Below are 228789 nucleotides of genomic sequence, written 5' to 3'. Positions count from 1 at the left end.
ATCACCGGAAATATAAACCCCTCACACCGCGCAATCACCGGAAATATAAACACCTCACACCGCGCAATCACCGGAAATATAAAACCTCTCACACCGCGCACTCACCGGAAATATAAACCCTTCACAACCCGCAATCACCGGAAATATAAACCCACTCACACCGCGCAATCACCGGAAATATAAACCCCCCACACCGCGCAATCACCGGAAATATAAACCCCTCACACCGCGCAATCACCGGAAATATAAACCCCTCACACCGCACAATCACCGGAAATATAAACCCCCTCACACCGCACAATCACCGGAAATATAAACCCCTAACACCGCGCAATCACCGGAAATATAAAACCCCTCACACCGCGCAATCACCGGAAATATAAAACCCCTCACACCGCGCAATCACTGGAAATATAAACCCCCTCACACCGCGCAATCACCGGAAATATAAACCCTTCACAACCCGCAATCACCGGAAATATAAACCCCCTCACACCGCGCAATCACCGGAAATATAAACCCTCCCCACACCGCGCAATCACCGGAAATATAAACCCCTCACACCGCGCAATCACCGGAAATATAAACCCCTCACACCGCGCAATCACCGGAAATATAAACCCCCTCACACCGCACAATCACTGGAAATATAAACCCCTCACACCGCGCAATCAGCGGAAATATAAACCCCTCAGACCGCGCAATCACCGGAAATATAAAACCCCTCACACCACGCAATCACCGGACATATAAAACCCCTCACACCGCGCAATCACCGGAAATATAAAACCCCTCACACCGTGCAATCACCGGAAATATAAAACCCCTCACACCGCGCAATCACCGGAAATATAAACCCCCTCAGCGCAATCACCGGAAATATAAACCCCTCACACCGCACAATCACTGGAAATATAAACCCCCCACACCGCGCAATCACCGGAAATATAAACCCCCTCACACCGCGCAATCACCGGAAATATAAACCCCCTCATACCGCACAATCACTGGAAATATAAACCCCTCACACCACGCAATCACCGGAAATATAAAACCCCTCACACCGCGCAATCAGTGGAAATATAAAACCCCTCACACCGCGCATTCACCGGAAATATAAACCCCTCACACCGCGCAATCACCGGAAATATAAAACCCCTCACACCGCGCGATCACCGGAAATATAAAACCCCTCAAACCGCGCAATCACCAGAAATATAAACCCCTCACACCGCGCAATCCCCCGAAATATAAAACCCCTCACACCGCGCAATCTCCAGAAATATAAACCCCTCAAACCGTGCAATCACCGGAAATATAAAACCCCTCACACCGCGCAATCACCGGAAATATAAACCCCCTCACACCGCGCAATCACCTGAAATATAACCCCCCCACACAGAGCAATCACCGGAAATATAAAACTCCTCACCGCGCAATCACCGGAAATATAAAACCGCGCAATCACCGGAAATATAAAACCCCTCACACCACGCAATCACCGGAAATATAAAACCCCTCACACCGCGCGATCACCGGAAATATAAAACCCCTCATACCGCGCAATCACCGGAAATATAAACCCCATCACACCGCGCAATCACCGGAAATATAAAACCCCTCACACCGCGCAATCAACCGGAAATATAAACCCCCCACACCGCGCAATCACCGGAAATATAAAACCCCTCACACCGCGCAATCACCGGAAATATAAAACCCCTCACACCGCGCAATCACCGGAAATATAAACTCCTCACACCGCGCAATCACCGGAAATATATAACCCCTCACACCGCGCAATCACCGGAAATAAAAACCCCTCACACCGCGCAATCACCGGAAATATAAAACCCCTCACACCACGCAATCACCGGACATATAAAACCCCTCACACCGCTCAATCACCAGAAATATAAAACCCCTCACACCGTGCAATCACCGGAAATATAAAACCCCTCACATCGCGCAATCACCGGAAATATAAACCCCCTCAGCGCAATCACCGAAAATATAAACCCCTCACACCGCGCAATCACCGGAAATATAAACACCTCACACCGCGCAATCACCGGAAATATAAAACCTCTCACACCGCGCACTCACCGGAAATATAAACCCTTCACAACCCGCAATCACCGGAAATATAAAACCCCTCACACCGCGCAATCACCGGAAATATAAAACCCCTCACACCGCGCAATCACCGGAAATATAAACTCCTCACACCGCGCAATCACCGGAAATATATAACCCCTCACACCGCGCAATCACCGGAAATAAAAACCCCTCACACCGCGCAATCACCGGAAATATAAAACCCCTCACACCACGCAATCACCGGACATATAAAACCCCTCACACCGCGCAATCACCAGAAATATAAAACCCCTCACACCGTGCAATCACCGGAAATATAAAACCCCTCACATCGCGCAATCACCGGAAATATAAACCCCCTCAGCGCAATCACCGGAAATATAAACCCCTCACACCGCGCAATCACCGGAAATATAAACACCTCACACCGCGCAATCACCGGAAATATAAAACCTCTCACACCGCGCACTCACCGGAAATATAAACCCTTCACAACCCGCAATCACCGGAAATATAAACCCACTCACACCGCGCAATCACCGGAAATATAAACCCCCCACACCGCGCAATCACCGGAAATATAAACCCCTCACACCGCGCAATCACCGGAAATATAAACCCCTCACACCGCACAATCATCGGAAATATAAACCCCCTCACACCGCACAATCACCGGAAATATAAACCCCTAACACCGCGCAATCACCGGAAATATAAAACCCCTCACACCGCGCAATCACCGGAAATATAAAACCCCTCACACCGCGCAATCACTGGAAATATAAACCCCCTCACACCGCGCAATCACCGGAAATATAAACCCTTCACAACCCGCAATCACCGGAAATATAAACCCCCTCACACCGCGCAATCACCGGAAATATAAACCCTCCCCACACCGCGCAATCACCGGAAATATAAACCCCTCACACCGCGCAATCACCGGAAATATAAACCCCTCACACCGCGCAATCACCGGAAATATAAACCCCCTCACACCGCACAATCACTGGAAATATAAACCCCTCACACCACGCAATCACCGGAAATATAAAACCCCTCACACCGCGCAATCACCGGAAATATAAAACCCCTCACACCGCGCAATCACCGGAAATATAAAACCCCTCACACCGTGCAATCACCGAAAATATAAAACCCCTCACACCGCGCAATCACCGGAAATATAAACCCCCTCACACCGCGCAATCACCGGAAATATAAACCCCTCACACCGCGCAATCACCGGAAATATAAAACCCCTCACACCGCGCAATACCGGAAATATAAAACCCCCCACACCGCGCAATCACCGGAAATATAAACCCCCCCCCACACCGCGCAATCACCGGAAATATAAACCCCCTCACACCGCGCAATCACCGGAAATATAAACCCCCTCACACCGCGCAATCACCGGAAATATAACCCCCCCCCCCACACCGCGCAATCACCGGAAATATAAAACCCCTCACACCGCGCAATCACCGGAAATATAAAACCCCTCACACCGCGCAATCACCGGAAATATAAACCCCTCACACCGCGCAATCACCGAAAATATTAAACCCCTCACACCGCGCAATCACCGAAAATATAAAACCCCTCACACCGCGCAATCACCGGAAATATAAAACCCCTCACACCGCGCAATCACCGGAAATATAAAACCCCTCACACCGCGCAATCACCGCAAATATAAACTCCCCACACCGCGCAATCACCGGAAATATAAACCCCCTCACACCGCGCAATCACCGGAAATATAAACTCCCCACACCGCGCAATCACCGGAAATATAAACCCCTCACACCGTGCAATCACCGGAAATATAAAACCCCTCACACCGCGCAATCACCTGAAATATATTCCCCTCACACCGCGTAATCACCGGAAATATAAAACCCCTCACACCGCGCAATCACCGGAAATATAAACCCCCTCACACCGCGCAATCACCGGAAATATAAAACCCCTCACACCGCGCAATCACCGGAAATATAAACCCACTCACACCACTCAATCACCGAAAATATAAAACCCCTCACACCACGCAATCACCTGAAATGTAACCCCCCCACACCGCGCAATCACCTGAAATATAACCCCCCCACACCGCGCAATCACCCGAAATATAAAACCCCTCATACCGCGCAATCACCGGAAATATAAACCCCTCACACCGCGCAATCACCGGAAATATAAAACCCCTCACACCGCGCAATCACCGGAAATATAAACCCCCTCACACCGCGCAATCACCTGAAATATAACCCCCCCACACCGCGCAATCACCGGAAATATAAAACTCACCGCGCAATCACCGGAAATATAAAACCCCTCACACCGCGCAATCACCGGAAATATAAACACCTCACACCGCGCAATCACCGGAAATATAAAACCTCTCACACCGCGCACTCACCGGAAATATAAACCCTTTACAACCCGCAATCACCGGAAATATAAACCCCCTCACACCGCGCAATCACCGGAAATATAAACCCCCCACACCGCGCAATCACCGGAAATATAAACCCCTCACACCGCGCAATCACCGGAAATATAAACCCCTCACACCGCACAATCACCGGAAATATAAACCCCCTCACACCGCACAATCACTGGAAATATAAACCCCCCACACCGCGCAATCACCGGAAATATAAACTCCCTCACACCACGCAATCACCGGAAATATAAACCCCCCCCACACCGCGCAATCACCGGAAATATAAACCCCTCACACCACGCAATCACCGGAAATATAAACCCTTCACACCGCACAATCACCGGAAATATAAACCCCCTCACACCGCACAATCACTGGAAATATAAACCCCTCACACCACGCAATCACCGGAAATATAAAACCCCTCACACCGCGCAATCAGTGGAAATATAAAACCCCTCACACCGCGCAATCACCGGAAATATAAACCCCTCACACCGCGCAATCACCGGAAATATAAAACCCCTCACACCGCGCGATCACCGGAAATATAAAACCCCTCACACCGCGCAATCACCGGAAATATAAACCCCTCACACCGCGCAATCACCCGAAATATAAAACCCCTCACACCGCGCAATCTCCGGAAATATAAACCCCTCAAACCGCGCAATCACCGGAAATATAAACCCCCTCACACCGCGCAATCACCTGAAATATAACCCACCCACACAGAGCAATCACCGGAAATATAAAACTCCTCACCGCGCAATCACCGGAAATATAAAACCGCGCAATCAGCGGAAATATAAAACCCCTCACACCACGCAATCACCGGAAATATAAAACCCCTCACGCCGCGCGATCACCGGAAATATAAAACCCCTCATACCGCGCAATCACCGGAAATATAAACCCCTCACACCGCGCAATCACCGGAAATATAAACCCCCCACACCGCGCAATCACCGGAAATATAAAACCCCTCACACCGCGCAATCACCGGAAATATAAAACCCCTCACACCGCGCAATCACCGGAAATATAAACTCCTCACACCGCGCAATCACCGGAAATATATAACCCCTCACACCGCGCAATCACCGGAAATATAAACCCCTCACACCGCGCAATCACCGGAAATATAAAACCCCTCACACCACGCAATCACCGGACATATAAATCCCCTCACACCGCGCAATCACCGGAAATATAAAACCCCTCACACCGTGCACTCACCGGAAATATAAAACCCCTCACACCGCGCAATCACCGGAAATATAAACCCCCTCAGCGCAATCACCGGAAATATAAACCCCTCACACCGCGCAATCACCAGAAATATAAACCCCTCACACCGCGCAATCACCGGAAATATAAACACCTCACACCGCGCAATCACCGGAAATATAAAACCTCTCACACCGCGCACTCACCGGAAATATAAACCCTTCACAACCCGCAATCACCGGAAATATAAACCCACTCACACCGCGCAATCACCGGAAATATAAACCCCTCACACCGCGCAATCACCGGAAATATAAACCCCTCACACCGCGCAATCACCGGAAATATAAACCCCTCACACCGCACAATCACCGGAAATATAAACCCCCTCACACCGCACAATCACCGGAAATATAAACCCCTCACACCGCGCAATCACCGGAAATATAAAACCCCTCACACCGCGCAATCACCGGAAATATAAAACCCCTCACACCGCGCAATCACTGGAAATATAAAACCCTCACACCGCGCAATCACCGGAAATATTAACCCTTCACAACCCGCAATCACCGGAAATATAAACCCCCTCACACCGCGCAATCACCGGAAATATAAACCCTCCCCACACCGCGCAATCACCGGAAATATAAACCCCTCACACCGCGCAATCACCGGAAATATAAACCCCTCACACCGCGCAATCACCGGAAATATAAACCCCCTCACACCGCACAATCACTGGAAATATAAACCCCTCACACCACGCAATCACCGGAAATATAAAACCCCTCACACCGCGCAATCAGCGGAAGTATAAAACCCCTCACACCACGCAATCACCGGAAATATAAAACCCCTCACACCACGCAATCACCGGAAATATAAAACCCCCCACACCGCGCAATCACCGGAAATATAAAACCCCTCACACCACGCAATCACCGGAAATATAAAACCCCCCACACCGCGCAATCACCGGAAATATAAAACCCCTCACACCACGCAATCACCGGAAATATAAAACCCCCCACACCGCGCAATCACCGGAAATATAAAACCCCTCACACCGCGCAATCACCTGAAATATAACCGCCCCACACCGCGCAATCACCGGAAATATAAAACTCCTCACCGCGCAATCACCGGAAATATAAAACCCCTCACACTGCGCAATCACCGGAAATATAAACCCCCCCACACCGCGCAATCACCGGAAATATAAACCCCCTCACACCACGCAATCACCGGAAATATAAACCCCTCACACCGCGCAATCACCGGAAATATAAACCCCTCACACCGCGCAATCACCGGAAATATAAACCCCCCACACCGCGCAATCACCGGAAATATAAAACCCCTCACACGGCGCAATCACCGGAAATATAAACCCCCCACACCGCACAATCACCGGAAATATAAACCCCTCACACCGCGCAATCACAGGAAATATAAAACCCCTCACACCGCGCAATCACCGGAAATATAAACCCCTCACACCGCGCAATCACCGGAAATATAAAACCCTCACACCGCGCAATCACCGGAAATATAAAACCCCTCACACCGCGCAATCACTGGAAATATAAAACCCCCCACACAGCGCAATCACCAGAAATATAAAACCCCTCACACCGCGCAATCACCTGAAATATAACCGCCCCACACCGCGCAATCACCGGAAATATAAAACTCCTCACCGCGCAATCACCGGAAATATAAAACCCCTCACACTGCGCAATCACCGGAAATATAAACCCCCCCACACCGCGCAATCACCGGAAATATAAACCCCCTCACACCACGCAATCACCGGAAATATAAACCCCTCACACCGCGCAATCACCGGAAATATAAACCCCTCACACCGCGCAATCACCGGAAATATAAACCCCCCACACCGCGCAATCACCGGAAATATAAAACCCCTCACACGGCGCAATCACCGGAAATATAAACCCCCCACACCGCACAATCACCGGAAATATAAACCCCTCACACCGCGCAATCACCGGAAATATAAACGCCCTCACACCGCGCAATCACCGGAAATATAAAACCCCTCACACTGCGCAATCACCGGAAATATAAACCCCTCACACCGCGCAATCACCGGAAATATAAAACCCCTCACACCGCGCAATCACCGGAAATATAAACCACCCACACCGCGCAATCACCGGAAATATAAACCCCTCACACCGCGCAATCACCGGAAATATAAACCCCTCACACCGCGCAATCACCGGAAATATAAAACCCCTCACACAGCGCAATCACCGGAAATATAAAACCCCTCACACCGCGCAATCACCGGAAATATAAACCCCTCACACCGCGCAATCACTGGAAATATAAAACCCCCCACACTGCGCAATCACCGGAAATATAAAACCCCTCACACCGCGCAATCACCGGAAATATAAACGCCCTCACACCGCGCAATCACCGGAAATATAAAACCCCTCACACCGCGCAATCACCGGAAATATAAACCCCTCACACCGCGCAATCACCGGAAATATAAAACCCCTCACACCGCGCAATCACCGGAAATATAAACCACCCACACTGCGCAATCACCGGAAATATAAACCCCTCACACCGCGCAATCACCGGAAATATAAACCCCTCACACCGCGCAATCACCGGAAATATAAAACCCCTCACACAGCGCAATCACCGGAAATATAAAACCCCTCACACCGCGCAATCACCGGAAATATAAACCCCTCACACCGCGCAATTACCGGAAATATAAACCCCTCCCCCCCACACCATGCAATCACCGGAAATATAAAACCCCTCACACCGCGCAATCACCGGAAATATAAACCCCTCACACCGCGCAATCACCGGAAATATAAAACCCCTCACACAGCGCAATCACCGGAAATATAAAACCCCTCACACCGCGCAATCACCGGAAATATAAACCCCTCACACCGCGCAATTACCGGAAATATAAACCCCTCCCCCCACACCATGCAATCACCGGAAATATAAAACCCCTCACACCCCGCAATCAACGGAAATATAAAACCCCTCACACGGCGCAAACACCGGAATTATAAAACCCCCCACACCGCGCAATCACCGGAAATATAAAACCCCTCACACCGCGCAATCACCGGAAATATAAAACCCCTCACAACGCGCAATCACGGGAAATATAAAGCCCTCACACCGGGCAATCACCGGAAATATAAAACCGCGCAATCACCGGAAATATAGAACCACTCACACCGCGCAATCACCGGAAATATAAAACCCCTCACACCGCGCAATCACCGGAAATATAAATCCCCTCACACCGCGCAATCACCGGAAATATAAACCCCTCACACCGCGCAATCACCGGAAATATAAAACCCCTCACACCGCGCAATCACCGGAAATATAAACCACCCACACCGCGCAATCACCGGAAATATAAACCCCTCACACCGCGCAATCACCGGAAATATAAACCCCTCACACCGCGCAATCACCGGAAATATAAAACCCCTCACACAGCGCCATCACCGGAAATATAAAACCCCTCACACCGCGCAATCACCGGAAATATAAAACCCCTCACACCGCGCAATCACTGGAAATATAAACCACCCACACCGCGCAATCACCGGAAATATAAACCCCTCACACCGCGCAATCACCGGAAATATAAACCCCTCACACCGCACAATCACCGGAAATATAAAACTCCTCACACCGCGCAATAACCGGAAATATAACACCCCTCACACCGCGCAATCACCGTAAATATAAAACCCCTCACACCGCGCAATCACGGGAAATATAAAGCCCTCACACCGGGCAATCACCGGAAATATAAAACCGCGCAATCACCGGAAATATAAAACCACTCACCGCGCAATCACCGGAAATATAAAACCCCTCACACCGCGCAATCACCGGAAATATAAAACCCCTCCACCGCGCAATCACGGGAAATATAAAGCCCTCACACCGGGCAATCACCGGAAATATAAAACCGCGCAATCACCGGAAATATAAAACCACTCACACCGCGCAATCACCGGAAATATAAAACCCCTCACACCGCGCAATCACCGGAAATATAAAACCCCTCACACCGCGCAATCACCGGAAATATAAAACCCCTCACACCGCACAATCACCGGAAATATAAAACCCCTCACACCGCGCAATCACCGGAAATATAAACCCCCCCACACCGCACAATCACCGGAAATATAAAACCCCTCACACCGCGCAATCACCGGAAATATAAACCCCTCACACCGCGCAATCACCGGAAATATAAAACCCTCACACCGCGCAATCACCGGAAATATAAAACCCCTCACACCGCGCAATCACTGGAAATATAAAACCCCCCACACCGCGCAATCACCGGAAATATAAAACCCCTCACACCGCGCAATCACCGGAAATATAAACGCCCTCACACCGCGCAATCACCGGAAATATAAAACCCCTCACACCGCGCAATCACCGGAAATATAAAACCCCTCACACCGCGCAATCACCAGAAATATAAACCACCCACACCGCGCAATCACCGGAAATATAAACCCCTCACACCGCGCAATCACCGGAAATATAAACCCCTCACACCGCGCAATCACCGGAAATATAAAACCCCTCACACAGCGCAATCACCGGAAATATAAAACCCCTCACACCGCGCAATCACCGGAAATATAAACCCCTCACACCGCGCAATTACCGGAAATATAAACCCCTCCCCCCACACCATGCAATCACCGGAAATATAAAACCCCTCACACCCCGCAATCAACGGAAATATAAAACCCCTCACACGGCGCAAACACCGGAATTATAAAACCCCCCACACCGCGCAATCACCGGAAATATAAAACCCCTCACACCGCGCAATCACCGGAAATATAAAACCCCTCACAACGCGCAATCACGGGAAATATAAAGCCCTCACACCGGGCAATCACCGGAAATATAAAACCGCGCAATCACCGGAAATATAAAACCACTCACACCGCGCAATCACCGGAAATATAAAACCCCTCACACCGCGCAATCACCGGAAATATAAATCCCCTCACACCGCGCAATCACCGGAAATATAAACCCCTCACACCGCGCAATCACCGGAAATATAAACCACCCACACCGCGCAATCACCGGAAATATAAACCCCTCACACCGCGCAATCACCGGAAATATAAACCCCTCACACCGCGCAATCACCGGAAATATAAAACCCCTCACACAGCGCCATCACCGGAAATATAAAACCCCTCACACCGCGCAATCACCGGAAATATAAAACCCCTCACACCGCGCAATCACCGGAAATATAAACCACCCACACCGCGCAATCACCGGAAATATAAACCCCTCACACCGCGCAATCACCGGAAATATAAACCCCTCACACCGCACAATCACCGGAAATATAAAACTCCTCACACCGCGCAATAACCGGAAATATAACACCCCTCACACCGCGCAATCACCGTAAATATAAAACCCCTCACGCCGCGCAATCACGGGAAATATAAAGCCCTCACACCGGGCAATCACCGGAAATATAAAACCGCGCAATCAACGGAAATATAAAACCACTCACACCGCGCAATCACCGGAAATATAAAACCCCTCACACCGCGCAATCACCGGAAATATAAAACCCCTCCACCGCTCAATCACGGGAAATATAAAGCCCTCACACCGGGCAATCACCGGAAATATAAAACCGCGCAATCACCGGAAATATAAAACCACTCACACCGCGCAATCACCGGAAATATAAAACCCCTCACACCGCGCAATCACCGGAAATATAAAACCCCTCACACCGCGCAATCACCGGAAATATAAAACCCCTCACACCGCACAATCACCGGAAATATAAAACCCCTCACACCGCGCAATCACCGGAAATATAAAACATTACACACCGCGCAATCACCGGAAATATAAAACATTACACACCGCGCAATCACCGGAAATATAAAACCCCTCACACCGCGCAATCACCGGAAATATAAACCCCCCCACACTGCACAATCACCGGAAATATAAAACCCCTCACACCGCGCAATCATGGGAAATATAAAGCCCTCACACCGGGCAATCACCGGAAATATAAAACCGTGCAATCACCGGAAATATAAAACCACTCACACCGCGCAATCACCGGAAATATAAAACCCCTCACACCGCGCAATCACCGGAAATATAAAATACCTCACACCGCGCAATCACGGGAAATATAAAACCCCTCACACCGCGCAATTACCGGAAATATAAACCCCCCCACACCGCACAATCACCGGAAATATAAAACCCCTCACACCGCGCAATCACCGGAAATATAAACCCCTCAGACCGCGCAATCACCGAAAATATAAAACCCTCAAACCGCGCAATCAGCGGAAATATAAAACCCCTCACACCGCGCAATCACCGGAAATATAAAACCCCCCACACCGCGCAATCACCGGAAATATAAAACCCCTCACACCGCGCAATCACCGGAAATATAAACCCCCCACACCGCACAATCACCGGAAATATAAAACCCCTCACACCGCGCAATCACCGGAAATATAAACCCCTCACACCGCGCAATCACCGGAAATATAAAACCCTCAAACCGCGCAATCAGCGGAAATATAAAACCCCTCACACCGCGCAATCACCGGAAATATAAAACCCCCCACACCGCGCAAACACCAGAAATATAAAACCCCTCACACCGCGCAATCACCGGAAATATAAACCCCCTCACACCGCGCAATCACCGGATATATAAAAACCCCCACACCGCGTAATCACCGGAAATATAAACCCCTCACACCGCGCAATCACCGGAAATATAAAACCCCTCACACCGCGCAATCACCGGAAATATAAAACATTACACACCGCGCAATCACCGGAAATATAAAACATTACACACCGCGCAATCCCCGGAAATATAAAACATTACACACCGCGCAATCACCGGAAATATAAAACCCCTCACACCGCGCAATCACGGAAATGTAAAACCCCTCACACCGCGCAATCACCGGAAATATAAAACCCCTCACACCGCGCAATCACCGGAAATATAAAACCCCTCACACCGCGCAATCACCGGAAATATAAAACCCCTCACTGCGCAATCACCGGAAATATAAAACCCCTCACACCGCGCAATCACCGGAAATATAAATCCCTCACACCGCGCTATCACCGGAAATATAAAACCCCTCACACCGCGCAATCACCGGAAATATAAAACCCCTCACACCGCGCAATCCCCGGAAATATAAAACATTACACACCGGGCAATCACCGGAAATATAAAACCCCTCACACCGCGCAATCACCGGAAATATAAAACCCTCACACCGCGCAATTACCGGAAATATAAACCCCTCCCCCCCACACCATGCAATCACCGGAAATATAAAACCCCTCACACTGCGCGATCACCGGAAATATAAAACCCCTCACACCGCGCAATCACCGGAAATATAAACCCCTCACACCGCGCAATCACCTGAAATATAAAACTCCTCACACCGCGCAGTCACCGGAAATATAACACCCCTCACACCGCGCAATCACGGAAATATAAAACCCCTCACACCGCGCAATCACGGGAAATATAAACCCCTCACACCGGGCAATCACCGGAAATATAAAACCGCGCAATCACCGGAAATATAAAACCACTCACACCACGCAATCACCGGAAATATAAAACCCCTCACTGCGCAATCACCGGAAATATAAAACCCCTCACTGCGCAATCACCGGAAATATAAAACCCTCACACCGCGCTATCACCGGAAATATAAAACCCCTCACACCGCGCAATCACCGGAAATATAAAACCCCTCACACCGCGCAATCCCCGGAAATATAAAACATTACACACCGGGCAATCACCGGAAATATAAAACCCCTCACACCGCGCAATCACCGGAAATATAAAACCCTCACACCGCGCAATTACCGGAAATATAAACCCCTCCCCCCCACACCATGCAATCACCGGAAATATAAAACCCCTCACACTGCGCGATCACCGGAAATATAAAACCCCTCACACCGCGCAATCACCGGAAATATAAACCCCTCACACCGCGCAATCACCTGAAATATAAAACTCCTCACACCGCGCAGTCACCGGAAATATAACACCCCTCACACCGCGCAATCACGGAAATATAAAACCCCTCACACCGCGCAATCACGGGAAATATAAACCCCTCACACCGGGCAATCACCGGAAATATAAAACCGCGCAATCACCGGAAATATAAAACCACTCACACCACGCAATCACCGGAAATATAAAACCCCTCACACCGCGCAATCACCGGAAATATAAAACCCCTCACACCGCGCAATCACCGGAAATATAAATCCCCTCACACCGCGCAATCACCGGAAATATAAACCCCCCCACACCGCACAATCACCGGAAATATAAAACCCCTCACACCGCGCAATCACCGGAAATATAAACCCCTCACACCGCGCAATCACCGGAAATATAAAACCCCTCACACAGCGCAATCACCGGAAATATAAAACCCCTCACACCGCGCAATCACCGGAAATATAAACCCCTCACACCGCGCAATTACCGGAAATATAAACCCCTCCCCCCACACCATGCAATCACCGGAAATATAAAACCCCTCACACCCCGCAATCAACGGAAATATAAAACCCCTCACACGGCGCAAACACCGGAATTATAAAACCCCCCACACCGCGCAATCACCGGAAATATAAAACCCCTCACACCGCGCAATCACCGGAAATATAAAACCCCTCACAACGCGCAATCACGGGAAATATAAAGCCCTCACACCGGGCAATCACCGGAAATATAAAACCGCGCAATCACCGGAAATATAGAACCACTCACACCGCGCAATCACCGGAAATATAAAACCCCTCACACCGCGCAATCACCGGAAATATAAATCCCCTCACACCGCGCAATCACCGGAAATATAAACCCCTCACACCGCGCAATCACCGGAAATATAAAACCCCTCACACCGCGCAATCACCGGAAATATAAACCACCCACACCGCGCAATCACCGGAAATATAAACCCCTCACACCGCGCAATCACCGGAAATATAAACCCCTCACACCGCGCAATCACCGGAAATATAAAACCCCTCACACAGCGCCATCACCGGAAATATAAAACCCCTCACACCGCGCAATCACCGGAAATATAAAACCCCTCACACCGCGCAATCACTGGAAATATAAACCACCCACACCGCGCAATCACCGGAAATATAAACCCCTCACACCGCGCAATCACCGGAAATATAAACCCCTCACACCGCACAATCACCGGAAATATAAAACTCCTCACACCGCGCAATAACCGGAAATATAACACCCCTCACACCGCGCAATCACCGTAAATATAAAACCCCTCACACCGCGCAATCACGGGAAATATAAAGCCCTCACACCGGGCAATCACCGGAAATATAAAACCGCGCAATCACCGGAAATATAAAACCACTCACACCGCGCAATCACCGGAAATATAAAACCCCTCACACCGCGCAATCACCGGAAATATAAAACCCCTCCACCGCGCAATCACGGGAAATATAAAGCCCTCACACCGGGCAATCACCGGAAATATAAAACCGCGCAATCACCGGAAATATAAAACCACTCACACCACGCAATCACCGGAAATATAAAACCCCTCACACCGCGCAATCACCGGAAATATAAAACCCCTCACACCGCGCAATCACCGGAAATATAAAACCCCTCACACCGCACAATCACCGGAAATATAAAACCCCTCACACCGCGCAATCACCGGAAATATAAAACATTACACACCGCGCAATCACCGGAAATATAAAACATTACACACCGCGCAATCACCGGAAATATAAAACCCCTCACACCGCGCAATCACCGGAAATATAAACCCCCCCACACCGCACAATCACCGGAAATATAAAACCCCTCACACCGCGCAATCATGGGAAATATAAAGCCCTCACACCGGGCAATCACCGGAAATATAAAACCGTGCAATCACCGGAAATATAAAACCACTCACACCGCGCAATCACCGGAAATATAAAACCCCTCACACCGCGCAATCACCGGAAATATAAAATACCTCACACCGCGCAATCACCGGAAATATAAAACCCCTCACACCGCGCAATTACCGGAAATATAAACCCCCCCACACCGCACAATCACCGGAAATATAAAACCCCTCACACCGCGCAATCACCGGAAATATAAACCCCTCAGACCGCGCAATCACCGAAAATATAAAACCCTCAAACCGCGCAATCAGCGGAAATATAAAACCCCTCACACCGCGCAATCACCGGAAATATAAAACCCCCCACACCGCGCAATCACCAGAAATATAAAACCCCTCACACCGCGCAATCACCGGAAATATAAACCCCCCACACCGCACAATCACCGGAAATATAAAACCCCTCACACCGCGCAATCACCGGAAATATAAACCCCTCACACCGCGCAATCACCGGAAATATAAAACCCTCAAACCGCGCAATCAGCGGAAATATAAAACCCCTCACACCGCGCAATCACCGGAAATATAAAACCCCCCACACCGCGCAAACACCAGAAATATAAAACCCCTCACACCGCGCAATCACCGGAAATATAAACCCCCTCACACCGCGCAATCACCGGAAATATAAAAACCCCCACACCGCGTAATCACAGGAAATATAAACCCCTCACACCGCGCAATCACCGGAAATATAAAACCCCTCACACCGCGCAATCACCGGAAATATAAAACATTACACACCGCGCAATCACCGGAAATATAAAACATTACACACCGCGCAATCCCCGGAAATATAAAACATTACACACCGCGCAATCACCGGAAATATAAAACCCCTCACACCGCGCAATCACGGAAATGTAAAACCCCTCACACCGCGCAATCACCGGAAATATAAAACCCCTCACACCGCGCAATCACCGGAAATATAAAACCCCTCACACCGCGCAATCACCGGAAATATAAAACCCCTCACTGCGCAATCACCGGAAATATAAAACCCCTCACACCGCGCAATCACCGGAAATATAAATCCCTCACACCGCGCTATCACCGGAAATATAAAACCCCTCACACCGCGCAATCACCGGAAATATAAAACCCCTCACACCGCGCAATCCCCGGAAATATAAAACATTACACACCGGGCAATCACCGGAAATATAAACCCCTCACACCACGCAATTACCGGAAATATAAACCCCTCCCCCCCACACCATTCAATCACCGGAAATATAAAACCCCTCACACCCCGCAATCAACGGAAATATAAAACCCGTCACACGGCGCAAACACCGGAATTATAAAACCCCCCACACCGCGCAATCACCGGAAATATAAAACTCCTCACACCGCGCAATAACCGGAAATATAACACCCCTCACACCGCGCAATCACCGTAAATATAAAACCCCTCACACCGCGCAATCACGGGAAATATAAAGCCCTCACACCGGGCAATCACCGGAAATATAAAACCGCGCAATCACCGGAAATATAAAACCACTCACACCGCGCAATCACCGGAAATATAAAACCCCTCACACCGCGCAATCACCGGAAATATAAAACCCCTCCACCGCGCAATCACGGGAAATATAAAGCCCTCACACCGGGCAATCACCGGAAATATAAAACCGCGCAATCACCGGAAATATAAAACCACTCACACCGCGCAATCACCGGAAATATAAAACCCCTCACACCGCGCAATCACCGGAAATATAAAATACCTCACACCGCGCAATCACCGGAAATATAAAACCCCTCACACCGCGCAATCACCGGAAATATAAACCCCCCCACACCGCACAATCACCGGAAATATAAAACCCCTCACACCGCGCAATCACCGGAAATATAAACCCCTCACACCGCGCAATCACCGGAAATATAAAACCCTCAAACCGCGCAATCAGCAGAAATATAAAACCCCTCACACTGCGCAATCACCGGAAATATAAAACCCCCCACACAGCGCAATCACCAGAAATATAAAACCCCTCACACCGCGCAATCACCGGAAATATAAACCCCCTCACACCGCGCAATCACCGGAAATATAAAACCCCCCACACCGCGTAATCAACGGAAATATAAAACCCCTCACACCGCGCAATCACCGGAAATATAAACCCCTCACACTGCGCAATCACCGGAAATATAAAACCCCTCACACCGCGCAATCACCGGAAATATAAAACATTACACACCGCGCAATCACCGGAAATATAAAACATTACACACCGCGCAATCACCGGAAATATAAAACCCCTCACACCGCGCAATCACCGGATATATAAACCCCCCCACACCGCACAATCACCGGAAATATAAAACCCCTCACACCGCGCAATCACCGGAAATATAAAACCCCTCACACCGCGCAATCATGGGAAATATAAAGCCCTCACACCGGGCAATCACCGGAAATATAAAACCGTGCAATCACCAGAAATATAAAACCACTCACACCGCGCAATCACCGGAAATATAAAACCCCTCACACCGCGCAATCACCGGAAATATAAAATACCTCACACCGCGCAATCACCGGAAATATAAAACCCCTCACACCGCGCAATCACCGGAAATATAAACCCCCCCACACCGCACAATCACCGGAAATATAAAACCCCTCACACCGCACAATCACCGGAAATATAAAACCCCTCACACCGCGCAATCACCGAAAATATAAAACCCTCAAACCGCGCAATCAGCGGAAATATAAAACCCCTCACACCGCGCAATCACCGGAAATATAAAACCCCCCACACCGCGCAATCACCAGAAATATAAAACCCCCCACACCGCACAATCACCGGAAATATAAAACCCCTCACACCGCGCAATCACCGGAAATATAAACCCCTCACACCGCGCAATCACCGGAAATATAAAACCCTCAAACCGCGCAATCAGCGGAAATATAAAACCCCTCACACCGCGCAATCACCGGAAATATAAAACCCCCCACACCGCGCAAACACCAGAAATATAAAACCCCTCACACCGCGCAATCACCGGAAATATAAACCCCCTCACACCGCGCAATCACCGGAAATATAAAACCCCCCACACCGCGTAATCACCGGAAATATAAACCCCTCACACCGCGCAATCACCGGAAATATAAAACCCCTCACACCGCGCAATCACCGGAAATATAAAACATTACACACCGCGCAATCACCGGAAATATAAAACATTACACACCGCGCAATCCCCGGAAATATAAAACATTACACACCGCGCAATCACCGGAAATATAAAACCCCTCACACCGCGCAATCACGGAAATGTAAAACCCCTCACACCGCGCAATCACCGGAAATATAAAACCCCTCACACCGCGCAATCACCGGAAATATAAAACCCCTCACACCGCGCAATCATCGGAAATATAAAACCCCTCACTGCGCAATCACCGGAAATATAAAACCCCTCACACCGCGCAATCACCGGAAATATAAATCCCTCACACCGCGCTATCACCGGAAATATAAAACCCCTCACACCGCGCAATCACCGGAAATATAAAACCCCTCACACCGCGCAATCACCGGAAATATAAAACATTACACACCGCGCAATCACCGGAAATATAAAACCCCTCACACCGCTCAATCACCAGAAATATAAAACCCCTCACACCGAGCAATCACCGGAAATATAAAACCCCTCACACCGCGCAATCACCGGAAATATAGAACCCCCCACACCGCGCAATCACCGGAAATATAAAACCCCTCACACCGCGCAATCACCGGAAATATAAACCCCCTCACACCGCGCAATCACCGGAAATATAAAACCCCCCACACCGCGCAATCACCGGAAATATAAACTACCCACACCGCGCAATCACCGGAAATATAAACTCCTCACACCGCGCAATCACCGGAAATATAAAACCCCTCACACCGCGTAATCACCGGAAATATAAAACCACTCACACCGCGCAATCACCGGAAATATAAACCCCTCACACCGCGCAATCACGGGAAATATAAACCACCCCTCCCACCGCGCAATCACCGGAAATATAAAACCCCTCACACCGCGCAATCACCTTAAATATAAACCCCTCACACCGCGCAATCACCGGAAATATAAACCACCCACACCGCGCAATCACCGGATATATAAACCCCTCACACCGCGCAATCACCGGAAATATAAAACCCCTCATACAGCGCAATCACCGAAATATAAAACCCCTCACACCGCGCAATCACCGGAAATATAAACCCCTCCCCCCCACACCATGCAATCACCGGAAATATAAAACCCCTCACACCCCGCAATCAACGGAAATATAAAACCCCTCACACGGCGCAATCACCGGAATTATAAAACCCCCCACACCGCGCAATCACCGGAAATATAAAACTCCTCACACCGCGCAATCACCGGAAATATAACACCCCTCACACCGCGCAATCACGGAAATATAAAACCCCTCACACCGCGCAATCACGGGAAATATAAACCCCTCACACCGGGCAATCACCGGAAATATAAAACCGCGCAATCACCGGAAATATAAAACCACTCACACCGCGCAATCACCGGAAATATAAAACCCCTCACACCGCGCAATCACCGGAAATATAAAACCCCTCCACCGCGCAATCACGGGAAATATAAAGCCCTCACACCGGGCAATCACCGGAAATATAAAACCGTGCAATCACCGGAAATATAAAACCACTCACACCGCGCAATCACCGGAAATATAAACCCCTCACACCGCGCAATCACCGGAAATATAAACCCCCTCACACCGCACAATCACTGGAAATATAAAACATTACACACCGCGCAATCCCCGGAAATATAAAACATTACACACCGCGCAATCACCGGAAATATAAAACCCCTCACACCGCGCAATCACGGAAATGTAAAACCCCTCACACCGCGCAATCACCGGAAATATAAAACCCCTCACACCGCGCAATCACCGGAAATATAAAACCCCTCACACCGCGCAATCACCGGAAATATAAAACCCCTCACTGCGCAATCACCGGAAATATAAAACCCCTCACACCGCGCAATCACCGGAAATATAAATCCCTCACACCGCGCTATCGCCGGAAATATAAAACCCCTCACACCGCGCAATCACCGGAAATATAAAACCCCTCACACCGCGCAATCCCCGGAAATATAAAACATTACACACCGGGCAATCACCGGAAATATAAAACCCCTCACACCGCGCAATCACCGGAAATATAAAACCCCTCACACCGCGAAATCACCGGAAATATAAACCCCTCACACCGCGCAATCACCGGAAATATAAAACCCCTCACACCGCGCAATCACCGGAAATATAAAACCCCTCACACCGCGCAATCACCGGAAATATAAAACATTACACACCGCGCAATCACCGGAAATATAAAACCCCTCACACCGCTCAATCACCAGAAATATAAAACCCCTCACACCGCGCAATCACCGGAAATATAGAACCCCCCACACCGCACAATCACCGGAAATATAAAACCCCTCACACCGCGCAATCACCGGAAATATAAACCCCCTCACACCGCGCAATCACCGGAAATATAAAACCCCCCACACCGCGCAATCACCGGAAATATAAACTACCCACACCGCGCAATCACCGGAAATATAAACTCCTCACACCGCGCAATCACCGGAAATATAAAACCCCTCACACCGCGTAATCACCGGAAATATAAAACCACTCACACCGCGCAATCACCGGAAATATAAACCCCTCACACCGCGCAATCACGGGAAATATAAACCACCCCTCCCACCGCGCAATCACCGGAAATATAAAACCCCTCACACCGCGCAATCACCTTAAATATAAACCCCTCACACCGCGCAATCACCGGAAATATAAACCACCCACACCGCGCAATCACCGGAAATATAAACCCCTCACACCGCGCAATCACCGGAAATATAAAACCCCTCATACAGCGCAATCACCGAAATATAAAACCCCTCACACCGCGCAATCACCGGAAATATAAACCCCTCCCCCCCACACCATGCAATCACCGGAAATATAAAACCCCTCACACCCCGCAATCAACGGAAATATAAAACCCCTCACACGGCGCAATCACCGGAAATATAAAACCCCTCACACCGCGCAATCACGGAAATGTAAAACCCCTCACACCGCGCAATCACCGGAAATATAAAACCCCTCACACCGCGCAATCACCGGAAATATAAAACCCCTCACACCGCGCAATCACCGGAAATATAAAACCCCTCACTGCGCAATCACCGGAAATATAAAACCCCTCACACCGCGCAATCACCGGAAATATAAATCCCTCACACCGCGCTATCGCCGGAAATATAAAACCCCTCACACCGCGCAATCACCGGAAATATAAAACCCCTCACACCGCGCAATCCCCGGAAATATAAAACATTACACACCGGGCAATCACCGGAAATATAAAACCCCTCACACCGCGCAATCACCGGAAATATAAAACCCCTCACACCGCGAAATCACCGGAAATATAAACCCCTCACACCGCGCAATCACCGGAAATATAAAACCCCTCACACCGCGCAATCACCGGAAATATAAAACCCCTCACACCGCGCAATCACCGGAAATATAAAACATTACACACCGCGCAATCACCGGAAATATAAAACCCCTCACACCGCTCAATCACCAGAAATATAAAACCCCTCACACCGCGCAATCACCGGAAATATAGAACCCCCCACACCGCACAATCACCGGAAATATAAAACCCCTCACACCGCGCAATCACCGGAAATATAAACCCCCTCACACCGCGCAATCACCGGAAATATAAAACCCCCCACACCGCGCAATCACCGGAAATATAAACTACCCACACCGCGCAATCACCGGAAATATAAACTCCTCACACCGCGCAATCACCGGAAATATAAAACCCCTCACACCGCGTAATCACCGGAAATATAAAACCACTCACACCGCGCAATCACCGGAAATATAAACCCCTCACACCGCGCAATCACGGGAAATATAAACCACCCCTCCCACCGCGCAATCACCGGAAATATAAAACCCCTCACACCGCGCAATCACCTTAAATATAAACCCCTCACACCGCGCAATCACCGGAAATATAAACCACCCACACCGCGCAATCACCGGAAATATAAACCCCTCACACCGCGCAATCACCGGAAATATAAAACCCCTCATACAGCGCAATCACCGAAATATAAAACCCCTCACACCGCGCAATCACCGGAAATATAAACCCCTCCCCCCCACACCATGCAATCACCGGAAATATAAAACCCCTCACACCCCGCAATCAACGGAAATATAAAACCCCTCACACGGCGCAATCACCGGAATTATAAAACCCCCCACACCGCGCAATCACCGGAAATATAAAACTCCTCACACCGCGCAATCACCGGAAATATAACACCCCTCACACCGCACAATCACGGAAATATAAAACCCCTCACACCGCGCAATCACGGAAATATAAAACCCCTCACACCGCGCAATCACGGGAAATATAAACCCCTCACACCGGGCAATCACCGGAAATATAAAACCGCGCAATCACCGGAAATATAAAACCACTCACACCACGCAATCACCGGAAATATAAAACCCCTCACTGCGCAATCACCGGAAATATAAAACCCCTCACTGCGCAATCACCGGAAATATAAAACCCTCACACCGCGCTATCACCGGAAATATAAAACCCCTCACACCGCGCAATCACCGGAAATATAAAACCCCTCACACCGCGCAATCCCCGGAAATATAAAACATTACACACCGGGCAATCACCGGAAATATAAAACCCCTCACACCGCGCAATCACCGGAAATATAAAACCCTCACACCGCGCAATTACCGGAAATATAAACCCCTCCCCCCCACACCATGCAATCACCGGAAATATAAAACCCCTCACACTGCGCGATCACCGGAAATATAAAACCCCTCACACCGCGCAATCACCGGAAATATAAACCCCTCACACCGCGCAATCACCTGAAATATAAAACTCCTCACACCGCGCAGTCACCGGAAATATAACACCCCTCACACCGCGCAATCACGGAAATATAAAACCCCTCACACCGCGCAATCACGGGAAATATAAACCCCTCACACCGGGCAATCACCGGAAATATAAAACCGCGCAATCACCGGAAATATAAAACCACTCACACCACGCAATCACCGGAAATATAAAACCCCTCACACCGCGCAATCACCGGAAATATAAAACCCCTCACACCGCGCAATCACCGGAAATATAAATCCCCTCACACCGCGCAATCACCGGAAATATAAACCCCCCCACACCGCACAATCACCGGAAATATAAAACCCCTCACACCGCGCAATCACCGGAAATATAAACCCCTCACACCGCGCAATCACCGGAAATATAAAACCCCTCACACAGCGCAATCACCGGAAATATAAAACCCCTCACACCGCGCAATCACCGGAAATATAAACCCCTCACACCGCGCAATTACCGGAAATATAAACCCCTCCCCCCACACCATGCAATCACCGGAAATATAAAACCCCTCACACCCCGCAATCAACGGAAATATAAAACCCCTCACACGGCGCAAACACCGGAATTATAAAACCCCCCACACCGCGCAATCACCGGAAATATAAAACCCCTCACACCGCGCAATCACCGGAAATATAAAACCCCTCACAACGCGCAATCACGGGAAATATAAAGCCCTCACACCGGGCAATCACCGGAAATATAAAACCGCGCAATCACCGGAAATATAGAACCACTCACACCGCGCAATCACCGGAAATATAAAACCCCTCACACCGCGCAATCACCGGAAATATAAATCCCCTCACACCGCGCAATCACCGGAAATATAAACCCCTCACACCGCGCAATCACCGGAAATATAAAACCCCTCACACCGCGCAATCACCGGAAATATAAACCACCCACACCGCGCAATCACCGGAAATATAAACCCCTCACACCGCGCAATCACCGGAAATATAAACCCCTCACACCGCGCAATCACCGGAAATATAAAACCCCTCACACAGCGCCATCACCGGAAATATAAAACCCCTCACACCGCGCAATCACCGGAAATATAAAACCCCTCACACCGCGCAATCACTGGAAATATAAACCACCCACACCGCGCAATCACCGGAAATATAAACCCCTCACACCGCGCAATCACCGGAAATATAAACCCCTCACACCGCACAATCACCGGAAATATAAAACTCCTCACACCGCGCAATAACCGGAAATATAACACCCCTCACACCGCGCAATCACCGTAAATATAAAACCCCTCACACCGCGCAATCACGGGAAATATAAAGCCCTCACACCGGGCAATCACCGGAAATATAAAACCGCGCAATCACCGGAAATATAAAACCACTCACACCGCGCAATCACCGGAAATATAAAACCCCTCACACCGCGCAATCACCGGAAATATAAAACCCCTCCACCGCGCAATCACGGGAAATATAAAGCCCTCACACCGGGCAATCACCGGAAATATAAAACCGCGCAATCACCGGAAATATAAAACCACTCACACCACGCAATCACCGGAAATATAAAACCCCTCACACCGCGCAATCACCGGAAATATAAAACCCCTCACACCGCGCAATCACCGGAAATATAAAACCCCTCACACCGCACAATCACCGGAAATATAAAACCCCTCACACCGCGCAATCACCGGAAATATAAAACATTACACACCGCGCAATCACCGGAAATATAAAACATTACACACCGCGCAATCACCGGAAATATAAAACCCCTCACACCGCGCAATCACCGGAAATATAAACCCCCCCACACCGCACAATCACCGGAAATATAAAACCCCTCACACCGCGCAATCATGGGAAATATAAAGCCCTCACACCGGGCAATCACCGGAAATATAAAACCGTGCAATCACCGGAAATATAAAACCACTCACACCGCGCAATCACCGGAAATATAAAACCCCTCACACCGCGCAATCACCGGAAATATAAAATACCTCACACCGCGCAATCACCGGAAATATAAAACCCCTCACACCGCGCAATTACCGGAAATATAAACCCCCCCACACCGCACAATCACCGGAAATATAAAACCCCTCACACCGCGCAATCACCGGAAATATAAACCCCTCAGACCGCGCAATCACCGAAAATATAAAACCCTCAAACCGCGCAATCAGCGGAAATATAAAACCCCTCACACCGCGCAATCACCGGAAATATAAAACCCCCCACACCGCGCAATCACCAGAAATATAAAACCCCTCACACCGCGCAATCACCGGAAATATAAACCCCCCACACCGCACAATCACCGGAAATATAAAACCCCTCACACCGCGCAATCACCGGAAATATAAACCCCTCACACCGCGCAATCACCGGAAATATAAAACCCTCAAACCGCGCAATCAGCGGAAATATAAAACCCCTCACACCGCGCAATCACCGGAAATATAAAACCCCCCACACCGCGCAAACACCAGAAATATAAAACCCCTCACACCGCGCAATCACCGGAAATATAAACCCCCTCACACCGCGCAATCACCGGAAATATAAAAACCCCCACACCGCGTAATCACAGGAAATATAAACCCCTCACACCGCGCAATCACCGGAAATATAAAACCCCTCACACCGCGCAATCACCGGAAATATAAAACATTACACACCGCGCAATCACCGGAAATATAAAACATTACACACCGCGCAATCCCCGGAAATATAAAACATTACACACCGCGCAATCACCGGAAATATAAAACCCCTCACACCGCGCAATCACGGAAATGTAAAACCCCTCACACCGCGCAATCACCGGAAATATAAAACCCCTCACACCGCGCAATCACCGGAAATATAAAACCCCTCACACCGCGCAATCACCGGAAATATAAAACCCCTCACTGCGCAATCACCGGAAATATAAAACCCCTCACACCGCGCAATCACCGGAAATATAAATCCCTCACACCGCGCTATCACCGGAAATATAAAACCCCTCACACCGCGCAATCACCGGAAATATAAAACCCCTCACACCGCGCAATCCCCGGAAATATAAAACATTACACACCGGGCAATCACCGGAAATATAAACCCCTCACACCACGCAATTACCGGAAATATAAACCCCTCCCCCCCACACCATTCAATCACCGGAAATATAAAACCCCTCACACCCCGCAATCAACGGAAATATAAAACCCGTCACACGGCGCAAACACCGGAATTATAAAACCCCCCACACCGCGCAATCACCGGAAATATAAAACTCCTCACACCGCGCAATAACCGGAAATATAACACCCCTCACACCGCGCAATCACCGTAAATATAAAACCCCTCACACCGCGCAATCACGGGAAATATAAAGCCCTCACACCGGGCAATCACCGGAAATATAAAACCGCGCAATCACCGGAAATATAAAACCACTCACACCGCGCAATCACCGGAAATATAAAACCCCTCACACCGCGCAATCACCGGAAATATAAAACCCCTCCACCGCGCAATCACGGGAAATATAAAGCCCTCACACCGGGCAATCACCGGAAATATAAAACCGCGCAATCACCGGAAATATAAAACCACTCACACCGCGCAATCACCGGAAATATAAAACCCCTCACACCGCGCAATCACCGGAAATATAAAATACCTCACACCGCGCAATCACCGGAAATATAAAACCCCTCACACCGCGCAATCACCGGAAATATAAACCCCCCCACACCGCACAATCACCGGAAATATAAAACCCCTCACACCGCGCAATCACCGGAAATATAAACCCCTCACACCGCGCAATCACCGGAAATATAAAACCCTCAAACCGCGCAATCAGCAGAAATATAAAACCCCTCACACTGCGCAATCACCGGAAATATAAAACCCCCCACACAGCGCAATCACCAGAAATATAAAACCCCTCACACCGCGCAATCACCGGAAATATAAACCCCCTCACACCGCGCAATCACCGGAAATATAAAACCCCCCACACCGCGTAATCAACGGAAATATAAAACCCCTCACACCGCGCAATCACCGGAAATATAAACCCCTCACACTGCGCAATCACCGGAAATATAAAACCCCTCACACCGCGCAATCACCGGAAATATAAAACATTACACACCGCGCAATCACCGGAAATATAAAACATTACACACCGCGCAATCACCGGAAATATAAAACCCCTCACACCGCGCAATCACCGGATATATAAACCCCCCCACACCGCACAATCACCGGAAATATAAAACCCCTCACACCGCGCAATCACCGGAAATATAAAACCCCTCACACCGCGCAATCATGGGAAATATAAAGCCCTCACACCGGGCAATCACCGGAAATATAAAACCGTGCAATCACCAGAAATATAAAACCACTCACACCGCGCAATCACCGGAAATATAAAACCCCTCACACCGCGCAATCACCGGAAATATAAAATACCTCACACCGCGCAATCACCGGAAATATAAAACCCCTCACACCGCGCAATCACCGGAAATATAAACCCCCCCACACCGCACAATCACCGGAAATATAAAACCCCTCACACCGCACAATCACCGGAAATATAAAACCCCTCACACCGCGCAATCACCGAAAATATAAAACCCTCAAACCGCGCAATCAGCGGAAATATAAAACCCCTCACACCGCGCAATCACCGGAAATATAAAACCCCCCACACCGCGCAATCACCAGAAATATAAAACCCCCCACACCGCACAATCACCGGAAATATAAAACCCCTCACACCGCGCAATCACCGGAAATATAAACCCCTCACACCGCGCAATCACCGGAAATATAAAACCCTCAAACCGCGCAATCAGCGGAAATATAAAACCCCTCACACCGCGCAATCACCGGAAATATAAAACCCCCCACACCGCGCAAACACCAGAAATATAAAACCCCTCACACCGCGCAATCACCGGAAATATAAACCCCCTCACACCGCGCAATCACCGGAAATATAAAACCCCCCACACCGCGTAATCACCGGAAATATAAACCCCTCACACCGCGCAATCACCGGAAATATAAAACCCCTCACACCGCGCAATCACCGGAAATATAAAACATTACACACCGCGCAATCACCGGAAATATAAAACATTACACACCGCGCAATCCCCGGAAATATAAAACATTACACACCGCGCAATCACCGGAAATATAAAACCCCTCACACCGCGCAATCACGGAAATGTAAAACCCCTCACACCGCGCAATCACCGGAAATATAAAACCCCTCACACCGCGCAATCACCGGAAATATAAAACCCCTCACACCGCGCAATCATCGGAAATATAAAACCCCTCACTGCGCAATCACCGGAAATATAAAACCCCTCACACCGCGCAATCACCGGAAATATAAATCCCTCACACCGCGCTATCACCGGAAATATAAAACCCCTCACACCGCGCAATCACCGGAAATATAAAACCCCTCACACCGCGCAATCACCGGAAATATAAAACATTACACACCGCGCAATCACCGGAAATATAAAACCCCTCACACCGCTCAATCACCAGAAATATAAAACCCCTCACACCGAGCAATCACCGGAAATATAAAACCCCTCACACCGCGCAATCACCGGAAATATAGAACCCCCCACACCGCGCAATCACCGGAAATATAAAACCCCTCACACCGCGCAATCACCGGAAATATAAACCCCCTCACACCGCGCAATCACCGGAAATATAAAACCCCCCACACCGCGCAATCACCGGAAATATAAACTACCCACACCGCGCAATCACCGGAAATATAAACTCCTCACACCGCGCAATCACCGGAAATATAAAACCCCTCACACCGCGTAATCACCGGAAATATAAAACCACTCACACCGCGCAATCACCGGAAATATAAACCCCTCACACCGCGCAATCACGGGAAATATAAACCACCCCTCCCACCGCGCAATCACCGGAAATATAAAACCCCTCACACCGCGCAATCACCTTAAATATAAACCCCTCACACCGCGCAATCACCGGAAATATAAACCACCCACACCGCGCAATCACCGGATATATAAACCCCTCACACCGCGCAATCACCGGAAATATAAAACCCCTCATACAGCGCAATCACCGAAATATAAAACCCCTCACACCGCGCAATCACCGGAAATATAAACCCCTCCCCCCCACACCATGCAATCACCGGAAATATAAAACCCCTCACACCCCGCAATCAACGGAAATATAAAACCCCTCACACGGCGCAATCACCGGAATTATAAAACCCCCCACACCGCGCAATCACCGGAAATATAAAACTCCTCACACCGCGCAATCACCGGAAATATAACACCCCTCACACCGCGCAATCACGGAAATATAAAACCCCTCACACCGCGCAATCACGGGAAATATAAACCCCTCACACCGGGCAATCACCGGAAATATAAAACCGCGCAATCACCGGAAATATAAAACCACTCACACCGCGCAATCACCGGAAATATAAAACCCCTCACACCGCGCAATCACCGGAAATATAAAACCCCTCCACCGCGCAATCACGGGAAATATAAAGCCCTCACACCGGGCAATCACCGGAAATATAAAACCGTGCAATCACCGGAAATATAAAACCACTCACACCGCGCAATCACCGGAAATATAAACCCCTCACACCGCGCAATCACCGGAAATATAAACCCCCTCACACCGCACAATCACTGGAAATATAAAACATTACACACCGCGCAATCCCCGGAAATATAAAACATTACACACCGCGCAATCACCGGAAATATAAAACCCCTCACACCGCGCAATCACGGAAATGTAAAACCCCTCACACCGCGCAATCACCGGAAATATAAAACCCCTCACACCGCGCAATCACCGGAAATATAAAACCCCTCACACCGCGCAATCACCGGAAATATAAAACCCCTCACTGCGCAATCACCGGAAATATAAAACCCCTCACACCGCGCAATCACCGGAAATATAAATCCCTCACACCGCGCTATCGCCGGAAATATAAAACCCCTCACACCGCGCAATCACCGGAAATATAAAACCCCTCACACCGCGCAATCCCCGGAAATATAAAACATTACACACCGGGCAATCACCGGAAATATAAAACCCCTCACACCGCGCAATCACCGGAAATATAAAACCCCTCACACCGCGAAATCACCGGAAATATAAACCCCTCACACCGCGCAATCACCGGAAATATAAAACCCCTCACACCGCGCAATCACCGGAAATATAAAACCCCTCACACCGCGCAATCACCGGAAATATAAAACATTACACACCGCGCAATCACCGGAAATATAAAACCCCTCACACCGCTCAATCACCAGAAATATAAAACCCCTCACACCGCGCAATCACCGGAAATATAGAACCCCCCACACCGCACAATCACCGGAAATATAAAACCCCTCACACCGCGCAATCACCGGAAATATAAACCCCCTCACACCGCGCAATCACCGGAAATATAAAACCCCCCACACCGCGCAATCACCGGAAATATAAACTACCCACACCGCGCAATCACCGGAAATATAAACTCCTCACACCGCGCAATCACCGGAAATATAAAACCCCTCACACCGCGTAATCACCGGAAATATAAAACCACTCACACCGCGCAATCACCGGAAATATAAACCCCTCACACCGCGCAATCACGGGAAATATAAACCACCCCTCCCACCGCGCAATCACCGGAAATATAAAACCCCTCACACCGCGCAATCACCTTAAATATAAACCCCTCACACCGCGCAATCACCGGAAATATAAACCACCCACACCGCGCAATCACCGGAAATATAAACCCCTCACACCGCGCAATCACCGGAAATATAAAACCCCTCATACAGCGCAATCACCGAAATATAAAACCCCTCACACCGCGCAATCACCGGAAATATAAACCCCTCCCCCCCACACCATGCAATCACCGGAAATATAAAACCCCTCACACCCCGCAATCAACGGAAATATAAAACCCCTCACACGGCGCAATCACCGGAAATATAAAACCCCTCACACCGCGCAATCACGGAAATGTAAAACCCCTCACACCGCGCAATCACCGGAAATATAAAACCCCTCACACCGCGCAATCACCGGAAATATAAAACCCCTCACACCGCGCAATCACCGGAAATATAAAACCCCTCACTGCGCAATCACCGGAAATATAAAACCCCTCACACCGCGCAATCACCGGAAATATAAATCCCTCACACCGCGCTATCGCCGGAAATATAAAACCCCTCACACCGCGCAATCACCGGAAATATAAAACCCCTCACACCGCGCAATCCCCGGAAATATAAAACATTACACACCGGGCAATCACCGGAAATATAAAACCCCTCACACCGCGCAATCACCGGAAATATAAAACCCCTCACACCGCGAAATCACCGGAAATATAAACCCCTCACACCGCGCAATCACCGGAAATATAAAACCCCTCACACCGCGCAATCACCGGAAATATAAAACCCCTCACACCGCGCAATCACCGGAAATATAAAACATTACACACCGCGCAATCACCGGAAATATAAAACCCCTCACACCGCTCAATCACCAGAAATATAAAACCCCTCACACCGCGCAATCACCGGAAATATAGAACCCCCCACACCGCACAATCACCGGAAATATAAAACCCCTCACACCGCGCAATCACCGGAAATATAAACCCCCTCACACCGCGCAATCACCGGAAATATAAAACCCCCCACACCGCGCAATCACCGGAAATATAAACTACCCACACCGCGCAATCACCGGAAATATAAACTCCTCACACCGCGCAATCACCGGAAATATAAAACCCCTCACACCGCGTAATCACCGGAAATATAAAACCACTCACACCGCGCAATCACCGGAAATATAAACCCCTCACACCGCGCAATCACGGGAAATATAAACCACCCCTCCCACCGCGCAATCACCGGAAATATAAAACCCCTCACACCGCGCAATCACCTTAAATATAAACCCCTCACACCGCGCAATCACCGGAAATATAAACCACCCACACCGCGCAATCACCGGAAATATAAACCCCTCACACCGCGCAATCACCGGAAATATAAAACCCCTCATACAGCGCAATCACCGAAATATAAAACCCCTCACACCGCGCAATCACCGGAAATATAAACCCCTCCCCCCCACACCATGCAATCACCGGAAATATAAAACCCCTCACACCCCGCAATCAACGGAAATATAAAACCCCTCACACGGCGCAATCACCGGAATTATAAAACCCCCCACACCGCGCAATCACCGGAAATATAAAACTCCTCACACCGCGCAATCACCGGAAATATAACACCCCTCACACCGCACAATCACGGAAATATAAAACCCCTCACACCGCGCAATCACGGGAAATATAAACCCCTCACACCGGGCAATCACCGGAAATATAAAACCGCGCAATCACCGGAAATATTATTTACCGCATTATTATACACTCTTATTATCCCCTGATGTACTCTGCACAGATTACATACGTCCCCATATTATAAACTGAAATACCAGTAATACCCGAAACAGAACTGCCAAGCAAAATCTGCGCTCCAAAAGCCAAATGGTGCTCCCTCTCTTATGAGCCCTACAGCATGCCCAAACAGCAGTTGACGTCCACAGACATGACAATGCCATACCCAGGAGAACTAGCTTAACAGTTTGATATATTTGTCTTCAGTGGCACAAACTGGGCACAACGTATTGTGCACTAAATTGGCATATCAGTGGAAAATCTTAATTTTCACTTTGCACCATCCACTGGGCACTAATTTCTAATGTAGAATCTCCTATGGGGTCAAAATGCTCACTACACCCCTTAAAATGCCCTAAGGGGTGTAGTGTCCAATATGGGTGTCACTACTTAGGGGTTTGTTTTACTATTTGACCTCAGAGCCCTGCAATTGTGGGCCAATGCTGTAAAAAAAAAAAAAATATCACCAAAATAGACCTCAAATGCGCATGGTGCTCTTCACTTCTGAGCCCTGTCTTGTCCAGGCAAATGATAAATGCCTTGAGGGGTGCAGTTTTCAAAATGGGGTCATTTCTTGGTGTTTCCACTGTACTCTGGTACCTCAGGGGTTTTGCATATGCGACATGGTGGCCAAAAACCAATACAGCAAAATCTGCATGCCAAATAGCGCTCCTGCCTTTCTGAGCCCTGCCGTGTGTCCAAACAGCAGTTTATAACCACATGTGGGGTATTGCCGTAATCGAGAGAAATTGCTTTACAAATGTTGGGGTGCTTTTTCTCCAGTATCCCTTGTGAACATGAAGACATTCTACAATTTAGTGGAACAAAATGTAGATTTTCATTTTCATGGCCTAATTCCAATAAATTCTGCAAAAGACCTGTGGGGTATAAATGCTCACTATACCCCTACACCGCATTCCAAATTATTATGCATATGTTATTTTTCGCTGATTTTCCTAAATAGTTGATGCAAATGACAGTCAATATAATCTTCAAGCCATCAACCGTTGGAGTATAATGCTAATTTTTTTGAACAAATCTAATGATAACAGATATTTTATTAGAAGTAAAAAACTCAAAATGCACTGTTTCAAATTATTATGCACAACAGAGATCAAAACATTTTAAAGGTTGTAAAGAGAACTAAAATGGTCATTTCTTGAATTTGCAGCATCAGAAGGTCATAATTACAGAAATCAAAAGCTCTTTCAATCAAAAAAAACTTAACAGGCCAAGTTACATGTTAACATAGGAACCCTTCTTTGATATCACCTTCACAATTCTTGCATCTATTAAATTTGTGAGTATTTGGACAGTTTCTGCTTAAATATCTTTGCAGGATGTCAGAATAACCTCCCAGAGCTTCTGTTTTGATGTGAACTGCCTCCCACCCTCATAGATATTTTGCTTGAGGATGCTCCAAAGGTTCTCAATAGGGTTGAGGTCAGGGGAAAATGGGGGCCACACCATGAGTTTCTCTCCTTTTATGCCCATAGCAGCCAATGACACAGAGGTATTCTTTGCAGCATGAGAAGGTCCATTGTCATGCATGAAGATAATTTTGCTACGGAAGGAACGGTTCTTCTTTTTGTACCACGGAAGAAAGTGGTCAGTCATAAACTCTATGTACTTTGCAGAGGTCATTTTCACACTGTCAGGGACCCTAAAGGGGCCTACCAGCTCTCTCCCCATGATTCCAGCCCAAAACATGACTCCGACTCCGCCACCTCCTTGCTGATGTCGCAGCCTTGTTGGGACATGGTGGCCATTCCCCAACCATCCACTACTCCATCCATCTGGACCATCCAGGGTTGCACGGCACTCATCAGTAAACAACACGGTTTGAATATTAGTCTTCATGTATTTCTGAGCGCACTGCAACCGTTTCTGCTTGTGAGCATTGTTTAGGGGTGGCCGAATAATAGCTTTATGCATACTTGCAAACCTTTGGAGTATCCTACACCTTGAGGTTTGCAGGACTCCAGAGGCACCAGCGGCTTCAAATACCGGTTTTCTGCTTTGCAATGGCATTTTAGCAGCTGCTCTCCTAATCCTATTAATTTGTCTGTCAGAAACCTTCCTCATTATGCATTTATCTGAACGAACCCATCTGTGCTCTGAATCAGCCACAAATCTTTTCACAGTACGATGATCACGCTTAAGTTTTCTTGAAATATCCAATGTTTTCATACCTTGTCCAAGGTATTTCACTATTTCACGCTTTTCGGCAGCAGAGAGATCTTTATTCTTTCCCATATTGCTTGAAACCTGTGGCCTGCTTAATAATGTGGAACGTCCTTCTTAAGTAGTTTTCCTTTGATTGGGCACACCTGGCAAACTATTTATCACAGGTGTCTAAGATTGATTACAATGATCCAAAGAGCCCTAAGACACAATACCATCCATGAGTTTAATTGAAAAACGAATAATTAAATGTTTATGACACTTAAATCCGATATGCATAATAATTTGGAACACGGTGTAGATAGATTCCTTGAGGGGTGTAGTTTCCCAAATGGGGTCACTTTTGGGGGTTTCCACTGTTTTGGCCTCTCATGGGCTTTGCAACTGAAACATGGCACCTGAAAAACAATCTAGCAAAATTTGAGCTCCAAAAGCCAAACGGCCAATCCTTCCCTTCTGAGCCCTGCCGTGGATCCAAACAGCAGTTTATTACCAAATATGGGGTATTTCCGTACTTTGCTTTACAAATGTTGTGGTTCTTTTTCTCCTTTATCTATTGTGAAAATGGAAAAATCTGAGCTAAAAATGACATTTTATTAGAAAAAAAATGTAGATTTTCATTTTCAGAGCCTAATTATACTAAATTCAGCCAAAAAAAACTGTGGGGTCATAATGCTAGCTATACCCCTTGATAAATTCCTTGACGAGTGCAGTTTGCCAAATGGTGTCTTTTTTGGGGTGTTTTCTTTGTTTTGGCCCCACAAGACCTCTTCAAACCCGACATGGTGCCTAAAACATATTCTAATAAAAAGAAGGCCCCAATATCCACTAGGTGCTCCTTTGTTTCTGAGGCCTGTGTTTCCATCCAGTAGCACACTAGAGCCACACATGGGATATTTCTAAAAACTGCAGAATCTGGGCAATAAATATTGAGTTGCGTTTCTCTGGTAAAACCTTCTGAGTTACAGAATTTTTTTTTATTAAAACGGATTTTCTGCAAAAAAAATATAAAAATGACATTTGTAAATTTCCCCTTTTAATTTGCTTTCTTGTGAAACGTCTAAAGGGTTTAGAAACTTTCTAAATGCTGTTTTGAATACTTTGAGGGGTTCCGTTTTTAAAATGGGGTGATTTATAGGGCGTTTATAGAATATAATGCCCTCAAAACCAGTTCAGAACGGAACCGGTCCCTAAAATAAGGCTTTTTAAATTTTTTAAGAAATTTGAGAAATTGCTGCTAAAGTTCTAAGCCTTGTAACGTTCTAGAAAAATAAAAGGGACGTTAAAAAAACAATGCAAACACAAAGAAGACATATGGAATATGTGAAATAGTAGCTATTTTGTGTGGTATTACTATCTGTCTTACAAGCAGATACATTTAAATGTAAAAAAAAAAATTTTTGCTACATTTTGGTGTTTTTCATAAATAAACACTGAATGTATCAACCAAATTTTACCACTAACTTAAAGTCCAATGTGTCACGAGAAAACACTCTCAGAATCGCTTAAAAAAATAAAAGCATTCCAAAGTTATTTCCACTTCAAGTGGTCCTTAAGGCCAAAACAGGCTTAGTCACTAAGGCGTTAAAGGACACACTGAGTGTGTAGTAAACACGCACACTTGTACCTTATAGGAAAGATTGTTGCTATTTGCATGAGACTTGAACGGAGCTAGTAGTCTAACACACTAATTTTGGCTAACACAAATACCAAAGACTGCTGCACTTAGGTTTAAACTATTGAAATGCATTGCTCAGTGTCAGCCCTGGTTATTGAGGCACAAATCGCGCTGAGTAAACGGATTACAGAAGCAAACCAAAAGTGTAACAGTATTGTACGTCGCTCTCACTTATTTCTAGTGAGAGCAAGCTCCTAAAGCTTGTGTGTCAGATAGAGATGACAGAAATCAGATGTTATGTGAGTGGAGCTGCGATAAACCATGCCACACTATTACCACAGGTGGGCATACGGCCCAACAGACACAGCACTGCTTATACAGACTAGCATAACTCCTCGCTAGTCTGTAAGAATTGCTCCGCTATGCAAACACTGTGTTTAGGCAGAGCGGGGCAAATAGAGTTCAAGCCTACAAGCATAAATTACCATCCCTCGATTAAACTTTCCCTTATGTACAGCTGGGTTGTCCCGACGGGCGTTTCGCTGACGTCAGTCAGCTTCTTCTAGGGCCACGGACGCTCGATTTTCTGCGTCTTTTAGAGCTCATGGTAATTGACAGTTTGCTTGGCCAAACACCAGTAGGTTATAAAATAACATTCTGTTTACAAAATACTACTCATGGTACTAGTATAGTGCATAGATAATTTAAGCAGAATTTTACATAGAAAAACAGACGAGCTGCATTGTAACAAATCGCATATTATGCAACTAAGTAGTTAGAGAACCTCTCACCTGCACACACATGCGCAGCTGAGTGCAGCACGCAACAGGCAGGGCCGCACAAACCCCCGGGGCACTCCACACGCTCCTCCCACCCTCCTCCGCCACCTACACACTGGCGCCGCCACACTCGGCGCCAGACATTCAAAAGCCCCATGGGGCGCGCAATGGCAAGAGGGCATGCCACCACAGCTGAGACACCGCCCAACCAGCCACGGACAGCACCACAGAAAAAGCCAGAGAGAAGAGCGAGCGAGCACGCTCCCACTCCCCAGCAGACCAGGCAAAGACCGATCTCCCACGAGAGACCACACAGACCCACTCGCCGAACCGACACAATGGCAAGGGGGCACACCACCGATGCAAACAGCGCAAGAGACAGAGAGGGGAGAGCGCGCGCACGCTCCCACTTCCCAGAAGACAAGGACAAGACCGTGAAAGATCAATCCCACACCCGTCTGCCGAACTGGCAAGGGGACGCGCCACGGACCGCGCTCTCCTCTCTCCAGATCCCAACACCGTCTGCAGCAGCGACACGCCCCCTGCAGGCCTGGGAGACAAGCACAAGACTGTGATCTCACGCAAGAGACTAGTCCCGTCCCAGTCCACCGACAGCCGAAGAGTGAGAGCGCACGCTGACACGCTCTCCACCTCCCGCACCGTCCCATCCGCAGCAGCGATATGCCACCACACGCCCCTCCGCCAGCCAAGCACAAGACCACGTGATCTACCGCGAGAGACCAGCCTCGCCCCAGTCCGCCGACAGCGGAAGAGCAAGCGCATGCACACACCCTCCCTAGCGACACCGTCCGCAGCCGACCTGACAGCACAACAGCAACACGCCCCCCCACCACCACCACACGCCCTACCAACAATTTCAATCAACTGCTTCTAAGGCCAGCAAGATATTGTCGTGTATTAATAGAGGCATGGACTCGCCAGACAGGCATATAATATTACCACTTCACAAAGAATTAGTGCAGCCTCATGCAGAATATGCAGTTCAGTTTTGGGCTCCAGTTCATAGAAAGGAGGCCCTAGATTTGGAAAAAAATACAAAAGAAGAGAAATGAAGCTAATAAGGTGCATGGAGAATCTAAGTTATGAGGAAAGATTAAAGGTATTAAACCTATTTAGCCTTGAAAAGAGACGACTAAGGGGGACATGATTAACTTATAAGTAAGCTCAGGCCATGGACCCCGCTGGTCACAAGTCAAACAGGCAGACATGCGAGATCTTTGCTAACGACATGACCAACTTCTCCAGGCGGTGAATGCCATTGCACATCGGCTAGATGCACAAGCTGCAGTCTTCGCGGCACCTGTTCCTCCTGCTGTTCCTCTTGCTACATCTCCTGTCAGTACTAGTGACTATCCCCGATTCTCCCTGCCACTACCTCCTCGCTATGACGGGGACGCGAGGACCTGCAGGGGGTTTCTGAACCAATGCCAGATTGACTTCAGAGTGCATGCAAAGGCCTTTCCTTCTGATGATGCAAGGATCGCCTTCATAATCTCTCTCCTTACTGGCAAGGCCCTGGCATGGGCGTACCCCATTTGGGACAACCAGGAACCAGAGATCCACGACTTAGAGTTTTGTTTTTTTTACAGACTTTACGTATAGTATTTGAGGAACCTGCGAGTGTCTCTTCTGCAGCTGCATCACTGCTGATCCTTTGCCAGGGAGACTTCCCCATGGGTGAGTACGACATTCAGTTTCATACCATGGCCTGTAACAACGAGGCCTTGGTGGCTACATTCATGTCTTCTATGATTAAAGACGAGCTTGCCACTCGAGAGCTGCCACCTACCCTGGACAATCTCATCCTTCTGGCCACCCGGATCGACATGAGCAACTGGTAACGGTCCCAAGATGTCCACCGGGAGAGAAGACTCCCTAGGCTGGCTCCTATTTTCCAGCAACCCCTGCTTCCCTCATCAGTGATTCCACCAGTAGAGCCTAGGCAAGTGGACCGGCTCAAATGGTCAGTGCAGGAGAAAAAAAAAAGGCAGACGCACTTTGGGACTGTGTCTATATTGCGGCTTAGGAGGCCATTTTGTGAGTTTGTGTCTCCAGAAGCCAAAAAACTCCAGTGTCTAGGATTGGTTGGAGAAACAACCCTAGGCGGAACAGCTCTATATAAGAAACTCTCTCCAAAATTGTCCAAACCCGTGATTATATTGTCCGATGAGAAGGCCTCTGCCTAGCTGGACTGCGGGTCCGCGGCAAACTTTATCCAACAGGATCTAGTGGATCAGCTCCAGTTGCCGACGGTTTCTTTGGAGACAACCTTGGCTGTTGCCTCGGTGAATGGACGTCCTCTGCCCGATCCTATGGTGTCTGTGACCAAGCCACTGAAGCTCCAAGTGGGAGCCCTTCATATCAAACAGATTACATTCCTTGTCTTGCCTAAAGCTGTGAATCTTGTTTTGCTGGGCCTGCGTTGGCTCCGGCTTCATGACCCAGTCCTGGACTGGAATTTCGGGGATCTCCAATGGGGCTCCAAATGTCTCCACCGCTGCCTGTTAGAGATCCATCCTGTTTTGCCTTCTGTCTCAGTCGTTAACGGGATTACCCACTCATTATTTGCAGTTTGCAGATGTCTTCAGCAAGAAGGAGGCTGAGATGCTTCCTCCACACCGGGCGTACGACTGTCCGATTGAACTGGTTCCTAATGCCTCCCTGTGGATGGGTATATCCACTCTCCTTGCCAGAGACTCCGTCTAGGTTAACCTATGTCAACGAGAATCTGGAGAGGGGTTTCATACGAAAATCCTCTTCCGCGGCCGGGGGCCAGTTTCTTCTGCGTTAAAAATTAAGACGGATCTCTTCGACCCTGCATTGACTACCGTGGTCTCAACCAGATCACAGTCAAGAATAAAGACCCGTTGCCACTAATATCCGAACTATCTGACCGCATACGTGGAGCCAGGATTTTCTCTAAACTAGACTTGCGTGCGGCTTACAATTTAATCCGAATCCATCAAGGTGATGAGTGAAAGACGGCATTCAAAACGCAAGACGGGCACTACAAATACTTGGTGATGCCCATCGGACTGTGTAACGCACCCGCAGTCTTCCAGGAATCAATGATATATTCCGAGACCTCCCCTATTTCTGTGTTGTGGTCTATCTTGATGATATTTTGATAATCTCTCCAGATCAGACGACACATTGGAGGCATGTCCGTCAATTTCTGCTGCGTTTAAGGGAGAATCGTCTGTATGTCAAGCTGTAGAAGTGCATTTTTGATAAAAATTCTCTGCCCTTCTTGGGCTACACCATCTCGGATCAGGGTCTCAAGATGGATCCTGAGAAAGAAAAGTGCGTCCTGGAATGGCCACGTCCTCGGAGACTGCGGTCCATAAAGCGTTTTATTTTGGATTCGCCAACTTCTACCGGCAGTTTATCCCAAACTTCTTATTATTGACGGCCCCATCACTATTCTTACCAAGAAAGGTATGAACGCCAAGGTGTGGACTCCAGAGGCAGAATCAGCATTTAATAGCCTCAAGAAAGTCTTCACTTCAGCCTCAATCCTCCATCATCCTGACGTGTCTCGGCAGATCTCGTTGGAGGTGGACGCTTCCTCTGTTGGTACAGGTGCACTACTGTTCCAAAGAAGTTTCAAAGGAAAGGCATTGGTGTGTGGCTATTACTCGAAACGTTTTTACCCTGCATAGCGCAATTACTCTATTGGGGATCAAGAGTTACTGGCCATCAAATTGGCTCTGTCATGGTCACAGGGTGTGTGGAACCACTAGGCCGCTCCGCCATAGCGGAGAGGCAGCTGACCAGGTCTCAGTCTATACAAAAGTCTATAGCAGTTCGTAAGTCTATAGCAGTTTGTAATACTCGGGTACCTGAACTAGTCCAGACAGTGGCTGTGGCTTCAGCACGGATGGAGGTCGGTGCAGTAGGTTGCACCAGATGTGGCGGGCAGTAGATGTGGCAGAAGACACTGGACGTGGCAAACGATAGCAGGTGCAGTAGGACATGTCTCCAACACTAGTAGGCACAGGAACAAGAAAATAAGAAAACAGTACGGGATACAGGAACAGGTAACAGGGCACAGGTAACAACTGGAACGGGAAACACAGGGACCATTTGCAAGACAGACTAGGGATATACTAACAACGCTCAGGCAAGGATCAGAAGGGCTGGGGCCTTCTTATAGACCAGGAAATCATGTGGGTTGATTATTTTCATGTTTGCGCGCTGGCACTTTAAGAGCGGGCACGAGCGTGAGCGCGCACCCTACGGGACACAGCAGACCGGAGCAGAAGTGAATGCTGGCGTCTCCTAGGAAGAAGATGGGGAAAAGCGTTCACAGATCCATGGCTGCGGGCGTGGGGAGGTGAGTGAACCCGGTGGCCCGCGGCCATGGTGCTACAGTATCCCCCCTCTTACGCCCCCTTTTCTTGGAGCCAGAGAGGAATTTCTTAATGAGAGCAGGAGCACTGAGGTTCTCTTCTGGCTCCCAGGAGCTCTCCTCAGGACCAAACCCTCTCCAGCCCACCAAATAGAAAGTCCTTCCTCCTACCCTTTTGCAGTCCAGAATCTCCCTCACCTCGAACACATCAGAAGAACCGCTGGGATGGTTCAGGACCACTGGTTTCACGAGAGACACATGAAAGGAGTTGGGGATTCTGAGGATAGGGACAGCCACAGCTTATAGGAGACAGGGTTTATCTGTTGCAGAATTTCAAAAGGACCAAGAAATTGGGAGCAAACTTGTATGAAGGCACCTTCAAACGAACGTTCCGAGAGGACAGCAAGACTTTGGTACCCGGAATATATTGAGGCGGCTCTCTTCTCTTTGTATCTGCTTTTCGCTTCATGCGATCGACTGGCAGCAAAATAGAGGAATTGCGCTCTGCAGAAGAAAAAAGTCTCGAGTAATAGCCACATACTACTGCCTTTCCTTTGGAACAGAAGTGCACCTGCACCAACAGAGGAAGCGTCCACCTCTAATGAGAACTGACGAGATATGTCAGGATGATAGAGGATAGAGGCTGAAGTGAAGGCTTTCTTGAGGCTAATAAATGCAGACTCTGCCTCTGGAGTCCACACCTTGGCATTCACACCCTTCTTGGTAAGGGTATAGATCGGAGCCGTCAGAGATGAGAAGTTTGGAATAAACTGCCGGTAGAAATTGGCGAATCCCAGACACCGCTGTATGGCCCCCAGTCCTTGAGGACGTGACCATTCCAGGACAGACTTTAGTTTCTCAGGATCCATCTGAAGACCTTGATCCGAGATGGAGTAGCCCAGAAAGGGTAAAGTCCTCTTTTCAAAGACGCACTTCTCCAACTTGGCATATAAGCGATTCTCCCTTAGTCGCAGGAGAACCTGACGGACATGCCACCGATGGGTCATCAGATCTGGGGAGAAAATCAAAATATCATCGAGATAAACTACATCACACATATAGAGGATATCTCGGAAGATATGATTGACGAATTCCTGAAAGACTGCGGGAGCGTTACACAGTCCGAAGAGCATCACTAGGAATTCGTAGTGCCCGTCACGGGTGTTAAATGCCGTCTTCCATTCGTCACCCCAGCGAATCCGGATTAGGTTATGAGCCCCCAGCAGGTCTAGCTTAGAAATTTTTTTGGCTCCTCGTATGAGATCAAACAGCTCGGATAAACACTACCATTCAAAAGTTTAGGGTCACTTAGAAATTTCCTTATTTTTGAAAGAAAAGCACAGTTTTTTTCAATGAAGATAACATTAAATTAATCATAAATGCACTCTATACATTGCTAATGTGGTAAATGACTATTCTAGCTGCAAACGTCTTTTTTTTTAATGCAATATCTACATAGGTGTATAGAGGCCCATTTCCAGCAACCATCGCTCCAGTGTTCTAATGGTACATTGTGTTTGATAACTGTGTTAGAAGGCTAATGGATGATTAGAAAACACTTGAAAACCCTTGTGCAATTATGTTAGCACCGCTGTAAACAGTTTTGCTGTTTAGAGGAGCTATAAAACGGACCTTCCTTTGAGCTAGTTGAGAATCTGGAGCATTACATTTGTGGGTTCGATTAAACTCTCCAAATGGCTAGAAAAAGAGAGCTTTCATGTGAAACTCGACAGTCTATTCTTGTTCTTAGAAATTAAGGCTATTCCATTCGAGAAATTGCCAAGAAACTGAAGATTTCCTACAACGGTGTGTACTACTCCCTTCAGAGGACAGCACAAACAGGCTCTAACCAGAGTAGAAAGACAAGTGGGAGGCCCCGCTGCACAACTGAGCAACAAGACAAGTACATTAGAGTCTCTAGTTTGAGAAATAGACTCCTCACAGGTCCTCAACTGGCAGCTTCATTAAATAGTACCCGCAAAACGCCAGTGTCAACGTCTACAGTGAAGAGGCGACTCCGGGATGCTGGCCTTCAGGGCAGAGTGGCAAAGAAAAAGCCATATCTGAGACTGGCTAATAAAAGGAAAAGATTAATATGGGCAAAAGCACACAGACATTGGACAGAGGAAGATTGGAAAAAAGTGTTATGGACAGACGAATCGAAGTTTGAGGTGTTTGGATCACACAGAAGAACATTTGTGAGACGCAGAACAACTGAAAAGATGCTGGAAGAGTGACTGACGCCATCTGTCAAGCATGGTGGAGGTAATGTGATGGTCTGGGGTTGCTTTGGTGCTGGTAAAGTGGACAAGGTAAAAGGGATTTTGGATAAGGAAGGCTATCACTCCATTTTGCAACGCCATGCCATACCCTGTGGACAGCGCTTGATTAGAGCCAATTTCATCCTACAACAGGACAATGACCCAAAGCACACCTCCAAATTATGCAAGAACTATTTAGGGAAGAAGTAGGCAGCTGGTATGCTATCTGTATTGGAGTGGCCAGCGCAGTCACCAGATCTCAACCCCATAGAGCTGTTGTGGGAGCAGCTTGACAGTATGGTACGCAAGAAGTGCCCATCAAGCCAATCCAACTTGTGGGAGGGGCTTCTGGCAGCATGGGGTGAAATTTCTCCCGATTACCTCCGCAAATTAACAGCTAGAATGGCAAAGGTCTGCAATGCTGTAATTGCTGCAAATGGAGCAATCTTTGACAAAAGCAAAGTTTGAAGGAGAAAATTATTATTTCAAATAAAAATCATTATTTCTAACCTTGTCAATGTCTTGACTATATTTTCTAGTCATTTTGCAACTCATTTGATAAATATGTGTGAGTTTTCATGGAAAACACAAAATTGTCTGTGTGACCCCAAACTTTTGAACGGTTGTAAAGGTTCTGCCAGGCACAGCTTCGGGGTTAACTCCCATAGGTAATCAGTCTACACCTGAATCTACGTCTCTGAGACTGACTCCTTCTTCCACCACTCAGGATGGCAGGCTTAGGACTGGGAGAGCCTATCGCAGCCTGGCCAGACGGAGCTAGCTCCCGCCCTCTGTCTATTTATACCTGCCTTTCCTGTTTCTCCCTTGCTTGTGATTCTTTCCGTGTGGTTTCCTGGCCCAGCTACAGCTCCTAACTATTTGATCCTGCTCCATTCTGACCCTGGCTTACTGACAACTCTTCTGCTCTGCGTTTGGTACCTCGTGCTCTCCTGATGCTACCTTGGTAGTTCCCCTCACCTCACCTCCTGAACCCCACCTCAAGTTGCCCGACCGGTTCTCAGGGGACCGGAGGGCTTTTCTCTCCTTTCGGGAGAGTTGTAGGCTTTACTTTCGCATAAAGCCCCACTCCTCAGGTTCTGAGAGCCAGCGAGTGGGTATAATTATGTCCCGGCTCCAGGACGGGCCCCAAGAATGGGCCTTCTCCTTGGCTCCTGACGCCCCTGAACTTTCCTCCGTTGATCTTTTCTTTTCTGCTCTCGGACTCATTTATGACGAGACTGACAAGACTGCCTTTGCCGAGAGTCAGCTGGTGACCTTACGTCAGGGTAAGAGACCTGTTGAGGAGTATTGTTCTGACTTTAGGAAGTGGTGCGTAGCTTCTCGGTGGAATGACCCTGCCTTAAGGTGCCAGTTTAGGTTGGGTCTGTCGAATGCCCTGAAAGACCTGCTAGTTAGCTATCCCTCTTCTGACTCCCTAGACCAGGTTATGGCTTTAGCGGTACGACTTGACCGACGTCTCAGGGAACGACAACGCGAACGTTTATGTGTTTTCTCCTCCGACTCCCCCATGATGCCTCCCGAGGTTCCGTTGCTTCGTTCTTCCCCGGAAGACTCAGAGGTACCTATGCAACTCGGGGCCTTCGTGTCCCCCCAACAACGTAGAGATTTCCGCAGGAAGAATGGTCTCTGCTTCTACTGTGGGGATGACAAGCATCAAGTGAACAACTGTCCTAAGCGTAAGAATGCAGCCGGAGAACTTCCGCGCCTAAGTGATCATCGGGGAGGTCACTTGGGCGCACAGGTATTTCCCGTAAATATGAAACGTAATAAGATCTTGCTTCCCTTTCAGGTCTCTTTTGGTGGTAGGTCTGCTACCGGCAGTGCCTTCGTGGATTCAGGGTCCTCTGCTAATATCATGTCTGTGGAATTTGCTATGTCTCTTGCTATGCCTTTGATTGATTTGCCTAAACCTGTCCCGATAGTGGGTATCGACTCCACTCCTATTGCTAATGGTTATTTTACACAGCATACCCCTGTTTTTGAACTCCTTGTTGGCTCCATGCATTTGGAGCAGTGCTCTGTACTGTTGATGCAGGGATTATCGTCCGATTTGGTTTTAGGCCTTCCCTGGTTGCAGTTGCATAATCCCACGTTTGACTGGAATACTGGGGAGCTTACCAAATGGGGTAATGAATGTTTGACGTCATGTTTTTCTGTTAATTCTATTTCTCCGCCTGAGGAGGTGAACACGCTACCTGAGCTTGTTCGGGACTTCGCTGATGTTTTCTCTAAGGAGGCCTCCGAAATGTTACCTCCTCATAGAGAATACGATTGCGCTATCGAATTGGTACCAGGAGCTAAGCTTCCTAAGGGTAGGATATTTGATCTTTCTTGTCCCGAACGTGAAGCCATGAGAGAGTATATCCAGGAATGCCTGGCCAAGGGTTACATTCGCCCATCTACTTCTCCGGTAGGTGCTGGCTTCTTCTTCGTAGGGAAGAAGGATGGTGGTCTTAGGCCATGCATTGACTACCGTAACTTGAATAAGGTCACTGTAAGGAACCAGTATCCCCTTCCTTTGATTCCTGATCTCTTTAATCAAGTCCAGGGGGCCCAATGGTTCTCTAAGTTTGATCTACGGGGGGCGTATAACCTTATCCGCATCAAAGAGGGGGATGAGTGGAAGACTGCGTTTAACACGCCCGAAGGTCATTTCGAATACCTCGTCATGCCCTTTGGGTTGTGTAATGCTCCGGCGGTCTTCCAGAATTTCATAAATGAGATTTTGAGAGATTACCTGGGGATATTTCTGGTAGTGTACCTTGATGACATACTGGTGTTTTCCAAGGACTGGCGCTCCCACATTGAGCATGTCCGGAAGGTGCTCCAGATCCTTCGGGAAAACAAACTGTTTGCAAAAACCGAAAAATGTGTGTTTGGGGTACAGGAGATACCATTTTTGGGTCAAATCCTCACTCCTCATGAATTCCCTGAAGGCGTTACAGTGTTTTTTGGGGTTCGCTAATTATTAAAGGAGATTTATTGCTAACTTCTCGGTCATCGCTAAGCCTCTTACGGACCTCACTCGCAAAGGTGCTGATCTCCTCCACTGGTCTCCTGAGGCCGTCCAGGCTTTTGAGGTCCTTAAGAAGTGCTTTATCTCGGCCCCGGTGCTGGTTCAGCCCAACCAAATGGAGCCATTTATCGTGGAAGTTGACGCATCCGAGGTGGGAGTGGGGGCTGTCTTGTCCCAGGGTACCAGGTCCCTCACCCATCTCCGCCCCTGTGCCTACTTCTCCAGGAAGTTTTCGCCCACTGAGAGTAACTATGATATTGGCAACCGCGAACTTTTAGCCATCAAATGGGCATTTGAAGAGTGGGGCTAGGCACCAGGTAACGGTCCTTACCGACCACAAGAATCTGGTTTTCCTAGAATCTACCCGGAGGCTAAACCCGAGACAAGCTCGATGGGCGCTATTTTTTACCAGATTCAACTTTTTGGTTACCTATAGGGCTGGGTCTAAAAATATTAAGGCCGATGCACTGTCGCGTAGCTTCATGGCCAGCCCTCCTTCGGAGGAAGATCCTGCTTGTATTTTGCCTCCCGGTATAATCATTTCTTCTATTGATTCTGATTTAGTCTCTGAAATTGCGGCTGATCAAGGTTCAGCTCCCGGGAACCTTCCTGAGGACAAGCTGTTTGTTCCCCTGCAATACCGGCTAATGGTACTTAGGGAAAATCATGACTCCGCACTATCTGGTCATCCCGGCATCCTGGGTACCAAACACCTCATTGCCAGAACCTATTGGTGGCCTGGGTTGCCTAAAGACGTTAAGGCCTACGTTGCCGCTTGTGAGGTTTGTGCTAGGTCCAAGACTCCCAGGTCCCGACCAGCGGGCTTACTACGTTCGTTGCCCATTCCCCAGAGACCTTGGACACATATCTCCATGGATTTTATCACCGATTTGCCTCCATCCCAAGGCAAGTCGGTGGTGTGGGTGGTAGTAGACCGCTTCAGTAAGATGTGCCACTTTGTGCCCCTCAAGAAACTACCCAACGCCAAGACGTTAGCTACCTTGTTTGTCAAACACATCCTGCGTCTCCATGGGGTCCCTGTCAATATTGTTTCGGACAGAGGGGTACAATTTGTTTCTTTGTTTTGGAGAGCCTTCTGTAAGAAGTTGGAGATTGATCTGTCCTTCTCCTCTGCCTTCCATCCTGAAACCAATTGCCAAACTGAGAGGACTAATCAATCTCTAGAACAATATTTAAGGTGTTTTATCTCTGACTGTTAATATGATTGGGTCTCATTCATTCCTCTCGCTGAATTTTCCCCTTTTTCTGTAATTTTGGGTTTAATCCACGGTTCTCCTCCATTTCACCTGGTAGTTCCAACAATCCCGAGGTAGAGGTCGTTCATCGGGAACTGTGCACAGTCTGGGCCTAGGTTCAGAAGAACCTAGAGGCGTCCCGGAGCGTACAAAAAACTCAGGCTGATAGAAAACGTTCTGCTAACCCCTTGTTTATAGTCGGGGATCTGGTGTGGTTATCGTCTAGGAACTTGCGTCTTAAGGTCCCGTCCAAGAAGTTTGCTCCCCGGTTTATTGGGCCGTATAAGGTCATTGAAGTCCTCAATACTGTCTCCTTCCGGCTGGAGTTACCCCCGTCTTTTCGTATACACTACGTATTTCATGCCTCCCTCCTTAAACGCTGCTCCCCGTCTTTGGCTCCCACGAGGAAACCTCCTGTTCCCGTTCTCACCCCTGAGGGGGTGGAATTCGAGGTGGCCAAGATTGTGGACAGCAAGATGGTCCAAGGCTCCCTCCAGTACCTGGTCCATTGGAGAGGATACGGGCCTGAGGAGAGGACTTGGGTACCCGCCCGGGATGTTCACGCTGGGGTATTGGTCAGGAAGTTCCACCTTCGTTTCCCCAGTAAACCAGGTCCACTTAGAAAGGGTCCGGTGGCCCCTCATAAAAGGGGGGGTACTGTAAAGGATCTGCCAGGCACAGCTTCGGGGTTAACTCCCATAGGTAATCAGTCTACACCTGAATCTACGTCTCTGAGACTGACTCCTTCTTCCACCACTCAGGATGGCAGGCTTAGGAGTGGGAGAACCTATCGCAGCCTGGCCAGACGGAGCTAGCTCCCGCCCTCTGTCTATTTATTCCTGCCTTTCCTGTTTTTCTCCCTTGCTTGTGATTCTTTCCGTGTGGTTTCCTGGCCCAGCTACAGCTCCTAACTATTTGATCCTGCTCCATTCTGACCCTGGCTTACTGACTACTCTTCTGCTCTGCGTTTGGTACCTCGTGCTCTCCTGGTTTGACTTGGCTCGTTCTCCACTCTGTTGCTCACGGTGTTGCCGTGGGCAACTGCCCCTTTCCCTTTGCTTTGTATTCCCTTTTATGTTTGTCTCGTGCACTTACTGAGCGTAGGGACCACCGCCCAGTTGTACCCCGTCGCCTAGGGCGGGTCGTTGCAAGTAGGCAGGGACAGAGTGGCGGGTAGATTAGGGCTCACTTGTCCGTTTCCCTACCCCTTTCATTACAACGGTAGAGTAAGTGGCAAAGGGGAATTTATTCTGGACCGTGATCTGGTTGAGACCACGGTAGTCAAGGAAGGTCAAAGAGATCCGTCTCTCTTCTTAACGAAGAAGAAGCTGGCCCCAGACGGGGAGGAAGATTTTCGTATAATACCCCTCTCCAAATTCTCCTTGATATAGGCTGACATGGATAAAGTCTCTGGCAAGGAGAGAGGCTATACCCATCCACGGGGAAGAGAAGCATTTGGAACCAGTTTAATGGAGCAGTCATAATTCCGATGTGGAGGCAACGTCTCAGCTTCTCGCTTGCAGAAGACATCCGCAAAACTGGCATACTGAGATGGTAGATTGGAGAGTGACTGAGGCAGAGGGAGCATAACAGGACGAACTTGTGACAGGCAATGGCTAGGTCATCTGAAACCCCATTGAAGAATCTCTCCGGAACCCCAGTCAAGAACCGGGGCGTGTAGGCAAAGCCATGGCAGACCCAGCAGGATAGGATTGATAGCCTTAGGGAGTATAAGGAAGGCAATCTGCTCCGAATGAAGAGCTCCGACGCATAGTGTTAACGGCTCTGTGATGAACACAATCGGATCGGGCAATGGTAGACCATTCACAGAGGCAACAACCAGGAGTCTCTCCAGAAGAACTGTGGGTAGATGTAAACGATCCACTAGATCCTGCTGGATGAAATTAGCAGCTGCTCCAGAGTCAACATAGGCGGAGGAGCGATGTGACATCTCTACGGAGATGATGGCCTCAGGAATCGATAATTTGGAAGATGTTTTAACATTTGGAGATGTCCCACCTAGAGTTGCCTCTCCAACCAACCCTAGGTACTGGAGTTTCCCGGTTTCTGTGGGCATTGGCGCACAAAATGACCCTTAAGGCCACAATACATACATACTCCAGAGGAGCGTTTTCGCTGCTTCTCTTGTTCAGACAACCGGACTCTGTCTACCTGCATGGGTTCTTCAAGTAGTGAACTAGGGGAAGGCAATAGTGGTCTCTGGACCGAGGGTGCTGGTCTGTGGACCCGGCTCTCCTGCCCAACCTCTTGAGTGTGCTCCCGTATTCTCATGTCAACCCGAGTGGCTAACAGGATGAGGGCATCCGAGGTAGAAGGAAGGTCGCGGGCCGCCAGTTCGTCCTTGATGAGAGAGGACAGTCCCTGCCAGAAGGTCGCCACCAGTGCCTCATTGTTCCATACCAGCTCGGCTGCCAGGGTACGGAAGGAGATAGCATACTCCCCTACTGTGGAACCCTCTTGCTTGAGGGTCAACAGACTGGCCGCGGCAGAGGATGTTCGACCCGGCTCCTCGAACACAGCACAAAATGACTGCAGGAACAAGGCTAGGTCCGAGGATACAGGTCCTTGTTGTTCCAAGATGTTCGCCCATGCAAGGACCTTGCCAACAAGAAGGGAGATGATAAATGCTACTTTGGCCTCCTCGGAGGGGAAGAGATGAGCCCGTAGCCTAAAATGAACCGTGCATTGGTTAATAAATCCTCTACATGCTCTAGATCACCGTCATAACAATGAGGAAGAGGCAGAGAAACTGTGGATCCGGAACGTACAGCAACAGCCTCTGGAAGAAGAACCGGAGGTGGAACAGTGAGTTGATCCAGACGGACCATGATAGACTTTACAGCCTCAAGTAGTTAATCCTGGCGTGTGCGAAGGTCATGGATCTCTGACTGTATCTCCTGGACAGCTGACCAGGTCTCAGTCTATATAAAAGTCTATAGCAGTTCGTAACACTCGGGTACCTGAACTAGTCCAGACAGTGGCTGTGGCTTCAGCACGGATGGAGGTCGGTGGAGCAGGTTGTGCCAGATGTGGCAGGCAGTACAAGATGTGGCAGAAGACACTGGACGTGGCAGAAGACACTGGACATGGCACATGACAGCAGGTGCAGTAGGACACGACTCCAACAATAGTAGGCACAGGAACAAGAACACAGCACGAGATACAGGAACAGGTAACAGGTAACAACTGGAACAGGAAACACTAAGGGACCATTTGCAAGACAGACTTGGGATATACTAACAACACTCAGGCAAGGATCAGAAGGGCTGGGGCCTTCTTATAGACCAGGAAATCATGTGGGTTGATGATCATGATTATTTTCATGCGCGCTCGATGGCCGTTTAAAGGAACAGTGTCATGGCAAATAATTTTTTTATATGTTAAAGATGTTAGTGCTGTAATAAAAACGTTTATATTCATTTGTGTGTTTGTGTTTTACTGTTTCTTATTTTTACACTTTTTCTTCCCTATGGGGGCTGCCATTTTTTGTTCCATTTCTGTGTGTGTCGATTAACGACACACACAGACATGGAGTACGGCAGCCACAGTCCCATAGGGACTGTGAACGGCTCCCGTCCCATTCACGTCCGTGTACGGCGTCTGTGTGGGAACTGCGCATGCGCCGCTCCCACACAGTCCTATTCGAAATTGGCGCCGTCCGGCGCCATTTTCCTGTGGACCGGAAGTCGCGGCCGGACTGTAATATTACTACTTCCGGTCGCGGCTTCCGGACTTGTGCACATGGAACAGCGGCAGCAAAGGGAGCGGACGGGCCGGAGGGAGCCGCGGCGGCAGGAGCAGGTAAGAGATTTCAATGTATGTTAGTGTTTGTGTGTGTTTACTACTGTATGTAAACCTACTACACTGTGGGTTACCTCAAAAAATGGCGACACACAGTGTAGGAGGTTAAACCTTTCAAACCCCTCGTTTATCCCGGCACTAGCCAGGATAAAGGAGGGGGGGATGCTGAGAGCTCACTAGAGCGAGGGCTTTTAACCCAATGTTGCAATGCTGCAATTTTGGGAACTAGCTCCATCTAGTGACCAAAAATGGGTAGTATTATAAATTAGAAAAAATTTATAATATTTCCTGACTCGCGAAAAAAATAAAAAAAATTTGGACAATGTTTAATCACCTACACACTAAATGTTTAATTTTTAAAAAAAAAACATGTTTTTAGGGCAACACCATGCCTTTAAGAGTGGGCACGAGCATGCGCGCACTCCGTACGGGACACTGCGGACCAGAGCGAAAGTGAGCGCTGGCTTCTCCTAGGAAGGAGATTGGGACCAGCACTCCCATATCCATGGCTGCGGGCGTTGGGAGTGAGTGAACCCGACGGAACCGCGGCCATAGACGCTACACTCTGGAAGAGTGAAGACCTCTGCTAAAGGGTGCAGCTCATCCCATCCTAATATAGACCGACCACAAGAACCTCACTTATCTCCAGTTGGCTCAACGGCTAAAAACCGTCAAGCCAAGTGGTAGCTGTTCTTCACCCATTTCCAATTTGTGCTCCACTACCGTCCCACTGACAAAAATGTGGGGGCTGATGCCCTGTCCTGGTCGTTTGAAACAAAAAAAAGACACTGTGGAGACCCCTCAATGTATCACAGACCCATCCTGCATTATTACTGCTAATCCCCTGCAAGTTAGACATACCTCCGGGGAGGGCTTTTGTTCGGTTGGCAGACATGAGGAGAATTCTTCGCTGTAGACACAGCTACAAACTTGCTGGGCACGTGGGTGTTCATAAGACTCAAGATCTGATTGCTCGTCATTTCTGGTGACCCACACTGTCTGTGCGTCTAACAAGGTTTCTCATTCCAAGCCTGCCGGTCTGCTCCAACATCTGCCTGTGCCCAACGGCCCCTTGCAGCATATTGCAATGGACTTTGTCACAGATCTTCCTCCCTCAGCAGGATGCAATATGGTCTCAGTGGTGGTGGACCGGTTCTCGAAGATGGCACATTTTATTCCACTGACAAGCCTACCTTCTGCTCCTCGACTGGCAAATCTCTTCATTCAGCACATCTTCTGCTTGCCCCTTTATATCGTGTCTGATCAGAGGGTTCAGTTCCACTCGAAATTCTGGAGAGCCCCCTGTAGGCTCCTGGATGTGAAAGTGGACTTTTCCTCAGCCTACCATCCCCAGTCCAATGGTCAATTCGAGAGGATTAACCAGATCATGGAGAATTATCTTTGTTATTTCATCTCCATGCAGCAGGATGACTGGGTACAGCTTCTTCCATGGGCCAAGTTCTCACATAACAACCACACAAGTGAGTCCACTACTTCCATACCATTCTATATTGTCTACCGCCAACATCCATGAATCCCTCTTCCTGCTCCAGCTACATCTCAGGTACCCGCAGCTGACTCTGCATTTAGGTACTTCCCACAAATCTGGCAGCAGACCCGGTCCTCTATTCTGCTGGCTATAATCGACAGAATAATAAAAAAGTTATGTAATTTGGAAGGTGGGGAGGAAAAAACAAAAATTAAAAACCTAAAAAATAATTGGGAAGGGGTTAAGACATACCGAATGTATAACAGGCATTACCACATGGGACCTTTTATAGGCCATGAGTTGTCAGTATAAAACCATCAGCCTTACAGTGTCAGGGCTGGAAGACAAGTGTCCAATGAAGAAGCTGTGCTCGTGTGATCACCGAGGGAGCTGTAACGCTCAATAGCGACCACAGCATTTAAGTGGTGTGACATAAGGAGGGAGCTCCCTCTGTCAGCCATCAACGACCTGCAAACACATAAACCGGCCGCGGATGGGATGCCATGGCAGCCGATGGCCTAACAAAGGCAGACGGGCCGGTCATGACTATAATCCTATTTAGTTGTGCATCAGCAGATTGCATCGTGAAGTTCCCTAGTGGGACTAAAAAAAATATATTAAATACAATTAAAGTTTATTTAAAAAAAACGTAAAAGTTCACAGTAACAATTTTTACCATAAGGCGGTTTAATTTGTAGAAGTATAAAAAAGAGACACATATATAGCGCCACGATCGTAACGACCCGAACTGTGAACACGTTATTTAAACTACATGATGAATGCAAAAAAACACAGCCAAATAACTATTTTTTACATTTGTTAATTAAAATCAGACAGTGAAACGTATTCTTTAATTTTTTTTAATCTATTTTATTTTTTTATTGTAGTTTTAAAAAAAAAAAAAAAATTCTCTGCAGAGGCCATTGTGCAGAGAGGGGGAGGAGGGGAGCTGTGTCCATCACCTATTGTCAATGGTGGATCTTGTGCTGTTTATATATGGGTGTTACCAGTGCCGCATCTGCCATGAGGCCAGGTGAGCTGACGGCCTCAGTCGGCACCACCTACCCAAACGGGGGGGGGGCGGCATTTTCAGCCCGGGACGGACTGGACCGGGGAGAGACGTGCCAAACGTCTGTAATACTCATCCTCCTCCTCCTCTCTGACGCTGCACACAGCACATGCAGCCAGAGAGGAGCAAGTCTGCAGGAGGAGCGACGAGCAGCAGAGGTAAGTTCCTGCCTTGCTGGGACCGGGACCAGTGACGTAAGTATACTGCAAGGGGGAGTCTGGGCATTTTACCGACAGCAGAGGGCTCTATGGGGCTGGAATAATCCACCCCATAGAGCCCTCACATCACTATAATGAAAGGCTTGAGAAAGGCTCGTATTGAGCTGAAACGTTGCACCGTGGAATAAAGGATCTTCACTTTGAAAATTTGGTAGTGCTGTCTCCATTTCTTTTCTGCCTATAATGAAAGGATTAGTGTGGGTGGGGGAGGGTCTGAGCGTCTGACTTACTGCAGAGAGCTCTATAGGGGGGATTCTGCCCCCCCCCCCCCCTTTAGAGCAGTCAGTCAGATGCTCAGACCCCCCTAACCTTTCAGTATAGTAACTAGTCAGGGCTCTATGGTGGGGGGATAATTCCCCCCTATAGAGCCCTCTGCTGTCAGTAAAACGCCCAGACCCACCCCCACCCCTTTGCAGTATACTCCTGGCTTTGTAGCTTTCCTGTGCTTAATTAGCGTGGGAAAGCTACAAACAGGGCTGTGACTGGTGAGTCTCACAGTGCACACTGAATGCGGCAGCTGCGGCAGCCAGCCTGACTGTGAGTCTCTGACCAGTCACCACCCACACGCAGCAGAGAGACAGGAGAGACTAATTGTAAACCCTCAACTACTACAGTTTCACAGGGATTGACCATGACAGCTTCTATAGAGTAGTAGTTAGCTTGTCTGCCTTACATATGGAGGTTGCTGGTTCAAATCTCATCTGGGGTTTTTTTTTTTTTTAATATTAATATCTTGTATTGGGCTTTGTTCACACTAGCATTAATATACGTTTACCCCTCTTCCGTCAGAGGAAGAGAGGATCGATACGTTAAACGGAAAGCAACGGTTCCATTAGAATTACCATTGCTTTCAATGGTAATTCTTTTGTATCAGTTGCTTTCCGTTTGTCTCCGTTCACTAGGTTTCCGTTCTTTTGAACGGAAATAAAAGTTCTGCAGACTGCACTTTTGTTTCCTTTAAAAAAAAAGGAAACTTAGCGAACGGAGACAAACAGAAAGCAACTGATACAAAAGAATTACCATTGAAAGCAATGGTAATTCTAATGGAACCGTTGCTTTCCGTTTAACGTATCGATCCTCTCTTCCTCTGACGGAAGAGAGGTAAACGTATATTAATGCTAGTGTGAAAGAAGCCTTAGGGCCTGTTCACATCAGCGTTGGCTTTCCATTCTGGGGTTCCGTCGGAGGTAACCCCGCAGCGGAAAGTCAAACTGAAACCACAGCTTCCGTTTCCGTCACCATTAGCGCAGTCGACTGCGCTATTGATTCCGTCACAAAAACGGAAACCTGCCGGAATGGTGACGAACGGAAACCATTAGCAATGTTTCCGTCACCATTGATTTCAATGGTGACTGAAACGGAAGCTGTGGTTTCAGTTTGACTTTCCGTTGCGGGGTTCACCCGACGGAAACCTCCCACGGAACCCCAGAACGGAAAGCCAACGCTGATGTGAACAGGCCCTAATCCTTCCCCATAAACCTGCCCCCGCTAATTAAAATAAATATATTATATAATGTATATAGAGCTGTATCCTGTATCCGTCAGGTCAGCGGGACTGACAGATTTAGTGTCAGCGAGTCCTGCAGGATCGAGCTGTTACCAATCACATCTAAGTTCATAACTTAGATGTGATCGGTAATAGGCGACCTAATGGATTCAGGTCTCAGCGCTATATACAGCTGCTCTGTATACAGGATACAAAGCAGCTGTATCTCAAAAAGTACAAATCATTTTCAATAAAAAGTAATTAAAACTTGCACCAATCGCAGTAATAGATATCTTTATATATCATAGTGACATGTCCGAAGTTTTCATCGGTGGGGGACCGAGCACTGAGGCCCCCACCGATCGCTAAAACGAAGCAGCAGAAGTGCTCGGGTGAGCGCTGTGCCGCTTCATTTATGATCGACTTTCAGCCGAGTGAGCGGTGTACGGACTCCTAGACTTTCTATTGAGCCCGTACACTGCTCCAAGGAAAGCCAAACAGAATTGAAGCGGCACACCGCTCACCCGAGCACTTCTGCTGCTTCGTTTTAGCGACTAGTGGGGGGTCTCAGTGTTCGGACCCCACTGATCAAAACTTCTGACATGTCAAAAGTTTTTAAAAAAGTTGTTACACTTTAAAGAGAATCTTTCACCTGCCCACATATTTGCATTTGAGTGCAGCATGTAATGGTCAGGGCTGCACAAACTCTGGGGCACTTTACATTTTTTTTTCCTACTCTCTTTCCTTACTTAGATATCGGTGCCGTAATGTTTGGCGCCCGATATTTAAATAACCCCATGAACTGCCAATGGGGCGGTAATTGGCAAGGGGACGTGTAACATCGCTGTGACACTGTCCAATCAGCTACGGACAATGTCAACAGCAAGAGCTGGAGAGAGGAGAGAATGTGCGCACACACGCTCTCACTCTTCAGCTCTGGGCAGGCAAGTACAAGACTGTGATCTCAGGTGAGATATCAGTCTTGTCGTCCTTGTCTGCCGAGAACTAAAGAGTGAGAGCGTGCGTGCACGCACAGCTCCGATGCCATGAAACAGAAGAAGAATTCACACTCTTCTTCTGTTCCTTAGTGGTGGCGGAGCTGCGCGCACGCGCTCTCTGTCCAGCTCTTGCTCTGAAACGGTCTGTAGTGATTGGACAGTGTCACAGCGATATTACATGCCCCCTTGCCAATTACCTCCCCATTGACAGTTCAGGGGGTTATTTAAATATCGGGCACCAAATATAACGGCACCGATATCTAAATAACGAAGGAGGCTAGGAAAAATATGTAAAGTGCCCCAGAGTTTGTGCAGCCCTCTCCATTACATGCTGCACTCAGCTGCACATGTATGGGGAGATGAAAGGTTCTCTTTAAAAGAAAGGTGTTATAATTTTTTATTTGATATGTTTTATTTTATGGGCCTAATTTTTCTAATTATTTTAATATGTTCCCGAAGGTAGCTATTTATTCATATGTCTATTCTAATTTTTGTTTTGCAGGTTCTGCTGGACCATTTGGACTACTTCGTAGATTCGTTGGACTACTTCGCTGATGTAAGCTTTTTTTCTTTTTTTTTTTTTTTTAATAAAATGGTTAAAGTGGATTGTGTGGAAGAGTTGTCATTTCAATAAAATAAATTTCTTTATGTCTCTGTTTTTTAATACTTCATTACCGCCTTAGTAATGGCTGCTGTCTGATTGAGAGCGTCCATTACTAAGAAGGGGCTTAGTGTTAGCCAGTAATAAGGCCGTCATTAACCCCTATTATTACCCCGGTACCCACCGCCACCAGGAGTACCGGGAAGAGCTGGGTACGATCCAGCACCCGACCAGCTGAAGTGAAGGGTACTTGGGTGGCCGCAGGCTGGTACTATCAGGCTAGGAAGGGCCAAAAACCATGGCCCTTCCCACCCTGGTGATGCTAGGCTGCTGCTGCTTTATTGTATCTGGCTGGCTATGAAAAATGGAGGGGATCTCACGTAATTTTTTTTTCAATTTATTTTTAAAAAATGACGAGGGGTTTCCCCAATTTTTCATAACCAGCCAGATACAATAAAGCAGCTGCAGCCTAGCATCCCCAGGGTGGGAAGGGGCACTTTTTTGGCCCTTCCCAGCCTGATAATACCAGCCTGCGGCATAACAGTCGTTTCAGATGGCCAGGTACTGAATCGTACTCGACTCTTCCCGGTATCCCTGGCGGCAGTGGGAACCGGGGTAATAATAGGGGTTAGTGATAGCCTTTTTACTGGCTAATGCTAAGCCCCAGCCTTAGTAATTGAACGCTGTCAATCAGACAGCAGCCATTACTAAGGCCATAATAAAGTATTAAAAAAAAACAGACATAAGAATTTTTTTTTATTGAAATCAAAACTCCCCCATGCAACCCTCTTTCACAATTTTTTTTTTTTTTAAAGTAGATCATTGAAGTAGTCCAATGAATCTACGACGTAGTCCAAACTGTCCAGCGGAACCTACCAAAAAAAAGTTAGCAGTATAAAATGTAAAAAAAAAATTAATTTGCCACAATAAAAACCCCTGCTCCGCCGTTTGCTCTTGTAGGCCACAGCCTGGTTTAGACCTGAGGCCTACAAGAGATCGGGAGCACGCTGATGACGTCAACTGGCCGGCACGATGACGTCACTGCATCATGCCGACCACGCCGGGCCACTGAACTCGGTTAAAAATCATAAGTCAATTAGGTAATAAAAAGGGGGCATAGAAGATGTTAAACCATTTTCAGTGTCAATGCTGCGTTGCTGATCTATGATACTAAAGTAATACAGTAAAAAGAGTTCTTTAAAACTTTTCTATACATTAAACAGCACTTTACAAATAAACAACAAATGTTTTCCTATTTAATTTTTTTTTAGATATTGCGTGTTTGATGTGTAAAGGTAGTAATGAGAAAACTCCGATAGATTGGGGGGGGGGGCGCCTTTTTATAGTTCGCCTCAGGCAGCAGAGGGGCTAGGTTCACCCCTGGGTGTTACCCGTCAGTGTAATTCTGCATGTGATAATAATGAGATGACTGCTGAGAAGTGATCTCTACAGAACAGGAAGGATCAGTCTAATATGAATGGTGGATCCTATGTTAGCAGAGGGAAAAGTGCAAGATATTTTAATTATTTTTAAAATACAGATAATGAAAAATGCAAAAATCTAAAAGAAAAGTCTAAAGAAAAATGTTTAAAGGGAATGTCGGGAATAAAACCTTTTTTTTTTAAGTAAGTTATTTATTTCTATTATATTTTTTACGGTTTTTGCTGTATTTTTTCTTTCTTCCACATGGTGGAAGGTATTAAAAATTAAATAATAATTTGACATGTTTTCCTATTTTGGCCACCAGAGGGAGCACTTCCCAGACTTACAGCAAGGTGAATAAGGCAAAGCAACCGGACTCACAGCTGTCGTAAATGTGGGAGGGAACCTCACCCCCCCCCCCCTCCTACAAGCCAGGAAAAGGTGTCTTCAAATTGCTAAGCAGTGTCCGGCTGCCATTTTGGGTGTGATTCTGCAGCTGGCAGAAGTTATAGGACACACCAAAAGGCTAAGGGTGTGTTCACACGCTTACTAAACAAAGAGAAAATAGCTCCTGATTTTCAGCCATTTTTTAATCAAACTCGCATTTTTGGCGGCACTTTTTTTACGGCCGTTTTTGGAGCTGTTTTTCTATAGAGTCAATGAAAAACGTCTCCAAAAATGTCTTTTTGGCGGGCGTCTTTTTACGTGCAGTTTTTGGAAAACGGCCACGTAATACCCCCCCGTCGGATCAGAATGCCGTATTTCCCATTGAGACCAATGGGCAGATGTCTGTAGGCGTTCTGTTTCCGATTTTTCAGTCGTATTTCGAGACGTTTACTGCGTGTGAACATACCCTAAGGGTATGTGCACACACACTAATTACGTCCGTAATTGACGGACGTATTTCGGCCACAAGTACCGAACCGAACACAGTGCAGGGAGCCGGGCTCCTAGCATCATACTTATGTACGATGCTAGGAGTCCCTGCCTCGCTGCAGGACAACTGTCCCGTACTGTAATCATGTTTTCAGTACGGGACAGTTGTCCTGCTGCGAGGCAGGGACTCCTAGCATCGTACAGAACTATGATGCTAGGAGCCCGGCTCCCTGCACTGTGTTCGGTCCGGTACTTGCGGCCGAAATACGTCCGTCAATTACGGACGTTATTAGTGTGTGTGCACTTACCCTTAGAACGATGAAAGTGAAGTGAATGACTTTTCAGTTGACCGGTTCACACGGCGTGTATTTGCCATGTTTTTTTGCGCATTTTACGTGCCAAAAAACGCATAAAAAAAATGCTTGATTACATTTGATTTTTCATGTTTGGGGTGTGTGTGTGTGTGTGTGTGTGTGTGTTCGCCGCTAATTCGCAGCTATGAAGTATCAGCGGCGCCCGTGCATACTCCGCTCTGCTACATACACACACACAGTCAGCACTGCTACACACATACATACATACATGTATACACACACACTCAGCACTGCTACATACATACAAACAAACAAACACTCAGCTCTGCTACACAGACACACACTCAGCACTGCTACATACAGACACACTCTCAGCACTGCTACACACTCATTCAGCACTGCTACACAGACACACACACTCAGCTCTACTACAGACACACACACACACTCAGCTCTACTACAGACACACACACCGAGCACTGCTACATAAATACATGCACACACACACACACACACACACACACACACACAGCACTGCTACACAGACACACACTCAGCACTGCTACATACACACACTCTTAGCACTGCTACACACACTCAGCACTGCTACACAGACACACTCAGCTCTGCTTCACAGATGCACACACTCAGCTCTGCTACATACATACACACAATCAATCAGCACTGCTACATGCAGACACACACACTCAGCACAGCTACATACAGACACACACACACTTCGCTCTACTACGTCAGACAAGTTTAGCTCCACACACCGTCCACACAGACAGTACATCTAGCGACGGGGGGGGCGGAAGCCTGTGAGAGAGAGAGGGACAGACAGAGACACACACCTTACCTGCAGTGCAGATGGTCTTCATAATGGCGCCTATGTACCTACAAACCGGCTTCTCTGCTGTGTGACTCTGACCTGCATCTGCGCAGTACAGAGCCAGATAGCAGAAGCAATGAACGGCTGCCGTTCATGGAGTCCTATGCATTGCCGTATTCCATCTCTGTATGTGTCGTTAATCGACACATACAGAGATAAAAAAAAATGACAGCCCCATAGAGAAGTAAAAGTTTGAATACATTAAAAAGTAGAAAGTGACAAAAATAAATACAATTTTTATTAAAATTATCTCCACGTGCTTATTTCAACAATCCAGTTTAAGTGTTGCTAAACGCAGTCCGGCGGCTCAGTTGGCAGCGTTTGGCAGACACACAAATGTCAAGATTGGGCAGTCCCTTTTTAGATAGTGCCACAGAGCCCTCTGTAGATACTGTCACAGTGCCCTCTGTAGATACTGCCACAGTGCCCTCTGTAGATATACTGACACCCACCCACCCGTAACTAATGCCACAGTGCCCTCTGTAGATTCTGCCACACACACTGCTTGTAGATAGTGCCACCTACCCCCCAGTAGATAGCTCCATTGGGGCTCCCTCTAGGAGTGGAATCCCCAGCCAGAGTGTTGCCGACGCTTTGGCCAGGGATTCCTCTGCTGGTGAGCCCCTGATGTCACTGTCCATACACAGTGACGTCAGGGGATCCTCCTGGACCGGAATGTGAGGTCAGGGGCATTCGCAGAGCCGTTGTCACAGAGCAGAGCACTAGTATAGGTGCTGCTCCGGAACTCTGGGGAAGTCACTGACATCAGTGTCCATATATGGACAGTGATTTCAGGGGCTTGCCCAGAGCTGGAGTCCTGGAGCAGAGCCGCTTCTAGCACTCTACCTGGGATTCCAGCTCTGCTCTTGACACCACTGTTCATATATGGACCGAGATGCCAGGGGCAACCCCAGAGCTGGAGTAGCACTCCTACTGGGACTCCAGCTGTGCTCCTGACATCACTGTCCAGATCTGGGGAAGCCCGAGACATTGCTGTCCATATGTGGACAGCGATGACAAGGGGATTCCACAGAGTCCCGGAGCAGAGCCTATACTAGCACTCTGCCCGGGACTTCGCTCTGGGGAAGACCCTGACAACACTGTTCATCAGTGGCATAACTACCATGGTAGCAGCCGTAGCGACTGCTGGGGGGCCCGCGGCTTGAGGGGGCCCGTGCCATCAGCCGACATGTCCCCCATATGCATGGTGGCACCGCCAGCAGCCGTTACGGCTGCTACAGCGGTAGCGACTCTACTACGGGGCCCGTGCCACCGAACCTCTGACAAGTATAGGCCAGGCAACATAGGCCCTCTCATGCCCGGGGGCGTCGCTAGCACCGGAGGGGGCCTCAGTGCTAGCGACAATGACCCCCTCTTGCAGTAATTGTACCTGCGTCTATAGCACGCAGGTAAAAATACATGCATTAGCGCTGGATAGCCGGGCAGGTTCCGTGTCCGACCTTTCAGCGCATTAGAATAATGTGCCTTACAATAATGCGGATTGGCGGGGCAAAATAACCTATCAATCAGCGCTTTTCAACGATAGATTCTGCCCTGCCAATCAGCGCCTTTGAACGATGCGCCGCTTGTTCAGCTCCAGCAGACCTGCTCAGAAGAGAGCAGATCTGCATTGCCACTGGACCATGCGGGAACGGGATCAGAGTATGTAATTATTTATTTTTTTGCTACAAAGACTGAGTGGCATTATCTAGAGTGGGGGCTCTATCTAGAGTGGGGATGTGGGGCACTACACCATGTTCCAAATTATTATGCACATTGGATTTAAGTGTCATAAACATTTAATTATTAGTTTTTCAATTAAACTCATGGATAGTATTGTTTCTTAGGGCTCTTTGGATCATTGCAATCAATCTCAGACACCTATGATAATTAGTTTGCCAGGTGTGCCAAATCAAAGGAAACCTACTTAAGAAGGACGTTCCACATTATTAAGCAGGCCACAGGTTTCAAGCAATATGGAAAAGAAAAAGGATCTCTCTGCTGCCGAAAAGCGTGAAATAGTACAATACCTTGGACAAGGTATGAAAACATTGGATATTTCAAGAAAACGTAACCATGATCATCGTACTGTGAAAACATTTGTGGCTGATTCAGAGCACAGACGGGTTCGTTCAGATAAATGCATAATGAGGAAGGTTTCTGCCAGACAAATTAATAGGATTAGGAGAGCAGCTGCTAAAATGCCATTGCAAAGCAGCAAACAGGTATTTGAAGTCATTGGTGCCTCTGGAGTCCCGCGAACCTCAAGGTGTGGGATCCTCCAAAGGTTTGCAAGTGTGCATAAAGCTATTATTCGGACACCCCTAAACATTGCTCAAAGCAGAAACTGTTGTAGTGGGCTCAGAAATACATGAAGACTATTTTGGATGGTTGGTGAATGGCCACCATGTCCCAACAGGGCTGCGACATCAGCAAGGAGGTGGCGGAGTCATGTTTTGGCCTGAAATCATGGGGAGAGAGCCAGTAGGCCCCTTTAGGGTCCCTGACAGTGTGAAAATGACCTCTGCAAAGTACGTAGAGTTTATGACTGACCACTTTCTTCCGTGGTACAAAAAGAACCGTGCCTTCCGTAGCAAAATTATCTTCATGTATGACAATGGACTATCTCATGCTGCAAAGAATACCTCTGTGTCATTGGCTGCTATGGGCATAAAAGGAGAGAAACTCATGGTATGGCCCCCATGTTCCCCTGACCTCAACCCTATTAAGAACCTTTGGAGCATCCTCAAGCAAAATATCTAGGAGGGTGGGAGGCAGTTCACATCAAAACAGAAGCTCTGGGAGGCTATTCTGACATCCTGCAAAGATATTCAAGCAGAAACTGCCCAAATACTCACAAATTCAATGGATGCAAGAATTGTGAAGGTGATATCAAAGAAGGGGTCCTATGTTAACATGTAACTTGGCCTGTTCAGTTTTTTTTTATTGAAAGAGCTTTTGATTTCTGTAAATAGGACCTCCTGATGCTGCAAATTCAACAAATGACCATTTTAGTTCTCTTTACAACCTTTAAAATGTTTTGATCTCTGTTGTGCATAATAATTTGAAACAGTGCATTTTGAGTTTTTTACTTCTAGAAAAAAATCTGTTATCATTAGGAGATTTGTTCAATAAAATTTGCATTATACTCCAACGGTTGATGGCTTGAAGATTATACTGACTGTCATTTGCATCGACTATTTAGGAAAATCATTGAAAAATAATATTTGCATAATAATTTGGAACGCGGTGTATTAGGGTGCTTCGTCCCTTTTGCTTTAGTGCTTCTAGGTTGTTGTTGTCATTAGTAACCTATTCTATATCACATGTAATATCAGTGGCAGAAGCATACACTATAGTAGCATCCACTGAACACGGCTTGTTGCCATTAGTAACCTGTTTTATATCACATGTAATATCAGTGACAGAGGCATACACTGTAGTAGCATCCACTGAACACGGCTTGTTGCCATTAGTAATCAGTTCTATATCACATGTAATATCAGTGACAGAAGCTACACTATAGTAGCACCCACTGAACACGGCTTGTTGTCACTAGTAACCTGTTCTATATCACATGTACTATCAGTGACAGAAGAATACACTATAGTAGCATCCACTGAACACAGCTTGTTGTCATTAGTAACCTGTTGAATATCACATGTAATATCAGTGACAGAAGTATACACTATAGTAGAATCCACTGAACACGGCTTGTTGTCATTAGTAAACTGTTGTATATTACATGTGATATCAGTGGTGAAGCATTCACTATAGTAGCTTCCACTGAACACGGCTTGTTGTCATTAGTAACCTGTTCTATATCACATGTAATATCAGTGACAGAAGTATACACTATAGTAGCATCCACTGAACACAGCTTGTTGCCATTAGTAATCTGTTCTATATCACATGTAATATCAGTGACAGAAGCTACACTATAGTAGCATCCACTGAACACGGCTTGTTGACATTAGTAACCTGTTTTATATCACATGTAATATCAGTGGTGAAGCATACACTATAGTAGCATCCACTGAACATGGCTTGTTGCCATTAGTAACCTGTTGTATATCACATGTAATATCAGTGGTGAAGCATACACTATAGTAGCATCCACTGAACACGGCTTGTTGCCATTAGTAACCTGTTCTATATCACATGCACTATCAGTGACAGAAGCATACACTATAGTAGCATCCACTGAACACAGCTTGTTGTCATTCGTAACCTGTTGTATATCACATTTAATATCAGTGACAGAGGTATACACTATAATAGCATCCACTGAGCAAGGCTTGTTGCAATTAGTAACCTGTTCTATATCACATGTAATATCAGTGACAGAAGTATACACTATAGTAGCACCTGCTGAACACGGCTTGTTGTCATTAGTAACCTGTTCTATATCACATGTAATATCAGTGACAGAAGCATACACTATAGTAGCATCCACTGAACACAGCTTTTTGTCATTAGTAACCTGTTGTATATCACATGTAATATCAGTGACAGAAGCATACACCGTAGTAGCTTCCACTGAACATGGCTTGTTGCCATTAGTAATCTGTTCTATATCACATGTAATATCAGTGACAGAAGCTCCACTATAGTAGCATCCCCTGAACACGGCTTGTTGTCATTAGTAACCTGTTCTATATCACATGTACTATCAGTGACAGAAGCATACACTATAGTAGTATCCACTGAACACAGCTTGTTGTCATTAGTAAACTGTTGTATATCACATGTGATATCAGTGGTGAAGCATACACTATAGTAGCATCCACTGAACACAGCTTGTTGTCATTAGTAATCAGTTCTATATCACATGTAATATCAGTGACAGAAGTATACACTATAGTAGCACCCACTGAACACGGCTTGTTGTCATTAGTAACCTGTTCTATATCACATGTAATATCAGTGACAGAAGCATACACTATAGTAACATCCACTGAAAACGGCTTGTTGTCATTAGTAATCTGTTCTATATCACAACGTAATATCAGTGACAGAAGCACACACTATAGTAGCATCCACTGAACACAGCTTGTTGCCATTAGTAACCTGTTGTATATCACATGTAATATCAGTGACAGAAGCTACACTATAGTAGCATTGATGAATACCTATATAATTACAGACCAAACAATAACGTTTCAATTAAACGTCCACATATATCAAAGAATATATAGAATGAATACCTATAAATGTACATGTGGACCTATCACACATCCACAAAGGAAGAAAAAATAGAGCCAAGTACAATGGTGTACATGGTAACAAATACATAGTTTTATTGAAATGCATATAAAAACATACTGGCCATCAAGACCTAAAATAGGACACACGGTTAAAATACAAAGATGTGGGAAACACCCAAAATATGACACAGTAGACTATACTCAGCACAGAATGGTGTAAGAAAAATAATAAATCAGAAAGGCATACTCTTAATGGAAAAATCCACCAACCACAAATGCAATATAAGTTGCCATACCAATACAATGACTCAAACACCGAATAAACAGCGAGTATAGAAGGAAGAAACATACAAAGCACACAAGTATGTGTGTACACAGTGTATCAAGGGAGTAACCGAGGTTCAAACCCGGTCCCAAAGAATGTACCAACCAGTATAAGTCATATTAGTCCTAGGGTGAACACCACACCATGAGCCCCGACGCGCGTTTCGCGGTAGCTTTATCAAGGGGTACTGACAGGAGAGGAGATGAACGCTCAATTTATACAAAAAATGGGCGGAGTTTGGTTGAGACAAGACCAATAGTAAACTACTGCCAATGAACACTAATTGAATACAGATAGTATCATAACTATACATATGCTATATAGCTCACATTTAAGACGAACGATGTATAATTACCTGGATTGTACTAAGTAGATGAAAAATACCGCTGATGAATATCTCGTGTGGCTAACCTAATGTGAGTGTTCGCAAAGTGCAGCTGCGCATGCACATGAACATGAACAGAAATGCGCTATAGGAAAGCAGTGTGGACGCCGAAGTATGACGTGTCACACTCTAGTGGCCATCTTTAATACTGGAGACAATGAGGGCAAAATGTATAGCAAGACCGTAAACCATTGATGAGTTGCAAAGTAAATATAAATAAACAAACATCATGAGAAAACAGTGTAGATGTCAGAATCTAATCGCACACACTCCAGTGGCCATGTTTAACACCTAAAATAAGCAGAGGGAGATATATGCCAAAACCACGTAGTGATTATGGATTTCAGGGTACAACATATATAGATAACAAAATACATATGCACATCATACATACATATAAATATACATAGAACCAATATATAGGCTGTTTGTATGCTTGAAGAACATATAAAGGCCCAACAAAATTATACATATATTTGATTGAAATTATATTTATTATTTTTTATCATTTTTTATATTAATTTTTTTTATTTTTTATTATTTTTTATTTTATTTATTCATTATTCCTGCATTAGTCTACCTTCCTTTCCCTTCTCTTAATTACCACATATATAAATAAAATATATAAATGAATACCTAAAATAAAATAAAATGTGATAAAGGTGAGTGACCACACGTGCCCAGTGAAAAAGTAAAAAAATATATATAATAATAGTTTTATTAAAAAACTAATACAGAAATATAAGGTGATACACACGTGAATAATGACACCTAAAAAGAAATTCAATACATTATTAATCACAACATATACAATATAAATAAAGAATATAAAAATATATAATTAAATGAATAGTGTTGATGTGAATCAAGTGATGTTATAAACAATTTCATATATAAGGTGTATAGAGTAATAATACAAAAAATGAATATAAATATAAAGTGAAAATATGTGAAGTATATGAATATAAAAATATATATAGAAGAAATACATATATTATACAGTGAATTCTAATTAAATAGGCCTATCATAGAGCATATACAAGTAAGTGCTAACAAAGTTGCTAGAAAATACATATTAATATGTGTATTGTGAAATAATATTACATGTATATGTTGTATATACACAAGTATAAATAAGTCAAAAAAAGGGGGGGAGAAAGGAAAAATACGGGAAGAGGAAAAAACAGACAAATCATTATTGGACCAAAACATAATAGCTGTGTAAAGACACAAGCACATAAAAAAAATTATATGATTATATATCTATATTGAGTACCCGCTGAGAAAGCTACAAAAATTATATATATATATAGCACAACACTGCATGAGATGACTAGCAGTTTCAAGCACAAAATATTTGAACAAATAATATGGTAAGTACAAAGTCCCGATGTTCCAATGGAGGAAAGCCAAAAAACGACAGTAAATCCTATGGAAATACAAAGAACAATTTCAAAAACAAACTCAAATTATCACTGTCTCAACAAAATACAAAGAACCAACATCAACCTGATCCTATCACAACTAAAATGCAACGTATATACACCTATGAAATAAAAACAAATGATGCCATGGGACCATGGGGAAAATTATAGAAAGGAGGCAAAAGATATTTTTTCGTTCAGCCCAAAAGGCGAACTGGTCTTCAGTTTTGTAATCCATTTACACTCAATTCGTTCTAATTTCCTGAAAACATCCCCTCCACGTGAACCGGTAATGATTTTATCAATACCATGAACCTTTAGATCTTGCCAACTGCTATTGTGAAACTCTCGAAAATGTCTAGGAATGGACTTCAGTTTGTCTATTTCATCCCAATTATTTCTCTCAATAAGTCCAGCTTTTTTAATGTCCCTGACATGTTCCTGGATTCTCGTTTTCAACTCTCTTGTGGTCATGCCTACATAAGAGAAACCACAAGGACAAGTAGCCATATAGACCACCCCCGTAGTACTGCAATTAATGAAATTGACAATTTTGAAACTATTTTTATTTTCAGAATCAGAAAATGTGTCAGTTCTTACAATTAATTTGCGGATTGAGCAGTGGCCACAGGAAAAAGATCCCCATGTGTGCCCTTTAGACCCAAACAAAAAGGTCTTCGGATTAGGCATGCTATAATGACTACGAACCAAATGGTCACCCAAAGTTTTACTTTTTTTGGCAGTGAGTTGAGGTTTGGAAGGTAGAAACTTCTTAAGATCAGGATCACTAAGAAGTATGGGCCAAAAACGGGTAACAATCTTTCTCATCTCTACCCATTGTGTGTTATAGGGAGTGATGAGTCTCACCGTGTCATCCTTTTTTTTATATTTTTGTTGGGTGAGAAGATTGTTACGGTTGGTATGACGTGCTCTCTGGTATCCATTCTCAATATCAAAATTGGGATACCCGCGTTGTAAAAAGCGAGTCCTCAGACATTGGGATTCAATTTCAAAATTAGAGTCAGAGTCACATACACGTCTTGCCCTTAAAAATTGCCCAGTTGGAATAGCACGTATGGTGTGGGCAGGGTGAAAAGATGATGCGTGTAAAAGAGAGTTGACAGCTGTCAACTTTCTAAAAATCGTAGTACTCAGCTTACCTGCATCTTGTACTGTTATTTTAATGTCCAGGAAATCCATGATGGTTTGGCTAATAACGCTTGTCAATTTAATATTTAGTGTGTTGGTATTCAGGATAGACAAAAATCGGTCCAATTCTGTACGAGTGCCCTGCCAGATGAAAAGGATGTCATCAATGAAGCGCATCCAACCCACAACACAACCCGACACCATATCCATAGACTCCCGTACAATTTCCTGTTACCAGAAGCCCAAAAATAAATTAGCATATGATGGCGCACAAGTCGCGCCCATTGCAGTACCACGTAGTTGTAAATAGTGTTTGTCCCTGAACACAAAGTAATTGTGCTCAAGGACAAAACGCATGAGACAAATCAGAAATTCGACCAATTCATGGTCAAGATTGCATGAGCGCAAAAAATATTGGACAGCGTGAAGACCCAATTCGTGGTTGATGCAGGTATAAAGGGATTCCACGTCACAGGACACGAGATACATATCCTGCTCAATGGTAACCCCATCCAACCGCTTCAATACATCAGTAGAGTCCTTGATATAAGATTGAAGACTCTCAACACAGGGGCGAAGATAATAATCAAGATAGCGACAGGTAGCCTCACATAAACTCCCACAACCAGACACAATTGGCCGTCCAGGTGGTTTCTTACAATCCTTATGCACTTTAGGCAAGAGATATAGTGTTGGAGTGATCGGAAATTTTACAATAAGACCATCCATAATTCTCTTATCAATGATGTTATTATCGCAAGCTTCTGACAATAGCGTATCCAGCTGATCCTTAAACTGATTGGTAGGGTTATGCATCAACCGCATGTAGCAGTCTGCATCCCGTAGTTGCCGGTATGCCTCTGTTTCATACATACCAATGGGCCATAGTACCACATTACCACCCTTGTCAGCTGGTTTGAACACAATGTCACGCATATGTTTTAATTCACGCAAAGCCTTACGCTGTGCCCATGACAAATTATCAAAACTGCGTTGTTGTGGTAACATGCGGAGTTCGTCCACTACCATTCTAACAAACATCTCCACAGACGGATTCAATGACAAGGGTGGAAATGTGGTAGATCTAGGACGAATGGACTCTGGGAACCCACTACTACTAACCTCCTGCTCCTGAAGTAAGGATTCTAGCGCCCGGACCGCTTCCAATTCCTCCTGTGCTGAAAATAAATTATGAGGATCGTTTTTAGAAAAATACTTTTTGTATATAAGTTTGCGTGCAAACAAGAACACATCTTTGATGGCTATAAAGTCATCAAAGGCCGATACTGGGCAAAATGTAAGCCCCAACGAGAGTACCGAAGTTTGACTAGGAGTAAGTTTTCTATCTGAAAGATTAATTACCTTCAATTCACCTCTTGCATTATCATCGAAGGGATTGCATTTTCTTTTTGTTGGGGTACGTCTGGTCTCATGTCTCCTGGTTCTCATAGGTTGACTCCCTTGTGAAGTACCAGAGACTGCACTATCAAGTGAAGATAAAGACTCCGACCGTGCTAACGTGGAAGAACCACGTCGTTGCCATTTATAGACCCTATTTTCCTGGAAGTCCATCAAATCTCTTTGGAACTTTTTGGATTTCAGCTCTTTGATCTCATTTTCCCATTTTGTATATTCTGAACTTAGTTCAAGTTCAAATTTGGCCAGGAGATCTGGAGTAAGTTCCAATTTAACTTTCTCCTGTAGAGGCAGTATCAGCTTTTCAATTTCCTCTAACTGTTTTTTATCCCACCCAATCAAAAGCTCAATAAATGTACGTGAGCAAGATTTACAAGCTTCCTCCCATCGAGAACGAAACATGGTGTCCTCAAAAGGGAAGGAAGGGAAGACCTGAACTCGCAAGCCTCTGGGAACAAGATCTTTAATAAGATATTGCTCTAGAGATACTTTATTCCACCATACACGCATCCTACGTCTAAGTTGATCCTTTAATTTCTTTTGGGTTTCTATTGTACCCAAATGGGATACACCCATGGGTCCCATAGCATCATTGTTAAAAACTTGGGTCACAAGAGACAGCCAGTTGGATTCCCTGGTATGGAAATCCATATTAGTACAAGGGCCTGTTTTGGAGAAACAAAGACACGAATGAATACCTATATAATTACAGACCAAATAACGTTTCAATTAAACGTCTACATATATCAAAGAATATATAGAATGAATACCTATAAATGTACACGTGGACTTATCACACATCCACAAAGGAAGAAAAAATAGAGCCAAGTACAATGGTGTACATGGTAACAAATACATAGTTTTATTGAAATGAATATAAAAACATACTGGCCATCAAGACCTAAAATAGGACACACGGTTAAAATACAAAGATGTGGGAAACACCCAAAATATGGCACAGTAGACTATACTTAGCACAGAATGGTGTAAGAAAAATAATAAATCAGAAAGGCATACTCTTAATGGAAAAATCCACAAACCACAAATGCAATATAAGTTGCCATACCAATACAATGACTCAAACACTGAATAAACAGCGAGTATAGAAGTAAGGAACATACAAAGCACACAAGTATGTGTGTACACAGTGTATCAAGGGAGTAACCGAGGTTCAAACCCGGTCCCAAAGAATGTACCAACCAGTATAAGTCATATTAGTCCTAGGGTGAACACCACACCATGAGCCCCGACGCGCGTTTCGCGGTAGCTTTATCAAGGGGTAGTGACAGGAGAGGAGATGAACGCTCAATTTATACAAAAAATGGGCGGAGTTTGGTTGAGACAAGACCAATAGTAAACTACTGCCGATGAACACTAATTGAATACAGATAGTATCATAACTATACATATGCTATATAGCTCACATTTAAGACGAACTATGTATAATTACCTGGATTGTACTAAGTAGATGAAAAATACAGCTGATGAATATCTCGTGTGGCTAACATAATGTGAGTGTTCGCAAAGTGCAGCTGCGCATGCACATGAACATGAATAGAAATGCGCTATAGGAAAGCAGTGTGGATGCCGAAGTATGACGTGTCACACTCTAGTGGCCATCTTTAATACTGGAGACAATGAGGGCAAAATGTATAGCAAGACCGTAAACCATTGATGAGTTGCAAAGTAAATATAAATAAACAAACATCATGAGAAAACAGTGTAGATGTCAGAATCTAATCGCACACACTCCAGTGGCCATGTTTAACACCTAAAATAAGCAGAGGGAGATATATGCCAAAACCACGTAGTGATTATGGATTTCAGGGTACAACATATATAGATAACAAAATACATATGCACATCATACATACATATAAATATACATAGAACCAATATATAGGCTGTTTGTATGCTTGAAGAACATATAAAGGCCCAACAAAATTATACATATATTTGATTGAAATTATATTTATTATTTTTTATCATTTTTTATATTATTTTTTTTTATTTTTTATTATTTTTTATTTTATTTATTCATTATTCCTGCATTAGTCTACCTTCCTTTCCCTTCTCTTAATTACCACATATATAAATAAAATATATAAATGAATACCTAAAATAAAATAAAATGTGATAAAGGTGAGTGACCACACGTGCCCAGTGAAAAAGTAAAAAAATATATATAATAATAGTTTTATTAAAAAACTAATACAGAAATATAAGGTGATACACACGTGAATAATGACACCTAAAAAGAAATTCAATACATTATTAATCACAACATATACAATATAAATAAAGAATATAAAAATATATAATTAAATGAATAGTGTTGATGTGAATCAAGTGATGTTATAAACAATTTCATATATAAGGTGTATAGAGTAATAATACAAAAAATGAATATAAATATAAAGTGAAAATATGTGAAGTATATGAATATAAAAATATATATAGAAGAAATACATATATTATACAGTGAATTCTAATTAAATAGGCCTATCATAGAGCATATACAAGTAAGTGCTAACAAAGTTGCTAGAAAATACATATTAATATGTGTATTGTGAAATAATATTACATGTATATGTTGTATATACACAAGTATAAATAAGTCAAAAAAAGGGGGGGGAGAAAGGAAAAATACGGGAAGAGGAAAAAACAGACAAATCATTATTGGACCAAAACATAATAGCTGTGTAAAGACACAAGCACATAAAAAAAAATTATATGATTATATATCTATATTGAGTACCCGCTGAGAAAGCTACAAAAATTATATATATATAGCACAACACTGCATGAGATGACTAGCAGTTTCAAGCACAAAATATTTGAACAAATAATATGGTAAGTACAAAGTCCCGATGTTCCAATGGAGGAAAGCCAAAAAAACGACAGTAAATCCTATGGAAATACAAAGAACAATTTCAAAAACAAACTCAAATTATCACTGTCTCAACAAAATACAAAGAACCAACATCAACCTGATCCTATCACAACTAAAATGCAACGTATATACACCTATGAAATAAAAACAAATGATGCCATGGGACCATGGGGAAAATTATAGAAAGGAGGCAAAAGATATTTTTTCGTTCAGCCCAAAAGGCGAACTGGTCTTCAGTTTTGTAATCCATTTACACTCCATGCGTTCTAATTTCCTGAAAACATCCCCTCCACGTGAACCGGTAATGATTTTATCAATACCATGAACCTTTAGATCTTGCCAACTGCTATTGTGAAACTCTCGAAAATGTCTAGGAATGGACTTCAGTTTGTCTATTTCATCCCAATTATTTCTCTCAATAAGTCCAGCTTTTTTAATGTCCCTGACATGTTCTTGGATTCTCGTTTTCAACTCTCTTGTGGTCATGCCTACATAAGAGAGACCACAAGGACAAGTAGCCATATAGACCACCCCCGTAGTACTGCAATTAATGAAATTGACAATTTTGAAACTATTTTTATTTTCAGAATCAGAAAATGTGTCAGTTCTTACAATTAATTTGCGGATTGAGCAGTGGCCACAGGAAAAAGATCCCCATGTGTGCCCTTTAGACCCAAACAAAAAGGTCTTCGGATTAGGCATGCTATAATGACTACGAACCAAATGGTCACCCAAAGTTTTACTTTTTTGGCAGTGAGTTGAGGTTTGGAAGGTAGAAACTTCTTAAGATCAGGATCACTAAGAAGTATGGGCCAAAAACGGGTAACAATCTTTCTCATCTCTACCCATTGTGTGTTATAGGGAGTGATGAGTCTCACCGTGTCATCCTTTTTTTTATATTTTTGTTGGGTGAGAAGATTGTTACGGTTGGTATGACGTGCTCTCTGGTATCCATTCTCAATATCAAAATTGGGATACCCGCGTTGTAAAAAGCGAGTCCTCAGACATTGGGATTCAATTTCAAAATTAGAGTCAGAGTCACATACACGTCTTGCCCTTAAAAATTGCCCAGTTGGAATAGCACGTATGGTGTGGGCAGGGTGAAAAGATGATGCGTGTAAAAGAGAGTTGACAGCTGTCAACTTTCTAAAAATCGTAGTACTCAGCTTACCTGCATCTTGTACTGTTATTTTAATGTCCAGGAAATCCATGATGGTTTGGCTAATAACGCTTGTCAATTTAATATTTAGTGTGTTGGTATTCAGGATAGACAAAAATCGGTCCAATTCTGTACGAGTGCCCTGCCAGATGAAAAGGATGTCATCAATGAAGCGCATCCAACCCACAACACAACCCGACACCATATCCATAGACTCCCGTACAATTTCCTGTTCCCAGAAGCCCAAAAATAAATTAGCATATGATGGCGCACAAGTCGCGCCCATTGCAGTACCACGTAGTTGTAAATAGTGTTTGTCCCTGAACACAAAGTAATTGTGCTCAAGGACAAAACGCATGAGACAAATCAGAAATTCGACCAATTCATGGTCAAGATTGCATGAGCGCAAAAAATATTGGACAGCGTGAAGACCCAATTCGTGGTTGATGCAGGTATAAAGGGATTCCACGTCACAGGACACGAGATACATATCCTGCTCAATGGTAACCCCATCCAACCGCTTCAATACATCAGTAGAGTCCTTGATATAAGATTGAAGACTCTCAACACAGGGGCGAAGATAATAATCAAGATAGCGACAGGTAGCCTCACATAAACTCCCACAACCAGACACAATTGGCCGTCCAGGTGGTTTCTTACAATCCTTATGCACTTTAGGCAAGAGATATAGTGTTGGAGTGATCGGAAATTTTACAATAAGACCATCCATAATTCTCTTATCAATGATGTTATTATCACAAGCTTCTGACAATAGCGTATCCAGCTGATCCTTAAACTGATTGGTAGGGTTATGCATTAACCGCATGTAGCAGTCTGCATCCCGTAGTTGCCGGTATGCCTCTGTTTCATACATACCAATGGGCCATAGTACCACATTACCACCCTTGTCAGCTGGTTTGAACACAATGTCACGCATATGTTTTAATTCACGCAAAGCCTTACGCTGTGCCCATGACAAATTATCAAAACTGCGTTGTTGTGGTAACATGCGGAGTTCGTCCACTACCATTCTAACTAACATCTCCACAGACGGATTCAATGACAAGGGTGGAAATGTGGTAGATCTAGGACGAATGGACTCTGGGAACCCACTACTACTAACCTCCTGCTCCTGAAGTAAGGATTCTAGCGCCCGGACCGCTTCCAATTCCTCCTGTGCTGAAAATAAATTATGAGGATCGTTTTTAGAAAAATACTTTTTGTATATAAGTTTGCGTGCAAACAAGAACACATCTTTGATGGCTATAAAGTCATCAAAGGCCGATACTGGGCAAAATGTAAGCCCCAACGAGAGTACCGAAGTTTGACTAGGAGTAAGTTTTCTATCTGAAAGATTAATTACCTTCAATTCACCTCTTGCATTATCATCGAAGGGATTGCATTTTCTTTTTGTTGGGGTACGTCTGGTCTCATGTCTCCTGGTTCTCATAGGTTGACTCCCTTGTGAAGTACCAGAGACTGCACTATCAAGTGAAGATAAAGACTCCGACCGTGCTAACGTGGAAGAACCACGTCGTTGCCATTTATAGACCCTATTTTCCTGGAAGTCCATCAAATCTCTTTGGAACTTTTTGGATTTCAGCTCTTTGATCTCATTTTCCCATTTTGTATATTCTGAACTTAGTTCAAGTTCAAATTTGGCCAGGAGATCTGGAGTAAGTTCCAATTTAACTTTCTCCTGTAGAGGCAGTATCAGCTTTTCAATTTCCTCTAACTGTTTTTTATCCCACCCAATCAAAAGCTCAATAAATGTACGTGAGCAAGATTTACAAGCTTCCTCCCATCGAGAACGAAACATGGTGTCCTCAAAAGGGAAGGAAGGGAAGACCTGAACTCGCAAGCCTCTGGGAACAAGATCTTTAATAAGATATTGCTCTAGAGATACTTTATTCCACCATACACGCATCCTACGTCTAAGTTGATCCTTTAATTTCTTTTGGGTTTCTATTGTACCCAAATGGGATACACCCATGGGTCCCATAGCATCATTGTTAAAAACTTGGGTCACAAGAGACAGCCAGTTGGATTCCCTGGTATGGAAATCCATATTAGTACAAGGGCCTGTTTTGGAGAAACAAATACACGAATGAATACCTATATAATTACAGACCAAATAACGTTTCAATTAAACGTCTACATATATCAAAGAATATATAGAATGAATACCTATAAATGTACACGTGGACTTATCACACATCCACAAAGGAAGAAAAAATAGAGCCAAGTACAATGGTGTACATGGTAACAAATACATAGTTTTATTGAAATGAATATAAAAACATACTGGCCATCAAGACCTAAAATAGGACACACGGTTAAAATACAAAGATGTGGGAAACACCCAAAATATGGCACAGTAGACTATACTTAGCACAGAATGGTGTAAGAAAAATAATAAATCAGAAAGGCATACTCTTAATGGAAAAATCCACAAACCACAAATGCAATATAAGTTGCCATACCAATACAATGACTCAAACACTGAATAAACAGCGAGTATAGAAGTAAGGAACATACAAAGCACACAAGTATGTGTGTACACAGTGTATCAAGGGAGTAACCGAGGTTCAAACCCGGTCCCAAAGAATGTACCAACCAGTATAAGTCATATTAGTCCTAGGGTGAACACCACACCATGAGCCCCGACGCGCGTTTCGCGGTAGCTTTATCAAGGGGTAGTGACAGGAGAGGAGATGAACGCTCAATTTATACAAAAAATGGGCGGAGTTTGGTTGAGACAAGACCAATAGTAAACTACTGCCGATGAACACTAATTGAATACAGATAGTATCATAACTATACATATGCTATATAGCTCACATTTAAGACGAACTATGTATAATTACCTGGATTGTACTAAGTAGATGAAAAATACCGCTGATGAATATCTCGTGTGGCTAACCTAATGTGAGTGTTCGCAAAGTGCAGCTGCGCATGCACATGAACATGAATAGAAATGCGCTATAGGAAAGCAGTGTGGATGCCGAAGTATGACGTGTCACACTCTAGTGGCCATCTTTAATACTGGAGACAATGAGGGCAAAATGTATAGCAAGACCGTAAACCATTGATGAGTTGCAAAGTAAATATAAATAAACAAACATCATGAGAAAACAGTGTAGATGTCAGAATCTAATCGCACACACTCCAGTGGCCATGTTTAACACCTAAAATAAGCAGAGGGAGATATATGCCAAAACAACGTAGTGATTATGGATTTCAGGGTACAACATATATAGATAACAAAATACATATGCACATCATACATACATATAAATATACATAGAACCAATATATAGGATGTTTGTATGCTTGAAGAACATATAAAGGCCCAACAAAATTATACATATATTTGATAGAAATTATATTTATTATTTTTTATCATTTTTTATATTACATTTTTTTATTTTTTATTATTTTTTATTTTATTTATTCATTATTCCTGCATTAGTCTACCTTCCTTTCCCTTCTCTTAATTACCACATATATAAATAAAATATATAAATGAATACCTAAAATAAAATGTGATAAAGGTGAGTGACCACACGTGCCCAGTGAAAAAGTAAAAAAATATATATAATAGTTTTATTAAAAAACTAATACAGAAATATAAGGTGATACACACGTGAATAATGACACCTAAAAAGAAATTCAATACATTATTAATCACAACATATACAATATAATATAAAAATATATAATTAAATGAATAGTGTTGATGTGAATCAAGTGATGTTATAAACAATTTCATATATAAAGTGTATAGAATAATAATACAAAAAATGAATATAAATATAAAGTGAAAATATGTGAAGTATATGAATATAAAAATATATATAGAAGAAATACATATATTATACAGTGAATTCTAATTAAATAGGCCTATCATAGAGCATATACAAGTAAGTGCTAACAAAGTTGCTAGAAAATACATATTAATATGTGTATTGTGAAATAATATTACATGTATATGTTGTATATACACAAGTATAAATAAGTCAAAAAAAGGGGGGGAGAAAGGAAAACGTAATATCAGTGACAGAAGCACACACTATAGTAGCATCCACTGAACACAGGTTGTTGCCATTAGTAACCTGTTCTAGATCACATGTAATATCAGTGACAGAAGCATACACTATAGCAGCATCCACTGAACACAGCTTGTTGCAATTAGTAACCTGTTCTATAGAACATGTAATATCAGTGACAGAAGCATACACTGTAGTAGCTTCCACTGAACACGGCTTGTTGCCATTAGTAATTAGTTCTATATCACATGTAATATCAGTGATAGAAGCATACACTAAAGTAGCATCCACTGAACACGGCTTGTTGCCATTTGTAACCTGTTCTATATCATGTAATATCAGTGACAGAAGCATACACTATAGTAGCATCCACTGAACATGGCTTGTTGTCATTAAAGAAACAAACGGAATGCAGGAGTTGCACTGTAGCATATATTGGTGTTATCCTCAGAGGAATCTTGGCAAAAACCCTCAAACCAAAATTAGATTCAAATCCACAAGAAGAGGCAGCACTCCGATAGTATAGAAAAATACAAAATTTATTCACCCAAAATACAGGCAACGTTTCACCTTCCCCATGAGGGCATTTTCAAGCAATGAATATGTGTGCTCAAAGCATATATATATAGTGTGCAAAACATGCAAATCGGCAATGTAAGATAATCATACATGATTAACAATAATGTGAACAATACAATAGAATAGTACAGAATAAAGTGTTTGCAATTAATGCAGAACATGTAGAAAATATGTGAATCAATAGTTTAATATCAAATATAAACATATCTAAAAATAATCACATAAAATACATAGATATGTCATAAAGTATAAATTATAGTGATAAGAGTTACAGCTGGCACTCACCCATAGTTGTCACGAACACCATACCTGTTTTGGCTAAGAAAATCAAGGTAATGTTCTATTACCGTCATGACGCGCAGAAATCTCGGTGTTTTGAAAAACCCACTGCGCATGCTCACATCGGATCATTGAGTTCTCACTAACCACCAATCATGTGTTAGATTGGGGAAGGTTGTGAGAAGGTCATATGACCGTAAACGCATTATCATTGCATTTATTACTGAATTCCCCTGACTTATTGCATGGAGCCAAGTCCCAGAACCCGAACAGTTATTATTAACAGGGAATATACATATAGAACGGCACTATATTTATGGTTCTCGGAAACTTCCACAATCAGGAGGAATATGTCCCTGTATACAGGGTGTCACGGACACTGGGTTTGTGGACCCACTAGGCCGCTCCGCCGTAACGGGGAGGCAGCTGACCAGGTCACAGTCTATGTGAAAGTAAGATAGCAGACAGTAATGCTTAGGTACCTGAAATAGTCCGGACGGTGACTGTGGCTTCAGCACGGATGGAGGCAGGTGCGGAAAGTGGCGCCAGACGTGGCAGGCAGTATCCGATGAGATGGCACTTGACGTGGCAGATGGCACTTGACGTGGCAGATGACACTTGACGTGGCAGATGGTACTTGACGTGGCAGATGGCACTTGAACACGGGTAGGCACAGGAACAATGCGGAATACAGGAACGGTAACAGGGCACGGGTAACAGCTGGAACGGGAGACACTAAGGGACCATTTGCGAGACAGACAGGGAAAGACTAACAACACTCAGGCAAGGATCAGAAGGGCTGGGGCATTCTTATAGAGCAGGGAATCATGTGGGTTAATGATCATTGTTTTCACCCTACGGGACCCGGCCGGACTGAGCAGAAGTGAGCGCTGGCATCTCCTAGGAGGGAGACGGAGGCCAGCGCTCACAGATCCATGGCTGCGGGCGTCGGGAGGTGAGTGAACCCGACGGCCCGTGGCCATGGGCGCTACAGTATCCCCCCTCTTACACCCCCTCTTCTTGGGACCAGAGTGAGAGAGGAACTTTTTAATAAGAGCAGGGGCACTGAGGTTCTCTTCTGGCTCCCAGGACCTCTCCTCAGGACCAAACCCTCTCCAGTCCACCAGATAGAAAGTCCTTCCTCCTACCCTCTTGCGGTCCAAGATCTCCTTTACCTCGAATACATCAGAAGGACCGCTGGAAGCAACTGTGGAACTAGAGGTCTTGCTGTAGCGGTTCAGGACCACTGGTTTCAGGAGGGACACATGGAAGGAGTTAGGGATTCTGAGGGTAGGGGGCAGCCGCAGCTTATAGGAAACAGGGTTAATTTGTTGCAGGATCTCGAAGGGACCAAGGAACCTGGGAGCAAACTTGTATGAAGGCACTCTCAAGCGAATGTTTCGAGAGGATAGCCAGACTTTAGTCCCAGTAAGATACTGAGGCGGCTCTCTTCTTTTGGTATCTGCCTTACGCTTCATGCGTTCGACCGCCTGCAAAATAGAGGACCGGGTCTGTTGCCAGATTTGCAGGAAGTCCCCATATGCAGAGTCAGCAGCGGGTACCTGAGAGGAAGTCGACACTGGAAGAGGAACTCTGGGATGTTGACTGTACACGATGTGAAACGGAGTGGAGGTGGTGGACTCACTTGTGTGGTTATTATATGAAAAATCCGCCCATGGTAGAAGCTGTACCCAGTTATCGTGCTGTGAAGAGATGAAGTGGCGGAGGTAATTTTTCATGATCTGGTTGATCCTCTCAACTTGCCCATTGGACTGGGGGTGATAGGCAGAGGAAAAGTCCAAACTCACATCCAGGAGTTTACAGAGGGCTCTCCAGAACTTGGAGGTAAACTGAACCCCCCGGTCGGACACAATGTGAAGAGGAAAGCCATGCAAGTGGAAGATGTGCTGAATGAAGAAGCTTGCCAGTCGAGGAGCAGAGGGTAGGCCGGTTAGCGGGATAAAATGTGCCATCTTAGAGAACCGGTCCACCACCACCCAGATGGTGTTGCATCCTGCTGAGAGAGGAAGGTCTGTGACGAAGTCCATAGCGATGTGCTGCCAGGGGGCACTGGGTACAGGCAGGGGTTGAAGCAGGCCGGCAGGCTTGCTGTGAGCCACCTTGTTAGAGGCACACACCGTGCAAGCAGAGACAAAGTCCAGAACATCTTTAGGTAGCGTGGGCCACCAGAAGTGACAAGCGACCAGGTCTTGGGTTTTACGGACACCAGTGTGCGCAGCCAGTTTAGAACTGTGTCCCCAGCGGAGAATTCTTTTTCTGTCAGCCAACCGAACAAAAGTTCTCCCTGGAGGGATATTTCTAAGCTGCAGAGGATTGGCGGTGACAACGCAGGATGGGTCTATGATCGTCTGAAGGGACTCCACCGTGTCTTCCGTTTCGAATGATCTGGACAGGGCATCGGCCCTCATGTTCTTGTCCGCGGGACGGTAGTGGAGCAGAAATTGGAAACGGGTGAAGAACAGTGACCACCTGACTTGACGAGGATTCAGTCTTTGAGCGGACTGAAGGTAAGTGAGATTCTTGTGGTCGGTGAAGATCAGGATGGGGTGAGCAGCGCCCTCCAGAAGATGTCTCCACTCCTCCAGGGCCAATTTGATAGCCAGTAGCTCCCGATCTCCAATGGAATAATTGCGCTCAGCAGAGGAAAACAGTCTTGAGTAGTAGCCACACACTACTGCCTTTGCTTTGGAGCTCCTCTGGAACAGAAGTGCGCCTGCACCAACAGAGGAAGCGTCCACTTCCAGTGAGAACTGCCGAGATATGTCAGGGTGATGGAGGATCGAAGCTGAAGAGAAGGCTTTCTTGAGGCTAATGAATGCGGACTCTGCCTCCAGAGTCCACACCTTGGCGTTCACACCCTTCTTGGTAAGGGTAGAGATGGGTGCCGTCAGAGAAGAAAAGTTCGGAATAAACTGCCGGTAGAAATTGGCGAAACCCAGGAACCGCTGTATGGCCCTTAGGCCTTGAGGACGTGGCCATTCCAGGACAGACTTTAACTTCTCAGGGTCCATCTTAAGGCCTTGATCCGAGATGACATAGCCCAGGAAGGGCAGAGACCTCTTTTCAAATGTGCATTTCTCTAACTTGGCATACAAGCGATTCTCTCTTAGTCGCAGAAGAACTTGACGAACGTGTCTCCGATGGGTCATCAGATCTGGGGAGAAGATTAGAATATCATCGAGATAAACTACAACACACGTATAGAGTAGATCTCGGAAGATGTCATTAACGAACTCCTGAAATACTGCTGGAGCGTTACACAGTCCGAAGGGCATCACTCGGTATTCGTAGTGCCCATCGCGGGTGTTAAATGCCGTCTTCCATTCGTCACCCCGGCGAATCCGGATTAGATTATAGGCCCCCCGCAGATCTAGCTTGGAAAAAATTTTGGCTCCTCGTATGCGATCAAACAGCTCGGAAATGAGTGGCAACGGGTATTTGTTCTTGACCGTGATCTGATTGAGACCACGGTAGTCAATGCAGGGTCGGAGAGATCCATCTTTCTTTTTAACGAAGAAGAATCCTGCCCCGGCCGGGGAGGAAGATTTTCGAATAAAACCCTTCTCCAAGTTCTCCTTGATATAGGCTGACATTGATAACGTCTCTGGCAAGGAGAGAGGATATACTCGTCCACGGGGAAGAGAAGCATTGGGAACCAGTTCAATGGGACAGTCATAACTCCGATGTGGAGGCAACGTCTCAGCCTCTCGTTTGCAGAAGACATCCGCAAAACTGGCATACTGAGGTAGATCAGAGAGTGACTGAGGCAGAGGGGGCACAACAGGACGGACTTGTGACAGGCAATGGCTATGGCATCTGGAACCCCATTGAAGAACTTCTCCAGAACTCCAGTCGAGTGTCGGGGCGTGTAGACGGAGCCATGGCAGACCCAGCAGGATAGGATTGATAGCCTTGGGTAGTACCAGGAAGGAGATCTGTTCTGAGTGAAGAGCTCCGACCCGTAATGTCACCGGCTCAGTGATGAGCATGATTGGATCAGGCAGCGGTAGACCATTCACAGAGGCAACTGCCAGGGGTCTCTCCAGACGGACTGTGGGTAGTTGAAACCGATCCACTAGATCTTGGTGGATAAAATTAGCAGCCGCTCCAGTCAAGATAGGCGGAGGAAGGATGTGAAGTCTGTCCGGTGACGATGGCCACAGGTATCGATAATTTGGAAGAGGTTTTAACGTTTGGAGACGTTCCACCTAGAGTTGCCTCTCCAACCAACCCTAGGTACTGGAGTTTCCCCGTTTCTGTGGGCATTGATGTACAAAATGACCCTTGAGGCCGCAATACATGCAAAGTCCAGAGGAGCGTCTGCGCTGCTTCTCCTGTTCAGATAACCGGACTCTGTCTACCTGCATGGGTTCCTCAGGTAGCGCACTAGGAGTGGACAATTGTGGTCTCTGGGCAGGGGTTGCTGGTCTGTGGGCCCGGCTCTCCTGACGAACCTCTTGAGAGCGCTCCCGGATTCTCATATCAACCCGGGTGGCTAACAGGATGAGGGCATCCAAGGTAGAAGGAAGGTCGCGGGCTGCCAGTTCGTCCTTGATGTGAGAGGACAGTCCCTGCCAGAAGGTCGCCACCAGTGCCTCATTGTTCCATGCCAGCTCGGCTGCTAGGGTACGGAAGGAGATCGCATAATCCCCTACTGTGGAGCCTTCTTGCTTGAGGGTCAACAGAGTGGCTGCGGCAGAGGATGTTCGACCCGGCTCCTCGAACACGGCACGAAAGGACTGCAGGAACAAGGTTAGGTCCGCGGATACAGTGGCACGGGTAACAGGAACGGTAACAGGGCACGGGTAACAGCTGGAACGGGAGACACTAAGGGACCATTTGCAAGACAGACAGGGAAAGACTAACAACGCTCAGGCAAGGATCAGAAGGGCTGGGGCATTCTTATAGAGCAGGGAATCATGTGGGTTAATGATCATTGTTTTCATGTGCGCGCGCTGGCCCTTTAAGAGCGGGCGCGCGCACCCTACGGGACCCGGCCGGACGGAGCGGAAGTGAGCGCTGGCATCTCCTAGGAGGGAGACGGAGGCCAGCGCTCACAGATCCATGGCTGCGGGCGTCGGGAGGTGAGTGAACCCGACGGCCCGCGGCCATGGGCGCAACACAGGGGCACAATCCAACAGAGGATCACCAATATAAAACTCGGGATGCGTGTATCACCTACCCAAAGGAAAAATTAGGATTGACGGATTTCAGTGACCAATATATGTACGTGCCAGGGACATGTTCCTCCAGAGTGTGGGTTTATTGAAAATGTATTGTATGTCGTTTTTTTACACATTTTATTATGTAACAAGTTGATTGATGTCAATTGAACTAATGTATAATTCACCTGGGAGACACTGATGGCAATTTTCACAGGCTCACATAAACCATGTGACTTTTTGTATCTACCTATTTAAAGATGATTTTTTTAGATATGATGTTAGGCTTGAAAAAGACCCTTCACTCACTATGGGTCGAAACGTTGCCTGTTTGCCGTAAGATGTTTTGACAATAAAACCGTTTTGAAGATCTGGAGACGTGTGCTGTTGTCCTACTACTTTTCTTAGAATTTGCATTATGCCAGAGTGGGTTTGCCTGGCTTGACAGCATGCACCGCAAAGGACTCGGGACTTGTGCTGCTTCAAATTTTCTACTTTGGCTATATACAGGAGTATGTGACAAAAAACAGTATTACAAGTGACAGCCAACACGGTTTTACTAAGGACAGAAGTCGTCAAACCAACATGAATTGTTTTTATGAAGAGGTGAGCAGAAGCCTAGACAGAGGGGCCCCTGTGGATATAGTGTTTTTGGACTTTGCAAAGGCATTTGACACTGTCCCTCGTAGACGTCTAACGGGTAAATTAAGGACTATAGGTTTAGAAATTATAGTTTGTAATTGGATTGAGAATTGGCTCAAGGACCGTACCCAGAGAATTGTGTTCAATGATTCCTACATTGAATGTTCACCGGTTATAAGTGGTGTACCCCAGGGCTCAGTGCTGGGACCACGATTATTCAACTTATTTATTAATGATATAGAGCATGGGATTAATAGCACTATTTCTATTTTTGCAGATGACACCAAGCTATGTAGTATTGTTTAGTCTATGGAAGATGTTCGTGAATTGCAAGCTGATTTGGACACACTGGCAAATGAGGCTTAATGTAGATAATTGCAGTTATGCATCTGGGTACGAACAACGTGCATGCATCATATGTCCTAGGGGGAGCTACACTAGGGGAGTCACTTGTTGAGAAGGATCTGGTGTACTTGTATATCATAAATTAAATAACATCATGCAATGTCAAGATATTGTCGTGTATTAAAAGAGGCATGGACTCGCGGGACAGGGATATAATATAACCACTTTACAAAGCATTAGTGCGGCCTCATCTAGAATATGCAGTTCAGTTTAGGACACTTGATTAACGTTAATGTCTGTGTATGTGGCTGCACATCGTGTTCTAGTAAGAACGCGATGCTGCTGTGTAAATGAATGGAGAGGAGTGTATGACACTGACTGGTCACTGATTGGTCTGCGTCATACACTCCTCTGTACAACGCCCACTTGGTCGAAAGTAAAAACACACCCACTCGGGCATTAAGAAACTCATTAGCATAAAGCTAAAAATCGCTAATAAAGTGGTTTCAAATAGATCGTTTTTCTAAATAGAAAGCATTACTGTCACCTACATTATAGCGCCGATCACATCATGTAGGAGATAGGGCACTTATAATGTGGTGACAGAGCCGCTTTAATATCTCCTAATGCAAAAAATAGTAATGGGCTAGGTAATGTCCCTACGGAACAACCTCCCTTGTATAATGAAAAGGCAACTCCATAATAATTACATATGCACACATGAAACAGAGTATAGAGCCAAGTATATATGAAAAGAATAACTAATTTTATTAAATACATATAAAAACATACATGTTAAAAAGGTACATGAGTGGAGAGACTCTATATGATATAAACACAGGTAAATAGGAAAGCCAGGTGTACAATGTATTTAAAGTCCTTATATTGAGGACATATGAATAGGGCAGTGTGCTATCATGCATAAATTTAGTTGTTTGAGTGTGGGCTGTTTTGTTAAGGACAGAAATGTCCAAAGAGTGTTTTCTAGAGTAAAATACTCCTAACATCAATAACTCAGATAGCCTTGAGGAAGCGGATATCACGAAACGTGCGTCGGGGTTCTACACAAAGGTATCCAGGCTACCAGGACTACTATTATGGGTAAGGCTATCTGAGTTATTGATGTTAGGAGTATTTTACTCTAGAATACACTCTTTGGACATTTCTGTCCTTAACAAAACAGCCCACACTCAAACGACTAACTTTATACATGATAGAAAAATAAATAAATAAAAGTTTTAACTAATAAAAACAATAATCGCCCTGTTTCCCTGATCAACTCCTTTATTATTAGAAAAAAAATGAAAACAGGTGTATAGCATAATTTTTTTTAATAAAAAACAATGACAGCATTTTATTTTTTGGTCATCTTGTCTCAAAAAAAATGTAATAAATAGTGATCAAAAAGTTGTAAGTAACACAAAATGGTACTAATAGAAACGACATTTAGTCACGCATAAAACAAGCCCTCCTGCAGCGATATCAACTAAAAAATAAAAAAAAGTTATGGCTGTCAGAAAATGGCAAGACTAAAACATTATTTTTTTTTAGAAAATAATATTTTTATTGTGGGAACGTAGTGAAACGTAAAAAAAAATATATAAATTTGGTGTCACTGTAATCGTATCGACCCGCAGAATAAAGTTAACATGTTGTTTATACTGCATGGTGAACACTGTAAAAAAAACAAACAAAAAAAAAAGTTTTTGGTTTCCTTATCTCCCAAAAAAATGGAATAACTAGTGATAGAAAAAAAAAACAAAAAAAAAAAAAATCAAAAAAAAAAATCGCATGTACCCCAAAATGGAACCAGTAAAAATTACAGCTCGTTCCACAAAAAACAAGCCCTCACACAACTCCGTCAACGGAAAAATAACACGTTATGACTCTCAAAACGAAATGACGCAACATGACGGCCCAGACTCATTTTTTAGGTCCAGTAGAATTTCACTAAATACCCCACATCATCATTTGCTGGACCCCACAAGTGGACCCCGTGCAGCACAGATGAGGAAACTTTAGGGCCTTGTGCTGTTTATAGGGCTAGTGAAGAAGTCAAAGATTAGGCAATACTGGAGCGCAGATATTTTGTATAATGCCCAATAAACCCGGCCTGTGTATAAAGGATTGGTTCAAAGGGTACCACACCAATCCATGGATTATTCATTCTCCCCATTATTACATCATCCTATTATGCCCTGATGCACTCCGCCCAGCTTACATATACCGATGTACTACGCACAGTTTACATATACCCAGATGTACTACACAGTTTACATATACCCTGATGTACTCCGCCCAGCTTACATATACCCTGATGTACTCTGCCCAGCTTACATATACCCCCACATTATAAAATAAAATACCACTAAAACACCAAGCAAAATCTGCGCTTCAAAAGCCAAATGGTGGTCCAACTGAGCCTGGCAGTGTGTCCAAATGGCAATTTATGACCACATATGGGGTATTACTGTATTCTGGAGAACCCGCTTAACAATTTATGGGATGTGTGTCTACGGTGGTACAAGCTGGGCACTGAAATGGCATATCTGTGGAAAACGGCAATTTTCAATCTGCAACATCTATTGTTTACTCATTTTTGCAAAACACTTGTGCGGTCAAAATGCTCACTACACCCCTAGATAAATTCCTTGAGGGATTTAGTTTCCAAAACGGAGTCATTTTTCAGGGGTACCACTGTACTGGTACTATAGCTCAATGCAACATGGTGTCAAAAAACGAATCTTGTAAAATCTCCACTCCAAATACTAAATGGCGCTCCTTCCCTTTAGAGCCTTGCTGTATGTCTAAATAGCAGTTTATGACCACATGGGTATTTCCGTACTCTGGAGAAGTTGCTTTACAAATATTACGGTGCTTTTTCTCCTTTATTTGATGAGAAAATGAAAAATGTTGAACTTATGCTACGTCTTATTGGAAAATAATGTAATTTTTCAATTTCACTGCCCATTTCTAATAAAATCTATGAGACACCTGTGGGGTCAAAATGCTCACTACCCCCCTAGATGAATTCCTCAATGGGTGTAGTTTGCCAAATAGAGTCACTTTTGGGTAGGTTCCACTGTACTGGTACCTAAGGTGCTTTGCAAAAGCGACATGGTGCAGAAAAACCAATCCAGCAAAATCTGCTCTCCAAAAGCAAAATGGCGCTCCTTCCCTTCTGAGCCCTGATGTGTATTCATACAGTGGTTTATTACCACATATGGGGTATTTCCGTACTCTGGAGAAGTTGCTTTACAAATATTATTGTGCTTTTTCTCCTTTTTTTATGAGAAAATAAAACATTTTGACCTAAAGCTACCTCTTAGTGGAAAAAAAATGAAATTTTTCATGTTTACTGCCCAATTCTAATGAAATCTATGAAATGCCTGTGGGTTCAAAATGCTCACTACACCCCTAGATGAATTCCTCAAGGGGTGTAGTTTCCGAAATGGAGTAACTTTTGGGGGGGGGGTTTCCATTGTACTGGTACCTTAGGAGCTTTACAAATGCGACATGGTGCAGAGAAATGAATCCAGCAAGATCAGTGCTCCAAAAGCTAAATGGCGTGCCTTCCCTTCCGAATCCTGCCGCTTGCCCAAACAGCAGTTTATGACCACATGTTTGGTATTTCCGTACTCTGGAGAAGTTGCTTTACAAATGTTGGGGTGCTTTTCCTCATTTATTTGTTGAAAAAAATTAAACATTTTGAGGTAAAGCTACATCTTATTGGAAAATAATGTAATTTTTCATTTTCACTGCACAATTCTAATGAAATCTATGAAACAGCTGTGGGGTCAAAATGCTCACTACACCACTAGATGAATTCCTCAAGCGGTGTCTTTTTTGGGGTGTTTCCTTTATTTTTGGACCACAAGTCCTCTTCTAACCTGACATGGTGCCTGAAATATAATTTAAGGAAAGGAAGGCCCAAAAATCCTCTAGGTGCTCTTTTGCTTCAGGGGCTTTTGTTTCAGTCCAGTAGCGCACTAGTGCCATATGTGGGATATTTATAAAAACTTCAGAAATCAGGGCAATAAATATTCAGTTGTGTTTCTCTGGTAAAAACCTTCAGTATTACAGGAAAAATTGATTAAAATGGAATTTCTGCAAAACAAATGAAATTTGCAAATTTCCCTTCCACTTTGCTTTAATTCCTGTGAAACGCATAAAGGGTTAAGAAACTTTCTAAATGCTGTTTTGAATAATTTAAGGGGTGCCGTTTTTAAAATGGGGTGATTTGTGGGGGTTCCTAATATATAAAGGCCCTCAAAGCCACTTCAGAAGTTAACTGGTCCCTTAAAAAAACTAGGCTTTTGAAATTTTCTTTGAAATTAGAGAAATTACTGCTAAATTTATAAGCCTTGTAACGTCCTAGAAAAATAAAAGGATGTTCAAAAAATTCCGCCAATCTAAAGTACACATATGGGAAATGTTAGCTAGTAACTATTTTGTGTGGTATAACTATCTGTCTTACAAGCAGATACATTTGAAATGAGAAGATGCTAATTTTTTGCAAATTTTCTCAAAATGTTGGTGTTTTTCACACAAAAATATTGAATATATCGACCAAATTTTTTCACTAACTTAAAGTACAATATGTCACGAGAAAACAATCTCAGACTCGTTTCGATAGGTAAAAGCATTCCCAAAATATTTCCACATAAAGTAACACACGTCAGATTTAAAAAATGAGGCTGTGTCATAAGGTCCAAAAGTGGCTGTGTCCTTAAGGGGTTAAATTAATCTCACAACGTGACACATCGGATTTTAAAACAATGGGTCTGTGTTTACAAGGCCATAATTTGCTGAGTCACCAAGGGGTTATTGTCTGTGAATAACCTGGTGAGTTAAAAATATTTTTTTTCCCTCCTATAGCTTTTCCCACATTCCAAACAAGAATACAGGATTTTTTGATGCAATTTTTTTGATGAGTTGTAACATTTTATTTCATGTAAAATATTTTCCATATATAGAACATCAAAATGTCTTCTCCCCTCTGTGAGTTTTCTCATGTTTAACAAAATTTGGTTTATGTGCAAAACTTTTCCCACATTCTGAACATGAATACGGCTTCTCTCCTGTGTGAATTCTCTCATGTGTAATAAGATTTGGTTTATGTGCAAAACATTTCCCACATTCTGAACATGAATATGGCTTCTCTCCTGTGTGACTTCTCTCATGTTTAGTAAGAATTGATTTTAGTACAAAACATTTCCCACATTTTGAACATGAAAATGGTTTATCTCCTGTGTGACTTCTCTCATGTCTAACAAGGTATGATTTTTCTCTAAAACATTTCCCACATTCTGAACATAAATACGGCTTCTCTCCTGTGTGAATTCTCTCATGTTTAACAAGACTTGATTTATCTGGAAGACATTTCCCACATTCTGAACATGAATACGGCTTCTCTCCTGCGTGACTTACCTTATGTTTAACAAGACTTGATTGATCTGCAAAACATTTCCCACATTCTGAACATGAATATGGTTTTACTCCTGTGTGAATTCTCTCATGTAAAGTAAGATGTGCTTTAAGTCTAAAGCACTTCCCACATTCTGAACATGAATACGGCTTCACTCCTGTGTGAATTCCCTCATGTTTAACAAGACTTGATTTGACTGTAAAACATTTCCCACATTCTGAACATGAATACAGATTCTCTCCTGTGTGAGTTCTCTTATGTATAACAAGATATGATTTGCGTGTAAAATATTTCCCACATTCTGAACATGAATACGGATTCTCTCCTGTGTGAGTTCTCTCATGTGTAACAAGACATGATTTGCGTGTAAAATATTTCCCACATTCTGAACATGAATACGGCTTTTCTCCTGTGTGAATTCTCTCATGTTTAACAAGACCTGATTTTTCTCTAAAACATTTTCCACATTCTGAGCATGAATACGGCTTTTCTCCTGTGTGATTTCTCTCATGTAAAGTAAGTTGTGATTTTTTTGTAAAATATTTTCCACATTCTGAACATGAATGTGCATTTACCCCTGTGTGAATTCTCTCATGTAAAGTAAGATCTGCTTGATCTCTAAAGCACTTCCCACATTCTGAACATGAATACGGCTTTTCTGCCGTGTGATTTCTCATATGTGAAACAAGATTTGATTTTGTTGTAAAACATTTCCCACAATCTGGACATGAATATGGTTTCTCTCCTGTGTGAATTCTCTCATGTGCAACCAGATTTAATTTGCGTGTAAAATATTTCCCACATTCTGAACATGAATACGGCTTCTCTCCTTCGTGAATTCTTCTGTGCTTATAAAGACCTGACATTTTTGTGAACGGTTTACCACATTGAAACCTTGAACCCCCTTCCTGAGCTGCACATGTGGTAACAATCCGTGATTGGTCAGGAGAAGGTTCCTCATGATTAGGGGAATTATATGATAGATCTTTACTGTGAAGTCCTGGATGTACATTAAGGGCAATGTGGTTTTCTCCTGAAGACTGTTGCTTGATATCTTCATCTTCTACTTCATAATTTATCAAAAACATTACGTTTCCCTCAGAGTTCTTACTGCCATCTTCTGTTAGGATTAAAAATGAATTGTGATTTTTAGATTTTTCAAACCACAAAGTAGACAACTTTATGACATATTAGGCTGCATGCAGGTTTTTTTTTTTATATATAGTCAATCAGAAGTGGATCCAGCAGGAAGGAAAGGTTTGAGCCATTCCTTTCAAAACCAGCACTGGATTTGGCGCAAAAAAAATTCACCAAATACTGCCACAGAAATTGAATTGCCTAATTCCAGCCTTATAAATCTTTCAAAAACACTTTAAATGGACAATAATTTTTAATGAAAAACTTGTGTTAATCTAATAGTATACCTGATATCTAGCAATTTTGCTACTTGCGCTCTTTAAAAAATTTCTGCATTATCCTTGCAAAGTCTGTATAAAGTAACTGCCACTAGGGGACTTCTTTTCTATAACTTGTTGTCGACCTGTGGTTGTTCTACAAATTCAGTCCCAAGTTACAGAGAACAGTAGAAATGCAGAAAATGGGGATGCCTCTCTCTGCTAAAGCTCCCTGTACTCATAGCCTACCTGAACTCGCTCATGTATTCCTTGCAGTAGCGTATTGCATCTGTCTGCTTTGTTAAAGATTTTTTCTGAATTTCCAGCATCTGACTCCGATGTGCACTTTGCCCTAGATATCTAATGTTTGCTGCAAGTATTTCTCAATAATAACTAAAAAGCTGCATGTACAGAGTTCTCACCCCACACTAAAAATTTGTCTTTTGCAGAGAATTGCAGGAAATCGTGGCATTATGCCTTGACTTTATAAAAAATTGCGGCAAAATTGAACAGTTTTGCTTTTATTTGCAAGAATATTCAAAGCTCTGAAATGCAGGTACGATATCATAACATTGTCGGGTACTGAGGAGCATGACTATTTTGAGCTATTGATGGCCTATCATGAGGATAGGCCATCAATTTTTAAGGGCTGGACAACCCTTTAACAAACCTCCCATTTCACTTTCTAAATTCATTATTACTTACCTGTGGTAACATCTTCTGGAATTTCCTCCTCCACTCCACTCTTATATGGTTGATCGCCGATCACCCATTCTTCTTCTGCATCACCCTCCGCTTTCATATTAGTCAGATCATCCCCCTGATTTCACATATGTAACAATTCAGTACAATACAGCAGAGAGTGCGAAGAATCTAACAGAACAACATAAGAAACCACCAAAATCTATGACCACATCTATGACCGCAGGACCAAAAAGGTCCACACACACCTCTATATGGTTCTGGTATAGAACTCGGCTTCATCTACCTGATGATTCTCTGGGACATTGTGATTTTCCTCTGGACAATCCTGGGAATACAGAGGACAGGGACATCTCTCCTACTGGATCCATCTGTAGGAATCACACAGTGACTAAATCCATGACTACTGTATATATATATCAGACACTTCCCTCAACACTTCTATGCTTATTGATCAGAGCCGAAATGACAATGTTGTGCTTCTCACCAACTGCGCCGCGGTCCCAGTGCTTTGTAAGCCGCAGGCCTATTGTATCGTCCGCGATCGCAGACCTCAGATTTCTATAATCATGCAGATGTCTTCCTCCCCAGAGATGCCAGCACATGCGGCCGTCCTGTCCTGCAGTAACCACAAGCTCATTTCTGGCCTTAATGGGCCAGAGTACACACATGTTTTAGATTGACTGATTGCTCCCATGGTCACCATGGACTATAAGAAGGGACCTGCCCATTCCTTCATTGCCTGAGCGTTGTTGTGTTACCCGTGTTAGTCTTTGCAAATGGTCCCTTAATGTTTTCCAGTTCCCAGTTTTCCTGTTCATGCTACCTGTATCCCGTGCTACCTTGTTCCTGTGCCGTAGAAAGTTGGAGTCGTGTTGTGTCGTATACTACGCCTGCTGTATTTCGCCACGCCTGGTGTCTTCCTGCTGCCAAGGTCCCATCAGAGCTTGCCATCGCTGTCTGTATTGCCACAGGTACCCTTATTCAAACAATTGACTTTGCCTTGGTATCCCGTTTGGCCAGCTGCTATCCCGCTACGGCAGGACGGCCCAGTGGGTTCACACCCATCATGACAGTAAGCTCAGGCGATGGACCCGCTGGTCAACCCAAGACCATGACGACGTCACAAGTGATGTGAGCGGATATGCTAGACCTCCGGTCTCGATAGGACCAACTCCTCCAGGCGTTGAACATTATTGCACATCGGCTGGATGTGCAAGCTGCAGTTTCCCCAGCACCTGCTCCTATAGCCTCTGCTGTTCCTCCTACTACACCTCCGGGAAGTACCGACCGGCCGACTACATGCCAACAGTTGTGGAATGGAATTCTGGAGAGGTTCTTCAGTGGGGTCAAAGTGCCTCAACCGCTGCCTGGGGCACATCCATCTGGCCCAGCCTCCCCAGCCTCAGTCATTGGCAGGATTGCCTTCTCACTATTCAGTTTGCGGATGTTTTTAGCAAGAAGGAGGCGGAGACGCTGCCCCCACACCGGGTGTATGGTTGCCCAATTTAACTGGTTCCTGACACATCCCTTCCCCGTGGAAGGGTATACCCTCTCTCCTTGCCAGTCAGTCTATGTCCGCCTATATTAAGTAGAATTTGGAGAGGGGCTTCATACGAAAATCCTTCTCCCCGGCCGGGTTCTTCTTTATCAAAAAGGACGGATCTCTTCGACCCTGCATCGACTACCGGGGTCTCAACCAGATCAAAATAGATATCCATTGCCACTGATTTCTGAGCTTTTTGACCGCATACGAGGAGCCAAGATTTTTTCTAAACTAGACCTGCGTGGGGCTTACAACCTAGTCCGGATTCGCCATGGTGACGAATGGAAGATGGCATTTAACACCCGAGACGGGCACTATGAATACCTTGTCATGGCCTTCGGTCTGTGTAACGCTCCCATGGTCTTCCAAGAATTTGTTAATGACATCTTCCGTGACCTCCTCTATGTCTGTGTTGTGGTCTATCTTGACATCTTACATTTTTATCCAGACCCGACGACTCATCAGAGACATGTCCGTCAAGTTTTGCTGAGATCAACGGAGAATCGCCTGTATGCCAAGTTGGAGAAGTGCGTGTTTGAGAGAAATGCTCTACCCTTCCAGGTCTATATCATCTCGGATAAAGGCCTCAAGATCCTGAGAAGGTAAAAGCCGTCCTGGAATGACCACATCCTCAAGGCTTAAGGTCCATACAGCGTTTCCTGGGATTCGCCAATTTCTACCTGCAGTTTATCCCAAACTTCTCACTGGCAGCTCCCATCTCCACCCTCACCAAAAAAGGCATGAACGCCAAGGTGTGGACTCCAGTAGCGGAATCCGCATTTAATAGCCTGAAGAGTGCCTTCGCGTCAGCCTCTACCTTCCATCATCCTGATGTATCTCTACAGTTTTGTTACTCTAAACTTTCTCTTCTGCAGAGCGCAACTACTCGATTGGGGATCGGGAGTTACTGGCCATCAAATTGGCCCTGGTGGAGTGGAGACATCGACTAGAGGGTGCAGTACATCCCATCCTGATATTTACTGACCACAAGAACCTCACCTATCTCCAGACGGCCCAACGACTGAAGCCCCGTCAAGCAAGTGGTCGCTGTTCTTTGCCAGGTTCCAGTTTGAGCTCCAGTATCGCCCTGCCGATAAGAATGTGAGGGCCTATGCCTTGTCCAGGTCATTCGAGATAGAGGACAACATGGAGTCTCCACAAAACATCATTGATCCGTCCTGCATTATCTCTGTCAATCCTTTGCAAGTAAGAGACAACCCTCCGGGGAGGACTTTTGAGAGCTTGGCAGACAGAAGAATCCTTCGATGGGGACACAGTTCTAGAGTGGCGGGTCACGTGGGTGTCCGTAAAACCCGAGACCTGATTGCCAGTCATTTCTGGTGGCCCACGCTGCCCAAAGACATCATGGACTTTGTCTCGTCCTGCACGGTGCGCGCGGCTAACAAGGTTGCTCACTCCAAGCCTGCTCCAGCCGCTGCCTGTGCCCAATGCTCCCTGGCAGCATATATCAATGGACTTTGTTACGGACCTGCCTCCCTCTACTGGATGCAGTGCGGTCAGGGTGGTTGTGGACCGATTCTCGAAGATGGCTCATTTCGTTCCGCTGACCGGTATACCTTCTGCCTTTCGACTGGCCGACGTCTTCATCCAACACATCTTCCGCCTGCATGGCTTACCTCTGCATATCGTGTCGGATCGGGGGCTTCAGTTCACCTCGAAATTTTGGAGAACCCTCTGCAAACTCCTTGATGTAAACTTGAACTTTTCCTCAGCCTACGATGCCCAGTCCAATGGCCAAGTCGACAGGATCAAACCAAATCATGGAGAACTATCTACGACACTTCATCTCCAGGCAGCATGATGACTGGGTGCAGCTTCTTCCTTGGGCCGAGTTCTCCTATAACGACCACACAAGTGAGTCTACCGCTTCTACACCGTTCTTTAATGTCTACAGTCAACATCCACGAATTCCTCTCCCTGTGTCAGCTACGTTTCAGGTGTCTACAGCTGACTCTGCATTCAGGGACTTCCTAAAAATCTGTCAGCAAAACTGATCCTTTAGGCCTCATTTACACGAACGTATTATACGCGCGTGCGACGCGCGTGCTTTGCACGCATGTCGTACGCACCTATATTAGTCAATGGGGCAGTTTAGACGATGCGTGAATTGCGCTCATTGCGTGTGCGCAGAAAAAAACTCACGACATGTTCTATAATCGTGCGTTTTTCGCGCACTCACGCACCCATTGAAGTCAATGGGTGCGTGAAAACCACGCATGCCGCACGGAAGCACTTCCGTGCGAACTGCGTGATTCGCGCAAGAGCTGTCAAACTCCTGAATGTAAACAGAAAAGCACCACGTGCTTTTCTGTTTACAAACATCCAAACGGAGTGTCAAATTCGAGATGAGCGCACCGAACTTCACCGGGTTCGGCCAAACTCGTTTTGACCGAAACCGGTAAAAAATGTTCGGGTACGCGACGTCAGGAGACAGTCACTGTCCACGGTGCTGAAAGCGTTAAACTGGTTCAGCACCATGGACAGTGACTTCCGCTCCGAAAATCCATGAACCTGTAAAAAAAAAAAAGACGTTCTGACTTACCGATAACTCCGGTCCGACCTCCCGGGATGACAGTTCAGTCAAAGTGACAGCTGCAGCCAATCACAGGCCAAGCACAGGCTGCAGCCAATCACAGGCCAAGCACAGGCTGCAGCCAATCACAGGCTGCAGCGGTCTCATGGACTGCGGCGTCATCCTGGGAGGTGGGGCCGGATGACAAGAGAGGGACGCGTCACCAGGGCAACGGCCGGGAGCCCGGACTGGGGGAAGCAGGAAGTTCTTGGTAAGTATGAAAGTCTTTTTTTATTCACAGGTTGGTGTATATTGTGTTCGGCATTCACTGTCGAGGGTGCTGAAAGAGTTACTGCCGATCAGTTAGCTCTTTCAGCACCTTGGACAGTGACGGGCGTCGACTAGCCTCATCTCTATGATGGCGGCTGCGCGAAAATCACGCAGCCGCGCATCATACACGGATGACACACGGAGCTGCCAAGTGCCTTTTGCGCGCGCAAAACGCAGCGTTTTTTGCGCGCGCAAAACGCACACGCTCGTGTAAATGAGGCCTTACTCTGCTGGCGGTCAGCCGCATGAAGCGAAAGGCAGACACAAGGAGAAGAGAGCCTCCCCAATTTCTTCTGGGTACCAAGGTCTGGCTGTCCTCATGCAATATCCGGCTGAGGGTGTCGTCGTGCAAATTCGATCCCAGGTTCCTCGGACCCTTTGAGATCCTCCAGCGGATCAACCCAGTCCCTTATAAGCTTTGGCTGTCCGATATACTACCCTCAGAATCCCCAACTCCTTTCACGTGTCTCTTCTGAAGCCTGTGGTCCTGAACCGCTACTCTAAGACTCTTAGCCCTGCAGTTGCCCCCAGCGGTTCTGCCGATGTATTTCAGGTAAAGGAGATCTTGGACTTCAAGAGGAAAAGCCTTTTACTTGGTGTATTGGAAGGGGTTTAGTCCAGAAGAGAGGTCCTGGGAGTCAGAGGAGAACCGAAACGTCTTCCCTCATTAAGAAGTTCCTCTCTCATTCTGGCCCCAAGAAGAGGGGGCATACTGTAATGTCCGCGGTCGCAGACTCCTATCATCCTGCAGATGTCTTCCTCCCTAGAGATGCCAGGACATGCGGCCATCCTGTCCTGCAGTGACCACTGGGGTGCGCACTCGATCTAATTCCTGGCCTTAATGGGCCAGAGCACACACGTTTCAGATTGACTGATTGCTCCCATGATCACCCTGGATTAGAAGAAGGGCCCTGCCCCTTCCTTCATTGCCTGAGCTTTGTTGTGTTACCCCTGTTAGACGGCCTTCTACTCCACCATAGTATTCAATTGCATTTGTCTCCTAAGGATGTGAATACACTTGAAATCGCCAGCACACATGGGTCCTATTATTAGAGCCCCGTGCCAACCAAAAGAGTACCAGATTGATGACCAGGAACAATACTCCCTGCTTATATGGGAAGTCAAAATTTACGAGAGGGAACCCACGGTCAGACAAAGTACCTGTAAGGAAAACAACTACTCCAAGATTTCTCTCTACAAGGGATGGAAAACCACTGAGGTGTTGGAGGAAGCGCTATAGTTATATACCTCCAAGTTTAATTTCCCTGGTGCTGTTATGGTGAATGGGGGAAAAAATTATATTTATGAATACATTTACCAGTAATTGGTTTTCTGTGAGTCTATGAGAAGAACTACACTGTCCTCCTCCATATATACACTGATCATCCATAACATTAAAACCACCGACAGGTGAAGTGAAGAACATTGATGATCTCGTGACAATGGCGCCTGACAGAGGCGGGATATTAGACAGGAAGTGAAAAGTCAGTTCATTAAGTTAATGTGTTTGAAACATGGAGAAGTATAAAATTACAAAGGACAAATTGGTCAGAGTATCCCCAAAAACTACCAGTCTTGTGAGGTGTTTCTGGTATGTAAAGGTTCGTACCTACCAAAAGTGCTCCAAAGGACAACCGATGTACCGGCAACAGGGGGATTGGAGGTCAAGACTCAATGTGCGTGAGGAGCTCATCTGGTCCCAACCCACGGAAGGGTTACGTACGACAAATTACTGTAAGGCCTCGCTTACACGAGCGTGATATACGTCCGTGCGACGCGCGTGCTATTCACGCGTGTCGTACGGACCTATATAAAAGTCTATGGGGGAATGCAGACAGTCCGTGAGTTTTGCTCAGCGTGAGTCCGCTGAAAAAAAAACTCACGACAGGTCCTAAATTTGTGCGCTGTTCGCGCATCACGCACCCATTGAAGGCAATGGGTGCGTGAAAATCACGCGCACCACACGGAAGCACTTCCGTGGGATGCGCGTGATTCGCGCAACAGTAGTCAAAAGTATGTTTGCAAACAGAAAACACCACGTGCTTTTCTGTTGACAAACATTCAAACGGAGTGTCATCATGATGGCGGCTGCGCGAAAATCACGCAGCCGCGCATCATACAGGGCTGACACACGGAGCTGTTAAGTGCCTTTTGTGCACGCAAAACGCCGCATTTTTTGCGTGCGCAAAACGCACACGCTCGTGTAAACCAGGCCTAAAAGTCACTGCTGGCTATGATAGTAAGGTGTCTGTACACGCAGAGCATCACAGCTTACTGCGTATGGGCTGTGTAGCCGCAGACCAGTCAGGGCGCCCATGCTGACCCCTGTCCACCACCAAAAGTGGCTACAATAGGCAGCATCAGAACTGGGCAATAAAACGTGACGTGGTCCGATAAATCCTGTTTTCTTTTACATCATGTGGACGGCCGGGTTATGTCACTTACCTGTGGAAGAGATGGCAGCAGGATGCATTATGGGAAGAGAAGCCGGCAGAGGCAGTGTGATGATCTGGGCAATGTTCTGTTGGTCCCGGAATTCATGTAAATGTGACACGTACCACCTACCTAAATATTGTTGCAGACAAGTAACCGTTATGGCAGCGGTATCCCTAACGGCAGTGCCCTCTTTCAGGAGGATAATGCCCCCTGACAAAATGCAAATATTGATCAGGAATGGTTCAAGGAGTTGACTTGGCTCCAAATACCCCAGATCTCAATCCGATCGATTATCTGTGGGATGGTCTGGAGAACAAGTCCGATTCATGGAGCCCGCACCTCACAATTTACAGGACTTGAAAGATCTGCTGCTAACGTCTTGTGCCAGATCTCATGGAGATGTCACATCTCCATGGGTCAGAGCTGTTTTGGCAGCCTGAGGGCGACCTACACAATCTTAGGCAGGTGGTTTTAATGTTATGGCTGATCAGGCTAGACAGAGAGAGACATTTTACATAGTTACATAGTTACATAGTTAGTGGGTTAAACAAGGTCTAAGTCCATCAAGTTTAAACTTTTTAGACTTACAAACCCCAATTCATCCAGAGGAAGACAGAAAATACTTTATAGAGGACTTGTCGGCTCTCCTCACACGTCTATTTTAGTGCATAATTGTATTCCCCGTGAATCAACAATTCTGGAGCATTTTTTCTCAGAACTCTGCACCATGCCGTTCCTGTTATTCCTACTGGAAATGTAAGATTAAATTCAGAAAAGGGTGTCACCATTCCCTTTGGGAAATAGTCGTGTCCCTACACCTTCCGATATTGTCAGCACTGATTGGACATGGTCAGACTATATGGACACGCCCCCAGATGGTAACACACTAGATGCCAAATCATTCATACATTTCTAGGAGGAATAACAGAGGAACAGCACAATAAAAAGTTCTAAGAAAAGGTGATGTATAATTATTAAATTATGGGATATGCAAGTATTTAATTTACACAACGAATCCCAGTAGATCCAGAGGAAGGTAAAAAACAATCTTTACACGACAAAGACCCAATTCTACATAAAGTAGAAAATACCTCCCTGCCCCGGCTGACAATCGAACAGATCCCTATTCTACATTTCTACCACTAACCCTGTGTATTGTGTCTTACAAAGAAGATATTCAACCCTTTGTTATATCTGGACATGATTGTCATGTCTGCTGTTCCCACATCAGTCGCAGATCAGTCGCTGGTTATATAAGACTATGTTCACACATGGAAAAATGGTGGCAGAAATTTCTGTGATTGTCCAACTCATCTGATTGTGGTTAGTAAAAATTCATGTACCTGTTGCAGAAAGAACAACATTCAGTTATATAGAAACTTCTACTACAAATCTGTGACCATTCTCTAGTGCAGCACTGCAGCAAAGCAAGGAGCGTGTGATCTGAGATCAGGAATCACATGTCTGTGTATACTGGACATGATGAAATTAACACTTCAACAAAAAAATTAATAATATATAAATTATATATCTATATCTCACCTTGTGATGTGCGCGGCCGATAGTTCCCCATCATGACCTCCTCGTACAGATCCTTGTGTCCTTCTAGATACTCCCACTCCTCCATGGAGAAATAGACCGCGACATCCTGACACCTTATAGGAACCTGACACACACAATGATACAGTCATCACCCAGACACCTCCAGTGCTGTTACTGTAGAATTTCCCAGCATTCCCAGCAGTGTCACCTCTCCAGTCAGCAGCTCAGTCATCTTGTAGATAAGTTCTAAGATCTTCTTCTCATGTATCCGGGAGTGAGGGGGAGGCTCTGTGATGGGGCTCTGACTACTGCTCCATCCTCCTGACTCATGGATGATGGGAGTCGTACAGTCACCCGATGTCTTCTTCACCATTGTGTACTCCTGTGTATGGAGAGAGAGACACAGAGAGCTGAACACAGTATTCCCCCCTCAGTAGAAAGAGGTAGATTGTGACCCCGTTGTATAGAGCTCTAGTGACCCTACATCTGTAATACTGGAGACCTCACCTACAAAAAGACATTGAGAAAATAGAACGAGGCCAAAAGTAAAAAGGAAATAATATTGAGGGCATCTAGCTGGACCATGTGCTCTCCTCCTGCCGTCATCTTCTATGTTTCTATATAGTCATCCTGATCCTCCTGGTTCCTTGTCATTCTCATTACTCTACAACATTACTATTGCTGCATTGGTGACATGACACATAAGTGACCATATTGGTGGCTGATCTTCAGCTTCGTGACGTCACTTGGAAGGTCTGGACGCTGTTATACAGGACACTGGATTCTTCCTATTACTTCCTATTATGTATTGTCTCTTCCCTATGTGTGACTTGTTCTATAATGTAGAAAAGTTTACCTCTCCGCTCAACAGGTAGATGATCTCCAAGGTGAAGTCTAATATTCTTCTGCTCATCTCATTCCTGTCCTTGTCCATCCTTGGTGGGTCATTCAGGAGAAGGAACGTTGTGGAGGAGAAGATGAGAAAACTGGAGGATCTGGTACTGCAGACGTCTTTATGAAGAAAGGAGAAGATGGAAATCATACAGGGGACAACATCATGTGTGACATACAGAACCTCACTTATTGATCATTCAGAGAAATATTTTCTCAGAGCCGTCACCACATGGATTAACCCCTTCCCGACATTCGCCGTATATATACGGCGCACGTTGGATGGGGGAAAACGAGCAAATGTGTCGGTTGTGTGTTGCAGCTAACACTTCAGGGTAACAAAAGGGATCTCAAAAGCGAACGCGGCATTTAAATTACTAGAAACAGGGGGTGGCCCCCTGTTACGTTCCAATGGCCCCCCACGCGACGCGATCAGGGGGCACCGTTGGATAGCATGGCAGCCTGAGGGCTTGATGAAGGTCCCCAGGTCCGCTATCATATCGTGCAAGAGATCCAACGATCGTTGGTTATAGTCTCCTAGGGGGACGAGTAAAAAAAAAAAAAAAAAAAAGTGAAAAACAGTAAAATAAAAAAAAAAGCCCCTTTTCCCATTTTCCCTCAAGCACAATGTAACAAAAAAACAAAACAAATTAACATAACTGGTATCAACGCGTCCGTAAAAGCCTGGACTATTACAATATATCATTATTTAGTCCGCACAGTGAACGCTGTAAAAAATTTAAACCATCAGAATTGCTATTTTTTGGTCACTTTATCAACAGCAAAAATCAGAAAAAAAAATATAGCTCGCACAGCAAAAAAAAAAAAAAAAAAGCCCTCATATCGCTCAGTCAACAGAAAAAACGTATGGCTCTCAGAATGTGGTGACAAAACTCGAATTTTATTTTTAACAATCAATTTTTTATTCTTGTAAAAGTAGCAAAACATAATAAAAACCTAAATAAATTTGGTATCGCTGTAATCGTATTGACGCGCAGAAGAAAGTTAACATGCCGTTTTTACCACACGCTGAACACGTAACGACTAAACTCCCCAAAAGATTAAGGAATCGCTATTTTTTTCCTATTCCATCTCACAAATAGTTTTTTTCCAGTTTCCCACTTGATTATACGGCAATTTTGATGGAAAAATAAAAGAGTTATGGCTTTTGGAAGGGGCGACGAAAGTTAAAATCCGAAAATTGGCTGCGGCGGGAAAGGGTTAAAAGGGTATTCCCAACACGAACATTTCTTCCCAGGATATGGCAGAAACGTCGGATAGATGCGGCTCCACCTCTGGCCGTGCTCTGCTGTTTCTGGAACTCCTATACAAGTCAATGAAGAGAGTCGTGCACATGTGTGGTCACCTCTCCATTCATTCTTCAACTGGATGTAGTCATCACCTCACCAGGCGGGTCGGGGGACCCCCGTTTTCCACATAGAGATGGGACCCCATATATCAGACACTTGCAACATATCTCTCAGGTGAGAAGAGTAAAATGAAGACATTCCCCCCCCCCCCCCAGGCGATGAAGACCTGACTCCTGACAACCTGACACATGGCGGATACTGGGGAGACTTTGCTGACATCTCACAAGACGTGGTGCACACTATGCAGCCAGTGTTTGATATAAACTGTGAGGTTCTGCAGCAGCTGAGGTCACATTATATATAAAGGAAACATGCAGTGTGATTTCTTATCATCATGTTATAGCGCAGGTGGAGCGGAGCAGAGTGATACATTGTTTTGTGGGATAAGATTCTGTATAAACTTGTATTTTACTAATTTAACCCCTTCCTGCACAGAACATTTACCACTCAGGAGTTGTTCACAGGCTATAGGGAAGTCCGGACACCTGCTGCAAAGGCTGGAGATCTGAGAGAACTACGATTATAACCGTTTCACCTCTTCGATGCTGCGGTCAATAGTGACTGAGGCATCTAAGTGTTTGGGGGGGGGGGGGCTCCTCTGTAAGTTCATCCTCGCCTCGAGGTTGTGGACTAATGATGAGTTGTCAATTTCAATTGTGTAGAGAGGAAAAAATAACTTCACCTTACATAATGTTTTATTATGGATTTTTTTTAAACTATAAATAATTGTTATCACCCCAAAAATAATGTCCGGACTTATGAATTACGATGTTTTACGACTTCTTTCAGCGTGAAGTTTAAGGAGTTTAGAAACATTATTGTAAAGTGTCTTCCCATTTGCGGTCAGGACTGGATGACATTATTCGGGATGGTGTAAGAATTATTGCAGAGAGACCCCAACACGAGGACAACGTCTCCCCCGAGTTTATGTGAGAGTGAAATACGGAGTCAGACTTGTCTCACCACTGAAGGTTATTTCCACCGTGGTCATAAAAAGCCGATCCTGGAATTATAACAAAGCTACAAATAGTTCTTCGTCTTGTACAGATAACGGGGTCACTAGTAAGACAGATATAGATTATAACACATCACGTCATTTATCTCATCCGCTCTATACCAATGTCAGGTTCAATATGTCGGTTGTACAACATTAATGGTGCGAATACATAAACCTCTTCTAGACCGTACCAAGAAAGTCGCCAGTAATCCATCAGTCATGTCCAAACACGGCCATCCCCATGACAACACTGAATGTCATGGTGCGGGAGAGAAGTATGGGGAAGGTTTACAGAATGGGCGATTTTACCAAAAAAACTAATCTAGATTATTTTCAACCCTATAGACGATTTTCGATTTTAATCTCGATTTTATTATTTTTAGGAGTAATTAACCCCTTAGTGACCAGCCTATTTTTTGCCTTCATTACCAAGCTAGTTTTTACGTTTTTAAACCGTCTCATTCAATGAGATATAACTTTTTTATTTTTGCGTCGACATAGCTGTGTAAGATCTTGTTTTTTGCGGGACAAGTTGCATTTTTTAATAGCACCATTTTGGGTTACATATAATTTATTAACGTTTATTAATATTTTTTAAGGGGGGATGAAAAATCAACAGCAATTTCGCCACTCTTTTTTGTGTCCTAAATTTACACCGTTTACCGTATCGTATAAATAACACAATAACTTTATTCAGCGGGTTGTTACGATTGCAACGATACCAAATTTATATACAATCGAAGAAAGGAACTGCAGCACTCAAGTTAATCTAAACTTGAGTTATTATAGTGCAAAATTTATTCCTACAGGTAATAAGTATAAACGACTCAAATTAAACCCCACATGGCTTACACCTTCTGTGAAAGGGGCAATACATGACAAAAAAAGGGCATTTAAAAAATACAAATCTGAGGGTACAGCTGCAGCCTTTGTAAAATATAAAGAGCTTAATAAAATCTGTAAAAATGTAATAAAATTAGCAAAAATACAAAATGAAAGGCAGGTGGCCAAGGATAGTAAAACAAATCCTAAAAAATTCTTCAAGCATATAAATGCAAAAAAGCCCAGGTCTGAACATGTAGGACCCCTAGATAATGGTAATGGGGAGCTGATCACAGGGGATCAAGAGAAGGCAGAGTTACTAAATGGGTTCTTTAGCTCTGTATATACAACTGAAGAAGGAGAAGCTGATGTAGCCGGTGCCAGTGCTGTTAATATATCAGTTGATATACTGAATTGGATGAATGTAGAGATGGTCCAAGCTAAATTAAATAAAATAAATGTGCACAAGGCTCCGGGACCAGATGGGTTACACCCTAGAATTCTTAAAGAGCTTAGTTCAGTTATTTCTGTCCCCCTTTTCATAATATTCAGAGAATCTCTAGTGACTGGTATAGTGCCAAGGGACTGGCGCAGGGCAAATGTGGTGCCTATTTTCAAAAAGGGCTCTAGGTCTTCCCCGGGTAATTATAGACCAGTAAGCTTAACATCCATCGTGGGGAAAATGTTTGAGGGGCTATTGGAGGGACTATATACAGGATTATGTGACAATAAATAGCATTATAAGTGACAGCCAGCACGGTTTTACTAAGGACAGAAGTTGTCAAACTAACCTAATCTGTTTTTATGAAGAGGTGAGCAGAAGTCTAGACAGAGGGGCCGCTGTGGATTTAGTGTTTTTGGACTTTGCAAAGGCATTTGACACTGTCCCCCATAGACGCCTAATGGGTAAATTAAGGACTATAGGTTTAGAAAATATAGTTTGTAATTGGATTGAGAATTGGCTCAAGGACCGTATCCAGAGGGTTGTGGTCAATGATTCCTTCTCTGAATGGTCCCCGGTTATAAGTGGTGTACCCCAGGGTTCAGTGCTGGGACCACTATTATTCAACTTATTTATTAATGATATAGAGGATGGGATTAATAGCACTATTTCTATTTTTGCAGATGACACCAAGCTATGTAATATAGTTCAGACTATGGAAGATGTTCATGAATTACAGGCAGATTTAAACAAACTAAGTGTTTGGGCGTCCACTTGGCAAATGAAGTTTAATGTAGATAAATGTAAAGTTATGCATCTTGGTACCAACAACCTGCATGCATCATATGTCCTAGGGGGCGCTACACTGGCGGATTCACTTGTTGAGAAGGATCTGGGTGTACTTGTAAATCATAAACTCAATAACAGCATGCAGTGTCAATCAGCTGCTTCAAAGGCCAGCAGGATATTGTCGTGTATTAAAAGAGGCATGGACTCGCGGGACAGGGATGTAATATTACCACTTTACAAAGCATTAGTGAGGCCTCATCTAGAATATGCAGTTCAGTTCTGGGCTCCAGTTCATAGAAAGGATGCCCTGGAGTTGGAAAAAATACAAAGAAGAGCAACGAAGCTAATAAGGGGCATGGAGAATTTAAGTTATGAGGAAAGATTGAAAGAATTAAACCTATTTAGCCTTGAAAAAAGACGACTAAGGGGGGGACATGATTAACTTATATAAATATATTAATGGCTCATACAAAAAATATGGTGAAATCCTGTTCCTTGTAAAACCCCCTCAAAAAACAAGGGGGCACTCCCTCCGTCTGGAGAAAAAAAGGTTCAAGTTGCAGAGGCGACAAGGCTTCTTTACAGTGAGAACTGTGAATTTATGGAATAGCCTACCGCAGGAGCCGTCACAGCAGGGACAGTAGATGGCTTTAAAAAAGGCTTAGATAATTTCCTAGAACAAAAAAATATTAGCTCCTATGTGTAGAAATTTTTCCTTCCCTTTTCCCTTCCCTTGGTTGAACTTGATGGACATGTGTCTTTTTTCAGCCGTACTAACTATGTAACTATGTAACTATGTAACTAAGTGTATTTGATTTATTCACCAATCATAAAAACACTTGCAACGTTTCAACTCATGAATGGGTCTTTATCAAACGCACCAAATGTATCGTTTTCTTATGTTTTACTACTTTTACACAGTAAAAACCCTTTTTTTTTTTCAAAATGATTTGTTTTTGTGTCTCCATATTTAAAGAGCCATAACTTTTTATATTTTTGTGTTGATGCAGTTGTATGAGGGCTTTTTTTTGCGGGACAACTTGTATTTTTTATAGGTACCATTTTGGAGTACACGCAACTTTTTGATCACTTTTTATCAGATATTTTTAAGGCAGGTTTCACAGAAAACAGCAATTTTTGCATTGTTTGTTATTTTATTTTTTACGGCGTTCGCCGAGCGGGTTAAATAATGTAATAACTTTATAGTTGGGGTCGTTACGGATGTGGCAAAACCAAATATGTGTAACTTTTTTTTTGGTAGCCCCCCCCTTAACGCCCTGTGACGTACTATTACGTCACGGGCGGTGGACTGTTAACGCGAACTGACGTACTATTACTTCATCACGTTAACAGGGTACTGTGTCTGCAGACACCGTTTTAAAGCAGTGACAGCTTAACGATACCACTGCTTCAAGGCCAGGACCAGAGCTAGCCTCCGATCCGCCGATTAACCCCTTAGATGCAGCCCTCAAAACCGAGCGCTGCATCTATGGTGTTTACAAGCAGATCGGAAATCTGCAATGAAATTGCGGGGTTTCCGATGACTGCTCTGGCAGACCGGAAGCCTAGCAATGGCCTCCTGTCTGCCTAGAACAGACGCCTGCTAGGTCCCGCCCAGAGGCGGGGCCTAAAAGTCTTCCGGCCGCAGTAACAAAATCGTGCAGGCTCAGAAGCTGAGCCGCTGGTGTCAGCTGTATGTTACAGCTGACAACATGTTGTAACGGCAGGGAACGGAGCTAGCTCCGATCTCTGCCATTAACCACTTATATGCCACGATCAAAAGTGATCGCGGCATCTTAGTGGTTTGTAGAGATCGGCATCAACACGACGTGATCGTGACAAAGCCGATCCTTGCTATGGCAACCGGAGGCCTAATAATGGCGCCCTGGTCTGCCACGTACAATAGCCCATTAGGCCCCGCCCACAGACGGGACCTAATAGGCTTGCTGTCAGAGAATGAATGACAGATCTAATGCATTGCACTACGTGGGTAGTGCAATGCATTAGAGTAAAGATCAGAGGTGCAGGCCCTCAAGTCATTTAGTGGGACAACAAACAAAAGTTGAAAAAAGTTGAATAGAAGTGTAAAAACAAAAGTTTCAAGTTAATAAAAACAAACACTGACTTTTTTCCTATAATAAGCCTTTTATTATAGGAAAAAAAATAAATATATATATATATATATATATATATATATATATATATATATATTTGGTATCACCGTGTCTGTAACGACCCAATCTATAAAACTGTAATGTTATTTTTCCCGCACGGTGAACACCGCAAAAAAAACAATCAATGCCATGATCATAATGTCCCATATACCCCAAAACAGTACCAATAAAAACTACAACCCGTCCCGCAATAAACAAGCAAAATAAAAAAGTTCTGGCTTTCCGAATATGGCGACACAAAATGTGCAGAGTGTCCAAAGCGAATAAGATCGGGCACCATTTATCAGTGCGAAACTGGCCACATATCTCTGAAATATTATTTATTTACCGAATTATTATACCCCCTTATTAAACCTTGATGTTCTCAGCAGATTACATATGCCCCCACATTTGTTTTACTATTTGACCTCGGAGACCTGCAATTGTGGTCCAATGCTGTGAAAATCACCAAAATAGACCTCAAATGCGCATGTTGCTCTTCACTTCTGAGCTCTGTCAAATGTCCAGGCAAATGTTAAATGCCTTGAGTGGTGTAGTTTCCAAAATGGGGTCACTTCTTGGGGGCTTCTACTGTACTCTGGTACCTTAGGGTTTTGCAAATGCAACATGGCGCCCAGAAACCAATCCAGCAAAATCTGCATGCCAAATAGCGCTCCTGCCTTTCTGAGCCCTGCCGTTTGTCCAAACAGCAGTTTATGACCACATGTGGGGTATTTCCGTACTCTGGAGAAATTGCTTTACAAATGTTGGGGTGCTTTTTCTCCTTTTATCCCTGAGTAAATAAAAATATTCAACTTTTTAGTGAAAAAAATGTTGATATTAATTTTTACGGCCTAATTCCAATAAATTCTGCAAAAGAAAGATTCCTTAAGGGGTGTAGTTTCCCAAAAGGGGTCACTTTCGGGGATTTCCTACTATTTTAGTCCTGCAGGCACTTTGCAAACGTGACATGTCACCCGAAAACCATTTGAGCTCCAAATGGTGATCCTTCCCTTTTGACCCCTGCCGTGTGTCCAAACAGCAGTTTATGACCACTTATGGGGTATTGCCGTAATCGAGATTGGTTTTCAAATGTTGGGGTGCTTTTTCTCCTTTATGCCTTGTAAAAATTGAAAATTTCAACTTTTTATTAGAAAAAAATTGGATTTTCATTTTCCCAGCCTAATTCCACTAAAGTCAGCAGAAAACCTGTGGGGTCAAAATGCTCACTATACACCTCGATAAATTCCTTGAAGGGTGTAGTTTCCCAAATAGGGTCACTTTTGGGGGGGGGGGTTTCCACTGATTTCATCCCTCAGGAACTTTGCTAATGCGACATGGCACCCAAAAAATCATTGCAGCAAAGCTTGAGCTCAAAAAGCCAAATGGTGCTCCTTCCTTTCTAAATCGCTGCCGTGTGTCCAAACAGCAGTTTATCACCACATATGGGGTATTTCCGTAATCGGGGAAAATTGCTTTTCAAATGTTGGGTAGTTTTTTTCTCCTTTATGCCTTGTAAAAATTAAAAATTTCTACGATATATTCGAAATAATGTATATTTTAATTTTCACGGCTTCATTCCACTAAATTCAGTAAAAACACTGTAGGGTCTAAATGTTCACTATACCCCTTGATAAATTCCTTGAGGGGTGTAGTTTGCGAAATGGTGTATTTTTGGGGTGTTTTCACTGTTTTGGTATCACAAGACCTCTTCCAACCGGGTATGGTGCAAAAATATATTAGAGTAAAAAGAAGGCCCCAAAATCCTCTAGGTGCTCCTTTGCTTCGGAGGTCTGTATTTCAGCGAATTGGCACACTAGGGCCACATGTGGGATATTTCTAAATACTGCAGAATGTGGGCAATAAATATTAAGCTGCGTTTCTCTGGTAAAACCTTCTGTGTTACAGAAAAAAAGGATTAAAGATGTAAAAAAAATTAAATTTGTACATTTCATCCCTACTTTGCGGCAATTTTTGTGAAACGCCGAAAGGGTTAATAAACTTCCTAAATGCTGTTCTAAATACTTTGAGGGGTTCAGTTTTAAAAATGGGGGTGATTTATGGGGATTTGCATTGTATGGGCACCACAAAACCACTACACAACTGAACTCATCCCTGTAAAAACAGTCTTTTGACATTTTCTTGAAATTGTGAGAAATTTCTGCTAAAGTTCTAAGCCTAAGGATGTTCAAAAAATGATGCCAATCTAAAGTAGACATATGGGAAATGTTAATTAGGATTTAATTTGTGCGATATTACGATCTCTCTGAGGGTATGTTCACACGCAGTGACCAAAAACGTCTGAAAATACGGAGCTGTTTTCAGGGGAAAACAGCTCCTGATTTTCAGACGTTTTTGTAGCAACTCGCGTTTTTCGCTGCGTATTTTACAGACGTTATTGGAGCAGTTTTTCAATGGAGTCAATGAAAAACCGCTCCAAAAACATCCCAAGAAGTGACATGCACTTCTTTTTCGCGGGCGTCTTTTTACGCGCCGTATTTTGACAGCGACGAGTACAATTACACCCCGTGGGAACAGAACACCGTAAAACCCATTGAAAGCAATGGGCAGATGTTTGTTGGCGTAATGAAGCCGTTTTTTCAGGCGTAATTCGAGGCGTAAAACGCCCGAATTACGTCTAAAAACACGGCATGTGAACATACCCTTACAAGCAGATACATTTAAATTTAGAAAAATGCACATTTTTGGTGTTTATCACAATAGAATACAGAATGTATAAACAAAATATTACCACCAACTTAAAGTATAATGTGTCACGAGAAAACAATCTCAGAATCGCTTAGATAGATATAAGCATTCCAGAGTTATTAGCACAAAGTGACACGTCAGGTTTTAAAAATGGGGCTTTGTCCTGAACGTGCCAACTAGTCCATGTCCTTAAGGGGTTAATAATAAAGCATTTTGTAAGGGGAAAAAAGTGGATTTTTGATTTTTTTTTTCACTTTGTATTTTTATTTATTTAATATAAAATTTATTAAACGTATTTTTCGTTTTTTACTAGTCCCATTAGGAAACTTCACTATGCGATCATCCGATCGCTTTTATAATACACTGCAATACTTCTGTATTGCAGCGTATTCCTACCGGTCCGTGTAAAACGGACAGCTATCTGTTAGGCCATGCTTCTGGCATGGCCTAGCAGGCATTAACTACAGGCAGACCTGGGGGCCTTTATAGGCCCCTGGCTGCCATAGAAGACATAGGGACCTTTTGATCTTATCACGGGGTGCTGGTGGGATGAGAGAGGGAGCTCCCTCCCTCCAATACCACTCAGATGAGACGATCGCTATTGTGCGCCGCATCTGCGGGGTTAAACAGGTGAGATGGATACTTAATTCTATATCGCCTGTTCGAGCAGGTCCGCTCCCAGCCCTCAGTTACCAGAGGTAGCTGGGGGCAGGGAGATTTAACTGCTCATCTCGGCGTTTATTCCTATGCAGCACCGTAAAAAGGCAATGGCTTTGAATAAAGCCCGAAAGTTGCCACCGTAATAACACTAATGGGCGGTCACTAACGGGTTAAGGAATTACAGTGCATGCATTTCCCTTATCTAAAAAATACCAAGACACAAAACTTTTACATTAGGGAATTGCAGCCACATCTATTCTATAATATACACCGATTATCAGGATTGTCTCTCTCACACATAGTACCAGGGACAATCCTGATAATCAGTGTATATTATATAAGTGATCACACATAGCACCAGGGACAATCCTGATAATCAGTATATATTATATAAGTGATCACACATAGTACCAGGGACAATCCTGATAATCAGTGTATATTATATAAGTGATCACACATAGCACCAGAGACAATCCTGATAATCAGTATATATTATATAAGTGATCACACATAGCACCAGGGACAATCCTGATAATCAGTGTATATTATATAAGTGATCACACATAGCACCAGGGACCATCCTGATAATCAGTGTATATTATAGAAGTGATCACACATAGCACCAGGGACAATCCTGATAATCAGTATATATTATATAAGTGATCACACATAGCACCAGAGACAATCCTGATAATCAGTATATATTATATAAGTGATCACACATAGCACCAGGGACAATCCTGATAATCAGTATATATTATATAAGTGAACACACATAGCACCAGGGACAATCCTGATAATCAGTATATATTATATAAGTGATCACACATAGCACCAGGGACAATCCTGATAATCAGTATATATTATATAAGTGATCACACATAGCACCAGAGACAATCCTGATAATCAGTATATATTATATAAGTGATCACACATAGCACCAGGGACAATCCTGATAATCAGTGTATATTATATAAGTGATAACACATAGCACCAGGGACAATCCTGATAATCAGTATATATTATATAAGTGATCACACATAGCACCAGGGACAATCCTGATAATCAGTGTATATTATATAAGTGATCACACATAGCACCAGAGACAATCCTGATAATCAGTGTATATTATATAAGTGATCACACATAGCACCAGAGACCATCCTGATAATCAGTGTATATTATATAAGTGATCACACATAGCACCAGGTACAATCCTGATAATCAGTATATATTATATAAGTGATCACACATAGCACCAGGGACAATCCTGATAATCAGTGTATATTATATAAGTGATCACACATAGCACCAGGGACAATCCTGATAATCAGTATATATTATATAAGTGATCACACATAGCACCAGGGACAATCCTGATAATCAGTATATATTATATAAGTGATCACACATAGCACCAGGGACAATCCTGATAATCAGTATATATTATATAAGTGATCACACATAGCACCAGGGACAATCCTGATAATCAGTGTATATTATATAAGTGATCACACATAGCACCAGGGACAATCCTGATAATCAGTGTATATTATATAAGTGATCACACATAGCACCAGAGACAATCCTGATAATCAGTATATATTATATAAGTGATAACACATAGCACCAGGGACAATCCTGATAATCAGTATATATTATATAAGTGATCACACATAGCACCAGGTACAATCCTGATAATCAGTATATATTATATAAGTGATCACACATAGCACCAGGGACAATCCTGATAATCAGTGTATATTATATAAGTGATCACATATAGCACCAGGGACCATCCTGATAATCAGTATATTATATAAGTGATCACACATAGCACCAGGAACAATCCTGATAATCAGTGTATATTATATAAGTGATCACACATAGCACCAGGGACAATCCTGATAATCAGTGTATATTATATAAGTGATCACACATAGCACCAGGGACAATCCTGATAATCAGTATATATTATATAAGTGATCACACATAGCACCAGGGACAATCCTGATAATCAGTATATATAAGTGATCACACACAGCACCAGGGACAATCCTGATAATCAGTGTATATTATATAAGTGATCACACATAGCACCAGGGACAATCCTGATAATCAGTGTATATTATATAAGTGATCACACATAGCACCAGGGACAATCCTGATAATCAGTGTATATTATATAAGTGATCACACATAGCACCAGGGACAATCCTGATAATCAGTGTATATTATATAAGTGATCACACATATCACCAGGGACAATCCTGATAATCAGTGTATATTATATAAGTGATCACACATAGTACCAGGGACAATCCTGATAATCAGTGTATATTATATAAGTGATCACACATAGCACCAGGGACAATCCTGATAATCAGTGTATATTATATAAGTGATCACACATAGCACCAGGGACAATCCTGATAATCAGTGTATATTATATAAGTGATCACACATAGCACGTAAGGGACAATCCTGATAATCAGTATATATTATATAAGTGATCACACATAGAACCAGGGACAATCCTGATAATCAGTATATATTATATAAGTGATCACACATAGAACCAGGGACAATCCTGATAATCAGTATATATTATATAAATAATCACACATAGCACCAGGGACAATCCTGATAATCAGTATATATTATATAAGTGATCACACATAGTACCAGGGACAATCCTGATAATCAGTGTATATTATATAAGTGATCACACATAGCACCAGGGACAATCCTGATAATCAGTGTATATTATATAAGTGATCACACATAGTACCAGGGACAATCCTGATAATCAGTGTATATTATATAAGTGATCACACATAGCACCAGGGACAATCCTGATAATCAGTGTATATTATATAAGTGATCACACATAGCACCAGGGACAATCCTGATAATCAGTGTATATTATATAAGTGATCACACATAGCACCAGGGACAATCCTGATAATCAGTGTATATTATATAAGTGATCACACATAGCACCAGGGACAATCCTGATAATCAGTATATATTATATAAGTGATCACACATAGCACCAGGGACAGTCCTGATAATCAGTATATATTATATAAGTGATCACACATAGCACTTAAGGGACAATCCTGATAATCAGTATATATTATATAAGTGATCACACATAGAACCAGGGACAATCCTGATAATCAGTATATATTATATAAGTGATCACACATAGCACCAGGGACAATCCTGATAATCAGTGTATATTATATAAGTGATCACACAGAGCACCAGGGACAATCCTGATAATCAGTATATATTATATAAGTGATCACACATAGCACCAGGGACAATCCTGATAATCAGTATATAATATATAAGTGATCACACATAGCACCAGGGACAATCCTGATAATCAGTGTATATTATATAAGTGATCACACATAGCACCAGGGACAATCCTGATAATCAGTGTATATTATATAAGTGATCACACATAGCACCAGGGACAATCCTGATAATCAGTATATAATATATAAGTGATCACACATAGCACCAGGGACAATCCTGATAATCAGTATATATTATATAAGTGATCACACATAGCACCGGGGACAATCCTGATAATCAGTGTATATTATATAAGTGATCACACATAGCACCAGGGACAATCCTGATAATCAGTATATATTATATAAGTGATCACACATAGCACCAGGGACAATCCTGATAATCAGTATATATTATATAAGTGATCACACATACCACCAGGGACAATCCTGATAATCAGTATATATTATATAAGTGATCACACATAGCACCAGGGACAATCCTGATAATCAGTGTATATTATATAAGTGATCACACATAGCACCAGGTACAATCCTGATAATCAGTGTATATTATATAAGTGATCACACATAGCACCAGGGACAATCCTGATAATCAGTATATATTATATAAGTGATCACACATAGCACCAGGGACAATTCTGATAATCAGTGTATATTATATAAGTGATCACACATAGCACCAGGGACCATCCTGATAATCAGTATATATTATATAAGTGATCACACATAGCACCAGGGACAATCCTGATAATCAGTGTATATTATATAAGTGATCACACATAGCACCAGGGACAATCCTGATAATCAGTATATATTATATAAGTGATCACACATAGCACCAGGGACAATCCTGATAATCAGTATATATTATATAAGTGATCACACATACCACCAGGGACAATCCTGATAATCAGTATATATTATATAAGTGATCACACATAGCACCAGGGACAATCCTGATAATCAGTGTATATTATATAAGTGATCACACATAGCACCAGGTACAATCCTGATAATCAGTGTATATTATATAAGTGATCACACATAGCACCAGGGACAATCCTGATAATCAGTATATATTATATAAGTGATCACACATAGCACCAGGGACAATTCTGATAATCAGTGTATATTATATAAGTGATCACACATAGCACCAGGGACCATCCTGATAATCAGTATATATTATATAAGTGATCACACATAGCACCAGGGACAATCCTGATAATCAGTGTATATTATATAAGTGATCACACATAGCACCAGGGACAATCCTGATAATCAGTATATATTATATAAGTGATCACACATAGTACCAGGTACAATCCTGATAATCAGTGTATATTATATAAGTGATCACACATAGCACCAGGGACAATCCTGATAATCAGTATATATTATATAAGTGATCACACATAGCACCAGGGACAATCCTGATAATCAGTATATATTATATAAGTGATCACACATAGCACCAGGGACCATCCTGATAATCAGTATATATTATATAAGTGATCACACATAGCACCAGGGACAATCCTGATAATCAGTATATATTATATAAGTGATCACACATAGCACCAGGGACAATCCTGGTAATCAGTATATATTATATAAGTGATCACACATAGCACCAGGGACAATCCTGATAATCAGTATATATTATATAAGTGATCACACATAGCACCAGGGACAATCCTGATAATCAGTGTATATTATATAAGTGATCACACATAGCACCAGGTACAATCCTGATAATCAGTATATATTATATAAGTGATCACACATAGCACCAGGGACCATCCTGATAATCAGTATATATTATATAAGTGATCACACATAGCACCAGGGACCATCCTGATAATCAGTATATGTTATATAAGTGATCACACATAGCACCAGGGACAATCCTGATAATCAGTATATATTATATAAGTGATCACACATAGCACCAGGGACCATCCTGATAACAGTATATATTATATAAGTGATCACACATAGCACCTAACGGACATCCTGATAATCAGTATATATAAGTGATCACACATAGCACCAGGGACAATCCTGATAATCAGTGTATATTATATAAGTGATCACACATAGCACCAGGGACAATCAGTATATATTATATAAGTGATCACATATAGCACCAGGGACCATCCTGATAATCAGTATATATTATATAAGTGATCACACATAGTACCAGGGACAATCCTGATAATCAGTATATATTATATAAGTGATCACACATAGCACCAGGGACAATCCTGATAATCAGTATATATAAGTGATCACACATAGCACCAGGGACAATCCTGATAATCAGTATATATTATATAAGTGATCACACATAGCACCAGGGACAATCCTGATAATCAGTATATATAAGTGATCACACATAGCACCAGGGACAGTCCTGATAATCAGTATATATTATATAAGTGATCACACATAGCACCAGGGACCATCCTGATAATCAGTGTATATTATATAAGTGATCACACATATCACCAGGGACAATCGTGATAATCAGTATATATTATATAAAAGTGATCACACATAGCACCAGGGACCATCCTGATAATCAGTATATATTATATAAGTGATCACACATAGCACCAGAGACAATCCTGATAATCAGTGTATATTATATAAGTGATCACACATAGCACCAGGGACAATCCTGATAATCAGTATATATTATATAAGTGATCACACATAGCACCAGGGACAATCCTGATAATCAGTGTATATTATATAAGTGATCACACATAGCACCAGGGACAATCCTGATAATCAGTGTATATTATATAAGTGATCACACATAGCACCAGGGACAATCCTGATAATCAGTATATATTATATAAGTGATCACACATAGCACCAGGGACAATCCTGATAATCAGTATATATTATATAAGTGATCACACATAGCACCAGAGACAATCCTGATAATCAGTATATATTATATAAGTGATCACACATAGCACCAGGGACAATCCTGATAATCAGTATATATTATATAAGTGATCACACATAGCACCAGAGACAATCCTGATAATCAGTATATATTATATAAGTGATCACACATAGCACCAGGGACAATCCTGATAATCAGTATATATTATATAAGTGATCACACATAGCACCAGGGACAATCCTGATAATCAGTATATATTATATAAGTGATCACACATAGCACCAGGGACAATCCTGATAATCAGTATATATTATATAAGTGATCACACATAGTACCAGGGACAATCCTGATAATCAGTATATATTATATAAGTGATCACACATAGCACCAGGGACAATCCTGATAATCAGTATATATTATATAAGTGATCACACATAGCACCAGAGACAATCCTGATAATCAGTATATATTATATAAGTGATCACACATAGCACCAGGGACAATCCTGATAATCAGTATATATTATATAAGTGATCACACATAGCACCAGGGACAATCCTGATAATCAGTGTATATTATATATGTGATCACACATAGCACCAGGGACAATCCTGATAATCAGTATATATTATATAAGTGATCACACATAGCACCAGGGACAATCCTGATAATCAGTATATATTATATAAGTGATCACACATAGCACCAGGGACAATCCTGATAATCAGTGTATATTATATAAGTGATCACACATATCACCAGGGACAATCCTGATAATCAGTATATATTATATAAGTGATCACACATAGCACCAGGGACAATCCTGATAATCAGTATATATTATATAAGTGATCACACATGGCACCAGGGACAATCCTGATAATCAGTGTATATTATATAAGTGATCACACATAGCACCAGGGACAATCCTGATAATCCGTATATATTATATAAGTGATTACACATAGCACCAGGGACAATCCTGATAATCAGTATATATTATATAAGTGATCACACATAGCACCAGGGACAATCCTGATAATCAGTATATATTATATAAGTGATCACACATAGCACCAGGGACAATCCTGATAATCAGTATATATTATATAAGTGATCACACATAGCACCAGGGACAATCCTGATAATCAGTATATAAGTGATCACACATAGCACCAGGGACAATCCTGATAATCAGTATATATTATATAAGTGATCACACATAGCACCAGGGACAGTCCTGATAATCAGTGTATATTATATAAGTGATCACACATAGCACCAGGTACAATCCTGATAATCAGTATATATTATATAAGTGATCACACATAGCACCAGGGACAATCCTGATAATCAGTGTATATTATATAAGTGATCACACATAGCACCAGGGACAGTCCTGATAATCAGTATATATTCTATAAGTGATCACACATAGCACCAGGGACAATCCTGATAATCAGTATATATTCTATAAGTGATCACACATAGCACCAGGGACAATCCTGATAATCAGTATATATTCTATAAGTGATCACACATAGCACCAGGGACAATCCTGATAATCAGTATATATTCTATAAGTGATCACACATAGCACCAGGGACAATCCTGATAATCAGTGTATATTATATAAGTGATCACACATAGCACCAGGGACAATCCTGATAATCAGTGTATATTATATAAGTGATCACACATAGCACCAGGGACAATCCTGATAATCAGTATATATTATATAAGTGATCACACATAGCACCAGGGACAATCCTGATAATCAGTATATATTATATAAGTGATCACACATAGCACCAGGGACAATCCTGATAATCAGTATATATTATATAAGTGATCACACATAGCACCAGGGACAATCCTGATAATCAGTATATATTATATAAGTGATCACACATAGCACCAGGGACAATCCTGATAATCAGTATATATTACATAAGTGATCACACATATCACCAGGGACAATCCTGATAATCAGTATATATTATATAAGTGATCACACATAGCACCAGGGACAATCCTGATAATCAGTATATATTATATAAGTGATCACACATAGCACCAGGGACAGTCCTGATAATCAGTGTATATTATATAAGTGATCACACATAGTACCAGGGACAATCCTGATAATCAGTGTATATTATATAAGTGATCACACATAGCACCAGGGACAATCCTGATAACCAGTGTATATTATATAAGTGATCACACATAGCACCAGGGACCATCCTGATAATCAGTATATATTATATAAGTGATCACACATAGCACCAGGGACAATCCTGATAATCAGTGTATATTATATAAGTGATCACACATAGCACCAGGGACAATCCTGATAATCAGTATATATTATATAAGTGATCACACATAGCACCAGGGACAATCCTGATAATCAGTATATATTATATAAGTGATCACACATACCACCAGGGACAATCCTGATAATCAGTATATATTATATAAGTGATCACACATAGCACCAGGGACAATCCTGATAATCAGTGTATATTATATAAGTGATCACACATAGCACCAGGTACAATCCTGATAATCAGTGTATATTATATAAGTGATCACACATAGCACCAGAGACAATCCTGATAATCAGTATATATTATATAAGTGATCACACATAGCACCAGGGACAATCCTGATAATCAGTATATATTATATAAGTGATCACACATAGCACCAGGAACAATCCTGATAATCAGTGTATATTATATAAGTGATCACACATAGCACCAGGGACAATCCTGATAATCAGTGTATATTATATAAGTGATCACACATAGCACCAGGGACAATCCTGATAATCAGTATATATTATATAAGTGATCACACATAGCACCAGGGACAATCCTGATAATCAGTATATATAAGTGATCACACACAGCACCAGGGACAATCCTGATAATCAGTGTATATTATATAAGTGATCACACATAGCACCAGGGACAATCCTGATAATCAGTGTATATTATATAAGTGATCACACATAGCACCAGGGACAATCCTGATAATCAGTGTATATTATATAAGTGATCACACATAGCACCAGGGACAATCCTGATAATCAGTGTATATTATATAAGTGATCACACATATCACCAGGGACAATCCTGATAATCAGTGTATATTATATAAGTGATCACACATAGTACCAGGGACAATCCTGATAATCAGTGTATATTATATAAGTGATCACACATAGCACCAGGGACAATCCTGATAATCAGTGTATATTATATAAGTGATCACACATAGCACCAGGGACAATCCTGATAATCAGTGTATATTATATAAGTGATCACACATAGCACGTAAGGGACAATCCTGATAATCAGTATATATTATATAAGTGATCACACATAGAACCAGGGACAATCCTGATAATCAGTATATATTATATAAGTGATCACACATAGAACCAGGGACAATCCTGATAATCAGTATATATTATATAAATAATCACACATAGCACCAGGGACAATCCTGATAATCAGTATATATTATATAAGTGATCACACATAGTACCAGGGACAATCCTGATAATCAGTGTATATTATATAAGTGATCACACATAGCACCAGGGACAATCCTGATAATCAGTGTATATTATATAAGTGATCACACATAGTACCAGGGACAATCCTGATAATCAGTGTATATTATATAAGTGATCACACATAGCACCAGGGACAATCCTGATAATCAGTGTATATTATATAAGTGATCACACATAGCACCAGGGACAATCCTGATAATCAGTGTATATTATATAAGTGATCACACATAGCACCAGGGACAATCCTGATAATCAGTGTATATTATATAAGTGATCACACATAGCACCAGGGACAATCCTGATAATCAGTATATATTATATAAGTGATCACACATAGCACCAGGGACAGTCCTGATAATCAGTATATATTATATAAGTGATCACACATAGCACTTAAGGGACAATCCTGATAATCAGTATATATTATATAAGTGATCACACATAGAACCAGGGACAATCCTGATAATCAGTATATATTATATAAGTGATCACACATAGCACCAGGGACAATCCTGATAATCAGTGTATATTATATAAGTGATCACACAGAGCACCAGGGACAATCCTGATAATCAGTATATATTATATAAGTGATCACACATAGCACCAGGGACAATCCTGATAATCAGTATATAATATATAAGTGATCACACATAGCACCAGGGACAATCCTGATAATCAGTGTATATTATATAAGTGATCACACATAGCACCAGGGACAATCCTGATAATCAGTGTATATTATATAAGTGATCACACATAGCACCAGGGACAATCCTGATAATCAGTATATAATATATAAGTGATCACACATAGCACCAGGGACAATCCTGATAATCAGTATATATTATATAAGTGATCACACATAGCACCAGGGACAATCCTGATAATCAGTGTATATTATATAAGTGATCACACATAGCACCAGGGACAATCCTGATAATCAGTATATATTATATAAGTGATCACACATAGCACCAGGGACAATCCTGATAATCAGTATATATTATATAAGTGATCACACATACCACCAGGGACAATCCTGATAATCAGTATATATTATATAAGTGATCACACATAGCACCAGGGACAATCCTGATAATCAGTGTATATTATATAAGTGATCACACATAGCACCAGGTACAATCCTGATAATCAGTGTATATTATATAAGTGATCACACATAGCACCAGGGACAATCCTGATAATCAGTATATATTATATAAGTGATCACACATAGCACCAGGGACAATTCTGATAATCAGTGTATATTATATAAGTGATCACACATAGCACCAGGGACCATCCTGATAATCAGTATATATTATATAAGTGATCACACATAGCACCAGGGACAATCCTGATAATCAGTGTATATTATATAAGTGATCACACATAGCACCAGGGACAATCCTGATAATCAGTATATATTATATAAGTGATCACACATAGCACCAGGGACAATCCTGATAATCAGTATATATTATATAAGTGATCACACATACCACCAGGGACAATCCTGATAATCAGTATATATTATATAAGTGATCACACATAGCACCAGGGACAATCCTGATAATCAGTGTATATTATATAAGTGATCACACATAGCACCAGGTACAATCCTGATAATCAGTGTATATTATATAAGTGATCACACATAGCACCAGGGACAATCCTGATAATCAGTATATATTATATAAGTGATCACACATAGCACCAGGGACAATTCTGATAATCAGTGTATATTATATAAGTGATCACACATAGCACCAGGGACCATCCTGATAATCAGTATATATTATATAAGTGATCACACATAGCACCAGGGACAATCCTGATAATCAGTGTATATTATATAAGTGATCACACATAGCACCAGGGACAATCCTGATAATCAGTATATATTATATAAGTGATCACACATAGTACCAGGTACAATCCTGATAATCAGTGTATATTATATAAGTGATCACACATAGCACCAGGGACAATCCTGATAATCAGTATATATTATATAAGTGATCACACATAGCACCAGGGACAATCCTGATAATCAGTATATATTATATAAGTGATCACACATAGCACCAGGGACCATCCTGATAATCAGTATATATTATATAAGTGATCACACATAGCACCAGGGACAATCCTGATAATCAGTATATATTATATAAGTGATCACACATAGCACCAGGGACAATCCTGGTAATCAGTATATATTATATAAGTGATCACACATAGCACCAGGGACAATCCTGATAATCAGTATATATTATATAAGTGATCACACATAGCACCAGGGACAATCCTGATAATCAGTGTATATTATATAAGTGATCACACATAGTACCAGGGACAATCCTGATAATCAGTATATATTATATAAGTGATCACACATATCACCAGGGACAATCCTGATAATCAGTGTATATTATATAAGTGATCACACATAGCACCAGGGACAATCCTGATAATCAGTATATATAAGTGATCACACATAGCACCAGGGACAATCCTGATAATCAGTATATATTATATAAGTGATCACACATAGCACCAGGGACAATCCTGATAATCAGTATATATAAGTGATCACACATAGCACCAGGGACAGTCCTGATAATCAGTATATATTATATAAGTGATCACACATAGCACCAGGGACCATCCTGATAATCAGTGTATATTATATAAGTGATCACACATATCACCAGGGACAATCCTGATAATCAGTATATATTATATAAAAGTGATCACACATAGCACCAGGGACCATCCTGATAATCAGTATATATTATATAAGTGATCACACATAGCACCAGAGACAATCCTGATAATCAGTGTATATTATATAAGTGATCACACATAGCACCAGGGACAATCCTGATAATCAGTATATATTATATAAGTGATCACACATAGCACCAGGGACAATCCTGATAATCAGTGTATATTATATAAGTGATCACACATAGCACCAGGGACAATCCTGATAATCAGTGTATATTATATAAGTGATCACACATAGCACCAGGGACAATCCTGATAATCAGTATATATTATATAAGTGATCACACATAGCACCAGGGACAATCCTGATAATCAGTATATATTATATAAGTGATCACACATAGCACCAGAGACAATCCTGATAATCAGTATATATTATAAGTGATCACACATAGCACCAGGGACAATCCTGATAATCAGTATATATTATATAAGTGATCACACATAGCACCAGAGACAATCCTGATAATCAGTATATATTATATAAGTGATCACACATAGCACCAGGGACAATCCTGATAATCAGTATATATTATATAAGTGATCACACATAGCACCAGGGACAATCCTGATAATCAGTATATATTATATAAGTGATCACACATAGCACCAGGGACAATCCTGATAATCAGTATATATTATATAAGTGATCACACATAGTACCAGGGACAATCCTGATAATCAGTATATATTATATAAGTGATCACACATAGCACCAGGGACAATCCTGATAATCAGTATATATTATATAAGTGATCACACATAGCACCAGAGACAATCCTGATAATCAGTATATATTATATAAGTGATCACACATAGCACCAGGGACAATCCTGATAATCAGTATATATTATATAAGTGATCACACATAGCACCAGGGACAATCCTGATAATCAGTGTATATTATATATGTGATCACACATAGCACCAGGGACAATCCTGATAATCAGTATATATTATATAAGTGATCACACATAGCACCAGGGACAATCCTGATAATCAGTATATATTATATAAGTGATCACACATAGCACCAGGGACAATCCTGATAATCAGTGTATATTATATAAGTGATCACACATATCACCAGGGACAATCCTGATAATCAGTATATATTATATAAGTGATCACACATAGCACCAGGGACAATCCTGATAATCAGTATATATTATATAAGTGATCACACATGGCACCAGGGACAATCCTGATAATCAGTGTATATTATATAAGTGATCACACATAGCACCAGGGACAATCCTGATAATCCGTATATATTATATAAGTGATTACACATAGCACCAGGGACAATCCTGATAATCAGTATATATTATATAAGTGATCACACATAGCACCAGGGACAATCCTGATAATCAGTATATATTATATAAGTGATCACACATAGCACCAGGGACAATCCTGATAATCAGTATATATTATATAAGTGATCACACATAGCACCAGGGACAATCCTGATAATCAGTATATAAGTGATCACACATAGCACCAGGGACAATCCTGATAATCAGTATATATTATATAAGTGATCACACATAGCACCAGGGACAGTCCTGATAATCAGTGTATATTATATAAGTGATCACACATAGCACCAGGTACAATCCTGATAATCAGTATATATTATATAAGTGATCACACATAGCACCAGGGACAATCCTGATAATCAGTGTATATTATATAAGTGATCACACATAGCACCAGGGACAGTCCTGATAATCAGTATATATTCTATAAGTGATCACACATAGCACCAGGGACAATCCTGATAATCAGTATATGTTATATAAGTGATCACACATAGCACCAGGGACAATCCTGATAATCAGTATATATTATATAAGTGATCACACATAGCACCAGGGACCATCCTGATAACAGTATATATTATATAAGTGATCACACATAGCACCTAACGGACATCCTGATAATCAGTATATATAAGTGATCACACATAGCACCAGGGACAATCCTGATAATCAGTGTATATTATATAAGTGATCACACATAGCACCAGGGACAATCAGTATATATTATATAAGTGATCACATATAGCACCAGGGACCATCCTGATAATCAGTATATATTATATAAGTGATCACACATAGTACCAGGGACAATCCTGATAATCAGTATATATTATATAAGTGATCACACATAGCACCAGGGACAATCCTGATAATCAGTATATATAAGTGATCACACATAGCACCAGGGACAATCCTGATAATCAGTATATATTATATAAGTGATCACACATAGCACCAGGGACAATCCTGATAATCAGTATATATAAGTGATCACACATAGCACCAGGGACAGTCCTGATAATCAGTATATATTATATAAGTGATCACACATAGCACCAGGGACCATCCTGATAATCAGTGTATATTATATAAGTGATCACACATATCACCAGGGACAATCCTGATAATCAGTATATATTATATAAAAGTGATCACACATAGCACCAGGGACCATCCTGATAATCAGTATATATTATATAAGTGATCACACATAGCACCAGAGACAATCCTGATAATCAGTGTATATTATATAAGTGATCACACATAGCACCAGGGACAATCCTGATAATCAGTATATATTATATAAGTGATCACACATAGCACCAGGGACAATCCTGATAATCAGTGTATATTATATAAGTGATCACACATAGCACCAGGGACAATCCTGATAATCAGTGTATATTATATAAGTGATCACACATAGCACCAGGGACAATCCTGATAATCAGTATATATTATATAAGTGATCACACATAGCACCAGGGACAATCCTGATAATCAGTATATATTATATAAGTGATCACACATAGCACCAGAGACAATCCTGATAATCAGTATATATTATATAAGTGATCACACATAGCACCAGGGACAATCCTGATAATCAGTATATATTATATAAGTGATCACACATAGCACCAGAGACAATCCTGATAATCAGTATATATTATATAAGTGATCACACATAGCACCAGGGACAATCCTGATAATCAGTATATATTATATAAGTGATCACACATAGCACCAGGGACAATCCTGATAATCAGTATATATTATATAAGTGATCACACATAGCACCAGGGACAATCCTGATAATCAGTATATATTATATAAGTGATCACACATAGTACCAGGGACAATCCTGATAATCAGTATATATTATATAAGTGATCACACATAGCACCAGGGACAATCCTGATAATCAGTATATATTATATAAGTGATCACACATAGCACCAGAGACAATCCTGATAATCAGTATATATTATATAAGTGATCACACATAGCACCAGGGACAATCCTGATAATCAGTATATATTATATAAGTGATCACACATAGCACCAGGGACAATCCTGATAATCAGTGTATATTATATATGTGATCACACATAGCACCAGGGACAATCCTGATAATCAGTATATATTATATAAGTGATCACACATAGCACCAGGGACAATCCTGATAATCAGTATATATTATATAAGTGATCACACATAGCACCAGGGACAATCCTGATAATCAGTGTATATTATATAAGTGATCACACATATCACCAGGGACAATCCTGATAATCAGTATATATTATATAAGTGATCACACATAGCACCAGGGACAATCCTGATAATCAGTATATATTATATAAGTGATCACACATGGCACCAGGGACAATCCTGATAATCAGTGTATATTATATAAGTGATCACACATAGCACCAGGGACAATCCTGATAATCCGTATATATTATATAAGTGATTACACATAGCACCAGGGACAATCCTGATAATCAGTATATATTATATAAGTGATCACACATAGCACCAGGGACAATCCTGATAATCAGTATATATTATATAAGTGATCACACATAGCACCAGGGACAATCCTGATAATCAGTATATATTATATAAGTGATCACACATAGCACCAGGGACAATCCTGATAATCAGTATATAAGTGATCACACATAGCACCAGGGACAATCCTGATAATCAGTATATATTATATAAGTGATCACACATAGCACCAGGGACAGTCCTGATAATCAGTGTATATTATATAAGTGATCACACATAGCACCAGGTACAATCCTGATAATCAGTATATATTATATAAGTGATCACACATAGCACCAGGGACAATCCTGATAATCAGTGTATATTATATAAGTGATCACACATAGCACCAGGGACAGTCCTGATAATCAGTATATATTCTATAAGTGATCACACATAGCACCAGGGACAATCCTGATAATCAGTATATATTCTATAAGTGATCACACATAGCACCAGGGACAATCCTGATAATCAGTATATATTCTATAAGTGATCACACATAGCACCAGGGACAATCCTGATAATCAGTATATATTCTATAAGTGATCACACATAGCACCAGGGACAATCCTGATAATCAGTGTATATTATATAAGTGATCACACATAGCACCAGGGACAATCCTGATAATCAGTGTATATTATATAAGTGATCACACATAGCACCAGGGACAATCCTGATAATCAGTATATATTATATAAGTGATCACACATAGCACCAGGGACAATCCTGATAATCAGTATATATTATATAAGTGATCACACATAGCACCAGGGACAATCCTGATAATCAGTATATATTATATAAGTGATCACACATAGCACCAGGGACAATCCTGATAATCAGTATATATTATATAAGTGATCACACATAGCACCAGGGACAATCCTGATAATCAGTATATATTACATAAGTGATCACACATATCACCAGGGACAATCCTGATAATCAGTATATATTATATAAGTGATCACACATAGCACCAGGGACAATCCTGATAATCAGTATATATTATATAAGTGATCACACATAGCACCAGGGACAGTCCTGATAATCAGTGTATATTATATAAGTGATCACACATAGTACCAGGGACAATCCTGATAATCAGTGTATATTATATAAGTGATCACACATAGCACCAGGGACCATCCTGATAATCAGTATATATTATATAAGTGATCACACATAGCACCAGAGACAATCCTGATAATAAGTATATATTATATAAGTGATCACACATAGCACCAGGGACAATCCTGATAATCAGTATATATTATATAAGTGATCACACATAGCACCAGGGACAGTCCTGATAATCAGTATATATTATATAAGTGATCACACATAGCACCAGGGACAATCCTGATAACCAGTGTATATTATATAAGTGATCACACATAGCACCAGGGACCATCCTGATAATCAGTATATATTATATAAGTGATCACACAAAGCACCAGAGACAATCCTGATAATCCGTATATATTATATAAGTGATCACACATATCACCAGGGACAATCCTGATAATCAGTGTATATTATATAAGTGATCACACATAGCACCAGGGACAATCCTGATAATCAGTATATATTATATAAAAGTGATCACACATAGCACCAGGGACAATCCTGATAATCAGTGTATATTATATAAGTGATCACACATATCACCAGGGACAATCCTGATAATCAGTGTATATTATATAAGTGATCACACATAGCACCAGGGACAATCCTGATAATCAGTATATATTATATAAGTGATCACACATAGTACCAGGGACAATCCTGATAATCAGTGTATATTATATAAGTGATCACACATAGCACCAGGGACAATCCTGATAATCAGTATATATTATATAAGTGATCACACATAGCACCTAAGGGACCATCCTGATAATCAGTATATATTATATAAGTGATCACACATAGCACCTAAGGGACCATCCTGATAATCAGTATATATTATATAAGTGATCACACATAGCACCAGAGACAATCCTGATAATCAGTATATATTATATAAGTGATCACACATAGCACCAGGGACAATCCTGATAATCAGTGTATATTATATAAGTGATCACACATAGCACCAGGGACAATCCTGATAATCAGTATATATTATATAAGTGATCACACATAGCACCAGGGACCATCCTGATAATCAGTATATATTATATAAGTGATCACACATAGCACCAGGGACAATCCTGATAATCAGTATATATTATATAAGTGATCACACATAGCACCAGGGACCATCCTGATAATCAGTGTATATTATATAAGTGATCACACATAGCACCAGGGACAATCCTGATAATCAGTGTATATTATATAAGTGATCACACATAGCACCAGGGACCATCCTGATAATCAGTATATATTATATAAGTGATCACACATAGCACCAGAGACAATCCTGATAATCAGTATATATTATATAAGTGATCACACATAGCACCAGGGACAATCCTGATAATCAGTATATATTATATAAGTGATCACACATAGCACCAGGGACAATCCTGATAATCAGTGTATATTATATAAGTGATCACACATAGCACCAGGGACAATCCTGATAATCAGTATATATTATATAAGTGATCACACATAGTACCAGGGACAATCCTGATAATCAGTGTATATTATATAAGTGATCACACATAGCACCAGAGACAATCCTGATAATCAGTATATATTATATAAGTGATCACACATAGCACCAGGGACAATCCTGATAATCAGTGTATATTATATAAGTGATCACACATAGCACGTAAGGGACAATCCTGATAATCAGTATATATTATATAAGTGATCACACATAGAACCAGGGACAATCCTGATAATCAGTATATATTATATAAGTGATCACACATAGAACCAGGGACAATCCTGATAATCAGTGTATATTATATAAGTGATCACACATAGTACCAGGGACAATCCTGATAATCAGTGTATATTATATAAGTGATCACACATAGCACCAGGGACAATCCTGATAATCAGTGTATATTATATAAGTGATCACACATAGTACCAGGGACAAGCCTGATAATCAGTGTATATTATATAAGTGATCACACATAGCACCAGAGACAATCCTGATAATCAGTATATATTATATAAGTGATCACACATAGCACCAGGGACAATCCTGATAATCAGTGTATATTATATAAGTGATCACACATAGCACGTAAGGGACAATCCTGATAATCAGTATATATTATATAAGTGATCACACATAGAACCAGGGACAATCCTGATAATCAGTATATATTATATAAGTGATCACACATAGAACCAGGGACAATCCTGATAATCAGTGTATATTATATAAGTGATCACACATAGTACCAGGGACAATCCTGATAATCAGTGTATATTATATAAGTGATCACACATAGCACCAGGGACAATCCTGATAATCAGTGTATATTATATAAGTGATCACACATAGTACCAGGGACAAGCCTGATAATCAGTGTATATTATATAAGTGATCACACATAGCACCAGGGACAATCCTGATAATCAGTGTATATTATATAAGTGATCACACATAGCACCAGGGACAATCCTGATAATCAGTGTATATTATATAAGTGATCACACATAGCACCAGGGACAATCCTGATAATCAGTGTATATTATATAAGTGATCACACATAGCACGTAAGGGACAATCCTGATAATCAGTATATATTATATAAGTGATCACACATAGCACCAGGGACAATCCTGATAATCAGTATAGAATATATAAGTGATCACACATAGCACCAGGGACAATCCTGATAATCAGTGTATATTATATAAGTGATCACACATAGCACCAGGGACAATCCTGATAATCAGTGTATATTATATAAGTGATCACACATAGCACCAGGGACAATCCTGATAATCAGTGTATATTATATAAGTGATCACACATAGTACCAAGGACAATCCTGATAATCAGTGTATATTATATAAGTGATCACACATAGCACCAGCTACAATCCTGATAATCAGTATATATTATATAAGTGATCACACATAGCACCAGGGACAATCCTGATAATCAGTATATATTATATAAGTGATCACACATAGCACCAGGGACAATCCTGATAATCAGTATATTATATAAGTGATCACACATAGCACCAGGGACAATCCTGATAATCAGTGTATATTATATAAGTGATCACACATAGCACCAGGGACAATCCTGATAATCAGTGTATATTATATAAGTGATCACACATAGCACCAGGGACAATCCTGATAATCAGTATATATTATATAAGTGATCACACATAGCACCAGGGACAATCCTGATAATCAGTATATATTATATAAGTGATCACACATAGCACCAGGGACAATCCTGATAATCAGTGTATATTATATAAGTGATCACACATAGCACCAGGGGACAATCCTGATAATCAGTATATATTATATAAGTGATCACAATAGCACCAGGGACCATCCTGATAATCAGTATATATTATATAAGTGATCACACATAGCACCAGGTACAATCCTGATAATCAGTGTATATTATATAAGTGATCACACGTAGCACCAGGGACAATCCTGATAATCAGTATATATTATATAAGTGATCACACATAGCACCAGGGACAATCCTGATAATCAGTGTATATTATATAAGTGATCACACATAGCACCAGGTACAATCCTGATAATCAGTGTATATTATATAAGTGATCACACATAGCACCAGGGACAATCCTGATAATCAGTGTATATTATATAAGTGATCACACATAGCACCAGGGACAATCCTGATAATCAGTATATATTATATAAGTGATCACACATAGCACCAGGGACAATCCTGATAATCAGTATATATTATATAAGTGATCACACATAGCACCAGGGACCATCCTGATAATCAGTATATATTATATAAGTGATCACACATAGCACCAGGGACAATCCTGATAATCAGTATATATAAGTGATCACACATAGCACCAGGGACAATCCTGATAATCAGTATATATTACATAAGTGATCACACATAGTACCAGGGACAATCCTGATAATCAGTATATATTATATAAGTGATCACACATAGCACCAGGGACAATCCTGATAATCAGTATATATAAGTGATCACACATAGCACCAGGGACAATCCTGATAATCCGTATATATTATATAAGTGATCACACATAGTACCAGGGACAATCCTGATAATCAGTATATATTATATAAGTGATCACACATAGCACCTAAGGGACAATCTTGATAATCAGTATATATTATATAAGTGATCACACATAGTACCAGGGACAATCCTGATAATCAGTATATATTATGTAAGTGATCACACATATCACCAGGGACAATCCTGATAATCAGTGTATATTATATAAGTGATCACACATAGCACCAGGGACAATCCTGATAATCAGTGTATATTATATAAGTGATCACACATAGCACCAGGGACAATCCTGATAATCAGTGTATATTATATAAGTGATCACACATAGCACCAGGGACAATCCTGATAATCAGTATATATTATATAAGTGATCACACATAGTACCAGGGACAATCCTGATAATCAGTGTATATTATATAAGTGATCACACAGAGCACCAGGGACAATCCTGATAATCAGTATATATTATATAAGTGATCACACATAGCACCAGGGACCATCCTGATAATCAGTATATATTATATAAGTGATCACACATAGCACCAGGGACAATCCTGATAATCAGTATATATTATATAAGTGATCACACATAGTACCAGGGACAATCCTGATAATCATTATATATTATATAAGTGATCACACATAGCACCAGGGACAATCCTGATAATCATTATATATTATATAAGTGATCACACATAGCACCAGGGACAATCCTGATAATCAGTATATATTATATAAGTGATCACACATAGCACCAGGGACAATCCTGATAATCAGTATATATTATATAAGTGATCACACATAGTACCAGGGACAATCCTGATAATCAGTGTATATTATATAAGTGATCACACAGAGCACCAGGGACAATCCTGATAATCAGTATATATTATATAAGTGATCACACATAGCACCAGGGACCATCCTGATAATCAGTATATATTATATAAGTGATTACACATAGCACCAGGGACAATCCTGATAATCAGTATATATTATATAAGTGATCACACATAGTACCAGGGACAATCCTGATAATCATTATATATTATATAAGTGATCACACATAGCACCAGGGACAATCCTGATAATCATTATATATTATATAAGTGATCACACATAGTACCAGGGACAATCCTGATAATCAGTATATATTATATAAGTGATCACACATAGTACCAGGGACAATCCTGATAATCATTATATATTATATAAGTGATCACACATAGCACCAGGGACAATCCTGATAATCAGTATATATTATATAAGTGATCACACATAGTACCAGGGACAATCCTGATAATCAGTATATATTATATAAGTGATCACACATAGCACCAGGGACAATCCTGATAATCCGTATATATTATATAAGTGATCACACATAGCACCAGGGACCATCCTGATAATCAGTATATATTATATAAGTGATCACACATAGCACCAGGGACAATCCTGATAATCAGTATATATTATATAAGTGATCACACATAGTACCAGGGACAATCCTGATAATCATTATATATTATATAAGTGATCACACATAGCACCAGGGACAATCCTGATAATCATTATATATTATATAAGTGATCACACATAGCACCAGGGACAATCCTGATAATCAGTATATATTATATAAGTGATCACACATAGCACCAGGGACAATCCTGATAATCAGTATATATTATATAAGTGATCACACATAGTACCAGGGACAATCCTGATAATCAGTGTATATTATATAAGTGATCACACAGAGCACCAGGGACAATCCTGATAATCAGTATATATTATATAAGTGATCACACATAGCACCAGGGACCATCCTGATAATCAGTATATATTATATAAGTGATTACACATAGCACCAGGGACAATCCTGATAATCAGTATATATTATATAAGTGATCACACATAGTACCAGGGACAATCCTGATAATCATTATATATTATATAAGTGATCACACATAGCACCAGGGACAATCCTGATAATCATTATATATTATATAAGTGATCACACATAGTACCAGGGACAATCCTGATAATCAGTATATATTATATAAGTGATCACACATAGTACCAGGGACAATCCTGATAATCATTATATATTATATAAGTGATCACACATAGCACCAGGGACAATCCTGATAATCAGTATATATTATATAAGTGATCACACATAGTACCAGGGACAATCCTGATAATCAGTATATATTATATAAGTGATCACACATAGCACCAGGGACAATCCTGATAATCAGTATATAATATATAAGTGATCACACATAGCACCAGGGACAATCCTGATAATCAGTGTATATTATATAAGTGATCACACATAGCACCAGGGACAATCCTGATAATCAGTGTATATTATATAAGTGATCACACATAGCACCAGGGACAATCCTGATAATCAGTATATAATATATAAGTGATCACACATAGCACCAGGGACAATCCTGATAATCAGTATATATTATATAAGTGATCACACATAGCACCAGGGACAATCCTGATAATCAGTGTATATTATATAAGTGATCACACATAGCACCAGGGACAATCCTGATAATCAGTATATATTATATAAGTGATCACACATAGCACCAGGGACAATCCTGATAATCAGTATATATTATATAAGTGATCACACATACCACCAGGGACAATCCTGATAATCAGTATATATTATATAAGTGATCACACATAGCACCAGGGACAATCCTGATAATCAGTGTATATTATATAAGTGATCACACATAGCACCAGGTACAATCCTGATAATCAGTGTATATTATATAAGTGATCACACATAGCACCAGGGACAATCCTGATAATCAGTATATATTATATAAGTGATCACACATAGCACCAGGGACAATTCTGATAATCAGTGTATATTATATAAGTGATCACACATAGCACCAGGGACCATCCTGATAATCAGTATATATTATATAAGTGATCACACATAGCACCAGGGACAATCCTGATAATCAGTGTATATTATATAAGTGATCACACATAGCACCAGGGACAATCCTGATAATCAGTATATATTATATAAGTGATCACACATAGCACCAGGGACAATCCTGATAATCAGTATATATTATATAAGTGATCACACATACCACCAGGGACAATCCTGATAATCAGTATATATTATATAAGTGATCACACATAGCACCAGGGACAATCCTGATAATCAGTGTATATTATATAAGTGATCACACATAGCACCAGGTACAATCCTGATAATCAGTGTATATTATATAAGTGATCACACATAGCACCAGGGACAATCCTGATAATCAGTATATATTATATAAGTGATCACACATAGCACCAGGGACAATTCTGATAATCAGTGTATATTATATAAGTGATCACACATAGCACCAGGGACCATCCTGATAATCAGTATATATTATATAAGTGATCACACATAGCACCAGGGACAATCCTGATAATCAGTGTATATTATATAAGTGATCACACATAGCACCAGGGACAATCCTGATAATCAGTATATATTATATAAGTGATCACACATAGTACCAGGTACAATCCTGATAATCAGTGTATATTATATAAGTGATCACACATAGCACCAGGGACAATCCTGATAATCAGTATATATTATATAAGTGATCACACATAGCACCAGGGACAATCCTGATAATCAGTATATATTATATAAGTGATCACACATAGCACCAGGGACCATCCTGATAATCAGTATATATTATATAAGTGATCACACATAGCACCAGGGACAATCCTGATAATCAGTATATATTATATAAGTGATCACACATAGCACCAGGGACAATCCTGGTAATCAGTATATATTATATAAGTGATCACACATAGCACCAGGGACAATCCTGATAATCAGTATATATTATATAAGTGATCACACATAGCACCAGGGACAATCCTGATAATCAGTGTATATTATATAAGTGATCACACATAGTACCAGGGACAATCCTGATAATCAGTATATATTATATAAGTGATCACACATATCACCAGGGACAATCCTGATAATCAGTGTATATTATATAAGTGATCACACATAGCACCAGGGACAATCCTGATAATCAGTATATATAAGTGATCACACATAGCACCAGGGACAATCCTGATAATCAGTATATATTATATAAGTGATCACACATAGCACCAGGGACAATCCTGATAATCAGTATATATAAGTGATCACACATAGCACCAGGGACAGTCCTGATAATCAGTATATATTATATAAGTGATCACACATAGCACCAGGGACCATCCTGATAATCAGTGTATATTATATAAGTGATCACACATATCACCAGGGACAATCCTGATAATCAGTATATATTATATAAAAGTGATCACACATAGCACCAGGGACCATCCTGATAATCAGTATATATTATATAAGTGATCACACATAGCACCAGAGACAATCCTGATAATCAGTGTATATTATATAAGTGATCACACATAGCACCAGGGACAATCCTGATAATCAGTATATATTATATAAGTGATCACACATAGCACCAGGGACAATCCTGATAATCAGTGTATATTATATAAGTGATCACACATAGCACCAGGGACAATCCTGATAATCAGTGTATATTATATAAGTGATCACACATAGCACCAGGGACAATCCTGATAATCAGTATATATTATATAAGTGATCACACATAGCACCAGGGACAATCCTGATAATCAGTATATATTATATAAGTGATCACACATAGCACCAGAGACAATCCTGATAATCAGTATATATTATAAGTGATCACACATAGCACCAGGGACAATCCTGATAATCAGTATATATTATATAAGTGATCACACATAGCACCAGAGACAATCCTGATAATCAGTATATATTATATAAGTGATCACACATAGCACCAGGGACAATCCTGATAATCAGTATATATTATATAAGTGATCACACATAGCACCAGGGACAATCCTGATAATCAGTATATATTATATAAGTGATCACACATAGCACCAGGGACAATCCTGATAATCAGTATATATTATATAAGTGATCACACATAGTACCAGGGACAATCCTGATAATCAGTATATATTATATAAGTGATCACACATAGCACCAGGGACAATCCTGATAATCAGTATATATTATATAAGTGATCACACATAGCACCAGAGACAATCCTGATAATCAGTATATATTATATAAGTGATCACACATAGCACCAGGGACAATCCTGATAATCAGTATATATTATATAAGTGATCACACATAGCACCAGGGACAATCCTGATAATCAGTGTATATTATATATGTGATCACACATAGCACCAGGGACAATCCTGATAATCAGTATATATTATATAAGTGATCACACATAGCACCAGGGACAATCCTGATAATCAGTATATATTATATAAGTGATCACACATAGCACCAGGGACAATCCTGATAATCAGTGTATATTATATAAGTGATCACACATATCACCAGGGACAATCCTGATAATCAGTATATATTATATAAGTGATCACACATAGCACCAGGGACAATCCTGATAATCAGTATATATTATATAAGTGATCACACATGGCACCAGGGACAATCCTGATAATCAGTGTATATTATATAAGTGATCACACATAGCACCAGGGACAATCCTGATAATCCGTATATATTATATAAGTGATTACACATAGCACCAGGGACAATCCTGATAATCAGTATATATTATATAAGTGATCACACATAGCACCAGGGACAATCCTGATAATCAGTATATATTATATAAGTGATCACACATAGCACCAGGGACAATCCTGATAATCAGTATATATTATATAAGTGATCACACATAGCACCAGGGACAATCCTGATAATCAGTATATAAGTGATCACACATAGCACCAGGGACAATCCTGATAATCAGTATATATTATATAAGTGATCACACATAGCACCAGGGACAGTCCTGATAATCAGTGTATATTATATAAGTGATCACACATAGCACCAGGTACAATCCTGATAATCAGTATATATTATATAAGTGATCACACATAGCACCAGGGACAATCCTGATAATCAGTGTATATTATATAAGTGATCACACATAGCACCAGGGACAGTCCTGATAATCAGTATATATTCTATAAGTGATCACACATAGCACCAGGGACAATCCTGATAATCAGTATATGTTATATAAGTGATCACACATAGCACCAGGGACAATCCTGATAATCAGTATATATTATATAAGTGATCACACATAGCACCAGGGACCATCCTGATAACAGTATATATTATATAAGTGATCACACATAGCACCTAACGGACATCCTGATAATCAGTATATATAAGTGATCACACATAGCACCAGGGACAATCCTGATAATCAGTGTATATTATATAAGTGATCACACATAGCACCAGGGACAATCAGTATATATTATATAAGTGATCACATATAGCACCAGGGACCATCCTGATAATCAGTATATATTATATAAGTGATCACACATAGTACCAGGGACAATCCTGATAATCAGTATATATTATATAAGTGATCACACATAGCACCAGGGACAATCCTGATAATCAGTATATATAAGTGATCACACATAGCACCAGGGACAATCCTGATAATCAGTATATATTATATAAGTGATCACACATAGCACCAGGGACAATCCTGATAATCAGTATATATAAGTGATCACACATAGCACCAGGGACAGTCCTGATAATCAGTATATATTATATAAGTGATCACACATAGCACCAGGGACCATCCTGATAATCAGTGTATATTATATAAGTGATCACACATATCACCAGGGACAATCCTGATAATCAGTATATATTATATAAAAGTGATCACACATAGCACCAGGGACCATCCTGATAATCAGTATATATTATATAAGTGATCACACATAGCACCAGAGACAATCCTGATAATCAGTGTATATTATATAAGTGATCACACATAGCACCAGGGACAATCCTGATAATCAGTATATATTATATAAGTGATCACACATAGCACCAGGGACAATCCTGATAATCAGTGTATATTATATAAGTGATCACACATAGCACCAGGGACAATCCTGATAATCAGTGTATATTATATAAGTGATCACACATAGCACCAGGGACAATCCTGATAATCAGTATATATTATATAAGTGATCACACATAGCACCAGGGACAATCCTGATAATCAGTATATATTATATAAGTGATCACACATAGCACCAGAGACAATCCTGATAATCAGTATATATTATATAAGTGATCACACATAGCACCAGGGACAATCCTGATAATCAGTATATATTATATAAGTGATCACACATAGCACCAGAGACAATCCTGATAATCAGTATATATTATATAAGTGATCACACATAGCACCAGGGACAATCCTGATAATCAGTATATATTATATAAGTGATCACACATAGCACCAGGGACAATCCTGATAATCAGTATATATTATATAAGTGATCACACATAGCACCAGGGACAATCCTGATAATCAGTATATATTATATAAGTGATCACACATAGTACCAGGGACAATCCTGATAATCAGTATATATTATATAAGTGATCACACATAGCACCAGGGACAATCCTGATAATCAGTATATATTATATAAGTGATCACACATAGCACCAGAGACAATCCTGATAATCAGTATATATTATATAAGTGATCACACATAGCACCAGGGACAATCCTGATAATCAGTATATATTATATAAGTGATCACACATAGCACCAGGGACAATCCTGATAATCAGTATATATTATATAAGTGATCACACATAGCACCAGGGACAATCCTGATAATCAGTATATATTATATAAGTGATCACACATAGCACCAGGGACAATCCTGATAATCAGTATATATTATATAAGTGATCACACATAGCACCAGGGACAATCCTGATAATCAGTATATATTATATAAGTGATCACACATAGCACCAGGGACAATCCTGATAATCAGTATATATTATATAAGTGATCACACATAGCACCAGGGACAATCCTGATAATCAGTGTATATTATATAAGTGATCACACATATCACCAGGGACAATCCTGATAATCAGTATATATTATATAAGTGATCACACATAGCACCAGGGACAATCCTGATAATCAGTATATATTATATAAGTGATCACACATGGCACCAGGGACAATCCTGATAATCAGTGTATATTATATAAGTGATCACACATAGCACCAGGGACAATCCTGATAATCCGTATATATTATATAAGTGATTACACATAGCACCAGGGACAATCCTGATAATCAGTATATATTATATAAGTGATCACACATAGCACCAGGGACAATCCTGATAATCAGTATATATTATATAAGTGATCACACATAGCACCAGGGACAATCCTGATAATCAGTATATATTATATAAGTGATCACACATAGCACCAGGGACAATCCTGATAATCAGTATATAAGTGATCACACATAGCACCAGGGACAATCCTGATAATCAGTATATATTATATAAGTGATCACACATAGCACCAGGGACAGTCCTGATAATCAGTGTATATTATATAAGTGATCACACATAGCACCAGGTACAATCCTGATAATCAGTATATATTATATAAGTGATCACACATAGCACCAGGGACAATCCTGATAATCAGTGTATATTATATAAGTGATCACACATAGCACCAGGGACAGTCCTGATAATCAGTATATATTCTATAAGTGATCACACATAGCACCAGGGACAATCCTGATAATCAGTATATATTCTATAAGTGATCACACATAGCACCAGGGACAATCCTGATAATCAGTATATATTCTATAAGTGATCACACATAGCACCAGGGACAATCCTGATAATCAGTATATATTCTATAAGTGATCACACATAGCACCAGGGACAATCCTGATAATCAGTGTATATTATATAAGTGATCACACATAGCACCAGGGACAATCCTGATAATCAGTGTATATTATATAAGTGATCACACATAGCACCAGGGACAATCCTGATAATCAGTATATATTATATAAGTGATCACACATAGCACCAGGGACAATCCTGATAATCAGTATATATTATATAAGTGATCACACATAGCACCAGGGACAATCCTGATAATCAGTATATATTATATAAGTGATCACACATAGCACCAGGGACAATCCTGATAATCAGTATATATTATATAAGTGATCACACATAGCACCAGGGACAATCCTGATAATCAGTATATATTACATAAGTGATCACACATATCACCAGGGACAATCCTGATAATCAGTATATATTATATAAGTGATCACACATAGCACCAGGGACAATCCTGATAATCAGTATATATTATATAAGTGATCACACATAGCACCAGGGACAGTCCTGATAATCAGTGTATATTATATAAGTGATCACACATAGTACCAGGGACAATCCTGATAATCAGTGTATATTATATAAGTGATCACACATAGCACCAGGGACCATCCTGATAATCAGTATATATTATATAAGTGATCACACATAGCACCAGAGACAATCCTGATAATAAGTATATATTATATAAGTGATCACACATAGCACCAGGGACAATCCTGATAATCAGTATATATTATATAAGTGATCACACATAGCACCAGGGACAGTCCTGATAATCAGTATATATTATATAAGTGATCACACATAGCACCAGGGACAATCCTGATAACCAGTGTATATTATATAAGTGATCACACATAGCACCAGGGACCATCCTGATAATCAGTATATATTATATAAGTGATCACACAAAGCACCAGAGACAATCCTGATAATCCGTATATATTATATAAGTGATCACACATATCACCAGGGACAATCCTGATAATCAGTGTATATTATATAAGTGATCACACATAGCACCAGGGACAATCCTGATAATCAGTATATATTATATAAAAGTGATCACACATAGCACCAGGGACAATCCTGATAATCAGTGTATATTATATAAGTGATCACACATATCACCAGGGACAATCCTGATAATCAGTGTATATTATATAAGTGATCACACATAGCACCAGGGACAATCCTGATAATCAGTATATATTATATAAGTGATCACACATAGTACCAGGGACAATCCTGATAATCAGTGTATATTATATAAGTGATCACACATAGCACCAGGGACAATCCTGATAATCAGTATATATTATATAAGTGATCACACATAGCACCTAAGGGACCATCCTGATAATCAGTATATATTATATAAGTGATCACACATAGCACCTAAGGGACCATCCTGATAATCAGTATATATTATATAAGTGATCACACATAGCACCAGAGACAATCCTGATAATCAGTATATATTATATAAGTGATCACACATAGCACCAGGGACAATCCTGATAATCAGTGTATATTATATAAGTGATCACACATAGCACCAGGGACAATCCTGATAATCAGTATATATTATATAAGTGATCACACATAGCACCAGGGACCATCCTGATAATCAGTATATATTATATAAGTGATCACACATAGCACCAGGGACAATCCTGATAATCAGTATATATTATATAAGTGATCACACATAGCACCAGGGACCATCCTGATAATCAGTGTATATTATATAAGTGATCACACATAGCACCAGGGACAATCCTGATAATCAGTGTATATTATATAAGTGATCACACATAGCACCAGGGACCATCCTGATAATCAGTATATATTATATAAGTGATCACACATAGCACCAGAGACAATCCTGATAATCAGTATATATTATATAAGTGATCACACATAGCACCAGGGACAATCCTGATAATCAGTATATATTATATAAGTGATCACACATAGCACCAGGGACAATCCTGATAATCAGTGTATATTATATAAGTGATCACACATAGCACCAGGGACAATCCTGATAATCAGTATATATTATATAAGTGATCACACATAGTACCAGGGACAATCCTGATAATCAGTGTATATTATATAAGTGATCACACATAGCACCAGAGACAATCCTGATAATCAGTATATATTATATAAGTGATCACACATAGCACCAGGGACAATCCTGATAATCAGTGTATATTATATAAGTGATCACACATAGCACGTAAGGGACAATCCTGATAATCAGTATATATTATATAAGTGATCACACATAGAACCAGGGACAATCCTGATAATCAGTATATATTATATAAGTGATCACACATAGAACCAGGGACAATCATGATAATCAGTGTATATTATATAAGTGATCACACATAGTACCAGGGACAATCCTGATAATCAGTGTATATTATATAAGTGATCACACATAGCACCAGGGACAATCCTGATAATCAGTGTATATTATATAAGTGATCACACATAGTACCAGGGACAAGCCTGATAATCAGTGTATATTATATAAGTGATCACACATAGCACCAGAGACAATCCTGATAATCAGTATATATTATATAAGTGATCACACATAGCACCAGGGACAATCCTGATAATCAGTGTATATTATATAAGTGATCACACATAGCACGTAAGGGACAATCCTGATAATCAGTATATATTATATAAGTGATCACACATAGAACCAGGGACAATCCTGATAATCAGTATATATTATATAAGTGATCACACATAGAACCAGGGACAATCCTGATAATCAGTGTATATTATATAAGTGATCACACATAGTACCAGGGACAATCCTGATAATCAGTGTATATTATATAAGTGATCACACATAGCACCAGGGACAATCCTGATAATCAGTATATATTATATAAGTGATCACACATAGCACCAGGGACAATCCTGATAATCAGTATATATTATATAAGTGATCACACATAGCACCAGGGACAATCCTGATAATCAGTGTATATTATATAAGTGATCACACATAGCACCAGGGACAATCCTGATAATCAGTATATATTATATAAGTGATCACACACAGCACCAGGGACAATCCTGATAATCAGTGTATATTATATAAGTGATCACACATAGTACCAGGGACAAGCCTGATAATCAGTGTATATTATATAAGTGATCACACATAGCACCAGGGACAATCCTGATAATCAGTGTATATTATATAAGTGATCACACATAGCACCAGGGACAATCCTGATAATCAGTGTATATTATATAAGTGATCACACATAGCACCAGGGACAATCCTGATAATCAGTGTATATTATATAAGTGATCACACATAGCACGTAAGGGACAATCCTGATAATCAGTATATATTATATAAGTGATCACACATAGCACCAGGGACAATCCTGATAATCAGTATAGAATATATAAGTGATCACACATAGCACCAGGGACAATCCTGATAATCAGTGTATATTATATAAGTGATCACACATAGCACCAGGGACAATCCTGATAATCAGTGTATATTATATAAGTGATCACACATAGCACCAGGGACAATCCTGATAATCAGTGTATATTATATAAGTGATCACACATAGTACCAAGGACAATCCTGATAATCAGTGTATATTATATAAGTGATCACACATAGCACCAGCTACAATCCTGATAATCAGTATATATTATATAAGTGATCACACATAGCACCAGGGGACAATCCTGATAATCAGTATATATTATATAAGTGATCACACATAGCACCAGGGACAATCCTGATAATCAGTATATTATATAAGTGATCACACATAGCACCAGGGACAATCCTGATAATCAGTGTATATTATATAAGTGATCACACATAGCACCAGGGACAATCCTGATAATCAGTGTATATTATATAAGTGATCACACATAGCACCAGGGACAATCCTGATAATCAGTATATATTATATAAGTGATCACACATAGCACCAGGGACAATCCTGATAATCAGTATATATTATATAAGTGATCACACATAGCACCAGGGACAATCCTGATAATCAGTGTATATTATATAAGTGATCACACATAGCACCAGGGACAATCCTGATAATCAGTATATATTATATAAGTGATCACACATAGCACCAGGGACCATCCTGATAATCAGTATATATTATATAAGTGATCACACATAGCACCAGGTACAATCCTGATAATCAGTGTATATTATATAAGTGATCACACGTAGCACCAGGGACAATCCTGATAATCAGTATATATTATATAAGTGATCACACATAGCACCAGGGACAATCCTGATAATCAGTGTATATTATATAAGTGATCACACATAGCACCAGGTACAATCCTGATAATCAGTGTATATTATATAAGTGATCACACATAGCACCAGGGACAATCCTGATAATCAGTATATATTATATAAGTGATCACACATAGCACCAGGGACAATCCTGATAATCAGTATATATTATATAAGTGATCACACATAGTACCAGGGACAATCCTGATAATCAGTGTATATTATATAAGTGATCACACATAGAACCAGGGACAATCCTGATAATCAGTATATATTATATAAGTGATCACACATAGTACCAGGGACAATCCTGATAATCAGTGTATATTATATATGTGATCACACATAGCACCAGGGACAATCCTGATAATCAGTGTATATTATATAAGTGATCACACATAGCACCAGGGACAATCCTGATAATCAGTATATATTATATAAGTGATCACACATAGCACCAGGGACAATCCTGATAATCAGTATATATTATATAAGTGATCACACATAGCACCAGGGACCATCCTGATAATCAGTATATATTATATAAGTGATCACACATAGCACCAGGGACAATCCTGATAATCAGTATATATAAGTGATCACACATAGCACCAGGGACAATCCTGATAATCAGTATATATTATATAAGTGATCACACATAGTACCAGGGACAATCCTGATAATCAGTATATATTATATAAGTGATCACACATAGCACCAGGGACAATCCTGATAATCAGTATATATAAGTGATCACACATAGCACCAGGGACAATCCTGATAATCCGTATATATTATATAAGTGATCACACATAGTACCAGGGACAATCCTGATAATCAGTATATATTATATAAGTGATCACACATAGCACCTAAGGGACAATCTTGATAATCAGTATATATTATATAAGTGATCACACATAGTACCAGGGACAATCCTGATAATCAGTATATATTATGTAAGTGATCACACATATCACCAGGGACAATCCTGATAATCAGTGTATATTATATAAGTGATCACACATAGCACCAGGGACAATCCTGATAATCAGTGTATATTATATAAGTGATCACACATAGCACCAGGGACAATCCTGATAATCAGTGTATATTATATAAGTGATCACACATAGCACCAGGGACAATCCTGATAATCAGTATATATTATATAAGTGATCACACATAGTACCAGGGACAATCCTGATAATCAGTGTATATTATATAAGTGATCACACAGAGCACCAGGGACAATCCTGATAATCAGTATATATTATATAAGTGATCACACATAGCACCAGGGACCATCCTGATAATCAGTATATATTATATAAGTGATCACACATAGCACCAGGGACAATCCTGATAATCAGTATATATTATATAAGTGATCACACATAGTACCAGGGACAATCCTGATAATCATTATATATTATATAAGTGATCACACATAGCACCAGGGACAATCCTGATAATCATTATATATTATATAAGTGATCACACATAGCACCAGGGACAATCCTGATAATCAGTATATATTATATAAGTGATCACACATAGCACCAGGGACAATCCTGATAATCAGTATATATTATATAAGTGATCACACATAGTACCAGGGACAATCCTGATAATCAGTGTATATTATATAAGTGATCACACAGAGCACCAGGGACAATCCTGATAATCAGTATATATTATATAAGTGATCACACATAGCACCAGGGACCATCCTGATAATCAGTATATATTATATAAGTGATTACACATAGCACCAGGGACAATCCTGATAATCAGTATATATTATATAAGTGATCACACATAGTACCAGGGACAATCCTGATAATCATTATATATTATATAAGTGATCACACATAGCACCAGGGACAATCCTGATAATCATTATATATTATATAAGTGATCACACATAGTACCAGGGACAATCCTGATAATCAGTATATATTATATAAGTGATCACACATAGTACCAGGGACAATCCTGATAATCATTATATATTATATAAGTGATCACACATAGCACCAGGGACAATCCTGATAATCAGTATATATTATATAAGTGATCACACATAGTACCAGGGACAATCCTGATAATCAGTATATATTATATAAGTGATCACACATAGCACCAGGGACAATCCTGATAATCCGTATATATTATATAAGTGATCACACATAGTACCAGGGACAATCCTGATAATCAGTATATATTATATAAGTGATCACACATAGCACCAGGGACAATCCTGATAATCAGTATATATTATATAAGTGATCACACATAGCACCAGAGACAATCCTGATAATCAGTATATATTATATAAGTGATCACACATAGCACCAGAGACAATCCTGATAATCAGTGTATATTATATAAGTGATCACACATAGCACCAGGGACAATCCTGATAATCAGTGTATATTATATAAGTGATCACACATAGCACCAGGGACAATCCTGATAATCAGTATATATTATATAAGTGATCACACATATCACCAGGGACAATCCTGATAATCAGTATATATTATATAAGTGATCACACATAGCACCAGAGACAATCCTGATAATCAGTGTATATTATATAAGTGATCACACATAGCACCAGGGACAATCCTGATAATCAGTATATATTATATAAGTGATCACACATAGCACCAGGGACAATCCTGATAATCAGTATATATTATATAAGTGATCACACATAGCACCAGGGACAATCCTGATAATCAGTATATATTATATAAGTGATCACACATATCACCAGGGACAATCCTGATAATCCGTATATATTATATAAGTGATCACACATAGCACCAGGGACAATCCTGATAATCAGTATATATTATATAAGTGATCACACATAGCACCAGGGACAGTCCTGATAATCAGTATATATTATATAAGTGATCACACATAGTACCAGGGACAATCCTGATAATCAGTGTATATTATATAAGTGATCACACATAGTACCAGGGACCATCCTGATAATCAGTATATATTATATAAGTGATCACACATAGCACAAGGGACAGTCCTGATAATCAGTGTATATTATATAAGTGATCACACATAGCACCAGGGACAGTCCTGATAATCAGTATATATTATATAAGTGATCACACATATCACCAGGGACAATCCTGATAATCAGTATATTATATAAGTGATCACACATATCACCAGGGACAATCCTGATAATCCGTATATATTATATAAGTGATCACACATATCACCAGGGACAATCCTGATAATCAGTATATATTATATAAGTGATCACACATAGCACCAGGGACAATCCTGATAATCCGTATATATTATATAAGTGATCACACATAGTACCAGGGACAATCCTGATAATCAGTATATATTATATAAGTGATCACACATAGTACCAGGGACCATCCTGATAATCAGTGTATATTATATAAGTGATCACACATAGCACCAGGGACAATCCTGATAATCAGTATATATTATATAAGTGATCACACATAGCACCAGGGACAATCCTGACAATCAGTGTATATTATATAAGTGATCACACATAGTACCAGGGACAATCCTGATAATCAGTGTATATTATATAAGTGATCACACATAGCACCAGGGACCATCCTGATAATCAGTGTATATTATATAAGTGATCACACATATCACCAGGGACAATCCTGATAATCAGTATATATTATATAAGTGATCACACATAGCACCAGGGACAATCCTGATAATCAGTATATATTATATAAGTGATCACACATAGCACCAGGGACAATCCTGATAATCAGTATATATTATATAAGTGAACACACATAGCACCAGGGACAATCCTGATAATCAGTATATATTATATAAGTGATCACATATAGCACCAGGGACAATCCTGATAATCAGTATATATTATATAAGTGATCACACATAGCACCAGGGACAATCCTGATAATCAGTATATATTATATAAGTGATCACACATAGCACCAGGGACCATCCTGATAATCAGTATATATTATATAAGTGATCACACATAGCACCAGGGACAATCCTGATAATCAGTGTATATTATATAAGTGATCACACATAGCACCAGGGACCATCCTGATAATCAGTATATATTATATAAGTGATCACACATAGTACCAGGGACAATCCTGATAATCAGTATATATTATATAAGTGATCACACATAGCACCAGGGACAATCCTGATAATCAGTATATATAAGTGATCACACATAGCACCAGGGACAATCCTGATAATCAGTATATATTATATAAGTGATCACACATAGCACCAGGGACAATCCTGATAATCAGTATATATAAGTGATCACACATAGCACCAGGGACAGTCCTGATAATCAGTATATATTATATAAGTGATCACACATAGCACCAGGGACCATCCTGATAATCAGTGTATATTATATAAGTGATCACACATATCACCAGGGACAATCCTGATAATCAGTATATATTATATAAAAGTGATCACACATAGCACCAGGGACCATCCTGATAATCAGTATATATTATATAAGTGATCACACATAGCACCAGAGACAATCCTGATAATCAGTGTATATTATATAAGTGATCACACATAGCACCAGGGACAATCCTGATAATCAGTATATATTATATAAGTGATCACACATAGCACCAGGGACAATCCTGATAATCAGTGTATATTATATAAGTGATCACACATAGCACCAGGGACAATCCTGATAATCAGTGTATATTATATAAGTGATCACACATAGCACCAGGGACAATCCTGATAATCAGTACATATTATATAAGTGATCACACATAGCACCAGGGACAATCCTGATAATCAGTATATATTATATAAGTGATCACACATAGCACCAGAGACAATCCTGATAATCAGTATATATTATATAAGTGATCACACATAGCACCAGGGACAATCCTGATAATCAGTATATATTATATAAGTGATCACACATAGCACCAGAGACAATCCTGATAATCAGTATATATTATATAAGTGATCACACATAGCACCAGGGACAATCCTGATAATCAGTATATATTATATAAGTGATCACACATAGCACCAGGGACAATCCTGATAATCAGTATATATTATATAAGTGATCACACATAGCACCAGGGACAATCCTGATAATCAGTATATATTATATAAGTGATCACACATAGTACCAGGGACAATCCTGATAATCAGTATATATTATATAAGTGATCACACATAGCACCAGGGACAATCCTGATAATCAGTATATATTATATAAGTGATCACACATAGCACCAGAGACAATCCTGATAATCAGTATATATTATATAAGTGATCACACATAGCACCAGGGACAATCCTGATAATCAGTATATATTATATAAGTGATCACACATAGCACCAGGGACAATCCTGATAATCAGTGTATATTATATATGTGATCACACATAGCACCAGGGACAATCCTGATAATCAGTATATATTATATAAGTGATCACACATAGCACCAGGGACAATCCTGATAATCAGTATATATTATATAAGTGATCACACATAGCACCAGGGACAATCCTGATAATCAGTGTATATTATATAAGTGATCACACATATCACCAGGGACAATCCTGATAATCAGTATATATTATATAAGTGATCACACATAGCACCAGGGACAATCCTGATAATCAGTATATATTATATAAGTGATCACACATGGCACCAGGGACAATCCTGATAATCAGTGTATATTATATAAGTGATCACACATAGCACCAGGGACAATCCTGATAATCCGTATATATTATATAAGTGATTACACATAGCACCAGGGACAATCCTGATAATCAGTATATATTATATAAGTGATCACACATAGCACCAGGGACAATCCTGATAATCAGTATATATTATATAAGTGATCACACATAGCACCAGGGACAATCCTGATAATCAGTATATATTATATAAGTGATCACACATAGCACCAGGGACAATCCTGATAATCAGTATATAAGTGATCACACATAGCACCAGGGACAATCCTGATAATCAGTATATATTATATAAGTGATCACACATAGCACCAGGGACAGTCCTGATAATCAGTGTATATTATATAAGTGATCACACATAGCACCAGGTACAATCCTGATAATCAGTATATATTATATAAGTGATCACACATAGCACCAGGGACAATCCTGATAATCAGTGTATATTATATAAGTGATCACACATAGCACCAGGGACAGTCCTGATAATCAGTATATATTCTATAAGTGATCACACATAGCACCAGGGACAATCCTGATAATCAGTATATATTCTATAAGTGATCACACATAGCACCAGGGACAATCCTGATAATCAGTATATATTCTATAAGTGATCACACATAGCACCAGGGACAATCCTGATAATCAGTATATATTCTATAAGTGATCACACATAGCACCAGGGACAATCCTGATAATCAGTGTATATTATATAAGTGATCACACATAGCACCAGGGACAATCCTGATAATCAGTGTATATTATATAAGTGATCACACATAGCACCAGGGACAATCCTGATAATCAGTATATATTATATAAGTGATCACACATAGCACCAGGGACAATCCTGATAATCAGTATATATTATATAAGTGATCACACATAGCACCAGGGACAATCCTGATAATCAGTATATATTATATAAGTGATCACACATAGCACCAGGGACAATCCTGATAATCAGTATATATTATATAAGTGATCACACATAGCACCAGGGACAATCCTGATAATCAGTATATATTACATAAGTGATCACACATATCACCAGGGACAATCCTGATAATCAGTATATATTATATAAGTGATCACACATAGCACCAGGGACAATCCTGATAATCAGTATATATTATATAAGTGATCACACATAGCACCAGGGACAGTCCTGATAATCAGTGTATATTATATAAGTGATCACACATAGTACCAGGGACAATCCTGATAATCAGTGTATATTATATAAGTGATCACACATAGCACCAGGGACCATCCTGATAATCAGTATATATTATATAAGTGATCACACATAGCACCAGAGACAATCCTGATAATAAGTATATATTATATAAGTGATCACACATAGCACCAGGGACAATCCTGATAATCAGTATATATTATATAAGTGATCACACATAGCACCAGGGACAGTCCTGATAATCAGTATATATTATATAAGTGATCACACATAGCACCAGGGACAATCCTGATAACCAGTGTATATTATATAAGTGATCACACATAGCACCAGGGACCATCCTGATAATCAGTATATATTATATAAGTGATCACACAAAGCACCAGAGACAATCCTGATAATCCGTATATATTATATAAGTGATCACACATATCACCAGGGACAATCCTGATAATCAGTGTATATTATATAAGTGATCACACATAGCACCAGGGACAATCCTGATAATCAGTATATATTATATAAAAGTGATCACACATAGCACCAGGGACAATCCTGATAATCAGTATATATTATATAAGTGATCACACATAGCACCAGGGACCATCCTGATAATCAGTATATATTCTATAAGTGATCACACATAGTACCAGGGACAATCCTGATAATCAGTGTATATTATATAAGTGATCACACATATCACCAGGGACAATCCTGATAATCAGTGTATATTATATAAGTGATCACACATATCACCAGGGACAATCCTGATAATCAGTGTATATTATATAAGTGATCACACATAGCACCAGGGACAATCCTGATAATCAGTATATATTATATAAGTGATCACACATAGTACCAGGGACAATCCTGATAATCAGTGTATATTATATAAGTGATCACACATAGCACCAGGGACAATCCTGATAATCAGTATATATTATATAAGTGATCACACATAGCACCTAAGGGACCATCCTGATAATCAGTATATATTATATAAGTGATCACACATAGCACCTAAGGGACCATCCTGATAATCAGTATATATTATATAAGTGATCACACATAGCACCAGAGACAATCCTGATAATCAGTATATATTATATAAGTGATCACACATAGCACCAGGGACAATCCTGATAATCAGTGTATATTATATAAGTGATCACACATAGCACCAGGGACAATCCTGATAATCAGTATATATTATATAAGTGATCACACATAGCACCAGGGACCATCCTGATAATCAGTATATATTATATAAGTGATCACACATAGCACCAGGGACCATCCTGATAATCAGTATATATTATATAAGTGATCACACATAGCACCAGAGACAATCCTGATAATCAGTATATATTATATAAGTGATCACACATAGCACCAGGGACAATCCTGATAATCAGTATATATTATATAAGTGATCACACATAGCACCAGGGACAATCCTGATAATCAGTGTATATTATATAAGTGATCACACATAGCACCAGGGACAATCCTGATAATCAGTATATATTATATAAGTGATCACACATAGTACCAGGGACAATCCTGATAATCAGTGTATATTATATAAGTGATCACACATAGCACCAGAGACAATCCTGATAATCAGTATATATTATATAAGTGATCACACATAGCACCAGGGACAATCCTGATAATCAGTGTATATTATATAAGTGATCACACATAGCACGTAAGGGACAATCCTGATAATCAGTATATATTATATAAGTGATCACACATAGAACCAGGGACAATCCTGATAATCAGTATATATTATATAAGTGATCACACATAGAACCAGGGACAATCCTGATAATCAGTGTATATTATATAAGTGATCACACATAGTACCAGGGACAATCCTGATAATCAGTGTATATTATATAAGTGATCACACATAGCACCAGGGACAATCCTGATAATCAGTGTATATTATATAAGTGATCACACATAGTACCAGGGACAAGCCTGATAATCAGTGTATATTATATAAGTGATCACACATAGCACCAGGGACAATCCTGATAATCAGTATATATTATATAAGTGATCACACATAGCACCAGGGACCATCCTGATAATCAGTGTATATTATATAAGTGATCACACATATCACCAGGGACAATCCTGATAATCAGTATATATTATATAAGTGATCACACATAGCACCAGGGACAATCCTGATAATCAGTATATATTATATAAGTGATCACACATAGCACCAGGGACAATCCTGATAATCAGTATATATTATATAAGTGATCACACATAGCACCAGGGACAATCCTGATAATCAGTATATATTATATAAGTGAACACACATAGCACCAGGGACAATCCTGATAATCAGTATATATTATATAAGTGATCACATATAGCACCAGGGACAATCCTGATAATCAGTATATATTATATAAGTGATCACACATAGCACCAGGGACAATCCTGATAATCAGTATATATTATATAAGTGATCACACATAGCACCAGGGACCATCCTGATAATCAGTATATATTATATAAGTGATCACACATAGCACCAGGGACAATCCTGATAATCAGTGTATATTATATAAGTGATCACACATAGCACCAGGGACCATCCTGATAATCAGTATATATTATATAAGTGATCACACATAGTACCAGGGACAATCCTGATAATCAGTATATATTATATAAGTGATCACACATAGCACCAGGGACAATCCTGATAATCAGTATATATAAGTGATCACACATAGCACCAGGGACAATCCTGATAATCAGTATATATTATATAAGTGATCACACATAGCACCAGGGACAATCCTGATAATCAGTATATATAAGTGATCACACATAGCACCAGGGACAGTCCTGATAATCAGTATATATTATATAAGTGATCACACATAGCACCAGGGACCATCCTGATAATCAGTGTATATTATATAAGTGATCACACATATCACCAGGGACAATCCTGATAATCAGTATATATTATATAAAAGTGATCACACATAGCACCAGGGACCATCCTGATAATCAGTATATATTATATAAGTGATCACACATAGCACCAGAGACAATCCTGATAATCAGTGTATATTATATAAGTGATCACACATAGCACCAGGGACAATCCTGATAATCAGTATATATTATATAAGTGATCACACATAGCACCAGGGACAATCCTGATAATCAGTGTATATTATATAAGTGATCACACATAGCACCAGGGACAATCCTGATAATCAGTGTATATTATATAAGTGATCACACATAGCACCAGGGACAATCCTGATAATCAGTATATATTATATAAGTGATCACACATAGCACCAGGGACAATCCTGATAATCAGTATATATTATATAAGTGATCACACATAGCACCAGAGACAATCCTGATAATCAGTATATATTATATAAGTGATCACACATAGCACCAGGGACAATCCTGATAATCAGTATATATTATATAAGTGATCACACATAGCACCAGAGACAATCCTGATAATCAGTATATATTATATAAGTGATCACACATAGCACCAGGGACAATCCTGATAATCAGTATATATTATATAAGTGATCACACATAGCACCAGGGACAATCCTGATAATCAGTATATATTATATAAGTGATCACACATAGCACCAGGGACAATCCTGATAATCAGTATATATTATATAAGTGATCACACATAGTACCAGGGACAATCCTGATAATCAGTATATATTATATAAGTGATCACACATAGCACCAGGGACAATCCTGATAATCAGTATATATTATATAAGTGATCACACATAGCACCAGAGACAATCCTGATAATCAGTATATATTATATAAGTGATCACACATAGCACCAGGGACAATCCTGATAATCAGTATATATTATATAAGTGATCACACATAGCACCAGGGACAATCCTGATAATCAGTGTATATTATATATGTGATCACACATAGCACCAGGGACAATCCTGATAATCAGTATATATTATATAAGTGATCACACATAGCACCAGGGACAATCCTGATAATCAGTATATATTATATAAGTGATCACACATAGCACCAGGGACAATCCTGATAATCAGTGTATATTATATAAGTGATCACACATATCACCAGGGACAATCCTGATAATCAGTATATATTATATAAGTGATCACACATAGCACCAGGGACAATCCTGATAATCAGTATATATTATATAAGTGATCACACATGGCACCAGGGACAATCCTGATAATCAGTGTATATTATATAAGTGATCACACATAGCACCAGGGACAATCCTGATAATCCGTATATATTATATAAGTGATTACACATAGCACCAGGGACAATCCTGATAATCAGTATATATTATATAAGTGATCACACATAGCACCAGGGACAATCCTGATAATCAGTATATATTATATAAGTGATCACACATAGCACCAGGGACAATCCTGATAATCAGTATATATTATATAAGTGATCACACATAGCACCAGGGACAATCCTGATAATCAGTATATAAGTGATCACACATAGCACCAGGGACAATCCTGATAATCAGTATATATTATATAAGTGATCACACATAGCACCAGGGACAGTCCTGATAATCAGTGTATATTATATAAGTGATCACACATAGCACCAGGTACAATCCTGATAATCAGTATATATTATATAAGTGATCACACATAGCACCAGGGACAATCCTGATAATCAGTGTATATTATATAAGTGATCACACATAGCACCAGGGACAGTCCTGATAATCAGTATATATTCTATAAGTGATCACACATAGCACCAGGGACAATCCTGATAATCAGTATATATTCTATAAGTGATCACACATAGCACCAGGGACAATCCTGATAATCAGTATATATTCTATAAGTGATCACACATAGCACCAGGGACAATCCTGATAATCAGTATATATTCTATAAGTGATCACACATAGCACCAGGGACAATCCTGATAATCAGTGTATATTATATAAGTGATCACACATAGCACCAGGGACAATCCTGATAATCAGTGTATATTATATAAGTGATCACACATAGCACCAGGGACAATCCTGATAATCAGTATATATTATATAAGTGATCACACATAGCACCAGGGACAATCCTGATAATCAGTATATATTATATAAGTGATCACACATAGCACCAGGGACAATCCTGATAATCAGTATATATTATATAAGTGATCACACATAGCACCAGGGACAATCCTGATAATCAGTATATATTATATAAGTGATCACACATAGCACCAGGGACAATCCTGATAATCAGTATATATTACATAAGTGATCACACATATCACCAGGGACAATCCTGATAATCAGTATATATTATATAAGTGATCACACATAGCACCAGGGACAATCCTGATAATCAGTATATATTATATAAGTGATCACACATAGCACCAGGGACAGTCCTGATAATCAGTGTATATTATATAAGTGATCACACATAGTACCAGGGACAATCCTGATAATCAGTGTATATTATATAAGTGATCACACATAGCACCAGGGACCATCCTGATAATCAGTATATATTATATAAGTGATCACACATAGCACCAGAGACAATCCTGATAATAAGTATATATTATATAAGTGATCACACATAGCACCAGGGACAATCCTGATAATCAGTATATATTATATAAGTGATCACACATAGCACCAGGGACAGTCCTGATAATCAGTATATATTATATAAGTGATCACACATAGCACCAGGGACAATCCTGATAACCAGTGTATATTATATAAGTGATCACACATAGCACCAGGGACCATCCTGATAATCAGTATATATTATATAAGTGATCACACAAAGCACCAGAGACAATCCTGATAATCCGTATATATTATATAAGTGATCACACATATCACCAGGGACAATCCTGATAATCAGTGTATATTATATAAGTGATCACACATAGCACCAGGGACAATCCTGATAATCAGTATATATTATATAAAAGTGATCACACATAGCACCAGGGACAATCCTGATAATCAGTATATATTATATAAGTGATCACACATAGCACCAGGGACCATCCTGATAATCAGTATATATTCTATAAGTGATCACACATAGTACCAGGGACAATCCTGATAATCAGTGTATATTATATAAGTGATCACACATATCACCAGGGACAATCCTGATAATCAGTGTATATTATATAAGTGATCACACATATCACCAGGGACAATCCTGATAATCAGTGTATATTATATAAGTGATCACACATAGCACCAGGGACAATCCTGATAATCAGTATATATTATATAAGTGATCACACATAGTACCAGGGACAATCCTGATAATCAGTGTATATTATATAAGTGATCACACATAGCACCAGGGACAATCCTGATAATCAGTATATATTATATAAGTGATCACACATAGCACCTAAGGGACCATCCTGATAATCAGTATATATTATATAAGTGATCACACATAGCACCTAAGGGACCATCCTGATAATCAGTATATATTATATAAGTGATCACACATAGCACCAGAGACAATCCTGATAATCAGTATATATTATATAAGTGATCACACATAGCACCAGGGACAATCCTGATAATCAGTGTATATTATATAAGTGATCACACATAGCACCAGGGACAATCCTGATAATCAGTATATATTATATAAGTGATCACACATAGCACCAGGGACCATCCTGATAATCAGTATATATTATATAAGTGATCACACATAGCACCAGGGACCATCCTGATAATCAGTATATATTATATAAGTGATCACACATAGCACCAGAGACAATCCTGATAATCAGTATATATTATATAAGTGATCACACATAGCACCAGGGACAATCCTGATAATCAGTATATATTATATAAGTGATCACACATAGCACCAGGGACAATCCTGATAATCAGTGTATATTATATAAGTGATCACACATAGCACCAGGGACAATCCTGATAATCAGTATATATTATATAAGTGATCACACATAGTACCAGGGACAATCCTGATAATCAGTGTATATTATATAAGTGATCACACATAGCACCAGAGACAATCCTGATAATCAGTATATATTATATAAGTGATCACACATAGCACCAGGGACAATCCTGATAATCAGTGTATATTATATAAGTGATCACACATAGCACGTAAGGGACAATCCTGATAATCAGTATATATTATATAAGTGATCACACATAGAACCAGGGACAATCCTGATAATCAGTATATATTATATAAGTGATCACACATAGAACCAGGGACAATCCTGATAATCAGTGTATATTATATAAGTGATCACACATAGTACCAGGGACAATCCTGATAATCAGTGTATATTATATAAGTGATCACACATAGCACCAGGGACAATCCTGATAATCAGTGTATATTATATAAGTGATCACACATAGTACCAGGGACAAGCCTGATAATCAGTGTATATTATATAAGTGATCACACATAGCACCAGGGACAATCCTGATAATCAGTGTATATTATATAAGTGATCACACATAGCACCAGGGACAATCCTGATAATCAGTGTATATTATATAAGTGATCACACATAGCACCAGGGACAATCCTGATAATCAGTGTATATTATATAAGTGATCACACATAGCACGTAAGGGACAATCCTGATAATCAGTATATATTATATAAGTGATCACACATAGCACCAGGGACAATCCTGATAATCAGTATAGAATATATAAGTGATCACACATAGCACCAGGGACAATCCTGATAATCAGTGTATATTATATAAGTGATCACACATAGCACCAGGGACAATCCTGATAATCAGTGTATATTATATAAGTGATCACACATAGCACCAGGGACAATCCTGATAATCAGTGTATATTATATAAGTGATCACACATAGTACCAAGGACAATCCTGATAATCAGTGTATATTATATAAGTGATCACACATAGCACCAGCTACAATCCTGATAATCAGTATATATTATATAAGTGATCACACATAGCACCAGGGACAATCCTGATAATCAGTATATATTATATAAGTGATCACACATAGCACCAGGGACAATCCTGATAATCAGTATATTATATAAGTGATCACACATAGCACCAGGGACAATCCTGATAATCAGTGTATATTATATAAGTGATCACACATAGCACCAGGGACAATCCTGATAATCAGTGTATATTATATAAGTGATCACACATAGCACCAGGGACAATCCTGATAATCAGTATATATTATATAAGTGATCACACATAGCACCAGGGACAATCCTGATAATCAGTATATATTATATAAGTGATCACACATAGCACCAGGGACAATCCTGATAATCAGTGTATATTATATAAGTGATCACACATAGCACCAGGGACAATCCTGATAATCAGTATATATTATATAAGTGATCACACATAGTACCAGGGACAATCCTGATAATCATTATATATTATATAAGTGATCACACATAGCACCAGGGACAATCCTGATAATCATTATATATTATATAAGTGATCACACATAGCACCAGGGACAATCCTGATAATCAGTATATATTATATAAGTGATCACACATAGCACCAGGGACAATCCTGATAATCAGTATATATTATATAAGTGATCACACATAGTACCAGGGACAATCCTGATAATCAGTGTATATTATATAAGTGATCACACAGAGCACCAGGGACAATCCTGATAATCAGTATATATTATATAAGTGATCACACATAGCACCAGGGACCATCCTGATAATCAGTATATATTATATAAGTGATTACACATAGCACCAGGGACAATCCTGATAATCAGTATATATTATATAAGTGATCACACATAGTACCAGGGACAATCCTGATAATCATTATATATTATATAAGTGATCACACATAGCACCAGGGACAATCCTGATAATCATTATATATTATATAAGTGATCACACATAGTACCAGGGACAATCCTGATAATCAGTATATATTATATAAGTGATCACACATAGTACCAGGGACAATCCTGATAATCATTATATATTATATAAGTGATCACACATAGCACCAGGGACAATCCTGATAATCAGTATATATTATATAAGTGATCACACATAGTACCAGGGACAATCCTGATAATCAGTATATATTATATAAGTGATCACACATAGTACCAGGGACAATCCTGATAATCATTATATATTATATAAGTGATCACACATAGCACCAGGGACAATCCTGATAATCCGTATATATTATATAAGTGATCACACATATCACCAGGGACAATCCTGATAATCAGTATATATTATATAAGTGATCACACATAGCACCAGGGACAATCCTGATAATCAGTATATATTATATAAGTGATCACACATAGTACCAGGGACAATCCTGATAATCATTATATATTATATAAGTGATCACACATAGCACCAGGGACAATCCTGATAATCAGTATATATTATATAAGTGATCACACATAGTACCAGGGACAATCCTGATAATCAGTATATATTATATAAGTGATCACACATAGTACCAGGGACAATCCTGATAATCATTATATATTATATAAGTGATCACACATAGCACCAGGGACAATCCTGATAATCCGTATATATTATATAAGTGATCACACATATCACCAGGGACAATCCTGATAATCAGTATATATTATATAAGTGATCACACATAGCACCAGGGACAATCCTGATAATCAGTGTATATTATATAAGTGATCACACATAGCACCAGAGACAATCCTGATAATCAGTATATATTATATAAGTGATCACACATAGCACCAGAGACAATCCTGATAATCAGTGTATATTATATAAGTGATCACACATAGCACCAGGGACAATCCTGATAATCAGTATATATTATATAAGTGATCACACATAGCACCAGGGACAATCCTGATAATCAGTATATATTATATAAGTGATCACACATAGCACCAGGGACAATCCTGATAATCAGTATATATTATATAAGTGATCACACATAGTACCAGGTACAATCCTGATAATCAGTGTATATTATATAAGTGATCACACATAGCACCAGGGACAATCCTGATAATCAGTATATATTATATAAGTGATCACACATAGCACCAGAGACAATCCTGATAATCAGTATATATTATATAAGTGATCACACATAGCACCAGAGACAATCCTGATAATCAGTGTATATTATATAAGTGATCACACATAGCACCAGGGACAATCCTGATAATCAGTGTATATTATATAAGTGATCACACATAGCACCAGGGACAATCCTGATAATCAGTATATATTATATAAGTGATCACACATATCACCAGGGACAATCCTGATAATCAGTATATATTATATAAGTGATCACACATAGCACCAGAGACAATCCTGATAATCAGTGTATATTATATAAGTGATCACACATAGCACCAGGGACAATCCTGATAATCAGTATATATTATATAAGTGATCACACATAGCACCAGGGACAATCCTGATAATCAGTATATATTATATAAGTGATCGCACATAGTACCAGGGACAATCCTGATAATCAGTGTATATTATATAAGTGATCACACATATCACCAGGGACAATCCTGATAATCCGTATATATTATATAAGTGATCACACATAGCACCAGGGACAATCCTGATAATCAGTATATATTATATAAGTGATCACACATAGCACCAGGGACAGTCCTGATAATCAGTATATATTATATAAGTGATCACACATAGTACCAGGGACAATCCTGATAATCAGTGTATATTATATAAGTGATCACACATAGTACCAGGGACCATCCTGATAATCAGTATATATTATATAAGTGATCACACATAGCACAAGGGACAGTCCTGATAATCAGTGTATATTATATAAGTGATCACACATAGCACCAGGGACAGTCCTGATAATCAGTATATATTATATAAGTGATCACACATATCACCAGGGACAATCCTGATAATCAGTATATTATATAAGTGATCACACATATCACCAGGGACAATCCTGATAATCCGTATATATTATATAAGTGATCACACATATCACCAGGGACAATCCTGATAATCAGTATATATTATATAAGTGATCACACATAGCACCAGGGACAATCCTGATAATCCGTATATATTATATAAGTGATCACACATAGTACCAGGGACAATCCTGATAATCAGTATATATTATATAAGTGATCACACATAGTACCAGGGACCATCCTGATAATCAGTGTATATTATATAAGTGATCACACATAGCACCAGGGACAATCCTGATAATCAGTATATATTATATAAGTGATCACACATAGCACCAGGGACAATCCTGACAATCAGTGTATATTATATAAGTGATCACACATAGTACCAGGGACAATCCTGATAATCAGTGTATATTATATAAGTGATCACACATAGCACCAGGGACAATCCTGATAATCAGTATATATTATATAAGTGATCACACATATCACCAGGGACAATCCTGATAATCAGTATATATTATATAAGTGATCACACATAGCACCAGGGACAATCCTGATAATCAGTATATATTATATAAGTGATCACACATAGCACCAGGGACAATCCTGATAATCAGTATATATTATATAAGTGAACACACATAGCACCAGGGACAATCCTGATAATCAGTATATATTATATAAGTGATCACACATAGCACCAGAGACAATCCTGATAATCAGTATATATTATATAAGTGATCACACATAGCACCAGAGACAATCCTGATAATCAGTATATATTATATAAGTGATCACACATAGCACCAGGGACCATCCTGATAATCAGTATATAGTATATAAGTGATCACACATAGCACCAGGGACAATCCTGATAATCAGTATATATTATATAAGTGATCACACATAGCACCAGAGACAATCCTGATAATCAGTATATATTATATAAGTGATCACACATAGCACCAGAGACCATCCTGATAATCAGTATATAGTATATAAGTGATCACACATAGCACCAGGGACAATCCTGATAATCAGTGTATATTATATAAGTGATCACACATAGCACCAGGGACAATCCTGATAATCAGTGTATATTATATAAGTGATCACACATAGCACCAGGTACAATCCTGATAATCAGTGTATATTATATAAGTGATCACACATAGCACCAGGGACAATCTTGATAATCAGTATATATTATATAAGTGATCACACATAGCACCAGGGACAATCCTGATAATCAGTGTATAATATATAAGTGATCACACATAGCACCAGGGACAATCCTGATAATCATATATTATATAAGTGATCACACATAGCACCAGGGACAATCCTGATAATCAGTATATATTATATAAGTGATCACACATAGCACCAGGGACAATCCTGATAATCAGTATATATTATATAAGTGATCACACATAGCACCAGGGACAATCCTGATAATCAGTGTATATTATATAAGTGATCACACAGAGCACCAGGGACAATCCTGATAATCAGTATATATTATATAAGTGATCACACATAGCACCAGGGACAGTCCTGATAATCAGTATATATAAGTGATCACACATAGCACCAGGGACAATCCTGATAATCAGTATATATTATATAAGTGATCACACATAGCACCAGAGACAATCCTGATAATCAGTATATATTATATAAGTGATCACATATAGTACCAGGGACAATCCTGATAATCAGTATATATTATATAAGTGATCACACATAGTACCAGGGACAATCCTGATAACCAGTATATATTATATAAGTGATCACACATAGCACCAGGGACAATCCTGATAATCAGTATATATTATATAAGTGATCACATATAGTACCAGGGACAATCCTGATAATCAGTATATATTATATAAGTGATCACACATAGCACCAGGGACCATCCTGATAATCAGTGTATATTATATAAGTGATCACACATAGCACCAGGGACAATCCTGATAATCAGTATATATTATATAAGTGATCACACATAGTACCAGGGACAATCCTGATAATCAGTGTATATTATATAAGTGATCACACATAGCACCAGGGACAATCCTGATAATCAGTGTATATTATATAAGTGATCACACATAGCACCAGGGACCATCCTGATAATCAGTATATATTATATAAGTGATCACACATAGAACCAGGGACAATCCTGATAATCAGTATATATTATGGAACAGCTGAGCCTGCAATTCCCTTATGTAAAAGAATTGTGCCATATTATAAACAAGGATATCGGATTTATACTGCGGATTCACGGCGCATTTGTTGCAGAATTTCCCTATTAAGTTCAATAGGAAAGTCAAGTTCCGCAACAATCGTCATTGTTCCCAGAATCCTCTGCGGCTACACCGCGTCTTCACAGCAACGATGCAGATTACATATATATATATATATATATATATATATATATATAAAAAAAGAAGGCGTCATGTGACTCCTGCAGCCAATCACAGGCTGGAGAGGTCACATGACAGAGCAGCCGGAAGAGCAGGTACGTTTTGCTATGGTAATGTTCGGAGAGGTGAGGATCGGCCTTGTTGTAGTACATCATTACAAAATACGACTCGTCCCACAAAACAACAGACCACTACAAAGACCAGAAATAGCAACTTACCCCAAAGAGGCCGGCACTGATGGGGTTAAATCCCTGCTCAGTCTGGGTTTAGGACTCCAGTGGGCGGGGTCACTCAATGATTGATACACACTCCTACAGCAACGACTGATAACAGAGAGAACACCCGACCAGCGCCTGGTCTCTACCTCGAATACTGCAATCGCTGAAGGACCTGTGCTGATGTCTCCACCATGGGACCGGCGCAGGAGGGGCGGAGCTTAGCAATAGAAAGTAGTAGTGGATGGAGGACCTGTGATGATATCAAGATCACGTGACCGGTGTATCAGGGGGCGGAGCTTAGAAGTGGAAAGAATGAAGAATGGATGAAGTACCTGTGATGAGAAACATGTGACCACTGCAGGAGTTGTCTGAGACCTGAGATAATGTCACAACCATGTGACTGGGGCAGGAAGGGCAGAGCTTATCAGTGGAGAGAAGTGTTGGATAAAGGTCCTGTGACAATCACATGATGTGAGGGCTTGGTGAGGGGCGGAGCTCTGTGAGGGGGCGGGGCTTCTGTGCCATGTGGAGAAGTGATGGATTCAGTGTTTTCTTCTTCTTTTATAGGTTTAGGCAATTGTGTGAAAGCTGGAGCCAGGGGAATGGTGGGAGTTGTAGTCCTCTACTCTTATACCTCCTCCGTGTAATGTCCACTAATATCACATAACAGCCTAGACATGCTGGGAGTTGTAGTCCTCTCCTCCTATACCTGCTCCCTGTCATGTTCTCTGATATTCAGTTACATAGTTTGTATGGTTAAAAAAAGACACATGTCCATCAAGTTCAACCAAGGGAAGGGATGAAACAACATTTCTACACATTGACACAGGAGTTTATATTTTCTCATTACAGGAAATTATCTTTGCCCTTTTTTAAAGCCATCTCCTGTCCCTGCTGTGACGGCTCCTGCGGTGACTATTCCATAGATTCACAGTTCTCACAGTAAAGAAGGTTTGTCGTCTCTGCAGGTTGAACCTTTTTTTCTCCAGACGGAGGGAGAGCCCCATTGTTTTTTGAGGGGGTTTTACATGTAACAGGATTTCACCATATTTTTGTGTGTGCCATTCATATATTTATATAAGTTAATCATGTCCCCCCCTTAGTCATCTCTTTTCAAGGCTAAAAAGGTTTAATTCTTTCAGTCTTTCCTCATAACTTAGATTCTCCATGCCCCTTATTAGCTTCGTTGCTCTTCTTTGTATTATTTCCAACTCCAGGGCATCCTTTCTATGAACTGGAGCCCAGAACTGAACTGCATATTCTAGATGAGGCCTCACTAATGCTTTGTAAAGTGGTAATATTATATCCCTGTCCCCCGAGTCCATGCCTCTTTTAATACACGACAATATCCTGCTGGCCTTTGAAGCAGCTGATTGACACTGCATGCTGTTATTTAGTTTATGATTTACAAGTACACCCAGATCCTTCTCAACAAGTGACTCCCCCAGTGTAGCTCCCCCTAGGACATATGATGCATGCAGGATGTTCGTACCCAGATGTATAACTTTACATTTATCTACATTAAACTTAATTTGCCAAGTGGATGCCCAAACACTTAGTGTGTCCAAATCAGCTTGCAATTCACGAACATCTTCCATAGTCTGAACTATATTACATAGCTTGGTGTCATCTGCAAAAATATAAACAGTGCTATTAATCCCATCCTCTATATCATTAACCCCTCCCCATACCTTGACGTAACTGCACGTCAAGCTGTGAAGTTCATGCACCTTGACGTGCAGTTTCGTCGGCACTTTAAAAGTTAACCGCCGCGCGGCGCTACACCGCAGAGGCGGTTAACTGTGTAGTCTGCCTGCCCTGGTGTCCAGGCAGAGTACAAGGGACCAATCGAAGCGGTCCCTCGTTAGAGAGGCTCCGATTGGTTCGTCTGTACAGACTAATCAATTGGAGCTTAGCACGTTAGAGATCAACGTCACAGGCTCTGATCTCCTCTGTTGGAGTCAGGAAGTGGAGGAGATCAGAGCCTGCAGCCGTCGTGTGCAACGAGTGTTGAACAAAAAAACACTTAAAACCCACATTAGCCCCTCGATCGCAGTCCCAAACTGTGATCACCCTCTCCCCTCCCAGTCTATAAGGGAGCTTTTCTTTTGTTACTTTTTTTTTTTTTTATTCAAAAAAATAAAATAAAAAACCCTTTAGTTAGTTTAGTCAGATCTAGTCAGTTAGTCAGCGTCAATTTAGCCAGTGTTAGATTAGTCAGAGTCAATTTAGTTCGTGTTAGTCAGCGTCACTAGTCAGTTTTAGTGTCAATTTAGTGTTAGTTAGGGTCGATTTAGTGTTAGTCAGCGTCAATTTAGTCAGCGTCAGACCGCCTGTCAGCGTCAGATTTCCCGTTAGCGTCAGATCGCCCGTTAGTCATCGTCAGTGTTAGTTTAGTCAGATCTAGTCAGCGTCAATTTAGTCAGTGTTAGTCAGCGTCAATTTAGTCAATGTCAGACCGCCTATCAGCGTCAGATCGCCCGTTAGCGTCAGATCGTCCATTAGTCATCGTCAGACCGCCTGTTCGTCAGCGTCCGTTAGTCTCAGTCAGTTAGCGTCCTTCAGTTAGCGTCAGTCAGTGTGTGATTGTCAGTTAGTCATCGTCTTTTTGCAAGTGTAGTTTAGTGTTAGTCAGTTATAGTGTCAGAAAATAAAAAAAATAAAAAAAAATATATTAGTGTACGTTAGTGTTAGTATTTAGCGTTTTATGTAAAAAAAAAAAAAAAAAAAGTTCTATTCTACATTTTTTTGTATACACTTTCTACAGTATACAAGATTACATAAACCTTTACTGTACACAAACATAAAAAATGGCCCGCAAAACATTTTCTGCAGAGGAGGCGTATGAGATGCTGGCATCGGACACAGATACTGCGAGTGATGTAGGGTCCGCTTTTGTGCTGTCCTCTTCCTCAAGTGACACTGAGGAACCTTCTCGCAGTTGCAGGAGGGTTAGTGTTCAGGTTACACCTGCACCTGAACCTAATTGGTTGCCCCCAACCTCCTACACCCCCCAAGTACCGGACTTTACTGCTGCTGCAAAGGTCCAAGTCCAGACAGCAGGGCTGTCTGAAATTGAGTTATTTCAGCTTTTTTTTCGGACAGCATTGTGGACAAAATTGTTGAGCAAACTAATCTTTGTGCTCAACAATTTATTACTGCCAACCCCGGTAGTTTTTATGCTAGGCCATACAGGTGGCATCCCACCGACAAAGCAGAAATGCTGCAGTACTGGGGATTGGTCCTAAATATGGGACTAACAAAGAAGCCATCGGTGAGGGCCTATTGGTCCACTGATATTTTTTACCACTGCCCCTTATACCGCACCACAACACCCAGGGCTCGTTTTGAGGCAATACAGAAGTTTTTTGCACTTCAATGATAATTCCCAGTGCCCCCCCCCCCCCCCCAGGATCACCCAAATTTCGATTGACTCTATAAATTTAGACCCCTTATTTCCCATTTGGCCCAAAAGTTTTCCATGTCATATACCCCTGGAAGAGAAATTGCTATTGACAAGTCCCTGGTGCATTTGAAGGGAAGGGTGAAGTTCAGGCAATATTTGCCCAACAAATGTGCCAGGTATGACATCAAGATCTACAAGTTGTGTGAGTCGGAGTCGGGCTACACACATACTTTTAAAATATACGAGGGAAGAGACAGTCAGATTGAACCCCCAAACTGTCCACCCGTCCTGACCACAACTGGGAGGATTGTCTGGGACCTCCTGCACCCACTGTTTAATCAGGGGTACCACTTGTATATTGACAACTGGTACACAAGTGTACCCCTGTTCAAATGCCTGGTGGAACAAAAAACGGTGGCGTGTGGGACGGTCCGCAAAAACCAGAGACCGCTCCCAAAAACCCTTCTCGGCCAACCCCTGCAGCGTGGGGAGAGCAGGGCGGTCCAAGGCGAAGGGGTCCTATTTTTGAAATTCAGGGACAAGGAGGATGTGTTGATGCTAACATCCATTCATGATGCCATCTGCTCTCTTGTCCCTGTGCGTGGTGCAACACCCACCACCACGTCACGGCCTGTCTGCATCCAGGCATATAACAAATTTATGGGGGGAGTGGACCTTTTTGACCAGATGCTCAAGCCGTACAATGCCATGCGGAAATCAAAAATTTGGTATAAAAAACTTGCGGTGTACTTTATCCAAATGGCATTGTACAACTCCTTTGTAATATACAGGAGCACTGGTCAGGAGGGGACATACCTGGAGTACCAGGAGAAGGTAATCAAATCCCTTCTCTTTGGGAATGTGGCAGAGGTAGGAGAAAGTTCTGCCTCTGCAAGTACGGATGTCCCCAGGATAGTTCCAGGGCAGCACTTTCCTGGTGAATTGCCGCCCACCTCAAAAAAAAGCCACCCCCAGAAGAGGTGTCGTGTCTGTGCCAAAAGAGGCATAAGAAAAGACACGACATACCAGTGTAACACCTGTCCCACCCACCCTGGACTGTGTATGAAGGAGTGCTTCCGGATATACCACACCTCTCTGGATTTCTAAATTTTATTTTCATCTGTCCCTTTCATTTATAATTTTCGGCCCTTTCATTTACAATTGCCGTCCCTCCCATTTACCATAACCAATTCACCATTTCAAATTTGAACATCCCCATAACAAAACTAAAAATTCCCATTATAACCCTAGATGAATATCTAGCATTTGTAATATGGTGTAGCATCTGCACAATTTTTTAGGCCTATGCAAACATGAAATGTGCCCAAAAATCATCCAAGTAAAATAAGGCCTCAAAATCCTTGTGATGTTCCAATATTTTCTGGCCCTGACCATATGTCCAGCAACAGAGAATTAGGGCCAATTTGGGGGTATTTCTAAACTCAGAAGAAATATCCTGATAAATGTTGAGGTGCTTTTCTTCACTTGCATGCTCTGTGTCTGAAAATTCTGTCCTATAAATGAAGCATTTGTCATATGTTCTTTTTCACGCCAGATATCCACAAGATTCTGCAAAAAAACTATGGGGTTAATAAAGTGATCACACCACTAGAAAAAATTCCTTGAGGGGCGTAGTTTTCAAAATGGGGTCACTTTTGGGGTGTTTACACTGTTTTGGTCCCCCCCAGTGCATTGCAAACACGACATGGCACTAAAAACTATTCTAGCAAAATCTGCGCTCCAAAATCCAAATGACGCTCCTTCTATTCTGAGCCCTGCTGTGGGTCCAAACAGCAGTGTATTACCACATATGTGGTATTGCCGTAATCGGGAGAAATTGCTTTACAAATTACTTTTTGTCCTTTATTCTTTTTTAAAATCTAAAATTTCTATGTTTTTTCAGAAAAAAAGTAGGTTTTCATCTTCACACATGAATGCAAATAAATTTTGCAAAACAACTGTGGGGTCAAAGTGCTAACTATACCACTAGAAAGATTCATTGAGGGGTGCAGTTTCCAAAATCGGGTCACTTTTTATCTGTTTTTACTGTATCGGCAGCACAAGAACTCTTCAAATCTGACATGGTGCCTAAAATATATTCTAAAAAAGGAGGCCCCAAAATCCTCTAGGTGCTCCTTTGCTTCTGAGGCCTGGGCTTCAGTCCGTTAGCACACTAGGGCCACATGTGGGATATTTCTAAAAAAGTGCAGTATCTGGGCAATAAATATTGAGTTGCATTTCTCTGTTAAAACCTTCTGTGTTACAAAAAAAAAATGGATTACATATGAATATTGGCAAAAAAAATGAAATCTGTAAATTACACCTGTAGATTGCTTTAATTCCTTTGAAATGCCTAAAGGGTTAAAACACTTTCTGAATGCCGTTTTGAATACTCTGAGGGGTGCCGTTTTAAAAATGGGTTAATTTATGGGGACTTTCTAATATATAAGGCCCCTAAACTAACTTCAGAACTGAACTGGTCCCTGAAAAAATAGCCTTTTGAAATTTTCTTGAAAATATGAGAAATTGCTGCTAAAGTTCTAAGCCTTGTAACGTTCTAGAAAAATAAAAGGTTCCAAAAACGATGCAAATATAAAGTAGACATATGGGAAATATAAACTAGTAAGTATTTTGTGTGGTAATACTATCTGTCTTCCAAGCAGATAGATTTAAATTTCGAAAAATTCTCTACATTTTGATGTTTTTCACAATTAAATATTGAATTTAATCGACCAAATTTTTTCACTAACATAAAGTACAATATGTCACGAGAAAACAATCTCAGAATCGCTTGCATAGGTAAAAGCATTCCAGAGTTATTACCACATAAAGTGACACGTCAGATTTGAAAAATCGGCTTCGTCCTGAAGGCCAAAACAGGCTCAGTCCTGAAGGGGTTAATAAATAAGTTGAATAATAGTGGTCCCAGCACTGAACCCTGGGGTACACCACTTATAACCGGGGACCATTCAGTGTAGGAATCATTGAGCACAACTCTCTGGAAACGGTCCTTGAGCCAATTCAGGTATCACTAAGATGTGTAAGACCATGTCTCGATCAGTTTGGTGGCCAGATATGCGGAGAGATGTAGAAAGGTTTGCTGTGGAATGTGACATCTGTGCTCGCAATAAGACATCTACAGCATTACCTTTTGGTCAGTTAGAACCTTTGCCAACTCCCAGGAAACCATGGACACACATATTCATGGACTTTATTTTCAAGTTGACCAGATCCGGGGGGAGAGATACCAAATAGGTTGTTGTAGACAGGTTCAGTAAAATGGCCCATTTTATACCCTTGTCTGGCTTGTCCTCTGCTGATAAGCTGGCTACTCACTTTGTTCAACTAGTGGTGAGACTTCATAGTATTCCTGAAAATATTGTATCTGATAATATTGTATCTGACATGGGTTCACAGTTTGTGACTCAATTTTGGAAGGCCTTTGCGCAAATGTAGGTATTGATTTTGGTCCTCCGCCAACTATCATCCACAAACCAATGGTCAGACAGATAGTGAACCAGACATTAGAGCACTATCTCCGGTGTTGTTTCAGATTTACATGATGATTGGGTCCAGTTTTTGCCATGGGCAATTTGTTTGTAACAATTTGTGTCATGCATCCACTAAGGTCTCTCCATTTTTCTGTAACTATAGTTTTCACCCATAGGCATCTTCATTTACCGTCAGTGCGGGTTTTGACATTCCATTGCTCAGACTGAGGATTAAGATGTTGAAGTAAAACTGGAGTAAGGTCCATGGGGCTTTGGGCTCAGCTGCCCTTCGTGCTAAATGCAATTTTGATCGCCACCGCAGGCCACATAAGTTCAAAGTGGGAAATAGAGTGTGGTTGTCCATCAAGAACATCAGTTTAAGACAACCATGTGGCAAGTTGGGTCTAGATTTATTGGTCGTTTTAAGATTTTAAGACAAATTAATCCGGTTTCCTTAATGGTGAATTTACAACCAAGCATGAGAATGCCCAGGACTTTTCATTGTTCTCTTTTTAGGCCTGTGTATACTTTCAGAAGGGCGATCCGTAGAACTCCTCCTGTTTTGGTCCGTTGTCAGCCTGAGTTTGTGGTCCAGAGGATCCTTGATTTTGAATGGCGTGGCAGACAACTCCATTACCTTGTTGATTTACGGGGTAACGGCCCAGAGGAAAAGTCCTGGGAACAGCTAGAAACATCCATTCCGATAGATTTTTTTAGTTAAACAATTATTATTTAAGTGATTACACATTGTTTTAATTTTTAAAATGTTTCACAAGTCAGGAAATATTATAAATTAGATTCTAATTTATAATATTTCCATATGCTGGGCACTAGAGGGAGCAGTTCCCAAAATTGCAGCATGGTCAATGTGGTAAAGCAACCTCATTGCTTTATGCTGCAAATTTGGGGTAGAAACACTCTCTCTAGTATCGTCACACAATCCCCCCTCCCTTCTTCTAGCTAGTGCCCAGGAGGGGTTTGAATCTTCAAACCTCCTACACTGTGTGCCGCCGTTTTCTGAGCGACTGCACAGTGTAGGAGGATTAGATACAGTGCTCAGCAGACAGTATAACATGAACATACACGAACCTAATACACACATCACATACACGAACATAAATTACATTCTCCTGCCGCCACCTTCGCTCCTATTCCTTGCGCTTTCGCTTCCTTGAACATATGGCCGTAAGTCATCATCTTATTGTCCGGCCACGGCTTCCAGTCCACTTGAAAATGGCGCCGGGTTTCACTCTGCGAACGAGCTTCGTTTGGGTCTGTGTGGAAGCGGCGCATGCCGCTCCCACTCAGACGGCGTACGCTTCAGAGAATGGAACGTCTCTCGTTTGCATCCTCTATGGGGTTGTATGTGCCGTATTCCATCTCTGTATGTGTCGTTAATCGACACAAACAGAGATGAAAAAAAAATGGCAGCTCTCATACAGAAGGAAAAGTAAGAACAAAGTAAAAAGTAGAACATGAGAACACAAATAAATAACATTTATGTTAATATCATATTAAAAGCAATATGATAAAAAAAAAATTTCATGACACCTTCCCTTTAAGGGATCATCAGCCCTCTTTGAAGGGCTTGGTAATGTTACGATTAGCAGCAGGACTGCTGCTAATAAATGATTTCTGTTATCTCTATGTTTGGGCGTTGCTAGACAATGCCCTTGATCTGTGTCTGGATTTGGTCATCATTTAGCTTTGCCTGGTTAATTAGGGCAGAGTACTTTTCTGGGGGCTAGTATATACTTCAGGCCTGGATTACTCATGTACTGGTTATACGGTTTCTCTCATGTGCTAAATTCTTTACAAATTCTAGTTGGTGATGTTTTTCTTGTCTATGTATATGTGTTTGTTTGAAGTGTGAGACCTGTTGGTCTTCCGAGAGATCTAGTTTTTGTAAAGTGGCTTTTATGTGTATCTTGGTATCAATAGTTCCCCTGGTTTGTTTGCCTTTCCTGTGCATTTGATCTGCTGCCAAGGTGTTGTCTTTCCCTGCTGTGGGATAGTATTCAGATAGGGTCAGTTAGTGCTGTTAATTCTTTCCCACTGTCTATTCATCTGTTAAAGAGGCTCTCTCACTAGTTTAGTAATGCCCTATCTCCTAGCTAATCTAATAGGCACTGTCACACTGACAATGCTAGTGAAAATTGTGCGTTTATTACTTTAAAAGTTATGAGCTTTTTTCTAAATATGTAAAATTAGCCTTTATTAGACAAGTGGGTATCAACAGCAGCGATTCTCTTTTCGTGAAGCTACCTCACAGCCTCTGACGCTGTCCTATCAGCACGAAGCTGCTTCACACAGAATGAGAGAATGAAGCTGGAGGGAAGGGGGATCACTTTAAACAGCCACATCTCGGGCTGTGGACCACCTAGAACAGTGGTATATGAAAGATGAGATTCCAATGTTTCATATGACACCAGAATTGCAGTTCTAGCTGTGACACAACCGGAGATATTGCCATTTAAATACACAGTCGGGAATGGAAGCTGTATACTATATGATCACACTGTGTTGCTGGGCCGGGAAGGGGTAGAAGCTGTATGACGATTGGATAGTGTCCTACAGAAAATATTACACTGTTAGGAGATAGGGTATTAATAAACTGGTGACAGATCCTCTAACTGCTTTCATGCTATTCATCTGCCATCCACTCCATTTATGCGCCTCCATCTTCTACTAACTTTAGTGTTCGGTTCAGCTTTTCGCTGAAGTCCCTTTATGAATTATTACTTACCTGTGGTAACACCTCCTGGAATTTCCTCCTCAACTTCACTCTTACACGGTTGATCGCCCCTCACCCGCTCTATTTCGGCTTCATCCTCCGCTTTAATATTAGTCAGATCTTCCCCCTGATTTCACATATGTAACAATTCAGTACAATACAGCAGAGTGCGAAGAATCTAACACATCAACATAAGAAACCACCAAAATCTATGACCACATTTATGATCGCAAGACCCAAAAGCTCCACACCCCCCTATATAGATCTGGTATAGGGCACAGGTTCATTTACCTGATGATTCTCTGGGACATTGTGATTTTCCTCTGGACAGTCCTGGGAATACAGAGGACTGGGACATCTCTCTGGTGGATTTCTCCTAATGGATCCATCTGTAGCAAACACACAGTGAATGAATACATGACCATTGTATATCTGTCTATATATCAGACACTTCCCTCAAGACCTCCAATTCCATGTTTACTTTTAGAGCGTAAATTAATTATAGTATTTGTGTCCCCACCACTGTTCCCTATAAAGTGCGTGGCTGTGCTCACTAAACTAACACTAAGTCCGCGCACTGTCACGGCCGGTGGGTGGATGCAGTGGCAGATCATGCCGGTGGTGTCGCTAGCACCGGAGGGCGGACCCGGCGCTAGCGACAGCCACATTCACTTGCATCTGCGTCCTCAGGATGCAGATACAAATAATGCAGCCTATAATGCGTTGGGAAGACCCCCTTCACAGGCTGGAATGATAACGTCACTGCATAACGGTAGGCTGCGCAAGCGGTCCTGCCCGCAAGGCTGTGCAGCATTCTGTCCGTTGCGGGAAAGAGGAAAGGTAAGTACAATATAAGGCTATGTGGCACTATTTACAAGAGGAGTGGCTGTGTGGCACTATTTACAAGAGGGGGGCAGATTGGCACTATATATAAGGGCGTGCTGTGTGGCAGTATATACAGGTTCTGCGTCGACGCCCGTGGTTAATTAGCCTTCATCAGCTCCAAGGTCTGCTAGAGTGACGCGATCTGTTACCACTCAGGCTTGCAGGCTGAGGAGAGGGCGAACCTATCACAGCCTGGCCTGATGGTTCTAGCTCCCGACCATGGTCTATTTATACCCTCACTTGCATCAGGTTCCTTGCCTATGATTGTCTGGTATCCTAGCTCTGCGATTTCTGCTATTTACCTGATTGACCGCTGTTACATTGACCCTGACTTGCCTGACTTCTCCTGCTCTGATTTTGCTACTACTTACTCCCCTGGTTTGATTCGGCTCGTTCACCTCTGCCTGTTGCTCACAGTGTTTCCGTGAGCAACTGCCCCTACTTCCCCCTTTGCTTCTGTGTGCCCTTGTCTTGTGTTGTCTGTCTTGCACTTACTGAGCGTAGGGACCGTCGCCCAGTTGTACGCCGTCACTTAGGGCGGGCCGTGCAAGTAGGCAGGGACTGAGTTGCGGGTAGATTAGGGTTCACCTGTCCGTCTCCCTACCCCGATTCATTACAGTTTGACACAATTATATTCAGGAGCATAGTGTTTGGTGCTATTATATTTAGGGGCACAGTGTGCGGCACCATGATAATTTTATCTTTGTTTATAGGTGTGGAAATGTAGGTAAAAGTGATGAGCCAAAAATATCGGAGTGGCAAAATCCGCAGAAATGGGTCATGGCTGGGAGAAGTCGCCATGAAGTTTATTATAGGAAATCCTTGCATTTCACAAAAAGTCTTTGTGCAGCCTAGGACTGATAGACAAATGGATATTACCATTCCCCTTGTCAGGAGGACGTGTCCCTTCACAGTGTGATACGGTCTGTATGTAGGGACACAGCCCTTTGACAAGGGGAATCGTAACACGTATTTGTGAATACTTACATAAAAAGGTAGTGCGAACAATAGTTTATAGCGGTCTATTTTACTGGTGTACTTGTAATATTATAGTATTTATAAAAGTAATTAAAACTAACTCAAAATAAGTTTTCTTATGGTCTCATTTAGTACGCTATATTAGTGTTTATTGGGGGTATTACTTTTGGTCATCGGAACGCCCACCATTGATGGAGACTTGCCCTGCTCCCTAACTGCTCCGCTCAGGAGCTGCTAAGTCTTAGAGCGAACATTGGTCCTCACCAACTGTGCTTGGGTCCTAGTGGTAGTTTGCAGGCCTCATGTGGCCGATGGGCAAATGAGACCTAATGGTGTCGCAGGGGAGAGACGGCTTTTTACTCTATAATAATAAAATTACGCTATAACATTGAACATACACAGATTAAAGTGGCAGGACGCATCTCTTTTAAGAATGCCCTGCTAGTCAAAAAAATACAAAGGTGTCATCTGCTTTTTAGCCCCTAAAGAACTGAGCAATTTTTTGCCATGAGGACCAAGATAATTTTTGGGGTTTTGCCTCCTCACATTCCATCAGCCATAACTTTTTATTTTTAAGGCTACACAATAATGCTCACCAGAATCAGTTGTGCAGCAGGCACAACACTAGGATAGGTTGATTCAAGTAGGGTCTGTGACTGCTGCTCCAACCTACAGGCCTCCAGCATCACGTACAATTTACCGGAGGAAGAGCTCCGATCGACCTTGAGATGCGTTGTACGTTCCTAATAAATCTTTTTATACTTATCTACACAACGGTGACACTGCCCAATCTATTCCTGCTTTCTTCCGATCACTCTGGATGTCTTACATAGTTATTTGAGGCCTTGTTGTTTGCGGGACAAGTCATATATTTTTTTTTAGGAATCATTTTCGGTTTAATACATCCTGGTGCTTTATCTTCCCCAAGTAAACGATGTAGTGCACACGCACCCGACTGTCCATGAGATGTAAAAGAAAATGTGATTCATAAGACCAGGCCAACTTCTATTACTCCATGGTCCAGTTCTGATGCATGTGCCCATTGTAGGCTCTTTTAGCGGTGGACAGGGGTCGGCATGCCAGCCTCAACTGCAGTAAGCTGCGATGCTCTGTGCGATCTGACATCTTTCTATCGTAGCCAGCAGTAACTTCTTCAGCAATTTGTGCTACAGTAGCTCCTTTGTGGGATCGGTCCATTTGGACTAGTCTTCGCTCCTCATGCGCATTCAATGAGCCTTGGGCGCCCATGATACGGTCTCTGGTTTACCGGTTGTCCTTTCATGGACCACTTTTTGCTGGCACTAACCACTGCATACCGGGAACACTCCACAAGACCGGATGTTTTGGAGATGCTGTGCCCTGGTCGTTTGGACATCACAATTTGGCTATTGTCACAATCGGTCACGTCCGTACACCTGCCCATTTCTCTGCTTCCAACATCTACTTCAAGAACGGAGTGATCACTTGCTGCCTAATATACCCTCCCCCTTGTCAGGAGCCATTGTAACCAGATAATCAATGTTATTCTCTTCACCTGTCACTGGTTTTAATGTTATGTCTGAACAGTGTGTGTATGTGTGTGTATATATCACAATCGAAGTGAATTGTATAGTGGATGTATGTACGTACGTGTGTGTGTGTGTGTGTGTGTGTGTGTGTGTGTGTGTGTGTGTGTGTGTGTGTGTGTATGTAGAACAGTGGAAGTGGATTGTACAGCGAATGTATGTATGTATGTGTGTGGATTGTACAGTGTATGTATATATATGTATCTGTGTATGCGGATTGTACAGTGAATTTACAACGTCACTAAAGTAAAAAGTGAATGTGGAAGAAATGGTCAGTTTGGAGATAATAAATCCACATCCCTCGTCATTCTCTACCCTCTCGTGTTTTTTAACCTTTAATAACTGGTGTTGGGGAAACTAAATGTTAAAGTTTTTATTTATTAGAGCAATTTAAAGAGTTCTGACATTTCGATGTGCAGAAAGTGCCGTTCTTCATATATTTCCATTGTGATCCTCAGAGTCAGGATTAGCAGAGCGACATATCGGAAGCTGTTGTTCTCCTGAACTCTCACTGAAGTTGCTCAGACTTGCCCGGTTTCTTAACCCCTTCCCGACATACAGTTACGTCATAGCCGGGTAGGGGAAGTATGGAGCGGGCTCATAGGCTGAGCACGCTCCATACAAAGCTGATGTGTGCTGTATAATACAGCTGAAACTTCACAGTAACGGGCGGGATCAAGCTCGAGAGCGATCCCGCTAGTTTAACCCGTTACATGCCACAGTCATTAGCGACTGTGGCATTTAACTCGTTAGAAGCAGATGGTTGTTATAGCAGCCCCATGTCTGCCATCTTTGTGCTCCTATTACCACCTACCTCTGGCAGAGCTTAACAGAAGTCTGTCAGAAAGACGTTATACTGCAATACATTATAGAAAAAAAAAGTAAAAAGCTGTTAAATGTTTTTCATTATGTAAAATAAAAAATATTAAAAAGTAAAAGAAAACCCCTTTAACCCATTTTCCCCCTAAAAAAATAAACAGAATTGGTATTGCGGTATCCGCAAAAGTCTGAACTATTTCAATATACCATTATTTAATCAGCACGTTGTACACCGTAAAAAGAAAAAATGTAAAAAACGCCAGAATCACTGTTTTTTTGTCACCTCACCTCCCACAAAAAAATGTAATAAAAGGATGGGCGTGGTTATGATGTCGACAGGAGCCGACGTGCCGTTCAGGAGCTCCGGCAATCTTGGTACCATCAGCTGCCATCCGCCCTCCTAAAACCTCTGGGTGTGATTGCTCCTGCATGGCTGTGTTCCCTACATCCTGGGGAGCGGATCGAACCGGGTCCGGCACGAATCCGGACAATTGGCGTGTTGCGGCCCAGCAAGGAGGCTGTATCCCCGGCCCCGTTTTGGGAGCGGTGGTCCGACGACTCCCATTGAGGCGGGCTCAGCTGCCGTAAGTAGTGGAGTCCGGGACGGAGAGGCTGACAATGCTGTGCCCAGTTCCCCCAACAGCTGCCACCCTCTGGAGCCCATCAGAGCTCCCGTCGTTTCGCGGCCTAGCTAGAGGCCCCGATCCCCGGCCTTGATTTTGGAGAGGCGGGTCCCCGACGACTCCCGTTGAGACGGGCGCAGCCTCTGCAGGCAGAAGAACACAGGCTGGAGGGGCTGCCACACCACTGTGCCTAGTTCCCACACTAGCTGCTGCTCTCCGGAGCACACTGGAGCTCCCGTTGACCTGCGGCATAGTCGGAGGCCCGGATCCCCGGCCTCGATTTCGTGTCGCGGCCTGCATCGGATTGCTGGACCGGACACCACCTTCGCTGGAGGTGGGTCCTCAGTTGGAGGGAATTGCCTCACTGCACTGACTTGCTGCTTCAAACCTCAACACCAGCTTGGAGGCTTCACCTGCTTCTGGGATCCAGGCTGCAGGGTTACCACACCAGCCTCTCCCATCCCTGCATCCAAGGTGCGGCCGGTTCCTAGTCCTGCACCTCAGGGGGTAAGTGACACTACCCCTTTTTCCCAATTGGGCGAAAAACCCACGAGGACCTCCGTTACTGCACCTGCTAGGCTCGGCAACCTTACAGTGTGCAATCCCTGCCCTTTCCTGTCCACAGGATTATCTTTTCCTGCCTAGACCCACTTGAGAGCCGCACCTTGCCTTCCACGTAGGCCTTCATAAGCTACACAGCTGCCTTGCCTTCTGGACACTGGGGTACTCTCCCGCCAATCAGATCATTTGCTACCAAATGTGATCGTAATGTGGCCTTTTCATTCCTGGCTCCCTCAGACACATATACAAAGCAAGATGGTGAAAATTGGTCAGGCTAAACACGGAGACCCTCCTACTACCCCCAAACAAAAGAAATCTGAACCGGACATGGAAAAAAATTCCTGAAAAGACGCTCGCCCCAACGATCTACATCTTCCACTAAACAGTCACTGCTGCCTAACGATCATTGTGACACTTCTGATGCTGAAAGTTACATAGAGGAAGAAGTGGCACCTGACCCACCTTCTATGATCTCCATTTCTACTAAAGGCTTGCAAAAGATTAATCGAGAAAGCCCTACAAACTGTAATACGAGAACTTGCCGATATTAAGCAGGAAGTTCACCACATTGGAGCTAGAGTTGAGCTACTTGAACAAACTGCTCTTCTCACTCACGGAGACGCGACCTCCTCGTAACTTCAGGCTTGTCAAACTCATCTGAATTCTCTTCACACCTATCTGGAAGATCAGGACAATAGGGGGAGGCGCAATAATTTGCAGATAAGGGAAATGCCGGAAAACTTCCCTCCGCATGAGACCATGTGCATGACTAAGAAAATCCTGGACTTTGTCCTCAACCGTGATTCGCCCCCAGACCTACAGATTGAAAGAGAACATAGGGCTCTACGTCCAAAACCCAAAGAAGGTGAACCACCAAGGGATATCGTATGCAAGCTACTGTCTTTTCCTGTCAAATAAGCGGTGCTCCGCAAGACACGTGATATGCCTGACCTTATGTTTGAGGGACATAAACTGACTTTCTTTCAGGATATTTCCCCGACCACCCTATCCAAAGGTAGGTCTCTAGGGATCGTCACGGACCGCCTCCGATCCCTAAAAATACCATACAAATGGCTTTTCCCTTTTGGACTATCCTACCATTTCCAAGGTCGGTTGTTCATTGTTCGTTCAGCGGAAGATCTAGAGAAAGCTTGCCCTCCACTAGACCGCGACCATACCGCCATCCCCTTTTGGCAACCTTACACGGATGTAGCCTATCTTCCCTCTCTGCCTAAGCCTGATGTCTGGCTGAACCCCAGACCCGCCCAACTAAGAGAGCGGCAAATAACCCTCCATGATAGACTTGCGGCCCTGCTTAGGATTGTGTTTTATTTAGAATCCATGCTAGGTCTGTCTAGGGATAGGATTGTGTACGGATTTATTGTCCCAACGTCAATTTTTTTTTCTTCGGGTGGTTTAAAATCTGTGCTTTAAAACTGTTTGCTTTGAATTTTAGTCACCTGGTTGCCGGGATGACAAGAGTTCACGGGTGCATATTCTTATTCACTCGTTCACTCTTCTCCCCGCCGCCACGCCTCTCCGTCAGTCAGTGCTTAACTGACTAATACCGCACTGTGGATCAGTGCAAATATCTTTACTAAAACATTTGAAAACAATTTACTTCTTATTGTTCTCTTTTCTGTGTTTCTCATCTTTTCTCTTTCTCTCTTCATACTGGTGCATTTATGTCACGTATTCAGGTTACGACATTGAACGTCAAGAGTTTCAACTCCCTACTAAACGCTCCCAGGTAATACACTCCCTTAAGAAAATGGATTTGTCTGTGCTGCTGCTACAGGAAACCCACTTTTTGAAAGGTAAAGTTCCAAACCTTCCTAAAATCGCCTTACACTACATGGTTCCATCCATGCAATGATAGTGGCAAACGTAACGGAGTCAGTATAGCTCTAAGGTCTGACATTCCCTTTGAATTGGTCTCCCAGATTGCTGATGGCGCAGGCCGCTTTCTTTTCATAAAAGGTAGAGGGGCGAACACCCTGACTACCATTCGGAATACTTACGCCCCAAACTCGGGTCAGATTCCCTGGCTATCTGCGACTTTAGACATGTTTTCTCAGTTCTCTGAGGGCCTAACGCTTCTGGGAGGGGACTTCAACATTGCGCTTCAGTCCCTTCTGGACTCCTCTATGGGAACCTCCGCTCACAGCTACTCAGGTCTGAGGAAAATCCGTAGACTCCTAACATCTTTACGATTGATGGATGTGTGGAGATCCTTCCATCCCACGGCTAGGGACTATACCTTCTACTCCCACCCCCACCAATCTTACCATAGACTAGATTACCTGTTCATCACGGATAGCTAACTTCCTTTAATAGATTCCCCCTCTATAGGCAACATTCCCCTGTCTGACCATGCCCCAATGTCCATGTTCCTCAACATACACACTCTTTTGCCTAGGCAATATAACTGGAAACTTAATGAAACTCTCCTATACTCTTCGCGCAATAAGCAGCGAGTTGAGACGGCACTGAAGTCCTACTTTGTTGAGAATGATACACAGGATGTCTCCGCTAGCACTATATGGGAGGCCCATAAGCCAGTGATCAGAGGAATCCTCATAAGCATAGGTTTGTTTATGAAGAGAGAGCGGAAACGGGAGATTGATGACCTTCTTTCCCGAATATCTGACCTTGAAAACGAGCATAAATGGTCCGCAGCTCTAGGGGTTCTCTCCTCGCTTATACTTTACAGAGAAAGACTCAAACAATGTTTGAATTTGCGCACGGCAAAGGCATATACCTCTGCTACTCACAAACACTACATGCATGGTGATAAGGGGAGCAAACTCATGGCTTACTTACCTAAAAAGAGAAGAAAGCAGAACTATATCTCCAAAATCCAGTCTCCTACTGGAGCTGTACTTGAGGACACCAATGACATTGTTGCTGAGTTTTGCTCCTTCTATCAAACACTGTATGACCTATGTCCTGGGGAGACGCCCAAGGAGCTTGCGGACAGAACTGAGATAATTGAGTCTTTCCTAGACTCCCTTTCTCTTCGTACCTTAACTGCTACGCAAAAAGCCCAACTAGAATCCCCTTTTACACTTAAAGAAATCCGTGATGCGCTCTCCAGTATGCCCTCTAGTAAGTCCCCAGGTCTTGACGGCCTTCCAGCCTCATACTATAAACAGTTTGGAGACGTCCTGCTAACATTCTGCCTCAGACTATGTAACTCTCTTAACGCTTCTCAACATTTCTCTCCTTCAGCGCTCGAAGCACATATTTCGGTATTACCAAAAGAGGGTAAAGACCCGTCGTTATGCGGTAGTTATCGCCCTATATCACTTTTGAATGTGGATGTTAAATTATATGCCAAAATCATAGCTAAAAGGATGCAATCCTTACTCCCTGTAAAGGATCTGCAAGACACAGCGCCCGTGGTTAATCAGTCTGCACCTGCTCCTAGGTCTGATAGAGTGACTGGATCTGCTACCACTCAGGCTGGTATGCTTAGGAGTGGGAGAACCTATCACAGCCTGGCCAGACGGTTATAGCTCCCGCCCTCGGTCTATTTATACCTTCATTTCCTGCTGGTCTTTGCCTGTGATTCTTTCTTGTTTCCTGGCTCTGCTGCTCCTGCTATTACTATTGACCTCTGCTTCTTATCGACCCTGGCTTTACTGACTACGCTCCTGCCCTGCGTTTGGTACCTCGTACACTCCTGGTTTGACTCGGCTCGTTCACTACTCTTGTTGCTCACGGTGTTGCCGTGGGCAACTGCCCCATTTCCCTTAGCTTCTGTGTACCCTTGTCTGTTTGTCTGTCGTGCACATATTGAGCTTACGGACCGTCGCCCAGTTGTATGCCGTCGCCTAGGACGGGCCGTGCAAGTAAGCAGGAACTGAGTGGCGGGTAGATTAGGGCTCACCTGTCTGTCTCCCTACCCCGACATTACACTCCCATTCCTGATTGACCCAGAGAAGACGGGTTTTGTTAAGGGGAGAGAGAGTAAACACAACACTACGCGAGTTCTCTATCTGATCCAGTACACCAGGTCGAGAAATATCCCTTTGGTTCTATTGTCTACTGATGCAGAGAAGGCTTTCAAACGGGTGGACTGGACCTTTATTGTCAAGGCGCTTTCCCGTTTCGGCTTCCCACAACTCTTCATTCACAAAATCCTGTCTCTGTACACTTCCCCACATGCTAAGGTTAGAGTAAATGGCCACCTAGCACAGCCTTTCCAGATCAGGAATGGAACAAGACAGGGTTGCCCACTCTCCCCCCTCCTTTTTGTCCTCACAATTGAGACCTTAATCCAGAGTCTGCGTCAGGAGCCACTTCTGTCAGGGGTCTCCATTGGTGACAGAGTGCATTGCACAGCGGCTTTTGCCGATGACTTGCCTATTTTCATCACTAACCCCTACACAGCTCTACCACGACTTCAAGAGATGTTTACCCATTTTGGTGACCTATCCAATTTTAAAATGAATTCTAGCAAATCCGAGGGACTATGTGTCTCCTGCACTCCGGCTCTGTTAACGTCTCTGAAACACAGCTCCCCCTTCCTACTGCGCTCATATTAGTATAAAATACCTAGGAATTAATTTAACTCCCTCACCTGAACACTGGTATCAACGCAATTACACATCCATACTCTGAGATTAAAGCCACTATCCTGTCTTGGCATATCCCATATATTTCATGGATTGGTAGGAGCAACTTACTTAAAATGATTATTCTCCCCAAACTCCTTTATCTATTCCAAACTCTCCCGATTCCCCTCCCTAGAGCCTTTTTTGCTGCCATTAGACAACAGTTTTCTAAATACATTTGGAATAATACTAAACCCAGTATAGCATTTCACACTCTTATCCGTCCTTAACGCTCAGGGGGGATAGGGCTTCCGGATATTGAATCCTACTACCACTCCGTACAATTAGTCAGGATAACTGAGTGGTTTGATCATACCTCAATCAGACTCGGGGTTCCCATGGAGGAGGCCACTCTAGGAATGTCCCTTACCGCCCTTCTGTGGCTTGACAAACCCAACGCAGCCTTTTTTTTTGTCTCACAACTCTCTAACCTCTGGTTCATATCAGACATGGATGAAAGGTGAGGGGATAAAATCTCTGCACCAAATTCCGTCTCCCCTGATGGTGGTTCGTGACCTTGTGCAGTTGCAGACTGAGAGATTTCGAGATTGTTCTTCCCTTCCCAGAACAGCATCCTGCAGCGCATACGATTCCATACTGACTAACGGGGCTGTTCCTACCCTCCCTGAATTGCGGTCTCAACCTGGTTTCTCATCTGTCAATTTTCTCACTTACACTCACCTCAAAAGGTGTTACCTGGGAGCGTTTAGGCAGTGACCAATAGACCGCCTGTTATCCTGGTTGGAAGCAACCCTCCTCCTTCGACAACCACCTAAGAAGCTTATTACACTATACTATAATAATCTCATTAAGATGAATTCAACAATACAGCCCTCCTTTCTTAAAGCTTGGGAGTTGGAACTTAAGACTACTTTTTCTGACGAGGACACCAAGGAGGTTTTTCGAAACTCCCTTGGGACCTCAAGATGTATTAATTTGCAAGAATCCTCATACAAACTGACCTCTAGGTGGTACAAGACTCCCTGGGTATTGATTAAATGTGTAACAAAATCTCCACAGACTGTTGGAGGTGCCATAAAGACCCGGGAATATATCTACACTTGTGGTGAGAGTGTGAGAAAATCTCCCCCTTTTGGTCCAGATACAAAATGTCCTTAACACCATAACTCATTCCTCTATTGTTATTACCCCTCGTGTAGTGTTCCTAAACCTGTGACCAACATTCCCTGGGGTGGCCCCCAAGGAGCTATGGTTACAGCTCTTCGCGGAGGCCAAATCTCTACTTCCGTTGTATTGGAAGACCGAGGTTGTGCCACCAATAAGCCATTGGCTTAGGAAGGGAGCCCAGCTTGTGAGAATGGGGGAGCTCTCGCATCCTGAGTATCACTATCATTCCAAGTACCAAATTATCTGGGCACCCTGGTTTGAATTCTGTAGAAATAACTCCTTTCAACACCTCTGGGGTGCAGAAACCCCCCCCCCCCCCCCCCCGTGTTGGATAAGGTTGATTGATATTCTAGTTTGGGAATACTTTCTAAACATTCCCACAAGGCCTGATGTTCTTGGAGACCTCTCTCCTTGAGCGTTTCTTTTCCCTCCTTCTCTATTGCCTCCTTCTCTACCCCCTCCCCCTTGACGTTGGGTGCATGTGGTGAGAACATACAACAAGTTGCTCATACTTCTTTAATGTTCTATTTGTATGATCTGTTCTGTTTAATATTGAGAGAACGAATTGTACATACGATTCTTATTGTGAATTCTAGCAATTACCCGTATATTGTATGTAGTGTGGCTCTTATGCATATTGTAACTCACATATTGCCTCTCTCTAAAACCTCAATAAAATGTTATTAAAAAAAAATATAAAAGAACAAAATGGAATAAAAAGTGATTAAAACCTCGCAGGTACCCCAAAATGGTTTTATTAAAAACTACAACTTGTCCCGCAAAATATATGCCCTTATGCCGCTTCAATCGACAAAAAAAATTAAAAAGTTATGGCTTTTGGAAGGTGGGGAGGAAAAAATTAAAATCTCAAAAACTGGCTGTGGCGGGAAGGGGTTAAAATGTGGGCGTGGTCTAAATGAGATGACATCATGACGTGTGGGCCAGTCCCACCCTGGAAGGAGAAGACTCACGTGATGAATTACCCTCCCCACAAATGTGCACAGATGTGTAATGTAATGGCCCCCACATCACAGATTTACAGCAGGTGTTCTCAACATGGCTTCAACATGGCCGCTAGTCCAGCCTGTGTCCACAGTAATGCCAAACATATATTTATATCTGTCTCTTCTTACCTTGTAATGTGCGCGGCCGGTAGTTCTCCATCATGACCTCCTCGTACAGATCCTTGTGTCCTTCTAGATACTCCCACTCCTCCATGGAGAAATAGACAGTGACATCCTGACACCTTATAGGAACCTGACACACACAATGATACAGTCATCACCCAGACACCTCCAGTGCTGTTACTGTAGAATTTCCCAGCATTCCCAGCAGTGTCACCTCTCCAGTCAGCAGCTCCGTCATCTTGTAGATAAGTTCTAAGATCTTCTTCTCATGTATCCGGGAGTGAGGGGGAGGCTCTGTGATGGGGCTCTGACTACTGCTCCATCCTCCTGACTCATGGATGATGGGAGTCGTACAGTCACCCGATGTCTTCTTCACTATGGTGTACTCCTGTGTATGGAGAGAGACACTTAGAGAACTGAACACAGTATTGCCCCCTCAGTAGAAAGAGGGAGATTGTGACCCCGCTGTATAGAGCTCTAGTGACCCCACATCTGTAATACTGGAGACCTCACCTACAAAAAGACATTGAGAAATTAGAACAAGGCCAAAACTAAAAAGGAAATAATATTGGGGGGACAAGATGGACCATGTGCTCTCCTCCTGCCGTCATCTTCTACGTTTCTATACAGAGGTCATCCTGATCCTCCTGGTTCCTGGTCATTCTCATTACTCTACAACATTACTATTGCAGCATTGGTGACATGACACATAACTGACCATATTGGTGGCTGATCTTCAGCTTTTCTGCTGTTGGCTTGACATCACTTGGAAGGTCTGGACGCTGTTATACAGGACAATGGATTATTCCTATAACGTATTGTCCTTTCCCTATGTGTGACTTGTTCTATAATGTAGAAAAGTTTACCTCTCCGCTCAGCAGGTAGATGATGTCCAAGGTGAAGTTTAATATTCTTCTGCTCATCTCATTCCTGTCCTTGTCCATCCTTGGTGGGTCTTTCAGGAGAAAGAACGTTGTGGAGGAGAACATGGGGAAACTGGAGGATCTAGTACTGCAGATGTCTTTATGAGGAGAGGAGAAGATGGAAAATCATACAGGGGACAACATCATATATAAAAATAAAAAAAACAAGAACCTCACTAAGGCTATGTTCACACGGGGTATTTTGCCGAGTTTTTTTACGCGGAAACCGCGTCGCAAAACTCGGCAGAAACGGCCCGAGAACGCCTCCCATTGATTTCAATGGGAGGCGTCGGCGTCTTTTTCCCGCGAGCAGTTAAACTGCCTCGCGGGAAAAAGAAGCGACATGCCCTATCTTCGGGCGCTTCCGCCTCCGACCTCCCATTGACTTCAATGGGAGGCAGGAGAAAGCGTATTTCTCGCTGTTTTATGCCCGCGGCGCTCAATGGCCGCGGGCGAAAAACGGCGCTATAATTGCCGCGAAAATCGGCGTGCAGGGAGAGGAATATCTGCCTCAAAGTTCCAAACTGAATTTTGAGGCAGATATTCCTCCCCCAAAATACTCCGTGTGAACATAGCCTTACTGATCATTGAGAGAAACATTTTCTCAGAGCCGTCACCACATGGATTAAAATGTGTATGCCCAACGCGGAAATTTCTCCCCAGGATATGCCGGAAATGTCTGATAGGTGCGGCTCCCACCTCTGGCCGTGCTCGGCTGTTTCTGGAACTCCTATACAAGTGAATGGAGAGAGTCCTGCACATGTGTGGTCATTTCTCCACCTGGATGCAGTCATAACCTCACCAGGCTATTTGGGGCACCCCATTCTCCACATACAGGTGGGACCCCAGTTATCAGATATTTATGGCATCTCTCTCAGGTGAGAATTTGCAGCTTAGAAAAGTAAAATGAAGACATTTCCCCACACAATGAAGACCTGACTCCTTACAACTTAACACATGGCGGATACTGGGGAGACATTGCTCGCATCTCACAAGACATGATACACTATGCAGTCAGTACTCTTTCACTCCTGAGCCCTGTCGAATGTCCAGGCAAAAGATTAGGGCCACACGTAGGGTGCTTCTAAAACCGGGAAACACCGAATAAAAATTGAGAGCTGTCTTGTTATGGTGGCACAAGCCGGGCACCACATATTGGCGTATCTAAGGAAAAATTTCCATTTTCACTCTCCCACATCGTGTGCACACGAATTTCTGCAAAACACCTGTGGGGTTAACATGCTCACTACACCCGTAGGTGAATACCTTGAGGGTGTTGTTTCAAAATGGGGTCACTTCTGGGGGGATCCACTGTTTTGATTCCACAGGGACTTTGCAAATGCAACATAGCGACCAGAAACCAAATGCAGCAAAAACTGTACACCAAAAGCAAATGGCGCTCCTTCCCTTCTGAGCCTTGCCGTGTGTCTAAACAGCAGTTTATGACCACGTGTGGGGTATTGCCGTACTCCAGAGAAGTTGCTTTACAAATGTTGGGGTTCTTTTTTTCCTTTATTTGTTGAGAAAATGAAACATTTTGAGCTAAAGCTACGTCTTATTGAAGAAAAAGGATTTTTTTTATTTTCACTGCCCAATTCTAATAAAATCTATGAAACACCTGTGGGGTCAAAATGCTCACTACACCCCTAGATGGATTCCTCAAGGGGTGTAGTTTTCTCAATGGAGTAATTTTTTTGGCGTTTTCACTGTTTTAGTCCCTTAGGGGCTTTGCAAATGCGACATGGCCTCCGCAAACCATTCCTTCTAAATTTGAGCTCCAAAAGCCAAATGGCGCTCTTTCCCTTCTAAGCCCTGCCGTGGGTCCAAACAGCCATTTATTACCACATGTGGGGTATTGTTTTACTCGGTAGAAATTGCTTTACAAATGTTGCGGTGCTTTTTCTCCTTTAGTCCTTGTGGAAATTAGAAAAAATTAGCTAAACCTACATTTTCTTTGAAAGAATGTAGATTTTAATTTTCACGGCCTACTTCCAATAATTTCTGCAAAAAACCTGCGGGGTCAAAATGCTCACTATACCCCTAGATAATTTCCTCAAGGGGTCTAGTTTCCCAAATAGGGTCACTTTTGGTGTATTTCCACTGTTTTGGCACCAAAAGAGCCCTTCAAACCTGACATGGTGCCTAAAATATTTTCTAATAAAAAGGAGGCCCAAAATCCACTAGGTGCTCCTTTGCTTCTGAGGCCGGTGCTTCAGTCCATTACCACACTAGGGCCACATGTGGGATATTTCTAAAAACGGCAGAATCTGGGCAATAGATATTGAGTTGCGTTTCTCTGGTAAAACTTTCTGTGTTACAGAAAAAATAGATTAAAAATGAATTTCTGCAAAAAAAAAAATGAAATTTGAAAATTTCACCTCCACGTTGATTTAAAGAGGCTCTGTCACCAGATTTTGCAGCCCCTATCTGCTATTGCAGCAGATAGGCGCTGCAATGTAGATTACAGTAACGTTTTTATTTTGAAAAAACGAGCATTTTTGGCCAAGTTATGACCATTTTCGTATTTATGCAAATGAGGCTTGCAAAAGTACAACTGGGCGTGTTGAAAAGTAAAAGTACAACTGGGCGTGTATTATGTGCGTACATCGGGGCGTGTTTACTACTTTTACTAGCTGGGCGTTGTGTATAGAAGTGTCATCCACTTCTCTTCACAACGCCCAGCTTCTGGCAGTGCAGCACTGTGACGTCACTCACAGGTCCTGCATCGTGTCGGCACCAGAGGCTACACTTGATTCTGCAGCAACATCAGCATTTGCAGGTAAGTAGCTACATCGACTTACCTGCAAACGCCGATGCTGCTGCAGAATCATCTGTAGCCTCTGGTGCCGACACGATGCAGGACCTGTGAGTGACGTCACAGTGCTGCACTGCCAGAAGCTGGGCGTTGTGAAGAGAAGTGGATGATACTTCTATACACAACGCCCAGCTAGTAAAAGTAGTAAACACGCCCCGATGTACGCACATAATACACGCCCAGTTGTACTTTTACTTTTCAACACGCCCAGTTGTACTTTTGCAAGCCTCATTTGCATAAATACGAAAATGGTCATAACTTGGCCAAAAATGCTCGTTTTTAAAAAATAAAAACGTTACTGTAATCTACATTGCAGCGCCGATCTGCTGCAATAGCAGATAGGGGCTGCAAAATCTGGTGACAGAGCCTCTTTAATTTCTGTGAAACATTTAAAGGGTTAAGAACCTTTCTAAATGCTGTTTTGAATACTTTGAGGGGTGAAGATTTTAAAATGGGGTGACTTTTTGGCGGTTTCTAATATATAAGGCCCTAAAAGCCGCTTCACAACTGAACTGGTCCCTGTAAAAATAGCCTTTTGAAATTTTCTTGAAAATATGAGAAATTGCTGCTAAAGTTCTAAGCCTTGTAACGTCCTAGAAAAATAAAAGAAGGTTCAAAAAACGATGCCAATCTAAAGTAGACATATGGGGGATGTTAACCCCTTAGTGACTAAGCCTGTTTTGGCCTTCAGGACCAGCCCCATTTTTGCCAATCTGACATGTGTCACTTTATGTGGTAATAACTCCAGAATGCTTTTACCTATCCAAGCGATTCTGGGATTGTTTTCTCGTGATATGTTGTACTTTATGATACTGAAAAAATTTTGTCATTAAATTCAATATTTATTTGTAAGAAACGCCAAAATTTAGAGAAAATTAGCAAAAATTAGCATTTTTCTAAATTTTAATGTATTTACTTGTAAAACAGATAGTAATACCACACAAAATACATACTAGTTTATATTTCCCATATGTCTACTTTATGTTTGCGTCGTTTTTTGAACATTCTTTTATTTTTCTACTACGTTACAAGGCTTAGAACTTTAGCAGCAATTTCTCATATTTTCAAGAAAATTTCAAAAGGCTATTTTTTCAGGGACCAGTTCAGTTCTGAAATGGCTTTGAGGGCCTTATATATTAAAAAGTCACCATAAATCACCCCATTTTGAAAACTGCACCCATCAAAGTATTCAAAACAGCATTCACAAAGTATTTTAGCCCTTTAGGCGTTTCACAGGAATTAAAGCAAAGTAGAGGTGAAATTTACAAATTTCATTTTTTTTCTTCAAAAATTCATTTGTAATAAATTTTTTCTGTACCACAGAAGGTTTTACCCAAGAAATGCAACTCAAGATTTATTGCCCAGATTCTGCAGTTTTTAGAAATACCCCACATGTGGCCCTAGCGCGGTTATGGACTGAAACACCGGCCTCAGAAGCAAAGGAGCACCTAGTGGATTTTGGGCCTCTATTTTATTAGAATATATTTTAGGTACCATGTCAGGTGTGAGGAGGCCTTGTGCTGCCAAAACAGTGGAAACACCCCAAAAGTGACCCCATTTTGGAAACTATACCCCTCAAGGAATTTATCTATGGGTATAGTTAGCATTTTGAACCCACAGTTTTTTTGCTAAATTTATTTGAATTAGTATGTGAAGGTGAAAATCTACTTTTTTTGTGAAAAAATTAGGAAATTTTAAATTTTTACAAGGAATAAAGTAGAAAAAACACCCCAACATATGTAAAGCAATGTCTTCCGATTATAGCAATACCCCATATGTGGTAATAAATTGCTGTTTGGACCCACAGCAGGCCTCAGAAGAGAAGGAGCACCATTTGGATTTTGGATTTCTGATTTTGCTGGAATAGTTTTCAGTGCCGTGTCGCGTTTGCAATGCACTGGAGGGAAGAAAACCGTGGAAACCCCCCAATAGTGACCCCATTTTGGAAACGATACCCCTCAAGGAATTTATCTATGGGTATAGTTAGCATTTTGAACCCACAGTTTTTTTGCTAAATTTATTTGAATTAGTATGTGAAGATGAAAATCTACTTTTTTTCTGAAAAAAGGTAGCCATTTTTAATTTTTACAAGGAATAAAGGAGAAAAAGCGCCCCAACATTTGTAAAACAATTTCTCCTGATTACGTAAATACCCCATATGTGGTAATAAACTACTGTTTGGACCCACACCGGGGCTTAGAAGGGAAGGAGCGCTATTTGGCTTTTGGAGCTCAAATTTAGCTGGAATGTTTTTGGGTGTCATGTCGAATTTGCCCCTGAGAGACTGAAACAGTGGAAGCCCCCCAAAAGTAACCCCATTTGGGAAACTACACCACTTAAGGAATCTATCTAGGGGTATAGTGAGCATTTAGGCCCCACACGTCTTTTGCAGAATTTATTAGAATTAGGCCGTGAAAATTAATATCAACATTATTTCCACTAAAATGTTGAATTTTTTCAATTTCACAAAGGATAAACGAGAAAATGCACCCCAACGTTTGTAAAGCAATTTCTCCCGAGTACGGCAATACCCCACATGTGGTCATAAATGTTTTTTCATTAGAAAGTAATTAACCCTTTACGAACTGATTCATGTTTTGCTTTTTCGTTTTTCCTCTCCGCTTTCCAAGAGCCACTACTTTTTTATTTTTCTGTCAATAGAGCGGTGTGGGGGCTTATTTTTTGCGGGACGAGTTGTCGTTTTTATTGGTACCATTTTTTGGTACGATGCCATATCGGTGGACATAAACGGCTGTTTGGGCACGCTGTAGGGCTCAGAAGGGAGGGACGCCATTTGGCTTTTGGAGCGCATATTTTGCTTGGTAGTAGCTCTGGCGTTTTGCTGGTATTTCAGTTTATAATGTTGGGGCACATGTAGGCTGGGCAGAGTACATCAGGGGCATAATAAGAGGGTATAATAATGGGGTAAATAAATAATAATCCACAGATATGTGGCCGGTGTCACACTGATAAATGGTGCCCGATCTTATCCACTTTTGGAACACTCTGCACATTTTGCATCGCCATAATCTGGGAGCCGGAACTTTTTTTATTTTTTCACCACCGGAGCCGTGTGAGGGCTTATTTGTTGCGGGAAAATCTGTAATTTTCATTGGTACCATTTTGGGGTACATGCGATTTTGTTGATCACTTTTTATTCAATTTTTCGGCAAGCAAGGTGACCAAAAACCATCAATTCTGACAATGATTTTTATTTATTTTTGACAGCGTTTACCCTGGGCTATAAATGACTATTATACTTTATTCTGCGGGTCGGTACGATTACGGCGATACCATTTGTATATACGTTTTTTTATGTTTTGCAGCGTTTGCGCAATAAAATAACTTATTTAGAAAATAATGTATTTTCTGTGTCACCGTATTCTGAGAGCCATAACTTTTTTATTTTTCAGTCAAAAAAGCTGTGTAAGGGCTTGTTTTTTGCAGGACGGGTTGTAGTTTGTATCGGTACAATTTTGGCGTACATGCGACTTTTTGATCACTTTTTATTACATATTTTGTGAGGGGTGGTGACCAAAAAATAGTGATTCTGGCATTGTTTTTCGTTTATTTTTTTTGCGGCGTTCACTGTGCGGGAAAAATAATATTATAGTTTTATAGTTGGGGTCGTTACGAACGCGGTGATACCAAATATGTGTACTTTTTTTTTACGTGCTCATTTTTTTTCCTATAATGAAAGACTTATTATAGGAAAAAAAGCAGTTCTTGTTTATATCACTTCTAACTTTTATTTTTACACTTTTTTTAAAACATTTTTATTCTTTTTTTTACTTTTTTCACTTGTCCCACTAGGGGACACTTAGACTTGCAGCTCTGATCGCTGCTGGAATACATTACACTACACACGTAGTGTAATGCATTTCAACTGTCATTGTGACGTGACAGTCACACTGACAGGAAGCCTACGACGACCACCCTCGGGGTGGTCCTCATAGGCTTCTGTACATGGCAACCCGGAAGCCATTGTCTGGCGTCCGGTTGCCATGGGTACCATCGCCAGCCCCCGTGATTTCACATGGGGGCTGCCGATCGGCACTAAAGACCTTAATTGTGGCGTTCAAAATCGAGCGCCGCAATTAAGGGGTTAACTGCCGATATCAGCGGCGACAGGCCGCTGATCGGCAACGGGGAGAGCAGGGCTGACACCCTGCACAGTTAACCGCCGCTGCGGTGTAGCGCCGCGCGGCGGTTAACTGTCAAAGCAATGACGTAACTGTACGTCAAGGTGCGCGAACTTACTGCTCACCATGACGTACAGTTACGTCATGGTGCGTTAAGGGGTTAATTAGCAACAATTGTGTGGTATAACTGCCTGTCTTACAAGCAGATACATTTACATTTAGGCCTCATAAAAACACGAGCGTAATATACGCGCGTGCGACGCGCGTGCATTTCAGGCGTGTCGTACGCACCTATATTACTCTATGGGGCAGTGCAGATGATGCGTGAATTTTGCGCTGCGCGAGTGCGTTGCGTAAAACTCACGACATGTTCTATAATCGTGCGCTTTTCACGCATCACGCACCAATTGAAGTCAATGGGTGCGTGAAAACCACGCATGACACACGGACGCTCCTGCGTTGCATGCGCGAAAATCACGCATCACTTGTTATGTCCATGAATAAGAGTCTATAAAGCTGGACCAAGCAAACAAAAACCAGGAAGTGGTTGTGTTTTCACTGCGAGTGGGCAAGGCAAGTGACTTCACAGACATAACTTAGCTTCCACTGACATCTGCTGCCATGCCGCGTGGGATGGACGTGGAGCGCCTGTGGTGACAGAGACTCTTTACTTATATAGGAGATAGGACACTTATAATGTGGTGACAGAGCCTCTTTACTTATATAGGAGATAGGGCACTTATAATGTGGTAACAGAGTCTCTTTACTTATATAGGAGATAGGGCACTTATAATGTGGTGACAGAGCCTCTTTACTTATATAGGAGATAGGGCACTTATAATGTGGTGACAGATTCTGTACTTATATAGGAGATAGGGCACTTATAATGTGGTGACAGTCTCTTTACTTATATAGGAGATAGGACACTTATAATGTGGTGACAGAGCCTCTTTACTTATATAGGAGATAGGGCACTTATAATGTGGTGACAGAGCCTCATTACTTATATAGGAGATAGGACACTTATAATGTGGTGACAGTCTCTTTACTTATATAGGAGATAGGACACTTATAATGTGGTGACAGAGCCTCTTTACTTATATAGGAGATAGGGCACTTATAATGTGGTGACAGAGTCTCATTACTTATATAGGAGATAGGGCACTTATAATGTGGTGACAGAGCCTCTTTACTTATATAGGAGATAGGACACTTATAATGTGGTGACAGCCTCTTTACTTATATAGGAGATAGGGCACTTATAATGTGGTGACAGAGCCTCTTTACTTATATAGGAGATAGGACACTTATAATGTGGTGACAGAGTCTCTTTACTTATATAGGAGATAGGACACTTATAATGTGGTGACAGAGTCTCATTACTTATATAGGAGATAGGACACTTATAATGTGGTGACAGAGCCTCTTTACTTATATAGGAGATAGGACACTTATAATGTGGTGACAGAGCCTCTTTACTTATATAGGAGATAGGACACTTATAATGTGGAGACAGAGTCTCTTTACTTATATAGGAGATAGGACACTTATAATGTGGTGACAGAGTCTCTTTACTTATATAGGAGATAGGGCACTTATAATGTGGTGACAGAGCCTCTTTACTTATATAGGAGATAGGGCACTTATAATGTGGTGACAGAGTCTCTTTACTTATATAGGAGATAGGACACTTATAATGTGGTGACAGAGTCTCATTACTTATATAGGAGATAGGACACTTATAATGTGGTGACAGAGCCTCTTTACTTATATAGGAGATAGGACACTTATAATGTGGTGACAGCCTCTTTACTTATATAGGAGATAGGGCACTTATAATGTGGTGACAGAGTCTCTTTACTTATATAGGAGATAGGGCACTTATAATGTGGTGACAGAGCCTCTTTACTTATATGGGAGATAGGACACTTATAATGTGGTGACAGAGCCTCTTTACTTATATAGGAGATAGGACACTTATAATGTGGTGACAGCCTCTTTACTTATATAGGAGATAGGGCACTTATAATGTAGTGACAGAGACTCTTTACTTATATAGGAGATAGGACACTTATAATGTGGTGACAGAGACTCTTTACTTATATAGGAGATAGGACACTTATAATGTGGTGACAGAGCCTCTTTACTTATATAGGAGATAGGACACTTATAATGTGGTGACAGCCTCTTTACTTATATAGGAGATAGGGCACTTATAATGTGGTGACAGAGCCTCTTTACTTATATAGGAGATAGGGCACTTATAATGTGGTGACAGAGCCTCTTTACTTATATAGGAGATAGGACACTTATAATGTGGTGACAGAGCCTCTTTACTTATATAGGAGATAGGACACTTATAATGTGCTGACAGCCTCTTTACTTATATAGGAGATAGGGCACTTATAATGTGGTGACAGAGTCTCTTTACATATATAGGAGATAGGACACTTATAATGTGGTGACACAGCCTCTTTACTTATATAGGAGATAGGGCACTTATAATGAGGTGACAGAGCCTCTTTACTTATATAGGAGATAGGGCACTTATAATGTGGTGACAGAGCCTCTTTACTTATATAGGAGATAGGACACTTATAATGTGGTGACAGAGCCTCTTTACTTATATAGGAGATAGGACACTTATAATGTGCTGACAGCCTCTTTACTTATATAGGAGATAGGGCACTTATAATGTGGTGACAGAGTCTCTTTACATATATAGGAGATAGGACACTTATAATGTGGTGACAGAGCCTCTTTACTTATATAGGAGATAGGGCACTTATAATGTGGTGACAGAGCCTCTTTACTTATATAGGAGATAGGACACTTATAATGTGGTGACAGAGTCTCTTTACTTATATAGGAGATAGGGCACTTATAATGTGGTGACAGAGCCTCTTTACTTATATAGGAGATAGGACACTTATAATGTGGTGACAGAGTCTCTTTACTTATATAGGAGATAGGACACTTATAATGTGGTGACAGAGCCTCTTTACTTATATAGGAGATAGGACACTTATAATGTGGTGACAGCCTCTTTACTTATATAGGAGATAGGGCACTTATAATGTGGTGACAGAGCCTCTTTACTTATATAGGAGATAGAGCACTTATAATGTGGTGACAGAGCCTCTTTACTTATATAGGAGATAGGGCAGTTATAATGTGGTGACAGAGTCTCATTACTTATATAGGAGATAGGACACTTATAATGTGGTGACAGAGTCTCATTACTTATATAGGAGATAGGGCACTTATAATGTGGTGACAGAGTCTCATTACTTATATAGGAGATAGGGCACTTATAATGTGGTGACAGAGCCTCTTTACTTATATAGGAGATAGGACACTTATAATGTGGTGACAGAGCCTCTTTACTTATATAGGAGATAGGGCACTTATAATGTGGTGACAGAGTCTCTTTACTTATATAGGAGATAGGACACTTATAATGTGGTGACAGAGTCTCATTACTTATATAGGAGATAGGGCACTTATAATGTGGTGACAGAGCCTCTTTACTTATATAGGAGATAGGACACTTATAATGTGGTGACAGAGCCTCTTTACTTATATAGGAGATAGGACACTTATAATGTGGTGACAGAGCCTCTTTACTTATATAGGAGATAGGGCACTTATAATGTGGTGACAGAGCCTCTTTACTTATATAGGAGATAGGACACTTATAATGTGGTGACAGAGCCTCTTTACTTATATAGGAGATAGGGCACTTATAATGTGGTGACAGAGCCTCTTTACTTATATAGGAGATAGGACACTTATAATGTGGTGACAGAGCCTCTTTACTTATATAGGAGATAGGGCACTTATAATGTGGTGACAGAGCCTCTTTACTTATATAGGAGATAGGGCACTTATAATGTGGTGACAGAGCCTCTTTACTTATATAGGAGATAGGGCACTTATAATGTGGTGACAGAGCCTCTTTACTTATATAGGAGATAGGACACTTATAATGTGGTGACAGCCTCTTTACTTATATAGGAGATAGGACACTTATAATGTGGTGACAGAGTCTCTTTACTTATATAGGAGATAGGACACTTATAATGTGGTGACAGAGCCTCTTTACTTATATAGGAGATAGGACACTTATAATGTGGTGACAGAGCCTCTTTACTTATATAGGAGATAGGACACTTATAATGTGGTGACAGAGCCTCTTTACTTATATAGGAGATAGGGCACTTATAATGTGGTGACAGAGCCTCTTTACTTATATAGGAGATAGGGCACTTATAATGTGGTGACAGAGCCTCTTTACTTATATAGGAGATAGGGCACTTATAATGTGGTGACAGAGCCTCTTTACTTATATAGGAGATAGGACACTTATAATGTAGTGACAGCCTCTTTACTTATATAGGAGATAGGACACTTATAATGTGGTGACAGAGTCTCTTTACTTATATAGGAGATAGGACACTTATAATGTGGTGACAGAGCCTCTTTACTTATATAGGAGATAGGACACTTATAATGTGGTGACAGCCTCTTTACTTATATAGGAGATAGGACACTTATAATGTGGTGACAGAGTCTCTTATATAGGAGATAGGGCAGTTATAATGTGATGACAGAGCCTCTTTACTTATATAGGAGATAGGACACTTATAATGTGGTGACAGAGTCTCTTATATAGGAGATAGGGCACTTATAATGTGGTGACAGAGTCTCTTTACTTATATAGGAGATAGGGCACTTATAATGTGGTGACAGAGTCTCTTTACTTATATAGGAGATAGGGCACTTATAATGTGGTGACAGAGCCTCTTTACTTATATAGGAGATAGGACACTTATAATGTGGTAACAGCCTCTTTACTTATATAGGAGATAGGACACTTATAATGTGGTGACAGAGCCTCTTTACTTATATAGGAGATAGGACACTTATAATGTGGAGACAGAGCCTCTTTACTTATATAGGAGATAGGACACTTATAATGTGGTAACAGCCTCTTTACTTATATAGGAGATAGGACACTTATAATGTGGTGACAGAGCCTCTTTACTTATATAGGAGATAGGACACTTATAATGTGGTGACAGAGCCTCTTTACTTATATAGGAGATAGGGCACTTATAATGTGGAGACAGAGTCTCTTTACTTATATAGGAGATAGGGCACTTATAATGTGGTGACAGAGCCTCTTTACTTATATAGGAGATAGGGCACTTATAATGTGGTGACAGAGTCTCTTTACTTATATAGGAGATAGGGCACTTATAATGTGGTGACAGCCTCTTTACTTATATAGGAGATAGGGCACTTATAATGTGGTGACAGCCTCTTTACTTATATAGGAGATAGGACACTTATAATGTGGTGACAGAGTCTCTTTACTTATATAGGAGATAGGGCACTTATAATGTGGAGACAGAGCCTCTTTACTTATATAGGAGATAGGGCACTTATAATGTGGTAACAGCCTCTTTACTTATATAGGAGATAGGACACTTATAATGTGGTGACAGAGCCTCTTTACTTATATAGGAGATAGGACACTTATAATGTGGTGACAGAGTCTCTTTACTTATATAGGAGATAGGGCACTTATAATGTGGTGACAGAGTCTCTTTACTTATATAGGAGATAGGACACTTATAATGTGGTGACAGCCTCTTTACTCATATAGGAGATAGGGCACTTATAATGTGGTGACAGTCTCTTTACTTATATAGGAGATAGGACACTTATAATGTGGTGACAGAGTCTCTTTACTTATATAGGAGATAGGACACTTATAATGTGGTGACAGCCTCTTTACTCATATAGGAGATAGGGCACTTATAATGTGGTGACAGTCTCTTTACTTATATAGGAGATAGGACACTTATAATGTGGTGACAGAGCCTCTTTACTTTTATAGGAGATAGGACACTTATAATGTGGTGACAGAGCCTCTTTACTTATATAGGAGATAGGGCACTTATAATGTAGTGACAGAGCCTCTTTACTTATATAGGAGATAGGACACTTATAATGTGGTGACAGAGCCTCTTTACTTATATAGGAGATAGGACACTTATAATGTGGTGACAGAGGCTCTTTACTTATATAGGAGATAGGGCACTTATAATCTGGTGACAGAGCCTCTTTACTTATATAGGAGATAGGGCACTTATAATGTGGTGACAGAGCCTCTTTACTTATATAGGAGATAGGACACTTATAATGTGGTGACAGAGCCTCTTTACTTATATAGGAGATAGGGCACTTATAATGTGGTGACAGAGCCTCTTTACTTATATAGGAGATAGGACACTTATAATGTGGTGACAGAGTCTCTTTACTTATATAGGAATTAGGACACTTATAATGTGGTGACAGAGCCTCTTTACTTATATAGGAGATAGGGCACTTATAATGTGGTGACAGCCTCTTTACTTATATAGGAGATAGGGCACTTATAATGTGGTGACAGAGCCTCTTTACTTATATAGGAGATAGGACACTTATAATGTGGTGACAGAGCCTCATTACTTATATAGGAGATAGGACACTTATAATGTGGTGACAGAGCCTCTTTACTTATATAGGAGATAGGACACTTATAATGTGGTGACAGCCTCTTTACTTATATAGGAGATAGGACACTTATAATGTGGTGACAGAGTCTCTTTACTTATATAGGAGATAGGACACTTATAATGTGGTGACAGAGTCTCTTTACTTATATAGGAGATAGGGCATTTATAATGTGGTGACAGCCTCTTTACTTATATAGGAGATAGGACACTTATAATGTGGTGACAGAGCCTCTTTACTTATATAGGAGATAGGACACTTATAATGTGGTGACAGCCTCTTTACTTATATAGGAGATAGGACACTTATAATGTGGTGACAGAGTCTCTTTACTTATATAGGAGATAGGACACTTATAATGTGGTGACAGAGTCTCTTTACTTATATAGGAGATAGGACACTTATAATGTGGTGACAGAGTCTCTTTACTTATATAGGAGATAGGACACTTATAATGTGGTGACAGCCTCTTTACTTATATAGGAGATAGGACACTTATAATGTGGTGACAGAGTCTCTTTACTTATATAGGAGATAGGACACTTATAATGTGGTGACAGCCTCTTTACTTATATAGGAGATAGGACACTTATAATGTGGTGACAGAGCCTCTTTACTTATATAGGAGATAGGGCACTTATAATGTGGTGACAGAGTCTCTTTACTTATATAGGAGATAGGGCACTTATAATGTGGTGACAGAGTCTCTTTACTTATATAGGAGATAGGGCACTTATAATGTGGTGACAGAGCCTCTTTACTTATATAGGAGATAGGACACTTATAATGTGGTGACAGAGCCTCATTACTTATATAGGAGATAGGGCACTTATAATGTGGTAACAGAGCCTCTTTACTTATATAGGAGATAGGACACTTATAATGTGGTGACAGAGTCTCTTTACTTATATAGGAGATAGGGCACTTATAATGTGGTGACAGAGCCTCTTTACTTATATAGGAGATAGGGCACTTATAATGTGGTGACAGAGCCTCTTTACTTATATAGGAGATAGGACACTTATAATGTGGTGACAGAGCCTCTTTACTTATATAGGAGATAGGACACTTATAATGTGGTGACAGAGCCTCTTTACTTATATAGGAGACAGGACACTTATAATGTGGTGACAGAGTCTCATTACTTATATGGGAGATAGGACACTTATAATGTGGTGACAGAGTCTCATTACTTATATAGGAGATAGGGCACTTATAATGTGGTGACAGAGTCTCTTTACTTATATAGGAGATAGGACACTTATAATGTGATGACAGAGCCTCTTTACTTATATAGGAGATAGGACACTTATAATGTGGTGACAGCCTCTTTACTTATATAGGAGATAGGGCATTTATAATGTGGTGACAGAGTCTCTTTACTTATATAGGAGATAGGGCACTTATAATGTGGTGACAGAGCCTCATTACTTATATAGGAGATAGGGCACTTATAATGTGGTGACAGAGCCTCATTACTTATATAGGAGATAGGGCACTTATAATGTGGTGACAGCCTCTTTACTTATATAGGAGATAGGGCACTTATAATGTGGTGACAGAGCCTCTTTACTTATATAGGAGATAGGGCACTTATAATGTGGTGACAGAGCCTCATTACTTATATAGGAGATAGGGCACTTATAATGTGGTGACAGCCTCTTTACTTATATAGGAGATAGGACACTTATAATGTGGTGACAGAGCCTCTTTACTTATATAGGAGATAGGACACTTATAATGTGGTGACAGAGTCTCATTACTTATATAGGAGATAGGGCACTTATAATGTGGTGACAGAGTCTCATTACTTATATAGGAGATAGGGCACTTATAATGTGGAGACAGAGCCTCTTTACTTATATAGGAGATAGGACACTTATAATGTGGTGACAGAGTCTCATTACTTATATAGGAGATAGGGCACTTATAATGTGGTGACAGAGTCTCATTACTTATATAGGAGATAGGGCACTTATAATGTGGTGACAGAGTCTCATTACTTATATAGGAGATAGGGCACTTATAATGTGGTGACAGAGTCTCATTACTTATATAGGAGATAGGGCACTTATAATGTGGTGACAGAGCCTCTTTACTTATATAGGAGATAGGACACTTATAATGTGGTGACAGAGCCTCTTTACTTATATAGGAGATAGGACACTTATAATGTGGTGACAGAGTCTCATTACTTATATAGGAGATAGGGCACTTATAATGTGGAGACAGAGCCTCTTTACTTATATAGGAGATAGGGCACTTATAATGTGGTGACAGAGCCTCTTTACTTATATAGGAGATAGGACACTTATAATGTGGTGACAGAGCCTCTTTACTTATATAGGAGATAGGACACTTATAATGTGGAGACAGAGCCTCTTTACTTATATAGGAGATAGGGCACTTATAATGTGGTGACAGAGTCTCATTACTTATATAGGAGATAGGGCACTTATAATGTGGAGACAGAGCCTCTTTACTTATATAGGAGATAGGGCACTTATAATGTGGTGACAGTCTCTTTACTTATATAGGAGATAGGGCACTTATAATGTGGTGACAGAGCCTCTTTAAATGGCTATAACTTTATTTGTTGGGCTAACGACGTGATTTTTGCGACATTTTTTCCGCAGGTATCTTTTTTTTTATCGTTTTTATACACACCTTTTTTGCTATTTTAGAATTATTATTCATAAAGTTTGAAAACAATAGTAAAAAAATAAGCTTTTTTACGTTTCAGCTATTTTTTTGGGTAATATAGTTTTACCCTAAAATAGACCTTTTATTTGTGATCGTCATTGTTTACCGTAACTCTTAATATATTACATGTCTATATTAGGGTAATTGGGTCAGCGCTAGCGTTACAACAATGATTGGTGGGGGGGGGGGACGTTTTTTTGGGGGTTGGGTATCTTATGTGTATTTATTATTTAATTTTTTTTTGCACTTTACTTTACTATTTTTTTAAAAAGACCTTTGGGGAACTTTATATATATATTTTCTTTCTTTTACACCATGTTTTTCCACAGGAGCTGGGGCTGCACAGCAGGGAAATCAGCCCTCTCATAGTGACGATTGTCTAGTAAGACCCAGCAGCAGTCTGCCAGTAACGGCACCCGGCGATCATGTGACCGGTCACATGATCACCGAGAGGAATAGAGACAGCGCCGCTGCTGCTCTCTCTATTCCTATACACAGCGATCATTCAGCGCTGTGTACAAGTGATCAGAGAAGACAGAGGCAGCGAAAGCTTCTCCTATCCTCTCCTCAGGGTCCCCGGCAGTCACTGACAGCCGGAGACCCGACATTCAGCTGCCCGATCACGCGGCCAGCAAGTTAAAGCCCGAGCCGTAGAAAGTCTATGGTTTGGGTTTTAAGGACCCGTCCCTGACCGTGGTAAAAATACAGCCAGCGGTCGGGAAGCAGTTAATGTGTTCCTATACCGAGCTGTGCGGCGTCACGGCCAAGTATCCAACCATTTGGGGTGCGCAGTATCAGAACAGTATGGAAGTGTCGATGAATCCTGACCCAGAACAGTCATATTTATTTTTTAGAAAAAAACAGTCAAATAAAGTTTTCATTTATGAATAAAAAGAAACTTTCAAATTAAAAAAAAACCTCCACAAACGATTTTCCCATTTTTTCTCTAAAGTAACGTAAAAAAAACCAGAAATAAGTGGAATAACGGCGTCCGTGAGAGTCAGAAATACAACAGAACGTTATTTACCCGCACGGCGAACACAATAATAACAAACACCACAATGGCGGTTTATTGGTCGATCTAAAAAAATATATTAATAATGTAGTAAAAAGTGATGAAAATCCACAGCTCGTCCCGCAGAATCTAATCCTCGCGCCATCGACTGACAAATAACAAAGCTATAGATCTGACAAGACGGAGGAAAAAACGGAACCGGTCCTGGTGATTAAGGGGTTAACCTGCGGTGCGGATTATAGACACGCAGGATATCGCATTTATACCGCGGATTCGCTGCGCATTTGTTGCAGAATTTCCCCATTAAGTTCAATGGGAAAGTCAAGTTCCGCAACAAACGCCATTGTTCCCAGAATCCTCTGCGGCTCCACCGCGTGTTCACAGCAACGCTGCAGGTTACACATATATAAAAGAAGGCGTCATGTGACCCCTGCAGCCAATCACAGGCCGGAGAGGTCACAGGTCATTATAGGGGTCACCTGGACACAGCCGGAAGAGCAGGGACGTGTTGCTATGGTAACGCTCAGAGGTGGGGATCGGCCTTGTTGTATTTCTGTAGTAGATATTCGGGAGGATTATACGTCCACCATTTGGGGTGAATATTCGGGGTGATTTCCTTGCGTGTTGTGGGTCGTATTCGCTGCGTGTGAACATTCCCTTAAACCGAGCGGTGAACGACATTAACAAGAAATGTATAAAAGTCAGTGAATAAGTTGTATGTCCCGAATATTATGTCATTACAAAACACGACTCGTCCCGCAAACCATCCGACCACTACAAAGACCAGAAATAACCACTTACCCCAAAGAGGCCGGCACTGGAGGGGTTAAATCCGGGCTAGGAGTCCAGTGGGCGGGGTCACTCAATGATTGACAGGTCTCTGTACACACACTCATACAGGGGTGACTGATAACAGAGAAAACACCCGACCAGCGCTGCTCTCCACCTCGTACACGGCAATAGCGGAAGGCCCTCTGATGACGTCACCCCCATGTGACCGGAACAGGAGGGGCGGAGCTTAGAGTGGAGAGGAGATGTGGCGGATAGACCTGACGCTATCGAGATCACGTGACCGCGGCATCAGGGGCGGAGCTTACAAGTGGAAAGATCAAACGATGTATGAAAGACCTGTGACGAGGACCACGTGACATGAGGGCCGGAGCTCTGTCTCATCCCGGTCACATGGTAGTGACGTCATCACAGGTCCTTCAGCTGTTGTCGGGTATTCGATGGAGCAACGCAGGTCGGGTGTACATGACTTCCGGTCACCGCTGTTGTTTAGTGTTCTCTCTGTTATCAGTCAGGAGATTTCCCATGATGCAGTAGTAAGGTAAGGTTACATGAGGTCATTTCTGTCCGGTTTTGGTGCGTTTTTGTCTGGCACAGTGTTGGTAATTATTATTATTATTAGCGCTGTAAATATGAAATACAGGAGGGTTTAACCCCTTGGTGACATCAGATCTATAGTATTATGTTGTACGTGCGCCGTCACACTAGAAGGAGCGGAGCCTGCACCGTACACGGCTTCTCACAGCCGCCTGCAACTGCCAAGATCGGAGACAGCGCAATCCCGGCTGTTTAACCCCTCAGATACCGTGACCAATAGTGACCGCGGCATCTGATCAGTTAGAGATCGCGGCTTCCTCTGTTCTCCGAAGAAATTCCGCGATTCCGACCGGTTACCAGTGTAATACGTTTTGTTTTTTTAGAAAAAAATGATGTGAACATTAAAAATAAGTAACGGAATCGCCGCATCCGTTATGTCCAAATTATTTAAATATCAAATTATTTACCCTCAGAAATAATTCACATGTGAACGTCGCTGTTATTGATCGCCGCGATTCTCCAACGTATGGAATAAAAAGTCCCCAAAATGTAACCAACAAAATCTACATCTCGCCCCACAAAACCCCCCACACCGCGCAATCACCGGAAATATAAAACCCCTCACACTGCGCAATCACCGGAAATATAAACCCCTCACACCGCGCAATCACCGGAAATATAAACCCCTCACACCGCGCAATCACCGGAAATATAAACCCCTCACACCGCGCAATCACCGGAAATATAAAACCCCTCACACCGCGCAATCACCGGAAATATAAAACCCCCCACACCGCGCAATCACCGGAAATATAAAACCCCTCACACCGCGCAATCACCGGAAATATAAACCCCTCACACCGCGCAATCACCGGAAATATAAAACCCCCCACACCGCGCAATCACCGGAAATATAAAACCCCTCACACCGCGCAATCACCTGAAATATAAAACCCCTCACACCGCGCAATCACCGGAAATATAAAACCCCTCACACCACGCAATCACCGGAAATATAAAACCCCTCACACCACGCAATCACCGGAAATATAAAACCCCTCACACCACGCAATCACCGGAAATATAAAACCCCTCACACCGCGCAATCACCGGAAATATAAACCCCCCCCACACCGCGCAATCACTGGAAATATAAAACCCCTCACACCGCGCAATCACCGGAAATATAAACCCCTCACACCGCGCAATCACCGGAAATATAAAACCCCTCACACCGCACAATCACCGGAAATATAAACCCCCTCACACCGCGCAATCACCGGAAATATAAAACCCCTCACACCGCGCAATCACCGGAAATATAAAACCCCTCACACCGCGCAATCACCGGAAATATAAACCCCCCCACACCGCGCAATCACCGGAAATATAAAACCCCCCACACCGCGCAATCACCGGGAATATAAAACCCCCCACACCGCGCAATCACCGGAAATATAAACCCCCCCACACCGCGCAATCACCGGGAATATAAAACCCCCCACACCGCGCAATCACCGGAAATATAAACCCCTCACACCGCGCAATCACCGGAAATATAAACCCCTCACACCGCGCAATCACCGGAAATATAAACCCCTCACACCGCGCAATCACCGGAAATATAACCCCCTCACACCGCGCAATCACCGGAAATATAAACCCCTCACACCGCGCAATCACCGGAAATATAAACCCCCTCACACCGCGCAATCACCGGAAATATAAACCCCCCCACACCGCGCAATCACCGGAAATATAAACCCCTCACGCTGCGCAATCACTGGAAATATAAAACCCCTCACACCGCGCAATCACCGGAAATATAAAACCCCTCACGCTGCGCAATCACCGGAAATATAAAACCCCTCACACCGCGCAATCACAGGAAATATAAACCCCTCACACCGCGCAATCACCGGAAATATAAAACCCCTCACACCGCGCATTCACCGGAAATATAAAACCCCTCACACCGCACAATCACCGGAAATATAAACCCCCCACACCGCGCAATCACCGGAAATATAAACCCCCTCACACCGCGCAATCACCGGAAATATAAACCCCCTCACACCGGAAATATAAAACCCCTCACACCGCGCAATCACCGGAAATATAAACCCACCCCCCACACCGCGCAATCACCGGAAATATAAACCCCTCACACCGCTCAATCACCGGAAATATAAAACCCCCTCACACCGCGCAATCACCGGAAATCTAAAACCCCTCACACCGCGCAATCACCGGAAATATAAACCCCTCACACCGCTCAATCACCGGAAATATAAAACCCCTCACACCGTGCAATCACCGGAAATATAAAACCCCTCACACCGCGCAATCACCGGAAATATAAACCCCTCACACCGCGCAATCACCGGAAATATAAAACCCCTCACACCGCGCAATCACCGGAAATATAAACCCCTCACACCGCGCAATCACCGGAAATATAAACCCCTCACATCGCGCAATCACCGGAAATATAAAACCCCTCACACCGCGCAATCACCGGAAATATAAAACCCCTCACACCGCGCAATCACCGGAAATATAAAACCCCTCACGCTGCGCAATCACTGGAAATATAAAACCCCCCACACCGCACAATCACCGGAAATATAAAACGCCTCACGCTGCGCAATCACTGGAAATATAAAACCCCTCACGCTGCGCAATCACTGGAAATATAAAACCCCCCACACCGCGCAATCACCGGAAATATAAACCCCTCACACCGCACAATCACCGGAAATATAAACCCCTCACACCGCGCAATCACCGGAAATATAAACCCCTCACACCGCGCAATCACCGTAAATATAAAACCCCTCACACCGCGCAATCACCGGAGATATAAACCCCTCACACCGGGCAATCACCGGAAATATAAAACCCCTCACACCGCACAATCACCAGAAATATAAACCCCCCACACCGCGCAATCACCGGAAATATAAAACCCCTCACACCGCGCAATCACCGGAAATATAAACCCCTCACACCGCGCAATCACCGGAAATATAAACTCCCTCACACCGCGCAATCACCGGAAATATAAAACCCCTCACACCGCGCAATCACCGGAAATATAAAACCCCCCACACCGCGCAATCACCGGAAATATAAAACCCCTCACACCGCGCAATCACCAGAAATATAAACCCCTCACACCGCGCAATCACCGGAAATATAAAACCCCTCACACCGCGCAATCACCAGAAATATAAAACCCCTCACACCGCACAATCACCAGAAATATAAACCCCTCACACCGCACAATCACCAGAAATATAAACCCCTCACACCGCGCAATCACCGGAAATATAAAACCCCTCACACCGCGCAATCACCGGAAATATAAACCCCTCACACCGCGCAATCACCGGAAATATAAACTCCCTCACACCGCGCAATCACCGGAAATATAAAACCCCTCACACCGCGCAATCACCGGAAATCTAAAACCCCCCACACCGCGCAATCACCGGAAATTTAAACCCCTCACACCACGCAATCACCGGAAATATAAAACTCCCCACACCGCGCAGTCATCGGAAATACAAAACGTTCCGTCTCACAATTTGGCGACGCAAAACTGTTTTATTGTTTGAACATCTCGTTCTTTCCTTGTAGAAGAGAAATATATAAATTTGGTGTCGTCATAATCGTATTGACCCGGAGAATAAGGCTGGGTTCACACGACCTATTTTCAGGCGTAAACGAGGCGTATTATGCCTCGTTTTACGCCTGAAAATAGGGCTACAATACGTCGGCAAACATCTGCCCATTCATTTGAATGGGTTTGCCGACGTACTGTGCAGACGACCTGTCATTTACGCGTCGTCGTTTGACAGCTGTAAATTGACTGCCTCGGCAAAGAAGTGCAGGGCACTTCTTTGCCACGTAATTTGAGCCGTTCTTCATTGAACTCAATGAAGAGCAGCTCAAGATATACGAGCGTCACAGACGCCTCGTATATTACGAGGAGGAGCATTTACGGCTGAAACGATTCAGCTGTTTTCTTCTGAAAACAGGCCGTCATTTCAGCCGTAAATGACAGCTAGCGTGTGAACATACCCTAAAGGTAACGAGTCATTTTTACCGCGTGGTGAACGGTGCAAAAAGGAAACCCAAATGCAATAGGATTCACTGCTTATTAACACTTTCATGACCTATGACGAAAATGAACGTCATGATCGGGTATTAGTTCTCACACTAGGACGTTCATTTTCGTCACTATTTCAAACTGTCACTCTGTGTAAACACAGAGCGACAAGACCGCGCTGCCAGCTGTCCCCCACAGCTGACACAACAGTCTTGCCGGTCAGCAGACCATCTCCGATGCTTTCGGCAATTAACCCCTTATGGCTATGTTCACACGGAGTATTTTGCCGAGTTTTTTGACGCGGAAACCGCGTCGCAAAAACGGGCCGAGAACGCCTCCCATTGATTTCAATGGGAGGCGTCGGCGTCTTTTTCCCGCGAGCAGTAAAACTGCCTCGCGGGAAAAAGAAGCGACATGCCCTATCTTCGGGCGCTTCCGCCTCTGACCTCCCATTGACTTCAATGGGAGGCAGAGAAAGCGTATTTCGCGCTGTTTTATGCCCGCGGCGCTCAATGGCCGCGGGCGAAAATCGCCGCGAAAATCTGCGTGCAGGGAGAGGAAAATCGGCCTCAAAGTTCCAAACGGAATTTTGAGGCAGATATTCCTCCCCCAAAATACTCCGTGTGAACATAGCCTAAATGCGGTGACTGATTGCGATTGCCGCATTTCATCGCATATCGGCAGCTCCCACTAAGTGCGATGACCTCCGGGTTGCCATGTACGGAAGCCTCGGAGGAGAAGCCTTCGGCTGGTCCTCAAAGGCTTCCTGTCAGAGTGACTTGTCACGTCACAATGAGGCTGGGTTCACACTCCCTATTTACAGACGTAATTCGGGCGTTTTAGCCTCTAATTACGTCCGAAAATACGTCTCCAAAGCGTCGGCAAACATATTTCCATACATTTGAATGGGTTTTATGATGTTCTGTACCGACGGTCATTGTTTTTTACGCGCCGCTGTCAAGAGACGGCGCATAAAAAAGACGCCCGCGTCAAAAAAGTGCCTGTCACTTCTTGAGACATAATTGGAGCCGTTTTCCATTGACTCCATGGAAAAACAGCTCCAATTACGTCCGTAATGGACGCAGCGAAAAACGCCTGCACATGCCATTACTTCTGAAATTCCGGAGCGGTTTTCTCCTGAAAACAGCTTCGTAATTTCAGGCGTAACGGAGGCTGCCGTGTGAACATACCCTGGCAGTTTGAATACATTATACTATGTCGGTAGTGTAATGTACTCTAGCAACGATCAAAGCTGCAAGTCTCGTAGTACCCTAGTGGGACAAGTGAACAAAGTAAAAAAAAAAGGTAATAAAAATGTTTTCAAATTTTTTTTAAAATAAGTTATAAGTTACATCAACAAAAAAAGCTTATTTTTTTTCCTATAAGACTTTTTTTATAAGAAAAAAAGAACACGTTAAAAAAAGTACACACATTTGGTATCGCCGCATTCATAACGACCCCAACTATAAAACTATAATGTTATTTTTCCCGCACGATGAACACCCCAAAAAAATCAATTAAAAACTGCGCCAGAATCGCTGTTTTTTGGTCACCACCGCTCCCAAAATAAAGAATAAAAAGTGATCAAAAAGTCGCATGTACCCGAAAATAGAAACAATAAGAACTGCAACCCCTTACACAGCTTTTTTGACTAAAAAAGAAAAAAGTTACAGCTCTCAGAATATGATGACAGAATTTTTTTTTTATATAAATAAGTGATTTTTTTGTGCAAACGCTGCAAAACATCTAATAATCGCTGAATCAAGTCCCCTAAGGGGACTAATAAAATGTGTATAAGAATCAAAGTTATTAGTAGTGAGAAAAATAAAATGTAAAAGTGAGAAAAAAAACCTTTTCCCATTTTTCTTGTAAAGTAATGTAAAAAAAAATGAACAAAATTGGTATCGCTACGTCCGTAAAAGACCGAACTATTACAATATACCATTATTTAACTCGCACGGTGAACACCGTAAAAAAATGTCATCATTTAAACCGACAAAATCGATGGTTTTTTTTGTCACATTAGCTCTAAAAAAAAAATGAATACAACTTTTTAATCACTTTGTATGTACCAAAAAATGGTACCAATATAAACTAAAGCTCGTCCCACAAAAAATAAGACCTCCCACCGCTCAATCAACCGAAAAATAAAAAAGTTACGGCTCTCAGAATGTGGTGAAACAAAGCAATTTTTATTTTAACCAATAGATTTTTCTTTGTAAAAGTAGTATAATCTAAAAAAAACGATATCAATTTGGTATCACCGTAATTGTATTGAGCCGCAGAATAAAGTAAAGTTTTCATTTTTACTGCACGGCAAAAGCTGTAAAAACGAAAACCCCAAAAAGTGGAATGAGATTTTTTTTACAATTTCAGCCCGCAAATAATTTTTTTTGCGTTTCCCAGTTCATTTTATGGCACTTTAAATGGTGTCAATAAAAATTACAACTCCTCCCGCACAACACTCTACTGACGGAAAAAGAAAAAAGTTATGGCTTTTGGAAGGCAGAGAGTGAAAAACGAAAATAAGAAAGCAAAAACAGGATCAGTCCTTTATCCCTTGTCATAATGAGAAAATTCAACATTTTAGTGGTAAGAATTTTGATATTCATTTTCCTGGCCTAATTCTAATAAATTCTGCAAAAGACCCGTGGGGTCTAACTGCTCACTATACCCTAGAAAAATTCCTTGAAGGTTTTTCCAAAATGGAGTCACTTTTGGGGGTTTCCATGTTTTTGGTCCCTCCAGTGCATTGCAAACGCGACATGGCACCGAAAACCATTCCAGCAAAATCCGTGCTCCAAAATTCAAATGGCGCTCCTTCCCTTCTGAGCTCTGCTGTAAGCCGAATCAGCAGTTTATTACCACATATGGGGTATTGCAGTAATCAGGAGAAATTGCTATACAAATGTTGTGGTTCTTTTTTTTCTTCCTTGTACAAATTCAAAATATCTCTGTTTTTTCAGGAAAAAAGTAGATTTTCATTTTCACAGACTAATTCCAATATATTTAGCGAAAAACCTGTGTAGTCAAAATGCTCACTATACCCCTAGATAAAATCCTTGAGAGATGTAGTGTCCAAAATGGGGTAACTTTTGGGGTTTTTCCACTGTTTTGGTCCCTCCAGGGCATTGCAAATGCAACATGGCACCGACACCATTGCAGCAAAATCAGAAATCCAAAATCCAAATGGCGCTCCTTCCCTTCTGAGCCCTGCTGTATGTCCAAACAGCAATTTATTACCATATATGGGGTATTGCCGTAATCGGGAGACATTGCTTTACACATGTTGGGGTGCATTTTCTTCGTTATTCCTTGTAAATATTAAACATTTCTATGTTGTTTTTTTTTAGAAAAGAGTAGATTTTCATTTTTACAGACTAATTCCAATATATTTAGCGAAAAATCTGTGTGGTCAAAATCCGAACTATACCCCTAGCTAAGTTCCTTGACAGGTGTAGTTTTCAAAATGGGGTAACTTTTGGGGTGTTTCCACTGTTTTGGCACCAGAAGACCTCTTCAAACCTGACAAAGTGCCTAAAATATATTCTAAAAAAAAAGGGGGCCCAAAATCCACTAGGTGCTCCTTTTGCTTCTGAGGCCTGTATATCAGTCCATTAGCGCAGTAGGGCCACATGTGGGAAATTCATAAAAAAAACTGCAGAATCTGGGCAATAAATATTGAGTTGCATTTCTCGGGTAAAACCTCTGTGGTACAAAAAAAATGTATTAGAAATGAATTTTGGCACAAAAAATTAAATTTGTCAATTTCACCTCTACTTTGCTTTAATTCCTGTGAAACGCCTAAAAGGTTAAAACACTTTGTGAATGCTGATTCAAATAACTTGACGAGTGCAGTTTTAAAAATGGGGTGATTTATGGGGACTTTCTAATATATAAGGCCCTCAAAGCCACCTCAGAACTGAACTGCCCCCTGTAACAATAGCCTTTTGAAATTTTCTTTAAAATATGAGAAATTGCTGCTAAAGTTCTACGTTTTGTAACATCCTAGAAAAATAAAATGACGTTCAAAAAATGATACAAACATAAAGTACACATATGGGAAATGTTAACTTTTACTATTGTGTGTGGTATTATTACTATCTGTTTTACAAACAGATACGTTTACATTTTGAAAAATGAAAATATTTTCACATTTTCTCAAAATTTTGGTGTTTTTCAGAAATAAATACGGAATTTATCAACCACATTTTTTCACTAACATTAACTACAACATGTCACTGGAAAACAATCTAATAATTGCTTGGATAGGTAAAAGCATTCCGAAGTTATTACCAGATAAAGTAACACGTCAGAATTGAAAAAAATCGACTGTGTCCTGAAGGCCAAAACAGGCTGGGTCTTTAAGGGGTTAAGCTATTCCACCCAACAATTTGTTTTTCTTCCCAGTACATTATAGGGACATTATAAACTACATCACGTCCCACACAAGATGTGTTATCATACGGCTATGTAGACGGAAACATAAAAAAGTTATGGCTTTTTGAAGGAGGAAGGGGAAATTAAAATTGGCTGCGTGTCCAAGGGGTTAAATACATAACGAGACAATAAAACATTAAAGGGGTTGTCCACACACAGACAACTGATGACCCACAGTATATGATCGGTGGGGGTCCGACAACCGGAACCCGCACCGATCAGCTGCTCCGGCTACCTCTGTGCATCAGAGGTCAATGCCGGAAGCAGATGCTCCGGTCCAGAATAGCGGCCGAGCTGCAGTACTGTTCAAGTGAAGAGGAGCAGAGCTGCAATTTAGCAGAACAGCCGCTATGCAAGGTACGGCGGCATCTGCTTCCGGTTCCAACTACTTTATAACATCTTGTGCCAACAGGCAGCCAGAGCAGCTAATTGGTCTGGGGTCCTGGTGTCAGACCGCCACCATATACTGATGACCTATCCTGTGGATAGGTCATCAGTTGTCCATGCCCGGACAACCCCTTTAATAAATGTCAGACTGGTACAGAAGGCGAGAGACACTGCCCGTGTAGGCTGCATTCTACAAGAGGAACGAGACCGTAGGTATGGGTAGAAGCTGGTCATCCGGTGGAGTAGTAGCAGCCGGGTTCTTTCATGGTGTAAGCTTTTCTGAAGGGGGTATTCAGGTTACTAGTGAAGGTTTGGATGGTGGGAGAGATCTGATGTGTTGGGTTAAAGAGTTCGAGTGTATGGGGGATGCACGGGAGAAATCTTCTAGACGATGATGTGAGGAACAGATAAAAGGAGATAAAGAAGGTCTTGTGAATACCGGAGATTACGTGTGGGGAGGTATCGGGAGATTAGAGCAGATCTTTATGGAGGGGACAGTTTCTGGTCCAGATATTTTGTGGGAGATTAGGGCAGAGATGTGTGGATGAGGACCAATTGTGGACTGGAGATTGTCTGGGTAGGTATCTGGAGATTACGTCTGGGTAGGTATCTGAAGATTACGCCTGGGTAGGTATCTGGAGATTACCTCATGGTAGGTATCTGGAGATTACGTCATGGTAGGTATCGGGAGATTACGTCTGGGTAGGTATCTGGAGATTACGTCTGGGTAGGTATCGGGAGATTACGTCTGGGTAGGTATCGGGAGATTACGTCTGGGTAGGTATCGGGAGATTACGTCTGGGTGGGTATCGGGAGATTACGTCTGGGTGGGTATCGGGAGATTACGTCTGGGTGGGTATCGGGAGATTACGTCTGGGTAGGTATCGGGAGATTAGGGCAGAGATGCATGGAGGAGACAGGATGTTGACAGTCTTGCATGTCATTTTTAACTTAATTTAGTAGTGAATGTGTGGCCAGTGACCGCAGAGGTGGAATGAGGGGAGAGGTAGATTTACCCTTGCTGCTGAGTTGAGAATGGGTAGGAGGGGTGCAATAGTGTTCGATGGGAAGCCACAGAGAAGGATGTTGGAGTAGTCTAGATGGTGGATGATGAGGGCATATATACTAGCATGTTTGTCTGTTCGAAGGTAAGGAAAGACTGACTTCAAGAGGGTTTTTGAGTTGGAGGCAGCAAGAAGTGGTAAGCGCTTGGCTGTGCCGTTTGAAATTAAGGGTTATCCCAATTGTAAAGGATCTGCCAGGCACAGCTTCGGGGTTAACGCCCATAGATAATCAGTCTGCACCTGCTTCTATGTCTGTGAGACTGACTCCATCTTCCACCACTCAGGGTGGCAGGCTTAGGAGTGGGAGAACCTATCACAGCCTGGCCAGACGGAGCTAGCTCCCGCCCTCTGTCTATTTATACCTGCCTTTCCTGTTCCTCCTTTGCTTGTGATTCTTCTCGTTTGGTTTCCTGGCCCTGCTGCAGCTTCTTGTACTATTGTCCTTGCTTCATATTGACCCCGGTTGCTGACTACTCTCCTGCTCTGCGTTTGGTACCTCGTACACTCCTGGTTTGACTCGGCTTGTTCACTTCTCTTGTTGCTCACGGTGTTGCCGTGGGCAACTGCCCCTTTCTCCCCCTAGCTCTGTGTACCCTTGTCTGTTTGTCTGTCGTGCACTTATTGAGCGTAGGGACCGTCGCCCAGTTGTACTCCGTCGCCTAGGGCGGGTCGTTGCAAGTAGGCAGGGACTGAGTGGCGGCTAGATTAGGGCTCACTTGTCTGTCTCCCCACCCCCGTCATTACACCAATGCAGCGGACCTGTGAGACTGGGAAAAGTGTGGAGCCATTACCTGTGACTGATCGTTCTGGTAAGGGGGTTGAGTAAAATGGGATAAAGATGATTCTGTTTTCTCCATGCTGATCTTTAGGAAGCGGTAGGTGAAGGAGGAGATGGCTGTTAGATACTCTAGATAGCAGGGAGGTAACAACAAGACCAGGGAGGTAAAATTGACCAAAGGTTTAGAAAAGTAAGGGACCCAGGACACAAGGACCCTTGATAGACACTAACAGAGAGAGGGTGGAATATTATTTCATAAGGTATGAGGAGATCCAGGAGAGGGCCAAGTCTGTGAAGTCAAGGGACTAGAGAATTTGTATCTGGAGGGTGTGGTCGACTGGTGAACAGGTCTAGAAGGAGGAGCACAGAGTAATGTAGAAGCAGGGGACAGGTCTAGAAGGAGGAGCACAGAGCAATGTAGAAGCAGAGGACAGGTCTAGAAGGAGGAGCACAGATTAATGTAGAAGCAGGGGACAGGTCTAGAAGAAGGAGAACAGGTCACACTTTACAGAAGTCTGTGTGTAAGATGTGACTGCTAAGTGATAAGATAATGCAGAGATCCTGCACACACTGCACAATACATGCTGCTTCCTCACACTGCACTACCTGGACCTACCATACATACACACTGAACTGCCAGGAGCTTCCGTACATACACACTGGCCGGCCGGGACTTTCCGTACATACACACTGGCCGGCCGGGACTTTCCGTACATACACACTGGACGGCCGGGACGTTCTGTACATACACACTGGCCGGCCGGGACTTTCCGTACATACACACTGGCCGGCCGGGACTTTCCGTACATACACACTGGACGGCCGGGAAATTTCCGTACATACACACTGGACGGCCGGGACTTTCCATACATACACACTGGACGGCTGGGACGTTCTGTACATACACACTGGCCGTCCGGGACTTTCCGTACATACACACTGGACGGCCGGGACTTTCCGTACATACACACTGGACGGCCGGGACTTTCCGTACATACACACTGGACGGCCGGGACTTTCCGTACATACACACTGGACGGCCGGGACTTTCCGTACATACACACTGGACGGCCGGGACTTTCCGTACATACACACTGTATTCAGCCGCTGCCTGATGGGGTTTGACTCTAAGATCTGTGCTGATTGTTCTTTTCCTGTCAGTGATGCAGCGAAGAGATATGAACTTAAAAAGTTTTTTTCATGGCTCAAGACACAAGTGAAACCATCTACATCTAAGGAGGTAAGACATAGCTGTAAACAGAGACTATGACTTGTACTCCACCCCCTCTGTATCTGACACTGAATTGCCAGAGGTTGAAGTGATCTCCTCCGAGGCGGAAACAACGATGTGTGAGGAGAATTTTTTTCTTTTAACCCCTACCCGACATATGACATATAGTTACGTCATAGCCGGGAAGGGGAAGTATGGAGCGGGCTCACGCAGTGAGCTCGCTCCATACGATGCCGTTGTTGGCTGTATGTTACAGCCGACACTTCAGAGTAACTAGCGGCATCGCGCTCGGGCGCGATCCCGCTAGTTTAACTAGTTAAATGCCGCGGTCAATACTGACCGCAGCATTTAAATTGTGAGAAAGAGGGTGGCGACCCCCTCTAACAGCTCATTGCGCCCCCCGCAACGCAATCGCGGGAGGGCGATGGTTGCTATGGCTGCCTGGGGGCCTAATGAAAACCCCCAGGTCCGCCATCTTTGTACACCTATTAAGCCCTGCCTCTGGCAGGGCTTAATAGATGCCTGTCAGAATCACGATATACTGCAATACATTAGTATCTAACGATCGCTGGTTGAAGTCCCCTAGGGGGACTAATAAAAAAAGTAAAAATGAGTTAAATAAAGTTTTGTTTTTTTTGTGTAAAAAAAATAAATAAATATTAAAAGCTCAAAAAAAAAACCTTTTCCCATTTTCCCCCTAGAGCATAGTAAATAAATAAACATAATTGGTATCGCCGTGTCCGTAAAAGTCAGAACTATTACAATATATCATTATTTAACCCGCACGGTGAACGCCGTAAAAAAAAAAATTGTAAACGCCAGAATCTCTATTTTTTGCTCGCCTAATCTCCCACAAAAAAATTAAATAAAAAGTGATCAAACCGTCGCATGTACACCAAAATGGTATTATTAAAAACGACAGCTTATCCCGCAAAAAATAAGCCCTCATATCACTTAATCGACGGAAAAATAAAAAAGTTATGGCTTTCGGAATTTGGCGACGCAAAATAAATTTTCTTTTTTACACTTAGGTTTTTAGTTGTAAAAGTAGTAAAATGTAGAAAAAACTATATATATTTGGTACCGCCGTAATCATATTGACCCGCAGAATAAAGTTAACATGTTGTTTTAATTGCACAGTGAATTCCGTAAAAAGGGCGTGCAAAAAAGCATGGAGGAATCGCAGTTTTTTTTCATTTTCTACCCCACAAATAATTTTTTTCCCGTTTCCTAGTACATTATATGGCAAAATAAATGGTGCTACAAAAAACTACAACTCGTCCCGCAAAAATCAAGCCCTCATAGTACTATATTGACAGCAAAATAAAGACGCTATGGCTTCTGGAATGTGGGGAGGAATAAACGAAAATCTGATAGTTGTTTACGACGGGAAGGGGTTAAAATGACATCCAAGATGGGGGTCCTAGGGACGGCTTTCTTTATCAGGTCTGAACATTAAAATTGGTGGCAGAATATATGTGCGTTTTTTCCTTTTAGATATTCTCCATGGTTCTTCAAAGAACCTGGTCCCAACCAATTTGGTTAAAAAAGTGATTTGGCTCCGACTCTGGAAAGGAGACAGAATCTAAGAGCAATTTTGTTTCCTTGCCCTTAAAGCCAGAAAGGTTATTGGGATCTGCACTTGATGACATCCTAATAGCCAACAAGGATGGCAAGGTGCTAGTGTTTCCTAGTCTTCCTACAAGTCAAAAATGTCATCCCCTTCATTTCAGAGAACACGGAGTCTGAAAACGCAGACGCCCTGAACAAGTTAGAATTGGCGGTAGATACAGCAATAGATTCCATAACAGGTCTAGAGGGGAACAATGTTCCCCGAAACCTAAACAGGAATTCTAACGCCAGAAGTTCGTCTGCTGTAGCCACAAAATTATTACATTTATTTTGTTTCTGGCAGATTACTACAGACAAGTGGGGCCTGGAGGTTGTTGAAGAAAAAAAAGAGAGGGCCCTAGATTTTCTTCACCTACCAGCAGACAAATTGACAGATTCCTAAGAATATTAGATATTGTACATCAGGGAGCAATTCTTCACATACAGTTCAGGGCCATGCCTTTTGATCTATCTTCGGCTCCCAGAGTCTTCACGAAGATGGCTGTAGCTGCACTTGCTGCCCTCGGCTCCAGGGGAGCCAGATTATTCTGTATCTGAACGCCTGGTTAGTCAACGCATCGTCCAAAGATCCTACTGTCTCACCGCCACTCTACTATGGAACTCCTGAAAGATCTGGGTTTCCTAACCAATCTAAATAAACCTGACCTAGTTACATGTATCAGGAAGCGTTTTCTGGAGTTTGTCATAAGATGCCGTAAGTCAGACACTTTTTCTTCCATCAGACAAGATGGCCACAGTCAAAGAGGTAATTATTCACCTGATCAGAAAACCTATGAGAGTGCTAAGGCTTTTCTCAGCATCTATTGAGGCCGTGCTTTGGGCAAGGGCTCACATGTGGGAACACAAGCAAGAGATCCTATCAGTTAAGGATTGCAACCTGCTCAACCTCAAGAAAAGGCTCCAGATAAGTTCCTATATTCAAGATACTGAGTTTTCTAGATCTAGGTGCTCTGTACATCAGAGGATCTGTAAATGTTCTGCTTCGGAAAACGCTGAGTCCTGGAGAATGGGAATTTGAAAATGAAGTATTTTCTGGAGTTGACGCACAAATGGGACAATCTTCAGATCTGATGGCCACCAGGTTGAATTGCAAATTAGAATACTTTTGCTATCTAAACAGATCCGACTCCAGGCCTAATAGGTGCGTTCTCAGTCAGCAGGAAGAACCATTATCGGTACATTTTTCTTCCGGTCTATCTTTTTTCTAAACAAAATTTGGGCCAAGATATATTAGAGAAGTCAACTGTAATTCTGCTGCCTCCTTTCTGGCCCTGAGGGGTCTGGTTTTCCATCTTGTCATGTATTTCGAGGGTAGAATACCCTACACAAAGATCTATTGTTAGAGATGTCTGTTCCTGGGCAGACTACATCTGACGGCCTGGTATCTGAAGAATCCTATCTGAAAGAGAGGGGGCTTTCAGAAACAGTTCTCTATCTTTCATGTAGCAAGGGAATTTTCCATTAATTCGCTCTATTGATGAATCTGGAAGATGTTTTCTTCATTGATACAGCATTCTCCCTGTCTCAAAGCCAACACCGAGAGTCCATATGTCTGCCATAAATTCCTTCACTGATGGGAAGTTTTCATTACCAGCATCTAATTGCAAGATTCTTTAAGGCTCTGAGAAATCTTAGACCTAGTATCAGACATCTAGTGGCTACCTAGGATTTGTGTCTGGTATTAAACAGATTAGATGTCTCAGTATCCAGGGGTTCATCCTTCGGCACGGAAGTTCTCGATCAGTGCTTAAAAGTTAAACCCTCCCTTAGGATCTGCTATTCCGATCCCTGTTTTGCTGCCTTAGGACGAAGAGGAAAGTAAAAATGTTCTTACCTTGTCATTATCATTTCCTCGTGTCCAAGGACGCACAGATAACCCTCCCAATATACTTTCTCATTTGTACATTGAATTTGGACTATTTTATTACACATGTAGTGCTGGGCGTGTCTGTCTCTTATACTTCCTGTGAATGCAATCAATGAGCTAATGGCTGTTTTTTTAATGTATTTTTGCTAGGTGGGCGGTCCTAATATGGTGAGCGTGTGCTTTTTGCGCATGCAAAAAACGCGGCGTTTTGCCTGCGCAAAAGGCACTTAACAGCTCCGTGTGTCAGCCATGTATGATGCGCGGCTGCGTGCTTTTCGCGCAGCCGCCATCATTATGACACTCCATTTGGATTGATAATAGCAAGGGAAAAGGGGAATGGGAAGAAACCTCCAGCTCACCAGCTTCACACTCCTGTGTCTGATATCGCCCGGATCAGCCGCGACGGCCCACGGCAGGAAACTGTAGCAAAAAGAAGGAATGATCCAGCGATGTGTGATAAAGGTGGGGGAAACTCAGTTCCCACTTTATTGGAAAAATCAAACCACGATTGATAAAACGAAATAACGAACAACACCAGGAGGATGACAAGGTGGTGGAATTGGCACGATATGAAGCCTACGCGTTTCAAGCACTTGAAGTGCTCTTACTCATGGCTCGGACAAATGAGCTACTGCAAGGCATGGGGGTAAATGTATCCTGGAGAAAGTGGGAGGATGTACTTGGAACGTAACAACGCCCAATGGTATGTTAATTTCAACTCCAGGAAACAAGTTCCGTAGGAAGGTATGTATCCTATACGATATAAACATAATACTAAATAGGTTGGAAAGTGACTGAAATAAAACCCCCCAGGAAAATATTCGAACTATTAGTGAAAATATATAAAGATGTACATATATTTAGCACTTGCAGAGCGTCATGAGTCGTAAACAGATGTGTCAGAACAAAGGAAAAGGAATAACATATGGGAAACATTTGCAATAAAAGTGACATGAAACAATAACTGTGCAAAATGCATAAATCGATACAGAATATGTTAAACAAGAATATGTAAACATATAATAATATACTTATTCAGCCGAAATAATAATAAAGTCGGCAAATGAGAATCACAATAAACTTGCTAGTTGTACATTCTTGTTGAAATTAAAGTAACGAGTTGAGTTAAAAATTGTTTTGCATATAAATGTGATGGATACTGATAAATGAAAGGGAATTAATTCCCATACAAGTAATATTTACACTGATAAAATATGAAAAATAAAAACGGAATATCTAGATTACAAACCATATATATACACTAGACTGATACATGCATAATAGTATGAATGAATGTAATGCGACACTACGAATTTAAAGAATGGTAAATACAAAAATGTAAGTGCATTAGGTCCCATAATTGGCCTAAATGATATATTGTTGGTTCGATATACAGAAAGAAGCTAGTATGAGACACAAGACATGAAAACAATAACACCAGAATTCCCAAATATATAAGGGGCTAGATGATATATAAATTTCAATAATGAAACATTAATTCCTTTCGGAGATTGAGACCTTGTGGAAATCTGGTGTTTAGATGGTAGATCCAGAATGCCTCCCGTGTTTGTAACCTATGTTTGAAATCTCCTCCTCTATTCATTTTAGTCATTTTTTCTATGGCATAAATCTGAAAGGAGTCGATGTTCCTGTTGTGACAGGTGATAAAATGTCTACTAACATTTGAAATGTTGACAATGGCCGGGTTCCTGATGTAACTAAGATGTTCTAATATCCTGACCTTCAGTTTCCTTGTAGTGCAACCCACATATTTTAGATTGCAGTGTGAACATTCAACTATGTAGACAACATGGTCACTATTACAATTAATATAGGTTTTGATGGGGAAACTAGTTGTTTCGTTGGAGTCTGAGAAAGTTTTAGTGATTTTACTGAAAGTGCAAACTTTGCACGGGTGGGACCCACATTTATAGTACCCCGTATATTGTAACCAAGTGGGTGGCTTACTGTTAGATGGCAAATATGAAGGGGAAAGGATATTACCCAAAGTTGGAGCTCGACGGGAAACTATGCGGTACCCATTTTTTAATATAGACTCTAATTTTGGATCCTCAAACAATATTGGGATATACCGGTGTACCATGT

General features: G+C 42.0%; 2 protein-coding genes across 2 annotated transcripts; both read right to left on the bottom strand.

Moving 5' to 3' along the window:
* Window positions 1–92169: 92169 nt before the first annotated feature.
* On the bottom strand, window positions 92170–191808 carry LOC142673169 (uncharacterized). Its single transcript, XM_075847180.1, has 7 exons — window positions 191689–191808; window positions 179669–179766; window positions 179390–179504; window positions 104015–104169; window positions 103367–103540; window positions 103159–103282; window positions 92170–93795 (listed from the first exon to the last, which is right to left on the bottom strand). Exons 1-7 carry the CDS (start codon window positions 191771–191773, stop codon window positions 92228–92230), a joined length of 2319 nt encoding a protein of 772 aa, XP_075703295.1. The 5' UTR covers window positions 191774–191808; the 3' UTR covers window positions 92170–92227.
* Window positions 191809–191836: 28 nt separating this feature from the next.
* On the bottom strand, window positions 191837–210830 carry LOC142673166 (oocyte zinc finger protein XlCOF29-like). The gene is made up of 3 exons (XM_075847176.1): window positions 210646–210830; window positions 192549–192703; window positions 191837–192070 (listed from the first exon to the last, which is right to left on the bottom strand). The coding sequence occupies exons 2-3, from the start codon at window positions 192669–192671 to the stop codon at window positions 191837–191839; spliced, it is 357 nt and encodes a 118-aa protein (XP_075703291.1). The 5' UTR covers window positions 192672–192703; window positions 210646–210830.
* Window positions 210831–228789: the final 17959 nt, after the last annotated feature.

This window comes from Rhinoderma darwinii (assembly GCF_050947455.1).
Source record: "Rhinoderma darwinii isolate aRhiDar2 chromosome 1 unlocalized genomic scaffold, aRhiDar2.hap1 SUPER_1_unloc_4, whole genome shotgun sequence".
Taxonomy (NCBI): Eukaryota; Metazoa; Chordata; class Amphibia; order Anura; family Rhinodermatidae; genus Rhinoderma; species Rhinoderma darwinii.
This window is presented reverse-complemented; position numbering and strand designations above follow the sequence as displayed.

What these genes read in the sequence shown, in the direction of transcription:
- LOC142673169 (XM_075847180.1), bottom strand. Translation starts at nt 191,773, where the DNA reads ATGGAGGAGTGGGAGTATCTAGAAGGACACAAGGATCTGTACGAGGAG. An exon ending in ATGTCCCAGAGAATCATCAG is followed by an intron (nt 179,505 to 179,668) that starts GTAAATGAACCT and finishes ATGTGAAATCAG; the next exon opens with GGGGAAGATCTGACTAATAT. An exon ending in CTGAGCTGCTGACTGGAGAG is followed by an intron (nt 103,283 to 103,366) that starts GTGACACTGCTG and finishes TGTGTGTGTCAG; the next exon opens with GTTCCTATAAGGTGTCAGGA.
- LOC142673166 (XM_075847176.1), bottom strand. Translation starts at nt 192,671, where the DNA reads ATGTTCTCCTCCACAACGTTCTTTCTCCTGAAAGACCCACCAAGGATG. An exon ending in TCTACCTGCTGAGCGGAGAG is followed by an intron (nt 192,071 to 192,548) that starts GTAAACTTTTCT and finishes CTCCATACACAG; the next exon opens with GAGTACACCATAGTGAAGAA.